Here is a 288358-nt window from a genome sequence, read left to right as displayed (position 1 = left end):
GGAGATATCGATCCCTCGATTCACAACAGTTTCTTTGCCAGCAAACTCCCTGGACACTTGTGAGACTGGTCCTAGTACCGCGTTCCTGGCAGACGCGGAAAATATCGCCACTCGACCACTTTGGTGCAAAGAAGTCCTAGGACACAGCGGGGTAAGTTTCAGGAGCCTTTTATTCACTGCAGTGTAACAGCATAATGCATTTCGGCGACTGCCTTCTTCAGATGCTGCAAACCGCCGAGTGACACCTTCTCCCACTTTTGAAACTCCTTAGGCCCTCCAATAGGTTGGAAGTCAGCTGATCCAGCTGTAGTTTTAGGCAGAGGCGGCATGATGTCCAACTACCTCCCCCATGATGCACCAGAAAAGAGTTCTCCGTGTGACAGCCGGATCTTGCTCATGTGAGCGCTGTATTTGCCATGCAAAAGTGGGGCCATGTTGTGGCAGGCAAACTCGTTCTTGTGCTAAGGGCCCCCTCCAGTCCCCAACGTCTCAGCCGCAAGAGTAAGAACAAGCCGGGCCGTGAAGCGGGAGGGAATCAACCCGCCTCCCCGTGCAGTCACGGTCTGCATTGACAGCGGCCTCTGAGCAAGCCCGTTCCTGGGGCGTTCCTGGGAGATATCGATCCCTCGATTCACAACAGTTTCTTTGCCAGCAAACTCCCTGGACACTTGTGAGACTGGTCCTAGTACCGCGTTCCTGGCAGACGCGGAAAATATCGCCACTCGACCACTTTGGTGCAAAGAAGTCCTAGGACACAGCGGGGTAAGTTTCAGGAGCCTCTTATTCACTGCAGTGTAACAGCATAATGCATTTCGGCGACTGCCTTCTTCAGATGCTGCAAACCGCCGAGTGACACCTTCTCCCACTTTTGAAACTCCTTAGGCCCTCCAATAGGTTGGAAGTCAGCTGATCCAGCTGTAGTTTTAGGCAGAGGCGGCATGATGTCCAACTACCTCCCCCATGATGCACCAGAAAAGAGTTCTCCGTGTGACAGCCGGATCTTGCTCATGTGAGCGCTGTATTTGCCATGCAAAAGTGGGGCCATGTTGTGGCAGGCAAACTCGTTCTTGTGCTAAGGGCCCCCTCCAGTCCCCAACGTCTCAGCCGCAAGAGTAAGAACAAGCCGGGCCGTGAAGCGGGAGGGAATCAACCCGCCTCCCCGTGCAGTCACGGTCTGCATTGACAGCGGCCTCTGAGCAAGCCCGTTCCTGGGGCGTTCCTGGGAGATATCGATCCCTCGATTCACAACAGTTTCTTTGCCAGCAAACTCCCTGGACACTTGTGAGACTGGTCCTAGTACCGCGTTCCTGGCAGACGCGGAAAATATCGCCACTCGACCACTTTGGTGCAAAGAAGTCCTAGGACACAGCGGGGTAAGTTTATAGATAGTTATAGTTAGGACCGTGTTTCCATAGGAAATCCGCAACATTCTATTTGGAATAACTTTGGCGCCGGTCAACGAATCCTCGCAAAATTTTCAAAACTAATGGGGCGCTATGCTCCGCTCCTACCCTGAAAGTCTCGGGGGGATTCGTCAAGCGGGGGCTGAGAAAAAAGGGGGGTCCCAAAACGCGTTTTCCCCATGCATTTTCCCATAGGACCTTTAGTCCGAGCTACAGCCCGAACGGCTGAACAGAATTACTTGAAATTTGGCAGAGAGGTAGTCCTCAGGTCAAGGATGTGCCTTTTGTAGGTCTGGTGTAAATCTGTTCAGTAGGTCCTGAGAAAATAGCATTTAAATCAATATATATATCTGTAAGCGCGCTCCGTGCGCTTACCGTAAGCTTACCGTACGCGTACGGTGCCGTGCGCGAGCTCAATTCTGATTGGTGGTTACATGACTGTAAACATTCGAATCGGTCGAAATCAGGAAGTGTCGGCCGCCATTTTCTGTCTCTCGCACTGAGAAACAAAGGTGGGGAACGTGAAAAGGGGGCAACGAAGAGAGTTGCAGACCCCCTAGTGTTTGTCAGGGGGTCCAAGAAGGACCCAAAAGTACGAAAAATACATTTAATAATTTTAAAAAAAAATCGCGGAGTGCGCGTACGGTAAGCTTACCGATCGCGCACGGGAAAAAAAATTTAAAAAAAAATAAAGAAGTAACAATCACATTTAGTAAATAAATTAAAGGAGCCACAAGGGAGAAAAAAGCAAATGTTACTGTGTAAAAAAAGGTGAGACGCGCACGGCATGGGCTGCGCAACGTGGGAGCTTGGTGCGCTAAGCGCACCGAGCGCCCACAGCGCGCGCACGGTGCGCGAAGCGCACCGTGCGCGCTGGGTGTGCGCACAGTGAAAAACCAGAAAAATAAATAAAAAATAAATACATAACTTAACATTTAAAAAACCGTACAAATTCACTGAAAAAACCATAGGTTTCACACACGTTATAGTTAGGAATTATCATTTACAAAACCTTGCAAATTCACTTAAAAACCATAGGTTTCACACATGTTATAGTTAGCTGTACATTTCACTCGTAAAAAACCAATGAAATTCCACGTTATAGTTAGATCAGGTACCTATAACTTGCGCGACCGCAATCCACAATGTGTCATTTCAGATGTCATCATTGATGTCATGAGTGATGTCACTGACCATGTCATGAGTGATGTAATATGTGACGTCATCAGCAGTTTATTGTGGGCGCGCAAGTTATAGTTACCTGATCTAACTATAACGTGGAATTCCATTGGTTTTTTACGAGTGAAATGTACAGCTAACTATAACATGTGTGAAACCTATGGTTTTTTAAGTGAATTTGCAAGGTTTTGTAAATGATAATTCCTAACTATAACGTGTGTGAATCCTATGGTTTTTTCAGTGAATTTGTTATATATATATATATTCAGTTTCACAAGTGCCAAAGCTCAGGACGCACTCTCCATCAGTAAACCTCCGTAAATTCAGGCAGCAGCGCAGTCAGCAGAAACATAGGTCAATCAAAATTGCCTTACGCGTTTCAGACTTTTCATACGTCCTTGATCACAGGCATGAGTGGCAGCATGATAAATGGCAAAAGACTTCTGATGTAATTCACTCCTACCTTTTATTGCCAACAGGTGCGGCTTCAAATAATGTCAAAATTGCATTATGGGATCAGTAGTCTCTAAGTGAATACCACGGTTCGTAATAAAACTCAATGCTGTCATATCAATTATAGCAAAACAATACAGCCATTAGTGGGCTCCCCATGATCAGCATACTGCGTTGCCAAAAATATTCTGCCAAAGCTGATGGACCGAAGCAGGTTCCCAGCATCAGGAGCCCGTCAGCCCGCTTTCGTCCGCGGTGGTGCAGTCCTCACGGCTGGCCTGCCGTGCAATTTATTCAGTTTCACAAGTGTCAAAGCTCAGGACGCACTCTCCATCAGTAAACCTCTGTAAATTCAGGCAGCAGCGCAGTCAGCAGAAACATAGGTCAATCAAAATTGCCTTACGCGTTTCAGACTTTTCATACGTCCTTGATCACAGGCATGAGTGGCAGCATGATAAATAGCAAAAGACTTCTGATGTAATTCACTCGTACCTTTTATTGCCAACAGGTGCGGCTTCAAATAATGTCAAAATTGCATTATGGGATCAGTAGTCTCTAAGTGAATACCACGGTTCATAATAAAACTCAATGCTGTCATATCAATTATCAAAAAACAAAACAGAAGCCAATGCTGCACTTAACTAGACTGAAATTTATACAGTGTCCTGAGTGAAACAATGACGCTAACAACCACTTTTTCAGTTGGATTTAATCCAAAAATGTTTATCGTATTACATTCAATTGATTTACTGTTATCAAGTGGTTGCTAGCGTCATTGTTTCACTCAGGACACTGTATACATTTCAGTCTAGTTAAGTGCAGCATTGGCTTCTGTTTTGTTTTTGATGATATTAGGCTTGGCCTTGCTGCCATTGAGCCAAAACCCAGCTTTGTTCTTTGGGATGTCTAGCGGGTGCACACCCGCGAGGTTGTTTGTGAGGATAAATTGTTTCCTTTGAGTAGTAGTCTTTCATGTTACACCATTCAAGTTTTGGGTGGTAGTGTTTTCTACTTTTGTTGTGTGTAAAGACAGCTAGATTGTCGGAGTATAGTTGTATTTTTGTGTTATTTGTGAGAATTATGACAGATCGTGACACCTTTGCATACAGTGAAGAACATATATTGAAACTATTAAACGACCCACCGTTGTTTGCATCTGCCGCATTGAGTTCTACAGCTAAAATCAATAATGAATCTGACAGACTTATAAGACTTAAAAAGAAACAAATCAGGACAGATTTGCATGGCCATTTTCTAATAGAACATTTGAGAGCAGGAACCATCCCAGGAGGACTTCAGATCCGCAATGTACCAGTCATCTTTACGGAAGATCCAATCTATAAAAAAGGCTATAGTCTGATTGAAACCAAATGCAGTAGAGATCTAATGGTGCTGACTGTAGAGACGGCACAAAGACTGTCCAAACAGCAATTAGAAGAAATTGCTAGCCTAGAAAATGATATCAAATCCAACCAACTTATTACGGATGCAAAGGCACTCTTAGAAAAAATCGACAAAGAAAGCTTAGAATTCAAAGACTATTCGATTAATCAAAAAGGGACCAAATTCGAAAAGGATAAAAAGAATTTCTCATTGGAAAAAGTCTATCCTTATCTTCAGATTGACTTCTACTCAAGTCCAGAATCACGAAAATTCCTCCCTGATTATCAAGGCAGATCCAGAAATAACTTCATTACTTTTTCAGAAACATCATCATCATCCAGCAGAAGTGACATAGAGAATCCCAATTCCCCGTTCAGACTATAATAGAAGAGGCAATTTCCAACAAAATTTCCAACAACAACCGTCTTTTTTAGGAAGAGGCCAACGGAAACCTCGAGGCAGATCCAGATATACAAACCAGCCATGGGAAATGTCGACAAGGCGGCACAATTACAAGAACTGAATGCATCACCGATTTTCAATCTATCGGAAAAAATCCTAACAGATGTGGAATTAAGCGTATTGGCAAAGGGATTATCTTTTGTGCCATCAAAAGCCACTAATTTTGTCCAACTAAAGTCAGAATTCATCGAGTTTTGCCGAAAGATACGCCTAAAGACCTTTTTCTCAGATAACCCAGTAAGAGATAATATAGAAACAACAGGACTAAAGAGAAAATCAAGGTTCTGTGCTCCATCAATAAAAGTTTCTAAAGAGGTTATCATCTTTGAGAAAGTGATTTTATCAGCAATAGCTGAAGCTGAAAAACAGAAAAAGAGATTTACCAAATCAAACATTACTAAAGCACAGAAAGAGGCTTTGTTTGACTTAAAAAATGACACATCAATAATAATTAAACAAGCCGACAAAGGCGGTTCCATCGTTATTTGGTCAACAGAACGATACACAACAGAAGTCAACAGACAGCTTTCAAACCAACAATGCTACAAAAAGATATCAAAAGACCCCACAGGGGAACTACAAAGCACACTTTTCAATATGCTTCAAAAAGGATTTGACCAAGGATTTTTAGGCAAAAAGGAATACGATTTTTTAAAAAACACACATCCCCGCACTCCAATTTTCTATGTACTACCAAAAGTACATAAAGATCTAAACTGTCCGCCAGGGAGATCAATAGTTTCTGGATGTGAATCATTAACAGAACCTATTTCAAAATTCGTGGACTTTTTCTTAAAACCATTCATGCATGAGGTTAAATCGTATCTACAGGACACTACAGACTTTATAAACAAGCTAGAGATGATGGTTTTTGAAGAAAATTCGCATTTTCTAGTCACACTAGACGTAACATCACTTTATACAGAGATACCGCAGGATGAAGGGTTGGCAGTAATAGAATCATTTCTAGACAGCAGACCCAAACCGGAAAAAGTCCCCACACAATTTATTATGGAACTGGCTTCGTTCGCCTTGAAAAACAACTATTTCAGCTTTAAAGATGATTTTTTCTACCAAATAAAGGGCGTGGCAATGGGTTGTCCCTTTGCCCCGGAATTGACGGTCCTTTATATGTCAAAGTATGAAGACAGATTTGTACACAATAACAACCCATTTGCAGATTGTATCGGAAGTTGGGTCCGGTACATCGATGATGTCTTTATGGTGTGGACTGGGGAAGAAGAGAAGCTACAGGCCTTTTTCAATTGGCTCAACAACAGAACACCTGATATAAAATTCAGTATGAATTACTCTAAGCACAAAATGCCATTCTTGGAAGTTGAGGTTTATTCTACAGATAGACGCTTAGTGACTACACTGTTCAAAAAAGAAACGGACAGAAATAAGGCTTTACACTACTCAAGCAATCATCCACGTAGTTTAAGGGAAAATCTGCCCTACGGGCAATTCCTGCGAATCCGAAGAAATTGCTCATTCAAAGATGAATATTTTTTCCATGCTGATAAGCTGAAGAACAATTTATTGGACAGAGGGTATCCGAAAAAGCTTTTGAAAAAAGCTATTAAGCGAGCCTGGTGGACCCCACGAGAAGCTCTATTACAAAGACGAGACAGACCCAAAACTGACAGGATTGTATGCGTCTCTACTTTTGGTCCAACTTCTAATTGGTTTAAGAAGATCATCAACCAAAACTGGCATTTGGTAAAGAATCTGGATAAAACACTAAATGAAGTTCCATTATTTGCTTTCAAGAAGGACAAAAGCATTGCAAACCAGATAGTGCGAGCAGCACTCCCCAAAGAAAAAGGCCCTGACATGAGAAGTTTTTTTAATCTCCCACCAATTCAAGGACATGATAAATGCGGCACATGTGATTGTTGCGGTTCAACTATAGAAGGGAATTTGTTTTGCTACAATGGTATCCATTGGAAACACGAGACCTTTTCTAATTGCAAATCGAAATTTGCGGTTTATGGCATCCTGTGCCCATGTAACAAACTATATATCGGCAAAACTAACCAGGAGACTAGGATTAGAATTCAGCAACATAAATCAAGAATTTGCAAAAACGTACAAAATGCACCGCTGGTCAACCATTGGCACTTAAAGAACCATACAGAGAAAGAACTAAAATGGACTATCATCTCCAAAGTTGAACAAGATTACAGAGGAGGGGATCTGGATGCTAAATTGCTTAAAAGAGAAGCTATGCTTATCATTAAATTCAACACGTCCACTGACGGTCTAAACGAACTGTCTGAAATATACAACTTATGATTCTGTCCTTGTTTCCACCTTTGGACCTTATAAAGTTTCTTACTTCCCCCGTTTAAAAAAAAAACTTAATGCAAAACTACAACTCCCATGAGCCTTCGTGGTCAGTCACGCTTGCAACCCGAGGCGTCAAAAAGGATGCTGGGAATGCATCCCTCTCACTCAAACCAATATGGAGTTTGAACGCCAGAGTTAAGAGACTTGAAAATTCACACTCTCCAAAGGTAAGAAAACCGGCCTGACGGTCCCGCAAGAACTAAAATTAACATTGAGGATTACCCTGATTAGATTTCCGCTTCCATTTTATAGATTCGTATCGAGCTTTCGCCGAAACCGGCATTCCATTCAGGGTCACTGATCCAACGAAACTCGAAAGAGATTACAACGAACACGTAATCAGCGTACAAAGCTATTCAAATGCAGTGAGCAAAGGAAGCCTCAGTTCCTGCACGTTTACGCCTATACCTCAGTTTTACAAGTAAGAGTTGCCACACTTTGACAGAGCGATTGTAGTGCCTTCTTCCCACATTCAAATTGCGCGGTTACGTGACAAGTTGTTGGATTTTTCATTTTGTTTAGGTGACGGGCTCACGTAACACAAACTTGGCAGTCCGGTCCTTTTTACACTTAGATTGAGGTAAGAATTTAGCACTATGTGTGCGGTTGAAATACAATGCAGCTGGGTCATTTTAGTAAAACACTGTTTTTGTTTTTGTTTCAGCAAGTGTTGGTCCTGATGAGAATCCCTACACACAAGGGGATTCGAAACGCGTAGACCTTTCCTCTTTTTGGCCAATCCTTTGTAAATAACAGAGTGTAGTGTTTCACAACTATGTTTAGTGTTGTTAATTGTTGGCCTATTTGTCCATTCATTGCATATTATTGTTTTGCTGTGCATATTGTCTACTGAGGATGTTTGTTTAGTATATTTGAGTATTACATGTGTGTGCTTGTGGCTTGTATGTAGTGCTGTTCTATTATTGTTTAAAGTCAGTTTAATAATGTCGATGTAATGTCGTGATGTTGGTTGTCTTTCCTGAATTGTGATGATTATGTTTTGATAACAGTGAATCAGTTGAATGTAATACGATAAACATTTTTGGATTAAATGCAACTGAAAAAGTGGTTGCTAGCGTCATTGTTTCACTCAGGACACTGTATAAATTTCAGTCTAGTTAAGTGCAGCATTGGCTTCTGTTTTGTTTTTTGATGATATTAGGCTTGGCCTTGCTGCCATTGAGCCAAAACCCAGCTTTGTTCTTTGGGTCAAATCAATTATAGCAAAACAATACAGCCATTAGTGGGCTCCCCATGCTCAGCATACTGCGTTGCCAAAAATATTCTGCCAAAGCTGATGGACCGAAGCAGGCTCCCAGCATCAGTATATATATATATATATATATATATATATATTCACTGAAAAAACCATGGGTTTCACACACGTTATAGTTAGGAATTAGCATTTAAAAAACCTTAGAAATTCAGTGAAAAAACCATAGGTTTCACACATGTTATAGTTAGCTGGACATTTTACTCGTAAAAAACCAATGAAATTGCCCCGTTATAGTTAGTTCAGCTAACTATAACTCGCACGCGCCCGCAATGCACTGCTGATGACGTCACATATTACATCACTCATGACATGGTCAGTGACATCACTCATGACATCACTGATGACATCTCAAATGACATCACTGATGACATCATCCAGTGAATGTGTGTTTTTCTGAAAATTAAATATGTTTTATATATGTATATCTCAAGGTTGATGGAAGAATAAATGGGTATATAAGTGTCTAAATGGATGATTTGTTTTTTAAAAATTGATTGTGTAACTGACTGATTAAGTGTATCATAGTGAATACATGGCTTAGTGAGTAATGTTTAAATATGTAAATATCTGTATCAGTCTCTCACTTGTATAAGTGGCTGCATGGGTTGGTGAGTAGCTACATGGGTGTCTATATAGGTTATTAGTTGGTTTTTTGAGTGTCAGTCTGAGTATCTGCATGGTTCGGTGGGGGTATTATGTAGTGCATAGGAACATGAATGAGTCACTCACTGTTTGTATGTGTTGAAGACAGCATGTGTGCAGGACTATATGGGTGGATGAGTGTGTGTATGGCTGTGTTAGTGAGTGAATGACTGTCTCAATAGTGACTTTATGAGTAACTACATATGTTTTAAACTAGTATATGTGACTATTGGTGTATATAAGTGAGTATATGTGAGAGTGAGAGATTGAAAGAGTTCCTGTATGAATAAGTATGTGTTTCTATAAGTGATTGATTAAATGACTAAGTATGTTTAAGTTTCTGTAGAAGTAAGTGTGGTGGTGTGTGTATAACTGTGTATGCAAGTAAATGTATGTTTGATTCTTTATTAGCATGAGTGACTATGTGTGTGAGTAACTCTATGGATGAGTGGCATTGTGTAACAGGATGTATAGGTGTATGAGTACATATGATGAGTGAGTACATGTATGAGTGACTGTATAGGACTGTTGGTGAATGAGTGGATGTGTATGTGGATCTTAGAATTACTGAAGAGGTTGTTGTAACTGGTATTGGTATGTCCATTGTTTTAAAAAATTTAGTCTCTATTATTCAATGTGTGTATCAAAGGTTATATTAGGGTGAGAGGAGGTCTGCCACTCTATCACAAGGATGATGTCATCAGTGATGTCATTTGAGATGTCATCAGTGATGTCATGAGTGATGTCACTGACCATGTCATGAGTGATGTAATATGTGACGTCATCAGCAGTGCATTGCGGGCGCGTGCGAGTTATAGTTAGCTGAACTAACTATAACGGGGCAATTTCATTGGTTTTTTACGAGTAAAATGTCCAGCTAACTATAACATGTGTGAAACCTATGGTTTTTTCACTGAATTTCTAAGGTTTTTTAAATGCTAATTCCTAACTATAACGTGTGTGAAACCCATGGTTTTTTCAGTGAATTTGCAAGGTTTTTTAAATGCTAATTCCTAACTATAACGTGTGTGAAACCTATGGTTTTTTCAGTGAATTTGCAAGGTTTTTTAAATGCTAATCCCTAAATATTTCGTTTTTGAAACCTATGTTTCTTTCTGAGAATTTGTATGGTTTTTTATATGCTAAGTTATGTATTTTTAATTAAAGATATTTTTTTTTATTTAAATAAAATTACTTTATATTCATTTATATATTATCTGTATTTTTTTATAAATTATTTTTTTAAATAATTCAATTTGGATATTTTTTTTTTATTATTTTTTTAATTATTTAATGTCCTCTTTTTTTTTTTTATTTATAATTTCTTGGGGTGCGCGCTCTGAGCGCGCACCTAGTACTATTTCGTATGTTTTTTATGAATTCCGGCGTACGTTATTTACGTACGCAAATATACTTGTTGGTGCGCGCTGGGAGCGCGCACCCAGTACGTATGCGTACGTACGTACGCACGCATGCGTCCTACGCCCTCGACGCGGTTTACTTCCGCATACGCTAAAATTACGCGCAATAACGGTCGCGTATACGCGTGTTAAACGTATGCGCGCTAGGTGCGCGTATATGACGTATGCACCTGCGCGTTTACGCGTTCGTGCATACGTCATCACGGGGTGCGCGCTCGGAGCTTGCTCAGTGCGCGCACCTCGGGTTTATACATAAGAAAACAACATTTCTTATTGGTTATCATTACTTTCAGTTTCTAATTGTTTCAATACCACACCCAATCCCCTCATGGCAAGTCATGTGATCAAGAATCATCACTTTTGATTGGTTTGAAGTACTTTCTGTTCCAGATTCTTCCCAAACCACACCTACTCCCCTCATTATTAGTTCTGATTCCTTTGGAGAAGGAGCTATTCTGTTGTTGAGAGACAATGGCTGAACAGCAACCTACTTCAGACAGTGACCAGGACACTCTTGAGAGGCAGAGGAACAGGAAGCAGAAAGACAGCTTTATATGGCAGTTTTTCACTTTTCCAGAGAATGAGAAAAAGGTAAATGCACCAAAAGTTACATGTGTACTTTGTAACAAAGTCTTATCTCGTGGGAATCCTAACAAGAAATATTCTTTTAGCATTCACACTATGTTAAGACATGTTGACAAAATGCACCCAGTATCTTTTCGTCGAGCTTCTGAAGAAAACTCTCCACCTGCTCAGCCGACGACATCAGCAGCAGCTCAGCCGAGCACATCTTCGGCAGCTCAGGGGAGCACTTCAGCTGCGATGGTGCCTTCACCTGTTTCTTTACCTCTTGTTGGTCCACCTTGTTTGGCGAGGTTGTCTACACGGTGCACTGATTGCGGTTCACTTATTTCTGTGGGGGAGACCAGTCTTGATCTCCTTCAGAGAAAATTTGATGCGCATTCATGCACTAGGCCATAGATTTTTTTTCATTTTTTGCGTTTTTCTCTTCCTGTTTCCCTCCATTAACTCAAGGGCTCTTTTAAGAGCCACTTATAAACTTAACCAAAAAAATTTTTTTTCTGAAATTTTTTTGGGAAATTTTTTTGAGGTGCGCGCACCCTGCGCGCACCCAAGGTTTTTTTAATTTTTTTTTTTTTTTTTTTTTTTTTTTTTTTTGAGAGACTCCCCCTTTTTCCTACTAATGCAACTGTGAAATCACCAGAGGAAAACGCAACAAATCTCTTCCTGTAATTCCTATTTGCACACAGAGTCATGTTTTCACATTAGTCACAAAACGAAAAATCTTTGCCAATTTGAATGCACACTTACTGCTCTTTTTTGTTGGCAAGTGAAAATTACTTTTACAGACTGACACATTATGAATCCACTTTTCAGATTTTTTTAAATGCACATGTCCAGACTGCATTTTCAGACCACAAACCATGTGTATGCTGGGTGACTGCCTACACTCCAGCAAGGGCAACCAGCCTTAGTGGTGCTGAATGTATTTGCATTACAGACTGAAACCTCAAAACCCCACAGCACATTATCAGAGCCAGGACCTTTGTTCTCTACACCTCTCTCCACTCAGCAGAACCAGATAATGGCAATCTTTCCCTCTATTTTTCCACACATATAGATGTTAATTTCAAATCACACTGCTTCCCCCTTTTTTTCAAATGTAATCACACATTTCTATTGCTTGAAAACCAACCCTTTTCCAAATGTACCCTTCCCCCAACTTGACTTCTGCCTAGTACCCTTCCCCCAACTTGACTTCTGCCTGCTACCATAGCAACAGCTCATGGAACACTGCTGTGTGGAGTTAGGTCAGAAGTTCGCCACACAATGTTTCAATTCCACAGAGCAAGAGTGCTTGACTTTTCAAACCTTACAGCAAATCCATAGTACTGTTCTTTGGTAACACATTTTTCTGAACCAATACAAAACATGCTTCTATTAATTTACACATACAGCCTAGTTTTTAGTGTAGAATGGTATGAAACAGCCAATCAGTTCTTTTTTTTTTATAAAAAATATGTATGCCTCCATTTCCAAACTGTCTTTCATTTCTTTTTACCATTCTACTGAATTACACCTCCTGAGTGCATCCAGATCTCCTTTGAAGATGTTCACAGTGTGGATTGTAGGACACAGCTATGTCTTCTGGAGTGAAAAATTTGCAGAGAAAAGAGGTATGGTGAGAGACCTTGCTTTGCCAAATGTAGACATCAAGTGGATTGGTCAGAGAGGGTTAAAGTGGCACCAATTAATGCCTTTGGTGAAAACCTTTCTACATCTCCCACAGCCTAACCTTATTATTGTGCACTGTGGTGGTAATGATCTAGGCACTTTAACTGGGGTAGGTTTGGAAATGCTTATTAAGGACACCTTTGTGCAATTAATGTCGCTTTTTCCTCAATCTGCCTTTGTATATTCTAACATATGCCAAAGGCAAAAGTGGAACTGGTCCAACCAATTTTGTCCGCAGATTGACAAAGCAAGGAAGCACGTCAACAAATCTGTTTCTGCTTTCCTCCGTGACTATGGTATGGGTTCCATTTACCACAACAACTTGCGTTACGACATGCAAGACATTTATAGAGGAGATGGTGTGCACTTCAATGATGAAGGGAACAGAGTCTTCCTCTTGAACCTCAGACTCTGCGTTGGTACTTACTTGTAGGTACCGAAAAACAAACAATAAACACAAGGGCTCTTTTTAGAGCCACCTTATATCTAAACACTTAAATGCAATTTTTTTTAAATTTCTTTTATTATTTTTTTTTCCGGGTGCGCGCAGGGTGCGCGCACTCGGCGATATTTTTTTTCAAAATATTATTCTTTTTTTTTGCCCTACAAGGTCCTACTTTGACCCCCTTACAATGCCTACTGGGTCTATTTCTACCCACTCTGCCCCCTTTTCAAGTGCTCCCCCTTTGTTTATCACCCCCTCTTTATGCGATAGACAAAATGGCGGCCGCCGCTTCCTGACTTCCACCGATTCGAATGTTTACTAAGATCTAACAACCAATCAGAATTGCGCTCGCGCACGGCAAGGTGCGCGCACCCAGCGCGCACTCTGCGCGCATACAGATATATATATTGATTCAAAGGCTATTTTCTCAGAATCTACTGAACAGATTTACACCAAACCTACAAAAGGCACTTCCTTGACCTAGGGACTACCTCTCTGCCAAATTTTGAGTAATTCTGTTCAGCCGTTCGGGCTGTAGCTCGTTCTAAAGGTCCATGGAAAAATGCATGGGAAAAACGCGTTTTGGGACCCCCCTTTTATCTCAGCCCCCGCTTGACGAATCCCCCCGAGACTTTCAGGGTAGGAGCGGAGCGTAGCGCCCCACCTATTTTGAAAAATTCGCGAGGATTCGTCGACCGGCGCCAAAGTTATTCAAAATAGAATGTTGAGGTTTTCCTATGGAAACGTGGTCCTAACTATAACTACCTACTGGCGACCGCCAGTAGGTAATATATATATATATATATATATATATATATATATATATATATATATATATATTACCTACTGGCGGTCGCCAGTAGGTAGTTATAGTTAGGACCAATTTTCCATAGGAAATCCACAACATTCTATTCCCAATAAGTCTGGCGCCGGTTGACAAATCTTCGCGAACTTTTCCAAACTTTTGGCCAGCTCTGTTCCGCTCCTACCCTGAAAGTTTCGTGGTGATTTGTCAAGCAGGGGCCGAGAAAAAAGGGTGGTCCCAAAACACGTTTTCCCTATGCAATTTCCCGTATGATCTGTTGTCGCAGCTACAGCCCGAACCGCTGAACGGAATGACACCAAATTTGGCAAAGACATAGTCCTTAGTTCAGACTCGTGCCTTTTGCATAAATGGTGTGAATCCATTCAGTAGTTCCTGAGAAAATTAGAGTCAAAAGTACATAAATATCTATGGCCGGGGAGGATCCGCGGACCCTACCCGCACCGTAAGCGCACCCTCCCCGAACCAAGCGCGCACCCTCCCGATCGCGCGCTGAATGCTAATTGGTTGTCAAGTGTCTGTCTACATTCGAAACCAGGAACTGTTGCCGGCTATTTTCTGCCTCAGTAGAAGCGAGGCTGAAGAAGCAAGGGGAATAAGTGTGTAAAACATATAAAGGGGGCAGAATGGAAATACTCTGACCCTCTAGAGGTGCTTAGGGGGTCCCAGAAGGACCCCCTGGGGCCCCCTCTTTTTTTTTTTTTTTTTAACTGCGAAATGCACGCACGGTGCGCGCATCCTATCGCGTTCGGTGCACAGATTCTCTCGCATTGGGTGCGCGGATCCACAGAAATCTTTTGGGAAAAAAGACAAGAAATCATTGGTTAAATGACTACTTTCTACACTGAAAGGTAGGGTGTATATTTCTGTTGGTTAAAGGTATGATTCTTATTGGTTAACAAAAAACAGATTGTAAGGAACATTATATATGATAAGCTGATATGTTGAAAAGTCAAGCACACTTCCTGTCTTGTTTAGCAACATTGTGTGCTGAACTTGTGACCTGTGTGCTCAGTGCAGTGTTTTATGACCTGTTTCTATGGTAAGAGGCAGAAGGCAGATTGGGGGAATGGTTGAAATGTATTTCAGTTGGAAAGGGTTGAAATGTTTAACCAATAGAAATGTGTGTTTGCTTTTGAGTGTATGTGTGAAGGATTGTGATTTGATGTTTACATGTATATGTGTGGAAAATGAAAGGGAAACTTTTCCATTCTTTTTTTTGCTGAGAGGTGCACAGTGCAGAGATTCTGTAAAAGAAAATCTGGTGTGTGACTGATATTCTTAATCTACAAAACAACTTGAAAGGTGAGTTATTTAATTGTGAGGGGATGTATGTAGAGTATTTTGATTTTAATCAGACTAATGTATTTCTCCTGCTAAAGTGTAGGGAGTACTTTTTTTCTCTACAATCTTATTGACAGTGTGTGTGCATGTAGAAACCATTCTGTGATAAGCATTTGTGTTTTTCATGTGTTTGCAGACAGATAACTGTGCTGTTTTTATATTTTGGTAGAATTAGAAACCAGTCATTGTTTATGAATTTGTGAAATGAGTTATGCTATGTTTCTATACTAAAATGTAGTACCTCTTCTAGATGAAGAAATGTGTTTTGGTATAGTGCAATGGATAGTATTGTTTGTCTAGAATCACACAGTGAGTATGTATGCATTTGGGAACCACTGTGAGAGAAGCATTTGGTAACATTGTGTATTTGCTGACAGATAACTGTTTTAAAACCTGTCATGTTGTCAATTTTTAGTAGCATTAGAAGCCAGTCTTTGCTTAGGCATTGATAAAATAAGTCATGCTTTGACACTAATGAACTGTACTTTATTATGTAGATTGTGTGTAGTCTCCTTACCCCTTGCACAGTAGTGAATGAGTTTTGGTAAGCTGCTAGGGATAGTGTTGCTTGTCTAGAATCACACTGTGAGTCTGTGTGCATTTGGGAACCACTGTGAGAGAAGTATGTGGTAATATCGTGTATTTGCTGACGGACAACTGTTTTAAAACCTGTCTTGTTGTCAAGTTTTAGTAGCATTAGAAGGCAGCTTTTGCTTATACTTTGATTAAATGAGTCAGGCTTTGACACAAAAGTGCAGTCCTGAAATATGTAGATTGTGTGCAGTTCTCTTACCACTTGCACTGTAGTGAATGAGTTTTGGTAAACTCCTAGGGATAGTGGTGCTTGTCTAGAATCACACTGTGAGTTAGTGTGTATTTGGGAACCACTGTGAGAGAAGCATTTGGTAACATCATGTTATTTGCTAACAGATAACTCTTTTAAAACCTGTCATGTTGTCAAGTTTTAGTAGCATTAGAAGCCAGTCTTTGGTTATGCATTGATAAAATTATTCATGCTTTGACACTAAAGTGCAGTACTGAAATATGTAGTTTGTGTGCAGTCCCCTTACCCCTTCCACAGTAGTGAATGAGTTTTGGTAAGCTGCTAGGGATAGTGTTGCTTGTCTAGAATCACACTGTGAGTCTGTGTGCATTTGGGAACCACTGTGAGAGAGTAGTATGTGGTAATATCGTGTATTTGCTGACAGATAACTGTTTTAAAACCTGTCATGTTGTCAAGTTTTAGTAGAATTAGAAGCCAGTTTTTGCTTATGCTTTTATTAAATGAGTCAGGCTTTGACACAAAAGTGCAGTCCTGAAGTATATAGATTGTGTGCAGTTCCTTTATCAGTTCCACAGTAGTGAATGATTTTTGGTAAACTCCTAGGTATAGTGGTTGTTGTCTAGAATCACACTGTGAGTCTGTGTGCATTTGGGAACCACTGTGAGAGAAGCATTTGGTAAAATCGTGTATTTTTTAGCAGATAACTCTTTTAAAACCTGTCATGTTGTCAAGTTGTAGTAGCATTAGAAGCCAGTCTTTGCTTATGCGTTGATTAAATGAGTCATGCTTTGACACTAATGTGCTGTACTTAAATATGTGGATTGTGTGCAGTACCATTACCTCTTCTAGACTAGTGAATGAGTTTTGGTAAACTGCTAGGGATAGTGTTGCTTGTCTAAAATCACACTGTGAGTCTGTGTACATTTGGGTAAGGATTGTGAGAGAAGCATTTGGTAACATAGTGTATTTGATGACAGATAACTGTTTTAAAATTGGTCATGTTGTCAAGTTTTAGTAGCTTTAGAAGCTATTCTTTGCTTATGCATTGATAAAATGAGTCAGGGTTTGACACTAAAGTGCAGTACCATGTACTATTCTCTTCACTGTGCCAGAACTGAAAATTTAAACGTTTTACCCAGGCACTAACTTAGCAGTAGTCTGATGATTTAGTCAGTTTCCAAGTACTCATGTTGTGAACCATACATTACCACATAGATTGCTTCAAATGTCTATGCAGTATGCATGCAGTCTTGTTAGGATCCCCTTGCGACAGGACTCTTTTGCAAATCTTGCACGTGACCAAGGTGGCATTGGTCTTATTCTGCCCCTCGGGAAAAGTAAAAAATTTCCACACCACTGAAGAAAAACGTTCTTTGGGTGGTGCCTCCTCCAAAAATTCATCCTCAGATGTATGAGGAGATGCAGGTGATGCCTGCTGCCCTGAAGCCATTTTTGGTTGAAAAAAGTTAGAGCTAAGTGTAAAAATCTTCTTCTCTCCAAAAGAGAAGGTCCTCTAAAGAAGGTCAAAGAAGAATGATTGAAATGGGTGGGGTCTTTCAATAGTTAGAAGAGGAAGTGTAATGAACGAATCAAATCTCTTTTTTTGCAGGTCACATGGGATCTGCGCACCATGCGCTTACGCAGCACGCACCCAGCGCGCATCTGCGAAATTGAATTTAAAAAAATTATAGGATTAGATGTAAAAATATATTACTTTTAAGACTAGTTTAGAGTTTGTCTTCAATTAATATTCACATGAAATACATAAATATGTTTTTTTAAATGTTAAATACTTTGCGGGATCCGCGCACCTACCGCGTCATAGACGCAGATGACGCATCGCGGAAGAACGTAACCGTCGCGTTACGTACATCGAGCGTGTCGCGTATAGACTGGGAGTCGCGTACCGGTCGCATTGGAATCGCACACTAACCACGTACCCGACGCATACCACACGCGGATGCTATCGCGTAGGGATCAAGAACGGTGCGCATAGGGTGTGTGGATCCAAAAACATTGAAAAAAATATATAAAATAAAGTTTTGAACATATAGTTAAAAAATCTTTTTGAAAAATATAAAAAAATACGTTTGAAAAACCCATTAAGTTCAAATAATATTTTTTAATTTTTAAAAGAATTAGTTGAAAAAATAAGTTTAAAAAATGGTGATAAAAAAGTATTTAAAAAAAAATGTAATTAATGAAATTGACACACTGAATTTGAAAAATATACAAATCCAATCAAAATCATTAAACATGATATCTTCAGAGATAAGTTATAGATAGGAATTAGCATTTAAAAAACCTTCGGAATTCACTGAAAAAACCATAAGTTTTAGGGGCGTTATAGTTAGGAATTGGCATTTAAAAAACCTTAGAAATTCACTGAGAAAACCATAGGTTTCAGGGGTGTTATAGTTAGCTGGAAATTTCCCTCGTACAAAACCGTAGAAATTCCCCTGTTATAGTTAGTTCAGCTAACTATAACTCGCGCCCCCGCAATGCACTGCTGATGACGTCACATATTACATCACTCATGACATGGTCAGTGACATCACTGTTGACATCTCAAATGACATCACTGATGACATCACTGATGACATCATCCATGTGATAAATTACTGCATCTTCTCACACCCTAATTTAACCGTTGATACACCAACTCAAAATTTCAGACGGACATTCTCAAAACCATAAATACTCCAATACCAATAACTACATACCCACTCATTAACTCTTAGGTCTACATACACCTCCACTCACTCACCTGTACAGTCACTCATACTTACAGTCACTCCGTACAAGACTATCATATGCATTTATACACCTACATAGACACTCACACCACCAATCATCCATAGAGGTACTCTCACACCTAGTCAGTCATGCAAATAATTAATCACACTCCCATTTACTCACCTATGCAGTTATACACACTCAAGTTCACTTACTCATACAAATAGTACCACATTCTTACGCTCTTATACAATCATTGATACAAGCACACACTCATCCATACAGCCACTCTCACAATCACACACTCTCACATATACCCACTTATATACTCTTAGGCGCATATATACTGCCTTTCACATATGTAGTTAGTCACACATGTACCACTGAGATATACATTCAATCCCTAACACACCCATACATACACTCACTCAACCATACAGTTCATCACAGATGCACTCTTAAAACCATGCACCCATAGCATCACCCACTCACACATCTATGCACAGAGTCACACACACCCTACCCACACAAACACTCAGGCACCCATACAGATACTCAGACAACCAATCAATAACCCATATAGACACTCGTATAGCTATTCACAAAACCATGCAGCCACTTATACACCAACAGACAGACACATACAGACATTCACACAGTTTAGTCACTAGTCTGCAGTAAGATACATTTAATGACTCACTGCTAGAGTCAGTTACGCACCTAGAAAATCATCCATTCACACACTTGTACAGCCACTCATTCTTCCACAGGCCTTTCACTATGAATATATAAAACATATTTAAACTTTACAGAAACACACAGTCACTGGATGACGTCATCAGTGATGTCATCAGTGATGTCATTTGAGATGCCATCAGTGATTTCATCAGTGATGTCATCACTGATGTCACTGACCATGTCATGAGTGATGTAATATGTGACGTCGTCAACAGTGCATTGCGGGGGCACGAGTTATAGTTAGCTGAACTAACTATAACAGGGGAATTTCTAGGGTTTTGTACGAGGGAAATGTCCAGCTAACTATAACACCCCTGAAACCTATGGTTTTTTCAGTGAATTTCTAAGGTTTTTTAAATGCCAATTCCTAACTATAACGCCTCTGAAACCTTTGGTTTTTTCAGTGAATTTCAAAGGTTTTTTAAATGCCAATTCCTAACTATAATGTACATGAAACCTATGGTTTTTTCAGTGAATTTCATATATATATATATATATATATATTCTTTAGGAATATGAAAGCAATGATTTAACAAATTTTTAAATATATTACATTTAAAATACTAAAAATAACAAAATTAAAATATAAAAATTAACAAATAAATATTTAAACCCAATAGAAATATCTAACCTATTTAACTATCAAAATGACCAAGAAAATGATCTTTATTTAATTCTGTAAACTAAATAAATAAAATATATTTGAAATATAAGAACAATATTTATACAATTAAAGAAAATACATAAATAATATTAACAAAAACAAATTGGCACATCCAAGATAAGATTACATTTCAGGTCTCTTGAATCTCATTTAAAACTTTAGACTGCTCAAACAGTTAGTGAAGAGCTTCTCTGTACCAGACCTCCCTGTACCTGAAAGATATCCGGTGTGGTGATGCATAGAAGAGGGAATTGTGATCCTGATCTGTGTGGAACAAGTAAACATGCTTTAGGGCCAATAAAAACAAAGAATATGGTGGAATTCCAAACATTCTTTTGTAAATGAATAATACACTCTAAATAGCACTAAGGAACTGGATATACATTTTAAAGTGTTTATCTTAAAATCTTAACCTACTGCATGAATATGAATGATAACCACACAGAAGGCAAAAATGAATGCAGTGAAACTTGTTATGATCAGCAAAAACAGCATGACATTTCTTAAATATGCTTAAATAGTGTGAAGTGTTCTTTCTGGGCCAAGTAACAAAGTGGGTTCACAGGAAAACTAATCCACAAAGGCTGGGTTGTACATTCACCACATCTGGATAGGTTTATAGATAACATTCTAGACGTTTTAAGATTTTGCCTTAACAGCATTTGAGCTGTGCATGCAAACTCTCTAGTAAAGAAAAAAATCTCAAAAGGGGTCTAGATCCCTCCCATTAATTATCTTAACTGAACATTCATATCGGATCTCCATATGAATGACAAACGTCGTTTCACATTTCACTTTTGTTTAATTTGGTTAATACATCAATTTGTCCGAAGCCTGTTGAAACATTTACCACCTTTCTCTTGCAGCCTAGTGAAGGCTAAAAGATAATAGTAATGTTATTCATGTGTCTCCTCCTCTTATCTTGAAAGTCATTAGTTTCATGAAATGTACATAAGGAAAAAGTGCACTCCAAACTGCATGGAATGTTTTTTGCCCAAAATCTAGGGTAGGAAGCAATGCTGGGTTATCCATTATGGAGAGCAAGTGGTGAGTATAGTGCTCCAGAACCCTCATCCCTGTCAGTGAGCTAAGTTTTACCAGGCTACACTTTTAGTATTCACAGTGTTTTACAGTAGGTGTTCTTTTTGGTCTCACACTAGGGGCCTCATTTCGATGGTGGTCGGACGATTGCTGTGGGAGGGAGCCCACCTGACAAGTAGTCGATGGTTCTCCACCCGGCATATTATGATACAATTGCTGCTGCAGTTTTCTCTTGCGGCTTGCGCTGCAGCCTCGAAAAGGGCCAAAGCACAAGCCGCAGTAGAGAAAAGCAAGCTTGCAAACATCCAAGCACCGAGTGTCAGGTACCATGTGGTGCCTGGCACATGGATGTTTGTGGGGGCACCACATATCCCCCGGCCACATAGCAGTGGCCCATAGGGGTGGGGCCCTGCTAGGGGCCCCCAAAGTCCCTTTCTGACAGCCTTTCTATGGCAGTGAGACCCCCATGAAAAGGCTGTGGAAAATGGACATCGTAGTCCCTACAGTGTTGCCTGCACAGGTAGCACCTTCATTGTAGGGACTACTGTCAGACCGCCGCCCCAACGGGCTCCTTGAGCCTGTCAGAGGCAGCAATCTTTGCCCCTGCCCGCTGCACTCAGACCTCCGTTATCTTTATCCGGCGATCTGACCTTTGACCTGGATGTTGGGCGGACCCCCACTGATGGCCTGTCTGTGGCGGTCCGCTCAACATGACAATGAGGGCCTAAGTGTTGTGGGAAGGGAGCTGGCTCAGCTTGTCATCTCTCTTTCATCAAGTGTTTACAATAGAATTTGAGATAGAAGAGGCTGGCATATTGTGCTTGTGCAGTTAGAAAGTGTGTCTAAATATCTGGTACCCTAAGCCCTCATAGGAACTGTGAGTATTTACCTGTTGCTCTACTCATATTAATTTTATTAACACAGCTAAAATGACTATAAAAAATTGTTGGCTCAGTGATATTGGCATGTTAATAAATAGGTAAAGGGACTTGGGTATTATAGCCATCTTGATTATTGATATGCATCCCATCATGGATAGCGGCACAGCCATCTAGGTGTCTACCTGTGTGGTCAGCTTATGAATCACCTTGCCATTGTATATGTGCACGAATACGGTACTTTTTCTGTTCAACGCTCTTAATCAATTCATGTTCATGTTCTCCTAACTTTTTCTCCTTTTCTATGTTTAATCTTTATGACTATCTTTTATAAATTTTATTTTTCTTCTCTCTTTGCTGATACTCTTGTTTTAGGTACTGACACGTCTCATGCTAATTTTCCATGCCTTTTGATGAAAATCTGGATCTCTTTCCTTGATCTGTCTTTTCATCTTACTGTCGTTCTCCTATCCCCTCTTCCTACTCTCTTACTTTTTTTTTTACTTTTTCTGTGAGAATTGTTATCATGGTTGTATTGTTCTTATGTTATGTATATGTTAATAAATGGTGTCTTTTTGTTTTCCTTTATAGATTTGCAGCGTGCCATCCTTACTCCTAACTCCCATCATGTTTAATGTGGTCTTGTGGAACTTTCGTGGTCTGGGCCATTCTGTTAAAAGACAAAAGGTATTTTCTCATTTGTCAAAATGCAATGCACATGTTACTTTTTTACAGGAAACTCACTTTAATGATGTTGAATCACTTAAATTAAAAAGGCAAAGGGTTGGTCATGTTGTTTATCCTCCAGTTATTAGCCATAAAGGTGGTGTCACAATCCTTTTTCATAAATCGCAAAATCCTCACTTTGTATCAACTCAATGTGACTCTGATGGAGGATGGGTACTGACTACTGTAATAATTCAGAACAAACTGATTTCTTTATTTATTATCAATGGTCTTCTTAAACTTCACACTGATTTTTGGAATAATGTTTAATTTAAATTGGTCACAATTGACAATCCCAGTATTATTTTTTAGTAGGAGATTTTAATCAATGGTTAGATCCCTTTACTGATAGGAAATCTAAATGTACATTTAACCCTGATAGATCTCATAAAGCATTTCAATCGGCATTGCTAATCGTCCATTCTTTGTTATCTGGAAAACTTGCAATCCTGATGTTTGTGAATTTACGTTTTTTTCTAGTTTACTTCACACTTTGTCTAGAATTGATTATATTTTAGTTACTAAGGGCCTCATTACGATGGCGGTGGGACTGCCACCCTCAGGCTGTCAGTGGTGGTCCCACCGCTATCAGACCAAGCAACACCACCCGCCGCATTAGGATGGTGGGCAGATGGTCAGCAGGTGGAGAGGCAGTCTGTCACTAATCTGACGGGGGAGCTCGTCGAACCATTTGACAGACTGTAATCCCTACAATGGTGGCGGTGCCTGCTCAGGCAATGCCGTAGGGATTACAATGTCAGTTTTTGCCGGCCGTTTCATGGAGGTTAACCTGCCATGAAAAGGCAGGTGGAAAGGGACTTAGAGGCCCATAGCAGGCTCCCTTTTCCCCCTGGACCTCCTTCCATCAGCCCTGGGGGGAACCTACAGTGCCCCCCAAACATCCCTGCACCATGCGCCAGTCACTGCATGGTGCCTGCCACATAGTGCAGGGATGTTTGAAATTTGTTTTTTTGTATTGTGGTGTGTGCTGCAGCCTGCAGCACACGCAGCAATATAAAAGATACACATTGCGATCGCCTTGTCGGGCGGTCTCGTTCTCGACAGGATGGCGGTTGGACGAAAGTCAAACCGCCATCATAATGAGGCCCTAAGATCTTACTTCCCTCCATTCAGTCCTCAGAAATTGGTTCCATGCCCCTGTTTTAGGTTCTTTTGATTTATCACTCACTAGCCCTAATACTGGCCGCTGGAAATGTAATAATTTCCTTTATTGGGCAATAAGTTTATTATTACAGAAGCTACTGCTTTTATTAATGATTTTTTTAAATTTAACTGGTTTATTAAAACCTCTACTCCTACCAATTGGGATGCTTTCCAAAACTCATTCCAGGCCGTTACTATATCTTATTCATCTTCAAGGAAAAAGGTAGCAAATTAAAACAATGGAACATACATTTTTTTAATTCTTCTGTCTTACTTAAATTGATGAAGACCAAGTCTACGCTTAATAAACTTGCTATCTTTGATGTTTGTAATATCTTGCTTAAATTTATATTGAAATATCATAGAGTTCAAAATAAAGCTGGCAAAATGTTGGCTAATTATTTAATAATTAAATCTCAATGTAAAAACATTGGCCCAATTCGTAATGAACTCACCAATAACATTGCATCCTCGGATACTGATATTTCTAATACTTTCCAAAGCTACTGCAAATCAACTATACTCAGAAGATACTCATCACTCGGAGCACTATATACATGCTTTTTGTATGGCCTTCCTAATCCTCCTTCCATCCCCGATAAATTTGAACAATTAGAAATCAACGTATTTCTTCAGGAGATTATGAACCCTATTAAATACCTAAAAAAATAAAACTCCAGGCCCTGATCGTTTTCTATTGAGTTGTTTTCCACTTTTCCTTCCATTTTTGCCACTAAATTACTTGAACTTTCTAATTCATTTACCTTAGATTTGAAAGCTTATGGAATATTTTTGGGAAGCATTGATTGTTATTATACCTGGGTCAGACAAAGATCATACCCTTAGTAAGAACTATTGCCCTATTTCATTAATTACTATGATTGCAAAATAATTGCCAAAATGTTAACATTACGCCTTGAAACTATTGTTCCCATACTTGTTCTTTGTCAATCTGCTTTTATTAGGGTAGAAGTGCTGCTCATAATGCTAGAAAGTTTTCCAATATTCTTGCATTCGGTAAGAACTTAGAATCGCCTCTTGCAGCCTTGTCTCTTGATGCAGAAAAGGCATTTGACCGCATCAATTGGAAATATATGTTTACCACCCATCATTTGTTTGGCTTTGGCCCTGAATGTATTTCTTTTATTAAATGGTTATACTCAGACCCCTGTGCTAGTGTGTTTGTTAATGGATGCTTTTCCCCTTATTTTAATTTACATAGAGGCACCAGACAAGGCTGCCCTCTTTCCTCTCTACTTTTTATTCTTTGTTTAGAACCCTTCCTTGGATGCATTCATTGTAATACACTTATTTCAGGATTTAAACACAATTACTTCAAAACCAAGCTATTGGCGTATGCCAAGGATATTTTAATATATATTTCTACTTCCCTCTCCTCTTTAAATCTTTTTTAGAAGAAATAAAGTTATATTGTAATGTTTCTGGTTATAAACTAAATTTCTTTGGAACTGAAATTCTACCATTGAACTCTTGTTATCAATATGTGTGCTAACACTAAATTTACATGGTGCCCTCCAAAATAAAATACCTAGGCGTTTTACTCAAAATTCAAAACGTACTCTCATCATGTTCTTCCCTTCATCTATCATGGCGGGCAGACCAGATACCATTAAAAAGATGATTTTACCACATGTCGCATTTATATTGTCTATGTTACCCTTTAAAATACCCACTTATTATTGTTCTCAGATTAATTCTATCTGTACCAAAGTCCTCTGGAATAATAAACACACCTATATTGCATTGTTTAAACTAAAATGCCCAAGACTGAAGGAGGTGTTTGTTTTCCTGATTTTCAGTTATATCACTCTGCTTTTTTTTAATTCGACAATTTTATGCGCTATCTGATGATTTTTAAGATCCTCCCATACCATGATGGGTTGTATTAAAATGCTTTTTAGTAAAGGATTTTTCATTTGCTGATGTAGTTTATATGTTTAATTGTACCTTTAGTTCAAAAAACCTTAATCTAAAATATTCCCAGTATCTGTTAAATACAATATTTACACTATTTTCTTCAGGTTTTGATTTTTATGAATGTTTTTAGCCTCTTCTATATGGTACAGTAAGTTTATTAGATTTCGATGTAAATCATTTTATTTTAAACATTGGAAGGAGAAGGGTATTATGTTTGTTCATCAATTTGTAAAACTTAACTCTGTTATACCTTTTCTCTAGTTACAAACTAAACATAATTTGCCAAATTCCTTTTCACAAAAATATAACCTAATCTCATCTGCTCTTCAACCTTTTTTAGCAACTAATATTTTGACTTCTGACACTACATCTCTCACACTCCTGACACCATTACATAATATTGCTCACAATTCTGTTCTTGAGGCTGCCTATTTACATATTATTTTATTGTCCCCCACTACTGTATGATCGAAAACTCCTGAATTACTGTGGGAAACTGACCTCTCTATATGACTTCCTGTTCATCTATGGGAAAAAGGTGACTTAAAATATTTAAAACCTCCAATGCTGTACTCCCGAATCTATCTCAAAATGTGTGCCAACTTCTTCTCCATCATGTTGGTCTTGTTCTACCTCTAGTGGTACTTTAACTCATTTGCTCTACTACTGTTCTCATGTGTTTAATTTCTGTAAAGCTATTTGTTGCAAATGTTCAAATATCTTTCAATGTAATATTCAATTATGAATTCAGAATGTTTTCTTTGGATCTATGACCCTTGACTATCTTTCAACCAAACCTGTGTTGTTTGATCTTTTTATTGCACTTGCCTTTAAGGTTATACTTAGCTGTTGGAAGGATACTTCTAAGTTATCTATATCAACGTGGTGGAATTTTATTTGTGATGAACATAGAATAGCCAATGTTTCTTCAGTATCTGTTCATCACAGGATTAAGTCAGATTTATACTGGTTACCCTTTACTACATATTTTTCCTTTCACTCACTTGTTATTTAGTCCTCATTCCTTTTTCTATCCCTTTATCTTCTGATAGTCTTCCTTTTCTTTCTTCTTCTTTTTTCTTTCTCTTTTTCCTTCTCTTTTTCTTTTCAATTCTCTAATTTTCCTTTCTCCCCCACTGTTTTTTATTTCAGATGTAATGTCGTTTTTATATTTTAAAACTCATGTTATTGAGTTTTTATTTGTGTCTCCTTAGTAATTGTATTATTGTGTAGTTGTACTCTTATTGTTATGCATTTATTATATTTTACTACTGTTGCTTTTCTAACTCTTCAATAAAAAATATTTTACAAAAATAAAAACCTGTCAACCTGTACTATCTTTTTTTTAGTTAGATGGGTAGAATGTTAAGCTGTGCAACAAGGATTTAAAACTGACCTGCAGCTTCATTAACCCATTGAGGTATATTACCATACTCGTGGTTTTAGGAGTTCTGATGGATTACAGACCCACACCAAATGAAAATGCACAACACCGTAAACCCTTCTAGTGCTGTGTCTGTAACACTATCATTCAATATAACATATTGGTTTTGACTAGAGCCTATTGTTTTCTGGTTTAAAGTTCTTTATGCATATATTCCTCCAGTGCACCACAAATGGGCTTTTGTGCAATGTCACACTGCAGTTTATAGTCCCTGAACTAGATGTACCATCTGCCCACATACCAATTAAAACAAAAACGAATAGCGATGAACAAACAACATGAATGCTTCTCTCGAAAAAGAAGAAACAAAACCTTGGGAAGTAAGACATGAAAGCAAAAAAGCCTTACGCTATATGTAGTTCATTTAGTTTACTTTAATGATAGACAACAGTCCGTAGAGTACATTAGCAAGCTGAATTGTCCTGGCTCTTTCAGGCTCTGACTGCCTGATGAGGCTGCATTCACAATTGTAAGCATGTGCTGCAGCACTGATTACTCCAGTAACTGTGCTTTCTGGTTTTATTCAGCAACAAGTAGCTGGGTGCTCCAGCACAACAATCACCAACTGTAAAAAAATTAGATTATTGGTTGAGGGGTGTGGAAGCTCCTTGTTAGGGTGAACCACATAGGTCGCTAAATTATCCTGTGCTTAATCCTCTGGTTGCTTCGCACGAAGCAGTCAGGCTTAACTTGGAGGCAGCGTGTCAAGTATTTATGCAGCTCACAATCAGTAATAACGTGAAAACACAACACAAGAGAAATCCCAAACCAATCTAGAACAATTGAGTGAATTTTAATACATAAAATGATACCATAATGATTAAAATCCAATCAGAAGAACTGAAAGTATTCAATTTTAAAGATTTTAAGTAAACATAGCACCTAAAAGAAAAAAGTGCCACTCGCTGTCAGTGGGTCATGCTAAAATGGGGGAAAGTCACAAATTCAGGCTGATCACGATTGAGCATGGGTCACATTCAGGGACCAGGTTAGTCCAGATGAAAAAGTTACCTTCTCAAAGTCCAGCACGAAGAGTTCGGATCGTGGTAGAGGATGCCGCCAGGAGCAGGGAGAGGGTCACGGATAGTGCTGATTGTCACTGTAGCCCAAAGAGCAGGCTCGATAGTGTGGGCTGTTGTCGCTGTAGTGAAAAGAGGCGGTCGGGCATAGCAGACGGTCGTTGCTAGAACATTGTGCTGGCAGTCACTGCGAACTGTTGCTGCTGTAGCTCAAAGTACAGATCTCACAGTGCCAGTCATTGCTGACGGTTGTTGTAGCACGAAGAGCAGGCATTCACCAAAGTTTGTGTTGGTGATCGTCTGGGGTGGCAAAGTTTCTGAGTGAAGGATCCCATTCACAGTTGTAAAGAGTCCAAACTTCGGGATTTCACCTTTTCGTCTTGGGAGAAGCTGAGAATGATGCCAGACTAGGGTCCAGGAACTGGGGGGGGGGACCACTTGGGGATCATGAACTCCATCAAGTAGAGGCCTCCAGAGCTCAGGCAGGACCAGTTGTAGGTCCAGGCAGTTTCAGTGCATGATGAGCAATTGCAGGGAGGCCTTTGGAGCTTGTTATGTCACTGTACCTCAAACAGGATGTCAGCCAACTGACCCTTGGAGTCACTCAGGTTAGCCTGAGATGAATGGAGCAGGCCCAGTCTTTCTTCTCAGAGAGCAAAGCAGTCCTCAAGCAGCAGGGGGGTTTCTGACAGCAGGACAGTTTTAGTAATTAATTAACATATCATCCATGATATCCCTTTCTATGATGTCAGTTCCATGGTTACAGAATGTTACTGTTTGAACATCAAGGACTGTTGGGGCATTCCCTGGAGACTGTGGAGAAGAACGGTCAATAAACTTGTGCTCTTCAACTTACCTGTTTCAGAGTAATCACTACAAATTTGGCGACGAGTTTGACTGTTCTTCTTCTCCATCCATGTGTGCTATGCACTTTGCTGAGGTTCCTGTTCATTCGAGCCTGGTGAAAGGGAGGATGGCAACATCTGTCTGCTCACCCTGCTGTAGCCTCGTAGAATCAGTGAGGTGTATCAGGTGGCGAGTGTGTCCATACATCCGTGAGCGGCCTTGCTACTGGAACTGTTGCCGTGTCTTTCCTCCTCTTTTGAGGTGCGTTGTTGAGTACTTTGTGTCCTAGCCCTGTAAGACCGCAGAGATATGTTCGGGGCAAGTGCAGTGTCTCTAATGATGACACAGTGGAATTCTTTGAGTTAGACGCAAGCTGATCAGCCGATTTCTTACTGTATTGCGTAGTATGCTGTTCCTGCTTGAAGTCTACTCTGGGCTCTGTTGCTAGGTGTTAACGGACACTTTGCGTTCTGCGCTCATCGTGTTGAGCGTCCTGGCATAAGTGCTTTGTTGCTAGGCACTACCTGACATCTCTCTGCTCTGTTGTCCTTCGACAGATCCATTTCCTTGCCACACATGCACGCTGAATTTCATGACGCTTGGTTTTTGGTTCATCGGAGATTGCATTACGTATCCCATCAGTAAAGACCTGCTACAGCGGTATCGGAACGCAAGTGTAGTGGATTCCCCAATCGTCGTGGTGTGCAGTGCAGGTGAACACGGAGTACACTGTGTTTTGGACAATATATGTTTTTTCTTCTTGTTTCTCTTCCCAGTTATATCGATCCAGGAGCAGCCGATTCACGCCTATGTACATGTGAAATTATCTCTTTGGTCAGCAGTTCAAGACTTCTCAAGTATAGCCACATGGCTTATGTCTGTGTGTAATCTCTGTATTTACAGTAATTTTTGTTTGCAAAAGGTCCTCAAGTGACTGTGTTTAAATCTCAACTTTTGTGATCAATGATCGTTTTGCCTAGGTATTGCTGTTTGGGATTAATTTCTAGTGTAGATTATCTTTTAAAGATTTATCTTCATTATGCAAATGCAAACTTTTCAAGCTCCTCCACCATTTCTACAGCTTCCAGGAGACCCACCAGTGAGGTGGAAAGTATGGTACAGAGCCTTCACCAAGTATTTAGGAGAAATGAGGGGGGATAAGATTCAGTGCGGAACGAAAGAGGTTAATTCTAGAGCACAATCTAGGTTTAGAGGGACAGGCTGTCTTAGAACACTTACCTCTCTTGAGGTTGTTGAGTGTGAAGAGGCACTTAATGAGTTTGATCAGGCCATGGTAATGTTAGAGAGACAGTTTTATGTTGAAGGCAGTTTAGTTGTAGCAAGACACAAGTTCTTCACAAGAGAACAAGAAACTGACAAAAGCATTGTGTTGTATGTGACGGCACTGTGTATTCTGGCATCATAATGCAAATTTGAACACTTCACCTCTCAGCTGATCAGGGATCAGGTGGTAGTGCATTGTAAAGATGAAAAAGTTCAGGAAAAGTTGCTAACCCTGAAAAATCCCTCTTTGCAAGAAACCATAACTATTGCTAAAAGCATAGAGTTATCTCAGAAAGCATCAACAGAGTTGAAACCTGACATAGCGGTTGTGGGGGCGCTAAAAGAATGCAGAAATGAGGGAGAAAAACAGCAGATTGAGCAGAGGGGCAGTAAGTACACAGTTACCAGGTCTGAGAAAAAGTTGGGTCAGCAGAGAAATCTGTGCACAAAATGTGGGTTCCCCTCACATTGCCCTAACACTCAATTTTTTTCCTGCGAGGAATGCCTCCTGTCGCAAATGTGGCAAACAGGGGCACTTTGCCATAGTGCGTAATTCCCGGGGCAATATCAGTACAGTCTACACTGAAGAAGACAAGGGTGACCTGTCGGGTGATGTGGTGAGTTCAATGTGCGATTTGATTCTCCTGGTCAAAGATGAGTCTGATGATTGTGTGGATCCAATGGTTGATTTAGATGTTGATGGAAAGTGTTGGTGGATTCTGGTGCACGCATGACCATGATCACAGCAGAGTTGTTTTGGCATAATTGGGTGAACAAACCTCTTGAAGCACCAGACAGAAATCCTGTATCCTATGAAGGCAGGAGGATGGAGTTACAGGTTTTTTTTTTAAACCAGCTTAATCTTAGGTACTGGGGTGGTATCACCAGGGTCTTTTTGGTATGACGCTCAGACCAGGTATTAAGGAACAAGTGTCAGTGGTGGGTGGCTGTAGTCAGGGAGAATGTCTGACCATGTGGGCCAACAAGTTCAGAGGTGGGTTTGCTGACAAGTTGGGGTGCATTTAAGGATTCAAGCATTTCATCAGGGTAAAGGACCAAGGCAGTTCCAGTCAAGCACAAACTGTGCAATGTGCAGTATAGTGTCAGAGATGATCTTTCTGATGAGCTTAAGAGGATGTGTTAGTCTGGGGTTATTGAGCCGGTCAAGTCTTCTATATGATTGTCTCCCGTCGGTCGTTGCCCGCAAGAAGAATGGGAGATGGAGAGTGTGCATTGACTTTCGTAGTCTAAACAAGGAAATCTGGGTTGACTCACATCCTCTTCCCCATATTGATGACATTCTCTTGAAGTTTACTGGTGCTAAGTACTTTTCTAAGATAGACCTATCTCCCGCCTACCATCAGGTGGAATTGGACACTGCTTGTAAGCATCAGACTGCTTTTGTGTCTCTGGTGGAGACCTATCAGTTTAAGAGGATGCCATGTGGGCTTGCCTCGGCAGCCTTGGTATTTCAGCGTATAATGGAAAAAGTGTTGGAGGGGGTTGAGGACACTGTGATCTTCCAAGATGACATTCTGGTTGCTGGGAAGTGCAAAGTATCACATGACAAACACCTCACGGAAGTACTAAACAGACTTCAGGAGAGAGGTATTGTGGCTAACAAACTAAAATGTGTGTTTGGGGTGGAATCAATTGAGTATTTGGGGCACCGTATATCGGGTGAAGGGTTTGAACCGAGAGAAGGATTGATTGAGGCCATTGTGAATGCCCCATGCCCCAAGTCCAAAGATCAGGTCTCCTCATTTTTGGGTGTTTGTGAATTTTACACTAAGTTCATTCCGAGTTTTGCTGCAAAATCTGTCGATTTGAGAGAGTTACTTAAGAGGAAGGTCACTTTTGTTTGGAATCAGGCTTGCCAGGATGAAGTTGTTCATATAAAGCAATAACTTGGAAGGTGCAAGATTCTCACGCCTTTTGATCCCCACAGCCAGTGTATTGTCTCTGTGGATGTGAGTTTGGATGGTTGGGGGGCATGATCACCCAGGTCAAACACGGCAAGGAACATACTTCTGGGTTTGCCTCTCGGGCATTACGACAGAGTGAGGAGCACTACTCTGTCATTGAATAAGAGTTATTGGCTTGCTACTGGGCTGTTGAAAGGTTTAAGTGCTTTCTGCGGGGGGAGACATTCAAGTTGTTGACTGACTATAAGCCTCTCATTCCCATCCATAATGGCAACATTGTTAAGGAGCATACCCCAAGGATCGCGAGATTGAGCTAAAAGTTGTTACAATTCAATTTTGAAGTGGCGGACATTCCTGGTGGGAAAAACACGAGAGCAGATTTTCTCTCAATGTCACCATTACCCTTGGGAAATGGAGAGCAGGTTGGGGGTGACGAAAGATGAAGAGTGTTTGATTGCAGCCGTGGATGTCTGCAATGTTGGTTGTTTTTCTGAACAGGAGTGGTTTGATGCCATGCAGTCTGATTCTGTGCTCAAAAATGTTAAGGAACACATTGTTCAAGGTTGACCTTAAGAGAAGCACTTAGATGGTGAGCTTCAGCCCTTTGTCAAGATTGCTGTTGAGCTCACGTTGGAGGGTGGCGAGATGGTCATGCAGGATGATAAATGTGTTCCCCCTGAGTGTTTGAGGACAGGCATTGTTGAATCTGGTCATGAGGGGCAAACCAGTACCAAAAGGAGGATTCATGGAGTTTATTGTTGGCCATCCATGGATCGTTAGGTGGATGATGTTGTCAAGGGGTGTGTGACTTATTGTACTAGCGACAAAGTCATCAAGACAGTCACTCACCCTGTTCAGGAGGTTGAACTCCCCAGTGGTCCATGGATGAAACTGGCTGTTGATTTTGTGGGACCTATCAATATTTTGCCTAATAAGTATGTTTGTTTTGGTGGTAGCCGACTACTACAGCAAGTGGTGGGAGGTCCATTTCAAGGCTGATCTCAACACCCAAGAGGTCATCAGGTTCTTTAAAAGTCTGTTTGCTAGGGAAAGTTTCCCTAAAGAAATTGTGTCAGAAAACGGGGTTCAATTCACTTCCAAGGAAATGTCTGATTTTGTATCTCAATCTGGGATTTTGCATCGCCGTGTGGCTTTATATCACCCACAAGCCAATGGTTTATTGAACGTATGAATTGTATTCTTGTTGAATGTGTGCAGTGGGCAGTTTCTAACAGGATGGAGGTTAAGGAAGCGTTGCAGAGTATGTTGTGGGCTCATCACACTACCCCCAATCAAGCAGAGGGTAGGAATTCCTTTGGGTTGGTGCATGGGAGAGTCGCTACCTTTGACATGTTTCCAGCCTGGATGAGGAAATATGGTTGGCGTCTGAAGGTTGGATCCTGTGAGGATGCTGTGAGTACATCTACCAAAACCACTGATCGGGTGTATCAAAAATGCGCCCAGGATGCTTCTGGGCTGATGTTCAAGGTCCAAGTGGGTGACTGGATGAGGATTAAACTACCTTACAGAGTGGCCAAGGGTTTGTCGAAGTTCAGTCCCCCTATTATGGTGGGCGCCACATCACGTTTTGCTGTGAGAGTCAATGAGAGGAGCTGGTGGAACCTTTCCAGGATTTACAAGATTCCTAGACATGTGGTTCTGCAATTGGGGCTCGAGAGTGGTTGTGGGTCAGCTGTGTCAGAACCTTTACAGAGGGTGCGTGCAGATCCAAAGGCTGAGCGATGGTGTTAAGGATGTGCATCAGCAGTCTCCCCAACTTTCCTACCCACGCAGGAGTGGTAGGAAAAGTGTTCCACTTAAATGTTTGGATTTATAAAACGTTTGTGTGTGCCATATTTGTATAGTCAATTTTTATATGATGTTTTTCCTCTTCTGCTTCTCCTTCTGTTTCTCTCTCTTTATCCTTGTTTCTCTCTTGTGTTATTATTCTCTTTTATTCGCTTATGGAAAGAAAGGAGATGTTGTAGTAATTAATAAACTTATCATCCATGCTATCCCTTTCTATGATGTCATTTCCATGGTTACAGAATGTTACTGTTTGAACATCAGGGACTGTTGGGGCATTCCCTGGAGGCTATGGAGAACAATGGTCAATAAACTGAGTGCTCTTACACTTACCTGTCTCAGAGTAATCACTACAGTAGTCCTTCTTTTGTAAGTTCCAAGAGCGTTCTGAAGAGTGGCTCTGAGGCCCAATTTGATAACTGCACCAAGATGTGATGTGGAGGGATTCCCAATACTACCCCACCTATGGTTCTGGAAGGTTCTTCCCCCCATCCCCTGTCAAGGCTCCAAGAGGTCTGTGGAGACGCAGGGCAGGGGTGTGTGTGTGTGTGTGTGTGTGTGTGTGGTGTGTGTGTGGTGTGTGGTGTGTGTGTGGTGTGTGGTGTGTGGTGTGTGGGTGTGTGTGTGTGTGATTCCTTTGAAGTGCAAGTGGGGCTGGGTGCAGCTCCTTCGGGTCATCTTTCCAGGTTGCCCCATTCAGTCCACACCTAAGCCACTTTGTGTCACTGTCTGGATGAAAATGCCAACTTTCTAAAAGTGGCATTTTGAGAATTAAAATCCGGCTTCATCATTAAAGAGCATTTTAAATTACAATCCAATTAAGTCTAAACAGTATTTCTTCTTCACTATCTTTTCCCAATCTAAGGTTATCACCTATTAAATGCAATAAAGTAACCCAGTGTTAGTTGATTGGAGAGATAGGCCTTACAGCAGTGACAAACGACTTTAGGAGTTTTCCACTACCAGCGCAAGTAAAACTTAAGTACACATGTCCCAATTATTTTAATAACCAAGCACCGTGCCCCTCGACCCTTTAGGGTGTGGCTTGTATGTATTAAAATGTAAGATTTGGGCAGGACAAAAGGTTTGTTTTGCCAAGTCGACATGACAGTTTAAAACTGCACTACATGTTGCAGCGGCAGGCCTAAGACATGTTTTAAAAGGCTACTTTTAGTGGGTGGCACAATGGGTGCTGCAGGCCCTCTAGTAGCATTTAATTGACAGGTCTTGGGTTTAGCATCATTTACTAGGGACCGGCAAGTACATTAATTGTGCCAACTTGATGTGAGTCAATTTTACCATGTTTGAAGGAGAGGACACAAGCATTTGAGCACAAGTTATCCGTGTTAAGGTGCACATAGTCCTAATGACAACTGAAATGAATTCAGCAAACAGGAGGGGTGAAGGGAAAATGTTTGGGGGATTACAACGCCAAGTATGTCAGGTCTAACACCAAACATAACACCATTGGTTGAGCTAACCCGGACATTAAATAAAACAATACCGTTTTTACATCTGTAGATCTTCCCTGGTAGTAAGGAGAGTTTTTTTCCTTGTCCCTTTGCTGAGCCTGCATGTGAGTGGACAGGGAGCCACAACCAAACCAGAAGTTAGACAACTTCTATCCAAAGGGGAAAAATGACAATTGGCGCTATCTTGCGATGGGTCCATATGTCTCATATTATAATAGTACTAATGTACTGTGTACAATCATGAGATGTGACTGAGGACTGAAAATTAAATTATAGAAAAAACATTATTTTACACTGGGTCCAAAAACAGACATTTACTTAAGAGAAGTATCGCTCAATGAAGGCAAATTTTCTTTAAAATAAAAAAGCGGGCCATATTAGGTGAGGGAAATATGTCATATATGTGTGGTCCCATTGTCTACAAACATCGATACTGAATTGCCTTTGCCAGTGCTATGTTGTTCAACTGACTTTCCATGCTTGCATACAGAGTGACTTGTTTTCAGGTAGTGTATACGTGTGCAGTCGGAATTCACATAAGGTTTGCATTTCTGCGATAGGGATGTTCTCGATAGCAGCTGCTTTTAGCCTCCAGAAGGACCACTATACCGTGCATGCACTTGAATCTCTATCCTCACAGGTAAGTGAAATAAACAAAGCTTTACAAATGTATCTCAGACCCATGTGTGGTATGTGAACAGCACAGGACAGGGGAAAGTTTTCGGTCGAGATGCTTAGCTGATGCATGCAGCTTCTAAACAAGCATTTGCAATGCAATAGGTCTCGCATTTGCAAGAGTTTGAGCTATTGCCATTGTAAATGGCAATACCTTTTATTTATGCGTTTTGAAACCTGCAAGCGGTGCGTAAACACACTTTGGGGCAGATTTATGAGCCCCTTGCGCCACTTTTGCGTCACTTTTCCCATGTTAAAAGTGACGCAAAAGTGGCGCAAGGGGCTCATAAATCTGCCCCTTTGTACTTATAGTCATTGCCTACAAGAAGCAAGGTTGGCGGTAACTGCGCCTCTTTTACGGTCAGCCTTGCTTCTCGTAAGCAAGGACTATAAGTACAAAGTGCTTGTTTACGCACCGCTTGCAGGATTTCAAAACACATAAATAAAAGGCATTGCCAATAGCTCAAACTCTCGCAAATGCAAGTCCTATTGCATTGCAATGACTGTTCTGAGATTCGAGAACAAAGTTTCCCTATGGGGAAAAAAGTGCAGTGTGAGTAACAGCAGAAAGAAGGCACGTGGTGACCGCTGTGAAAGCAAATGTGGTCATATAACAGCTTGTCACTCTTCATACGCCTCTTTCGCTCAAGCACCTCCCACCCCCCCCCACCGCCAGCAAACTGTGAGGCAGTTTAGAACTGTTAGCCAGCATTCTGCCCCTTGTGTGTATGCTCAGTGAAGGCTCCTCTTCCGAAAAAGCCAGTGCCTGTCCTGCAATTTAAACACGTATGTAATCTGTGTCTCCCTCTCAAGTCCCTCCATTGTGTACACTGCACGGAGAAGCTGGATTGCAACGCTATGTTGTACGTTCATATAAGGATGCATGTGTCATAATGCCTTGGGCCAACATAAACACCCATGAGCACAACAAACATTTTCATCAGAGCCTGGGAGAGCTAGATGGCTAGCGTTGTGTAATAGAAATATGGGAGCTTGTCCACTGCGTGCGGGTCATTAAAAGGTATATACTGTGTATACCTTATGTTCCCTGAGACACACCATTCCATCTGAAAACTGGTCAATTTTCAATACTGATGATGAACATAAATACAAGCAATGTGTATGCCACAACATGCAGTGATATCGTTTGTCAACAGAAAGTACGAAGGGAGGGGGCGGGAAGACAGTCAACATGGACAACGAGAGGGGGGAGAAATAAACACAAACTATGGTGGGAGGGGGCGGGAACAAAGTGAACACGGGCAACAGGAGGGGGGCGGGAACAAAGTGCCCACGAGAGGGGTGGAGAAATAAACACAAACTATGGCGGGAGGGGGCGGGAACAAAGTGCCCACAAACAACGGTAGGGCGGGCGGGCACAAAGTGCCCACAAAGAACGGGCGGAAACAAAGTGCCCACAAACAATGGGCGGGCGGGAACAAAGTGCCCACAAACAACAGGAGGGCGGATGGGAGCAAAGTGAAACACGAACATTAAAGTTACAAAACAAGCCGAGGCATCACCCCTACTACCACAAGTACTTAATTGACAAGGCACAGTAACCAGGACACAGATGGTCGATATAGCAGTTAAGATACAAAAGGGATTGTACCTTATTAAGGCAGATGGCCAGCAGATTGAGCTACAATGAGGGATGGCCAATGCCCGGTCTCTTATGGATGAAGATGGGCCCAGCCTCGGGCCAGTTTTCACCCAGGCACCTACCCCGTGCAGTGGGCTGTTACAGCTGATTAATTATGCCCGCACAGCAGTCTCAACATGCGGTCCTATCTCTTCTGGCCAACTGGATTATGGTGCCTGCAGTCCTTTCCCCAAAGTTTTAATGTGCACATCACAAGAAGCAAGTTGTTACAGCTCATTAAATATGTCCATATGACAGACTCAACATATGGCCTTTCCACCTCTTACCATATAGATTATGGTGCCTGGGGGGCGGTGTTGTGTACTAGGCCCACATGACAAGGATTAACAACAGACTCAGGGTATGTGGTTACTGAAACTGGCCACGAGCACGTGCACTCGGGCCCCTTTATTAGCCAGGTCACATCACTCGTGACGCCGGTGATGGATGGGTGTGGGGTGTATGTGTGCCCACTCCCATAGGGGGAGTGGCTACTAACTCAGTGCCTGTCCAGACACTAGAACGGGTCTCGCAGGGCACAACATTCCTCCCAAATTTTAATAAAAGCAAAAGTTCCCTAGTCCAACCTGTAGGGAGAAATAACAATGAAATATACACCACAGGGTCCATCAGTTTCTCGGGTCAGGCATCCCGAAGACAACAGACCAGGACTGGTGACTCCAACGGTAGCAGGACTATCTCGGAGGGCCTTCATCATTTAACCTGTGTGATTCAGGACACGAATGCTTGCTTGAAGATGTCCGCGGCACTCAAGTAACGTGTCTGTGGAATAATGCCCTTTGTTCCCAGATGGCTTCCTATCGCTGACCTTGAGGATGGTATGTGGTGATTAACAACTGTTCATTAACTGGGTGCGTCAAGATCATGGTTGGAGTTCATTGTGAAAGTTCACTGGATTATTTCTGTATAGCCGAAAGTCTCTATGAGGCTGTCTTGCTGTGTCCGGTGGCCTGTTGGTGGGACAATGTCTCTTCCAGCTCTCCCGCCTGGGGAAGCCCTTCTTCGGGCTTGCCACGGGACTGCTGATAGGCTGCGATTGGGGCTGCGTATGTGCCGGCTGGGGGCAGCTGCGAACGGCGAGGAGCCAGTAGCCAGTCTCTCGCACAAACCTCAAGGGTGTATGGATCTTTGTCAGGACATGCTCTCGCTGCCGCAGTTCAGGTGCAGACCAGGTTTAGCAGGTAGCCTCTGACTTTTCGTGTTGGCCTGTAGGGCTCCACTCCATGAGTCTTCGAGATTGTGTCGGTTAACGCACTTGATGAGGACTGGCATGGTGGCGTTGCCAGCCGTGGGGTGAATCTGGACGATGGCGGTCGATGACTTGCCTTGATGGATGCAGGCATCTAGTCGGGAGTCGATCACCGGAGGCGGGGAGTGGCCAGGTACCTCCATGTTCTCTGGGGAGGCATTGGCATTAGTGAACCTGTGCTTCTTGGGCTGTTGGGACTTTGATGACGGAGGAGTGATGAACACGCTGAGGAGCGTAAGGCTTGAGACTCGGTTCACGCAGGCTGTGCGGCTTACTCTCGGACTCCCGCTGTGCAGCTGCCAGTTTCTTCTCGGGCTATCATCCTCTTCCCTTGCTGTCGCTGTGTCAGGACTTGCTCCTGTTGTAGCTTGGGTTCTCTTCATCGTCCGGCCCTGCCAATCATGACTTCCCCTTCTGGCCTCAGTTGGTTGTACGATTCTTGGTACAGACCCTCCGGTCACACTTCCACGTTTCTTGCTGAGTGCGGTGTCATGTACAAGGCTCTGATGGCGTAGCTGCCATTGGGCCTGGACGACAGGTGGCGATGATTAACTCGGAGAGGACGTTTCTGGATGGACGTCATAGCCACGTGACTGCCTCTCCTGAATCTTCTCTTGCACCTCTGGCTTTTGCGGTTAGGGGCAGAGATGCCGTTTGACTCCAACTGCCGACACTCGGGGCTGGACGGTCTCACTGTTAAGCGATGGGAGCAACGCAGTTTGCGCTTGCTGCGGCTTAGGTGTGTTTCTCCCTTGGTGCTGTCGCCAGGGCCGTCGGTCCGCCTTGGTGGCTGTCTGGTGTCTTTGGAGGTGTTCTTGGCTTGTGGTGCTACGAGTCCTCGTGCTTCTCCTCTCGTTGTCTTTGACGCACCTGCGTGTATTCAGCTCTTCTAGGTGACACGATTTCCACTCTTCTTCTTTGGGTGCAGTGACATGCATCATGTTCTAAATAAGTCAACGGGCCCATTAACTTCAATGGTCTCCGGCCCATTCAGGCGAACCTTCAGTCGCTATTCTGAGATGCGTGGCAAGCAGCCACTCATCTTGGGTGCTCCTTCTTCAGGCCGCTTCTTGACGCTCCTGCTCCGGGTGTTCCCTCTCCAGGGAATGGCTTCCGCGGGCAGTAGTGAGCTGTGGTGGCGGCTGGCCACGTGTGGTGTACGACTCTCCTCTCGTCAGCCTTGGGTCACTGACGACTCCTGCGTGAGGCAGTGTGAGGGAGGACACTGTGCTTTGTTTGGCCCCTTCCGGGCTCCATTGCTGTTGTGGAGATATAGGGGATCTCCCTGCTGATTCCAGCAGTGCTTCTTTGCTTCAGAGATGTCTCTTTTCCAACTGGGCATTTGCCCATGTCGACACGCTTCTGGGTGCCTGTGTCATGCACCTCGGACTGCACATGCTTCGTCTTGTCTGGGGCGCCCTCTTCTGGCACTTGGCGTGCCTCCTCTTCCTTCTTGTTCTGGTAGACGTTCGCCGCCAGGGGCGTGTGGCGCGCTCCTTTCACTATTGATGGCGTTTGGTAGCCACTGGTGTGCGCTCTGCACCAGTTATTCTTGCTTGCTGCACGTTTACATCTGCTTTGGCTTGTGGGAGTTTCTCCTTTCTCGCGACACACCGGTCTTTCTCTGCTTCCCCTCTTGCACATTGCAGTTCAGCGTCATAGTGTCCCAGGGCTCTTGGACATTCTTTATGGTGCCCTCTTGTGGCACTTTGCGTGTCTATCTTCCTGGCTTGCGGTGATCTCGGTTCACCACTGGGGTGTTTGCAGGTTTCTCGTTTGCAGTAGCCACTGGGGGCGCGCACGCACTGCACCCATTCTTCTTTCTCCTTGCACCTTTCGGGGAGCATGCTTGGCTGCCTGTGGTCTTTGTAATTTTGCTGGACCTCGTCTGGCCACTCAATGCTTCTCTTGGCTGGGGTATCCTTGTGCGTGTTGGGTGTCTCTGGGGTTTTCCAGTCTCACTCCCTTTCAACAGTTGGCAGTGCCCTCAGATACTCTCTGCAGTGGTGCTGGGAGCAGTGCATACTCTCTTTAGCTTGTCTTGCGTGTGGCTGTAGGCGCTGGCGGTGAACATGCTTCCCCTCATTCTTCTTGTGAGCTGATGGGGGCAGTTGCAGCAGGCAGCAACATCTCTTCTGGCTGTGTCTGCAGATGGCCACTAGAGAGTGCTCTCTGCACCTATCTCGGCCTTTCACTATCTCTTGCAGTTGATGGCAGTGTTGTATGGTTTCCTTAGCAGACAATAGCAGCTGTCATGGGCTCTGCGTGGATGAGCGCAGTCCCGTGAGTGTAGGAGGTAGGGCTCTTCCTCCTGGAGGCAGCAGCGCGGCATGGCTTCTAGGGACTTTCATTCCGGGTGCAGATGCTGGGCAGTCACTAGGTGGCGCTACAGCTGCCTGTACTGTGAGGACACGACAGTCTCACTTACACGGTGTGCTGTGTTGCTGGCTCAGGTCTTTGTTAGCCGCCAGGGGTGAGAGTGCTGAGGCATGAAGGGCTCGTAGGGACTCCGGGCAAAGTTGGTCTCTCTCCGCCAGGATGTCACTCATGGTTTATGGCTGGGGATGTAGACAGAGGCTCTATTGCGTAGCACTGTTGGCCTTTTGATGTGTGGCACTCATAGGCTTAACAGGAACTGGTGCTCCGGTAGTAGTGTTCCAGGCCGAGTGCAGTGGGGCCTATTGACCACCAGGTGGCACTGCAGATGCTTCACAGGGCCGCAACAGCCTTCTCCGGTGTTGCGGGCTTCGTGAGCGTTATGGTGTACCTTGCGGGTGAGAGGGATGCGGCCCCCGCTGAAATAGTCTGTGGCTGCGGGGCCGGCAGCATGAAGCGAGGACTGCTTGTTCCGCCGCAGGTGAGGACAGGCTTGTCAAGGCAGGTTGATTCTACATAGGCTTGCAGGGCAGCTGTGGCAGTATCCATGCATACAGGGCAGGCAAGTGCACACGACACGGGGAGGCCGCTTTTGCTTAGGCCTACTGCGAGGCCGGATGCATTTCATTAGAGGAGCGCTTCCTCCTAAGGCAGATGGCCGCAGGCCGCGCTGCTGACGGGCTCCTCCGTAGGTAAGGGACGTACCTCTGGTCCCGTCTGGGGTCGTGGTGCGCTTCCAGCCTGGTGGATGGCAGGGTTGCTCCACTCCGTGAGAAGCGTCAGACAGTCCTCACTTACGACAATGACCTCCTGCTCCTCGGAACGGCAATAGGCACTTGCGATGGTAGCGTGAGCCTATACGGGGCAGGTGTCTTTCATATGGATATATATGTGTTTCTCTATATGCTCAGCTTACACCACCGACAATTGAGGCGCTGCCCGTGTGCTGTGCCGTGGGAAGCAAGGTTGCGGGGCACCACCGGCTTGGTTCTGGTGTCGGGCGGCAGGGTGATGCGTGCAGTGACTGTTACAACTTTCCGGGCTTGTGTGGGCTCATCCCTCTTGCTAGCGGGGTGCCTCAGCGCCGTTCATCAACATGCACAGGCCAGGGGCGCCACTCACCAGCCCGCCATGTATCGTCTCGGCAAAGTACAGTTCACCGCTCCACATCAGGTAGGGGTGCTGCTCGGGTCTTCTTCCCGAAAAACGATAGAGGCAGTGGCACTTTCTTTCCTCCCCAAGGACTTGCGAGGCGGTTTGCTAGCTCGCACGCAGGTTACATCCCACCCTCGTCGCCATTGTTGTTTACTAGGCCCTAGGCCCACATGACAAGGATTAACAACACAGACTCAGGGTATGTGTTTACTGGAACTGGCCACGAGCATGTGCACTCGGGCCCCTTTATTAGCCGGGTCACATCACTCGTGACGCCGGTGATGGATGGGTGTGGGGTGTATGTGTGCCCACTCCCATAGGGGGAGTGGCTACTAACTCAGTGCCTGTCGAGACACTAGAACGGGTCTCGCAGGACACAACAGGGGGGAAGAAAGACAACTCAAACTATGGCGGTAGGGGGGCGGGAGAAAAGGGAATATGGACAACGGGAGGGGGCGGGAAGAAAGACAGCACAAACTGCGGTGGGTGGGGGGCAGGAACAAAGTGAACACAGAAGTGAGGTGGGAGCAAAGTGAACCACAAACAGAAAAGTTACAAAACTAAGGGAGCAAAAGAACAAGCTGTCGCGAGTTGGTGACCCACTGAGAAACAATCGGAGAAAGCCACTTGCGCGCGTTGTGCCTCCCACAATGCCTGAAACGCCAAGAGCGAAAGAGGCAGCCGTGTGCGTGCACATCTCCTGTCTGGGCAGGTAGGGTGAACAGGAGATAGGGAGGCAACAAAACATGCCTCCCTTCCAATTAAAAGCACGGATTTTTCACACTGGATAATCGGAAGCATGGGTGGAGCTTCCACCCCGCTTCCAAAGTTACATCCATGACAATAGATCTCGCAAGCGAGCAACGCATGCGCTGCTGCCCTAGGGGAGACCTAAAAACAGGATGGCCACAGAGCAGACTCCTTTGTCTCGTGGAGGCCAGAGTAAACAGGTGAAATGCAATCAGTCACAGTGAAGTTAGCAAATGGCTGAAGTGCGCCAACCCAGTGCACCATTCTGTATGCTGTGGTGGGCAGAAGAAAATGTGAATAAAACAAGATCAGACCAAAAGATGATTTTAACAAAATCAAAATGAGAGATTAAGAACAAATACAACTTATTCATTATTGATGGAAGCTTTTGTCCCTCGCAAAATAGGTATGCAACAAGCAGCAGCAGTGCAAGCTTCCCTTCCTACTAGAGGTCAGACTAGATGCGAGGCTTGGGCGACAGCGCCTATGTCCTGTGCATCACCACTGCCCCATAATGGATTTCAATGGAGCAAGTAGCAACTAAGCCTGAATCTCCAGTGGACATTATTGCAGCAGTCTATGAACACAGTGAAATATGAACAATCCTGCAATAATACGACATCTTGCCTCTGTGTACAGGTTAGTTCAATATGAAAAACAAGAACTGTGCGTGGCTTAATCGTTTTATTTAAAACAAAATGTACAAATAAACATTCCATAAAGTCTTTGTCTTTCTATCCATAATGATATACCATTTTACCTCACCTGTCTCTTCTCTCAGGAAATAAATCTACAACTCATAAAAAGAATGGCAATCTTACTTTGTATAGCATTTTATATCACATGTCTGCCATTTGTAGCCATTGTAACTAAAATGTAAAACCTCCTGGTCCGTAACTGTGGGAAATTAGATTACTGGTTAAGAGGGGGTAAAACCCTACTCAAGCAGCAACCCCAATCCCTGTCAGGGTGAAGCCATAAGCAACCCCAAATCAACCTGTGCTTAACTCTGGTAGCTTGGCACAAAAGCAGTCAGGCTTAACTTAAAGGCAATGTGTAAGGTATTTATGTAGCACTTTAAGCAGTAATAAAGTGTAACCACAATGTAAGAAAAATTCCACATCAATTTAGAAGAACTGAGTAAAATGTAAAATGTAACAAATTATTTGAAACCCAAACGACAACAATTCAGACAGTAGAACTGGAGATATGCAGTTTCAAAGACTTAAGTGAAAATAGTGCCTAAAGGCACAAAGCTCCAACTGTGGATATTTGGGCACGCTGGACCGGGACAAAGTCAAAAGTTCAGGCTGGGGACAGAATCGAAGTTAGGCCCGCTGAACAGATTAACTTGAATCCTGGTTTGTGGAGCGTTGTATTCGAGGATGCCATTGATGAGGGGCTGCCTTGTGTAGTCCTGCATCAAGGATACATCGTGCAGTGGTAGTTCAAAGGAAGCTGTGGGGCTGCAATGTAGAGTCCTGCATCATCGATGCGTTACACAGCAGCAGTTCCGAGGAAGCTGCAGGTTGCGATCCAAAGTCCTGTATCGGGGATGCATTGCGCAGTGGCAGTTCTGATGCGGCTGCAAGGAGTTGGGCTGACAGTGCACCTTGAGGCCCACTTCTAAGGGTCCAAGACTGGAGGGGCACCACTTAGGAGGGTAAGACTAATAGCAGACAGAGTCCAGGTGGTGGGTACAAGTTGGTTGAAGCCTTTTCTGTCCCTGAGGCTCTGATCAGTAGGCCAGACAACTAGATCTTTGAGTCACTTTGGTAGTCCTGGGCTCAAGATGCAGGTCCAGTTTTTCTCACTTAGACAACAGGGCAGCAGGCCAGCAGAGAAGCAGGCCAGCAGAGCAGCATTCCTTCTTGCAGAAGAGTAGCACAACAGTCCTTCTGATTCTTCCAGAGCACCAGAGATGTACTGGAGAGTTGGGTCTGGGGGGGTCCATTTTCTATACCGGATGTCAACTTTGAACTCAGGGAATTTTCTAAAGGCGTCCATCCCTAGAGGTGCTTGGAATTTTTTGCCTCCCTACCCTTGCCCAGGCTTATCTGGGGTCACAAACAACTAGTGTCAAGCCCTTTGTGAGTGTGCTCAGGCAGAGGCTTTGTGATGTGCACGTGTGGTAAGCAGCAGATCCTCTCGTCATCAAGGCCATCCTGCCAACACCTATTCCCCCTTTGTCTCACTTTCTGGCAGCAATACACAAAGACCAACATCAAGCTATACCTAGTCATGTGACCCAGGATACAGGTACAAAATGGTTATAACAAGAAAATGCCAACTTTCTAAACTGGCATTTTCAGAATTGGGTCTTAAAAATCTGATTTTACCATTAAAGAGGGTTTTATGTTACAATTCTTTAGACACCAAACTTAAAATTCCTACCTGCTCCCAACTGAAAGTTAGCACTTATTAAATGCAATAAGGTAACCCAATGTTATCCTATGGGAGAGGTAGACCTTGCAGTAGTGAAAAATAAATGCAAGAGTTTTTCACTACTAGTCATGTAAAACTGACAAGTACATGTCCAACTTTTTATATACACTGCACCCTGCCCTCTGGCTTGCAACCCGGCATCACACAGAACCATACGGTGGTCTATTTAGGAGCATTATATTGCCCAATAAGGTTTATTTCATGCTGATGGCTCATTGGTGTGCTATCTTCAACCATACAAGCTCCCTTATCGTCTGAAGAGAGTTAATTACAGATGCTCATCACCCTTTAAAGGAGTTAGAAGGGGATTGCCGCCCCAACCATTCTTAACCCAGATATTGCTCTATTGAAACAACTATTCTCGCTATCTACAAGTGGTCCTACCCTCCCAGACTGGGCCTCCACTATCTTAGCCAACCCCAGGTAATTTCAGTCCTGATGAGACTCTATTTACTCTTCCAAGGTCGAAACACAGTCGACAAATGTACAAAGACAGACTATTTCTTTGAACTGTGATACAATGATTAATTCACTGTGTCGCAGACTCTATATAATAGAAAACTGCTGTCTTTTGTTGTAAAGCATGGGTACTCACAAACTTTCTCTCGGGGGCCAAATTTACAGTGTGGTTTGTGGCCGAGGGCCGCACCGGTGGTGGCGGGGTCAGAGGGGGAGGGGCGGGGCTAAAGCAAAACCAAATTGTGACCATGAGGTTGAACACAGATCCCTGCAGCAGACATCTTCGTCCACTGAGCCACCAGACCCGACATACACACATCTCTCTCTCTCTCCCTCTCCCCCCTCCCCTCTCCCTCCCCCTCCCCCTCCCTCCCTCCTCCTACCCCTCCCTCTCCCTGTCTCTCTCTCCCTGTCTCTCTCTCCCTGTCTCTCTCTCCCTGTCTCTCTCTCCCTGTCTCCCTCACCCTCCCTCCGTCTCCCTCCCTCCCTCCATCTCCCTCCCTCCCTCCCTCTCTCCCTCCGTCTCTCTCCCTCCGTCTCTCTCCCTCCGTCTCTCTCCCTCCGTCTCCCTCCCTCCGTCTCCCTCCCTCCGTCTCCCTCCCTCCCTCCCTCCGTCTCCCTCCCTTCCTCTGTCTCCCTCGGTCTCCCTCCCTCGGTCTCCCTCTGACTCCCTCCCTCCCTCTCCCTCCCTCTGTCTCCCTCCGTCTCCCTCCTTCCCTCTGTCGCCCTCCATCTCCCTCCCTCCGTCTCCCTCCCTACGTCTCCCTCCCTCTGTCTCCCTCCCTGTCTCCCTCCCTCTGTCACCCTCCGTCTCCCTCCCTCTCCCTCCCTCTCCCTCATTCCATCTCCCTCCCTCCGTCTCTCTCTGTCTCCCTCCCTCTATCTATCCCTGTCTCTCTCCCTCCCTCTCCCTCTCTCTCTCTCTCCCCGTCTCCCTCTCCCTCCCTCTGTCTCCCTCCCTCCCTTCCTCCCTCCATCACCCTCCGTCTCCCTCCCGGTCTCCTTCCCTCTCCCTCTGTCTCTCTCCCTCCGTCTCCCTTCCTCTCCCTCCGTCTCCCTCCATCTCCCTCCGTCTCTCTCCCTCCCTCTGTCTCCCTCCCTGTCTCCCTCCCCGTCTCCCTCCCTGTCTCCCTCCCTGTCTGTCTCCCTCCCTGTCTATCTCCCTCCCTGTCTGTCTCCCTCCCTCTGTCTCCCTCCCTCTGTCTCCCTCCCTCTGTCTCACTTTCCCTCTGTCTCCCTCTCCCTCCCTCTCTGCCTCCCTCTGTCTCCCTCTCTGCCTCCCTCTCTCTGTCTCTCTCGGCCGCCCTTCCTCTCCCTCCCTCTGTCTCCCTTCCTCTCCCTCTGTCTCCCCCAGACTGCGCCTCTCTGTCTCCCTCTCTCTGTCACCCTCTGTCAACCTCTGTCAACCTCTTTCTCCCTCCCTCTCCCTCTGTCTCCCTCTCTCTCCCTCCGTCACCCTCTGTCATCTCACCCCGTGTGTGTGTGTCAGCCCTCAGCCCGGTCTGAGACAGCTTCCCAGCGCGCACACAGCCGCACTGAAACAGCTTCCCAGCGCGCACAAACAGCCGCACCCGAGCACTTCACAGGTCTTTAAAAGACCATTTACATGTTAATAAAGCTTTGTTGCATTTCACCTCTTAGGCCCCTGCATCTCCACTTGGACAACACTGGAATCCCCCAGCCCCCACAGAGCAGTCTCAGAGTCCGGGCTGCTGCACCCGGCAGTGTTTGCTAACACTATTTTTTTTATTTTTTTTTAAAACACAGGTAGGATGTCTGCAAGGTCCGCAGGCCGCCAAGGAAGGCTTGCCGGGCCATTGGCAGCCCGTACTATGAGTAACCGCGTTGTAAAGCATCCAATATACTGTGTATGTTCACATTGCACTTTACCTTATCGTCTTCAAATTTGATTTTTGGTTGGTCTATTCAACTAGGGTATACTCACTCTTCCTGTTTCCCTTAAGAAACACTCACATCTGTTTGTCTAAACAAATAATCATTGTCTAATAAACTTGGTTAGGCTTAACCGTGGTTGTTTATAAATACTGGCTGTTCTGGAATCTTCTTTTCCCTACTCAAAAGTATTATTGATGTAATTACACATGTTGGTTAAAAGATTCATTCTGCAGAGAAAGGCATGTGAACAAAAAAACTCTTAAAAATTGAGTTCCATTTGAACACTTATTAAGGTTGATTTTATTCCCCTGTTCACATGGATATTTGTTGTACAAACCCTATTGAAAGTTAGCACGTATTAAATGTAATAAGGTAACCCAATCTTATCCTATGGGAGAGGTAGACCTTGCAGTACTGGAAAACAAATGTAAGAGTTTTTCACTACTAGGTCATGTAAAACTTACAAGTACATGTTCAACTTTTTATATACACTACACCCTGCCCTCTGGGCGTTTTAAGGCCTCATCAGGGGTGATATATGTATTAAAAGGAATATTTAGGCCTGGCAAAAGGTTTATATTGCCAGGTCGAAATGGCAGTTTAAAACTGACACACAGCTGCAATGACAAGCCTAAGACATGTTTAAAAGGCTACTTAAGCTAGGGCACAATATTTGCTGCAGGCCCACTAGTAGCTTTACATTTAGAGGTGCCACATACTATATAAAACAATATTAATTATCATACATTATATTTATCAACGACATTCGGTGCCATAGACAATGTTCCATGCACTGTATGCATTAGTGCTGCCAGGCGTAATATGCATCAAAGGTCCCAGAGAGCCTATGTGTCACTGGAAGTATATAACATGTACATCAATAGCCATAGGTAATAGATATGTATCCGTGCTCTCATGCTGTATCCACATCATGTTCTGGATAGATTTAATACTTCAGTAGCACAGTCAATAAAAGCATTGGTAGGCAAAGGCAATACAGGTATTAATGGCCCGGGCAGTATGTTCATAGGCAGGATATGCAGTTATTGTTGAAGTAACCGGACCCATTTGAGCTTTTTAGGTCTCGCCTAGCAGCGCGCAAGCGCTGCTTTGGAGACCTTTTGGAATCGCTCCAGGCTTTATAGGGAACTCGTGCATGTTTTGCACTGTTCCCAATGAGCCCTCGTGCACGTTTGGCGATTCCCTTGCGGGAGCGAGCAGCAGCGCCATATGTTAGCAATTATCGCGCTCGCTCCCTGCACCACAGGAAAGTCTTCGTCCACACAGCCGCCCGCTTATTAGTGCCCCAGTGTCTCTCCCCCTCGTGCAGGTCTTGGTTCTCAGGGAGTTAAAAAAAATACAAACATTCCAATGCTCTCTCGTACACGCATGTTTCTCAAAGTGTGTGTGCGGATCAAATTATTGTTTGTTTTGTTATTCTCTTCACATTTGCCACCCGATACCCCAGACCGCAAACACATTAAGAAAGTGTGACCAATGGTTGGAATTAGATGATTGAGAGCAACAGTAAAAGATCAAATGCGAGCACAGCAGTGCGCCGGATTTCCCCAAATGAATATTTACACATTGAGAAAAATCAGATTCTACAAAACTGCAGAAAGTACTACATTTGGTTAACGACATTAAATATCAATCTCCAGTGTTTGGAAAAAAAAAGTAATTTCAGTAAATTAAATTGGGGGTGATTTTACAATGTAGTATTCTATTACCTGGGAGTTAGCTTCCAGCTATTTGGGCGATTTCCGATTTGTTAAGCATAGCATGTCGCCTTTTTGCCGAGTCAGGCTTCAGCACTCAAACTAAGAATTATGAAACACGGAACCGAGCAGTTAAAGTTTATTAGGACCTGACATATTTCGGAAGCTTCCCAAAAGCTAACCTTTTACTCGAGTTTCTATCTGAACATTTCAGTTTTGCAAAGCTCACGAATCCCGAATCGAGCATTTCGCACCCTTTATTCATTGTGACAGGCATGTGCGATTTTTTTTAACTTAATGCAGATTTATGTAGCGTGAACACTATCGGAAGGTATAGGAGCGCTTCACATAGGTTACGTTATACAAGGACACATTCAGGAACAGGGAGATTAAGTGACTTGCCCCTAATCACAGGATGTGGGCGACTCCGAAGCTCGAACCTTGGCTTCCAGCACCAAAGTCGGCAGCTCTAGCCGTCAGACCACATCCTCGACCTCACTTTTTTCTATCTCAAGGCCAAGGGTGTTTAGGATCGAGGTGACTACTGCAAGGTCTACCTCTCCCATAGGATAACATTGGGTTACCTTATTACATTTAATAAGTGCTAACTTTCAGTTGGGAGCAGGTAGGAATTTTAAGTTTGGTGTCTAAAGAATTGTAACATAAAACCCTCTTTAATGGTAAAATCAGATTTTTAAGTCACAATTCTGAAAATGCCAGTTTAGAAAGTTGGCATTTTCTTTTTATAACCATTTTGTACCTGTATACGAACAAAACGCATGGCGGGGGTGCAGTGGGTGACATCTTTGATAGTTATTATTCAACTGTGTTTACTTGGGAAATATTCAACTGCTTGTGTTAGTGTACATCATCACGCCAGATACCCTCTCAGAGTGTTTGCACATTTTTAGATTTGCGTTTTTGTAGGTTCAACTGGTCATCCATCACAGTTACTATGCTACAGGCACGTTTTATCATCATACAAAAGAAAATTATTATGTATTTACAGTAAATATTTCACAGTATAAAAGTTAAACTATTAAAAGTGTCTAGACCACTTGCCCATGTTTTTCGCATAAACTACGTGTCTTCAGGCTAGAAATCAGTTACAAAATCTATACAATTTGCTTTCAAATCATCAATGCCACTTCGATAGAAGACACCAACTTACACTTTTTATGCCATGTGTAATTGAGTAAATCATATATAAATCAGACCGCTCTAAAACACGTTTCACACCCTCCATTCAATTGTGGAAAAACACCATCCATTTACTGATTAATTAGACAAATTGTCTTCTTTTTTTTTTTTTTTAAACCTCGCTTTAAGTACCTGGAAATTGTTGATATCTTTCACGACACCATTTTAACAGGTATATTGGGCCTTTGTTCTAGCACAACAACATTCTGAGCATGCATGACAAAATTTAATTGAAGCAGTTGGGTCTCATGAAGTAAAACAAGTTTCTTGAATAGGCCCAACCCATAAAGATAAATTAAGTGAGGTAAGAATCACTTATAATACAAGCGCAGCCTCATCATTGGTGTCTGACTGACTCCTTTGCGTCCCATTTTGAATGAGCAGGGATACTCACTACAAATGTTGATGTGTCCCCAGAGTTCTGATTTATGGATGGCGAATCACAAAGAAATGCTTCCTAAATACTGGTTCTAACCTATTGGCCTAAATGTTCTTTAATAGGCACAAAGTGTATTTGTAAAGCGTACGTCTACCCAGAAGGGAATCTTGGCGCTGATTTACAGATGTTTATTGGTACCCAACTCAATGGTACTCATTTTATCATCCTCAGAACGGTGAAAGGCAGAGTGGACATGCCAGGATTTGAACCTGTTACCAGGAGGTCAAACATAGGGACCTACAGTGGAGGCATTAGTTAACTAAGCCACCACAGTTGGCACAAAAGAAATATGCTTTCATGATTAAATGACACATTAAAACTGCCCAAAATGTGATCATGTTCATTCATTTAAATCATATCAGGTCAAAAACATGGGCAGTCACATTGAAGAGGGCAATATGCGTCACTGTCATCTGCAATGTTTGACAAATTCATCATGATCATTAAGAAACACTTGCTTTTGACAATCACAACTTGTTGAACAAACCAGGTGGTTTCATAAATCTGAAGGCATTGTGAGCAATGCAGCACGCACTGAAGGCAATCCTAAACTCCTTCGGAAACGTATGGAGAGCTGTCAAGGAAAATTTTATGAGGTTTTCCTTCTGCAGGTTCATTGGCATCCTGACAGCATAGTTTTGAAGTCTTTGAAAAATGTCTGTAAGCTTCTTAGGTAGCCTTTATAAATCTCAAAACAATAATTCAGGCACCACAAAACCAAGCACTTTATCAGCTCCATTAACGGAGAGCAGGTCACAGCAGCTGGCGTATTTTCAGTGGCACATAGAGGTGCATGTTGATAACCTTTGACAATGGCATTGATTTGAGGCTCATGTTGATTGACTTTGACCATAACATTGATTTAACAGGTAAGGTTTGTATCAGATATGAATCCCAGGGTCTTCCCTTTTTGTGCTTGGGAGGTTTATGCTAGAGACTGAGACATGGTTCAGAGGAATTCTCTCCCTTTAGGCACAAACAACTTTCTCTAATTCAATGTTGGACCTGCACTAGGAATCTGATGATACTGGCCCGATTTGCAATAAGGCAGGAATAACACTCACGACTACACAATCCAGGAAATTCCAACATGTCACACTAACAACTCTATGGATATCATGCAATTGATTTTTACTGACTAGCCATTCCAATATGGACGCCAGACATGCGCAGAAATACCCTAGAGGTTGCACACTTTGCAGCCGCCCATCTTTTCTCACCACATATAAACAAGCACCATGGATCCGAGCAGTCCCAATTCCAGGGACGCGGATACGGAAGGGTAGGTGCAGATGCACAGTCCGCACTCCAAAACCGTGAGTGCCCATGCTGCGCCTTTGGCCAGCCGACACCTTTTTAAAACCTACTGCAAGTCCCGTTCTGTCTAACTGTACTCGTTCCACAGTGAGGCACGCTCGAACGCCACATCTTTGCGCCACCTGATGTGGTAAAAAGCAAATTAGCTTTAGGTAACGGTGAATTTACTCCAGTAACATGTATTTTGGATATTTTCCCGATAGCCAAGAATACTTTGTCACCCATGGTAACTTTTTAAAAAAAAATGTTTAAATATTTTTTAATTTTTTTTTAATTGTTTTTTAAATATGCCATCAACAAAGAAAACAAAGCAACACAGTACAGCAACCCCCCTGCCCCGAGCCTTAGCAGTTCAACATGTGCCAGTGCCAAAAGTAGATAGTCCTGATTGGCACTTTAGCTGAATTCATTATTTCAGGCCCCGAAAAGCATGAAAGGCACAAACTACTATAAAATTTGCTTTTGGCCTTAGTACAAAAAAACTGCATAAAGTGCAATGCAATGGATCATTGAATTTCATAATTTTTCATAAAGTAAATCCCTAGGAAGTAAAGTGACCTGTGCAGAAGTGCAACATATAACATCAATAAGAATTTGTGCAAAAGATACAAATAGATAATACGCCAATTTAGGGTGTCCTTCTGAGCTTGATCTATATTGGTAACATATTGGTTAATGCTCGTAAACCCATTCTTTAAAACTTCCTAACAAAAGTGCATAAAGTGCTGTTTTTCAGTATTCTTGACAATCGCTCCTTGGGAGTAAAGTGTTCGGTGCAATAAAGTGCAAAGTACAATATGCATAAAGAATGATACTAAAAAAAAAACATGTAGATTACCATATAAATAGCTACCATACCAAACCAATCCTATCTCAGTGGTTTTAGTGCTGCGGGCAAGTTTGTACTCTCATATTTCTACTACCCAAACACAAAAATCAAGGAAATGTCCCTCTTTCCCTAGCTTTGTTGAGGATTTGTTTGGTGGAGCCAACTAGATAGGGGTTCCCAGATGACTAACCCTTTCTTTTTGGCCCGGATGCCCTTTTTAGAGTAGATAGCTTTTTCAAGGGTGCACATTGAGTATAACCGGGCCAACCACTGTGAGAATAAAGGAGGGTTGGGATCTATCCATGCAGAAATTATACATAGCCTGTAGATTGCAATAGCGTTATATATTAAGGCCCCGTCGCTCTTCCTATCAACCATATCTTGTATGCACAGCAGAATTGCCGTAGGGGTTAGCAGAATGTCTTGACATAAAACCAGTCCAAGAAAGTCTTGTATCTTAGTTAATAAAGGCCCAAGCTCTATACAAGTAGCAAACATATGGACTGAATCTGCACTATATTCAGCGCATAGTGGGGAACCTTTGCCAGTTCCCCACTTTGCAATTCTTCTTGGTGTAAGGTATAAGACCAAGCATTGGCATAGCCAATAGGTATCGCCTTTGGGACTTGATAAGTGTTTAGAGGACATAACTAGTCTGGTTCTCGATTTTGTATTTAAGTGTCAAGATTTTTTTGCAAATACATGAATGCAAGACAAAACGGGCTTCTTCGAAAACTAAAATAGCTGCAGGCTTGAACGGGTTAAATGTAATTCACAGTCAGGAACTGGAAGTTTCATCCTGACTTTGCCACGGGAAGTAGGTTTCTCGATTCATAGCTGTTAAATATCCCGCAGACATATATTCAACCATTTAGGTCAATTAGCTCATATCATTCTGGCTGCAAGAGGAACAACAAGGTACTTACTGATGAGCAAAGAAAGTTCTGCATTTGGTGTTGTGTTCAGCGTTGTAGATGTAGTGTGCCAGGGAGAAAATTGCATATAGTACATTCCTTGCGTGTATAGTTTTGAAAGAGGGTAGTATGCATCTCAAGCCGGATCACCTGCTGTTTGTGGGTTTTCAGTATATTTGTGTGGTGTGTGTCTGTGTGTGCATGCGTGTGTATGTATGTGAGTTCTTGCTTATTGATTTAATCATGGATAGTGATGGTACCAAATGCAGATGAATATTGGAGTTTAATAAATAGATATAAGATAGATAAAGACAGGAAAACATCAAGACCAAAGTGCGACTAGGGTAATATGTATTTATTTGGGAGTTTTGTTACGTGATACCTGTCCCCTGATTACATGAAAGTGCTGTTGTTGGGAGCAGAAAGTGTGTTTTGGTGTTCCGATGATGCACTACACAGTTTTCTTTGTCTCCCGGCTTTTGAGTTCAGGCCATTCCACAAGCTTGGCCCTGGACTCCACTCCACAAGCTGGGCCCTGGACTCCACTCCACAAGCTGGGCCCTGGACTCCACTTCACAAGCTGGGTCCTGGACTCCACGCCACAAGCTGGGCCCTGGACTCCACGCCACAAGCTGGGCCCTGGACTCCACGCCACAAGCTGGGCCCTGGACTCCACGCCACAAGCTGGGCCCTGGACTCCACGCCACAAGCTGGGCCCTGGACTCCACGCCACAAGCTGGGCCCTGGACTCCACGCCACAAGCTGGGCCCTGGACTCCACGCCACAAGCTGGGCCCTGGACTCCACGCCACAAGCTGGGCCCTGGACTCCACGCCACAAGCTGGGCCCTGGACTCCACGCCACAAGCTGGGCCCTGGACTCTATGCCACAAGCTGCGCCCTGGACTCCATGCCACAAGCTGGGCCCTGGACTGCAAAGGATCTCCCTCACTCTTTCTGCTGTTTGAAACTCTGTGTGCCATCATCGAGAGAAGATTCCTGGCTGACTCATAGTTGGGGCTAGGGAGCATGAGTATTTAAGGCCTTTCCCTATTAGGCTTTGGACCTAGATCCTGAGACCTTGATTCTTCAATCCATTGGGTCCATTAGCCAATGAAACGCTTTTCATGATGGTTTGATGTGGTCACCTTTTTGAAGGTGCAAGCACATTCTGGCTGTCAGGGTTTGCGACACATGGAGAATGACAATGAGTTTCTGAAGAAGCCCTATGAATCTGATATTGCAGTATGCTAGATGTACCAAGATCAAGATTCTTGTGTGCTTGACTTGATACTACTTGATACTAAGTTTGAAAAAGAGGGGGATTATTATAGAGGAAGTACAATAGCAAGTGAAAAACATTAACCATTGCTTGGACGAGAGGTGAGAAAAAGAGCTAAGTGTTTAAAATGATTGCCCAAATCCTTACTTTTGGTGATGAAAGGTAGTAGGTCTGGTTCCATCCCTCCTGTCTTCTGGATTTCAGTTTTGGCTCTATTCATGTCAAAGTAGAGCTCCTTCAAATAACTCATGAGGTGTGAACTGATGTTTGTTTGGGGTTCTGAGCTATTTCCCAGCTAAAAGTTGATTTGGCTATCATTAGTGTACATTTGAAAATTCGGCTGGTAATTCTGGAGCAGTTGCTTTTGGGGGCATGAACATATTTAAAAAACAGCAAGGGAGAGATGATCCTTTAGGTTCTCCATGACTCCAGTTTGTTTTTTTAAACATTGTATTAGTTTTGGTTGTACACAACAGCATACCATACATAAACCTGGCCAATACATTTTGGCATCTCAGGGATATCTCCAGAATAAGAACGCACCCATATCCCCCACCCCCACCCACATCCCACATCTCATCTGACTGGGAATGACATCAACCGAGTGGCCCACGCCACCCTCCCCGTTTGTTCTTACGATGAGATCCAGGTTTCTGTAGTCACTGTTCAATCCTCCAGATATCTTATCTCCTCCCATGTGCCCCACATTTATAGAGGTATAGAACAATCTTTAGCACAGTCAGTAGGTCTGGCATTGGCTGCTGGCCTTTTGGCTTTGCAAATATTTATTTGTTTGTGAGTGTATTTGTAAGAAGGCACGCACGATATGAAAGCAAGAATTCTCTAAAATACTTAGGGGCAGATTTATAATAACTGGCGCATCCCTGCATATCAGCACGGCTGCGCCATTTATTGTGCGCCACAGCTCCGCCACCATGGATGCGCCGCATTTACAATGCGGCGCACCATGGGGCAAAAACGGCACAGATGCGTGACGCATCTGTGCCGTAAAAGTGGCGCTTTGCTGGAGTTGCGTCGCAAGCGCGACGCAGCTCCAGCAATGCTTTGGGGGGCCCTATCTGCACAATGCTGCCTCAATCCTTACGCCTGCTTCAAGCAGGCGCAGGGTTTTGACGCAGCATGGCCTTAAAAGTGACTGAGTGAAATCTTGTAGATTTCACTCAGCCACTTTTAGGAGGCGTGCCTGCGCTGGAACGCCCCCCCCCCCCCGCTCCAGAATGCCTACATGTGGCGCTGGGCTTTACAACGTAACGCATCTGCCAGATGCGTCACGTTGTAAATACCCCGCAGCATGGCGCAGGGTTTGCGCCGCCGCTGCGTCACAAAAGTGAGGCAACGGCGGCGTAAATGAGGCGCAAGGGGCGCATAAATCTGCCCCTTAATGTATATTTTTTTATGTTGAAACGCATCTTATATCAGTATTAATTGTACAGGAGCAGAATGGAATCAGTCACAGTCAGCTAAGCCAATGGCTGAAGTGGGCTGCCCCTTTGCCCAATGCTGTGTGCTGTATGGGCAGAGCAAAATGTGAATGGCACTGCAGCAAACCAACAGATGAACAGTGCTGCCAAAAGCCCCTTAAATATGCACATTATACACACATATGTATTACAAATTAAAGGTATTGGCTAACGCCAGAGCAAAAACGTACAAGATATAGATACAAGTGTATTTCCAATTTATGCTGTTAATCGTATTTGTAAATGTTCATACTTATCCATACTTTACATATCGTCAAGGCAACGTTAAATAATATTCCCGTAATTGGCTATTTAGAATCAAATGTCCAGTCTGCACCTGGTTTGCAGGGGAAGCGATGGAGCATTTGGAACATTTTGTTTCGGTACATTGCACAGGTTGCACGGAATCTGTTCTCCGTGCGGAATAGAAATTTGGGTGGCATAGTGGGTACCGAGACCCTGTCTCAGGCAAAACGTGGGTAGTTCTATTTTTGCATAGTGCCATGGCTCTCAGACAATTAAAACTTTTATTTTTTGGAAAGAACAAAAACTGATTATTATATTACCATGGATGATGGGTGTTTGTGCCAGGCCTACGACAACAACCAACTGCAGTGTTAGAAGATTTCTGCAAATTAAAGTAACCACTGGAATGTGTCTCAGCACACACAGGTTGTGGGAAAACTCCTGCCCAAACACCAGTCCGTACTTGCAAAAGATGTATGTATATCACTGATGCATTGAACAATCGGTGTCTCATTTGATACGAAATTGCTGCATCAATGACGTGTGTAGGTCCAGCTTAACCAAGAAAGCAAAAGGAGATAGGGACCCTTCTTCACTTGGGAGATGTTATGTAGGTGCACACTGAATGCCACAATGCGCAGTGTGACATTACAGTGAAGATAGGCATGTTTAGACTGCAGACTCCTGCAGTGACCTTGGGGCACTCCCTGCCCCTCGACCAGTCTCCTCTTCCATGTCTGAGCTCCTGCATCAGCTGCCAAGTCCAGGTACACTTTGCCTTGGTGGAAAGGAGAGATTATGAGGCGAGAGCGAGTGATACGCAACATCGGGTAAATGTTTTGTAATCTTCGGCGACACAGCCTCACTCACTCAAATTATTCCCTGGCTCTTCCATCGCTGTCTATCAAGATTGATCGGAGGATGTTAGGGAAAGAAGTGGGGTCCGTGCCTGATAACTAATTGAATTCATTATGCTTTCACCAAGAAGAGGGGGCATGAGTTATAACAAGCATTTGCAATGCAATCGGTCTCGCCTTTGGGGTCTTAGAAGTATTTAGCCATGAAGTATATTGTCTGCAGCTGGGGGCTAGTAGCGGTTCCACCGGGATGCAGGGAAGCAAAACAGTGGGTCTCCAATCATGTCCAGCTGTTTGCAAAAAGCCATGTAATGTGCAAGAAAACGTTTTGCTTCGCTGCAACAAATTGTGACAGGGATTTGATGGCTTAATGCTTTATGCATGCACCCTTCCTTCCTCTTATTTATTAACGTTTGTAGATGCTATCTATCTGGTCTAACTTTGGCCTTCTCTAGGGGACCTTACAATTATGTGCAAAATACAGACATAGCTCTCACTGTAAACATAACATTGCAGCTTATAAACATCCACTGAGGCACTGATCTATGTGTTCGAGGCTCTACAACTGGTGCTATTTTTCAATCTAATATTTTGTCTTAAAAGTGAGTAGCAGAACGATACAAATTAGCCAATTAAAGGGATGGTAAAGAGGCTATGCTTAGGAGTCAGAGAACAAGAAGAGGAAGACACAGCATGAAGTAAGAAGCAAGCAAATAAAAGTGACAAAGTTAATCAACGGTAAGCAGTTGGCAGGTTGCAAAGCCAACTATCAGTTTTTGGGAAGCCCAGAAAAGGTCTTTTAAAAGCAAAGGCTAAAGTAAAATCTTACAGAAATGCAAAATGTAAAACGTTGAGCAGAAGCTGCTACAAAGGAGAGCATGTTCTTTCCCTGATTTCCCAAATTAATCAAAACTGTACAAATTTGAAGAATTTACTTTCCTCCTGTGCCTTACTTCCCTAATATGCCAAATGTGGAAGTGTTTTGGAATTTCAAAGGGGTTCAGGGGCACACCCAATTAGGAGGCAGCCTTAAGAGAACCCAAATATCTTTTGGGATAGTAAGGAGCCAGTCCCTTACTTGTGGGTGAGGCGACCTTGCATACATCACTGTTTATTAAAACAGGACTTACATTCTCATTGGTGATGCCACTTGCTTCATTTTGTTAAAAGGGCAATGCGGAGAAGGCGAAAATACATATAATTGTATTTAGTGCCCAGTCCGCGCTGGGCAATTAATACAAATACAAATTATCTGCTATCCATGGAAAACTCTTCCATGTGTGTTTTTTTTAGTTTAATTATCTTCTGACCCATGCCTTGGGGAGGTTCACGGACCCGTCCTCTTCCTCCTCCCTTTCGTCTATGGCTGGGCTGTGAGCATGAAAGTGAGGAAAGGGGGTGTTGGGCACCTGCAGGAGCACTGGCTGCAACCAGAGTTGAGAAAGCGGTGTGTGTGCTGCAGAGGCAGAGGAGAGAATAATGGAGGGTGAGGCTGCCCTAATATAAAAGAGAAAATACAAAAAACTGCAAACACTATAAAGCAGACAACTGCGTCCGGTTAAACAAACGAAAAAAGTGACAGAATACCATGCCATACTCATCGCTGTAGCAGTCTCTGCAACTTCTGCACAGCCACGAGAGAGCTGCTGTGCTGATACCCCCCCCCCCCCTTTTGTGGACCCACTGCAATGAAAGTGGTGAATGTGCTGCAGCCAGCGGGCAGGGTGCGTTTTGGACACAAAGTACAACAAGATGCAGGAAACGGAAAAGAAAATAGTGCTCCTAAACATATATAGCCCAAATGTGAAAGGCCACAAGTAATAGGCCCAGTAGCCATAGGCAGACGCCACACCCAAAGAGGAGGGCAAGAGGAGGGGCAAATATTGAAGATTAACCACAGGAAAGCAAGGATGTTTTGAGGGCACTCGAAGGAACAAATGAAAACAGGTAGGCGTGGTCTAAGCCCACAGAGGAGATACTGCATGTTGAGAGACAGCGCATGCATGCTGCTTAGGCTCGACCTAAAAAGGAGTTTCACTTGTCATTTTCAACTCCATGTCAGAGTGATAAGTTCTGCTCTCTTTGTCTGTATCATACTCCGAACCATCATGGTGGAAAACACCTCATTTTTCCAGTGAGGCATCCGCAATTCTACATTTTCTATTTATAGGGCACATAACAATTGAATGCCACAGGATAGAGCTGCTCTCCTGCACTACGCTTGTAGCTCTTGAACTGCATAGTTATCTAAGGGCTTATATACATACTCATTCTGGCATTTACTTCACTCACTTGCCCATGACTACTTATTCAACAGTGTCTTTATTTGCCCAGTTGCCTTTCAACACATTAATTCTCAGTAGATTATCATTCAAACTCTTTGGCTCAGTCACAGAAACACTCATTCAACATTTTAGACAGCAATATATTCATTCACTACACTTACTCATTCACTCAACTGTTTCCTCATTGAACCACTTACACAGTCACTCATGGTTACTTACTCAATCGCGTATTTATTGGCAGCAGCCTAGGAGGTTTAAAATCATTTTATGAATTTTAAATCCAGTCCCTTTTCTTTCCTCCATTGTCAAACTCTGAGCCAAACTCTTGCATTAAACCGTGAGGACCTTGAAGCGGAAATTGTTTACTGATTGTGCACCTTCCACCATAGCCACTGTTTTAAGATGGCGACCCAGCTCGACAAAATGGATCTCTTTTACATTGTAATGAAAGCTGTCATTTCTGTGATTGCTGTTATCGGAAACATACTCGTCATCTGGGCAGTGAAGATAAATCCGGACCTTCAGACCCCAACATTTTACTTCATTGTGTCCTTGGCGGTAGCAGACATGGCTGTGGGATTCTTAGTTGCACCTTTAGCCATCGTAGTGAGCTTGGGGGTTGAAATTCACTTCTACGGCTGCCTTTTCATGTGCTGCCTTATGATCATATTCACACACGTGTCCATCCTGTCTCTGCTGGCCATAGCGATCGACAGGTATCTGAGGATAAATATTCCGACCACGTAAGAGCAGTAAAGTCCAGACCAATACCGAATTCATGCTTAGTCGTTACATGAAAAATGCAGTTAATTGTTGTTTATCTCAACAAAGTTTCAAAGATGTCTCGGGACTAATATGGGGGGATTGATTACTATGATATGGCTACTCGACAACATGCCTCTTGAAGTTAGGATTGGTTTGTTATATTGCATATCTATGTACAAAGCTCAATACAGCATTTTTGAAAAAAAGTTTCAAGAATGACTGTAAGACCTGGCACCTTGGCGTGAGTCTCCCTTCCACTTTTTCTTTCGCTGTGCCTCATGTGTTTTGCTGGTGTTAGCTGCTCAGAGCGCTGTGCCACTGCCAATCAGTGCCACAGTGCAAGTGCTCCCTATTTAAAATGCATATGTTGGTTGGATTCCATGACTGGCTTATTTGGTTTACTGTCAGACCCCAGTAAAGTGCACCAGGAGTGCCCAGGGCTTGTAAATACAAATGCTGCTGGTGGGCTTGCAGCACTGGTTGTGCCACCCACAGAAGCGGCATAGTAAAATGTGTCTAAGGTCTGCCATTGCAGAACCTGCGTGCAGTCTGGTACTGTCATGCTGACTGGGCGAGTGCACCCACTTGCCAGTCCCTAAACCTTCCCTTAACTTCATATTAGTCACCCCTATGGTAGGCCCAAGGGCAGGGTGCATTGTAAGCATAAGGTAGGACAAGCCTGATGTGTGTGGCATGTCCTAATAGTGAATTACAGCCATTTTCGTTTTTCACTATTGCAAGGCTACCTGTTCTCCATAGGCCAGAATGGGCTGTTAGAATTGTTACATTCTATGATCCTAACAGACCCAGGGAACATGGTAGAAATTCGAGTTTAGTATGCCTGAATAATAAAATACATCTTTTAGTACAGTTTATTTTAATATTCTGTGTTTCTAAATACCACTTTTAGAAAGCTGGTGTTTGCTTGCCTAACCATTTCATCCCGCCTCTGCTAGGATGTGTATCTGCTGTCTGGTTTCTGTGAGTGACAGGGCTGGGGAATTCCAGGAGACAGACTGGGGCAGCCCGGTGGTGAATGGAGAGATTACATATAGATGGGTGGGAGGAAAACACCTGCACTCTGAATAGGGCTGTGCCTTTCCACCACAATGCTGGTTCCACCCCCTGGGGAGCGTCTGATGTCTCTGCCCTGCACACTGAAAGGAGAAGCCAGAGTCCGGTAAACAAAGTACTCCAGAACTGGGTTGAACTGGGCAAAGGCCCCCTGGCATGCAAGAACAAAAGAATTGCACTATAAGTATTGGGACCCTGCTCCCAAGAAATTAGTTCCTGCTTGACAAGAAGAACCTCTGCCTGAGGAGAAGGAACTGGGAAAGCTGTAAGGAGGAATACTGTTCCTGTGCTGGGGGACTGGCCTGCAGTGGTTGCCTTGCTGCTGAAGGAGAGGAGAAAGACTACAAAGAAACTTTGCTTCAACTTTTGCTTAAAGATCTCCAAGGGCTTGTGAGTGAGCTTGCCCCCTGACCGAAGTCCCAGGACGAGTGGACTTCATCCGCCTCGCAATCTGCTGCTAGAAACGCTGTTTTTAGCATTTGCCGAGGCCGGGAGCTTTGTACGCTTCGTACCGCCAAATCGTATCCAGCAACGCACCGTACCCGCCTGTCCTCCTCGAACAACGCGTTCTACGCCCCGTAGATCACACCGTGACTGGCTGACTTCGCCGCGTACAACGCTGCGCTTCATCGAGTTATCTTGGTTGGTGCGACCCGCACCCTGCCGCTGAAGTTGAGGCTGCCGCTCGCATCGAAGGGGAGGAAAGTACTCATCGTACGTACGGCCCGCACTGCAGCCAAAGACTGAAAGCCGCTCCCGCAGTAAGGCTCGTACGCCGCAACGAACAGCAAAAGCACCGTACAACGTCCCGTCCCCTCAAGCAACGCGACTCAGGGCCCCAACGAGCTGCTAGCTCGCACCGTGAAAGGAGGACATCGCAGCGTACAATGCATTGCTTTCACTGCAGCGTCCGTGACGAACTCTCCAAAGCTAAGGTACTGTGTACGCTTCGCACCGGAGTGTCCGCAACGCTTATAGACTCATTCTGTAGGCCAGTTCATCCCCGTACGGGCCGAACCACGAAGAACGAAGCGCACAGAACTTTTAAAGTACGCTGTAACAAAGAACTGCTTATTGCTAATAGTACTGTGGGCCTTTTTATCATTATTTGGTCTTGTGCTAAGCCTAATATAAAATACTTATTTTTGATAATCCCAGTGTGGAGTCCATTTGTGGTGTTGTCACTGAGTTACTGTATGTGGTCACAAATGCTTAACCTATAACGCTCTGAGATAAGCCTTGTCTGCTCGCGCCAAGCTACCTAGAGGGTGAGCAGGGGTTATTTTAGGAGTGTAACCCCTTACCCTGACTGGAGGAGAGGGTCCCTGCTTGTCACAAGTACCTACCTGTGCCAACCAGAGATCCCCAATTCTAACAATGACAGTCTGTCATCATTTGGGCATTGCTGCAACAAGCAGCATCTTTGCAACATAATTATGATTTTCAATACGGAAGAAACTAAAGAAATGGCAAATTTCCTCTCTCCCCTTCTAACTAACAGAGAAAGGTTCGCTCAATCAATGAAAAAGTTTTAAGGTATCCAGCTGAGAACTCATATTTGCTCTCCTTGCACAATAACAAGATATGTTTGATAATGTTGCAATTGGGAACAGTGATAATGTTGACAAAGAGGTGGGCGACCCCGCTAATTAACAGGGAGAGCTGAGCCAAGGGTCTGAGTTGGCTCTAAGAGTCTGTGCACGAGCCGAGCCCTGAAAATAGCTGCATATAAATCATACAACAAACAATCACTCAATCAATGTATTTCTAAAGCGCATGGATACTCTAAAAGAGTTTCCCAGCGCTATCCATAAAGACGGACAAAAAAACTTAGAAAAACCAGGGGGCATATTCTCAAGGACGGCGTTAAAAATATCGCCGGTTTAGCGGCAGAAAACTGCCGCTAAAGCGGCGATAATGAGCTTGATAATATGCCCTTGAGAATTCCAATAGAAGCCCATGTTCACACCAGAACATGGACTTCTATTGGAATTATCCAGGGCATATTATGAAGCCCATTATCGCCGCTTTAGCGGCAGTTTTGTGTCGCTAAAGCGGCGATAATTTTGGAGTGAGCCTGATCTAATAGAGCCTAATAATGACTCCAATATATCCTAATCTATGGGACATCAGGAGAAAATATGATAGTGTCTTTAAAATTAAAAAAGGTATTTCTTTAACATGCAAAAGCATTTCACCTTGATATATCAATTATTTTTGTACAATGAACACCCTGAATTCAATTATCGGAAGATACTAGCAAATGTGATAGTGAATAAAAAAGGGGGGGTCTATAAAATGAAATGTATGCTTAAGGTCACACAATTTGGTCTAGCGGGGAAGTCAGGACTTGTCCCAGGTTTTCTGATTTCGGATTGATGCAATTCACCCATTAAATGGCCACCTCCATCGCTTGTTTTTAACACTAAACATTTATGCTTTGGTTTTAAATCTTGGCACTTGGTCGTAGAGCATGGATGGCGGGCAGCCACTACATTAAAGCTCCGCTTGCTTTGGGCTTAAGGGTCCAAGAAGACCTTGAGCTGAGCTAGAGCTAGAGCTAAATGACTTGCCCAAATCTATGCTGACATATGTCCCATACACAAATTTGGATGATGCACACATGAAGAACTGTAGTGGATGTGTGGATAACATATTTCCTTATATACATGTGGCAGTCGATAAGAAGTCTGACCTTGCATTGATAAATGTATGAACCTGGACATTATCTTGGGAAGGTGTGAAAAATGAAAAAGGTAGGCATTGGTTGTTTTGCGACTTTTATTACTATTTTACCATTTTTGTAATCAGTACTGACGGGCTCTTTGCACTGTGTTAAAAATTATGACACCGGGGTTCGAGCACTTTGCACAAGGAAACCTGTCAAATTGGTGTTTCTCCTATCCTAAAATCTTTAAAATCTCGCAATAGGTTTGACAAGTTGGTTTACATTTTTATGGTCAACCCTACGGATAACGAAGAGTTACCTTTATGTGCACCACCTGCAGTAGCGCATCTCCCAGCCTGCCTCACAAGATCTCAGGGATAAGAAAGAGGCAGTTATCAGACTGCCCAAACCAGTTCTCACTGGGCAGCTCAAGTTCAGGCACCCCACCCACAGATAGTTGCATCAACCAAGAGTACCCCAGTTGGCTTTAAAGTACTGGGGAGGCAGGGGTGCTTTCTCTTTTGTTCTTCAGGGCTTCCTCTTGGGTCTCCCTATACCTTGACTTCAGTAGCTGGGGATGTTTGGCAAAAATCTTAGATGAGTCAGAGTGTAGTTTGGAAGCATGGACAAGGGACATCCTCAATGTAGCTCAGGTGCTGCTGTGGCCATTTGTTCATTTTCTGAGCAGGTAAGAAATTCTGCGGTACCAGAATGGAGATCACCCAGTTGGCTTTGTGGGTTAGATACCTCTATATAGGTTTTGGGTAGCTGCCACTTGAGCACCTGTATTGGCACCTTCAATAGGCCTTGAACTCTGGGGTGATATCACCCACATCACTGTGTTGGGGGAATGACATGTCTCCCTTAGGAGGCAGGGATTTATTCTTGAACTAGTTGGATGAGAGGCAATATATATGCACACAGTTTGTAGAGAAAAAAGCACATCAATAATAAAACGTCAGCCGAGAGTCGTTTCTGGTCTTTTATTTCCAGATATACTTGAAATGCAATTGATGGAACCAGCCAACGCGTTTCGCCCAAACATGGGCTCCTTCAGGGCCTTACTGGCATAAAACGCAACCAATAACTACAATCATCACCTTCCAAGAAATGCGGCGTGCAAGAGATCAAATACGAAAGAGTGGGCAAATCTTACCGTATTTCAGTATTCGCCGTGAAATGGATCAGAGCCGTGTCCTGAATGCGTCCTGTAGCCAGCGTGTCTGGTAGAATCTGCCCAGCGCTTGCATGCGCTGCTAAGTAGCGTGAGTCTATTTCGGGTAAATTGGAAACTAGACGAGAAGGGGTTGGAGCCTAAGTCCGGCATGTGGCATATGCCATGACATATGCCACAGCATGCCACCTTTTGTGGATATGTTGTTTGAGGTATAATTGTGTTATAAACCCTCCAGAAGTGCTAGTGGAATAGTTTAAAGATATATCTTCCATCTGGGTTAAATTAACAAAAACATAATAACAAATTCCAAATACATAAGCTATGGGGCTTGAACCCTTGTCAAAAATCACTCATTGCCCCTGTTACCTACCACTGTACCATCTGTTCCGCACAGATTTTCTTTGCCCAAAGCCTTTGTGTCTTGGAAAAAGGGTGATGTCCTTCTTCTGTTTCCATGCCGTTTTTCTTTTTACATGCCACAAATCTACACTTGATTTTCGTTATTTATAAACAAAGAGCCCTTCCTTCCTCTCACCCTGACACTTGGCCCATGCAATTAGTTTTCTTACACAACCATTCCTAAAGTCTCATTCCACAAATTAAGGGATTTCTTTCATAGCAAACCTTGCCACCCTTCCACGTGCCGCAGCATGTCACAAATGTCTGACATGCACTGGCTTGACTAAAAAGGACACAAATCTCCCAGACACTGCTAGGGGTGATTTACAAAAGGGCATCTTTCATTTGGGTAAAATAGAAAAAAAAATAGAAAAGAATATAAAAATCGATTTTCCCCAGCTGGGGTTTGAAAGATTGTCAAAAAGCATTCATAGCACCTGTCACCTACCACTGACCCATCTGTTCTAGATTGATTTTCTTTGCCCAGAGCTTTTGTGTCTTGGAAAAAGGGTGATGTCCTTCTTCTGTTTCCATGCCGTTTTTCTTTTTACATGCCACAAATCTACACTTGATTTTCGTTATTTATGAACAAAGAGCCCTTCCTTCCTCTCACCCTGGCACTTGGCCCATGCAATTAGTTTTCTCACACAACCATTCCCAAAGTGTCATTAAAAAAATTAAGGGATTTCTTTCATAGCAAACCTTGCCCCCCTTCCACGTGCCACAGCATGTCACAAATGTCTGACATGCACTGGCTTGACTAAAAAGGACACAAATGTCACAGACACTGCTAGGGGTGACTTACAAAAGGGCATCTTTCATTTGGGTAAAATAGAAAAAAAATAAAAAGAATATAAAAATCGATTTTCCCCAGCTGGGCTTTGAACCCTTGTCAAAAAGCATTCAAGACCCCTGTCACCTACCACTGTACCCTCTGTTCTGGATAGATTTGCTTTGCCCAAAGCCTTTGTGTCTTGGAAAAAGGGTGATGTCCTTCTTCTGTTTCCATGCCGTTTTTCTTTTTACATGCCACAAATCTACACTTGATTTTCGTTATTTATAAACAAAGAGCCCTTCCTTCCTCTCACTCTGGCACTTGGCCCATGCATTTAGTTTTCTTACACAACCATTCCCAAAGTCTCATTCCGCAAATTAAGGGATTTTTTTCATAGCAAACCTTGCCCCCTTCCACGTGCCACGGCATGTCACAAATGTCTGATATGCACTGGCTTGACTAAAAAGGCCACAAATCTCCCAGACACTGCTAGGGGTGATTTACAAAAGGACATCTTTCATTTCGGTAAAATAGAAAAATTAAGGGAAATATTATAAAAACAAATATTTCCTGGTGGGGTTTGAACCATTGTAGAAACATATACTTTTTCCTCAGTAATGACCAGTGCACCATCTATAACCATGATGAAGTATATTACACACAATTGTTTTTACACCACACTTTTTCTTCTTCCCATGTGCCACAGCATGTCACACATTTTTTACATGGATTGCCATGACTTAGGGGGCTCCTGAGAGCCATCGAACTAGATGGCCGTACTGCAGTGAGGCTCTGTTAGCCCGGGACCATAAACCGCCAGAATACTCCTTCCTAAGGTGGCGAAAACTGCCTTTAAACACGTTATGCCCAACGCGACTCACCAGGGAGCTGATGAGAGGAGTGCGGACTCGCTGACACCGTCTAAGTGATCACATGCAGGGCATCCCTGTTTTGCGGCCTACGACTGTTCAAGATGGCGGCAAAGATTTGAGCAAACCGGGTCTGCATTGCCTGGCCCTGCTGTTCGGAATTGCTGCAGAGAGACCCCGGATGCACCACTGCCAGGAACCAGGAGCTGCCCAACGCGGAGCTACACTACGGGGAGAGGGCCGCCCGCTCAGTGAGATCGGGACCGGCTGAAGTAGGCTTGCGCCAACGCTAAGGCTGAGCCGGGCTGAGCCCACGCTGCTTCCCCTGAGAGACCTTGGGCCTTGGCTGAGGTGATGGGCCGCTCTGATGTGAGTTGCGAGATTGATGATGCGGCTGGCTCCCCGATCCCCATTCGCACACTCACCTGGGGCCTGAAGGGGTCGAGAGGAGAACACTGTTGAGACGCGCTGCTAGATGGGCGCTGATAGACCTGTGCGACCTGTACAGCGCCGGGAGGCGGCGCATGGAATGGTGATGCCTTGATCCTTGGGGCGCAGAGCAGCCTTGCTGCCTTGTAATACTCTGTAAGACAGGCCGAAGTGGACATTACCTGTAAAATCCCAAGCAAGACACGCTGCTTTTTGTGGGCCCGGGCCCTCTTCAGCAACACAAGAATCAGGGCGGAGGGTGAAGAGTTGGGCCGTGGCAGAGCCAGGGCTCGTCTAAATAACCGCACAAAGGCACAAACTGGCCTGTATAACCGCCCAAAGGCACAAACTGGCGCCTATTGAACTGAGTGGGATCTGCTCACCCTGAGGGACAAGAGGAGCTAGCTGCTGCATCCTGATCTTCCTGAGAGGCATACCGTGCCCGCCCATACCACGCAGAGGGGAGAATCATGGGTCCAACGGATGGCAAACAAGCCAAACTCCAATTCCCGGCCTGGAAAAGCACTACCAATACCACTGAAGACACAGACTCATGCCGGGAAGAGGAAAGCACAGCATCAACTACCCCACAAGATACAGATATAAAAGAACTTCTCCTCATGATATGCCAAAGCCTCACTTCCATTGAGTCCAAAATGGACGCCATGAATATGAACATGGACTACATCACACAAAGGTTGGAGAAGCATGATGGCCGCATTACCTCTGAGTGCCGTGAACAACTCCAAGAGATGGATAAACTGTTAAAAATTATTGCTGCAAAGACTGAAGACTTGGAGGCGCGTTCACACAGGAACAATGTGCTTATAGTGGGGAACCCGGAGTCTACCGCAACTGGCTGCATGGAGGTCTGTGTAGAATGACTGCTGCTTGGGATCTTTGGCTCAGAGGCAATCTCCAGAGTTCGAGTGGTGGAGAGAACCCATCGCTCACTTGCAGCCAGACCGCCATGGGGCACGCCTCCGCGGCCCATACTGGTGCGGTTACTCAATTACAAGGACCACAACACGGTGCTGAGACTAGCAAGGGAAAAGCAAGAACTGGTTTACGAAGGGAACAAACACTCAATCTACCCAGACTTCAGCACGGCAGTACAAGAAGTACGCAGGAAGTTCCTACCGGTCAAGCGGAAACTCCAGCAAACCAACATACAGTACTTGATGCTCTACCCCGCCAGACTGCGAATCCCCTACCATGGGATGACACACATCTTTAACACCCTGCAACAAGTTTAAGATTTCTTAAAAACTGTTAAGAGATGGTTACCCATAACTCGGGATGGTGATCCCGGCTCCCGACGGACCCCACCTGCTCCTGAAGAAGACTAAGTCCAGGTCATTGTATGGAATTGGTCACCGGCATCACTGGTAAGACTATGCATTCCCTATTTCATTGCTAATCGGTTTAAAAATATGCGCCGGCCCTGGGGGGAATGGCCACACACAGACCCTGAGGGAGCCAGTATGGGCGGTGCTGCCGGGACTAATGAAATCGCCAAGTAATAATGACTTCCCGCACATCCTCGCACCTGCGAAGTGCGCTGACAGCCTCTCTGGTGCATTCCCCCAGTGGGAATTCCCTGAATGATGTAGTGTGTTGAAGTTATGTTACTAATTGACTCAAATGTTAGTATACTGCTTTTACCAGTCTTAGTTTTGTATAAGACACACCTCTTGCACGTACTAAATTGTCATTAATGAGTCTTTTCTCCTGGAGGTGCCAACATCCATCCTTGCACAATACGGCAGGCAGAACACATAATGGGGGGTTTGGGAGGGATACTATTTACCTACGGATTTGGGCTGCAGGTATGGGTGGGGGGGCGGTCTTACTTTTGATACACACAGCGGTGCTGCACAGATTAATACTGAGCACATACAATTACAAAAGCATAGAGAACGATCCATACAAACTCACCATGGCAGAACACATTGACCCCTCCAGTCCCAGAGAGGACAAGACAGATATAGCGGAGCCAAGAGCAGACAAGACCCACGTCTACACTTCCTGAGATGAAACATTTGAGGACTCCAAGACCCTCGCAAACGCAGGCAGATCCTAGGATACTTAGACAGACACCAAGTGCAGGTTGCTATGTTGCAATAAACACACTTGGACCCTAAAGCAGCACCCACCTTTGGAAAGAAATGGGCAGCACACAGCTGCTTCTCCTCCTACTCGACATATGCTAGAGGCACAGCAATCCTCATCAAAGATAGCATAAGATACTGCACAAGATAGATACACTACAAGATACACAGGGCAGATTCATCGTGATGTGGGGCAGATTAGAGGGACACACAGTAACCCTTGTTAGTTGCTACACCCCCAACATTGATGATGCCAGCTACTTTGTCAAGGTATGGGGTCGCATATAGGTTCCACTTTCATTATATGGGGAGCTGATTTCAACTTAGCTCTAGACTCTCTTTCCGATTGCTCACATGGCACCTCATCCTCACATCCGCAGGCAACCAAACACCTCACAGGCATCATGACAGATCACCAGCTATTTGACCCCTGGAGGTCCCTCCATCCATCATGAGGGGAGGGCACCTTCTAGTCTAGTGTGCACTCCAGCTGGTCCTCAATAGACCTATGGTTGCTGTCGAAGGGACTTAACACTTGGATCCAGGCTGTGATGCACTTGGCGCAAACCTCCCTAGACCATTCCCCCCTGCTCATGAGACTAAAGCCGCCGTACAATGAATCTCCATATCGTTCCTGGCGACTCCAGCCCACAACCTTGCTAGATAGAGCCTTCTGTGAAGAAATACATCAGTAAATTCTTCAATTCTTCCCTCACAATAAAAACAGTGTTTCAACAATTGCATGTGTATGGGAAAGCTTCAAGTCACCAATCGGGGGCTATGTATAGCCAAAGGCAGAGGGATCCTACGTTCCATCAGGGGAACACTAAATAGACTATAAAGAGACTTCAAAAAAACAGAGGAGCTCATAACTTCCGCCCCTAGCCCAAAGAGAAAGGTTCAGCTTAAACATCTACTAATTGAATATTCCAATGAGGCGGAACATGAATCTAAATTCCAATCTAAATATCCTGTGGCCATATCATTCGGTGAAGGCAGGCATCCCGGCAGGACTCTGTCCGAGGCAACCAGACCCCCTAGATTCGCTAATCAGATTTTGTAAATAATAGAGGAGGAAGGCACTACGCATATCGAATCGCAGGAGATCCTTAATAATTTGACTGCCGACTATTCAAAACTCGCACGCATAGAAAAGTACCTCGAGACATAGCGTCCTACTTAGAGGACACTAATCTTGGGTGGACCAACGACTCTCGCAGAGAGTTTCTGTCTTCCGATATTTAGCGGAGGACGAAATCCGGGCTGCAATAATGGGCCTGCATTCCGTCAAGGCCCCGGGACCCGATGGGCTCCCAGTGGACTTTTTTAAATGTTACATAGACAAGCTAGCCCCCTTCCTTAAGCAAGTCTTCAAGGAGGACAGAGAGATTGGGACTCTTCCCATGACATTGCGGCAAGCCATGATCACATCCCTGCTCAAACCAGGCAGAAAAGCCAGCAGCTTTGAGGCCTACAGACTCCTGTCACTCATCAACTGTGACATCAAGATCCTAGCTAAAGTCGTCACAAATAGGTTGACATTGCTGATGGAGGGCCTGGTCCTCCCAGACCAGGCAGGTTTCATACCTGGCAGGGCCACCTCCCATAATCTGCGCACAACATTCGCATTACTGCACGACATTGACCCGGAGATCAGCGCAGCAGATATCTGCTTAGATGCCATTAAAGCCTTTGATTCCCTGAAATGGGATTACATGTTCATTATATTGGGTAGAATGGGCCTTCCCCAGCCATTCCTGGCATGGATAAAGCTGCTGTATGGCTGGCCTAAGGCCATTATACAGATTAACGGTCTATACTCCAATCCAACTCCCTTTATGCGAGGCACACGCCAGGACTACACTCTGTCCCATTTGCTTTTTGCTCTCGCCATCGAACCCCTCGCGACCAAGGTACGGCAACATCATAGTGAGCATGCTATACCCTACCCCTCACGTCAGATACTAATATCATTATATGCCAGCGATGTCACCCTTTATTTACGGGACCCATAGATTAGCCTCAAACCGATCCTAAGAGCGTTCATCAGATTTAGTTTTCTCTTCGGGATAGGGATCAACTGGAGTAAATCGCAGATTTTTCCCGCTCACGCCCAGCACTGTTCAGTTCCCATTGAAATGGTGCGAAATGGAAATAAAATATCTAGGCGTGAAAATAACAAGAAGTAAATAAGAAACGCTTCGCGCAAACTGTGGCACTGTGCTTGAAACCATCACTAACTGGGTGTCTCGATGGATCACGATGCCATTCTCATTGGCTGGCAGATTGGCCTTGATGAAAATGGTCCTATTACCTAAATTATTGTATATATTCAATATTATACTGTTAGAATCCGGGGTCTCTGGTTGGCGCAGGTATGCACTTGCGACAAGCAGGGACCCTTTCCTCTAAGTCAGGGCAAAGGATTACTCTGGGAAAATAATCCCTGCTCACCCTCTAGGTAACGTGGCGCGAGCAGTAAGGCTAGATTCCAGAGGGCATTAGGTTAAGCATTCAAGATGTCCCACACAATAACCACCAACCCACCACACAGAGACACAAGGCTGTATTTTTGTAAAAATATACTCTTTATATAAAAGGTTTCTTTAAGCAGGCTTTCAAAAATACAGTTCTTCACTTTAGATGAGGTTCCAGTTACTTGCAATACTTTTCAAAGAGTCCACAGTTCTTAAAAGGCACTTTTCATGTTAAAATATGCTTCTTTTGGGGTCTGGACGCTTCGTAGCGCCTTCGGTACGTTTCGTACGGGGTTTTAGGTGCGTCGTGCCGTTTCTCATGCTTCTCGCGTGAGCACGCGTACGCTGGACTGAAGCCGTACGGACCGCACCCTCGTAGGTACGCGTCGTACAAGTCCGGTACGCCTCTTGCCGAACCTCACGCTTCCCGCGTGAGCAACGCCTATCTCTTTTCACTGGTACGGACCGTACCTTCGTGGGGACGCTTCGCACAGCTGGTACGAACCGTACCAACGCTCCCGCTTCAGGCGTGAGTGACGTAGCGCGATGCTGGCACCGTACAAAGCCCGTACAAAGCGAAGGAAGCTTCGTACAGGGGCGCTTCAACATACAGTACCTGGTTCTTTGGGGGCAATGTTCGTGGTGGCCTCAGCAGTCCCGTAAAGGGCGTCCTATGTCGTGTTGCAGTCCCGGCTCTTCAGCGGACGGCGATGCTTCGTGGGGCGCTCGGGGACGTCTCAGCTCACAACGAAGGGGTCAGAAGCAGGAGGGGCAGCTCGGGGGCAATCCTCAGCGGCGCAGCGCTGTCGGCTTCGGCCAGATGGCGAACAGGGTGCTTTTGGATCCTTACAGTGGTCTCGGCGGCGCAGGGTCGCAGAGGCTCGGCGCTTGGACACCAGTTGCCTCTCCTCACGTTGCGAGCTACGGCTCGAGGGGGCAGATGCTTACTTTGATCAGACCAGGCGGGCTGGTTTTCACGGTGCTCACAGCAGCCCGGGCAGCCAGAAGTCGCGGTGCTCAGTGAGATGGGGCACACAGGTTCTCTGGGGTCAGCGTTGTAGGACCACCCACAGCAGCTTCCTCTTCTTCCAGGGGAAAGGTAGCGCCCACTGTTCCAGGGGCGCAGTTCAGGGGGCAAGTTCACAAGCAAGCCCTTGGAGATTGTTTGTTAAGCACAAGTTGAATAAAAGTTTCTTCTTCAGTCTTTTCCTCTCCTTCCAGCAGTAAGGCACCCACCACAGGCCAGTCTCTCAGGCTTAGAGACAGTACTCCTCCATGCAGCTTTCGCAGGTCCTTCTCTTCAGGCAGAGTTTCTTCTTGGCGCAAACAGGATCTGATTTCTTAGGAGCAGGGCTCCTTATTTTATACAGCAATTCTTTTGTTCTTTGTCGCCAGGGGGCCTGGGCCTAGCTCAGTCCGGTTTTGGAGCACTTTGTTGTGGTGACTCTGCTCTTTCCTTTCAGCAGCAGGGCAGAGACATCAGCCGATCCACAGGGGGCGCAGCCGGCATTGTGGCGGCAGAGCACAGGTCTATTCAGAGTCAAGGTGTACTCCTCCCATCCATCCTGGTGTAATCTCTCTACCCACCACCTGGCAGCCAGCCTGTCTCCTGGAATTCCCCAGCCCTGCTCCCCACTGTAACTAGGCAGAACTCACACACACACAGCAGAGGCGGACTGAAATGGCCAGGTCAGTAAATACTAACTTTCTAAAAGTAGTATTTACAAACACAGGATATTAAAATAAACTTTCCTAAAAGAAGTATTTTATTATTCTGAGTTCAGGCATACTAAATTTGACTTTCTACCATGCTCTATGAGTCCACTGGGATTACAGCGTGTAGTAATTCCAGCAGCCCATTCTGGCCTATGGAGAGCAGGTAGCCTTCAATAGTGAAAAACGAAAATGGCTGTAATTCACCATTAAGACATGCCACACACATCAGGGCATGTCCTACCTTATGCCTACACTACACCCTGCCCTTGAGCCTACCAGAGGGTTGACTAATATGTAGTTAAGGGAAGGTTTAGGGACTGGCAAGTGGGTGCACTTGCGCAGTCAGCGCGACAGTACCAGACTGCACGCAGGTTCTGCAGTGGCAGACCTTAGACACATTTTACTAGGCCGCTTCTGTGGGTGGCACAACCAGTGCTGCAAGCCCACCAGCAGCATTTGTATTTACAAGCCCTGGCACTCCTGGTGCACTTTACTAGGGGCTGATAGTAAACCAAATAAGCCAAACATGGACATCAATCAATGTATACATTTTACCAAAGGGAGCACTTGCACTGTGGCACTGATTGGCAGTGGCACAGTGCTCTGAGCAGCCAACAACAACAAAACACATGAGGCACATCAGCAAAAAGTGGAAGGGAAACTCACGCCAAGGTGCCAGGTCTAACATATACCCTTTAACCCGGGACGCCTCTTCTTTGACACCCTCCGATCAATACTCATCAGACTAGCATGGGACGAGAAACAACCCCGAGTGGGATGGCGGACGGACCATGAAGCAACCATGCCTCAATGGGGGTTTTGAGGCCCCAGATATGGAGCTATATTTTCTGGCTGCTCAAGCCCACTACACAATATATTGGCTCCATCCGCCACCCTTTATGCCACACCTGGCCATCGAGTAGGGATATATGGCTCCTATGCCCACGACCTACTTTTTGGGAACACGCGTCCCTCGAGTAGCCTATCACACAGTAACCTGCACTAACCAAGCCTGGGATCGCCTAGCTAAAATAGTGGGCTGTATGCCACGAGATGCTCCGTAGGAGAGACCTAAATTGCTGGGGCGACATTTACCAAGGGGTGCGTTCGGGGTAAGGCAGGAGTTAATGACTGGAGAAAATGTCACTCCATTCGAGATATTTCTTTGCATAACACTGAAACACAAACTTAGGGCCAATGTCCTGGGATTCCCTCAGGAACCCCCAACTCTATAAACACTACACACCCTATTCAAAGTGGCTGGAACGGAGCACGCGATTTCCTGCATATACTGCGCCGCACTGCTCGAGAGGACACAGCCAAAACACTGGGTCAGGGAGGCATGGGATCATGAGCTGGAGCTGTACTTGATGGACGGGCGGTGGATATATTGCTGCACACAGAGGTAAGCTATTACAGCAAGCAGTTGCGTACGAATCATACACTTCAAATACTTGCATCAAACTTTCTATACACCCACGTGGCTCTACAAATACAAATTGAGAACTGACGACCTATGTGAGAGATGTCGTCATGCGGGGGCCGGCTTCTTACACCTTGCATGGCAGTGTTGCGAAGTTCATGGGTATTCGCATGAGGTGATTGCTGCTCTGTCCCAAACGATAGACACCCCTCTTGCCGTGTCCCCCCTACTAGCACTTCTGGGCTACAAAGCTGAAGTACAAACATCATACAGAAATTTGTAGCAATGAATCTGTTGCTGGCCAAACAGAGGGTGTCGTGCAGATGGGGCAGAGGGCGGATCCCCAAATTTAAGGAATGGCAAGCATGCCTTATTTATTGTAAGGATCAGTTAATGAACTATGCGGAACTCCTGCTAGCCTTCTCTCGCCCAAGAGACATCTGGGAGCCCCTGGTGGATTATCTGAGGGAACACTCGATCTGAACCTGTGTGCTTTGGGTTTGGGTACATGAACTGGACATTCAGCTGGGGGCCCTGCGGGTGGGGAGGAACGCGCGATAAGTGTATTTCATTTGTCTGTCTATGTCTCCTTAGGAACGTTGTGCCCATATCATAGTGAAGGTCTGTGCTTAATTAACAAACGCCTCTTAAAATGCTATTGCGATCCGCTGTAGATACTACATTGCAGAATTACCTCTAGCAGTAGGTATGCTTATTGTCCGTGCTGTGCATTTATACACTGCATTGATGTATGTTATGTTTCTATGTAAGTTGAAGAACCCAATAAACACAGGTAAAAAAAATGGATTGGCATAAGTTAATAGGCCACAAATTTCTCTGACATTGCTCGGGAGTGTTTACAAAGACATTCACTTTCACATCAGGAAAGTAATTAAGAATTTAAAAAATAGATGAGAGGCTAGGACCCTGGTCAAAAAGTGGAAAACTGAGGGACCTTTTGATCAAATAGAGAGAGAGTAACAAGGGGAAATGACAAAAGAAGGACAAAACAAAACTCAGATCTTCCTCGGAGGGTCAAAACGTTTCATTATAAATTGGATTTTACATAAATGTAGCAGTTTTATAATGATTACATTCTGGCAAAATGTACTTGAACAGACTGTAGTATCTTGTGAGTTAATAGTGACGGAACCCTTTTGGGTCCTGATTGTCTCCCTAGAAACGTGAATGTACTCGTGCCCCTGGCTCCTGGGTGATCTATAGTTCCCTTTCTGAGGTAAAGGGAGGAAAAACAATGCACGGGAGACTTAGGTTTCGGGGACTTTTGCAGCCTTTTATTTTTAATCCAAAAAGAGAGAGGGGGGGGGGAAGGTTTTGGCTCTTGGTATTGATACTTGGTATTGTTATTCCGTAGTCCCAGGGTGAGCTCGGCGTTTTTCGGATTGGAGAAACAACATAAAAAAAAAAAGCCCTGCGGCCAGACAACAAGTGGGGTTCTTTCCTTAAATGTCTCTTGTGAAAGTTTCTCGGTCAGTAGATCTCTCTCTCTGTACTCTGGGTCCTTTGCTGTGGAGTCGCTCCGGGTTTGGTCAGCTTCTGGGTTCTGGGTGTCCGTCTCCTCAATCAGGGAAGCAAAGAAAGAATAAACAAGAGTATCAGGGCTCTCTCCCTCGGACAGAAGGGTCAACAGGGATTTGTGCTTCCGCCACCGGGTCCTAGCTGTGAGGTGTCTAAGTGAGTGAAGGCAGTATTGTGTCTTAGTGTGTTGTGCCCCGTATTCCCTCCCACCAACCCAGAAACCAAAAAGAACCCGGCACTTGCCTGGACCCATGACCCTCCTGGGCCGTGGGGAGGGGAGCCTCAGCCTCCGCTTCCCTTACTGGAGTACCGGACTCAAGGGCGCTGCTCCTAGAGCGGTAGTCTTTTCCGTGCTCCTCTTCCGATTCCGGCAGTCTCTCGACAACACCATAGCCATAACACTAAGGGGCCCATTACGATACGGCTCGGATGGCGAGCCACATCATAATGGGCCACTTGGATTCCTTTCCAACCGCCTCATTTTGATGGAGGTGGTCGGAATGGAATCAGACCGGTCATTCCGGCTCGCTTCCGACTGGCTTGGAGAGCCCGTCTGCCAGTCGGAATGCGGCATGCAATCTCAAGGTTGGCTCTTTTCCCCCTTGAGATTATGATCATGGTTTCTGACGTGGTTTCCATGCCGGTCTGTCGGAGATGGAAACCATGTTGTAAAGCGTGTTCGGGGGCCCCAGCAGGGCCCATTTTGGTGCACGGCCTCGCGTTTAAGGCTGCGAGGATCTCTTGAGGTGCCTACCAGGGGTGCAGGGATGAACTACACCTTCCATTTTACTACGGGAGCATGCATTACAGCTGGTTTACGGACAAAATGCATGCTCCCATAGTAAAATATAGGAAGGAGACAGAACAGTGTTTGGTCGCATCCTAATGGGGCGGTCGGGCCGACGACTGGGTGTCGGTCCAATAACTGAGTCAGTGTCAGGCGGAAGTGATAACGCCCAACATTCTCATGAGCCCCTATATCTTTTTGGAGTTTGGTGGGTGGCCGTCAAAAACAATGTCCGCTGTTCACAATGCTTTTTGTACTTTCATAGGACCCATTGTGACAGCTGTTCCTCTAAAGGTACAGAGAAGAGATCATTGCTGGGCTGGAGGTTAACTCTAAATCTGCTGTGCTGTAGTTCATCATAGTGGTGTATGTAATTTCTTCCACCACCCTGACTGACAGGACCTCTGCAACAAACTTGGCTCCTACTTCCATCTCAAGATCAAGGCCCTTTACGACAACTTCAACGAACAGATACCAGACTTCGAAACCTCACCTACCTCCAGCAAAGCCAGCCAGCCTACCATTTCCACATGGACCCCAGTCACTACAGAGGACATCGCCACGACCATGAAGAACATTCACTCAGTATCCCCCATGGACCCCTGCCCACCGCACATCTTCCACAGACATGCCACCACCATAGCTCCTGAACTGTGACACACCATCAACTCCACCTTTGAAACCAGCATGGTCACCGACGACTGGAATCGTGCAGAAGTCAAGCCCCTTCTCAAGAAACCCTCCACTGACCCAACGGACCTCAAAAACTGGAGACCTATTTCTCTCATCCCCTACGCAGCTAAAATAACTGAGAAGGTCGTCAACATCCGGCTCACGAAGTTCATGAAAGCTAACTCCATCCTCGGCTCCTCCCAATCCGGATTCAACAGCAACCACAGCACAGAGACCGCCCTTCTGTCACCAGACGTCACCTTCCTCACAGAAAGTTTGTTGCAGAGGTACTGGGAGGGCGTGACGTCTGAGGCTTCGCTAGGGGGTTTGGTGAATTCCTGTATGATGTTGAAGAGCTCATTGGAGTTGCTGGTGTTGATGAGGATCTTGTCCTGAATGAAGTTCCTTTTCGTGGATCTGATGCGTTGGTAGTATTCTGTCATGGTGTTCTTTAAGCTGGTCCATGCTTCCAGGATTTTGGTGTTTCTCCAGACTTTCACGAGACGTCTGCAGGTGCGTCTGGGTTTTCAAAGGTCGTTGGTGAACCAGGTGGCCTTTGTGGGCACTCTTTGTTGGAGTTACTTAGGGGAACGAGCCTGCCTGCGCAGTCGGTGATCCATTTTTGGAGTTTGTGGGTTGATGTCGGTCATAGGGGGAGGGAAAACGTGGTTGAGGGTGGAGTTGAGGTGTTCTCCGGTAACCTTGCTCCAATTCCTGCATGGGGGCGTGGTGTAGGTTTGTGTGCAGTGGGTTTAGAGAAGGAGAAGTGTACGCAGTGGTGGTCCATCCAGAGGAGTTGCGTAGTGTGGCTGAAGGGGATGTTGTTCACTTCTGCGAAGATGGGGGTTGAGGGTGGGTCCTGCCTTGTGGGTGGGGGTGGTGACAAGCTGCTTTAGTTCGATGTTGGCAAGGTTGTGCAGGAGGGCGGTGGAGTTTGGGGTCACTGAGGTTGTCGAGGTGGAAATTCAGGTCTCTGAGCAGTATGTAGTCCATGGAGATGAGGGTGTGGGGCACGATGAGGTCAGTGATGGTTGCACCGAATGCAGTTCGTGGTCCAGGAGGTCTGTAGGTGAGGGTGCTGCATAGGGTCGTTCTAGGGTTGGTCTGGATCTGGAAATGGATATGTTCTGTGGGGGTCCAGGAGTTGATTGTGATGGATGTGGTGAGCCGGAGGGAGTTCTTGTGTGCAATGGCGAGTCCTCCTCCCAGCTAGGTTGAGAAGGTCCTTCCTCTGGATCTTGTATCCGTCGGGTATGGCGGTAGTGGTGTCGGAGGGGTTAAAATTATTATTCCCACTCCAGTAATTGCAACAGTAGGCAAAGTGCTGGATAGCGGGTAGGTAAAAATTACTATTCCCACTCCAGCGAGTGCAACAGTAGGGAAAATGTTGGATAGCCGGGAGGTATAAATTTATATTCCCACTCCAACTAGTGTGACAGTAGGGAAAGTGTAGGATAGCGGGTGGGTAAAAATTACTATTCCCACTCCAGCAAGTGCAACAGTAGGGAAAGTGTTGGATAGCGGGTGGGTAAAAATTACTATTCCCACTGCAGCGAGTGCAACAGTGGGGAAAATGTTGGATAGCGGGGAGGTATAAATTTATATTCCTACTCCAACTAGTGTGTCAGTAGGGAAAGTGTAGGATAGCGGGTGGGTAAAAATTACTATTCCCACTCCAGCGAGTGCAACAGTAGGGAAAGTGTTGGATAGCGGGTGGGTAAAAATTACTATTCCAACTCCAACGAGTGTAACAGTAGGGAAAGTTTTGTATAGTGTAACTGTGAAAAATAATATTTCCACTCCAGAGAGTGCAACAGTAGGGAAAGTGTTGGATAGTGTAGGGGTAAAAATTACTATTCCCGCTCCAAAGAATGCAACAGTGGAGAAAGTGTTGGATAGCATAAAGGTTAAAAATAACATACTTAATTTTTTATTTTTTTTATAATTAAATAATGAATTATTAATGAATGAACAATACATTAATTAAAAATACCAATCAATAAAAATTAATTATTACTTTAATAACATTAGATTACTTCCCACCCTATTCTTCAATAAACACACAACCCACTCCACATAAAATGTCACATAATTAATATAATTATCAATAAATCAATTAATATAAATTAATTACCAATTAATAATTAATTAACAATAAATGAATTATCAATCCCCCAAAATAAAAATTTATAATCACTTAATTACAATTAAATTACTTTCCACACTATTCCCATTTAAACCCAGAACGCGCTCCAATAATAATTAATACAATTAATATAATTATCAATTAATAAAAATGAATTACCAATTAATAATTAACAATAAATTAATTCTCAATACCAATACATAACATTAAGGTGCCGATTCCGATCCTGTAAAACCCGGGTACAAATGGTCATACGGAGCATTTTCTCCGTCCGACTCGTACCCGGGAAAAACACCTTACAAACTTGCAAGTACAATTCGCACAGAAATACCATTTCCGTACGAGTCGTACAAAAGACCGACCGGCAAAAAAATACATACAAATCTGATTCTGGACGGCGCATACGCGACGTCCGGACGGAGTCAGGCGGCGTTTTACGGACCAGCAAGTACGATTCGTGCCTACGTCACTCCGCACGTAGCATTTTTTACGGGAGCCAAAAACTGCCGGGAAATTGAGGACGACGCGAAGAAGGAGCACCGGTACGCGACGGACAGCGATGGACCCCAACCTACGCGTCATCCCGGCCCTCATAGCCTACGACCTCGTGTTCAGAAACCGACGCAGATGCCGCAGAAGGTCAGAACCACCCCCAGGTGCAAAGGGGGGGGGGGTGTGCAAGGGGCATGAAACATAACCCACACCCCACAAAAAAATAATATATCCTGCACATTAATTACCTCCATGGTCTGGTCACTTCTGGGGGCGTGTTCACCAATCCCACGTTCCGCCACAACAGAAGTCGACGTGGACGCGTACCCGTCACCACCACAATGGTGGTACGGGACGTACCCACGCCCCCAGAGCATGGGTACGGTCCGTACACGCGTACCCCTACATCACCACTACAATGGTGGTACGGACCGTACCCACGCCCCCCAGAGCGTGGGTACGGGCCGTACCACGCGTACCCCTACGTCACCGCCACAATGGTGGTACGGCCCGTACCCACGCTCTGGGGGGCGTGGGTACGGGTCGTACCACGCGTACCCCTACGTCACCGCCACAATGGTGGTAAGGCCCATACCCACGCCCCCAGAGCGTGGGTACGGGCTGTACACGCGTACCCCTACATCACCGCTACAATGGTGGTACGGACCGTAGCCACGCCCCCAGAGCGTGGGTACGGGCCGTACCACGCGTACCCCTACGTCACCGCCACAATGGTGGTACGGCCCGTACCCATGCTCCCCAGAGCGTGGGTATAGGCCGTACCACGCGTACCCCTACGTCACCGCCACAATGGTGGTATGGCCTGTACCCACACCCCCAGAGCGTGGGTACGGTCCGTACACGCGTACCCCTACATCACCACCACAATGGTGGTACGGCCTGTACCCACACCCCCAGAGCGTGGGTACGGTCTGTACACGCGTACCCCTACATCACCACCACGATGGTGGTAAGGCCGGTACCCACACCCCCCAGAGCGTGGGTACGGGCCGTACCACGCGTACCCCTACGTCACCGCCACAATGGTGGTACGGCTCGTACCCACGCTCCCCAGAGCGTGGGTACGGCCCGTACCACGCGTACCCCTACATCACCGCCACAATGGTGGTACGGCCCGTACCCACGCTCTGGGGGGCGTGGGTACGGGCCGTACCATGCGTACCCCTACGTCACCACCACTATGGTGGTACGGCCCGTACCCACGCCCCCAGAGCATGGGTACGGGCCGTACCACGCGTACCCCTACAGCCCCATTACATGATGGATACAAGGCATACACACGCCACGGATGTAGGTGTACGGCTTGGTGCAGCACATCAGCTGTAAATTGGGGGTGGTGTATGTCCAGGACAGCAGTGTACCACAGCAAGGGCACAAGTGGGTGGGTGGGTGGGTGCAGAGGAATACTAGCAGTGGACAGGGACATGTGAGGGGTGGGTGCCCATCACTCCCAGCAGTGGACAGAGACATGGGGGTGGGTGCAGAGGACTCCCAGCAGTGGACAGAGACATGGGGGTGGGTGCAGAAGACTCCCAGCAGTGGACAGAGACATGGGGGTGGGTGCAGAGGACTCCCAGCAGTGCCCAGACATATGAGGGGTGGGTGCAGAGGACACCCAGCAGTGCCCAGACATATGAGGGGTGGGTGCATATCACTACCAGCAGTGGACAGACATATGGGGGTTGGTGCAGAGGACTCCCAGCAGTCCCCAGACATATGAGGGGTGGGTGCAGAGGACTCCCAGCAGTGGACAGATACATGGGGGTGGGTGCAGAGGACTCCCAGCAGTGGACTGACATATGAGGGGTGGGTGCAGAGGACTCCCAGCAGTGCCCAGACACATGAGAGGTGGGTGCATATCACTACCAGCAGTGGACAGACATATGAGGGGTGGGTGCAGAGGACTCCCAGCAGTGGACAGAGACATGGGGGTGGGTGCAGAGGACTCCCAGCAGTGGACAGAGACATGGGGGTGGGTGCAGAGGAATACCAGGAGTGGACAGGGACATGTGAGTGGTGGGTGCCCATCACTCCCAGCAGTGGACAGAGACATGGGGGTGGGTGCAGAGGACTTCCAGCAGTGGACAGAGACATGGGGGTGAGTGCAGAGGACTCCCAGCAGTGGACAGAGACATGGGGGTGGGTGCAGAGGACTCCCAGCAGTGGACTGACATATGAGGGGTGGGTGCAGAGGACTCCCAGCAGTGCCCAGACACATGAGAGGTGGGTGCATATCACTACCAGCAGTGGACAGACATATGAGGGGTGGGTGCAGAGGACTCCCAGCAGTGGACAGAGACATGGGGGTGGGTGCAGAGGACTCCCAGCAGTGGACAGAGACATGGGGGTGGGTGCAGAGGAATACCAGGAGTGGACAGGGACATGTGAGTGGTGGGTGCCCATCACTCCCAGCAGTGGACAGAGACATGGGGGTGGGTGCAGAGGACTTCCAGCAGTGGACAGAGACATGGGGGTGAGTGCAGAGGACTCCCAGCAGTGGACAGAGACATGGGGGTGGGTGCAGAGGAATACCAGCAGTGGACAGGGACATGTGAGGGGTGGGTGCCCATCACTCCCAGCATTGGACAGATACATGGGGGTGGGTGCAGAGGACTCCCAGCAGTGGACAGAGACATGGGGGTGGGTGCAGAGGACTCCCAGCAGTGGACAGAGACATGGGGTTGGGTGCAGAGGAATACCACCAGTGGACAGGGACATGTGAGGGGTGGGTGCCCATCACTCCCAGCAGTGGACAGAGGCATGGGGGTGGTTGCAGAGGACTCCCAGCAGTGGACAGAGACATGGGGGTGGGTGCAGAGGACTCCCAGCAGTGGACAGAGACATGGGTGTGGGTGAAGAGGAATACCAGCAGTGGACAGGGACATGTGAGGGGTGGGTGCCCATCACTCCCAGCAGTGGACAGAGACATGGGGGTGGGTGCAGAGGACTCCCAGCAGTGGACAGAGACATGGGGGTGGGTGCAGAGGACTCCCAGCAGTGGACAGAGACATGGGTGTGTGTGCAGAGGAATACCAGCAGTGGACAGGGACATGTGAGGGGTGGGTGCCCATCACTCCCAGCAGTGGACAGAGACATAGGGGTGGGTGCAGAGGACTCCCAGCAGTGGACAAAGACATGGGGGTGGGTGCAGAGGACTCCCAGCAGTGGACAGAGACATGGGGGTGGGTGCAGAGGACTCCCAGCAGTGGACAGAGACATGGGGGTGGGTGCAGAGGAATACCAGCAGTGGACAGGGACATGTGAGGGGTGGGTGCCCATCACTCCCAGCAGTGGACAGAGACATGGGGGGTGTACATCATTATCAGATGATCACAACTCCATGGGTGTATGTAGGTATCCCTAACTTTGGACAATGATAATAGTGCCATAACAACACATCACTGACAGCAGTGTCCCACTCCCAGGAGGATGGATGTCTTTCCCCCACTGCATGACACACCACATATGGGTGTGAGGACAAATAACACATGCATACCCACCCCTGGCAGATGCAGCACAATACACACACTGAGATCATGCCACAACACTGTATAGTCATGTCACTGCCTAATAAACTAAGAGAGCCAAAGAGAACACACACCGCCACGCACATCCCAGGACTGATAGGAATGTTCAGGTGCTGGGCCAGCCACCAAGATGTTGTCTGTCATGGAAGAAATAGGGTGGAGTTTCCACAGATACAATGCCCACAATTGTGAGTCAGGTGTTGAAATACCCAGCAGAACAAGTACCATATGTGTGCTAGGCTGGGATTACACACATGCATTGTGCGGAAAAGGGACAATTTCTCCATGAAGGCATGGCAAAATACTCTATACACAAGTACAGTGAGTACCAAGGATGGCAAAGACGATGCAGCCGAAGACATTGCTGAGCAGGCATGGCCAGAGTTAAAGGGATCCATCACCAACAAAGGAAATGTAGGCACAGGGCAACACAACAATTGTGCAACTCTCTGCAGGGGAGATGTCAGGTGCCACAGAGGAAGGAACACTCCTTGGGACAATGTCCCCAAACACAAAGAGCATACACGACAAAGAATCTTTGCAGAGACCTTGTGATGGCACGCAGATACCAGGTTCCACCCCATGAGCAGCAGACTACAACATTTCCCTGAAACATAACACATGCCCACAACCGCAACTCCTGTAGCATCAGCATCAACATCAATACCTGAAATACAAGACTTTTCAAACGAAAAAGAAAATGCTTTATTAAGCATGAAAATAATAATGTGTAAACGAGACTATTTACAAAGGCCAATGGCCAGTCCATATCATCAGTCCTTGAGGGGGGACACATGGCCATGCGTCTCCCCTAGCTTGCCTGCACATCACAAGACTGTTTCATCGACTGGGGGGGGCATCATGTGGGGAAGGACCAGGCACCGCAGGGACAGGAGGGGGAAGGGTAGGTGTGGTGGGTGCAGGGACGGACGACTCCACCACAGGGGGTGGGGCAGCGCCAAAGGTGGAGGTGAGCTCGGCGCTGCACACTTCTGCCAGTTCTTCAAGCGTCTCCCCTGCACCCGGAGAAACAACAGGCTCCAAGGAGGGGGGGGGTCGGAGAGATGGGTTGCAGCGCTACTGGGGGAGGTGGTGGACAGGCTGGGGGACTTAACTCCCCTACCCGTGGAGTGCCTTGAACGTTTCCGGCCAGGTGAACTAGTGGGGCTGAGGCCCAGCCCAGCAAAGTAGGCCTCCTTCTCCGAATCTGGGGCAGGGGAGCCAAGGGGAGTGACATCGGAGGGACTGGGGAGTGAGTCATGTGGACGAGGACTGTGGCTGCGTGCCTGCCTGTGTGCCCCAGACCCAGTAGGTGTGCCTGCTTCCCCCTGAGTGTGCGTGTCAGGAGGTGTGCGCTTGCCCTTACGTGGTGGTGTGCTGCTTCTGTCTGGTGGGGTGCGTGTGTGTGGATGTCTTGGCGTGCTTGGGACAGGCATGGGTGTGGGACTTGTGGATGGGGCAGGGGTAGGGGGGGAGGCAGCGCTGCAGGTGACTCACTACTGCCGTCAGTGATGAGTCCAGGGACCTCAGCAACATCTGTTGGTCAGACATCGCTGATGACATGCCCTCCATGTACGACACCATCTGGGTCAGCAGTCTGGTGTGGCCATGGAGGACAGTCAGGATCGATGTCTGCCCAACTTGCAACTGCCGCTGAATGTCCACAGACTCGGCAGTGAGGGCAGCAGGGAGGACAGGGGCAGGGGGTGCGGTGCCTGGCACGAAGGATACACGGTGTAGCCTAGCATGGACAGAAGGGACCCAAGCAAGTGGGAGGGCAGTGATGGGAATGGAGGGGTCGGCGAGAGATGTACTGCTGCTTTCAGCTGTGGGAGCAGCCTCCGCCCCCTCTGGGAGCTCAGCCTCGGACCCGTCTGCCTCGTAGTCAGTGTTGGTACTGGGCAGGTCCTCCGCCTCACTCCCCTCGCCCTCCGTGCCACTAGATTCCACCGACTCCTCAGCAGTGGTGGCACCACTGCTCGATCCCTCCTCCACGTCCGTGCTGGTGTCTTCCTCGGTGTCCACCGATGATGCTGTGGGCATGGTGAAGAGACAGGAAAAAATCAGTTACCTGTATACATCTGACACATGAGTCCAAACAAAATAGGCAACAGTGCATATCAGGAAAGGCATCATGAGTAACATCTAGGATACTCCCCACATATGTATGCCCTGCACTCCCCAGTTGGTTGACCCACCATGCCACTTGGAAACAATGAAAATTAGGACACAACAGCAAATAACTTGAAATCACAAGATCATGAGAAGCTAGTGTCCGGCATCAGTTGAGCACAGCAAGACTATGAAGGCATGCCACCTCTTGTTCACTGTGAACCAAACAGTATTGTCGCACCCAAGGCCAAATACCACATGCCAATGCAGAAGGTGTCCCCACACTCAGAGACCTGTGAGTACTTTTGACACCCCAAAGAAATACATTGTGACTCCTGGAGAATCACAACCCTTTACACAATGGACATGTCTAGCATGTGTGAATGTGGCACTCTGTGAACACAACACACATGTGTCTGTATAGCAGAAGTCACACAAGGAGGTGCACACCAAACTAAATGTACACAGTCATTGTCTGAGCTGCCAGACTCATTCAAATCAGCCACTGTTAGGCAGAAATGGCGTATCAGTAAGTACATATACATGGCACCACGGTGGTCTGGATGACTTGACACTCGTACATTGGTATCAGCAACAACCAAGGACTAACCCAAATGCTACCACACTGTGGGAACATGCATATGTATGAACTCCAAACAAGTTTTGTTCAAACTGTGCCTTACTTTAAAATGTGCCAGCGTGTCCCTGGAAAGTGTAAAGGTGGTGTCTTGTGCACCTCCTTGGGAGACATCTGTCATGCAGGCACATCATTGTCCTTCACAACAAAACAACAAGGTCAAGCATATGAAACATTGAGACATGTTGACAGGTGTAGTGAGTGCCAATGGACATTTTCTCTGAGTAACAAGTTGAATAATGTCATTTGTCACATGGCTATCCGTCACCTCATCACACAGTTGGCTATACATATGACCTACTGACTGTCATCTGGAGTGGCACACATGTCCACACCCAGGACAATGCATACGCTAATGGGCCTGCAATTGTTTAGCAAAAAAGCCTAGCTGTACTGTGGGTTCCCCCTCATGGCAAGCCAGAATGTACCCACAGATCTCAGCACACAAAGTCATAACTGTGTAGCATCTGAACCCCACACAGGTGCCAAAAATGTACAAGCAGGATACATGATTGTCAAAAACTGACACAGGCAATGAAGCAGGAACATTAAGCACTGGCCAACATCACGGGGGCACTGCACGATGACTTTCTGTACTGCGAATCATCACACACAAGTCAGAACTGGCAATTAAACATATGGGTTGAACATGTACGTCCCTCCCGCACACACCCACCCATACCTGAGTCAATGTGACTGATACCGATCAAGAAGTGACACCTCTTATTCAGGGTTACAATAACTGTGCTTGAAAACTAGCTTCATTAACACAATATCACCTTGTAGGGCTACCAAAACATATTGGTCACAAACAAACATCAACAGATTGTTGTAAATAGCCACACAGGCACTGCCCAGTGTGAGTATGCACAAGCAAACTGGTGTATCCCTGTCCAGTGGGCAAATGTATCACACATGTGAAGAATACTACCTAGGCCAGGGAACAATGCCACAGAGGCAGAGCCATGCTGAACCCACAGTGAATGTGCACAGTGTTGGATGACACACATGGGTAGGAGGGAAGGCTGTGTCAGGGGACTGTAGTGGGCACACTGCTCCATGGTCCTGGAATGAGCTGACTGTTACAGGAGCAACCGTCCTGGCACTATGCATATATCCCACTCATGCACATCATGTCTGAGGCCACAACATTGGTAATGCATGCTGCAAGTCTGTTCATTTGAACCCTCACACTCCTATGTTGAGACTCAGCATCAGTGCCAACAATTATGCACCCCCAAATGACTGAACAGGACAGGGCACAGGCAGACCACCCCCACACATTATGCTGAAAGCAGTGTGCATCTTGATAAACTGGCAGCCTAGATGACCATGTGCAATAGTGATAACACACAGACCAGGTAACACATGTCAAGGAGGGGAAGGGAGGAAGAACAGCACAGGTTGACTTGGGGGAACAGGATATGCACTGCACATATAGAGCCTGGCAGTGTATCCAGGCGACTGAGCAGCTACAAAAGCTGGCGACACACAACAAACACACATGTACCTACCCCCTTCCTGCTGCTGTAACTCCTGTATCCGCCTATCCAGGTCAGGGAAGACCACCGCCAGGACACGCTTCATCTGGTGGGTCAGGCGCCGGCGCCCGCCATGCTTGCGAGGAGCCTCCTCCTTCGGCATGACCCGGGCGATCCTCCGGGTCTAGCACCGGATGTCATGCCATCTCTTCCTCACTTGTGGCAGGCGCCGACTGCGACCCTCCACCGATTGCACGGCCTTGACGGCATCCTTCCAGATCTTCCCCTTGTGGTAGGTGGATACCTGTGTGGATGACAAAGTGGGACAACATCACTACACCTGCACCATGTCACAGAGACACACATTTGAACATCTTAGATTTGTTGAACAGGGCATAGTATGCCGGCAAGTAATAGCACCTTAGTCATAGGGACTTTTTCCACTGTGGACGCACCAATGCACTACATGGCATAGTAAGTACACAGGTGGCATGAGGGGTGCGAAACAATCCCTGATCATGGCACACACTGTGCATCCCAAGCAACACAAGGCTGATGGACAGCACCGCAAAGCAGTCACATGCCCCAGGCCACTGACGAAACCTCAGCAGAGTACACAGACACACACAGGCACACATCAATCACCTGCCATTGGCAACAGCGGATGCAAACTTCACTCTGCACATGTGCCACTTGCCTGGGGGGGTCACAGGTGTGGGGCTAACTCAGCAAGTCAGACACACAGCACGGCTTACTTCACACATCAGATGGATTGAGCAGTTGCCTCCTCCATGCAGCTGTGGTGCAACACTCCACATAGACACTCACCCACATGACAAGAAACATTCACACACATCAATGTCCAGGGGGCGTACACATCATTTGGACACTCTCACCACTCTCACCACAGCTCCACTCAACTCTCACACACATCTGTGGGTGCAGTCATCTGTCCCACCGGGGTGACCACTGAATCACCGCAGGACAATAGAACAAGAATGCCCAAGAGGATTAGGCTGGCTGAATGTGCCATGCACTATGCAGTGAATGTCACAGTAAGCACAATGCAAGTGAGGAGTGCACACATGAACTACATCAAGCCCTGCATGAGAGACATAAGCCATCCACCCCCCCCCGGGACCCACTCCAACCAACATTGCATGTCTGTCACACCTGGACACAATGCCAGAAGTGACAGACACAATAAAGGTGCACAGGCAAAGGTAGTGGAGTCAGCACTCATCTGCTCCCCTGGTCGACCACACAGCATGGGGTACCGTGGGAGGATCACATCCAGCAGGGCCTCGTTCTCCTCCTGGGTGAAAGGCTGGGCCCTCTCCACAGTCTTTGACATGGTGCCATAGGGAGACAATACAGCAGCAGTGGTATCGACTGACATGTTGTGCAGGCAAGTGCCCTCTCATGGGTTCTGCCTGCCTTATATCTGCCTTGCTGGCCTATTTGATTTACAGGAGTACAGAGTGATTGGTCAGACTCATTTGCATCCTACGTTTCCTCCAATCCCTTTAAACATACACCAGTGACAGACTTCGCATCTTTCGATTTTGCAGCATCATGTCAAGTCAACAACCACTTTGCAACAATGTATAATGTGGCCAACTGCTTTTTCCAGACCACATGATGTTAAATTTTGAACTTGAAACTCGGTATCCATGACAACCAGCATGCATTTAGGCCCTAATACTTGTCCCTCATGTGTCCCCATTGTAATTCTTAAATCCCCACACAGGTACGGTGCGTTTCACACGTACCCCTAGGGCACCATCACTACAGTGATACGGGCTGTACTCACGCATGTACGGGCCGTACACGCGTGAGTACGTGCCTATCACTATAGTTGGGGGTACCGTAGGGCCTAGTGATACGGCACGTACTCACGCGTGTACGGGCCGTACACGCGTGAGTACATGCCTATCACTATAGTTGGGGGTACCGTAGGGCCTAGTGATACGGCACGTACTCACGCGTGTACGGGCCGTACACGCGTGAGTAAGTGCCTATCACTATAGTTGGAGGTACCGTAGGGCCTAGTGATACGGCACGTACTCACGCGTGTACGGGCCGTACACGCGTGAGTACGTGCCTATCACTATAGTTGGGGGTACCGTAGGGCCTAGTGATACGGCACGTACTCATGCGTGTACGGGCCGTACATGCGTGAGTACATGCCTATCACTATAGTTGGGGGTACCGTAGGGCCTAGTGATACGGCACGTACTCACGCGTGTACGGGCCGTACATGCGTGAGTAAGTGCCTATCACTATAGTTGGAGGTACCGTAGGGCCTAGTGATACGGCACGTACTCACGCGTGTACAGGCCGTACACGCGTGAGTACGTGCCTATCACTATAGTTGGAGGTACCGTAGGGCCTAGTGATACGGGCCGTACTCACGTGTGTACGGGCCGTACACGCGTCAGTACGTGCCTATCACTATAGTTGTGTTACCGTAGGGCCTAGTGATACGGCACGTACTCACGCGTGTACGGGCCATACACGCGTGAGTACGTGCTTATCACTATAGTTGTGTTACCGTAGGGCCTAGTGATATGGGCCGTACACACGCATGTACGGGCCGTACACGCGTGAGTACGTGCCTATCACTATAGTTGTGTTACCGTAGGGCCTAGTGATATGGCACGTACTCACGCGTGTACGGGCTGTACACGCATGAGTACGTGTCTATCACTATAGTTGTGTTACCGTAGGGCCTAGTGATACGACACGTACTCACGCGTGTACGGGCCGTACACACGTGAGTACGTGCCTATCACTATAGTTGGGGGTACCGTAGGGCCTAGTGATACGGCACTTACTCACGCGTGTACGGGCCGTACACGCGTGAGTACGTGCCTATCACTATAGTTGGGGGTACCATAGGGCCTAGTGATACAGCACGTACTCACGTGTGTACGGGCCGTACACGCGTGAGTACGTGCCTATCACTATAGTTGGGGGTACCGTAGGGCCTAGTGATATGGCATGTACTCACGCGTGTACGGCCCGTACACGCGTGAGTACGTGCCGTATCACTCGGACCTACAGTAACAGAACTATAGTGATAGGCACGTACTCACACGTGTACGGCAGGTACTCACGCGTGAGTACGGGCCCTACACACGCCCTCAGAGCGTGTGTACTGCCTTTCACAGCTTACACTGGTGATAGGAGGCGCACACGAAAGGAATGGAGGTGTCAGACTCGCACAAGGCTGTACATCAAGTCATTGTCAGTGCAGTCCTTCATGTGCAGGGCCTAGGTGTGTCAGGCAGTGATGTGGCACATGTCTCCTCATGTTGTGGCACAATAGATGTGTGATGAGCTGTTTACACATGTCATGTGTGATGGGGCACTACGTGGCACACTTCCCCTTCACACTTTGCACATGTGTGCATGTACAACATACGTGTCAAGCACTGCATCACTGGTATGGCACAGTCAGCAACACCCGCAACTGTCCCCTGATGCCAGGTACACGGATAATTACACCTGACATGTGACTCCCAGCGTGCCACGATGTGACTATGTCATGTGTGTGTCATGTGTTCCCATGAGCTTTCCGTTGTTGTTCCGTCAACTCCATCTGCTGTTGCAGCATCCAACATGTGTCTGTGTGCATATGTGCATGACACACATATACGCACACCATGCCACATGTGGACTCACACGTTACATGTGTCATGATGGTTCGAAGATGACTTCCTGACATGAGGCAATATCTGCGTTCTCTCAATGTCTGTGTCATCAGTTTTTGACATGTACCCCTTCATGGAAATGTGTGTTATCTGTCCTTTTCCAGATGACATGTGACCTGTGCGTCTAGACTCCCGCCAGCTGTCTGTATGAGATGACATCCTTGTCTGGCTTGTCACTTACACTGGCCCACAGCTATTTTAATGGCATGTCACGTCAACATTGCCATGCAACTATTGTGGCTGGCTCTTCGTAGGAGTATCACCTGGCTGGCCTACGTGTCCTGGATGTATTGCACAGCACAGACTCTGTATTAAGCAGATGTGTATTAGCTGTTGAACATGTGCTCACCTCAGTGACATTGGTGTGGTAATGTACTCACTCTTCGTTATTCCTTCCAAATCTCTGCAGGGCACCGCCTCTCCCCAGACGAATGCCAGACCTGGTTGCCATGCGTGAACATGACTGCATACGCAGATACCGCTTCTCGCAAGAGTTGATAGAGGACTTGACCCGCCGGCTTGCACCACACCTCCAACCACAACACAGTATCCTACAGCTCTGACCCCCAAGATGAAGGTGATGGCAGCCCTAAATTTGTTTGCCACCGGCACGTTTCAATTGACCATAGCTGATGTCGGTGGCATGTCCCAGACAATGTTCAGCCGTGTCCTGCATGATGTTATAGAAGCCATGTTGGTGCACGTGGATGAATTCATCCATTTTCCCACTCGTGAGCAGTTGACAGGTGTCAAGGGTGAGTTCTATGCCCTGGGAGGGATGCCTCATGTAATTGGGGCCATTGATGGGACACATGTGGCTTTGGTACCACCACAGGCACAGGAGGTAGCCTATAGAAACAGAAAACATTACCACTCCATTAATGCCCTTGTGGTGTGTCTTGCTAACATGCTGATTTCCCATGTCTGTTCCCGTTTTCCAGGGTCCGCACACGATGCATACATCATGAGGCGTAGCAGGGTGCCAGAAATGATGCTGCAGCTGCACGCGGAACGAGCATGTCTTGTTGGTGGGTATACTCTGTTAGTCCTGTGTTTAGCGCTATCTTTGTATCTTACGGCATCTCATGACCCACTTCTTCACATGATTTTTCCATGTAGGGGACTCTGGCTATCCCAACATGCCATGGCTGATGACGCCTCTCCGCAACCCCAGAACAGCCGCAGAACACCGGTACAACGACACCCATGGGCAGACGAGGCGCGTGATTGAGAGGACATTTGGACTCCTGAAGAGCAGATTCCGGTGCCTCCACAAGACCGGCGGCGCCTTCCCATATGCCCCGGTGAAGGTCTGCAAAATCTTCATTGTGTGCTGCATGCTGCACAACATGGCAGTGGAGAAGGCCGTGCCACTCATCCTTGATCCGGATGAGCAGGATCATCCACCCGTGGAGGATGAAGGGCTCGGGCACGGGGCAAGTGAGGATGAGGATGAGGATGAGGACATCCGGAGTCAGCTTATCCGCAACTTCTTCTCATGATGGTGAGTCCCTGTGTCTGAGTGTGCACGCTTTGAGCCTTGTGTGGCATGTGTTGCAATGTGTGTGTCGAGCTGACTGTGTGCTAAGTGACTTGAAGGTGTGTTCTGATGTGTCATTCAAGTGATGATGTCATTCCACACATTTTAGGTGAGACACTAAATTTATTAAGGGCATGGTGACAACATCTTTCCTGTAGAGTACATGTACATGTCTGCGGATTACTAGCTCTTCGCTGACTTGTTGTGTGTCTGTCCTCTCCAGGTTCTTGCGGCTGTCGTCTGCTCATGTCATCATTGCCCTCCTGCTATTCCTCATGAGTATTGCAACGTGTGCTGGATCAGAGTTACATGCACAGACACGGTGAAAAGTCATTTGGGGTAAGGAGTGCAGCAAGGCATTTTGTGGGTGGTACATGTTTGTGATATGTGGGGACTGCTCCTGTGCATGTTGTGTTACCATGCATACATGTCGACTCACCATGGGCCACATGACGTGTTGCATGGCTCCCAGGAATTGATAGTCACCCTTCCTGACAGTCATCTGTAATGGTTTGTGGATTCTGATGAAGGCATCAATGTGTGTATAACGTCCCTCAGGAACATACGGATGCTAATGGTGGACATAGTGTGGGACATCCCCATATGAGGCTCAATGGGGAATTGTAGACTCTCCGTGTGCAGCAGGGGGTGTTAGGCTCAACCCCTTCACTTGTGTGCCAGCTCAGTAGGATTTACCACATCTGTGTGTTGAAGGGGGTGTCCAGTGTAGGTCACACATGGTCAGCCAAATGACCTGTGAGTCTGTTCAAATTGATGCATTTCCCTTAGTGTGAGGCTGAGTAATAAAGGTGTTCGTCACACTCCAAGGTGCCTCATCTCTGTCAATGCAGGTCTCTTGCCACTTTGCATGCGGCATATCTGGCATAGTTGTGGAAGATTATGCATAGTAGTCCATGTGTAGTTTAGCAACATGCATGCAGTTGCTCATGGATTAGGCTCCCTATTGGGCATGAAGTACATGGTCGTGTATGTTTTTTGGCATGTTGGTCCACACAATGGGCCATCAACAGCTGCTGAGGGTGTGTCTCCTGTGCGCAGGTCGGCCTTTAGTTTCCTGATCCGGTGTCATGCTTCTTTGGTGATTGTGCATGCATTGTCTCTGGGTGTGCCATGTGACACTGGACACTCCTTACTTTACACACGCGCCTGTTGCAGTTGTCCTTCTGACATCCTAGTCTTTGTGTGCAAATTCTGTCATTTTGAAAGGAGATGCCGCCTGCTGCTGTGGACCCTGCAGCAAGGGCCCACAGAGTATCCAGATTTGGCAACACACATGCCTCCAAGATGCTCCTCACTTCCTCCCTCCACCCATTCATTTGACTGTCCTCAGCTTGTCTATGCCACTGTTGCCGCCACGCGGTGCCAAAGGCTGGACCATCAGAACATGCAATGTGCACATTGCACCACCATCCTGTCCTTGCATAACCCACATCACACTACAGTCTGATGTATCAACCACACTCCGAGCTATGTCCATCCGCACATCTAACGCCTGCTGTCAGACATACCCTGGGCACACACACGACACCTTTGCATGCTGAGTGTGCAACTCCAACTGCCTACACTGCGCTGCCCCGCCTTCCAGGCCCTGTCACACCAACCAGGTCACGTCCCTAATACTCCCCACCGGCTCTGTAGCCCAGCAAGGGCATGGGAGTGGGAGTCAAGGCTTCAGCATGTAGTATGGTGTCATCGTCTGGGACATGGCACAGGTATCATCTCTCAGCATGTCAATCTACAGAGTGTCCAGGACCCCCCTCTCCACCATCACATGCGCACAGCACCTCATCATCAGCTCGTATGCCATTGACAGCCAGGTGCTCCTTACCCTCCACAAAGACACAGACATTGGCAGTTCCATCATTCAAGTATGCATGAGATCCATTGATGAATGGCTGAACACGAGCCACCTGAGGCTGGACTTGTACAGGACTGAGGTGATCATCTGAGGATTGTCCCCTTCCAGCTGGGTCAAGTGCCTGTGTCCCACCCGCAAGAGCCCTGCACAAGCACCCAGTGGCCACACACACAAGATGGTGTGCATCATGTTTGGCTCGCTCACATATGCCATGCTAGTCCACAGCATCTGTACCTCATGCTGCAACGCCCTCTGCATTATGCACATGAGCCACAGATAGATCCACTCCAAGAAAAGACAGACCATCCCCCAGGTCCATGACAACATCCGTGTCAAATACTGCCCTGCCCTCTACGGAGCAAGTACATCCAAACTCCCAGGAAACTGGTCCAGCCACCTCACCGTCCACCATAGATAGCTCCAATGGATCACTGTCTGCTGCAGGATGACCTCCACACTCCCCACCCACACTCAGGAGGCAGTCCACAACCCCGACCCCAAACCAACCTTGTACGTCTGTCATCCTAGATCCCGTTGGGCCATCTCCGTGCATCCAACCTTGCCCTGGCCACCGTTCTTCACATCCACCGTACTGGAGAAGTGTGGCTCAATGATTAGAGCGGCAGACCCTGATGCAGAGGTCTAGCCCGGGACCAGGGATCAATTCCCCACCTCGGTGGGTCTTGGGCTAAAAAATTCCATGGACCTGATAATTCTCGCCTCGGTGCCTATTCCAATCATGGTGTCCCACTCTGCAACTCTGGGCAATAGCTTGCTTAATCTCCACAACGACCCCCACAATGCTAATGATGCCTGGCCTCCACCTTGGGGGTACCCAGGAGTGGACGCCTCACAGGGAAAGCCAGGATGAGTTCCACAGCGGTATTCGTACAAGCGCCTTGAGACCCTTGCGGGTGAGTAGTGCGCTATACAAGTATCAAATTTACATTTACATTTACATTTACATTTACCGTACTCCAGCATACAGGACATTGTTCTCCCACCTGGCCACACATACCTGGGACTCCCTCCCCGGGAACCTCCACATGAGCCATGACCTCTATGCCTTGATGATAATCTCCCAAATAGGTCTCTCCGCACAGTTTAGCAGGCACCCCCTCAGCAGCCAGAGGCCATGACAGGTGAGTGTTGTGCTCCATGCCTACATTGAATGATATCTTGTGACCCATGTGTGTCCTGTACCAGACTCTGATCCCAGGGTATGGATGGCTGGAGTTAGTTCAACACTCAGGCATAGTTTGACATTTCCACACACATATGTCGTTGAATAATGCAAAATGACAGGAACGTCTCATGACCAAAGTAATATATTTATTTGCGGTGGGGTACGTGTTTTGGTAGATGATATTAGGTGCTCTACCGGGGGAATAGAATCCAAAGTTCACAGGGGGAGATGGTATCCTTGGCATTGGAAGTCATCAGAGTCCAGGGCACAGTGTTGGTCATCATTGGTCAGACTATGACCAGCAAGTCCATGTGGCAGAGAATGTCATTGGATGAGGTGCTGCTGTTGCGCCAGAGGGCCAGGTGACAGGCCAGGTGACCTGGGAGATGTGGATGGTCCGCTGACTCTCACGGTCTTTTCCGTGGACGACCCACCTTCCTCCGGGGACCCTCAGATGCAGGCCTTGACGATGCTGGGGACGCTCCGTCAGACGAATCCTCCTCCTCCACCTCCCTCCCTGTGTCTGGTGCTGGTCTACGACTGGTGGCACAGGGAGGGTTGCCCATGCTTTGGGCGATCTGACGGAGTGATTGGCTCATGTCCCTGTGCACCGCCAGGAGCTCAGCCAGTCTTGCCTCCATCCGTCCTTGGTGTTGTTGATGACTGGCATGATGCTCGACCTGCAGGTTCTTTATCTCATCGAGGGTCCCCTGCATCTCGGAGAGTCTTGACACGACCTGGTTGATGCCTCTGGTGTCACGCCGGTATGAGTCCAGGATGTTGCATATGTGTGACATACCGGTGTCCTGAGCTGGCTGGTCAGGTTCGCGCCTCCGCCTGCCTCCACTCCCACCACCCCTGCCCACTTGAGCCTGGCCTGCCCTTGTGGGCACATCAGGTCTACGGGACCCCTGAGGGATGGCATTTGCAGGGTTGCCTGCCTCCTCCTGGGTGCCCGGAGAACCTTGTCCCTCCTGGTCAGACTGGCTCTGTTGTTCAGTGTGAGCAGGGCTCCTGGGTGTGTCCTGGGATGTGGCAGGAATGAGGGGGTGGTTGGCACAGATGTACCTGACGCAGGTGCTGCAGGGGCTTGGGCACCAGAGGGTCCAGGTTGGTCGGGGTCATCCACGGAGTGGTGAGAGTTGTCGCTGCCGGTGGGATCATCGTCACGCGGAGCCTGGGACTGTGATTCTTCCCCCCCCCAGTGTTGGGGGGAGATCGACGACGTTGCCCTGTGTGTGAGAGAGAGACAATGTTAATGGTGTTTCATGCGACATCTATGTTTCATACATATTCAATTTGACACAGTTCCTCCAGGTAGTTGGATGTGCCTAGCATTCCTCTCAATGTCCACTTGGGGATGGGTATGTTGTGGGGGACAGATTGGGATGTTCTCCTGAGTGTTTGACCTGTAGATTGTTGGCTCTGATGCTTATTTGGCTATGGATTGGTCTTGTTGTGTCACATGTCCATTGTGAGAGTGTGTAAATCCGTTGCCTGCCCCGGGGGTGTGTGCTTGTGTTAGGGGGGGGGGTTGTGACCAGGCCTGCTGTTGTGTGTAGTGTGAGTTGTCATTGGGTCTCTCAGGTGATGTGTCTGTCCCCTCATGGTGCATGCTGGCATGACAGTGAGTGAGAGTTCCTGTGCTAGATACCTGTGCTTGTGGAGTTGGTGTTTGAGTGTACAGTGGTCCCAGGAGGGCCTTGTGCTGCATACAGCAGGGCCAAGTGTCAGCTAACTTGTCAGTACTTTGCCAGTCCCTGTGCATTGTGCATGGGTATGTTTTTAACACAAGGGAAGGTGCACTCAAAAAGACAAAGTCCAATGTGGTATTTTTCTTGGTCTTCTTATTTATTAAAGCGAATGTCAGCCAACGCGTTTCGTTCCTAAAACACAGGAACTTCTTCAGGGCTGAAATCAATACATAAAAACATATATAAACAGCCACATATATATACACAATACGTTTACATCACAACACATAAAAATGACTTAGAATTCCACAATAACCACAAAACAATAATGTATACAAAACCAACCTAAGATACAACATATATATACATACATATAAAAAAGAGTTAAAAATTCTGTGAGTGTAAGCTATTCCTGATTTCTGTAATTCTATCTCAAAATTTAAAAGGCAGGGATTGTTTGTACCAAACCTATATGGTAAGAGAAAGTAATAAGCGTTGGAATGAAAAGACAAAAAATAAAAAGGAAAGACAAAAGCAAAACCATAAATAATGAAGAAAACTCACACAAGTAGCGGCCACTAGTAACAGAAACAGGAAACAAACTGCATTATCATAGATGTCCAAAAAAATGTATCAATCTGATAAAAGAACTATAACTCAATCCAGGCTAGAGAAACAGAGAAAGGGAAAAGAACAAAAATAAGGAGTTGGGCTCACCACAAAGTAAATAACACGAAAGAAACCTTATTCCATGTTCATAGAATCCGGCAATAACCAAAGCATAATGACGTATCACACATTTGGTGAATAGTAGCACGTCTGAAATGCAAATGCAAATATAAGCAGCCCCATAATATAGTGGGCACATCAAACAGCAAGTACATATAGAGAATGGAAGTGTATGTACATGACCTACGTATATACATAAAGATCTGAGGTCATCAGAAAGGACACTCACCAGCAAATTTGAAAGTCAATGCAAGCTCTCATATTAAGATAAAATCATGTATTGTAGACAGTATTCGCTCAAAGTAGAAAGGAATCCAATGTTGGATCAGTAATTCTGGACATGGAAAAACAAAAGAAGGGGAGGTGGAGTTGTTTAATTCCACCACGAAATTTACAATATGAAACATATAACATTCAAGAAAATTTAAAAAGAATTTTTAGCGTATATTAATCGCTTCAAAATTGAATATGTATATTAGCACATATATGCACCCAGACACCATAGTTAACAAGAAGCTGAAAACATAAACTGAAACACCAGATTCATAAATTGAGAAAGTGGCCATAAGTACGTATTTATAGAAATATATATCCATCTTAGTGGCCTTCTAGCGAGCTGTTTTGCACAAAATAAGCAAATACCAGTAAGATATGTCGACAAAGTTTGGAGTATTAGGTATTATGAAGCCATGTCCATTTAACACACCCACGTGTGGTCCTCGTAAAGAGGACGCTTTGACCAAATCTCAAAGAAAAGCCACATGGGGGGTCCATATGTAACAGAGCACTTGTAAAACCATATATACAAACTCCGGTGTAAGTAGAAGCCATTACGCAACGCCACATTGGGGGTCCATATGTGACGGAAGCACTCGTAAAACCATATATACAAACTCCGATGTAAGGAGAAGCCATTACGTAAAGGGAATACATGAGAACATTCCCCATAACTCAAAGATTCAGACGTAATGACATTGACCCGATATTTACGTTAATGTGTTGCTGAATTATCCTAAGAGGCACACATACAACACATATTGCGCCCAAGAAAAGTAGAAAACGCTGTCCGCCCATTGATACGAGTCATGGCGGAACAGCGTGAGTCTATGCAAATAAACACACCCAATGCAAGGACCAATAAATCATTCACAAGTCAAGCGAGCATATGCTTAAACGGTTTAAATCTCTACAGGTAAATATACCAAATACAAGGACCAATCAGTCATTTGAAAGTACAATGAGCGTATAATAGAAAAGCCCACCCTACGTAAACACAGTGCGGACCCGTGGGTGTAAGCAAGTCAAATGCCAAAAACGGGAACCAGCTAATTAAGAAAAAATCACAGTCCGAAGCGCCCACCCTACATAACAACAGAGCGGACCCATCTAAGCGCACTCACCATGGTCAAGAAATAAATGATACATATGTGCAAAACCTTTCTTGTAATGTTGTACAATCTGTTGAAAAAAACTTGGAAATTGTTAATTTGTCCAATAAAACTTTTGACAAGGATGAAGTGGCGGTTTTACGAAGGGGCTTGAATTTTTGTCCAACCCAGAGTGGGGATATTGCTAATGTACATATAGACCTATTCAAATTTGTTAGGATCCTCAAATTAAAAGATAATTTCTCTCAACTTTTTCCGCGTAATCCTGAACTTTCTGTTACTACAAGACCCATACGGTCGCGGATATAAGGGACATCCATTGCCTTATGACTCTTGATGATAATGAGGAATGTGACATGCTCTCTTTAATCAATGACTTGGATATACCACAGAACTACACATTAGACAGTGGTTTGAAATCTAAATCCAAGTTTACACCAGTCATGAACTATCACCGCAACATAGATGTCTTCTATGAGAAAGTCAGTGAGGATCTGTATAGGATGGAGACTAGCAAAAAATTTACACCCTGGAATAATCACAACATTACCGCACAAGAGAGAAAAGCCCTCAATCGCCTAAAACAGGATAAAAGTATTGTTATTAGGGAGGCCGATAAGGGCGGTAATGTTGTGATTATGAACCATGACGACTATATGAATGAGATCTACCGCCAGGTTAATAATGATTCCTGTTACAAGAAAATTGTGGGTAACCCGATTGAAAAGCTGAGCACCATGATTAATATCAAATTGAATGAATGGAAGGATGTTATGCTATTGACAGAAGATGAATTCCGATACCTCAGAGTGGATTTCCCTAACTTTCCCTGCATATACATCCTTCCAAAAATACACAAACCTAATGCCTTTCCACCTGGCCGTCCCATTATCTCGGGGGTAGGGTCACCCACTGAGAGGTTATCTGAATTTGTGGACCTAAGATTGCAAAAATATGTTGTAAACCTCCCATCATACATCAGGGATAGTAAGGACATATTGATAAAATTTAAGGATTTTGAATGGTCGGAAGAATTACTTTTTGTAACTTTCGATGTAGAAAGTCTATATACTTGCATTCGCAAGGATCTTGGGCTTTTGGCAATTCAGTCCTTCTTGGATAAAGAGAATGCTGATCAGTTCTCTTACAACGAGATGATCATGGAAATGATTGATATCATTCTATGTAATAACTTTTTCCTCTTCGACCAATGCTGGTTCCAGCAAATTCTTGGGACTGCGATGGGCTCCAGGTTTGCTCCCTCATACGCATGCCTTTTTATGGGGTGGTTCGAGAGGGAGCATGCCTGGGGCAGAGGTGCCTCCCCCTGGACTGACCATATTGTTTTCTGGGGGAGGTACATCGACGATGTTATCTGTCTCTGGTCGGGCTCGGTGGATGAGTTGAATGATTACTTCACATATCTGAATAATAATCAATACAATGTAAAATTTACAATGCAATTCGGAAAAGAAAGTATCAACTTCTTGGACATTAAATTTTTTGTGAAGGATGGGAAAATACATAGTACCCTTCACAGAAAAGATACAGCCTGCAACGGGATCCTTCATGCTGATAGTGCCCATGCTCGGTCCGTTATTAATAACATCCCCTACGGGGAAATGATAAGAATACGTAGGAATTGCAGCAAGGATGACACTTATCTTAACAACATTTCGGAATCTAGAACTAGATTCTTGCAGAGGGGATATACCAGAGAAGTAGTAGACAAAGCCATCAAGAAAGTAAAATGTCGCACTAGAGAAGACACTTTGCAACCATCTCACAAAAGGGAGACGCCTAACGCAGATCCAGTTAGGTTTATTACACAGTATAATACAAACAGTTCTAAGGTCTTCAATATTCTAAAGAAAAACTGGAGTATACTTGGAGAAGTTCCATCCCTAAAGAGTTGCCTTACTAACGTTCCATCTATTACATATAGAAGAGGCAGATCACTGCGGAATTTCCTATGTCCCAGCTATGTTACTACCCCCAAGGAAACGTGGTTGCCTATCAAACCCAAAGGGTTCTTCACCTGTGGGTCATGTAATATGTGTTCACATGGGAAAAACAAAACTTTCAACTTTTGCTACAATACTGGTGTCAAGTATGATATAATGCATTTTATCAATTGCAATACCACTCATGTTATCTACATAATAGGCTGTAATTGTGACATCATCTACGTAGGGAGTACAATCCGCCCCTTAAAAATCCGAATACAGGAGCACCGTAGGGCTATTGTAAATAAAGATCGAAGATATCCCTTGAGTGAACATTACAGACTTGCACATGCAGACAATGACACATTCTGGTTTCATGGAATAGACCATGTCCCTATTAACGACAGAGGGGGCAATAGGGAACTAGTGGTCAGACAAAAGGAAGCAAAGTGGATATGTAGACTCAGGGCGACTGACGCAGGTCATAATACCGATAAGGAATTGCATTACTTTTTAGGCTAGTGTTGTTCCATTAACTAATTATGAAGCAACTCTGTTGCTTTATATTTAAATAATACTCTCTGTACGTAACTAATAAGGCCCTTTTTTGCGGCGTATAATGTTGTAATTATTTCTGTTGCATACTGTACATGATTTCATGCCCATACAATGCAGATTAATGTGTGGCGTATATATTGTTACATGAATTATGATTGGTTTTTGTTCTCTTTTATGCCCGATCTCTCTGTCTTTGGTTCAGTTTTCTATTTTTATTTTGCCATTTTTTTGCATCAAAAATGTCTTCTTTATATTTTTTATTGTCATATATGGTCCTTCTTAACTGTTTCCTTGGTTCTCCTCTGATTCTATCTATATTCCCTTTGTTTTATGGGAATACCACTTCAAGATGGCCGCTTGGTCTGCTTTGACACATATTTCCTGATGAGTTTTTGTACGAATATTGCGCTACTTTAATTACTATGCACTTCCTCTATATGTAGTATTAGAGTTTTTGAATATTAGGTTGTTAATTTCCTTGCAGGACATTTATGTGCCACCATTATAAGGGGGTATGTTAGATTGCCATAGATTTCTGATCAAATAAGTACATTCCAAGATGGCGGCGCCATTTGCCTTGTTCGCTGACCCCTTTTTTCATTTCTACCCTGCTGGAGCACGCACGACTACTTTTGTCTGGGCTTTTTAAACCGACCCCTAGATGTGGGTCTGTTTGTCGTATTACTGTCCTGCCGGTTATCATGCCGTCGGTACTGTTCTGAACACCATGGTGAGTGCGCTTAGATGGGTCCGCTCTGTTGTTATGTAGGGTGGGCGCTTCGGACTGTGATTTTTTCTTAATTAGCTGGTTCCCGTTTTTGGCATTTGACTTGCTTACACCCACGGGTCCGCACTGTGTTTACGTAGGGTGGGCTTTTCTATTATACGCTCATTGTACTTTCAAATGACTGATTGGTCCTTGTATTTGGTATATTTACCTGTAGAGATTTAAACCGTTTAAGCATATGCTCGCTTGACTTGTGAATGATTTATTGGTCCTTGCATTGGGTGTGTTTATTTGCATAGACTCACGCTGTTCCGCCATGACTCGTATCAATGGGCGGACAGCGTTTTCTACTTTTCTTGGGCGCAATATGTGTTGTATGTGTGCCTCTTAGGATAATTCAGCAACACATTAACGTAAATATCGGGTCAATGTCATTACGTCTGAATCTTTGAGTTATGGGGAATGTTCTCATGTATTCCCTTTACGTAATGGCTTCTCCTTACATCGGAGTTTGTATATATGGTTTTACGAGTGCTTCCGTCACATATGGACCCCCAATGTGGCGTTGCGTAATGGCTTCTACTTACACCGGAGTTTGTATATATGGTTTTACAAGTGCTCTGTTACATATGGACCCCCCATGTGGCTTTTCTTTGAGATTTGGTCAAAGCGTCCTCTTTACGAGGACCACACGTGGGTGTGTTAAATGGACATGGCTTCATAATACCTAATACTCCAAACTTTGTCGACATATCTTACTGGTATTTGCTTATTTTGTGCAAAACAGCTCGCTAGAAGGCCACTAAGATGGATATATATTTCTATAAATACGTACTTATGGCCACTTTCTCAATTTATGAATCTGGTGTTTCAGTTTATGTTTTCAGCTTCTTGTTAACTATGGTGTCTGGGTGCATATATGTGCTAATATACATATTCAATTTTGAAGCGATTAATATACGCTAAAAATTCTTTTTAAATTTTCTTGAATGTTATATGTTTCATATTGTAAATTTCGTGGTGGAATTAAACAACTCCACCTCCCCTTCTTTTGTTTTTCCATGTCCAGAATTACTGATCCAACATTGGATTCCTTTCTACTTTGAGCGAATACTGTCTACAATACATGATTTTATCTTAATATGAGAGCTTGCATTGACTTTCAAATTTGCTGGTGAGTGTCCTTTCTGATGACCTCAGATCTTTATGTATATACGTAGGTCATGTACATACACTTCCATTCTCTATATGTACTTGCTGTTTGATGTGCCCACTATATTATGGGGCTGCTTATATTTGCATTTGCATTTCAGACGTGCTACTATTCACCAAATGTGTGATACGTCATTATGCTTTGGTTATTGCCGGATTCTATGAACATGGAATAAGGTTTCTTTCGTGTTATTTACTTTGTGGTGAGCCCAACTCCTTATTTTTGTTCTTTTCCCTTTCTCTGTTTCTCTAGCCTGGATTGAGTTATAGTTCTTTTATCAGATTGATACATTTTTTTGGACATCTATGATAATGCAGTTTGTTTCCTGTTTCTGTTACTAGTGGCCGCTACTTGTGTGAGTTTTCTTCATTATTTATGGTTTTGCTTTTGTCTTTCCTTTTTATTTTTTGTCTTTTCATTCCAACGCTTATTACTTTCTCTTACCATATAGGTTTGGTACAAACAATCCCTGCCTTTTAAATTTTGAGATAGAATTACAGAAATCAGGAATAGCTTACACTCACAGAATTTTTAACTCTTTTTTATATGTATGTATATATATGTTGTATCTTAGGTTGGTTTTGTATACATTATTGTTTTGTGGTTATTGTGGAATTCTAAGTCATTTTTATGTGTTGTGATGTAAACGTATTGTGTATATATATGTGGCTGTTTATATATGTTTTTATGTATTGATTTCAGCCCTGAAGAAGTTCCTGTGTTTTAGGAACGAAACGCGTTGGCTGACATTCGCTTTAATAAATAAGAAGACCAAGAAAAATACCACGTTGGACTTTGTCTTTTTGAGTGCACCTTCCCTTGTGTTAAAAACGTTTTGTCCTGTCCCGCATCTAACAACGACGGATGTTGGAAGCTGTTGCACCACGTACACAGACATAGTGTACTTCAATAAGTAGGAAAATAGTTGGAATTTAAGTGCTTGACCTTGGTCCGTCATTGGGTTTGCTTTGTTCATGTATTGTGCATGGGTATGTACCTATGCCATATGGGCTGAGGGCATTGGTGTCTGCGTCTCATTTTCACAATGTGTTGTGTGAGGCCCACCCTCCCAGCCTCCCGGACATCCAGTCTTGTGTTTGTGGTTGTTGTAGCCTTGGACATAGCCTTGCCTTGATTTGTGAAGGGTGCATGGAGACGTTAGTGGCGTGAGCGTGGTTTTTGAGTGTGGTTGTGTGCGGTGAGTGCTTGGGGGAAGTTGCGTGCATTTGGTGTATATGTGGTGTGGACCCCATTGCCCCCATGTTACGTAAGTTGTTTGTGTACTCACCAGGCTCTGCGACTCCTTCGACTCCGTGTACTCCCACCGGCGGTAGAAGGGCCATCACCTTCTCCTCCCAGGGATGGTAGTGTACGGGTCTGCGGGGCGGCCCACCTCCAGTGATGTTACTCTGGGCATGTTCTTCATTCATTTTCCTCTTGACCGCCCTGCGCAGATCGTACCACCTGGCTTGGCATTCATGCCTGGCCCTTCGGATGGGCGCAACAGCATTCACCTTATCGACAATCCTCTGCCACATGGCAGATTTTTCAGCTATGCTGGTCTGTCTGACCAATGTTCCAAACAGCTGTGGCTCGACTCTGATGACTTCGTTGACAAGGAGGTCCAGCTCCGCCGTTGTGAACTTTGGATTCTTGTCTGTGGGCATGGTGTGGGGTGTGGGTGTGGGTGTGGATGGTTGTGGGTGTGTGGGTGTGAATGTGACGGTGTGTGTGTGAATGTGAAGAGGGGGATGTTTGTGGAGGAGGTTGTGTGAAGGTGTGTGAGTGAAGGTGTAGTGAAGGTATGAGTAATGTGGAGTTGTTTCTCTGTGGGGTCTGGCAGCAGTGGGTCTGTTGCAAAGGCTCATGGTTTGTGTGTTTGGGCCCTTTTTATTGGTCAATTTTTGGGTGTGGCTGTGTTTGAATTTTGGTGGGTATGTTATAAGAGGTGGTTGTGATTTGGGGCCTCCGTTTGCCTGTTTGGATGTGCCAGGTCAGTCATTGAGATGTATTTTGTCATGTAGATGTGTTTTGTGGTGTTGTGCGAGTCGAATTGACTCTCCTTGTGCTGTTTTACAGTGTCCTGGTTCTGTAAGAGTCTTTTTCGCGTAGGTACGATCCGTACATACGCGATGCTGGGTGAGGGTGCTGGGGTACGGTGTTGGAGTGTGGCGCGTACATGCGGTGGGGGTACGGTGCGTACACGTGCGGCCCTGGGGTACGGCGCGTACATGCGGAGGTATGGCGCGTACATGGGGGGGTAAGGCGCGTACATGCGGTGGGGATACGGTGCGTACACGTGCGGCCCTGGGGTACGGCGCGAACATGTGGAGGTACGGTGCATACATGAGGGGGGTAAGGCGCGTACATGCGGTGGGGGTACGGTGCGTACACGTGAGGGCCTGGGGTACGGCGCGTACATGCAGAGGTACGGTGCGTACATGGGGGGTAAGGCGCGTAAATGGGGGGAGGGCGCGTACATGCGGTGGGGGTATGGTGCGTACACGTGCGGCCCTGGGGTACGGCGCGTACATGCGGAGGTACGGCGCGAACATGCGGGGGTGAGGCGCGTACATGGGGGGAAGGCGCGTACATGGGGGGTACGGCGCGTACAGGTGCGGGGCTGGGGTACAGTGCGGACAGGGGGGGTAAGGCGCGTACATTGGGGGGGTACTGTGCGTACATGGGGGGTACGGCGCGTACAGTTGCGGGGCTGGGGTACAGTGCGGACAGGGTGGTGTACGGTGCTGACATATTTGGGGGTGGGGGGGCTGTACGGCTTGTACATGGGCATAAGTTTACCCGTGTACATGTGTGCTACTGCGTTGGCTCCGTACGGGCCATCTTCCGTGCGATTGTGTATTCGGACGGACGGTCCGGTTCGTACTTGCGCGCTCGGACTTGTGTTTTACGATTTGCACGTAAAAATGTCCGGCTCACTCTCGTACACTTTTCCCGACGATATTAGGACGTAAAAACTTTCCGACGCACTCTCGTAGACTTTTCCCGACGCTATACGTAGTTATTTTTCACGTACGAATCGTACTTGGCCGTTTGTACGGTACTTGTACGACTCGTACGTAGAAAAATACGGATACGGGTCATACGCAAATTTTTTTTAATGGATCGGAATCGGCACCTTAATAATTACTTAATTACAATTAAACTACTTCTCACCCTATTCCCCTATAAACCCACAACACACTTCTAAAATATTAACAAATTAATTGTTAATAATTAATAACTAATTAATATGTTTGCACACTAAACATAATTACCAATAAAGTATCAATTTATAACTAATTAATAATTAATTAACACAATTAACAATATAAATTAAATACAGAATTATTAATGAATTAATTTTTTCATTAATAAATTAAATTACTTTCCACCCGATTCCCCTATAAACCCACAACCCGCTACGGAATAAAATTACACAAAAATTAATTAAGTTCTAACTAATTAATTCAAAAACATTCTTAATTAATATATTATAATTAAATTACTTCCCACCCTATTCCCCTATTAACACACAACCCACTACAGAACTAAAATACGCAAAAATAATTTAACATAAAGTTCATTGTTTTAAAAAAATTCCAGCATACATTACAAACATTATGTAAACTTTTAACACATATACTAACACTTAAAACACCCCCCAAAAAATCAATATTTTTAAAAACTCTATTATGACTGTCGATACTACTAACTTTGATATTATTTAAAACGATATTTCTTATCTACATTTCGATATTTTGCACCACTATATTTTTGTAAGTCGATATTTTGGCAACTCAATATTTAAAATTCGATATTTTGGCAACTTGATATTTGTAATTCGATATTTAGACTGTTCACCCTTTTGAATGTGATATCAGGACTTTTGGTGTTTTATTCTGATAAATATTGGTTATTTTTCTAAACTGGTGTGGTGTCCTTTCGTAGTGTTTTCACTGTTACTGTGTTTGTATGTACAGATGCTTTACAAATGCTTTACAATTGCTTTGACTGCTCCAGCCACACTACCAAGGGGGTGGGCAGGGGTTATCTGAGCTGTATAATCACCCTACCCTGACTAGAGTGAGGGTCTCTACTTGGACAGGGTGGAAACCACTGTCTGACACTGTGTTTCTTAACACCCCAGTCCCCTGTGGATTTCGGCTCAATACCTCTTTTGCACTGTTAGTATTTCAACTTTAACCAAAGAAAACAACAAGCTGTGAAACTTATTTATATTCCATGTATTGCAAAAGAGTTGATGTTCAGAAACTGTATTTCTAAACAAGGAAGGATTTGTGTGAATCTTTATGCGCTGCTTAAGTATTACAAGCTCCAACATGAATGTACCATGTAAACAATCATATAAATATGTTGACAAGAATCGTAACTCATGGTATAAATAATTGGCCAGGCTAGATTTAATAAGTCAAATAGGAGGAAGAATCCAAGTGCTACAAAATACCAATTTGTCCAATCATTCCTATAGTGTGTGTTATTTGTGCAATTTATCATGAATGTGAATGATGAACAAATCCATGCCCATGAACTACAAAGTGTGTGTCATAAGATACTAAACGTGCTTAACTGCTGTTGTGTGTCATAACACTATAAGATACCATAAAGTTATATGTATGGGCAGTATACTACAGAACACTTGGTTTTTGAGAGCTGCTTGTGCTCAATCGTTCATTGCCCCATGATAGTTGTTTAATACCCAAAGTTAGATTATCCTTCTACCAATCAGTGCTTAAATAGAGCCAGTGGTTGCCGGTGTGAGGCAGGAGCACTTATTTTTGGGGACCAGCACTTATTTTTTTTCGCATCTGTTGCTTCAAGATGGCAAAAGAGGGAAAAAAGGGGAAGGATAGAGAAAGAGAAAAATGAGAACATCACAAAGGGAGGAAGCAGGATAGGCAAGAGTGAAATAAATGGGCAGGTAAATGTGCGTCAGTGGAGTTAAGGTGCATCGTGAGATTTGAGACAACCAGCTTTGGTATTTCACGCACCAACTTTTAATTGCACGGCCCACGGGCTTCTCATGAAAGTTGCAGGTACTAGCACTCAGTATTTTACGAATTATGCGCTGCTACTAGTGCTCTCCTTAGGCTTTTCTGTGCATCACCATGTATCATCATCATCATGCAGCTGAAGTAAACGCCAATTGTGTTTGGTAGTAATACTTAATTACGCTAACTGAGCACCCATGTCTTATCATCTGTGTATGTTTATGTATGTATACTTGCTAAGCAATCAGAAAACCAAAGCTTTTCTTCATCCTATAGTGATTTTGCCGACTGTAAGTCATGTCTGTTTCATCTACCAACATACACTTCATGCTTCTTTATATCACTCTTGCAGGTTCCATTTCATATCTGCTTTCTCTCTTTCTCACTATTTTCTGACTTTCTCTTCCTTCCTTGGGTTTTCACCTTTCTCTCTGGGCCAAAACCCAATTAAAAATATTTTCCCTTTCACCAAAAAGAGAGTCGCTTTATGCCCCACCTTGTCCCACAGACTTACAATAAGCACCGATGAGCAAATTTTAGTGTTCGTTTGACAAAGTGTCTTTGATAAGATCACATTTAGGACACTGACATATTACACTGTAACTACGTGGTGATTTGGAAGGTTTTGGACAGTGATATTAAGGCGCCACAGACCTTGATCCAGGCCCATGCTTCTGCTTACCCTGTCTTAATGGCACAATGTGGAGTGGCAATGTCAGAATCCAGAAACCACTGCCTCTTTCTTTCTTCTCTCCTCTCTTGCTTCTTCCTGCTATCTCTTTTCCTTCTTCGTCTTGACACCGTGAGGGTGACATATTTGCACCCCGGGTTTAGGAACAGTGTCTTCATTGATTTTGGATTATCTGTGGGTGCACGGACACTGGACCATAATTAGCTCCTGGTCCCCCTTTCTTTTGTTTTGATCGAGAATCCTGTTTCTGTCAGCAATTCTCCAGGATGAGTGACACAACCTGCATATGAAAGGTGCACTTTTCACTGCTTAAGCAGGTAGAAGTGGTAGTTGATGAGGTAGACTATTCCACTTTATGGCAATATATTCGAAAACAACCTCACAAAGTAACTGGAGCTAAACAGGGGTGTCACATGGCATAGAGGAAGGCCTATCAATGAATTACCCTAATACTTGAAATAGAAAAGGGACTGCAGTTTTTTAATTTAAAGATTTATAAAGCGTGCAGCTACCCAACAGGGTTTCCCGGCGCCGACAGCGGAACAAGCAAGATAGAAGCTCAGTTGGCATTAGGCCTGGCTAAAAAGAAAAGCCTGGAGCTTTTTACGGAAGGCAAAGAGGGATTGACAATTCCAGAGTTCTAGCGGGAGAGTTGTACAATTTTGGTCATAGGAAAGAAAACGAACGGCCACCCATATGGGCCAGCCGTACTCTAGGGACTGAGAAAAGGAAAAGATTAGCAGATGTTAGATTGCAAGAAGGTCAATAGGGCTTGACAAGATATGGTATGTATGCGGGGGCCAGGCCGTGCTGAGCTCTAAACATGTAGCAGAGAGCCTTAAATTCGATACGCTTGCCAACTCTGAGCCAGTGGAGTTGATAGAGCAAGGGGAGACAGAGGCGTGGCGAGGCAACCTATAAAGTAGGCGGGCAGCTGCATTCTGAATGAGCTGGAGACGGCGTACAGAGGTCTTGTCCCCACCAAGATACAATACATTACCATAATCGAGCCTGGAGATCACCAAAGACTGCAGGACAGTCCACTGAGCAGCAGGTGGAATTAGCCAGAGAATTTTCTTTAACCTCTTGATGACCACAAAGCAGGCCGAGGTGACTCCCGAGACCTGAGCAATGAGAGAGAGCTTGCTATTGATGGAAAATTCCAGGTTCTTAACCTTAGGAACCGGGGTGGGTAAAGGTCCCAAAGATACAGGCCAGTGGTTGTCTCCCCAAAGCTCAGGATTGTTCCCCCAGATGAGCACTTCCATTGTAGAACCATTCAGCCTGAAATCTTTGCTGGACATCCACAAGGAGATGTTACACAGAACATGTTTAAGTGAAGAAGGATCTTGATGTTGAGCAGATGATAAAGAAAAAATAATCTGCGTATCGCCAACGTATAAAAAGATGGTCAACCTAGATTTTTCCACAATGTCTGCCAAAGGGCGAACGTAAAGATTAAAAAGTGGAGGACTCAGGATCGAACCCTGCGAAACTCCAGATGTCAAGGCAACAGAGTTCGATTTCACGGTGTGAGAAAAGACTTGAAAGGAGCGATCCTCCAAAAAACAAATCAGCCACTGCAGGGCTACACCTACAATACCAGAGCTTACGAGGCACTACACCAGAATGGAATGGGATACCGTATCAAAAGCAGCGCTCAAATCCAAAAGGATGAGCGCTGCTTAGCCCCCACAATCAAGCTGCTGCCTAAGGTCCTCCATGACCCCCAACAGAGCTGATTCGGTACTGTGACCAGGTCGAAAGCCAGACTGAGACGGATGAAATGACTTATGTTTCGCCAAATGTGCAGAAAGGTGAGAGTTAATGTGTTTTTTCAATATTTGGAAAAGGTGGAGAGAAGAGATATAGGCCTGTAGTTAGACCAGCAGAGGGGATCTAAACCTGTCTTTTTCAACAGTGGAAGCACCAGAGTGTGCTTCCTACTGCGAGGCAACTGGCCCAGATTTAGGGAGGAATTGAGAAGCTGAGCAATCACCTCAAGTGAAGGTTCATCCAGGCATCTGAGCTTGGAAGGAGTGAGAGGATCCAGACTTGATGTTTCCAATTAGATTTATCAAAGGAATTCAATCAATTGGGAGCCAAGCCTTAACTTGACAAGATTCATCAGATGCAAAATCAGGGGGAACAGTCACAACATTGTCAGAAAGTTGAGTAGTGGGAAAGATGAAAGATGAAGTTGTCATGAGAAGAGGAATCCAACTCAAGCTCACGATGAATAGTCACAACTTTATTATGAAAAAACTGTGCGAGTTCATTGCAATGGTGTAATGGAAGAGAGGGGGATGGCAAGAACATATTGGATGCAGAAAGTTCGGACACAACTTTAAATCGGGTTTTCTGACAATTATGGGCGGATGTAATGTTATCCGTATAGATGGAGGCACGAGCAGATCTGCAAAGAGCATGATATTTTTTTTTGTGCCTCCAGATAAGTGGCTTTGGCCTCTGGCGCATAATGCTTTCTCCACAGTCTCTCCTAAACTTTACATTGTTTTATTCCAGCTCTAAGGGAGTCAGTAAACCACGTAGCAGGGGAAGCCCTCTAGATTGGGATTTAGTAGAAAGGGGAAGAATGGAATCGATAGCCTCAGACAACCAATGATCAACAAGTAGCTTGTCCTAGTCCAGTTGAGAGGAAATGGAAGGAACAGTCTGCCAAAGCAGCTCATTTGGGGCCATATGTAGGTAGCCTAATACCGGTCGGTAACGGCCGATTTTCGGTAAATATACCGTTACCGACCGGTATTTAGGCTTTTGCTATGTAGGGGGAACATTTCAGGATTCGGTAATTTACCGAATCGGTAAAATTACCGAATCGGTAATTTTACCGATTCGGTAAATACCGAATCCTGAAATGAGATGTAGGTGACACTCAAATGAGTGATGTGTAGGGAAAATAATTCGGTATTTAGCACCAAATATATGTCGGTGCTAAATACCGAATTCATTGCAACAAGCAATATTTTGCTGGACTAACAGTGCCATGTGGCAGACATACATGCCCTTAGGGCATGTATGTGCGCCACATGTGCACACATGCAGGAATCAGGGGTGCAACAGGGTGTCAATGTGACACCCTGCCACCCTTGAATGTGCTCCCCCCATTACCGAATCGGTATTTACCGATTCGATAATGAGGCATACCTTCCCATTGATTCAATCAATGGGAAGGTATGCCTCATTACCGAATCGGTAAATACCGATTCAGTAATTACCGAATTTCTCCGATTCGGTAATATTTACCGAATGATTACCTACATACGAGTTACCACTTCTTAAATACCGAATCGGTAAAGTTCGGTATTTAAGAAGTGGTAACTTGTATGCTACCTACATATGGCCCTTAGTGCCTTCAAATCAAGTAGAGACCAGTTCCGAGTTTTCTTTGGCAAGGCGGGAGGGCGAGGCGAATAAGCCAAGGAGAAATCAATAAAGAAAGGAATGGCAAGGTGATCAGACCAGCCTAGCTGAATGGGAGGAGCAGTGGACACAGTAGGAAAATTCGAAAAAATAGGGTCCAAAAGATGACCTCCTACATGGGAAGGTGAGGAATTGATGAGTGAAAGATTCAGGGTCAACAGATTGTCCAAAAGAGTTCGAGCAGATTTATTACTAGGATCATCAAAATGAAAATTCAAGTCCCCAAGCACAGAAAATGTGCCACATGAAGAACAAGAGGGGCAAGTGATTAGGTCAACAGGGAACCCCACTTTTTAGATGGACCAGGGGGACGGTAAATGAGGGCACCAGAAAAGGTAAGAAATGTGGAGAATGGGATAGAGAAAAGTAGGGCTTCACAGTTGGGAATCGTGAGTGCCTCAATTTTGCAGTTATAGATTCTTTTTTAAATAATTGCAATTCCTCCACCAGTTTTCAGAGGTCTATTTATACCTAATAGAGCAACATTCTGTGGTAGTGCCACAATCACATCTGGTATGGACCTGTTGTGGAGCCAGGTCTGTGTTAAAAAACCACATCTGGATCCATGTCAACTAGGAAGTGAAATGGGTGCAACTGGTGTTTGGGAAAGGAGCGACAATTGAGACTAAAACAGCGGAAAACCCTAGATGAATGTGAGCCTGAATTGTTAACTCTGGAAAGGTGGGAAGTCTCTCCTTCGAAAGAAGGGTAGGGGCCAGGCCGGGAATAAGTGGGGAAGATATTATCAAATAAACAATGAGAGCAGAACTGATGCTGGCATCAGGGGCAAGAACCTGACAAACATCATTAGGGTGAGTTTAAAACTCCTAAGATCTTGAGAGAAGAAAGTGAGTTGAGGCTGCAAGCAAAAATGAGCAGGGATTCTGGCCCCTGGTCCAGGCCGGACACGGACGGGTGCATACGGGCTGGCCTTAGGCACGCCTTCGGTGCACCAGCGGCGCACCCGCCATGGCATGGGTTTAAATAGGAAAAACCCGGAAATGCTGTGAAACGCGAGCCTGGCTGGTTCGGGAATGCCCTCCACCCAATCGGCACACAGCCGCGTCGAAACGGGGTGGAACCAGGAAGAAAGAAAAAATTCCCCAGCGTGTGGAGGTGAGAGCCCATCAAGTAAAAATACAAAAGTAAACGGTAATTAGCCACCAGTTAAAAAGTTAAAAAGACAACGTCATAAAATCAAACAATGGGATAGAGTCCAGCAACAGCACAACTGACCTCACTCATGTTATTGGATGCAAGATCCTTTAGGCAAAATACAGGAACTAAGAAGCTGCTTGGTTGTTATCCAGGGTTCTAGACTGACCAGTAGAATGTTTCAAATGCACTTTTCTTACATAATTGAAAATATTTAGCAATCCTATTATAGAGAACACACAGACAAAAATGAATAGCTATTTTGTGGCTGATAACTAATTGGGATGATTATGGACTGGATGGCAGTGGCGCTCACTAATTGCAGTAGGTATCATGTAGCTCAAATTCTTACTGTAGGTGCCCAGAGAGGAGGTAATCATCCAACACCTAGCCAAACAGATCAAAAGATCCGTACAAAATTTAAATCAAGCCCCGGCACACATTTATGTTCATTATAATATGTCAATAACAAAGTTTCTAAGCAAATACATAAATACAAATGAGTAATTTAATAATTTGTTCTTGTTATGGCTCCAGCCGACACGTGTTTCGTCGTTCGGGACAAGACACCCGCGACTTCCTCATGGCTGGAAAACATACATAAAAAGCAGAGTATAAGCCCCAATATTTTGGCATCAATGATACAGTTTATGAAATTTTAAGTGGTCCCAACTGTGCTCCTCAATTCACCTCATATAATCATCAAGACCGTGTAACAGAATCCAATATAGGACAGTGTAATCAATATATCCTGAATCAAGAACATTTCCAATCATCATATTCATTTGTCAGTCAATAAGTAGTGTCTCACATATCAAGCCAAACAATAATGAAGTCCCCCTGAAACAAAAAAAGGGGGGGGATTTGGGGTTGGATCCAAGATAAGTGGAGGGATGGGTGGGAGGAATTAAGCGATTCAAAACCACCATGCAAATGACATCCCATATGCATGCTGTAAAGGTAAATCCATTTGCAGACTAGAGGGTGTTCATGAAAGAGAAGGAGGGCTATTTATTTATAAAGCATGAAAAACAAGTGTGGATGACATTTTTTTATAGCCAACGCATCAATAATTCTGTTAAGGGCACGGAGGTGAGGAATATGCTTCTCATTTCTTTACTACTAATTTCAGCAGCCAATCTCAATAAAGTTAAACACAAACTACATTATCCATGTTTCCCTGTACCTTCCATGTCACATGCTCCAATCATATATGAGCTACCCATGTAACTGTGGAAGTCACCATTTTGTGTCCTCTTTCTTTGTTAGATTAGTCCATAAGAACAGAATATTCCAAACGGAAACAGGGTAAAAGTCACCAAAGATCCATACAGCCCAACGTGGACTCAAAACTTCAAGTTGATCCAACAGGGATGTATAGCCTCAACCACAGCCCGTGACTGAACTCTGCACTGGGATTACAATTGCAGCAAGTCAACACGCCATATATAACTCCTCTCAAAGGAAAGAATTCCAAAGAGAGTGCACCTCACAGCTGTTCTGGGAGTTTCCTGAAATAGAGAGAGATCCCCAAAGTAAAATCTGGCATCATAAATATAAAGCATAGACTATTGCCAAAAATCATCAGGTGGGAGAAATAAGACAGAAACAACTCAATTTTGTATCAACATTAGCTATAACAATACACTTTTAACAATTGAATTATAGTTCAAAATCAATTGCATCTAAAGGGTGAGCCACGCCTCCGTGTACTTAATAGAATTGGAAATTCTTGATGCATCATCTAGACACAATTTCATTCTATGTCAGGACCGGAGGCTCCGATTATGCTAGTTTAAAGTCATGTTACCACCACAGATGCCACATCTACAATAGGTTTATAATAGTATTTCTTACATGTAGACACAGAGATCCAGTCTGCCGCTCTTATGATGTCTTCTACATGAGAGCCGAGTGCATATGATTTGGATGCCATGGCTACTCTGGCAGAATGCGCCACAAAGACAGAAATGTTGACGCCGGCTTCTGCCAGTAGTCATTTCATCCACCTGGCTGAGGTAGCTTCAAACACTGGTTTTTTAGGGTTTTTGTAAGGCAATAAGTAGTTGTCCTCCAGCCTCCTATCTCATATCACAAGTAGCGATTTCATAATCCTTTAAGTATTGCACCACACTTAATTTACTACTGTTTGAGAAACTTGGATAGGTTACCAACATGGAAATAGATTTGGTGCGGCGTGTGATAGTACAGGGAATGCCATCTGGAGAGAATACTATATCTGATAGATCCAATACTCGTAAGTCCAATACCCTTTTATAGGAAATCAGACATAATAACATTGTGAGCTTGGCCCGAAAGCTGTTTGCATGACAAGTGTTTGTTTGCAGGCCATTGCCCAAGAATTTGAGAACAACATTCACGCCCCAAATGGGTGTATACTTGGGTCTCAGGGGGTTGACCATACGGATAACTTTCATCCATTTGCAGACTAGAGGGTGTTCATCTAATAGTTTACCCTGTACTGGGAGGTGTCCTGTGGAGATTGCTGATCTAAAGTTATGAACTGTTTGGTATGCTAAACCTGTTGCACCAAGCACACTATCTCCTCCGAGCTAAAGAATATCTTTTATGGGTGTTATCTGGCCAGGCCTGCCTGAAGAAGGATGCAGCTTGTTGTGAAATGCCTTGGGTATGCCATTTTTGCCTGAAACCATCCAAGCCACCAGCTTGAGTTGACTTGGTAGATTCAATGGGTGAGGAATACCTTCCGGGTCTAGGAGGAGATCCGACTGAACTGGGAGCAGAACTGGAGGCGCACTCGTTAGAGTTAGAGCTACTGAGAACCAAGGTTGCGCTCTCCAGTAAGGTGTTACCAAAATGAATTCTGCTCCTTGTCAACTGATCAGTGACAGGACACAGGGAATCATCAGGAATGGGGGAAAGGCATAGCCTCTGAACTGATCCTAGTCCTGGATAAATGCATCTGTTGCCTGGGCTTCTGGATCTGGGTGCAAGCTCAAAAAATGTGTCAGATGCCGATTGGGTCATGATGCGAACAGATCTATTTCACACGGGCCCCACAATCTGTTCAGAGCTTGGAAAACTGAGTGATTCAGTTTCCAGTCGCTGAAATCTTGTCAGTGTCTGGAGTTCCAGTAGGCTATGGTGTTCCTCTTGCGTGGCAGATGCTCCACTATGAGGGAGATGCAATGATCGAGTCAGAAGGGACAGAAGTCCTTGGCAATCTCGTCTTGTTGACGTAGCGGACTGCTGAGATGTTGTCCATTCTCAGTAAGATATAATAGTCTGTCTTTATTGGGGAGAGACTTCTGATAGCGAAAGAGCCTGCCAGGAGTTCCAGGTAATTTATGAGAAGCCTGAGCACCGCCTCAGACCACCACTTCCCTGTCGACATCGTCCTGCAGCTCACTTCCCAACCCAACCGGCTGGCATCCAATTCGATCCCTATTTCTGGCGAGGTGCCGAAAATGGCTCGACCATTCTAGGATTTCATGTGGTCCAACCACCATGTTATTTCTGTTCTGGCTTTGCCCATCAGTGGTACTTGTTCTGTGTAAGATAGACCCTTCCATAAGTGTTGGATTTTTAATATCTGAAGGGGTTCTGTAATGGAGGGGGCCTAGAAATATGGCTTGTATCGATGAGGCCAGGAGTCTCATGATTCTGGCAATCTACCTCAATGATACAGTCTATTTGCACAACGCAGACCTCAATTCCCTCTTGCTATTGAAAAATCTTTTGGGTTGGAAGGAGCAATTGTGTTCGGGCTGATTGTATCTGGAAACCCAGAAATGCCATTTGCTGGACTGGCGATAGAAATGACTTCTGGGAGTTGATCAGGAATCCCAGCCTCTGAAGAAGTTGTATAGTCCATGATAGATGAGTCCTGAGTGTCTGAAGGTCCTGGGCCATCAACAGGAGGTTGTCTAGTCAATCAGACATACTCCTCAAGCCCTCAGTGCGTCTACGACTGGTCTCATCAATTTAGTGAAACACCACAGGCCTATGAGAGACCGAATGGAAGGGATTTGAATTCCATACACTGTCCTCGTCATATGAACTGTAGAAACCATCTGTGAGGTGGGAATATGGGGAAAGAGAGGTAGGCATCCTCCAGGATGAGACGGACCATCCTGTCGCATTAATGTAGAATATCTCTTAGCAAGAGAATTTCTTCCATTTTGAAATGTCTGTACATTATCCAGACATTGAAATCTTTGAGGTTTAGGACTAGTAGTGACCTCTGCCCTTATTTTCGAACAAAAAGATGGGTCTCATGAACCCTTTGGGGTGTGGAGTTGTCAGGCATATTGCCCCTTTGTCTAGGAGAGTTTGAATATAAAAACTTGTTGTGTTTGGAAAAAATACATTTGTCTTGGGGGGCCAAACTGAGTTGGAAATTCGTAAAATTCCAGTTTGAAGCCCTGATTGGTCTCCAGTACACATGGGTCCATGGATATGCATTTACAATTGTGGTGAATAGCGACACTCTTCCTACCAATATCACTTCCGAGAAGTGAATAACTCATACCAGTATATCTTGTGTCCTGAAATGCATTCTATTGTCTGTGTCTGGATCTGTGGCAGAATCTGGGGTGGCCACCTCTGGGTTGAGTGGGATAGAATGTGGGATCTGGTTGGTCTCCATACCAACCACCTTTGCCGTAGGCATAGTAGCTTTGTTGAGAGCTTTGGTGGGTTCCACAGCCTGGCGCACCCTCCATGGCATCCGGCCCTGACAAAAAGGCCTCTCCAGAATACTCTTTTTAGCGACATTTGGACCTTGTATATAGTCGAGTAGGTGGCACAAAATCTAGACAGTTCCTTAACAGAGGAGCCCCTGAATAATAGGCTGTCGGCCATTGGGCTGGCTTACGAATTGGATAGATCATTCAGTTTAGGATCTATTCTCATCAGGATAGATCTCTGGCACTCCGTAGACATGGTGCAGTTGGTGTTTCCTAACATGCAGACTGCTCACTGAGCCCATCCAATCAGATCGTCAGTACTTACTGGGAAGTTGGACTCTTTGGCTTAGTATGCTAAGTCTAAGATCTTAGTCAAGATTCCTGTCAGGTCAAGTAGTTTATCTTGGCACATCCGACATGAGCGATCCTGGCCCTTTTTCAGATCCCTTGCGTATTTTTTCATAAAAGGGACCATGATAGGATCTACCTCTGGTGTGTCTGCAACCTTACCCGCCAGGTCTGGGCGGGGGCACTCCACGTGGAGGCATGCACGTACCTCTTTATCAAAGCTCTGCCATAGATGGGTATGAAGGTATTCCGCAACCCCTGGAGGGGGAACCCACCCTACCGGAGGCAGCCCACCCTCATGCGACAAACTGGCTGCTTTCTTCACTGAGAAATCAAGGCTTAAAAACATTGAACTCACCTCCAAGAAGGAGCTTCTGCCATCCTCCGGGTCTGTTCCACCCCTTGACCTTTTAGAAAACCGCAAACCTATCAGTCTGATCATCAAGAACAATGCATCATGGGGCACCTTTACCCCTTTCAGTGAAAAAGACATCAACAAGATTCTTCAGAATATCAACCCTTCTAACCATTTTAGCGGCTCCCGGCCCTCTTCAAAGAAATCAAGAAAGTTCTCATCCCTACCTGGACAAGGATTGCAAATGCTTCACTGTCACAAAGCATGAGCCCAGATTTTCTAAAAGCAGCTCAGGTATCAACGATACAACAAAAAAAACTAACGCAGATAAAGCTGACCTCAATAACTTCCGCCCTATCTCCAACATCCCCACCCTAGCCAAACTCCCAAGAAAAATGCGTACAATCCCAACTTTGTGCTCACATTGAGAATTTCAAACTCCTGAACCAGCATCAATCTGGCTTTTGGAAGGGGCACAGCACTGAATCGGCTCTCACTCACGTTATGGATGACATTTTAAAAATGCTTGACCAAAATGAATCCTGCCTCCTAATCCTCCTAGACCTTTAGTCCGCATTCGACACGGTCAATCACGACAACTTCCTATCCATTCTGAAGAACAGGATGGGCTTCTCTGGTAGGGCATTACAATGGTTCTCGTCCTTCCTCCACCATAGATCAGAAAGAGTTAAGGCAAACCACTCTCTCTCCCAGACCTCCCCAGTTCTCATGGGTGTACCCCAAGGGTCCTCCCTATCTCTTATACTCTTCAACCTTTTCCTGGAACCATTAGCAAACTCACTAAATTTCATGAACATTTTCTTATATATGTATGCGGACGATTCACAACTCTATTTGAAAATCTCCCCCCCCCCGGATAACATAATCTCACTCGACTCTACCCTATCGTCTACTCAAAATTGGTTAACTGAGAACCATCTCCTACTCAACATCTCAAAAACTGAATTCCTTCGCATCTCTCCTCCGAATCACATCCCCAAACTAGACCTTTGGATGAATCACCTCACGGCTTTCAACTGCACCCCCCTCATTATAGACTCAGCCAAATCTCTCAGAGTCACCCTGGGCAAGCACCTGAACATGAATAATCAACATGCGTAGAGGAACAAATCACTTGATGAGGACACTTAGAGATATCAAACCATTCCTTCCACAAACGGATTTCAAGCAGGTGGTTCAAACGCTCGTCTTACCGAAATCAGACTATGGCAGTGCTATGCTCTGTGGCCTTCCCAAATACACCATGGCTCCACCAAGGGCATCACTGAATGTTGCGGCCAGACTAGTTACTGGTATCAAATGAAAGGTGCACATATCCCCAGTCCTAAAATCTCTGAAGTGGTAGCCCTACGAAGCTTGAATCCAGTTCAAGATTGCCGCTCTGGCGCACCAAGCACTACACTTCAAAACTCCCAGGTACCTAGCGCAAAAACTTGAATTATCCTGCGGGGGAGAACCTCAAGATGCACTAACACTTTCCTCATGAAACCTCAAATCTTTAGGGAAAAGAGAACTTGCCTGCGAGCCTTCTCCGGTGCCGCCCCAAAGATATGGAACTCTCTGCCACCGGAAACATGCAGAATCTCCCTAACGGTTGCTTTCAAATGGGAAGTCAAAAGATTCTTAATGAACACATTCCTACCTTAATTGGGTTAGGGTCACCTGCACTAGGTAATTGATCCTACAACCATTGGACCATCTTTGGATGATGCTCTTCTTAATCTCATAGTGTGCCCCCCGTTTAGTCCGCTATGTACCTGCTTACTGTATTATGCTACTTTGACCTATTCTCCTTGTAATTATTTGATTTATTTTGCTTTTATTCCTACTTAAGGCCAATATTGTATGTATTACCCTCCTTCCATCCTTCTTGTAAAGCGCTCAGATATCCTTCAGGATACTGTTCGCGCTATATAAAACTTCATAAATAAATAAAATTAAATAAATTGACTCCCTGGGGTGAATTACTTCGGCTCGAATTGGAGCACCCGAGGGGTATGGACTGGAGACCATTTCCTCTTACTGGGTCTTGTCTTCTCACCCTCATCACTGTCCTCAGTGTGGGAAGAGCAGTCTGAGTCTAGGGCCTCTGCATACTGTGAGCTGTGAGACTGAGAGGACTCTCCCTGTGGGTTGGCGCTATAATAGTGTTCAGTCTGTCTCTTGCCCCTTAGCTTTTCAAAAGCCTCTCCGTGTACCTTTGGCTGTGATTTACTCTTGACTTTGTTGTTTTTTGATGGGCCCACCTCATTGTTGGCCGGAGGAAGTTGGGGTTGTCAGCCTTGTTGGCATGCAAACTCACACAGCTGCCCCGTGAAGGGACCTAGTGCCCATACCAGGGGCTTAATCACAGATCGCTGTACACTGCAGTCCAGTGCATCCACAAAATCCAGCTCTAGCTGTTCATCACCTTCTTTATGGTAGTTGATTGCCGCCACCATATAGGGCTCCCATTGTGCAATTCTCTCTGCATGCACACACAATTTACTGGGAGTTGGGAGAGTAAGGGGGGAGTGGAAAAACCCTGCCAGGCCAAGGATTGTGCCTTACTTTAAATGTGGAGGGAGCTGCCTGCACCAAAAAACCCACTCTATTCAGAGCCTATGCAAATGTATATAGCCCTGCACACACTTGTGAGAAAGGGCTCAGGGGGAGCATTCACCCCTGCCACCACATACAGAGCCGGGTCACGTTATATGTAGAAAAAGCCAGCAAACGCTCTGATCAATATCCCTGAGCATCGCATTCGATTTCTGCACATGCGTGTTGTGTGGTCCTTGTTCACAAGTAAAAGATGCTGCGCACATCAGCGAGACGTGCGCTGTCCTCTCCCCGCTTCACTGAGGCAGCAAGCAGCATCGGAGTCCGACCGCCGTAAGTGTTCAAAAAATGAAGGCAGAGTCCCAGCGCTGTAGCGCACGCAGTGGGTGATTGGTAACCTTACCACTCCTGCCCTCATAGAACCGCAACACGTAGAAAGCATGACATTCACAGCAAATAGATGTATGAAATACCTATAATTACGGCATAACAAGCATATAGAAAAGAAATATTCTACGCAATAGAGATATGAGATATCTATAATTATGGCAGTACAAGCATAAATAATTAAACTGCACTTATCTGGCTGTGAAGCAGCAAAGAAAGAGGACACACAATGGTGACGTGTACAGTTATATGGGTAGCTCATATATAATTGGAGCATGTGACATGGGAGGTACAGGGAAACATGGGTTATGTAGTTTGTGTTTTACTTTATTATGAATGGCTGCTGAAATTAGTAGTAAAGAAATGAGAAGCATAATCAGAGCCTCCGGTCATGACATAGAATTTGTGGCATGTAAAAACAAAATGACTTAGAAATAGAAGAGGGATGGCAACACTCCTTCCATGACAAAATGGCTTTGGGCCAAAACATTCTTTTAGGACAATAGATGGTACAGTGGTACCTTTTAGTGAGTATGAGAGCTTTTCAACAAATGTTCAAACCCCAGCTGGGAAAATTCGATTTTTATATTGTTTTCCATTTTTTTCTATTTTACCCAAATGAAAAATGTCACTATGTAATTCACCCCTATCAGTGTCTGTGAGATCTGTGGCCTTTTTAGTTAAACCAGTGCATGTCAGACATTTGAGACATGCTGTGGCACGTGGAAGGGGGGCAAGGTTTGCTATGAAAGAAATCCCTTAATTTGTGGAATGAGACTTTGGGAATGGTTGTGTAAGAAAAATAAATGCATGGGCCAAGTGCCAGAATGAGAGAAGGGAAGGGGTCTTTGTTTATAAATAACGAAAATCAAGTGTAGATTTGTGGAATGTAAAAGCAACACAACCTGAAAATGGATTAATGACAGCCACCCTTTTTCCATGACACAAAAGCTTTGGGCACAGTAACTGCACGTAGAATAGTTGGTACAGTGGTAGCTAACAAGGGCTATGAGTGCTTTTTGACAAGGGTTCAAACCCCACCTGGGGAAATTCAATTTTGTTTTTACAACCAGATTTTATTGAGTTTTTAAGACATCATTGACATACATAAACATTATTCATATCATATCCAGTATACTTTACGCAAGATTATTACTCTCTGGTGTATTTAATTTAACACCCCTATTACCATAACAGTCCCCCCTTGAGTTGTGCTGAAGTGGTCATAATGTAATCCCTAGGTATTGTTGGGTTATCGTGAGTTAGTCTTTTAGTTTCAGTGTGATGTGGTGCCTATTGTCCCTGTTCCGGATGCTCACCTCTCTCTCGTTCCCGTTCAGGTGTCGCCAGCTGACAGGAGCCCTTCCCACTATTATCCTGTCTATCTGCCGTCAGTTCACTCACTAGGTTTTCCCACGCCCTAGCCCTATCAATTTTACCTATCACTCGACTGGCCTCCAAGAGCAGTAGTCTACCTTCTGCTTCCGCCCACTTTTCGTGTTCTTTTTCCCAGGAAGCAATCCTCACCCCCCCCCCCCCCCCAGTGCCTTCCAATTCCTAGCTATCTCTCTTTTGGCCAGAACATAGGACAGGTCTTGAAACTTTCCAGACGCCTTGTTTTTGGCCGTATGTGGGAACCATCCCAGCAGGAAGTGCGCTGGAGCTTGTGAGAGCTCTTTGACAATGAGATCACCCACCACTTGCCTTATCTCCTCCCAAAAGGATTGTAGTGTGTGGCAGCTCCAAAACATATTAATTATATGTGCCTCCCTCTCTCCACATCTTGGGCATGCAGCTGTCTCCGTCCCAAAATATCTCCTAATGCGGGATGGGGTGAGGTACACTCTATGCAGCATGTAAAAATTGATTAATTTAAATCTTGCGGGGTGCGCTCTAGGATCTTGTCACACACCACCTCTAGGATCTGCTTCCCCGGTCTTCTTCCCAGTGTAATCGCAAGCGCTCTAGCGGCCTTTGCATGTCTTGCCTCATTGCCTTGTAGAGGCAGTAGACTGTCTTGAGCCTCCCCGCTGATAGCGCAAAATATCTACATCCGGCTACTGCTCGCGGCTCCATGCCTCCCACTCCCCGGTGTTTTCTAATTCTTCTGGTAAGGGCCTCATGCTTCAGAAAGTGGCCTCCCGGTAAGACATATGCTGCTTGTAATACTTAAAATGGGAGCAGTGTAGAATCTTGGTATATGTCCCCCATCACTTTCAGGCCTGCCCCTTTCCAGTCCCCCAACCCCGTCCAGTGCTCTCCCTGTGGCAGACAGCTTAGTCCTGTGATGAGTAGGCCCGGGGAGTAGGGAATCTTGGCGCCTACCTGACTCAGGTATCTAGCCCAGCAGCGCACCACCACCCCGGTTTCCATTGTGTCTTCTTATGCGTTCTGTCGCACCCGAAGCAGGATCATCGCTAGGGCTGTGGCATCCGGTACAGCCGGGTACCGTTCCCTCTCCAGAGTACGTTCCGCCAACAGCCATTGGATCAGCCAGCACAACTGGGCACCTATATAATATCAGGCAGGGACAGCTAGGCCGCCCTCCGCTGTGGAGCACTGTAAGGAGGTCAACGGTACTCTTCTGCGTCCCGCTCCCCAGATAAATGACGTGATCAGTGAATCAAGGTCTTTGAAAGTTGCTCTTGGGATCCACACCGGGAGATCCCCGAAGTAATACAATAGTCACAGGAGTGCTACCATCTTTAAGATTGCTACCCATCCAGGTACAGATAACGGCAGCTTTCCCCAGAATTTCAGCGCAGATTTCACTGATCTTATCGCTCTACCCACATTACCCTCTAGTAACTCTGCTGAGCCGTGATATATTTTGACTCCAAGGTACCTCAGGCAGCTGGGTTCCCATTTCAAATTCTCTAGTTCAGTGAGAAGTGGCGGAAGGGCATTGGGCATCATAGGATATAAGCTGGATTTCCGCCAGTTAACTTTGAGGCCAGATATGGTACCGAACCTGGCTAGCATGCCCCGCGCCCCTCTCAATTCACCTGCTGTGTCACTGAGAAACAGCAAGAGGTTGTCTGCGTACAGGGCTATGGAATGTTGTACCGCTCCTGTCCCCAGGCCGTTATAGTCCTGCCCACTCCTTGCACAGCACTCCAGGGGCATCCCTGCCTCATACCCCTCTCCACCCCGTCTGGGCGAGAAGGTCCTCCCTGTGCGCACCTGGGCTGTGGGGGATGTGTACAGTTGTCGCACCCATGCCAGAAAGCCTCCTCCCAGTCCCATATTGGTCAGTACTTCGCAGAGTTGGGGCCACTCAAGGCAATCAAAGGCCTTCTCTATGTCTACCGCGAGCACCGCCGCTTCCTGCCTGTCGTACTCGTTGGAGCCCATGACAGCTAGGAGTCGTCTGATATTTATGGCCGTATTCCACCCCGGGATAAACCCTGCTTGGTCTGCGTGGACTAATTCGGGCATGTGGGGGATAAAGAGCATCGCCAAGACCTTGCTTAAGATTTTGTAATCCATGTTTAGCATGGATAAAGGTCTATAGGCTGTATAGTTGTGTGGCTCTTTCCCCGGCTTAGGCACGGGAAAAATGAGGGCCTCCCTAGTGCTCTCCGGCAGTATGCCTGCTTCCCGAGCATCCTGGTACCCTGTGACCAGTCGGGGGGCCAGCTCCTCCACATAGGTTGCATAGAATTCCGCCTGTAGGCCATCTGTGCCCAGGGTCTTATTCCTTGCCATGCCCTTGATGGTGGCTCGTACCTCCTGCTGTGTAATGTCTGCTCCTAGCTCTTCTGCCTCCTCAGGGTTCAGCCTCGTCATCTGCAGGCCTGCGAGGTATTCGCTTGCTTACGCATGTTCACCTTCTTGCGACCTTCTGTATAGCTTTATATAGTAGTGGGTGAAGACCTCATTAATCTCCGCCTGCGTATAGTGCCTGATCCCTTCCTCATCCTCTATTTCCACCAGCGGCAGGCTCCTGTTCACCGGGTTTGGCAACCACGCCAGGAGTGATCCCGATTTGTCCTGCTCTGTGTGGGTGCTCTCTAGATAGTTCTTATAGTAGAAGCATCTAAGTCTCTCTGTCTTGCCACCTTCTCCTTGGCCTCTAAAACTGCTTGCTGAAGCTCAGGGTGTTCTGGTCTTCTACATTCCAGTCCCCTAAGGGTTGTCTCTGCGCCCTCTACTTCTCCCAGGATGACGCGTCTAACCCCGGTGCTACTCCTTATACATTGGCCCCCCAGGACCACCTTAAAAGCGCCCCACTCTGCATTCGGCAAAGAGGTCATCCCCGTATTTGCCTCAAAGTAGTGCGCTATCTCCCCCCTAATCTCTTCTCAGAAGACCTGGTCTTCCAGGGTGTCCGGGCGGAGCCTCCATGTGGGGATCGTTGATACAGGCTGCCTCCATCTCAGGGACAGGACCATTGGGCTGTGGTCTGATATCGGGCATGCAAGTTATTCCGCAGCAACAACATGGCGTTGGATTTCTGCTGCACATAAGCAAGTGTCTAGTCGCGCATGTGCCTCATGCACCGCAGAGAAATAGGAGTAGTCTCTATCTTGGGGGTGAAAGGTCCTCCAGGCATCTATCCGTCCCCAACTCTGTCTCCAGGTGGTGAACGCATGCGAGATGCGCACTGCTTGGGAATTTCACAGTGGAGGGTGAGATCTATCCAGGAGCATGTTGTCCACACTATTAAAGTCGCCCCCTACTAGGGTATTGCCCGTCAGATATTGCATCAGGCTGTGATTCAGTCTCGCGAAGAAGGTTGGTTGTTCCGCATTGGGGCGTATATGCTAATTATACTTATTTCTCGGTCCATTAATCGCCCTTCTATGGCTACGAAGTAGCCCTCTGGGTCTATCAGCGAGTCCGTCGATTGGAATGGGACCCTTGCTTGGATCCCTATCCGAGTAGGTATTATAAAAGAGCTGGCCCCACCACCGCCTCTGTAAGGCTTGTCCCTCTTTCTGTGTTAAGTGTGTCTCTTGTAATAGGGCTATCTGGGCTCCCCGCCTTCTAATGTATAGGAGGACCTTATGGCGTTTCATCATTGTGTGCATACCTCTAACATTCCAAGTCACGCATTTGTACTTTTGTGCATCAGCCATTGGATGGTGTTACGATTCTTGGCCAGCCACCTTCCCTATGCACCATCATCTGCCTCCTCTCTCCACTCGATCCCATATAGCACTTTGTGTGCTGCAACTCAAGGTGTCCACCCCATATTAACTTTAAACATTTCCCCCAAATCCCACTCCCCAGGATAAGCAGGAAAACACCCCCCATCCAAACTAAGGTTATAAGTCCGCAAGTGACTGCTTGCAGTTCTATCAGTCAATTGCAAAGGGTGAAGGCTGCTCGTCCGCCGCTCTCCCAGTCTCTGCAGCCCCCCTTCAGTTCAATGGTCCCAAAGGAACCCCCAGAGTGCTCCCCCTCCATCAACCCCAGTACCTCATTGTTGGGTCATATGCGTCCAGTGTTATTCCAGACCTGCTCGTAGTGGGTCTCAGCCCTCTTCATCTAGGTGATATCGTCCGCCGTCTGCGGAATTATGTCTGAGAGGGCCACACTCTGTGCCTCTGAGTCACTGGACCCTTGCTCTGAGCCAGAATCTGCTGCAGTCTCGCTGCTCCTAGGGGGTGCTGGGCTTCTCCCTGTACCACTGATCAATGCCACCACGTGGATCGCGTTTCGGCAAGCTGTGCCTCTTCTTGCGTGGGGGCTAGAGTCTCTCTCAAGGCTCGCCGGTCTCGGATGCTGTTCTCTCTTCTTCTCCTATCCGGATCCCATAGCGGTGCCATCCCTTCGTGTTCTCCAGCCAGTCTGATGTCTCCTGCGAGGTTTTGAAGAACTCCGTGCCATTCTCCGTGGTTACTCCTAATGTGGCCCGGCATTGCGTTACATATTTGTAGTTCAGTTGCTGCAACCTCTGTTTCATGTCCCGGTAGGAGCCTCTCTGTCTTTGTACCTCCCGGTAAAAATCTGGGAAGAGTCACACCATTGAATTACCCACCGCTATGTCCCCTTTGAGGCGTGCCTGGGCAAGGATGTGGTCCCTGTCCCTGTAATGGAGGAGCTGCGCTATCACCACCCGCGGCAGCGCTCCTGGTACAGGTGGTTTCGCAGGGACTCGATGCGCCCTCTCCAGGGCGAAGAAGCTCGATAGGCCGTCTGGCGCTACTCCCTCTCGCAGCCATTTTTCCTGGTAGTCTATCATGTTGAGGTCTTCTATTTTTTCCGGTAGACCTATGTTTCTAAGGTAGCTTCCTCGCGATGTATTTTCTGAGTCTTCGGCTTGGAATTTCAATGTGCAAGCGCCGCTAATCGTTGCTTCATTATGACTATGTCCGACAGAGTCTCGGATAACTGGCCCTCGTTTGTCTTAACGCGGTCTGCCAATGTTTTGTGATCTTCTCTGAGCAGGCCCAAATCTAGACCCAGCAAGTCGATTTTAGTTTCCAGGCGCTTGCTAGAGGAGGTGATGGCCTGTAGAATGTCCTGCAGCATAGGATCTCCAGAGCGCTCCGCCTGTGGTTGGGTCTTCCCCCTCTCCTCCATCGATTTTTCGGTTGGGACCTCTTATCTGTACTTTTTTGGGGGAATCTTCCCCATCGTGTCCTCTTGATCTGTGGCGCTTCTGGTGCAGCGTGTGCTCATAGAACGCTCCAGGTAGTCCTCATTGCACGTGGGTTCTCTTCTTCTGGTGAGCGCTCTACGTTCTGTTATGTAGTCCAACTCGCAGTTAGTCTAGTCGCATCTGTTTCTGCCTAATGTTCCCGCCACTCTTCACCAGGCCTTTCCAGTGCACTTTATAGTCTCAGTGCGGGCCTGAGTCCACTCTCCTCAATGTCTGCCAAGGGTCTCCGGATTACGCCATGTTCTGGCCTTATGCACCATTATGCACTGTTCAGGTTATTGCTTGCACCACCTCAAGCTCTCAGGCCGCACTCTAGTTAGCTTGCCCGCTTCACTTGCTTCACCCTTCTTCTCCACCTGCGGGGCTCTGCATTCTACCGGCGTAATCCCTGAGGTCGCGTGCCCTGGGGGCTCTCGCCCCTGTTTTGCATATTTAGTCCCTGGCATAGGCGAGCCCTAGGTCCGCTCACCGACCTCATAAACGCCGCTAGGCCCACTCCGCTATAGTAGGCCTCCTTGTTGGTGTGGCTGATCGTCTGCCCTTCTCCCCAGGTCTCAATGCCTAAGATGCTGCTCGCCGCTTACTTGGGAGGCCTGCCGTTTCTCTGGACTCTCATTGCCAGTTGCCTCTGCTGGGGCCCTGGGTGCGCTTCTAGGATTCCTGCAGGGGCTCACTCCCATAAAATCTTCGGGCCCCCCAGTCTCCAGGATGCTCAGGCCCCTCTGCAGCGCGGTCCTGATCCCTTGTCTCTGCCGCTCTCACCTGGCTTCTCTGGGCCTACCTCTCCTTGGTCAGTGCTGTCGGCTGGGTTTCCCTCTCTGCTCCGCAACATCGTCATGGGCGCAGCCATCTAGGCTCACCTTCCGGCTATGGTCAATTTTTGTTATTCCCCTGTTTTTGGTCTTTGGGACGGGTTTCTCCGTCTCCAAGACGTACCTCACCCTCTGTATGATTATGAGGGCGCGCTGCAGAATCTGTCCCGTTCAGGGGGTCAGGATGGCATTCGATGGCGGCTGGCTGACAGGAGCTTGCGCGCTGAGCTGTTCACTACATTGGCGCCAAGCCACACCCCTCTAAGGAAATTCAATTTTTATATTCTTTTCCATTTTTTCTATTTTACTCAAATGAAAGATGCCCTTTTGTAAATCACCCCTAGCAGTGTCTGGGAGATTTGTTGTCTTTATAGTCAAGCGAGTGCATGTCAGACAATTATGGCATGCTGTGGCATGTGGAAGGGGGCAAGGTTTGCTATGAAAGAAATCCCTTAATTTGTGGAATGAGAATTTGAGAATGGTTGTAAAAGAAATGCATGGGCCAAGTGCCAGAGTGAGAGAAAGGAAGGGCTCTTTGTTTATATATAACAAAATTCAAGTGTAGATTTGTGACATGTAAAAAAAAAAACTGCATGGAAACAGAAGAAGGACATACCAATTTTTCCTTGTCACAAAGGCTTTGGGCAATGAAAAGTCATGCAGAGCATATAGTATAGTGGTAGGTAACAGGGGCTATGAATGCTTTTTGACAAGGGTTCAAAGCCCAGCTGGGGAATATCGATTTTTATATTCTTTTCTATTTTTTTTCTATTTTACCCAAATGAAAGATGCCCTTTTGTAAATCACCCCTAGCAGTGTCTGTGAGATTTGTGTCCTTTTTAGTCAAGCCAGTGCATGTCAGACATTTGTGACATGCTGTGGCACGTGGAAGGGGGCAGGGTTTGCTATGAAAGAAATCCCTTAATTTGTGGAATGAGACTTTAGGAATGGTTGTGTAAGAAAACTAATTCCAAATCCAGGCAAACACTCATAGCAATAATGTCGAATCTGGGGTTGGTAGATGAATGGAGGCAGAGATCAGGTAATATACTAGGGGTCTCTTTCCACAACTCTAAGTATAAACACAAGTCAAGAATTGACTATGCTTTTTTTAGTCATAAGCTCAAAGATGATCTGAAGGAGATAACATATATCCCCTCTCATCTGTCTGACCACTCGGCCATCTCTTTTACTCTATTACATCACCAGCAGACCAGGCATACCTCTTGGTCTTTTGACCGGACGATCCTGCTTGAGGAGGAAGAAACCTGCTTCCTTGTCTCTGAGGTAAGCTCATTTCTGAAAATTAATCTAAACTCGGCCTCGATAGTCATCGTATGGGAAGCACTAAAAGCCTTCCTAAGAGGCTGCATAACAAATAGAGCCTCATATAGATGCAAGGCTTACAGAACTGCAATAACCAACATAGAGCAGGAACTTAGGCAGGCAGAGCAGAATGGTGGCTCAGTTTCGGTAGAGGAGCAGGAGAAGCGGGTAGCTTTGAAGACAGACCTTGAATGCTTACTTCAGGAAAGGGTGGCCAAGAGATGGGAGGCAAGTAAGTTGTCACATTTTGAATATGGAGAGGCGGCAGGTAAAATTTTGGCTTGGAAAATAAAAGCAGATCAGGCCAAAAAATATATTAAGGAAATAAAACTGGAAGGGGGAGCTAAGGCCAGATCCTCCACCTCAGAAATAGGGATCGCCTTTCTGGAGATCTTCCAAAACATCTATAAGGAGGACATTGTGGACGATCCAATGGCTAGGGAGGCATGGCTGGACAAGGCTCATCTCCCCACCCTTTCGTTAGAACAACGCGACCATTTGGAGACTAAAATATCAGAGGTTGAAGTTATTAACGCTATTAAACAACTGAAGCGAGGGAAGGCGGCAGGCCCGGATGGCCTACCAGGGGAGGTGTATGGTGCACTAGGTCCAGCTATAGTTCCATCTCTGACTGCCCTCTTTAATGCCATATTTTTTGAAGGCATGGCCCCGCCAGAATCGTGGAATGAGGCAACAATTGTGCTGATCCCCAAACCCGGTAAGGACCCAGCTGACTGTGGGTCCTACAGACCAATCTCACTCCTCAATAACGACCACAAAATCTTTGCGGCCATCCTTTCAGGAAGGTTGGGGAGTGAGATTGATTCGATAATTCACCAGGATCAGAAAGGTTTTATAAGGGGGCGACAGTTGGCAGATCTCACCCACGATCTGGTTGGAGCTATAGACATCGCTGCTACGTTCTCTCTTCCTCTGGCCATTTTTACCCTGGATGCTACCAAAGCATTCGATAGGGTTAATTGGCCCTATCTGGCCGCTGTATTGAAAAGGTTTAATTCGGGGATAATTTCTGTCGAGCTATCTCGCTCCTTTATAAGGATCCAAGGGCTAGACTCCTGGTTAATGGAGCTCTCACTGAGCATTTTAAGATTATGAGGGGTACCAGGCAGGGCTGCCCGCTTTCTCCCCTCCTGTTCAATATGTATATTGAACCGTTCGCTCAAATCTTGAGAGAGGAGTACAACATCCCCTCTTTTGAGTTTGGAGGATGGGTCAAGCGGACAGGACTCTATGCGGATGATATTCTCATTTATACAACTGACCCTGTGCAGGCCTTCCCCATTATCATCAAAAGGGCTAAAGAATTTGGGCAGATTTCGGGGTATGAAATCAACGAAGGAAAGACAGAGGTAATGACTTGGAATATCCATAACCCGCAGTTGGTAGTCTCTCCATCTATACGCTACCTGGGAATCAGGATTACCCAGGAGATTGGTAACATAGCTCATATTAATCTGGACCAGGTCTTTCGAGAATGTTGGGCGCTATTAAAAGCTTGGGCCTCTCTCCCATTGACAATATTTGGGAAAGTTAGCTTAGTAAAAATGTCCATCCTCCCTAAGTATACATTTATTTTCAATACTATCCCTCTAGCTTTTGAGTCTAAGCAAATTCAAAAGTGTCAGCAAGACATAAATTCATTTGTGTGGAACTATAAATCAACCAGACTGGCCTGGAAAAAGTTGAGAAGGAGGAGGGAGAAAGGGGGGTTCACACTTCCAGACATACAATATTATGCCTGGGCGTTTCAGCTGTCATATTCCAGGATGTTGCTGAAATCTCCATCAAGTGCACCAATCGGCAAAATGTTCAAGGCTATGTTGATTGGGGAGGATCTGCCCCCTGATGGCTTTCTATTTAAATTCGGGGACCGGAATTTCTTCAAGAAGGTGAGGTTAAAGACCCTACAATCACTGGCAGAAGCTTGGAAGATGATTAGAGAAAGAGTAGGGTTGCCCTATTTTTCAAGTTTCGCTCCAATCTGGGACTCCCCGGGGCTCCCTCCCTGCTTGAGGGATAGTGTCGCAACTCCCTTAAAGGAGGCAGGGATAGTAAGATGGGGACATCTGCTAGTGGGAGGGGCACTGGTAGGTTGGGAGGAGTTATATGAGAAAGTTGGCCCAACACTATCGAGATTTAAATATATGCAGCTCGTTAGCTGGACCCGGGAATTGATGAGGAATAGGATACATTTGGGGAGGAGTAGCATCCTGGAAGAACAGTTGGTAGAGAGACAAGAGGGGGGGAAAGAGGTAGCCTTTTGGTACTGGGCAATTCAGGAGGAGGTGGATGGGGACTTCACTCTACCCGATGAGCAGTGGGGAGGGGTCATGGGTATGCAGTGTGAGGACCTATGGATAAGATCTTTCACTCTCCTGTACAAAGTGGTTAAGCCGGCTTGGCTGAGGCGGAACCACCTGTTTACTGTTCATCGAGCCTATCTATCCCCTCAAAGGCTATCTAAATTTCAGATTGGAAAATGCTGCAATAAGTGCAATCTCCCTGCAGCCTCCGATGTCCACATGTTTATGGATTGTCCACTTATCAACACCTTTTGGCAGGAAGTAAAGAATACTTTGGACTCTATTCTTAAGATATCCATACCTGTTACATTGCCGTTAATAATATTTGGGGTGGCCGACAACATCACGGGGCAGGCAAAGTGTTTCTTGTTTTATGCAATTCTGCTGGCCAGACGGCAGATTTGCAAATTTTGGGTTGGCCAGAAGGCACCATCACACGCAGGTTGGCTAACGTCCCTATATGACACATCTAAGGTGGACCTGGCTAGATCATGTGGCCAACGTAACCTCACCTTTTGGAACTTCCTTTTTTTTTTTTTCCCCGGGTCCGATGATTATGCCATCATACTCCAAGGTTCCTTGGTGGTTCCTACTGAAAGGCTTTTAAGTCTAGATGGAGTAGTGAGGGGATTGGTGTGCCCTCTTATTTTTCTCCTCCCCCCATAATATCCCGCAGAACGTCTTTCGCCGGTGTTCGGGTCTGGGAGATAACTATATTAAGTTCCAGACAACATCCAAGGTGATCGGCGTTTCTCTTTGGGATTGTGGGGCAGGCAAATGAGGAAAAAAACAAAAACAAAAAAAAGTTCAAACCCCAGCTGGAGAAAATCTATTTTTATATTTTTTGCTATTTTTTTTTGTATTTTACCCAAATGAAAGATGCCCTTTTGTAAATCACCCCTAGCAGTGTCTGGTAGATTTGTGTCCTTTTTAGTCAAGCCAGTGCATGTCAGACATTTGTGACATGCTGTGGCACGTGGAAGGGGGGAAAGGTTTGCTATGAAAAAAATCCCTTAATTTGTGGGATGAGACTTTAGGAATGGTTGTGTAAGAAAACTAATTGCATGGGCCAAGTGCCAGGGTGAGAGGAAGGAAGGGCTCTTTGTTTATAAATAACGAAAATCAAGTGTAGATTTGTGGCATGTAAAAAGAAAAACGGCATGGAAACAGAAGAAGGACATCACCCTTTTTCCAAGACACAAAGGCTTTGGGCAAAGTAAATCTGCCCAGAACAGATGGTACAGTGGTAGGTGGTAGGTGACAGGGGCTATGAATGCTTTTTGACAAGGGTTCAAACCCCAGCTGGGGAAAATTGATTTTTATATTCTTTTCTATTTTTTTTCAATTTCATCCAAATGAAAGATGCCAATTTGTAAATCACCCCTAGCAGTGATCGGCCTTTCTCTTTGGGATTGTGGGGCAGGCAAATGAGGAAAAAAAAAAAAAAAAAAAGGGTTCAAACCCCAGCTGGGGAAAATCAATTTTTATATTCTTTGCTAATTTTTTTTTGTATTTTACCCAAATGAAATATGCCCTTTTGTAATCACCCCTAGCAGTGTCTGGGAGATTTGTGGCCTTTTTAGTCAAGCCAGTGCATCTCAGACATGTGTGACATTCTGTGGCACGTGGAAGGGGGGGCAAGGTTTGCTATGAAAAAAATCCCTTAATTTGTGGAATGAGACTTTGGGAATGGTTGTGTAAGAAAACTAAATGCATGGGCCAAGGGCAGGAGTGAGAGGAAGGAAGGGCTCTTTGTTTATAAATAACGAAAATCAAGTGTAGATTTGTGGCATGTAAAAGGAAAAACTGCATGGAAACAGAAGAAGGACATCCCCCTTTTTCCATGACTCAAAGAATTTGGGCAAAGAAAATCATTGCAGAATGGATGGTCTAGAGGTAGCTAACAGGGGCAAAGAATACTTTTTTGACAAGGGGTCAAATCCCACCTGGGGAAATTCTTTTTTTTTTTGTTTTTCTTTTTAATTTTTTTTTATTTATTTTAGAAGAGTGAAAGATAGTCCTTTGGAAATCATCAACTGATAATCATGAAAGACCATGTCAAAAATCTGTGGCATATGTCACATAAGCTGTGGCATATGCCACATGACAGAGTGACACGTGTCACATGCCAGGAATGGGCTCCAACCCTTACTGAACTAGACTGCACAAGGCAAAGGAGTAAATACTCACTTCCGGGGTGTTACTACGCGCGGCAAAAGTAAACTCGAGTTATTCCCGGATGAAAGAAGGTTCAAAGGAGGTTCAAGTAACCTTAACGTCAGTGAGAACGAATCAAGTTAAGGTACCTGAAAACACAAGCAGGGGTAACCATGGCAACGCGTAGCATCTGTTACTCAAAAACCGAAAGTAACGAAAGGAGCCAGCACCCGGTGAAGTGAAAAATGTATAATGCTATGTTTAAGGTGAAAACAGACAGCTAAAGTGATCCTTTGATTACTTGAGGTTTCCTAAAAGGAAAAGGACAATAGTACAAGGGCACACATGAATAAGAACAGAGGGAGTGCTCAGCAAGTTTGGAGATCACGTTACTAATAAGAGAAGTTCTCTTGTAACTAGTCCAAGAGACAGGGAGAGGACAGAAAAGAACAGCATGTTGGGGTATACTATGCATCTGATGTGACTGTAAGTGAAATTCAGGAAGCAGTACCCAAATGGAGATATGTGTGGCAATAAGGTTACAGTGCCACCAATGACAGTATTTTAAGCAGACAGGTGTGTAGGTGGTGCCAAGCATCCTAGGTACAGTTAGTAGGAACACCAGTAAGGGCATTGAGTCACACAAACAGTGAGACAAACATTCAAAATTGTAAAACATTGTGGCGAAAAGAGGTCAACCATGAAGTTTAGGCAACACATAACCACATGTAATTTAGTTGGTCTAAAGGAAGAGGTGGGGTTGGCAAAAATGTACGACATGTCTGTTAGATTAGGAAGTGAATCAAACATCGGAACTATATTCATGTACAAGTGTCCCACGAACCGTGCGGCACAAATCCAGACTCTAATTTGTTCAGACAAAAGGGAACATTCATGTATTGATGGCATCACAGAGTACTATGTGATGATGTTAGTATGACAGGCAGGTAGGGTCTACAGGCAGGTTTGACATAGTGCTTAGAGAAAGTAATGATTCTCCCTGTCTGTGTTGAGGCCTAGGATTGAAGAGTGTAACGTACAAATCCATCTGGCTTCAAGTTGTCTCAGTGTACGTGCCCTGTCCCCGTTTTGCTGGTTGTTCAAGACAGTGTCTATGCCATGAAAGCGGAAACAAGCCCTTTCCACACCCGTTTTATATTCATTTGATGCAATGCCATATGATGTGTTCCCATTAATTACAGCTCTGCGGTGTTCCTGAATGCAAACTTTGAGTTGTCTGGTTGTGCTACTGTTAGAATTGGGGGCCTCTAGTTGGCACAGGTATGCACTTGTGACAAATAGGGACCCTTGCCTCTAGTCAGGGTAAGGGGGTACACTCCTAAAATAACCCCTGCTCACCCCCTTGGTAGCTTGGCACGAGCAGACAGGGTTATCTCAGAGGCAGTGTGTAAAGCATGTGTGAACACATACAGTAATCCAGTGACAACACTACAGATGGACACCATAAAGGTTTTATATCAAAAATAAGTATTCTTTATATAGATTTAACACCAGACCTTAAACAACAAAACTCCACAATACTGTTACTTAAAAATAGTAGTTTTAGCTTAGTTCTCTTTAGTTATTAAAATGCGACACTCTTAGTTCAATGTACCTTTAGACGCGACACGCAGGGCAACGAAAGTGTTGCAACAATGGTGATGCGATGAAAGTTTGGTGCAAAGAAATAAAGACGTGAAGATCTTCCTGATGCGGCACGCTATTCCGATGTTGCGAGAAGACTTGACTCGATGCGCCAGCTGCAGCGGCGACACCCTTGTCCAGTGATGCGATGACAGCGGCTTTGGCGGCGACACTGTTCTCCAACGATGCGAGATGCTACCGCTCGATGCGACAGTTGCAGCGGCGACACCCTTGTTCAGTGATGCGACGACAGCAACTCCGACGGCGGCACGCGTCTCCGTGGATGCGATGCACTTTTCTTGATGCGGTGCAATGTGACAACAACAGCGATGACCTCCTTGTTCAGAGATGCGACAACAGCGGCTGCGACACGCTTCTTCTTCGTTGCGAGACTCTTCTTGTGATGCGGTGCAATGCGACAGCTCCAGCGGCGACACCCTTGTTCAGAGATGCGACGGCAGCGGCTGCGACGGCGACACACTTCTTTGGTGTTCCGGGACGCTTCTCGTGATGCAGTGCAATGCGACAGCTACAGCGGCGACAGCCTTCTTCAGTGATGCGACGGCAGTGGCTGCGACGGCAACACGTTTCTTCTCCGTGAGTCGCGCTTCCAGCTCCTTGCGACACGCAGTCCTTCAGAAGGCCCAAAACAGCATCAGGCACTTCCAAAGAACTGTGGGGAGCTGGGGGTTGAAGTCTGTTGTCCCTGAGACTTCAGCAGGAGGCAAGCTCTTTTCCAAGCCCTTGGAGGTCCTTACACAAATTGAATGAAAATGCACACAAAGTCCTCTCTCCTTTCTTTGTCAGTCAGGCACCCACTGCAGGCCAATCCCCCAAGCAGCACTTCAGCTTAGGGATAGTCTCTCCTCAGTTTCTTCCGGTTCCACTCCTCAGCAAAGGTTTCTTCTTGTTTCCCAAAGTGATCTAAAGTTCTTGGGTTGGGGTCCCAATATTTATACTAAGTTTTCCTTTGTTCTCTGTAGGCAGAGAGGCCTTTGCCTAGTCCAAAGTTCTGGTCAGTCCTGGAGCACTTTGTTTACATGACTCCTTCTTTCCTTTCAGAGTGCAGGGCAGAGACATCAGACACACCACAGGAGGTGGAGCCAGCATTGTGGAGGGAAGGCACAGCCCTATTCAGGTCCCAGGTGCAACTCCTCCCTCCCATCTAGATGCAGATCTCTCTATTCACCACTGGACTGCCTCAGCCTGTCTCCTGGAATTCCCCAGCCCTGTCACTCAAACTCCACACAAGGAATACACAGCCTGGCAGAGGCAGGTTTGAATGGTTAGACAAGAAAATGCCTACTTTATAAAAGTGGCATTTTCAAACACAGAAAGTTAAAACCAACTTCAGGCATACTAAATTCGAATTTCTACCATGTTCCCTGAGTCAGTTTAGGATTATAAGATGTAATAATCAAACTGCCCATTCTGGCCTATGGAGAACAGGTAGCCTTGCAATAGTGAAAAACGAAAATGGCTGTAATTTACTATTAGAGCATGCCACACACACCAGGGGATGTTCTACCTTGTACTTACAATGCACCCCACCCTTGGGCCTACCATAGGGGTGTCTGATATGAAGAAAAGGGAAGGTTTAGGGACTGGCAAGTGGGTGCATTTGCCCAGTCAGCATGACAGTACCAGACTGCATGCAGGCTCTGCAATGGCAAGCCTTAGACAGACTTTTACAGGCTGCTTCTGTGGGTGGCACAACCAGTGCTGCAAGCCCACCAGCAGTATTTGGATTACCAGCCCTGGGCACTCCTGGTGCACTGTACTAGGTTCTGACAGGTAGCCCAAACCAACCGATCATGGAATCACTGATTCATACATCAATTTACAATAGGGAGCACTTGCACTGTAACACTGGACAGCAGTGGCACAGTGCCCAAAGCATCTAACACCAGCAAAAACACATGAGGCAACCGCAAAAAATGGAAGGGAGACCCACAACAAGGTGCCAGGTCTAACATGTGTCCCCTCCAGCTGAAATGTGGGGAGAACTACCCTACCTCCTGGGAGTTCTCATCACTAAGGCGGAAAAATCTGGACAGACCATCAGCGTTGGCGTGTTCTGTACCAGGACGGTGTTCCACCGTGAAATCCATCCCCTATAGGGAAATGGACCACCTCAACAGTTTTGGATTCTCACCCCTCATCTGCATCAACCATCTGAGGGGCCTGTGGTCTGTCTGAACCCGGAAGTGAGTCCCAAACAGGTAGGGTCTCAGCTTCTTCAGTGCCCAGACCACAACAAATGCCTCACACTCAATAGCACTCCACCTCTGTTCCCTTGGAAGTAACCTTCTACTGATGAAGGCTACGGGTTGATCTAGGCCCTCCTCATTCATCTGTGCCAGAACAGCCCCCACACCATGCTCTGAAGCGTCTGTTTGTACTATGGACTCTCTGGAGAAGTTGGGTGCCAAGAGCACAGGCGCTGTGCACATAGCAGTTTTTAGAGCCTCAAAAGCTTTCTGACAGGTGTCAGTCCAAATCACTCTCTTAGGGTGCTTCCTGGAAGTCAGCGCGGTCAAGGGTGCAACAATGTTGCCATACCCCTTGACAAACCTCCTGTAGTAACCCGTGAGTCCTAAAAAGGCCCTCACCTCTGTCTGGGTTTTGGGCGGCTCCCAAGCCAGGATGGTTTCAATCTTGGGTTGCAGGGACGCTACCTGGCCGCTCCCCACCTGGTGTCCCAAGTACACCAAGGAACCCTGCCCGATCTGGCAATTACTTGCCTTGATCGTGAGGCCTGCCCTCCGCAGCGCCACCAACACTTCCCAGAGGTGGCGCAGATGTTCTTCCCAACTGGCGCTGAACACTGCGATGTCATCCAGGTAGGCGGCACTGAACTCATCCAGTCCAGCCAACACCTGGTTGACCAACCTCTGAAAGGTGGCAGGGGCATTCTTCATCCCAAAGGGCATCACCCGGAACTGGTAGTGCCCATCTGGTGTGGAGAATGCTGACCTCTCCTTTGCCCCATCAGTCAAGGCGATCTGCCAGTACCCAGACGTTAGGTCAAACGTGCTGAGGTACCGTGCAGCCCCTAGCCGATCTATGAGCTCATCAGCTCCGGGGATGGGGTGCGCGTCAGTCCTGGTGACTGAATTGAGCCCTCGGTAGTCCACACAGAACCAGAGTTCTGGGGTGGCACCCGGTGCGGCAGCCTTTGGGACCAAGACCACTGGGCTGGCCCAAGGACTGTTAGAGGACTCAATCACCCCTAACGCAAACATCTTGGAGACCCTGTCAGTCACCCTGTAGGTTTTGTGCCTCACAGGTGTACTATCCCTAGTGTCCACATCATGGATGCACCAATCAGTGACACCGGGAACCAGGGAGAACAGATCAGAATGCTGTCCCAGCAACTGGCGGCAGTCATTCTGTTGTTCAGGGGTCAGGGTGGAAGAGAGGTTGACACCATCCACTGACCCATCTTGCTCTGTCATCGACAGGAGGTCTGGAAGAGGCTCGGTCTCCTCCTCCATTCCACAATCTGTCGCTAAGAGCATACCCACTTGAGACCTCTCCAAGTGAGGCTTCAGGCGGTTGACATGCAGGATACTCAAGGGGTTCCTGGGAGACCGCAATTCCACCAAGTAGGTAACCGGACTTTTGCGCTCCACAACCTCAAATGGTCCGATCCACTTATCCTGGAGCGCGCAGGGCTCCACTGGGGCCATGACCCACACTGACTGACCAGGCTGAAGCTCTACCAGAGTGGCATTCTGGTCGTACCACCGCTTCATCTCCTCCTGGCTGGCTTCCAGATTTGCCTCGAGTTGCCTGAAACGCCTAGTTTGGTTCCTAAAGGCCAGCATGTAGCTATATACATCCTGAGGAGGTTTCCTGGGAGATTGCTCCCAGCCTTCTTTAACCAAACTCAGAGGTCCTCTCACTGGGTGTCCATAGAGAAGCTCAAAGGGGCTGAACCCTAGAGATTTCTGTGGCACCTCACAGTAAGCAAAGAGTAGGCATGGTAAGAGGACGTCCCACTTACGTCTCATAAGTTCCTCAAGGCCCATAATCATGCCTTAGGGTTCGGTTGAACCTTTCAACCAACCCATTTCCTTGGGGGTGGTAAGGAGTGGTAAACTTGTAGGTTACCCCACACTCCTGCCACAGGGACTTCATATACTTGGAAATTAAGTTAGTACCTCGGTCAGACACTACCAAGCGAGGGAATCCCACTATGGGGAATATTCCCATCAGTGCTCGTTCCACCACGGGGGCCGTCACTGTCCTCAGAGGTATGGCTTCCGGGTACCGGGTGGCATGGTCCACCAAGACCAGGATGAACCTGTTGCCCATGGCTGTCTTGGGGTCCAGTGGTCCCACAATGTCAATACCCACCCGTTCAAAGGGGGTGCTGACTACAGGGAATGGCTGGAGAGTAGCCTTGCGCTTCTTCCCACTCTTTCCACTTGCCTGGCAAGTCTGACATGTCCTGCAGTGAGTGTCTGAACTCCTGCACATTTGGGGCCAATAAAAGTGGGTGACAAGCCTCTCAACGGTCTTGTCCTGCCCCAAATGTCCTGCCAATGGCACATCGTGAGCCAACCCCAGTAGGAAGCCTCTGAAGCGCTGGGATACCACCAGCACACGGGCCGACCCAGGCTCAGCAACCCTAGGCTCAGAATACAGGAGACCATTCTCCCAGTAGACCCAATGTGACCCAGACTGATCACCTGCTGCCTGATCTGCAGCCTGCTGCCGCAGACCCACGAGAGAAGGGCTTTTGTTCTGCTCCTCACAAAACTCCTCCTTGGAGTGTCCTCCTTCTTGCTACCAATGGGTCAGCTCAGGCAGGTCCCCCAATTCAGCTACCTGTTCCCCTGTAGGCTCCAGGGCATCCCCCTCAGGGTCTGCTCCCTCCTGGACCATGGGAACCTCGGGGGCCGATTTCCCGCGCCCCCTGCCTCCTCTCTCTAAGGCAGGTACCTGGGCCCCCCTCTCAGGCTCCAGGTCCTCTTGAGAACCCCTACTGGCTGCCATGGATCATGTGGTGACACATGCCCAGTCAGGCAGACCCAACATTTACAAATGAGCACTCCGCTCCACCTTCGCCTAAGGTGAGCTCTCCAGATCGTTCCCTAACAAGCAGTCAACAGGCATGGCGGGCCTCACAGCTACCTGAAGAATACCAGAGTCCCCCCCCACTCAAGGGGAACCTGAGCCACCTGGCAGTGGCTCTCTGTGTTGTCAACGGTAACAACTGGATCGAATGCATTGGGGACAACCTGCTCTTGAGAAACCAGGTGACACTTGACAGCTGTCACACTGGCTCCTGTATCTCTAAAAGCCCCCACCCTATGGTCATTGATGGTCACCCACTGCCTGTATTTCTTAGTGTTATCAGGCAGTGGGGTCCTAGGGACCACCTCACAGTCTCCTAAAGAGACAAGGGACATCTCTGCTGGCCCCCACCCTCCTTGGGCACCCATCTCCTCACCCAGGGCTACACTAGCCATCTGCCGGGGGGCTGCACCAGGGGGTGCTGTCTTCACAAACAGACGGCACCTGAGATCATTCGCTCTATGAGCCAGGTCTCCACATTTGTAGCAGTTCAGGGGTCCCCCTTGAACACGTGGACCTGTCGGGCCCCTGGTGGTTTCTGTTGGGGAGGCTGGGAACCTTTCCCTTGGTTCCCTTGGGGATTACTTTAGGGCCTTCTCTGGAACTTCCTCTGTTTACCCTTGTCCCTCCACACTTCCGCTGGGGACCCTGCCCACTCTTGACTGAATCTCCCACGTGACCCTTGTGGACCCTGGTACTGACCCAGCGGTCCGCCTCCTCAGCAATCTTCCTAGGATTAGTCAGCCTACTATCAATCAGGTGCTGGCGTAGCTCTGGAAAACAATTACTTGACAAGTGCTCCCATGCAATCAAATCAAAGAGCCCCTGAAAATCATCAACTTTGCTACCCTTCACCCTACCATCCAATGCTCTGCAGAAAGAAGTGGCATATTCACCCCAGGTACTGTTCTCTATCTTCTGGCAACCCCTGAACCTCTGTCTGTACAATTCAGGAGTTAACCCATACATGGACATTAATGCATCTTTCATGTGGGGATATGAATTATAGACATCAGAAGGCAAGTCTAGCAGTGTGTCCTGCCCCTCACTAAGGAACCGCCTCACAACCCCGCTCCCCAATCCTTCTCAGGGACCCTGTGGGAAGACATGGCTACCTCATAGGCCTTGAACCATTGCCCAATATCATCATTCTTAAAAAAATTATTTCACCAGATCTTTGGGAATATACACTCTTGATTCAACAGGCAATGACGGTGTGCTGCCACCAGAGGGAGCAATCTCTAAGCTCTTGGACTTCAATTCCAACTCCCTCAAAACCTTTTTATGTTCAAACTGCATTTTCTTCTCTTCTATTGCTAACTTCCTCGTTTGCATTTCAAATTCCAACTGCCCGTTTAACTTGAGCTTGGTCAGCTCCATCTCATGCCTCCTGCATCTTTCTCTGTCCTGCAGCTCCTCTGGAGACAGACTCTTGGCAGAAACACTGCTACCTGTGGGGGAAGGTGCTCGCCTTCCTCCTGGACCCAATGGCCCACCCAGCTGCCTATCTGCATTCTCATCTCCTTCCTCATTCTCAGGGGCATTCCTAGCTTCTACCCAGGCCCTCTGCGCCTTGTAGATCTCTTCCTTCCTGGAGAGCCCAATAATGGAAACATTAAATTTCTTGCAGAAGTACTTCAGCTGCCTTATTTTGTAGCTTTCCAGTTTCTCCTCTTCCCATTCCAAATCAATAGAGGCGATGGACGCTGTGTCCTCCATGATGGTTAAACTTGGCAAAAATAGAAAATCCCCAAAAGAAATCTACCAAAAGTATGTGGTTGCATTTTGGTCTCCACTCACTAGTAGTGTTCACCAATCACTGTACATGAGTCTCAAATGCTAGTCCAGAATCCTCACCACTGACCACCAATGGTGGATTTGGGGGTCTCTAGTTGGCACAGGTATGCACTTGTGACAAATAGGGACCCTTGCCTCTAGTCAGGGTAAGGGGGTACACTCCTAAAATAACCCCTGCTCACCCCCTTGGTAGTTTGGCACGAGCAGACAGGCTTATCTCAGAGGCAGTATGTAAAGCATTTGTGAACACATACAGTAATCCAGTGACAACACTACAGATGGACACCACACAGGTTTTATATAAAAAATAAGTATTCTTTATATAGATTTAACACAAGACCTTAAACAACAAAAATCCACAAAACTGTTACTTAAAAATTTTAGTTTTAGCTTAGTTCTCTTTAGTTCTTAAAATGCGACACTTTTAGTTCAATGTACCTTTAGATGCGACACGCAGGGCAACGAAAGTGTTGCAACGATGGTGATGCGATGAAAGTTTGGTGCAAAGAAATAAAGACGTGAAGATATTCCTGATGCAGCACGCTTCTCCGATGTTGCGAGAAGACTCTACTCGATGCGTCAGCTGAAGCGGTGACACCATTGTCCAGTGATGCGACGACAGCGGCTTTGACGGAGACACTCTTCTCCAACGATGTGAGACACTTCCGCTCGATGCGACAGTTGCAGCGGCGACACCCTTGTTCAGTGATGCGACGACAGCAGTTCCGGTGGCGGCACACGTCTCCGTGGATGCGAGGCGCTTTTCTTGATGCGCTGCAATGCGACAGCTACAGCTGCGACATCCTTGTTCAGAGATGCACCGGCAGCGACGGCAACCCGCTTCTTCTTCGTTGCGAGACTCTGCTCGTAATGCGGTGCAATACGACAGCTCCAGCGGTGACACCCTTGTTCAGAGATGCGACGGCAGCGGCTGCGACAGCAACACGCTTCTTCGATGTTGCGGGACACTTCTCGTGATGCGGTGCAATGCGACAGCTACAGCGGCAATACCCTTGTTCAGTGATGCGACGGCAGCGGCTGCGACGGCGACACGCTTCTTCTCCGTAAGTCGAGCTTCCAGTTCCTTGCGACACGCAGTCCCTCAGAAGGCCCAAAACAGCAGCAGGCACTTCCAAAGAACTCTGGGGAGCTGAGGGTTGAAGTCTGTTGATCACTGAGACTTCAGCAGGAGGCAAGGTCTTTTCCAAGCCTTGGAGATCCTTACACAAGTTGAATGAAAATGCACACAAAGTCCTTTCTCCTTTCTTTGGCAGTCAGGCAACCACTGCAGGCCAATCCCCCAAGCAGCACTTCAGCTTAGGGATAGTCTCTCCTCAGTTTCTTCCGGTGTCACTCCTCAGCAAAGGTTTCTTCTTGTTTCCCAAAGTGATCTAAAGTTCTTGGGTTGGGGTCCCATTATTTATACTAAGTTTTCCTTTGTTCTCTGAAGGCAGAGAGGCCTTAGCCTAGTCCAAACCAGTTGTGGTCAGTCCTGGAGCACTTTGTTTACATGACTCCTTCTTTCCTTTCAGAGTGCAGGGCAGAGACATCAGACACACCACAGGAGGTGGAGCCAGCATTGTGGAGGGAAGGCACAGCCCTATTCAGGTCCCAGGTGCAACTCCTCCCTCCCATTTAGATGCAGATCTCTCTATTCAGTCAGTCAGTCAGAGAATGCTTTATTCGAATTTCATTCATAAAAGCAGAATACAATTACAGTAATCAATTACATACAATAGATTAAAATAAGATTAAATTTCAATCAAGAGATCAATACAAAACATACTTCAGCAGATTTCTGACTTAATAATAACCCTAAGTAAAACATCTGTTCTATTAACAATGGATGTTGTTTGTTTAAAAAACAAGAAAAGAAGAAAAATAAGAATAAATGTAAAAACATAATACAAGAAATAGAATGCAGAAAAATAACATAGGAGAGAATAGTCAAAAGACTAGCAGTCTCTCCCTAATCAAGAGAATAGTCAAACGACTAGCAGTCTCTGTCTAATCGACCACGCCCATCCTAAATATTTTGCAGTGGCTACAGAAATCCAAGTCAATGTACTGGTGCATATGAAGCGCAGAGCAACGGTACTGCTAGTTGTTCCTAGATTTTTACACATCGGAGACAGCCAGTTACGCCTTGGTGCCGCATAGAGTTTGCAAGCAAATAAAAATTGTCCGATAGTTTCTTTGTTAGTACCACAAACAGGACAGCCATCACAGGATCCCACTTCCCACTTGGATGTCAGAGATTTGAGGGGAAGTGCACCTGCTCTCAGTTGAAAAAGGAGCTTCCTATCTCTGGGCCTTGTTATAATGTCCCAATATGGTTCTAAACAGGGATACATCTTGGCCTCTAGGAACTCTCCGGTCATGGAGCCAGCACTGGAGCTGCTCCAATGCCGGCGGGCGACCATCTCCCAATAAATGATCTTTAGAGTACTTTTAGATGGGAAAATAGAACTCACCGGATCATCCCAGAGTGAGCTCAAACCGAGCTCAGACAGGGACATCCTAAGCGATTTTAACCATCCAATTTTGTGATGAACATCGGTTCTTATAATGTCTAAAAAACCTTCAGCATAGTGAGAAAGCGCAGGAGTCGTCCATAGCCTGCGCCAATACAAAATCGGACGAAGTTGAGCCAAATCTAAGATGGCTCTTCTGCCCAAATCATATTTAAGGGGCAACAATGGAGTACTTTTGGGGACGCCTGTTATAGCTCTGAGAAATTTGTTCTCTGAGGATTGAAGACCAGCCATCTTCTCAAAACCCCACAGCTCGGCGCCATAAAGTGCGGATCCTAGAGCTTTTGCTTCGTAAACCTGTAAAACTGGTTTTACAGGTTTAGTCAAGGATTTTCTATGCTCTGTGCAGATAGCACCAGCCAGTTGCCTGTGTTTAATTGTAGCGATGTCGATATGATGCCGCCAGCTCTTCTCACTAGATATATGCATGCCCAAATAAGTAAAGGTATTCACTACCTCTAGCGGTCGATCATTTAGAATGATTTTTGATTTAAAGCTGCGATGGGGGTTAAAAATCATAAGCTTTGTTTTGGCAGTGTTTATCTCTAGGCCATACTCGCCACAAAATTTATCAAAGATAGACAAAGCACACTGCAATCCGCTAGGAGTTTTAGATAGGATGAGCGTGTCATCTGCAAACATTAAAATGGGGATTTTAATCCCAGCTAAAAAGGGAGCATCCACTTGTGCAGAAGTCATGCGTGCAACAACATCATTAATATATAGTGTAAAAAGGACTGGAGCCATCGAGCAACCCTGCCGGACTCCCCTCTCAACAGGGAAGTCCGAGGTCACCGAACCTAATCCCCCCACTGGATTTTGGCATAATTAGATTCGTGAAGCCTCATTATCATGGATAATAAATCACTAGGAAGACCCTGCTTCTGGAGGACCGTCCATAACTTAGATCGGGGGACAAGGTCAAAGGCGGCCCGTAGATCGACAAAGGCCGCATACAAGCTTCCTTTACCCAGCACAACCGTCCTCCATTGTAGCAAGGTAAAACGAAAAACCTGGTCCACCGTACTTGTGGATCGTCGAAAGCCAGCCTGGAATGTCGAGAGGGCATTGGTCTCTTCCGCCCAGTCCAGGAGCCTATTGACGATCACACGTCCCACAAACTTTTGAATGGTATCTGTGAGGCTTATTGGCCTATAATTACCCGGCAGGGATCGATCACCCTTCTTAAACACAGGGATGATTACTGCACCCTGCCAGGATTTTGGAACTGCTGCACCCAGAGCAATAGCATTGATAAGATGATGGATATACTGACACCAACGCTCTTTGTCGTTTACAAATAGATCAGCTGGCACTCCATCAAGACCGGGGGCACGTCCACAAGCAACCGTGTTAAGGGCCATCATAATTTCACCAAGACCAAAGAGGTTTACTTTTGGGAGATCTACTCTAATTTCCTGGGCCAGGTTAGCATTATTTGGTGCAGCATACTGATTTTTAAAAAATGTTATCCATTCTGCTTCTGGAACGTTGTTATGAGGGGACTCAGGAAAACCTGATTTACCCCATCTAACAATGTGCCAGAATAGTCGGGAATCCCTTCTATCACTAGCTGCCTTTAGCTCGGTCCAATGATGTTCGTCCCAAGCTTTTTTAGCCTTAAGTATACTATTTTTATAATTCTTTCTGGCAACTTGGATTAAAGCTGTTTGCCTCCCCTTAATAGCTTTACCCAGAGCAAATCCTGTTTCCCTACACTCTTCATTATACCACTTAGCAGGCTTTGGGGCTCTGTCGCCTTTATTTTTCACAGGTTTAAGGAAGTATTCCTTGATTGTACAGAAAAGGGAATTATGTAATCCTTCTACCTTGTCAGAGCCAGTGCTAAGTGTATTGAAGTGCTCTAAGGCTGATATTGCTGTGTCAACATGGCTATTGATATTAGCAATAGCCTGATGGTTAATTGCTACCTTTTCCCATCTTAATCTCCGCATATCATTGGTGGGAACAATCCGGGGAGGGGCGGACTCAGAAGAGCCTGTGGGCAAGTTGATATGAGACCACCATTTATGAGTTGAGCACAAGGGGTTGTGATCACTCTCGATCCTCCCTACAACCTTCATATCACATATCAAAGGCCATAATTTTAGACTACATAAAACGTAATCAATTCTACTGTTATATCGGCCATTGTCAAATGTACTTGTCCCATTCCTGTCTCCACTAGTCCTACCATTTAGGGCTCTTAATCCCTTTTCATAGCATAGGGCATTTAGGCCGATGACGTCGGCAGACCAACGCACAACAGGAGGGAGCTCTAATTTAGGAACACCCCATTGTCGATCCTCCTCATCGCCAAATAAATCGTCATCACTTATTAAGGGTTCAAATGTTCTATTAAAATCACCCGCAATGACAATATTGTTATTCGTGGATTGTATATCGAGAAGACTGACCAAGGCTTCTAATACCTCAGACCTTCCTCCCCTCTTACTCCGGACGTAAACATTATAGATATCCAAACTTCCCGATTTATCTAAATTCAATCTGATTAGTTGGATATCCTGATTTTTGGTGTCAACAACCTTGATGGCCAACTTTAGAGATTGGCGAACCCATATTGTTAGGCCCCCCCATGGGTCTACCCCTTGGTCCTTTTAACGCAGGGACAAAATAATTCAAATATCCCTGCGCGAAACAGGGTTCACATGACCAAGTCTCCTGGAATATGCATAGGTCAAATTTATTAACAAAACACATCCACTCCACAAATTCCAGTTTGGAAGTCAACCCTGCAATATTCCATGAGAATAAATTCCCCGTTGGTTCCTGAATGTTAGCCGGGTCATTAACTGATGTTAGAGGATCAGGGGCAATAAGTTGGTTGGGACAATGCTCTACGCCTACTACCAGTGGTACATTCCTTGACTCATTGGAAAGAATAAATGAGTCAGTCAGTGGCTCATCAGAAGACACTGTCATGGCCTTATAGTTATTGAGTCAATCTACGTCCTCAAGGTTTGCTAAAACCTCATATCGATTTCTCAACTGGATCGGAGGAGTAGGTTGGATACGAGGTGAAACCCCCAAATTAGAGGTAAAGACTGGCCTGGTTCTTGGGAAAAAATAGGTTAATTCCCACGTGGTCATGAAAGACCTCCTGTGATTTGTGTGCCAGTTTAAAATATGGCTAACAGCTCTAGAGTCCCTAAAATTAATTAAGATGACATCCCCATTTATATTTTTAGGTATATTACCCAACCAAGGTAGACGCCTTACGTGTAAAATTTCCCCGTTAATATACGAAGGAAGAGGGCGATTTTGTCCTAGCCAATGAATGACCTTGTTTTTTAATTGTTGGTATCCTTCTGTAGCATCAGCTTTTAAAGTGGGAACCCCCGCGAGCACAACTACAAGTGGGACAGCTTCTGGTGGTAGATTGATAGAAAGAGGCCCTCGAATCTTAGCCGTGGGATCCAAATTATGATTTATTCTATCGGGCAGTGGACCCCCTTGATTTGGAGTGTTTTCTACCGGGCAATCCCTGTCCTTATTTAGATAATTTGACTTGGGATTGATGGTTCTACCTGCATAGTTATTCCTTTCATTATTTGTACTCGTATCAGCCTGAGAAACTATCTCATATGGTGGTAGAGTGGAAGAAGGTATAACAGAAGCTGAAACAGTAGGAAACGCTAATGTTGACTTTGCAGAACTCATAGTTAGGTCCCTTTTACTACCCATTAGAGATTCTACTTTCTCCAACCTTCTTTCGATGGTCTTTAAACTCTCGACAATTGGTAGCATAAGAGATTTAAATAGTTTGTCTATTTTATCCAATAGGTCCACAGCAATTGTATCTTGTATAGGACGGGATGTGGTGCTGCCGGGAAGAGATATATTGTCAATGCAGGGAGTAAGATCTTTATCAGGATGAGCCAAAGTAGAGTTACAACTGGATTTGTTTTTGCTTTTACATGACTCAGAATCTATCTTCCTCCTTTTCCTAGGCAATGGACCTGACAATGTAGGTTGCCTAGATAAGATGTCATTGTGAGATAGCGGCTCGGTGACTTGTGTTAAGAGCCCATTCGATACAGCCGGGACATTGATTACATCAATGGGTGAAGGAAAAGCAGTTAAGGACAAATCATTAAATGAATCACCCATGATTGGATTACTGGAAGGAATTGAAGAGTCATTATTACCCAAGAGTTGAAAAGACTCTAGGGGAGGAGAGGCACTCTTGTCTGGAAAGATTACTTCAAGAGGAGAGGCTATAATCAATGACATATTTTTAATGTGCTCAATAGAGCTGCGGCGCCTAGCCCTTAGTTCTGCAAGACTAGCCTCCCGATCTAAACCTGAGTTAACTTTCAATAGATAACCGTCAAGGGTACCTCTTTTAGAGGAATTATTCATGATAGTAAAATTAATAAAACAACCACTATCAACGGCGTTCAGAAATGCTAGGATGCGTCATTAAAACTATTACGATACACTACTAATACAAATAACCACTATTACAAACACCCGTGCACGAACAGAACAAATACAAGTCAAGGGGGTAAGCCCGGCCCGGCCTCCCTCGGCTCCTGAGGGCTACAGAGGGCCCGCCCTTTGCCCGGGCTTAGCCCGGCACGGCCCGCGCGCGTCCCGCGACGCAGAGGAAGCCTCGGCCTTTTGTGCGCCTCCGGGCGCGAAGGGTAGCGGAAGTTGGCCGCAAGGCAGCCTGGGAGCTGTAGTCTCCCCCTGTCGCAGGCGCGATGGAAGCAGGCGCCGACAGAGGAGACCCACAGCGTCAGCACCCCAGGAGCGGCGACACACCAGGACACTTGCCAGCAGGACCGCAGGTAAGGACACGAAACACCAACAGTCACCCCCGCTCCACCGAGGGAGCCTCGGCCTTTTGTGCGCCTCCGGGCGCGAAGGGTAGCGGAAGTTGGCCGCAAGGCAGCCTGTGAGCTGTAGTCTCCCCCTGTCGCAGGCGCGATGGAAGCAGGCACCGACAGAGGAGACCCACAGCGTCAGCACCCCAGGAGCGGCGACACACCAGGACACTTGCCAGCAGGACCGCAGGTAAGGACACGAAACACCAACAGTCACCCCCCTATCTCTCTATTCACCACTGGGCCGCCTCAGCCTGTCTCCTGGAATTCCCCAGCCCTGTCACTCAAACTCCAGACAAGGAATACACAGCCTAGCAGAGGCAGGTTTGAATGGTTAGACAAGAACATGCCTACTTTCTAAAAGTACATAAGAAAAAAATTACCTATACCTCTAGTGACTTCAACACTTATTCATATGAAGTAAGATAAACGAAAATTAATACTTTTACCTAAGCAGTAATTTCTGCCTTTTGTTTATTTTTTAATTTTTTAATTAATTTCTTTGATCACAAAAAGAACACATAATGAACTACACGAAATACCACATTAGTACTTACACAATGAAAATGAACAACGTGAAAAATGTGTTTTGACATACAATTACAAATAAACTCATAATAATCAAACATTGAAACAACCAAATGAAATGTCACAAAGAACAATCATTATATACACAATCCGAAATACAAAGTTGTCATACAAATTGATGAATTAGACAACTAGCACCCTTATATTTGGAATAAATCAAATCCTCTGAAATATCAGGGACACAAGGGGGTATATTTGCAATATTTAACCAAGGAGTTGAGTTCCTTTGTCTGCCGACGCGTTTCGAGTGCCGGTTAAATCAATTGCCGCACTCTCATCAGGGCTGGATTAGTCTTTCACACGAACAGTCTGATTGTGACAAAAAGGGGGGGGGGGGGTTGGGGAAAAAACAGAGTTTAAGTTTTTATTAAAAATGGCGCTTCCCAAAGCCCTAATTCTTTCTCTATCTGCACAAGTTGGTGGTCACATACCTGCATTATGCCAATTAAATGTAACCATCAGCAATATGTAACAAGCAGTGGTTGCCAATCTGCAATAAAATACATTATGAATAATTTAGCTCATGGGGTCTAATTCTTTTGTCTGATAGCTATGTCTGGGGACAAGGAGGGAAAAAAAGGGTTACCTGGTTTTCAATATTGCGTGACCAAGACGATTTATAAACAGTAGACAGCAATTGCAGATCTTTACTTCTGCAAGAGAAATAATACATGCAGTTTCGCGGTGTCTGTTTAAATGAGTTTAAAACGTGACAACTGAGCACAAATTATTTACTCACTCAGGGAGAGGGGCCCAAAGGCGTGGCCCCACAGAGGAAGTGTTGTAACAAATGACGGTCCTTCACTCTCTTTAAAAATAGTTCGTGGCTGCAGGGGCAAAAAAATGTAAGGGTTTGTAAAAATCGATTTTGGCTGAAAGCACTTGGATTCAAGTGCAAACTATGTTTTGCTCACCTAATGAAGCTTCAGGCTCGCGGTTTCAAGTGGGGATTTGTCTCCATTATTGCTAACAGCTCGCCGAGCTGATTGACACATCATGTGATGGTGCATCAGTGTCACATGATGCGTTTCTGACCAATCACAGGAGGGGATGATCTAATTGCATTTGCAATGACTTCTGGGAGATGTAGTTTATTGAAGTCATGTGTCTCAATTCATTTGCCCCAAGTAAAACTTTTCAATATCACAGGTCGGTTGTGTTTTCCAACATCTCGATATTGATCCCATTTTTACTTTATTAGAGAGATACCTACCCTCTAATCCTTTGGGCCAAACCCCTCCTTTTTTGATAATACTTTCTAAAAGTGGCATTTACAAACACCGAATGTTAAAACCAACTTCACTAAAAGATGCATTTTATCATTCTGAGTTCAGGCATACTAAATTTGAATTTCTACCATGTTCCCTGAGTCAGTTTAGGATTATAAGATGTAAAAATCAAACTGCCCATTCTCGCCTATGGAGAACAAGTAGCCTTGCAATAGTGAAAAACAAAAATGGCTGTAATTCACTATTAGAACATGCCACACACACCAGGGCATGTTCTACCTTGTACTTACAATGCACCCTGCCCTTGGGCCTACCATAGGGGTGTCTGATAAGAGGAAAAGGGAAGGTTTAGGGACTGGCAAGTGGGTGCACTTGCCCAGTCAGCATGACAGTACCAGACTGCATGCAGGCTCTGCAATGGCAAGCCTTAGACACACTTTTACAGGCTGCTTCTGTGGGTGGCACAACCAGTGCTGCAAGCCCATCAGCAGTATTTGAATTACCAGCCCTGGGCACTCCTGGTGCACTGTACTAGGGTCTGACAGGTAATCCAAACAAACCAATCATGGAATCACTGATTCATACATCAATTTACAATAGGGAGCACTTGCACTGTGGCACTGGACAGCAGTGGCACAGTGCCCAAAGCATCAAACACCAGCAAAAACAAATGAGGCAACAGCAAAACATGTAAGGGAGACCCACGCCAAGGTGCCAGGTCTAACAGCTACCAACATAGATCTTCCCACAACCACAAATAATAACATAAATAACAAAGCTGGTCAAACAATTATAAATTGTAGAATCTTGTGTTGAGCGTTGGTGTTGTAACTGAACGTCGTCATCCTATTACAACCTAGTTGGCAGATGTTGCAGACGCTGCATGTGTAAAAACCCTTGGGTTTTGTTAGCCAGCCACGTAGTTGTGGTGCATTCGGTAAGGTGTAGCTAGGGCAAAGGGCATCTGTCATAATCTTGCTTCTTTTGAAGGTCATGGAGGGTCTTTCAGTAATCATGTTGTTGACCCCAGGTACCCCTTTAAGCAGTGCCCAGTGTTTGTCCAGTGATTTGAATACCTCATGATTTAGTGTAGAGTAGGTGGTGATAAAGGAGAGTCTCCGGGCTTCCTGATCTCGTTTCCTATTCGTGTTTTTTAAAGTGTCTTCTCTTTTTATGGTCTTGACCCTGTTGCCAGCAACATTAAATGTGTGTGAATCATAGCCTCTTCTTTTGAGTCTGTCTGTAGTCAGACTAGAATGTAAGGCAAAGTTGGCCTCCTCGCTGCAGTTTCTGCGAATTCGTAGCAGCTCCCCAAAAGGGATGGCCTTTTTTGTGGATGGGGGATGGGGGATGCAAGCTGGTGTAGTGTAGAGTACTATTGACAGCTGTTTCCTTCCTGTGAAGTGTACTGTGAATAGTGTTGCCCTGGACATATATTTCCAAGTCATGGAAGTGTATCTTGGTTTGAGACATTCCGAGGGTAAAGGAGACATTGAGAGTGTTATCATTGAAAAAATGGAAGTACTCTTTCAGTTCTGGACCAGTGCCTGTCCAGATGATGATAATGTCATCAATGTAGCGGCCCCAGAATTGGATATGTTTGGTCCATTCTGAGGCCGCTCTGGACCATGCATGGGTGCGCTCCATCCACCCCATGAAGAGGTTGGCATACGACGGCGCAAATTTAGATCCCATGGCGGTCCCCTGCTCTTGTTTATACCACGTGGTGTTGAATATAAAGAAGTTATTGTCCAGGATGAGGTCTATCATCTCTAATAACATCTGGTTGTGGTCATATAGACTGGCATGTCTGGTGGAGAGATAGAAATCCACAGCTCGCTCCCCAAGGTCTCTTTTAATGCAGGTATACAAGGATTCTACATCCAGTGTGACAAACCACATGGTTTTGTTCCATTCTAAGTCTACAAATTTGTTAAGTAGGTCCGTACTATCCCTGATGTATGAGGGTAAGTTAGTCACTAACCGCTGCAGAAAGGTATCCACAAACTTAGCAAGGGCCACGGTCATGGAGCCAATTCCCAAAATGATTGGTCGTCCTGGTGGAAAGGCATCTCCTTATGTGTCTTAGGAAGAAGATATATGCACGGATATCTAGGGTTATTGATGGAATTAAACTTGTTTTCTGTGTCAGATAAGAGAGCCACCTCCTTCTAATGTGTCAGTTGGGTGTTGATTCTAAGGGTGGCAATTGTGCAAGGATTGTGAGTGAGTTTGGTGTAAAGTGCAGTGTTGTTCAACGGTCTTTCTACCTCACTCTCATAATCAGTCCTATTCATAACAACATTGCCCCCTTTGTCCGCCTCTCGTATTATGATGTCACCATTAGTGCGTACATTTTGGATCGGTGCCCTCTCAAGTGATGTGAGGTTGTCCACATTGTACCTCTTAGCTCTGGTTTTATGCTTATCCTCTAAGCGGTATAGTTCTTCTGTTACTAGGTTGTGGAAAACATCAAGACTATTGAGGTGTGCACCCTGGGGCATGGATTTGCTTCGGTTGTGGAGACCACTATCACAGGTGAAATCTTGTACAATATTCATGCTCTCCAGAACGTGTTCACATGAAGATTCATTATCAGCGTCCAAAGAGAGAAGCGTGGCCACATTCTGAACATGTGACACAGTAACATCAATTTGTGGTGTAGTGACAACAGTTCTGGTAGGTTCATAGTTGTTAAGAGCAAAGTGACATTCAAGCTCAGCATGTCTAATAAATTTGTAAAGATCAACGTGGAGATCAGTGAACAAACCCTGGTAAACACCAGACAATATCCAAGGCCTTCATTCAATACATTGATTTCATGCACATTCAAAGGATAATCTGACAGATTCAAAACTAAATTGTCATCAACAGTATTTACAGACGTAATAGTCGCAGTGTCATCATTATATACAGTTAGCGTTTGTTCATTTGACTTTTCTGATATCTTGTCAGAACTCGATCTTTTTCTACGTTTTTTTTCTCCTCCCGCCTCTCCTGGTTTGTCTCTTTGTTTTTTGTTCCCAATTCTAAAACGGAGGACCTTCTCTAAAAAAGTTGAGGAACATGCTCCCTGTACACTTGTTTCTGTGATCCCTTCTGTTGGTTTCCTCGATAGACGAGGCATCGGAACTGACACTAATACTTGAGATGCTCCCTGTATTAGGTGGAGTTAGTGTGTTGCTTTTGGGAACCTGTATGTTGTCAAATTTAGCTGCAAACATAAAGATACGGCCATTGTCATATTCACGGTCGTCTCGCATGAATTTGTGCAACTTCCTGTTCTTAACAATTGTCTCGTGGTTGGTAATCTGGTCTTTCAGGATTGCGTAATCTTTGGTGGTAGCCTCTGTCAAGTTAAGCTGTCTGATTTCATCTTCTAGAGTTTTAATTTCAGCTTGTAGTTTAGAGCATTTTCTGTCAGCATGGGCTATCAGAATCCTCATCAAAATAAATGATGAGTTGTGTAGATTATCCTCCGATTCAGACGGGATATCCGGGTCACGGTCATCAAAATTGGGGACTGTGAGTATCCTCAAACCTCTAGGGACCTTTTTATTTTCAAGGTATTTTTTGACGGTAACCACGTCCCACCACTTAGATAGCTCTTTTTTTTTAACCTCTCAGATTTCTGAAACTTCAGCTTGAGCTCTTCGTTCTTTTTCCCCCCACTGGAGACTACTTGTTTCATCTCACTGTTGGGTTTGAAGAGATCTTTAGCAAGTTCCTCTCTGTCATTGTCAAAATTAATTTTGTATGTATTTGTTTAGGCGTGTGCCTGGCGTGCTAATCGACCCTTGATTAGTGGAAGGACAAAAAGGAAAGCAGCTGGGTCTTAGAAGACTGCACCACCTGGACTAGTCACTACGTCAAAAAACGATATTGCCCACCTCAAATGATCTACAGCTTGTAGACCATAGAAACGAATAAATAAACTAGTTGGATGAGAGGCAATATATACGCACACACAGTTTGTACAGAAAAAAACACATCAGTAATAAAACGTCAGCAGAGAGTCGTTTCTGGCCTTTTATTTCCAGATATACTTGATATGCAATTGATGGAACCAGCCAACGCGTTTCGCCCAAACATGTGCTTCTTCAGGGCTGTAATGGCATACAATGAGGGTATAATTTAGAATGTTGGTATAAGACCACGCAAAACATATTAATGAGTGAAAAATAGCAAAAGTTAGAGAAAAGAGGAAAAGAGACGAGAGGAAACAACGCAACCAAGGAGTGATGGAGTTATTGAAGAATGGTGAAACCGTGGAGGGGATTGAATAGCGTGCCGTCGGAAAGAAAAAGTGAAAGCACCAGTGACATCCAAAAGATGTGTTTAGATGTTGCCGCGCGTAGTAACACCCCGGAAGTGAGTATTTACTCCTTTGCCTTGTGCAGTCTAGTTTCCAATTTACCGGAAATAGACTCACGCTTCTTAGCAGCGCATGCAAGCGCTGGGCAGATTCTACCAGACACGCTGGCTACAGGACGCGTTCTGGACACGGCTCTGATACATTTCACCGTGAATACTGAAATACGGTAAGATTTACCCACTCTTTCGTATTTGATCTCTTGCGCGCCGCATTTCTTGTAAGGTGACGATTGTAGTTATAGATTTGTTCACACGCGTGCGTGCGTTTTACTATGGGCGCCTTATGCGCAACGTACAATTTTACCTCAATGGTGGTCATTTCCGCTATAGACCAGACTCTCGACTCCATTTAAAACGGTGTGCTCCACTTCTAGTCACATGCAAAATGTATTTTTAATGTCTTTGCGCTTCATGCGCACCATACATGACTATCCCTAACTGTGTGCATTACCACTTCGCTTCTCACTACCGTTCTCATTTTTAAACACATATTCGGCTTTGTTTAGGTTTCTGATCACTTTACTTTAAGTATTTCATAAGTGGATACTTGACCGTTCTCCCATATTTAAACATTTTTATAATAATACTCATTTATTGGTTTCACCTTGCGGTGTGTTGAACTACTAGCACTGAAAAACTTCCTCGTGCTTATCGCACTAATCCTTTATCCGCAGGTACCTCGCTTAAACTGTTCTCCACCACAAGAACTCTTCATAATGTCTTAGGTATTATGCTTGCACACCCTTGCACTATCTGTACTTCCATTATATCATGAAAGTTTTGGCATGCGTAACGGGACATTTATCTCTATTTCTGAATTTGCCTTTTTTCAGAACGGTTTTATTCCCCGTTCTTGATCCAGCTACTGAGGATCTAACTCATATCATTATCTTATTGGTAAGCCAGCTACCCTTTGATTTTAATAGTCTCTCTCTGAGCACAGGCACTTTTTTCTTTTGACCTAGCTCCACTTGTGAATCACTGCATTTATTATCCAAAAGGATTCTGTGGGCTTCCACTACTCTGCAACATCTAAACACATCTTTTGGATCTCACTGGTGCTTTCACTTTTTCTTTCCAATGGCAGGCTATTCTATCCCCTCCACGGTTTCACTATTCTTCCATAACTCCATCACTCCTTGGTTGCATTTTTTCCTCTCGTTTCTCTTCCTCTTTTCTCTAACTTTTGCTATTTTTCACTCATTAATATGTTTTACGTGGTCTTATACCAACATTCTAAATATACCCTCATTGTATGCCATTACAGCCCTGAAGACGCCCATTTTTGGGCGAAACGCGTTGACTGGTTCCATCATTTGCATATCAAGTACATCTGGAAATAAAATACCAGAAACGACTCTATGCTGACGTTTTATTATTGATATGCTGTTTTTCTGTACAAACTGTGTGTGTGTATATTGCCTCTCATCCAACTAGTTCATATATTCATTTCTATGGTCTACAAGCGGTAGATCATTTGAGGTGGGCAATATCATTTTTTGACATAGTGACTAGTCCAGGTGGTGCAGTCTTCTTAGACCCAGCTGCATTCCTTTTTGTCCTTCCAGAGATTTATTCTTTGCAAACTTATAAAAAGTGAGAAAGAGACTACAAGGAGCAAAACATTTCTGGTCGGGGATCATAACTCAGTCAGTATGGCCGAATGGCTCTTGTTACAGGGCTATGACCAAATGGGTCTAAAAGCTATCTGCGGACTCATTCACGAGCACCACCAGGCATAACTTTGTCCAGCTCTGGAGCGTGGAAATGTTTAACAGAGACACGGTGCACCTTCCCGACAAAAGCCAGATCGCTTCATTCAAACAGTCATTGTTGCTATCTCAGTGGAAGTACATGCTGGGCAGAGCAGAGTGAAAGTTCGCAAATAACCTCTTCACCCTGTGATGGTCATTTTTTGAGATGATAACAGTGCTACCAGAGACATAATTCTACTTTCCTGGTTAGTTCCATTCATGGGGTAATGATTTTCGTGGTAGGGGCTCTCTGGACGAGGGACTGACCTGCCAGTGGTCCCGGACCACTTAGCCCTACCCTTCGGTAGCCTGGATATGATTCTTAATGGGGCTTTTCTGGGTGGCTGGGCATGCCACTGGTGCACTTGCAGGGACGGGGTGTTATGCGATTCCCTGATGAATCGTGCTTTTCTGTAGCAATCGCATTTAATTTATGTAATTTCTCACCTATTTCAACTCTCAAGCCTGTATAAATGTTGATGGTTTCATTTGCCATTGACCACTTGGGTGGGGAGGTACATTGTTGACATCATCTGCTTGCAACTGCAGAGGATGTAAATAAGAAATTTTCTATCTGGAATGCAATCATTTTCAGGTGAATGTAAAGCGGAGAATTTGGATCTCTACCTGTTTCACCACCACTCAATCATTTTATTTTTATTGCAGTATTAAAAAAATTATCACAAGCAGTGGAATCTTGTGTAATGTCTTCATTTCGATTGTGTATGTAACTGAATTATCATTCTTTGATATTGTATTTTGTTTAAATGGCTATGACTCATTTTGACCACACAACTGGAGTCTAGCTCTCGCTTGTTGTTGCTCCTATCGTGGGGAGGAGGCGTGCCGGTTGCAGTATGATCCAGGTGTATCACCGGTTTGCACATTGTGAGCGTACTAAACAGGGAAAAATAAAACCTAGAGTGGTAGATAATTTGTGTAATAGTACATAATCCTTTAAAGGTCATTACCACATTCCTATCTCTTAGAGATAAGTCTAGCGGAAGTTTATTTTTGCATACAGAGAAAATATAAGGAAAAGTTATTGTCTGTTTATTTAAGTTTACATCCAATATAATTATTTTGACAGCACCCCAGCCATGCAAAATCCATAAGTTACAAATAGTATTTGCATATAAGAGACTGATATGTCAACAAGATTTTGACTCAAAGGGCATTAAATATGTCAATGGGAGTGTTGGTAGTCTTTGTATGTAGGGTAGTCTTTATATGTAGATGGGTCCTTGGTCCTTAAATTGTGAAAATCTGAATAAAAACGACTCCTATACGAGTGAGTCCTATTTTGCCGGTGATCTTTTCACTATTATGTCACTAACAATGTCCTATTCCTTAGACAAACTCAAGATAACAAGCCTTACGTTGATTGTTCACATTATTTAATAAGCTTTCTGAAGGTTTTCTAATTTGTTTCCCAGGTGCAGGACGGTGGCAACTACCAGGAAAATTTGGACATGCATCAGTGTGTGTTGGGTTGTGTCTTCACCCATGGGCTTTCTGCCCATGTTTGGCTGGAACCAAAGGGCTCGGCTACCAGCCAGTGAGGCTACCATCACTCACCAGGCGTGTCAATTTACATCAGTAGTGAGCATGGATTTCATGGTATATTTTAGCTCTTTTGGTTGGATCTTGTCACCTTTAATCATTATGATAATATTATATGCCAATCTTTTACCACATTTGAAAACTATTGAGCCAAAATACCACAAAAAATAAAGACACACAAAAATATTACAGAAAGGAGAACAAAACAGCCAAATCGCTGGCCCTTGTGCTACTTTTGTTCGCTCTGTGCTGGCTCCCACTCTGTATCCTGGACTGCCTGCACCTTTTCAACCCCATTATTCACATCCCGAAAGCCGTCCTCTATGTCGCTATATTATTGTCTCATGCAAATTCAGGCATGAACCCCATTGTGTACGCATATAAGATCATGAAGTTGATCTCGGAGGGAAGGCTGCATCAGAGCAGGAGTCCCAGAGCACTATGCACCCTGCAGAGGAGGACTCAGAGAGACAAGGGTGTTATAAAGCAGTGGAATTTGTTGGCCCAGTTGTTGATTGACTGTGTGCCCATTAGGCACTTTTCCATAACGTTTGGTTCAACGGAGAAACTCCAGAACAGGTTTATGCTTCACACTGTTGACCACTATTATGCTTGGACTGCTACATCACAACTAAATACCAAATATTTGTTGCGCGAAACCATTAGGTCTAGTTTTATATACAATCACATGCAAACGCAGGCATGCAAAAAAACTGTTATGTTGTGTTAGCACAAAAAAGCCAGATTGGCTATAACATTCATTAAAGACACAGATTCCAGTTATAAATTGTTGAGTTCAGGCTTCCAACACTACTCCTTGTTTCTGTTTTATTCTGGGTCCAGGTGACTGATTATTTCATCTGTAAGATTTAGATAAAACGATAAATTAACTTTTTATCTTCCTCCTTATTTACAACTCTTTTTTGATGACTGCGCTCATTAACAGTAATCTTATAACTAGAAGATTCTATGCCACCATGGAAACAAGGTCTGATGATGGCTTATTCGAGGGCCATGTATTCAAAGCCCTGGAGAGGAGCCTGTGCACTATGTGTAGTAGTAAAAAAAATATTTAAAAACACACAGCAGTGCTTTGAACTTGGTTGGCCTTAAATTTGTTAGGAATTTTTCAAAGATCCAATCAATTGCGAAGTGCAAGGGGTTATGTACTTGCACATAATCCTTGCGAGAATCGCTGTATGTGATTCCCAGCAGAAGAGCTGCTCCAAAAGAGAGAAAAGGTGTCAGCACGGAGCATGTAGATACTCTAATTGAAAAGGCGCATGTCAGCATGTGGGTTGTCTTTTTGATGACCTTATCCCAAGAAGCCTACCCGAAGCAGATTGTGCCTTTTGTTGTTTTTATCCCAAAACGTGGGGTAGCCATCTTGGGGTCAGGCTATTCCTGTCTATAAAGTCAACCCAATGCCCATTTTAAGATTAGATTCAAACTCAATTCCAGCAAAAGCATTAATAATATGCTTGCAGCAGTGAAAACAATAACAACAAGAATTGCTCTCCTTACAAAATGCATGTACATGATAGAGAATTTATTGTGACAAAAAGTGTTATGATTATTTGTACTTCAAATGAAAATAGTCCCTCTGCATTGTAATGAAAAAAACACTCCACAGGTGGCAAAATGATACACAAGAGGGCCAACAATATACGGTGAGAGAGTCAAACTCAAATTACTTTATTGCTTCACCTAAAGCCATAACAAGTTAAATAATACATTTTTAAAACGCTCACCATTGCCAATGTTCCCGAATACAAAAGTATCATCACACTTTTACTCTACATGATTTAATAAAAATACTTATAAAAACCATACCCAATAAAAACCCAGTTCATAACATTACTTACAAGTATTCTATGATAAATGTTTATTCTCAGAATAACAACAGTAAAAAGCTATCTTCCTATAAACATGAAATACAAAAATGATTGGTCTTAAATGATGTATTCCTTGGCCTGTGCACAGCTTTTCTTGTATCACACCCAGAAGTCCATACATAGGAGTTTGCTGTGTTACAGATCTAGGGATCAGCAGATTCATAGCAGAGTGCAAGTGAACCAACACTATTTATCACCTGGATGGCTCTAAAGAGAGGAACAGGCCCTTTTGTGGTCTGTGATGGACTTTTTAGAAATTACCACAAAGATCCTAATTTTTTACCTGCCCCGCCCCAAAGCTACAGTCACAGAGGGGGGTCAGTGTTGTATAAGGCCTTGTCCCACTTGGGTCTATTATCATTAGCTGCCAATGTACAAAGGCAAAATTTGCAGTATAAAGTGTGCCGTCCCTCTGGCTTGATCAAATTGATGTATAACTTGCAACCAGTGTTCAATTTGTGCCTATGTTTGCCGGTACTGGGCGCCCGCACTTTCATATAAAAAATACACAGTGCCTTTAGTCCATTCTTACAACTCAAAGTGATTTGAAGTAGTGCAAAATGTTACGCATGGTTACAGTGCCGAACACGTGAGTATCTTTTCTTTAAATCAGTTAAACCCTTGACTTACAAAGGTGTTCTCCAAATCTGCACCTTGTTCTTCTTCAGGTTGGCTGGATCTTTTCTGTTTTAGAAAGTAGGAGCATAAGTCAATATCAAATTTTAACACCACTTATGTTCAGTCAATAAGGAGAGTTTGGATGAATTTTTTAATCTTTATTTATCATTTTATGTTTAGTAATTTGGTTTGTAATCTATTGAATCAGATTAAAAAATTAGATAAATCAATTTAGAGAAATATAAAGAAAAATAATATTTAGCAACAATCAGAAAATATTACAGCAAGTTCCATAAAGGAAAGTTACCTATTATACTCTAATAGATCCGAACGTACCAGATGTTGCAAAGTCACCCACCTGAACTCCGGTTGTTCCTTCTTCGATGCTGCCTGTCCCCGAATCTCCCTGAAGCCAGCCGGTAGCGCAAGGAGTTATAATTCTTGCGATTCCGTCTGACCCTTGGGGGAAGGGGGGAATGGGAAGAGAGAGAAAAGATAACACTGGTGTCTCGGTGATTGTATCGTTCGGACAATGGCCAGGGTGAACTTCTGTATTTTTCTGTTTTCTAGGTTTCAGGAGCACCTGTCTTTAAAGACATAGAAACACAATTGTAACTAGCTATGTAATTGTCGTTAGACTTCTGTAAAACACTTACTTCTGTTTTCTAAACATACCACAGAAAAGAACCTGGACATTGAAATCACCATCTAGATAATATCATTGAATTGTGGACATTCAGCGTTTATCTCACTGTAACAAATAAACAATAACTTCAGTGTAATAAAGTGCACTGCCGCCTTAACTAAATGTATCTCTCATTAGTCATCTCTATCAACACATTATACCGGATAGTTTTTTGGATCTTAACTTAAACGGGATTCTGAAATGATTTGAAAAAATAAAATAAAAGAAAGTAAAAAAAAGTCTTTCCAAATATATGTATATTTGGTAACAGTGAAGATCTGGCTTCTTTTTAAAGTACTAAAGTTCTTTGATAAACTCCAGAGTTTGTTTCTTTAGTCTACTCCAAAGTTCTTTTACAGCTGTAATTCGTAAGCTTCTAGATCTCGAAGCCTACCGCTGAATTTGCGTAGTCTTAAAACATTCCTGAATTTACCAATATGCCAATAACTCCTTATACTTTAGTTTGTGAAGGGTTAATCGGGTTTCTCTCCCGATGAGTCCTTGTGTTGAAATAGTGCTTGAAACAAAGTGCTCTTACCTCGTAAGTTGTTTTGTTTAGAGCGTTACCTTCATTTCCTCGAGGGTTGCTAAGCAACTGATGTTGTTGAACTTTTCTCTTTCTTTTTGTGTGTGCAGGAAGTTCAGTGACGACCTCCAGGAAGCGGAAGACGACACCACCGGAAACCCGAAGGTGAGAATCTCCGGGATGTCAAGAGTCGGAGCAGGGTCCTGGATTCAAGGCAGGAGTCCGGAGCCAACAGGAGACGGAGTCAGGTAAGTGGAGCTCACAAGCAGCGAAGCGCTGAATCAAAGCGGGTGGGGTTTAAATAGGACTGAGAGCGCATGGTTCTGGAAACAGTTGAAACGTGTTCTGAGGATGATTTGCATAACTCGTGTACCGGCACGGCGGTTACAAAACGTGTTTGAAGCAATTAACAACGTGTCTTAGTACTGTCTTGTGGAATAATAGTTTTGGTGATTCAAATACAATAAAAACAAACATTGGCAAATGTAATACAACATGTTGATTTCTGGGAACTATAAAAAGAACATCATGCCTTCTTGACTTTCATAATCACTTGAACAATATTATAGAAGATACATCTTTGACTAATGTGACAGATTATAAAGGTTACACATGAAAACCAGTGTCAAAAATATTTCAGAATACCAGATACATTTTGGAAGTTCTATAATCAGAGCGTGTTCTAGGTTTTCATAACACCAGAACCCATAAAGCGCCCTTTTCAGAAAAAATAGAGAATTTTAAGGAGCATTTAGAAAAGAATTTACATTTTAATTGAACTCTTCATAAAGAGCAGGTCTGGAAACTCTTCCGAGTCTCCTCTCTCAATTAGAAGTTAGTCACAGAAATAGCTATATTCTCAAAAGAATTTAGAAAACACCTTCAGCACTAGCTTCGAGTGTAAAAGGCAAAAGTCAGCAAAAGGATAGTCACAGAGCAATTAGTCTGGACTAGTTTTAACAGCATAAAGCTCTCAGTGAATGCTCTAAGGAAAGGGTAGTAGAAGAGCTCTTAAGTCTGCTAACTAGGAACACATATATTGAACACAAAAACATATGCATCCATCTTCTTCTGTGTTAGGTCATCCTAGTCCAATGGTGAAAGGATCATTCGATGGTGTGCTACATCCTCCTTCATTCCCAGGGTAACATGAACCCTGGGCGGAGATCGCTTAGTTGCGCTTTACGAAACTGAGCAAAGTAGGACAAAAACTCCTCTGTGCTGGTCGGAGCTCCGCAAGCGGTGGAGTGCGGCAGAAAAATGCTGTTCGCGGTGACTGCACAGTGCCGGATGCTTGTCCGCACTGTGCAATCATTGCGAACGGCACCATGCACAGCGCAAGCTTTCCTTTCCTGACGCTCAGGTAGATTTTTACTCAAGCGGCAGCTTTCTCAACGTGAACGGGCAGTTTCTCAAGTAGATCGGTCGCGAGCATATGCGACCACTCGCAATGAGAAACCTGCCCCCCCCGCGTAGAGAAATCTCGCCGGGAGGTTTATTTTCCATGCTCGCGATCGCCCACTTGATGTTGACGATCGCCAATGAGGAAAAATCTTGCTGGGAGGTGGATTTTCCTTGCTTGCGCTCGCCAACTTGACGCTGGTGAATGCGAGCGAGGAAAAAAACTCCACTTTGCGAAGCAGAGTTTTTAGGAACTCTGCAAGCTCCGCGTAACGCAGAGTGCGGAAAACTCCACAAACTCCATGAGCGAAGTGGAGTTTACAACCCAGGGTTAGGTAACATATGAAGATGGCAACACATTATCTGAAAGCAGCGCACTAAGTTGCAAATGTTCATGTACATTCGTTTCACATTGAGTTCCCATGAGAACCCTGGGGTAGATTTATGTTGCCTGCCGCATCTCTGCAAATCAGCAGGGATGCGCCAGGAAAGATGCGGCACGCAAGTTTACCCTTGCGCCACCCATGATGCGCCGCATTTACAATGCGGCGCATCATGGCGCAGGAATAAACAGATGCCTGTCGCATCTGGGGCGTAAAGTTGGCGCAGTGTTGAAGTAGTGTTGCGTGCGACAAGCAACTCCAGCACTCTTCCAACTTGCCCTATCTGTAATGTGGTGCGTCAAGCCTTACGCCTGCTTCAAGCAGGCGCAGTGTTTTGACGCATCTGCGTTGGAAAAGTGACTCAGTGAAATCTTGTATATTTCCCTGAGTCACTTTTCAGGGGCGTTCCTGCGACGGAACGCCCCCCCCCCCTGCTTAGAAACACCCACATAAAACCTGACGCAGGTTTCATGTGACGCAGGGTTTTACACCGTGACGCATCTCCATAGATGCGTCACGATGTAAATAGGGCGCAACGTGGCGCAGGGTTTACGCCGCCGCTGCGTCACAAAAGTGACGCAACGGCTGTGTAAAAGTGGCGCAAGTCCAACATAAATCTGCCCCCCTGTATCTTACTCTATTAGCTATTTAGAACTAGCTGTAAATTCTATGGAATTATATCATGACCTTCTCATTTTCCTGCATACTATATTGTTTTAGTATACTGTTGGTATTCATTATTGTGAATAAGTGACACCTAAAATCTAACCTAATGCGATGAGAACATGTAGCTTAAGAGGGAAAGAAAACATTTATTGAAATCAGAACATTCTACGAGGATTACATGTCTAATGAAGTTAATTATTTATTTAATTCTTCACCTTGAAACATCTTGCTAAAACGTGTATCTATTTAAGAGAAGTTAACATAAAGGCAATTCAGAAAAATAGAGAATAAATGAGGACTAGCTGAACTTGACAATGTAAATATAATAGAAATGGATACTTACTACATAAATAAATCATGCTAATCATGCTACACATTAATTTGCACGTTTAATGAAAGCCACATTTTCCATTTTATTACATTTCTTTGGGCATTTCTTGTGTTAACATTTTCACAGGCTAATCACATATTTTAAGCTCATTTTACTTGCTTCATCAGTAGTAAGCGCTGGAACAGGCACTTTGTAAACTTAGAAGATGCAGTGGATGGTGTGATTCCTGATAGCTTTTTTAAGAAATAAGGAGAGTCCTGGTGCTTGCTTTTATTTACAAACAAATCACTACTTGCAACTAATGCACTCTGGGTGGTATCAGTAACTTGGTAGTTGCAAACCAGGCCTGCGGTATTTACTAATCAATTAAGTTAAATTGCCCAAAAATCTACCTTGATTAAAGTTGCCATGTCACGGCTGAGTATGGCAGGGTTAGCCACAATTGCCCTATGTCAAGGGTCATAAGCATAACTTTCCCATTAAATATATTGTTTTTTGTCCGGTTTATTGTGTGCTACAACTTCCAACAATCACTATATATGTAGACCAGCCAAATATACTGGTTCCTACTTAACCTCACCCTGTATGATACTGGTGCCAGAGCAATAATATCTGAAATGGGTCTTAAACCCAATTCCAACAAGCACTGGCAACGCCAATAGGTTTTGCTAATGCAAGACCTTTTGTGTCAATGTTTTTTTTAAAGATGTAGCACAGCAGTGCGGGCTCCTGTACAATATGGTTCAAAGTAAATAAAGACAAAGTGCTATGGCACAGCCAGTGTTGACGGCGTCATAGCACTGTTTTTATTTACTTTAGGCCATGTTGCACAGCAGCTCACGTTGCTGAGCAGCATCTTTAAAAAAACATTAAAAACGCAAAAGAGCTCTGTGCAAGCTATTTAGATTTGTTAATGTTTTTAAAGATGATACAAAGTAAATTAAAACTAATCATGGACTCTTAAGGAGTGCTGGAATAAAAATTGTAAAAAGTACCTCTACAGGCATCAGTTAATTGAAAGGACACTGGGCGCAGAAACAGGAAACTGTACTTGGTCCAAGCTCCATGGACAAGTGGAGTACCAGAACAACCGAAGAGAAAGTGTAAGCAGCAGGAGGACCTGACCAATGAGAAGCAAGGAAATGAGAGTGAGGTTGAGAGCCAACCAATGGTAAGTAACAGTAGGTATGGGCGGGCTATAAACCAGTTTTTAGGTGCTTTTAGCACATGCACTGTCAAGGCAAAACCTAAAAACCAGTTTGGCAGTGAGGTACCTGGTCATAACGGGAGTAAAGATCATTATGAAACATACATAGCAATTGCAATAGCTTTTTGTCTAAATACTGGTAAGATTATGATTATTGACTGTTTTACTAGCTTATGTTTACTCCTTAGTACTATGTTTGCAGTATGACTTAGCTTGTTTACAACTTCCTTAATATGTGAGGACCAATCACATTTGCAATTGAAATTCCCATGTAAAGAATTTTTTTTCTACACTTTTCCAAAGATTTCAAGTTAATAACAAACAGTTTTCTATGTTGATTACCTTTTTTCATTTTCATAACCTTTGTTTTGCTGAATTTTATCATCTGATTTTTATCATAGAAGTTTTGCAAAAAGCCTCTAATTAATTTATGCATGGAATTTCCTGTTAGCGATAGGACAAAGCTAAACCTCTGTGAAGAGCTGTAATGACAGCGGAACACATGTCAGGGGTTGCTTTTATTCATTTCAGGTTTGCTTGGATGGTATTTTACCAATCCAAAGCTATAATACTGTGCCTGGAGTGATAAATGGCCTTTGTCATTTTACAGCTCGGCGTGAATAGTAATGTGCTAATCCTATGCTTAAAAACTTTGATAGAAAAGCAGACATTTGAGGTGAGCAAATTTAGAGTGTCGCTGGTGTTGAGGGTGCTCTGTACATGAGCTGCCATCCACCTAAACTTGGGAACTACCCAGAGTTCTCTCCTTCTTATTTTGCATAATTTATGCATCACTCTATGTCTACAAGGGCATTGTTTCGACTTATACTGGGTGCTCCCTTGTGTCTGGACAAAGCTAAACCTCTCTGAAGAGCTGTAATGACAGCGAAACACGTGTCAGGAGTTGCTTTTATTCATTTCAGGTTGGCTTGGATGGTATTTTACCAATCCAAAGCTATAATACTGTGCCTGGAGTGATAAATGGCTTTTGTCATTTTACAGCTCGGCGTGAATAGCACTATGCAAATCCTATCCTTAAAGACTTTGCTGTACAAATGGCAAAAGACTTTGTCCATTTCTATCTCGGCGTGGATAGCATTGTGCTAATCCTATGCTTAAAAACTTTGATAGAAAAGCAGACATTTGAGGTGAGCAAATTTAGAGTGTCGCTGGTGTTGAGGGTGCTCTGTACATGAGCTGCCATCCACTTAAACTTGGGAACTACCCAGAGTTCTCTCCTTCTTTTTTGCATAATTTATGCGTCACTCTATGTCTGCAAGGGTATATATGTATATATATTCACTGAAAAAACCATAGGTTTCAGGCACGTTATAGTTAGGAATTAGCATTTAAAAAACCTTAGAAATTCACTGAAAAAACCATAGGTTTCAGGGGCGTTATAGATAGCTGGACTTTTCACTCGTACAAAACCATTGATATTCCCCCGTTATAGTTAGTTCAGCTAACTATAACTCGCGCGCCCGCAATGCACTGCTGATGACGTCACATATTACATCACTCATGACATGGTCAGTGACATCACTGATAACATCTCAAATGACATCACTGATGACATCACTGATGACATCCTCCAGTGAATGTGTATTTTTCTGAAAATTACATATGTTTTATATATGTATATCTCAAGGTCGATGGAAGAATAAATGGGAATATAAGTGTCTAAATGGAGGATTTGTTTTTGAAAAATTGATTGTATAACTGACTGATTAAGTGTTTCTTAGTGAATACATTTCTTAGTGAGTAATGTTTAAATATGTAAATATCTGTATCAGTCTCTCACTTTGTGTATAAGTGGCTGCATGGGTTGGTGAGTAGCTACGAGTGTCTATATAGGTTATTAGTTGGTTTTTTGAGAATCAGTATGAGTGTCTGAGTGTCTGTATGGTTCGGTGGGGGGTATTACGTAGTGCATAGGTGCATGAATAAGTGACTCACTGTTTGTATGTGTTGAAGACAGCATGTGTGCAGGACTGTATGGGTGGATGAGTGTGTGCATGGGTGTGTTAGTGAGTGAATGACTGTCTTAATAGTGTCTTTATGAGTAACTACATATGTTTTAAACTAGTATATGTGACTATTGGTGTATATAAGTGAGTATATGTGAGAGTGAGAGATTGGAAGAGTTCCTGTATGAATAAGTATGTGTTTCTACAAGTGATTGTTTAAAAGACTAAGTATGTGTAAGTTTCTGTAAAAGTAAGTGTGGTGGTGTGTGTATAACTGTATATGCAAGTAAATGGATGTTTGATTCTTTATTAGCATGAGTGACTATGTGTGTGAGTAACTCTATGGATGAGTGGTGATGTATAGGTGTATGAGTACATATGATGAGTGAGTACATGTATGAGTGACTGTATAGGACTGTTGGTGAATGAGTGGATGTGTATGTGGATCTTAGAATTACTGAATAGGTCGTTGTAACTGGTATTGGTATGTCCATTTTAGTTTCTATTTTTGAATGTGTGTATCAAAGGTTATATTAGGGGGAGAGGAGGTCTGCCACTCTATCACAAGGATGATGTCATCAGCGATGTCATCAGTGATGTCATTTGAGATGTCCTCCGTGATGTCATGAGTGATGTCACTGACCATGTTATGAGTGATGTAATATGTGACGTCATCAGCAGTGCATTGCGGGCGCGCGAGTTATAGTTAGCTGAACTAATTATAACGGGGGAATATCAATGGTTTTGTAAGGTTTTTTAAATGCTAATTCCTAACTATAACGTGCCTGAAACCTATGGTTTTTTTCAGTGAATTTCAAAGGTTTTTTAAATGCTAAATTCTAACTATGCCTACAGAGATAGGACATGTGAAAAAAGAAGAAAAAACGCACAGAAAGAAAAAAAAGAAATGCAGAAAGAAGCAACAGAAGTCCTCAAATACGAAGAAAAGTGCAGGAAGAAGGATAACGTGCAGAAAGAACAAACAGAAGAACAGAAAGAAGCCTTGTTGCAAAATCATCATGTACCCTCAACTTTTTCAGACGGATACTGGTGGTAACTGAGTCTGACTAACCAGTCCTAGAGCCAGTGCTATGTTAAAAGACACTCAGAATACAGTGAAAACACCTACATACACTAGGGAACACTATGCGTTGGGGCCCCTCTGTGATTAGCATGACCTCCTCTGTAAGCCCCTAGCATATAATAGGGCAGGGGATTAAAACTACCTCTTAAAACGCGCCACAGGGCGTGTTTGCACACGTCACGTCCCCTCCCTTCCCCCCTGTGTAAACGCGCCCTGTGGCCGTTTTAAGTTGGGAGATTAAGTCCCCTTGAATCCTGAGGGTCCCTAGGGTCCAACTAGACCACTAGGTACCTCCAGTAAGCGCCACAGAGCTGCGTTGCAGAGAGATGTAAAAAGGGGCACAGCCTAGACCACCTCTCTGCAACGCAGCGCAGTGGCGCTTACTGGAAGCACCTGGTGGGCTAGTTGGCCCCCATGGTCCCTCAGGATTGAAGGGGAATTATTTCCCCAACTTAAAACGCGCCACAGGGCGTGTTTGCACACGTTAACTCAGGCCCCGTCCCCTCCCTTTACCACTGTGTAAACACGCCCTGTGGCCGTTTTTAGTTGGGAGATTAAGTTCATTTGAATCCTAGGGTCCAACTAGGCCACTAGGTACGTCCAGAAAGCGCCATTGCAGAGAGGTGTAAAAAGGGGCACGGCCTGCACCACCTCTCTGCAACGCAGAGCAGTGGTGTTTATTGGAAGCACCTGGTGGGCTAGTTGGCCCCCAGGGTCCCTCAGGATTGAAAGGGTATTATTTCCCCAACTTAAAATGCGCCACAGGGCGTGTTTACACACGTCACCTCAGGCCCCGTCCCCTCCCTTCACCACTGTGTAAACGCGCCCTGTGGCTGTTCTTAGTTGAGAAATTAAGTCCCCTTGAATCCTAGGGGTCCCTAGGGTCAAACTAGCCCACTAGGTACCTCCAGTAAGCGCCACAGAGCTGCGTTGCATAGAGGTGTAAAAAGGGGCATGGCCTCAGAACACCTGTCTGCAACGCAGCTCCCTGGCGCATACTGGAGATACCTGTTGGGCCAGTTGGCTCTCAGGGACCCTCAGTATTGAAGGGGAATTAATTCCCCAACTTACAACTGGCCAGGGGGCGCGTTTGCAGAGTGCTGCAAGGAGGGGGCGCGGCCTCTAGGGCGATGCCAGTATTATTATTTTTTAAGAAGCAGGGCTGTGTGGCCCCCCTTCTTTTACTAATTTATTGGCCCTGGGGACCCCATCCCCCAGGGCCTGCACCCTAATTATTTTTGTTAAAAAAATTAATTTGGCCCTCCCAAGGCCTTAATTAGCCCCGGGGACCCCAACCCCCGGGTCATGGCCTTTTTTTAAAAATTCTTTAGGAGGGGGGCTGCGTTGCCCCCCTCTTCAGGCCACTTATGGCCCCGGGACCCCATCCCCCGGGGCCGGCCTTTGTTTTTTATTATTTAAAGAAAGAATATATTTATAGAAACACTTAGGACATGCTGGACAAACCGTATGTACCAATCACCATGACGATTTGCGTGATATTCATTAAAAGGCGACTATGCATACAATGAATCCACGTGGAATGTATTTACACCGCTAGTGAGGCTCTGACGTGTCTGACGCCCTATCGTGCCTAATCCCGGCGCCCCCTGCCGGTGGGTACTCTCCAAGTAGACACCCTTGTTGTTTATTTATACAAACATGGGTAGCTATTGATGGGCACATTTAATACACACGTACACCAAGCCATTCAAAGGGGATTCGACAAAAATTCGAACAAACTATGCAAGAAACCCCCCTCACGGTTAATAAAACACACATCCACCACCGGATGTGTAATACTTTTTATTTTACTCTCTGGAAAGGAGACGAACCTCACTTGAGAGTCACAGCGTGCTCCTGGCTGAGCCCAATGCTGTGTTACACCCACCAGTGCCCGCCGAGTGCCACACACCTCTGTGTTGTATTCCACCAGCTAGTGCGTATGCTATGACACTCTCTAGCCCATGTGCACTGTAACACCACCCCGTGAATATGTCATGCCACACTTGCCTTCGCACAGGTTATATTGCCCCATCTAACGTGCCTTCCTCGATGCCTATGTTATAACGCACAGCGCTATGCCATACATATTACAATCTGGGATCCATATCTTTGTCACAGTGCATATGCAACGTTACACTCCCCAGCACATATTTTATATTACAACTTTAGAGACTAGTTAGGTTACACAACACTGCCCTGTGCATATTACACTCCAAGGCGCATATCGCATAGCACGCGCTAGTGCCTGTGCTATCTCGCGCTCTCCTATGAATCTGTCATTGTGCACAATGTATTGCATATTATATTTCACGCCCCGGTTCATCTTATATCACACTTTTTGGTGCATTGTTTATACCATATACTATATCTAGTTTTCATTTTCAATCGTGCTCTCAGGACTATGTTCTATATAACACTGCATCCACCTACCCTTTCCTTTTCACGGGCATTACATTTTGCGATGGGGGTTGGAGGGTCAGAGGGTGTTTCTGCCAAGTGAGCCCGGAGTCACAGTCACAAACGTCCTCTTCTTCCTGAATAAAAGTGAGATTATGCTGCATACTTGTTAATATTTTAAGTAGTTCGCACAGACACACATTTTAAAAACAATAAAGTTCCTAATACCCACCTTCTCTGAACAGTTAGCTTGCTGCCCCATCCACCTCCTCCCTATCCTCTGTTGTCTGAATCCATGGACAAGCCTCCTCCCTCCTGCCATGCATGGTCTGATGTGCTGCCACTGCCCTCCATTTAGCATGATGTACCAGTCCACTCCTCCTGCCCTCCATTGCCCAATTCTATGGCCCATTATTGACCTCCTGCTTAGCCTCTGTGCTTAGCTTGCTGCCCCTATTCTCCTTACCCCTGCCCTCCGATGTCTTTGTGCATGCCCCTGCTCCATCCTTTTTGCCCACCATGTTCCATGGACCTGCCACTCCTATCTACTCTGAGTGTTCTGTTGAGCTGCCCCTCCCCTCCCACCTGCCTAGCATTGTCAGATGACTATAACCTGTCCCTGCCACCTCCACCCTGCCTGTCCACATGCCATGAACCTATCCCCTTCCTCCTTTCCTCCATGGTCCATTTTACTGCCACACCCTTTTGCCCTCCCTGGTCTGTTGTGCTGCAACTGCTCCTCCTGCCTGCCCCGCGCGGTCTGTTGTGAGGCCCCTTTCCTTGAACTCTCTTGTCTGTGCCCAGGTCCTGACCCTCCCTTCTATCCTCCATGGTCCTTTGTGCATTCCCCTGCACCCTCCTTCTTGCCCATCATAGCCATTGTGCTGCCACTAACCCTCCCGCTTGCCATGCATGGTCTTCTGTGCTGCCATGGCCCCTCCCACCTTCCCTGTGTGGTCAGCTAGCTGCCCCTGACCCCGCCACCTTCCCTCCATGGTCTGTGAGTATGCCATCATAGTCTCACTGTTGCTCTCCATGGTGTCTTGTTTCTAGTGCCCATCCTGCCTGACCTCCATTGTCATCTTACTGCTCCTGCCCTGCCCCCTTGCCCCCAGCCCTCTGTTTCCATTTGCAGACCCCTATTCCCTCCCTCCTGGCTTGTCTGATCCATTGTAATGCCCCTGATCTGTCCCTCCTGCCCTTTATGGTCTGTTATGCTGCAGCTTTCTCTCCTGTCTGTCCATTATGGTTAGCTAGCTACCATTGCCTCTTTCCCCTCTGTTCTCTGTTGTCCATGTGCATGGTCCTGTCCCCTCCCTATTGCTTTCTTTGGATTGTTGTGCTGCACTCCCGTCCTGCATGCCCTCTGTGGTGTATTGTGCTGCTGCAAACCCTGATGCCTGCCCTGTAGGGTCCGTTTGGTGCACCTCTCCATGTCCCTCCTGTTCTCTGTTATCCGAGTCCATGTCCCTACCCCAATTCCTCCTGCCTACCATGATCCAATGTATCATACTTGCGAACATTTTGAACTTGGTAAGAGGGAGATTTTGAAAACAAACTGGGGTATTGATTTTCCCCTTTGAGTTACATTGAAAAAGAGGAGATTGTAGACAGGAGACAGATCAAATAAAGCCCATTTGAGCTTAAAAACATTGGACGTTTCCTGGCTGAAACGGGTCTGTTGGCATGTATGGTTGTACTACCACTGCCTCTTCCTTCTGCCCACAATGGTCTATTATATTGCTACAGCCTCTCTTGCCAGTCCTGTATTGTTGGTTTGTTGCCCCTGCCCCCCTTTCCACTGCCCTCCATAGTCTGTTGTGCTGCCACTGCCCTTCCTGCCTGCCCAGTGTGGTCAAATTGTTGCCTCTGCACTCTCCTACCTGCCTTCAATTTTCAGAGTCCATGCCCCTGGCCTCTGCCTCTCAATAGTATCCCAATGAACAACTAGATTGCTAACATTCTATATTTATTACAAAAGTGTGGAACGCCTGACGTCATCTTGATGTAATCAAAACTGTAATACCTAGAGCATTTCTTTTAGAAATTACATATATGAGAGGGTCTTATTTGTATCAAAATTATGGTTAGTGCTCTAAAAAACTAAAATGAGGACATATTTTCTGAGTTTTCAAATAGCGACAAAGAACTTTTAAATTATTTGTAATCTTTATGTTTTTTTATCCAGTTGAACACTTGATTAAATGTTGCACCTAGGGGAGAGGATGTGGTGTTACTTTCAGAGCTGCAGACTTTGCAACTGGGGAACCAGGTTGGAGTTTCTGCTTCAGCTCCACATTTTAGTGATTCTGGTCAAATCACTTAATCTCCCCATGTCTACAACCAAAATGAATTTGATCTTGTGTGATGTAACCAATGCTCATGTAAAGCACTCCAATACCTGACAAGTCTGCACTATATAAAACTGCAAATACACAAAAGATAAGTGTATTGCACACTTCTGTCAGTGGGCTACATGTGGGCTACATCTGGGGGATATTTGTGCTGAATTTGGGCACTTTTGTCTCTGGTGGCCATCTTGGGAGATTTATTTGTTATGAAGGTTCCTCCTTTCCTCATTCACTGCAGTCTCCTCAGTAGGAAATGCTTTCAGTTTTTTACTTTGATTCCATCAAGAAGGTATTCAGATATGTCACACATTTGCCATACATTCTGAATTTTAGCACTCTAGTTGCTCATTAGATCACTGTAGTAAAGCTACTGCTCACCACAGAAGTCTGCTGCTGGTATTAAAAGTGCATGTTTCAGTCTGCATATCAGAATTTTTAAATGAAATAGAAGAGGATTTGAGAAGTCACTCAAAATGTGCCCTAATATTTCTTTCTTCAGCACTAATCATGATTTCTATGGCAAAATCAACCCCCTCATTGTGTTCCTTTTTAAATTAAATGTTTTAAGTGTTACCGGACCGCGCCCAGCGCCTGCCATGCTGCCAGTCAGCAGCTGCACATAAGTAGGATAGTTTGGACCAGCGCTGAACTACTGGCGCTGAATACAGCTAAACCATGTCTAACGTCCAGCACGATTTAACTAATCTTGATCTACCACCCTCCTGCTCGCTGTGTAATAAACCACTTTGTGATGTTTCACCTCAAATAAATACATACTCAAAAGGATCAAACCGTCTGACAGCTAACACCTCTACAACTCTTTTTAGAGCTGGTTTACTGAACTGTAGATCCCTCCCTAAGCATGCTGACGATATATATCTGCTAATAGCGGATTCGGAGTGGGACGCATTATTTCTTACAGAAACATGGCTCAACGAGGATAATATGGCATCCATTCCTCTGGCTGTCCCGCCGGGTTTCAAATTAAGCTTCTCAAACAGAGAGAAGGACAGAAGGGGTGGCGGAGTGGCTATTATCTTCAAGGAAAAATACACTCTGACGTCCTCTACACCTACTATTCTCCCTGGTATAGAGGGGCTACACTTCTGCCTTCAAATTAATCCCCAACTGTCTCTAGCCGGCCTGATCATTTACAGACCCCCGGACTGCTCCCCGACCCACACCGGTGAACTTATGGACTTTATAGTCCAAAGCTCTCTAGCCCATCCACATTACATTGTAGTTGGTGATTTCAATGTTCATGCAGACAGGCCTGATTGCCCTCAGGCCACCCAACTCATCACCACGCTGCAAGCCACAAATCTAACTCAAATTACTTCTGGACCAACTCATCAGGCAGGCCATATGCTAGACCTAATTTTTTCCAACATATTGGATACTTCAGCTAAATTCCCGTTACCATTGTTATGGACGGATCACTTCCTAATCCCATTTTTAATCTCATTCCCATCCCACTCTCAGACAACAGGGAAACGTTCCTATGTGTGGAAATAATGGGATAACCTATCAGCAGAGACCCTTTGCCCCGCTCTCGCAGCTACCCCCCCACTACTGACTTTAGACGTGGATTCTGATGCAGTGCTGCTAAATCACTGGATAGGCAACACAGTGGAATCTATTGCTCCTGCTAAAGTCGCCACGTCACGCAGAGAATCCACCTCCGCTCCTTGGTTCTCTACAGAACTGATGGCTGAAAAAAGCAAATGCAAAAGGCCAGAGTACCTCTGGCACGTAAACTACTCTGAATCAGCAAAAATCTGCTACAAAAAAGCCCTACACGGGCTACATCAATCCATAAAAAAAGCCAAAAAATTATTCATTGTGTCCTCCATTCACGAAGCGGAGCAATCTAGCAAAGAAGTTTTTAAGATTGTTCAATCCTTTTTTAAACCTAGGGCTATCGAGACGGAAATTATCCCGTCCGCAAGACTCTGTGAAGACATCTCTGATTTCTTTGACAAAAAAATCATGAAGGTTTATGACTCCTTCACGAGCCCCGAGCCTACAGTTATGGCGGACCTTGTTAAAACTGAGCTGCCCCACCTTCTCCTAACTCAATTTCACCCTATTACTTTCGCTGAGGCACTGAGAGAACTACAAAAATGCAAATCTGGGGCCCCTGATGACCCATGTCCACCTAAACTCTGGAAAATGATGTCAGACGCAATTGCAGCACCACTCCTACATATCTGGAACACGTCCATCGAGACCGGCACGTTTCCTGATTGTTGGAAACATACTACATTTCTCCCTTTGAAAAAAAAGCCAAATGGTGCTCCCGATGACCTGAGTAATCTCCGTCCCATCTCCCTACTAGCAGCCCCAGGAAAAATGCTCGAAAAGCTGATTCAACGTCAACTGAACAGCTTTATCGAAAAAAAAGGAACTCTACATGAAACACAGTCAGGTTTCAGGTCCAGCTTCAGCACCGAGACGGCCCTTATCGAGGTTGCCGAGTCGATCAGGTGGTCCTTAGATTCAGGAGCATCAGCTATGCTGGTGCTCCTGGATCTATCTGCCGCATTTGATACAGTGGATCACAGCAGATTGCTGCGAAGGATGAAGGACATGGGTCTGGAAGACAAGGCATTGAGCTGGCTTCACTCTTATCTCACAGACCGCTCTCAGAAAGTGGCACTGGGCACCTTCTCCTCTAAGCCAAAACGCCTTTGGTGTGGTGTCCCCCAGGGGTCGGCACTCAGCCCGTTACTTTTTAATGTTTACTTAGCCCCACTCTTTACCTTGATTGCCAAATGGGGGGTCAAGGCGATTTCGTATGCAGATGATACGCAATTAGTCTTCCCCTATGCGGAGGTGTCGGAGGCAGCTTTTGGCAAAATTAAGGGCTGCCTTCGAGATGTAGCAAGCTGGATGAATACTAACAAATTAAAACTGAATGCAAGCAAAACGGAGGTACTATTCTTTGGGAAAAGTACACATCCTCCCCCCGACCTATGGTGGCCTCCCGAAATGGGCCCAGCACCATCCCCTGGATCCAGTGCAAAGAATCTGGGAGTAAGATGGGACGAGAATCTCTCTTTCTCCTCTCACATACAACAGGTCACTACAGGTTGTCTCTATAAACTCAGAAACCTCCGAAAATGTCTTTCCTATCTACCAGTTGAGTGTCGCAAAATGGTCGTCCATTCGACAGTCACATCCAGACTGGACTACTCGAACGGCCTCTACCTTGGTCTGCCGAAATATCTGGTGCAACGCCTGCAGATCATGCAGAATGCGGCTGGGAGACTGATAAAGCACATTCCTTTCAGACATCATGTCTCTCCGCATCTGCACGAACTGCATTGGCTCCCAGTGGCAGGCAGAATAAAATTCAAAGCTCTTACCCTAGCGTTTAGAGCACTAAAAGGAACCTGCCCTAACTATCTAAAACTCAGACTTCCCCGCTACCATCAAGAGAGATACCTGCGATCTAACTCCTTGCTTCAGTTAGCTGTTCCGCGAGTTAGGAAAGCTAGACTTGGGGGCAGGTCTTTTTCTGCTGGCACGGCGAAACTCTGGAACACCCTTCCCTTTGCCATCCAATCTGCTACGACAGAAGCTAGTTTCAATAAGCTTCTAAAGACCTGGCTCTTTACGCAGAAAACCTAAGCAATTCACTATGCATCTTGCCCTGCTGAAGTACTCTTTTAGCGCCGGGGCACCTCCCCGAAAGGTAGCTGTTCGCGCTTTACAAAAATCAGTATTATTATTATTATTACCACTTTATTCCTATCAAGATGGCTTCAGGTGTGCCATACTTTTGTCATAAGTAAGACTGTTAGCGCTCTAGTTGTTCGTTAGAACACTCTGGGACTTTCTGTCATTGGGCTATACTTGGGCTACATCTGGGTGATATTTGGGCTACATTTGGGCTCTTTTGTCTCTGGAGGCCATCTTGGGAGATTTATTTGTTATGAAGTTTCCTAATTTCCTCATTTACTGCAGTCTCCTCAGTAGGAAATACTTTCAGTTTTTTACTTTGGTTCCATCAAGAAGGCATTCAGATGTGTCACACATTTGCCATAAATTCTGAATGTTAGTACTCTAGTTGCTCATTAGATCACTGTAGTAAAGCTACTGCTCACCAGGGAAGTCTGCTGCTGGTATTCAAAGTGCATGTTTCAGTCTGCATGTCAGAATTGTTTTATAAAATAGAAGAGGATTTGAGAAGTCACTCAAAATGTGCCCTAATTTTTCTTTCTGCAGCACTAATCATACTTTCTATGGCAAAATGAACCCCCTCATTTTGTTCCTTTTTAAATTAAATGTTTTAAGAGTTACCACTTTATTTCAATCAAGATGGCTTCAGGTGTGCAATACGTTTGTCATAAGTGGGACTGTTAGCGCTCTCGTTTTTCTTTAGAACACTCTGGGAAGCTGCAGTAGAACACAAAGGAATCAACTGACAGTCTCTGCCCTTGTTGGATGTACATGTTTTACTGAGAATGTCAGACTTCATTCTCACATGACTGAGAAAGATAATGTGAATTTACAGAAAATATGCTCTCAGTTTAGCTTATAGATCACCTTCCAAACCTCTGTGGGAAAAGCATGAGAAAATAGTTTTCTCTCAAACATGATTCATGATATCACAGCAGAAGGCTTTTTCACATGGTAAAATCACCTTAGAACACACCACAATTCCTAAAATGAGTATGGTACCATCAACAAATGATTTATAATGTAACTAAAGTCTTAAAACCTTCTATTAACTGCAATGCTTTTTAATGAGGTGCTATCATGTATATTGGTCCCAAGATGGCTGCCAACACTTCTTGGATGAAGTACTGACAGCCAATCAGATTTCACGATGAGATGTATGGTTAGGCTCCGCCCAGATATATCTATCTTTTTAACTCTAATTTTCTCAGGAACTACTGAACGGATTTACACCATTTAAGCAAAAGGCATGAGTCTGAGCTGAGGACTACCTCTTTGCCAAATTTGGTGTAATTCCGTTCAGCAGTTCGGGCTGTAGCTGCGTCAACAGGTCCTATGGAAAAATGCATGGGGAAAACTCGTTTTGGGACCCCCCTTTTTTCTCGGCCCCCGCTAGATGAATCATGGTAAAATTTCCAGGATAGGAGCAGACCGGAGCTGGCTAAAAGTTTGGAAAATTTCACGAAGATTTGTCAATCGGCGCCCACGTTATTCCAAATAGAATGTTGCGGATTTCCTATGGAAAATAGGTCCTAACTATAACCACCTACTGGCGACTGCCAGTAGGTAATATATATATATATATATATATCTATATTCACAGAAAAAACCATAGGTTTCAGGCACGTTATAGTTAGGAATCGGCATTTAAAAAACCTCCGAAATTCACTGAAAAAACCATAGGTTTCAGGGGTGTTATAGTTAGCTGGACTTTTCACTTGTACAAAACCATTGAAATTCCCCCGTTATAGTTAGTTCATATTACATCACTTATGACATGGTCAGTGACATCACTGATGACATCATCCAGTGAATGTGTGTTTTTCTGAAAATTAAATATGTTTTATATATGTATATATTGTGAGATGGACTAAGCCACGCCCTATTTATAACACTAAGTTAGCATAACCGAGATCATGGTTAACAAGCAAGCTTGTCGTTTCTTCTGCGCTGCACACGACACTGTTGTTATGTGTTATTCATTTTGTAAAATGCTGACTCGTCTTTGCCCTACAAAATAACAAACGGTTGTTATACATTCTTAACCGTGAAATGTGCCCTTGGTCTGTACATCATGCAAAGAACGCGTCGGGGTCACTAGAAGGTACAGAGTGTTGTGTTTAGATTGATCGTACCACTTGTTAGACATATCATGCATACAGCTGCCAATGTTTGAAGGACGAGCGTCTTTAATATTGCAGAACAGTTTGGTTTTACATTCATTCGAACAAGAAGAGCTGATATATGCTGTGAGAGCTGATCCATTGATGTGATTCGACTAAGCTGATCTATACGGTATGGGGTCCCCCCTGTTAGCCTAAGAGACCTTCTAATAGTCTAATAATAATAATGTATTAGATTATAGTGAAAGGAGTGTGGCCATATACCACTGTCATTAATAGTATGATTGCTCCTTTCATTATATATGGTATTGTAATAATGTTCATGATTCTGATCTGTATTGTTAGTCTGCTGGTGTTAGCCAAAGTACTGCATCCTAGGACGCGAGGTTTATAAAATAAACTCTTTAAACTTTACCGTGTCTGTATTATTCAGTTGTGGACTAATAAATAAGTACGAACAGGTATTTCAGATTCCCACCACTCCTGAGAAATATCTAAGTCGCTTGTTCTGGTTTGTCTATACATTGGGACCACCTAGCTAGAACTAGGTTAACGAATGAGATACTAAGCTAGTCGGATAAGGGGTTCTGGGTTCTGAGGAGGATTTTCTGGTACACCACAATTCTCTGAGGTCCTGGTCTCCTGCGTCTAGATCTGTGCAAAAGCAGAATCCCTGCAACATGGCTGAGACGCTTTAGTAGTGCTGATTTTAGTCCACAACAACCCTCGCTCTCGTTTCCGGAAAACTTGGGTGACGGTTTAACCTACCTAGGTTTAGACTAAAGGTTCTATCAAGCTTGAAAATTAAAAAGGTTATAAATTTTGAGCCCAAGTGCTACTGAGTTTAATTGTTGTTCTTCTTTTCGGAGTCCTTATGGCGGTTAATATTCCCGCTCATAGTCGGGTTCCTTTGCGCACTCATCTGAGGGCGTATGGGGTACCTGATGACGGGATGTCCGTAGTTTTTGTGGTCAGTGCTGATACCACCTACCCGTATGAGTTGTTTTACTCATGGGTGACCTTTGCGGAGGTGGATGCAGACGATAATTTGTTCCACGAATATACAGCCTCGGCTGTGCCTGCGGCTTATGCCCCATATCGGACTCTGGAAATTCCTATTACTGCCTGGCAGCATACAATTTGGTTTAATGGCGCCCTCCCCCATGAGGTCGTACCGGCGAGAATGGGCCCGTTATCAATTGCGGGAGCTACATGGCCGGTACTGGCCGGATATACTCCACACCCACGCTACCTGACGGTGGGAGTGGGTGATTTAAGAATACTATACACTGCCCTGATTACGGTCCATAGGGCTTTAGTGCAGTATGTGTCACGCACAGTTCAGGTGGGAACACCTGCGGTTGCGGTTGCTGGACACGGGGCGGATTCACATCACGCGGTGGTGATAAGCCCTGTTATGGTTAACGCGGTTGTCGGCAAGCGTCCCCTCAGTAAGGATGAATTTCCTTACTGGCTTGCAGAAAAATTTGATCAATTGGAAGCCGTGTTTCCAAACACTACTCCTGTGGATAAACACAGGATACTCACCATTACTTTGCCCAAAGACCTGGTCCCTGAGTTTGTTGATTGTGACAATTGGGGCAAGATCTTTGCGGCGACCTATTCGAAGTGCTACGGCACTCCGTCTATGGCTGTACTACCCTCCGTCATCAAGAAAGTTCAAGAAAGTCATGGTGCGGAGGCAGCTATTGATTTGGGAATGAGGCTTGTCGACAGTTTCGATGTGGTTTGTTCCATGGTAATGGGCAACCTCAAAGGAGATGCCATGCAGTTCCAAGTTGGCAATATGCTGGAGCGTCTGGCGGATGAAGACAAGCCTCGGCAATTCGCAAAAATTATTGCGAAAGCCTACAGGATGGTTGGACGTAGTGCCTTAGGTGTAAAGTCCACCATCAAAATTCCTGATGTAGTACAACAAACTAAGGTGAGTTCGTCTACAAAAGACGAAAAGCCCAACTTTCCTAAACAAAGAGAAGCAGCAACAGAAACAGGTTTCTCGTCCTGCCTCACCAGTTCAGTTGTATAGTGAACGCACTTATGATTTGCGCGATCGTACTCGTATTAAGTCACCTGGTAGGTTTCAGGTTTTTGAACAACGCTCTCCTCGTTCTTCACAGGAATCATCGACTTCGCACTCTGGTGGTGGAGAGCGCGGAAGAGGACGGGGCACTCAGGGTCGTGACCAGCCCCGCCAGACTGACGGTAAAGGCAAGCAGGAAGACGCTGCCAGACCACGTCCACCGTTTCAGAAAAAGAAAGTTGCTGCTATCTCAGCGAGATATGCCTCAGATGGTCAGGACACAGCTTCGGAACCTGACATGGGTACTAACGCTGCTAGACAGCGCGGCGGAAGTTACAGTAGTGCGGGAAGCATTGCGTCCATTTCTGGAGGCGACAGCAACTGACATTTATGTGACAGTCGAAACTGCTGATACTCGCGTAGCCCCCCCAGAAAGGTTATTTGAAATAGTCCTTAATATTGAGGGTGACATACAATGCAAAATTAAAGCGGTTTTTGGGGATAATCTTACCACCACATATGATATTCTTTTGGTGGAGAAAGATTGGCATCCGGCTTTCATTTTAGACGCCCCTAGGGGAGAGGAAGTTATACTTCCTTCCTTTGGGCACGTAGTGCCCACGGAGGAGTCTACTAGGTTGGCCGGGGAGTGGGCGCAGGTGCTTGCGCCTGCGTTATATCGTAATCCGGTTGGCTGGGACAAATGTTCTCCCAATCATGAGATTCCATTGCGATCTGATCCCCAGCCACAACCCCAATATCCCATGCGTCGCGAGGCTAGACCTCACGTCGCGTCAATCCTTGAGCAATTGGAATATCAAGGAGTAATTGAGACATGTGTGTCACCCATGAATAATCCTTTATTCACTGTAACGAAGCCTGATGGATCGTACCGCCTAGTTTTGGATTACCGGCATTTAAACTCACATTGCCGGACGTGTGCGGTACAGAATACTCCTAGTTCGGCTCTCGTAGATAGTCTTGTGAGAAAACGTTTCAAAACTACGCTCGACTTATCCAATGGCTTTTATTGCCATAATCTGGCCCCTTTTAGTTATGAGTGGACAGCATTCACCTCGGGTGGCAAACAAAAATTGTTCAAGAGACTCCCGATGGGCTACAAAAACAGTCCTGGAGTTTTTGCCGCTCGCGTGGTCTCTCTCTTAGAGATGGTAGACCCGGAAGCATACTCGTATGTCGATGACATCTATCAGACGACGAGTTGCTTCCACACCTTGCTCGTGTGGATAACATAGTGACTATGTTTGCGGACTTCGGTTACAAGTTTAACTTTAAGAAGTCGCACATTGCTGAATTTACAGTGTTGTTCTTGGGGTACGAACTCAATAATGAAGGTCGAGGCTTGGCACCGCAGTTCCTTGAGAAATGCGCAAACCTTCGTATCCCTACATCACTGAAAAAATTACAATCCTTGCTGGGTTTTCTGAATTTCGGTCGATCCTACATTCCTGATTATGCCCAGCGTATCAAGACACTTTATGCCTTGATACAACCAACTTATTCCAGATCGTGCTGGCTGCCAGAGCACTCGTTGGCATTATATACTTTGCAAACTGATCTTCTTACAGCTAAATACCTAAAATCTCGTGACAACCACACCAACCTGGTCATTAGAATCGTTCCAGGCGCGGAAGGTTTCACGTACTTAACGTTCAATGAGGGTGACACAGTCCCCATTGCTTACAAATCTCATCTGTACACATCAGCTGAGCTGCGATTTTCCACTGTTGAAAAAGTTTTGACAGCAGTTCAGATGGCGATCCTGAAAGAACGAGCGCTATCGCAAGGAAAGTGCATGCTGGTGGTAACACCGTTTCCTGCTCTCGAAGCAGTCACTAAAGCTAGTGTACCAAATTCTAAGGCTTTGCATCCGAGGTGGATACAATGGGTGACCTCCTTAGCTTCGCCTGACGTCGAATACATCTTTGACGCAGCGTTGCAGACTCAAGAGAGTTTGGAGTATGAATTCGTTCATCCAGCTCCACAGTCATTGCGCCCTATCGAGGAATACCATTGTGTCATATACACTGACGGGTCGGCGCAACCCGCAACTGGATCAAGGCACGCTTATTCAGCGGCTTGCGCAATTGTAGTCGGTACTTTCGTGAATGGAGAGTTCAAATCTGATGCAGTGCATACTCAGTCATTGGGTGATTGTACTGCGCAACTGGCGGAGCTACGTGCTCTGGTGCTTGCACTTGAGTTTGCTGATCACAGAGTCACTACTCTTATAGTGAGTGACTCTTACTACTGTGTTCAATCTTACAACGACAATATACTTTTTTGGATTATGAATGGTTTTCGTGACTCCAAAGGTTGCTCAGTAAATCATAAGACAATTTGGGCTCGAGTGTCAGAACTCAAAGGGAGTTTGCCACTTGTGGATGTAATTCACACTCTTGGTCACCAACGAGTTGGTGTCCATGCTGTCGGTAACAGTTTGGCTGACGAGGCAGCTAAAACAGCAGTGGCAACATATTTAGTAGCAGCAGTTACAAGATCAAAATCAAAGATAGATGCAGACATCTTAGCAGCTATTGCGGCAACAGAGACAGGGAAAAACTTCCCTAGAGGTTTCCCTTCTCGATATCATTATCACTTAAGTCCTGATAACGTCCCGTTAGTGAAGATTAACGACGTTGGTGATAGATTGATTCCCAACGCGGACTGCAGACCAAATCTGATAACAGCTGCTCACGAAGGTGTTGCGTCTGCGCACGCTGGAGTGTCAGCGACTGTTTCTCTTTTGCAGCAACGTTACTGGTGGTATGGTTTGTATAAACAAGCGCGGGCCTATGTACTGGATTGTGACATTTGCCAACAGATCAAACCTTCTTCTGTTGCGTGTCCACCACCAACGCAGCTGCATATATCTAATCAACCACTAGCGTGTGTTTATTTGGATCACTGCGGTCCTTTTACCTCTGATACTGCGTACAAGTACATCTTGGTTGCAGTGGATTCGTGCACGTGTTTTCTGTGGGTGTGGCCACAAAGGAGTGCTGATGCCAGGACTGTCATCAAAGCATTGCGTGTCTTTATAGGGAGTTTTGCGTGTGGTACCCTTCACTCTGATCAGGGCCCGGCGTTCGCCTCTAAGGCTTACAAAGAGGCTATGAGAAGTTTGGGGGTCCAAGTCAAATTTTCGTTTCCATACCGGCCTGAGGGCAATAGTGTTGTGAAACGGATGAACCGTGACCTAAAGCAATCATTGACAGCCAAGGTGTTAGGTACAGGCCGGAACTGGCTTGCCCACTTGTATGACGTCCAACGTGCACTTAATAATCTCCCTAGACGGTCTCTGGGTGGGAGGACCCCTTACATGATGCTCTTTGGAGTGAGAATGTTTGTTCCGGACCTTGATGGTCTAGACATGGCGGTGGCTGCCGCCCCTTTTGACCTCGATGACCACTGTGCTGTATTGCAGAATCTACAAGAAGCAAGAGACACTCTGGCAAAAGAACACGTGCCCTCTGCATCAGAAGAAGCGCTCCTGATTCCGGTGGTTGGCTGGCTGCCTCGAGTTGGTGATCTGGTCCGTGAGAAGGTGGAGAACAAGAAGGAGTTTGGCCCCTCTTATCGTGCACCAGTCCCAGTGCTTGGAGTATTGGGTACACGTACAGTTGTTTTGCCACCACTTCCTGGTCGCGAAGAAAAAAGGTACATTTCAATTGAAAATGTCAAGCTACACAGGGTGGCCGATTCTCCATAGTATGACACCTTCGGTTTCCTGCCCTTGAATGCTGAGAAACTCGGTTGTGGTGCCACCCTCTGTCATCGTGCCTGAAGTTTCCATTGAAATGATCACAGTTAATGATCCGCCACCTACTGATGGTGGTTTGCCCGCTGATCCTGAGTATGCTTATCCTACAGAAGTTGCTTTGCCCCTTTTAAATACAACAACAATTGCCCAGTCCCAGTCTTCTTTTGAAACTGAATCATTGACTTCCACTGTCCCTTCCAAAATCTCTATATTTTTTGCCTGGTTCAAGAGACATTTTTTGGTTGCACCTTGGACTTACATCTGGTTGGTGCTGATTTGTATTTTTTTTTTCATGACAATTGGCTTTGTGGTAGTGTTTTTTAGACTTATCAATGGACACTACCTGAATGAACGTTTTACAATTCAATTAATTGATGGAACTTTGGCCCCCCATTCCTCATCACACATCATGAAAAGAGACCAGACGTTTGTGAACATCACCGCCTGGCCTGTACGTGATGGGATTGCTTGGGATGCGGTAAACTTTCAAATTCATGGTCCCACCGAAGTTATTAATGTGCCAACTGTTTTTCGTGTTTCTATGGGTGATGTAGTTAAACAAAACATCCGCTCAGATGATTGGGATGTACAAGCAATAGAAGCACTGTTTTCTGATTTAAAATATTATGCTGCATTTGATGCTGAAGATCTGTATTTAAATACTGCAAACTATGAGGAGCAGTATTGTATTCAACATTATGGCACACATTTCCTACACAGGGCAAATACTTTCAGAAATTTTGTTAATTACACCCAATGGGAACATTGTCCTGTCCCTATGCCTGGCAGCTCGGCCACTTTATTGAAAAAATTCACATATTTTTCGGATTTTAGTGTGTCAAACCCTGAGTCTTTTTACTTTAAGGTGGCGGGAGAACCCTCTTCTAAAGTCAGACTGACACACAAAAAATTATTATATTCCAAATCCTTTATGGAGGAATTGGCTATTGGAGGTTATGACGTATGGAAAGCTACTATCGATCTTAAATCGGTTTGGGGAACTAAACCGTGGCAGGTACAAGGAACAGAAGCTTTACATCGTGCCTGTCTTATCCCTAACCATATTTTATTTTTAAATTCATCTATTTTTCAGACAACCTGTTTTGGATTGGCTATATCTAAAAAATTAATTTCCCCCTCGATCCCTGATCTGGGCGCTTATCCTGGTTGGGAAAATCACTCAGATCTGTCCCTTACTGGGTTGCAGTCGCTTGTTTCCAATGGCACCTTCAATATTTCAACATTGAATCCTGAGGGTTGGCTAGTATGGCAAACAAGCTCAGATTCCTGTCAACGTCGGTTTCTGGATTTGACCCCGGGGTATACACAACTTAGGGTTGACCCTCGTTTCACATCTTCTCACACGGTGACTACCTACTCTGTAGGTAAGTTATGTCAGTCATGGCTGCAACATTCCACCTTAACTTCAGTTAAACTTCATTTGTCACGTTTAAATGAAAAAATAGATGTAAATGATTTCATTAAGGGTCCTGTTAATGGTAGATCTAAACGATGGGCTTATGCTATTTACAATGAAGTTTGGAAGTTGTCGCAAATTGAGGCTGCTTCTAGACTACGTGCTATTGACCAGGCCAATATGGAAAAAGTATCGGCTGTGATAGATAATAGTATTAATACGTTGTCTTCGAGAATTTATACATTAGATAATATCGTTTCTTCTGTTGTAGACATTGTGCAAGATGATGTATCTGTTTTGTATCATGGTCAAAATCAATTGCGTTCAATTATGCAGTTTGCATGGACATTGCAAACGTTAAAGGCAGGGAAAGTCCCTTGGGATTACATGAATATTTCATCGTTGTCCCTTCCATTTAATTTGACTGACAAGCAGCAGTTCATGTCCATGAAAGATGCTACTTATGCATTGCTGCACATTGAAAAATTAGAACCTTTACCTTTTTCTATAGCTGAGTTAAATTCAGCCGTGTGGTTAGTACACGGATTAGTAACTTTACCGTTCAGTTTGTTTAGGTTTAGTTCGTGTATGAAACATTATGCTATCGGCAGATACGAACAACTTGGTGATGCGTTTCTGCATGAAGTTTGGTCACTTCCGTTCACTTACAGATGCGTGAGAGATGGCAAGGAAGTTTACTTAAAAGGTGAAGAATGCAGTTCCGCTCCTGATCACTCTGTTGTTTGCAGACATATACAATTACATGGCGCTTGCAATATACACGCTCCTAATTTAGCTTGTGTCTTAAAGGGGATTCCAATGCCAGTTATAACGTCTTCTTTTAAGCTGCTTGCCAACGGTAGTTATTTGCTTTTAAATAGTGAAGCTTGCTGTGGGATGCTAGTGGGTATTCCTTACATAGTGACTGTTACGCAAAAAGTAGTTTGCTGTAATAACGTCCTTTTCCCACCCCCGCAAGGCCGACTCGATATATCCATCTGGCCAGCGATTCCAATCTTGAACGCAGAGTTCAATAGGATGAGCAGAATAAGGGCTCTTTTGTCTAAAAAGGAGGTTGCGTTAACTTCATCCCGTGAAACATTTCTTCTTAATGTTGCAAACACACGAACTGAGGTACAAGCTCTTTTAAATACAGACCTCCCCCTCCATTTTGGAACTTTGATTCAAACTATCTTTAATGCTTCGTCTACGACTGGCCTTGTTCATTTTTTTAAAATTGTGGGCTCAGGCCTCGTGACATCTTTCCAGACTGTTTTGGTGTGATCCCCGCATTTTTACATTCTATTTTTTCGAGTGTCTTCGGAGGGTTGCCCTTGCTCCTCGCTTTGGTGGCTGGGATCCTTTTGTTGATTTGCGCTCTTCGCTATGGCTGCACACCGGGAGTTGCAAGACAGAATGCTGCGCTTGCTCCATCTTCGTAGCCGGATGCTTGATTTCTATGGCACCTTACCACTGGCGGTATTAAGCGTCAAGTATGGATTGTCTTTCCGGTTTCCCTTTTTTACGTGTGTGCAACCTGTTTTTCATTGCCTAGATTGTCCCTTCCAATGGGCTCTGGACTTGTGCCTGTCAAACTTGGCGTCGCCTGACCCGGATTTTGATGAACTAATGTGTCCCTTAGTGGCTCATGAATTCGACTGTTCTGGTGTCGCGTTTATGGCTTTGGGTACAGCACACGGAGTCCGTGGAAATTGGGATATCGGAGAGGCAGCTATTGATTTCCTTGAAAGGAGTTATATTGAGGAGACTGACAGTTGTCCTATCATGGTGCTGGATGCTCCGATGATTGACGAACATGTATGCTCCTTTCACTTGCTCAACTGGATGGCTGATACTTTTGCGGGATGCTCCAATGATTTCCTCTTGGAAGCAGTCGCAACTTACGGTGCATACACCTTCATGGATTGACTGATTGACATTGTCAATACAGCTTGCATCCAGAATTGCTAAATTTCTACAAAAATTTGGCTTACCTTTGACACAATATTTTTTCATTTTTCAAACGAACATTTTTTTATTATCGGACTTTACATTTATCTTGTATGTCCTTGAGTCCGTTCTAAGTCACTTGAACTCTGCGTTCTTGATAAATGTATCCCTATTGGTTAGTGCTCCGATCATGGGGGGGTGTGAGATGGACTAAGCCACGCCCTATTTACAACACTGTTAGCATAACCGAGATCATGGTTAACAAGCAAGCTTGTCGTTTCTGCTGCGCTGCACACGACATTGTTGTTATGTGTTATTCATTTTGTAAAATGCTGACTCGTCTTTGCCCTACTGAATAACAAGCGGTTGTTATACATTCTTAACCGTGAAATGTGCCCTTGGTCTGTACATCATGCAAAGAACGCGTCTGGGTCACTAGAAGGTACAGAGTGTTGTGTTTAGATTGATCGTACCACTTGTTAGACATATCATGCATACAGCTGCCAATGTTTGAAGGACGAGCGTCTTTAATATTGCAGAACAGTTTGGTTTTACATTCATTCGAACAAGAAGAGCTGATACATGCTGTGAGAGCTGATCCTTTGATGTGATTCGACTAAGCTGATCTATATGGTATGGGGTCCCCCCTGTTAGCCTAAGAGACCTTCTAATAGTCTAATAATAATAATGTATTAGATTATAGTGAAAGGAGTGTGGCCATATACCACTGTCATTAATAGTATGATTGCTCCTTTCATTATATATGGTATTGTAATAATGTTCATGATTCTGATCTGTATTGTTAGTCTGCTGGTGTTAGCCAAAGTACTGCATCTTAGGACGCGAGGTTTATAAAATAAACTCTTTAAACTTTACCGTGTCTGTATTATTCAGTTGTGAACTAATAAATAAGTACGAACAGGTATTTCAGATTCCCACCACTCCTAAGAAATATCTAAGTCGCTTGTTCTGGTTTGTCTATACATTGGGACCACCTAGCTAGATCTAGGTTAACGAATGAAATACTAAGCTAGTCGGATAAGGGGTTCTGGGTTCTGAGGAGGATTTTCTGGTACACCACAATTCTCTGAGGTCCTGGTCTCCTGCACATAGTTCTGTGCAAAAGCAGAATCCCTGCAACAATATCAAGGTCGATGGAAGAATAAATGGGTATATAAGTGTCTAAATGGATAATTTGTTTTTGAAAAATTGATTGTGTAACTGACTGATTAAGTGTATCATAGTGAATACATGGCTTAGTGAGTAATGTTTAAATATGTAAATATCTGTATCAGTCTCTCACTTTGTGTATAAGTGGCTGCATGGGTTGGTGAGTAGCTACATGGGTGTCTATATAGGTTATTAGTTGGTTTTTTGAGTAGCAGTCTGAGTGTCTGCATGGTTCGGTGGGGGTATTACGTAGTGCATAGGTGCATGAATGAGTGACTCACTGTTTGTATGTGTTGAAGACAGCATGTGTGCAGGACTGTATGGGTGGATGAGTGTGTGTATGGGTGTGTTAGTGAGTGAATGACTGTCTCAATAGTGTCTTTATGAGTAACTACATATGTTTTAAACTAGTATGTGTGACTATTGGTGTATATAAGTGAGTATATGTGAGAGTGAGAGATTGAAAGAGTTCCTGTATGAATAAGTATGTGTTTCTATAAGTGATTGTTTAAAAAACTAAGTATGTGTAAGTTTCCGTAGAAGTAAGTGTGGTGGTGTGTGTATAACTGTATATGCAAGTAAATGTATGTTTGATTCTTTATTAGCATGAGTGACTATGTGTGTGAGTAACTCTATGGATGAGTGGCATTGTGTAACAGGATGTATAGGTGTATGAGTACATATGATGAGTGAGTACATGTATGAGTGACTGTATAGGACTGTTGGTGAATGAGTGGATGTGTATGTGGATCTTAGAATTACTGAAGAGGTTGTTGTAACTGGTATTGGTATGTCCATTGTTTTGAAAATTTTAGTCTCTATTTTTGAATGTGTGTATCAAAGGTTATATTAGGGTGAGAGGAGGTCTGCCACTCTATCACAAGGATGATGTCATCAGTGATGTCATTTGAGATGTCATCAGTGATGTCATGAGTGATGTCACTGACCATGTCATGAGTGATGTAATATGTGACGTCATCAGCAGTGCATTGTGGGCGCGCAAGTTATAGTTAGCTGAACTAACTATAACGGGGGAATTTCAATGGTTTTGTACAAGTGAAAAGTCCAGCTAACTATAACACCCCTGAAACCTATGGGTTTTTCAGTGAATTTCGGAGGTTTTTTAAATGCTAATTCCTAACTATAATGTGCCTGAAACCTATGGTTTTTTCTGTGAATTTCAAAGGTTTTTTAAATGCTAATTTCTAACTATGCCTACAGAGATAGGACATGTGAAGAAAGAAGAAAAAATGCACAGAAAGAAAAAAAAGAAGTGCAGAAAGAAGCAACAGAAGTCCTCAAAGACGAAGAATAGTGCAGGAAGAAGGATAACGTGCAGAAAGAACAAAAAGAAGAGCAGAAAGAAGCCTTGTTGCAAAATCATCCTGTACCCTCAACTTTTTCAGACGGATACTGGTGGTAACTGAGTCTGACTAACCAGTCCTAGAGCCAGTGCTATGTTAAAAGACACTTAGAATACAGTGAAAACACCTACATACACTAGGGAACATTATGCGTTGGGGTCCCCCTGTGATTAGCATGACCTCCTCTGTAAGCCCCTAGTATATAATAGGGCAGGGGGATTAAAACCACCTCTTAAAACAGGCCACAGGGCGTTTTTGCACACGTTAACTCAGGCCCCGTCCCCTCCCTTCACCACTGTGTAAACACGCCCTGTGTCTGGTTTTAGTTGGGAGATTAAGTTCATTTGAATCCTGAGGGTCCCTAGGGTCGAACTAGCCCACTAGGTACCTCCAGTAAGTGCCACAGAGCTGCGTTGCAGAGAGGTGTAAAAAGTGGCACGGCCTGGGCCACCTCTCTGCAATGCAGCTCAGTGGCGCTTACTGGAAGCACTTGGTGGGCTAGTTAGCCCCCAGGGGCCCTCAGTATTGAAGGGAAATTATATCCCCAATTTAAAACGTGCCATAGTGCGTGTTTGCACACGTCACCTCAGGCCCCGTCCCCTCCCTTCACCACTGTGTAAACGCGCCCTGTGGCTGTTCTCAGTTGAGAGTTTAAGTCCCCTTGAATCCTAAGGGTCCCTAGGGTCAAACTAGACCACTAGGTACCTCCAGTAAGCGCCACAGAGCTGCGTTGCAGAGAGGTGTAAAAAGGGGCTTGGCCTCAGAACACCTGTCTGCAGCGCAGCTCCCTGGCGCATACTGGAGATGCCTGTTGGGCTAGTTGGCCCTCAGGGACCCTCAGTATTAAAGCGGAATTAATTCCCCAACTTACAATTCGCCAGGGGGCGCGTTTGCAGAGTGCTGCAAGGAGGGGGCGTGGCCTCTGGCACGATGCCAGTCTTTTATTTATTTTAATTTTTTAAGAAGGGGGCCTGTCTCCTAATTATATTTTTTTGATCCCAATCCCCAGGGCCGGCCACTGTTTTTTATTATTTTTAAAAAATATATATTTATAGACACACCTAGGACATGCTGGACAAACCGTACGTACCTATCACCATGACGATTTGTGTGATATTCATTAAAAGGCGACTATGCATACAATGAATCCACGTAGAATGTATTTACACCACTAGTGAAGCTCTGACATGTCTGATGCCCTACCGTGCCTAATCCCGGTCGACACCCTTGTCGTTTATTTATACAAACATGGGTAGCTATTGACGGGCACATTTAATACACATGCACACCAAGCCATTCAAAGGGGATTCGACAAACATTCGACCAAAACTATGCAAGACACCCCCCTTACGGTTAATAAAACACACATCCACTGCTGGATGTGTAATACTTTTTATTTTACTCTCTGGAAAGGGGACGAACATCACTTGCGAGTCACAGCGCACTCCTGGCAGAGCCCAATTCTGTGTTACACCCACCATTGCCTGCTGAGTGCCACACACCTCTGTGTTGTATTCCACTAGCTAGTGCATATGCTATGACACTCTCTAGCCCATGTGCACTGTAACACCACCCCATGAATATGTCATGCCACACTTGTCTTCGCACGGGTTATATTGCCCCATCTAACGTGCCGTCCTCGATGCCTATGTTATAACGCACAGTGCTATGCCATACATATTACAATCTGGGATCCATATCTTTGTCACAGTGCATATGCAACGTTACACTCCCCAGCACATATTTTATATTACAACTTTAGAGAATAGTTAGGTTACACAACACTGCCCTGTGCATATTACACTCCAAGGCGCATATCGCATAGCACGCGCTAGTGCCTGTGCTATCTCGCGCTCTCCAATGAATCTGTAATTGCGCACAATGTATGACATATAATATTTCACGCCCGGTTCATCTTATATCACACTTTTTGGTGCATAGTTTATACCATACACTATATCTAGTTTTCATTTTCAATCGTGCTCTCAGGACTATGTTCTATATAACACTGTGTTCACCTACCCTTTTCACGGGCATTACATTTTGCGATAGGGGGTGGAGGGTCAGGGGGTCTTTCTTCCAAGTGAGCCCGGAGTCACAGTCACAAACGTCCTCTTCTTCCTGAATAAAAGTGAGATTATGCTGCATACTTGTTCATATTTTAAGTAGTTCGCACAGACACACGTTTTAAAAACAATAAAGTTCCTAATACCCGCCTTCTCTGAACAGTTAGCTTGCTGCCCCATCCCCCTCCTCCCTATCCTCTGTTGTGTGAATCCATGGACTAGCCTCCTCCCCCCTGCCATGCATGGTCTGATGTGCTGCCACTGCCCTCAATTTAGTATGATGTACCAGTCCACTCCTCCTGCCCTCCATTGCCCAATTCTATGCCCCATCATTGACCTCCTGCTTAAACTCTGTGCTTAGCTTGCTGCCCCTATTCTCCTTCCCCCTGCCCTCCGATGTCTTTGTGCATGCCCCTGCTCCATCCTTTTTGCCCACCATGTTCCATGGACCTGCCACTCCTATCTACTATGAGTGTTCTGTTGAGCTGCCACTCCCCTCCCACCTGCCTAGCATTGTCAGATGACTGTAACCTGTCCCTGCCACCTCCACCCTGCCTGTCCACATGCCATGCCCCTATCCTCTTCCTCCTGTCCTACATGGTCCATTGTACTGCCACACCCTTCTGCCCTCCCTGGTCTGTTGTGCTGCAACTGCTCCTCCTGCCTGCCCCGTGCGGTCTGTTGTGAGGCCCCTTCCCCTGAACTTTCTTGTCTGTGCACAGGTCCTGACCCTCCCTTCTATCCTCCATTGTCCTTTGTGCATGCCCCTGCACCCTCCTTCTTGCCCATCATAGCCATTGTGCTGCCACTAACCCTCCCACTTGCCATGCATGGTCTTCTGTGCTGCCATGGCCCCTCCCACCTTCCCTGTGTGGTCAGTTAGCTGCCCCTGACCCCCTCCCACCTTCCCTCCATGGTCTGTGTGTATGCCATCACAGTCTCAGTGTTGCTCTTCATGGTGTGTCTTGCTTCTAGTGCCCATCCTGCCTGACCTCCATGGCTATCTTGCTGCTCCTGCCCTGCCCCCTTGCCCCCAGCCCTCTGTTTACATGTGCAGACACCTACTCCCTCCCTCCTGGCTTGTCTGTTCCATTGTAATGCCCCTGATCCGTCCCTCCTGCCCTTTATGGTCTGTTATGCTGCAGCTTTCTCTCCTGTCTGTCCATTATGGTCAGCTAGCTACCATTGCCTCTTGCCCCTCTGTTCTCTGTTGTCCATGTGCATGGTCCTGTCCCCTCCCTCTTGCTTTCTATGGATTGTTGTGCTGCATTCCCGTCCCGCATGCCCTGTGTGGTGTATTGTGCTGCTGCAATCCCTGATGCCTGCCCTGCAGGGTCAGTTTGGTGCACCTCTCCATGTCCCTCCTGTCCTCTGTTATCCAAGTCCATGTCCCTACCCCATTTCCTTCCATGATCCAATGTACCATACCTGCGAACATTTTGAACTTGGTAAGAGGGAGATTTTGAAAAAAAACTGAGGTATTGATTTTCCCCTTTGAGTTACATTGAAAAAGAGGAGATTGTAGACAGGAGACAGATCAAATAAAGCCCATTTGAGCTTAAAAACATTGGACGTTTTCTGGCTGAATCGGGTCTGTTGGCATGTATGGTTGTACTACCATTGCCTCTTCCTTCTGCCCACAATGGTCTATTACATTGCCACAGCCTCTCTTGCAAGTCCTGTATTGTTGGTTTGTTGCCCCTGCCCCCATTTCCACTGCCCTCCATAGTCTGTTGTGCTGCCTTCCTGCCTGCTCAGTGTGGTTAAATTGTTGCCTTTGCACCCTCCTACCTGCCTTCAATTTTCAGAGTCCGTGCTCCTGGCCTCTGCCTCTCAACAGTATCCTAATGAACAACTAGATTGCTAACATTCTATATTTATTACAAAAGTGTGGAACGCCTGACGTCATCTTGATGTAATCAAAACTGTAATACCTAGAGCATTTCCTTTAGAAATTACATATATGAGAGGGTCTTATTGGCATCAAAAGTATGGTTAGTGCTCTAAAAGACTAAAATAAGGACATATTTTCTGAGTTTTCAAATAGCGACAAAGCACTTTTAAATTATTTGTTATCTTTATATTTTTTTATCCAGTTGACCACTTGATTAAATGTTGCACTTAGGGGAGAGGATGTGGTGTTACTTCCAGAACTGCAGACTTTGCAACTGGGGAACCAGGTTGGAGTTTCTGCTTCAGCTCGACATTCTGTGATTCTGGTCAAATCACTTAGTCTCCCCATGTCTACAACCAAAATTAATTTGTTCTTGTGTGATGTAACCAATGCTCATGTAAAGCACTCCAATACCTGACAAGTCTGCACTATGTAACACTGCAAAAACACAAAATAATAAGTGTTTTGCACACTTCTCTCATTGGGCTATATTTGGGCTACATCTGGGTGATTTTGGGCTACATTTGGGCTCTTTTGTCTCCGGTGGCCATCTTGGGAGATTTATTTGTTATGAAGTTTCCTAATTTCCTCATGTACTGCAGTCTCCTCAGTAGGAAATGCTTTCAGTTTTGTTCTTTGATTCCATCATGAAGGTATTCAGATATGTCACACATTTGCCATAAATTCTGAATGTTAGCACTCTAGTTGCACATTAGATCACTGTAGTAAAACTACTGTTCACCATGGAAGTCTGCTCCTGGTATTAAAAGTGCATGTTTCAGTCTGCATGTCAGAATTTTTTAATGAAATAGAAGAGGATTTGAGAAGTCACTCAAAATGTGCCCTCATTTTCTTTCTTCAGCATTAATCATAATTTCTATGGCAAAATGAACCCCCTCATTGTGTTCCTTTTTAAATTAAATGTTTTAAGTGTTACCAGTTTATGCCAATCAAGATGGCTTCAGGTGTGCCATACTTTTGTCATAATGAAGAGAGTAAGCGCTCTAGTTGTTTTTAAGAACACTCTGGGACATTCTGTCATTGGGCTATACTTGGGCTACATCTGAGTGATATTTGGGCTACATTTGGGCTCTTTTGTCTCTGGTGGTCATCTTGGGAGACTTATTTGTTATGAAGTTTCCTAATTTCCTCATTTACTGCAGTCTCCTCAGTAGGAAATACTTTCAGTTTTTTACTTTGATTCCATCAAGAAGGCATTCAGATGTGTCACACATTTGCCATAAATTCAGAATGTTAGCACTCTTTTTGCTCATTAGATCACTGTAGTGAAGCTACTGCTCACCAGGGAAAACTGCTGCTGGTATTGAAAGTGCATGTTTCAGTCTGCATGTCAGAATTTTTTTATGAAATAGAAGAGGATTTGAGAAGTCACTCAAAATGTGCCCTAATTTTTCTTTCTGCAGCACTAATCATACTTTTTAGGGAAAAATGAACCCGCTCATTTTGTTCCTTTTTAAATTAAATGTTTTAAGAGTTACCACTTTAATCCAAGCAAGATGGCTTCAGGTGTGCCATATGTTTATCATAAGTAGGACTGTTAGCGCTCTAGTTGTTCTTTGAAACAGTCTTGGAAGCTGCAGTAGAACACAAAGGAATCAACTGACAGTCTCTGCCCTTGTTGGATGTACATGTTTTACTGAGAATGTCAGACTTCATTCTCACATGACTGAGAAAGATAATGTGAATTTACAGAAAATAAGCTCTCAGTTTAGCTTATAGATCACCTTCCAAACCTCTGTGGGAAAAGCATGAGAAAATATGTTTCTCTCAATCATGATATCCCAGCAGAAGGCTTTTTCACATGGTGAAATCACCTTAGAACATACCACAATTCCTAAAATGAGTATGGTACCATCAACAAATGATTTATAATGTAACTAAAGTCTTAAAAACTTTTATTAACTGCAATGCTTTTTAATGAGGTGCTATCATGTATATTGGTCCCAAGATGGCTGCCAACACTTCTTGGATGAAGTGCTGACAGCCAATCAGATCTCAAGATGAGATGTGTGGTTAGGCTCCGCCCACATATATATAGGAGTTTACTTTTGATTTTCTCAGGAACTACTGAACAGATTCACACCAGACCTGCAAAAGGCACTTCCCTGACCTGAGGACTACCTCTCTGCCAAATTTCAAATAATTCTGTTCAGCCGTGCGGGCTGTACCTTGGACTAAAGGTCCCTATGGAAAATTGCATGGGGAAAACGCGTTTTGGGACCCCCCTTTTTTCTCAGCTCCCGCTTGACGAATCCCCCCGAGACTTTCAGGGTAGGAGCGGAGCGGAGCGCCCCACCTATTTTGAAAATTTTGCGAGGATTCGTCAACCGGCGCAAAAGTTATTCCAAATAGAATGTTGCGGATTTCCTATGGAGACACGGTCCTAACTATAACTATCTACTGGCGACCGCCAGTAGATAATATATATATATATATATATATATATATATATATATATATATATTTATTACCTACTGGCGGTCGCCAGTAGGTAGTTATAGTTAGGACCACGTTTCCATAGGAAATCCGCAACATTCTATTTTGAATAACTTTGGTGCCGGTACGAACTGCGTTAAGTGGGCGCGCACGCCATGAATGGCGTAAAGTAACTTAGCATTTAAAAAACCGTACAAATTCACTGAAAAAACCATAGGTTTCACACACGTTATAGTTAGGAATTAGCATTTAAAAAACCTTGCAAATTCACTGAAAAAACCATAGGTTTCACACATGTTATAGTTATCGGAAATTTTACTGATAAAAAACCAATGAAATTCCCCCGTTATAGTTAGTGCAGGCAACTATAACTCACGCGACCGCAATCTTCTGCTGATGACATATGTGTTTTTATGAAAAAAAAATATTTGTAATATATGTATAGCTAAAAATGTATGGAAGAAGACATGGGCAAATAAGTGTCTAAATACAGTATTAGCATCAGCAGAGGATTGCGGTCGCGTGAGCCAATCCTATCCGCCATATTGCTAAACTCGTAAAGGATGGGCATTTCGTATCCAATGGATTCGTGGCACCGCGTAACATCATATACGTATGAGTTCGCGCCGTATGAGTTAGCCCAGCTGCTACATAGGTAAACGACGGGTACGCAGTACCAAGCCATGCGTTACGTCATGTACGTATGGAGTCGCGCCCGCTGCGCGTTGCGTATGTGATGAGTGCACGCTGCCAGGCCCTGTGTTACGTCATAGACATATGGTGTCGCGCCGGTTATGCCATTCCCTCTTTTTTTTATGTCTCAAAACTATATCTAAATAACTTTAAACTGTATATGAGAGCAAGCGATAATCTAAAATATTTTAAACATGTATATATTTCTAACTGTAATAAACTGAGATTATGATAAATATATTTTCTCAAAATCTTGTCGGGTGCGGCCTCCTTGCACCCTCGATGCGCGATTGCCATGTGACCTTAAAAAAAGCATTGGATTAGTTCATACCATTTCCCATTGTAACAGTTGTAGGACCCCACCCATTTTAGTCATTCTCTCTACAGCATTTGATGAGACACACCCCTTCCGCTTAGAGAGCTTATTTTGCTGTGTACACATATCTTCTACTACACACAACATGCAATGATCATCTTGATCAATATTCATGGTCTGTACATTAGCCATCCAGGTGTGATGGCCATGCATCTCAAACGTTACATCAAAAATCAAATGTGTGTTACACGATGCCCCTGGTGTGTGTGTGTGTGTGCGCATTATTGTGCTGCCTTTCGGCCTGGGTATTGCTGGCCCGAAGGGGTATCATCAGCCACAGGCAGAGTGCACATCCTAGATCACATGTGACAAACAGTAAACAGTAATGTGTACATTCGTATTGCTGTATTATCTGTTGTCAGGCTTTACCAGTATAGTAGTGTGTCATATGTGAAACTTTCAGATTCACGTTTGGCATGCATTGCTTGACTATAATGAACGTTATCACTATTTATGACGTAGCCTCACTGCTGATCCTCCCTCCATCCAAGCACATTCACATGTGTGCGCTTCGCGATAGCAACACTTTCAATAATACCGCACACCATTGACATGAGTGTCTGTGCATATCCACAACCTTGACAACGACATGTGATGTTGGCCATTCAGTGTTTTCGAACAGCATCTCATTAGCGATAGTTGCCGCCCTCCCGGTACATGCTACATTAATGTAAATTGCGCATTCTGCGACGTCAAAACTGTAACAGAAACACACATAAGTACACTTCCTAGCCAGGCAGGAACTGAACAACGCCCAGGTCCCCAGAACTATTATTCACACCCCTACGCTCACCTGGCGTACGCAAGCCCAGCACACTTTGTGTACGTATAAATAGGAAAACGATGACGCCACATGTCCCAGTTCTTCTACACTGCCTCAGGTGATATGGCCGCATCCACCTCGCATATCACAATACGTAATAAAAAAAGGGATCCCTAAGGCTTACACCATCGTTGCAATCAACACTGTACCTGAATTGTGAACCCTGCTGCCCGTCGTGTTTGGACACACAACAATGACAGCAGGTGAGCAGTGGGGCCTGGGTGCACACGGGCTGCAATTGAGCGCAATGCTGCGGGAGGGGTGGGGTGCATCAGCCTGGGTGCGCAGGTACAAACAAGCGATATTCCCCTGCTTAATAATGTGTTCTCTGACCTCATTCAGTCACGTCTGTCTCATTTTAAGGACCTGCTGGATCATACTGTAGGCCTGAGCCACCGGGCAGCGCTGCCCTAGAGACACGTGTTGAGCACAGTGCTGCGTTAGGGGTGGGGTGCATCAGCCTGTGTTCAAAGGTGCGAACAACCAATGTTATCCTGTGTACCAATGTGATCTCTGACCTCATTCAGTCACATCTCTGTCTCATTTTAAGGACCTGCTGGACCGTACTGTAGGCCTGAGATAGCGGGCAGCGCTGCCCTACAGACACGTGGCGTTGGCTTTTGGGGACCTGGATTGAGCTGATTACTAAGTGTACATGCACACAGGCTTGCGCCACTGCATTACACACCCACATTACGCTTCTACCATGTGCTCTGTTCCTTTGTATGTTAACGTTGGCATAACATATTATTATTTAACCTTGTGTATTCTCGTGCACTCCAACTCCTCTTTGAACCACAATTACCACTAACAGTTCAAAGATCGTACTTCAAGAAGGAAGGATGCACTCAACTGGTGTTCTCTATTAACATTGAGAGAAACCTTCATTTACCTCAAGACGTTTCCAACATTATATTTTTTCTCCCTTTTCAGACACTGGGTTAGTGGAGCCAAAATGGGCAGAGCGGGTGCTCACCCCGTGATGATGCCCTGGGCATTCTGACACCTTCCACCGTGGTATCAAGACACTGTCCCCAACCGGAGACCTGCTGGGCCACCCTGATAGTGGCACCCCGTAGTTGGAGCTCGCACCGGCACGTCCTTGGACACACCGGTTGTGGCAGGTGAGCAGTCAAGCCTCGGTGTGCAGGATCTGCAATTGCGCACTGTGCGGAGAAAAGGGCTGGGGTGCAGCAGCCTGGGTGCACAGGTGCAGACAAGCAATGTTGCCATAGATAATAATGTAATCTCTGGCCTCATTCATATATCTGTTTCATTTTAAGGACTTGCTGGACCGCACTCTTTCTTGTGGACCCCAGCGTCCCAGACACACTGGTGCTGGGAAGTGAACAGTGAGGGCTGGGTGCAGTAGGCCGGCGCTCTGTCTCCTCCTCCCTCTGTTCTTTTCACTCTCCCTCCCCCTTTCCCTTCCACCCACTCACTCTCTGTCCCATTCTCACTAAACTAATAAACTTACATTTCCATTTATTTGTGTTGTGTTAATAAAAGTTATTTTTTTTTTACCAATTAATAACTGAGTGTATGGGTCTTCTTTTTCTGACAACACTTGTCTGTAGTTTATTGTGAAAATCGGCGGTTGATAGTAGGTTGTAAGGGAAATTTTGTTTAATTTTCCGGTGCACCTACCACATATAAACCAACAGACTATTACATAAATGAAGCCTGGGTAATTGTACAACGGCAAGAGTTATATGAGTGTACCACTTTATAACACCATGAGTACTGCCCGTGTGATTTCAGAACCAATAACGTACTGCCTAGGGCCACCTAGGCTTCAAGGACTGGCGAGGCACACCCTGTATATTTAAATAAAGCCCCTGAGGTTGTTGATCCCCGGTCTTGAGTTGGCCTCGAAGCCCCCGAACAATTCGTAAACAATACCCGGAGAGGCCCTAGTCTGCGAAACGTCTCTGTGCCCCCCTGTGCCTAATTTACATGTGAGATTAGGATCCCCAGTGCTGCAGAGACCCCGCAATATAATAATAGGATTGGCCCCGGAACATTACCCACCAGTGGGCTCATTTAAATGAACGGCTGAGACCCGCTTCATTTTTTTTCTCTCCATTTTTACCATCCGTTCCGCTTTATTGAAATGATACGAGGTTTTCCTCCTCTCGCTAAAATGAGGAAAACAAGAATTTACTATCACAGGGTGCAAGCAATGCTCCCGCCCTGTAATAGCAAACATAAATGTCCCGTGCTTGCACACCCCGGGACATTGTATGACCTGTGCCAGGGAGGTGGCGCTCCATGGGACCATGATGCTTTGTTTAATGCATAACTATAGAATTAGTGTAAACGCATACTAACACTACTTGCACACATGTGGTACAGCAACCAGAGTGTAGTGAAGAGGCAGGGGAAGCCCAAAGTCAAAAAATATAAATCCTACCAGAGGTAGGATCACATAGTTCGATCAGCCGACGACCCTGGGATGAGTAGAACCAGATTCACCAAGAACACGGGTCTTCAGCACACGACCCTGGGATGAGTAGAAACAGATTCACCAAGAAAACGGGTCTTCACCACAACTCAAGCAAGCGCAAAATCTTGGTGAGTGCTGCCTTCTTTTCACCTTCTCCCGCTCGTCACCAAATTTATGTAGTGAACAGGAAGACAGCAGTGGATCCGATAAGTAGATTTATTGCAGGAAAAGAAGACAGCTTAAACAGCCACCAACCGGACCAGACACCAAGGCATCCGTCTTCTCCAGCACCGTGTGCAAACTCCCCAAGATTCCCCTTATGACAGCCCTACATTCTAACATTACATACTTACATTATAGTATCATAAAATACTAACATTGTACTATGACTTACATTGAAATAGTACACAGAGCACATCACTTTACAGCAATGAGCTCAAGGTTTAATCCCCGAGTCTTCAGACCAGTAGGGGTGAGTAGTTTGCTTCCCTCTCCCTGTATAGTTTAAACGCATACTAACACTACTTACAGTTATACTACAGTGGCCAGTATGCTACAGCGCCCACAGCCCATCACTTTACAACAATAAGCTCGGTTTGATCCCCGAGTCTACACACCGGTAGGCGTAGTACTTCGCTTCCCACTTCCGGTATTGTATAAACACACGGTAGAGCTCAGTAGTTTGCTTCCCACTCCCTGTATGGTATAAATGCCTACTAACACTACTTCCACAGGTATCCTACAAACACCAGAGCACATCACTTTACAGCAATGACCTCCCGGTTTAGGCTCTAGGTTTCATACCCGACTGTAGCAGCATCTCATTTCACCACCATGTCACTCTGAGCAACACTGCACTTTCAGACCGGTAGGTGTGACTACTTCGCTTCGCACTCCCCCACAGAGGTTACAGTGCTCCTATCCTCCTGTTTCCTACTCTTTTTGCCCTTTTTACCCCTTACTCGCTTCAATGGAATCACAAAATGGCAGACAACACTTCCTAGTTGCAACCGCTCACAGCGCTCACAATCAATAAGCAGCAAGCTCGTGCTCATAACGCCTCAGCCAATCAGATTGCAGAATTCCCAAATATCGATATCTGTAATTTTTTATATTTGTCCAAAACTACTGAATGGATTTACACCAAATAAACAGAAGAGTGCTTTCTAGACCAAGACCCTTCTCCCTGCCAAATTTGGGGCAATTCCGTTCACCCGTTCGACCTGTAGCCTTGTCTAAAGTTTCCTATGGAAATTAACATGTGAAAACCTGTTTTGGGACCACCCTTTTTTCTCTGCCCCCCTTGACGAATCACCCCGAAACTTCCCACATAGGAGCTGATATGAACAAAGAATTAGTTTGGAAAATGTCATGAAGATTCATCAAACGACGCCAAAGTTATAAGCAAAACAAAAAATGCTTTTCCTATAGAAACTTGGTCCTAACTATACCTACTGGCGCCTGCCAGTAGGTAATAAATATATATATATATATATATATATATATATATATATATATCTTACCTACTGGCAGGCGCCAGTAGGTAGTTACCACCAGTAGGTAATATATATATATATATATATATATATATCACTGAAAAAACATAGGTTTCAGACATGTTATAGTTAGAAATTAGCATTTAAAAAACCTTAGAAATTCACTCAATAAACCATAGGTTTCAGGGCTGTTATAGTTAGCTGGGCATTTCACTCTTACAAAACTATTGGAATTCCTCCGTTATAGTTAGTTCCGCAGAACTAACTATAACGGAGGAATTTCAATGGTTTTGTACGAGTGAAATGTCCAGCTAACTATAACAGCCCTGAAACCTATGGTTTTTTCAGTGAATTTCTCAGGTTTTTTAAATGCTAATTCCTAACTATAACATGTCTGAAACCTATGGTTTTTTCAGTGAATTTTGAAGGTTTTTTAAATGATAATTTTTAAATGTAATAATAGCAATATGTATTTTTTAAATTACATTATATATTTTTAATATAAATGGGAAAAAAATTGTTTTTAAATATTGAAACTGAAATATTGTTTTTTGTTGTTGAATGTATCAGTGCAGGACTATACGTGTGTTGGTTAGTTAGGAGACTGCATGCATAGTGGATAGGGGTTTGAAGCAGTCCATGTGCTAAGGCCTGGCTCGCTGCATGAGTATTTTGATACTGACTGAACGATTAGAGTGCTCCAAGGAAAGTCCCTGGGTGATTTTATAAGTATTTGGCTTTTGGCGCAGTGAATGGATTAGTACATGGTGCAGAATGGGTCACTTGAGGAGTGACAGGGTGTTTCCTGGAAGTGTATGGATACTGGCTGGGGAATTGAAGGTCTGAAAGACAAGTGTATAGGTGGTTAGAGGACTGCATGCATAGTGGATAGGCATTTGAAGCAGTTCATGTGCTAAGGCCTGGCTCAGTGCCTGAGTACTTGGGTACTGACTGAATGAATAGAGTACTGCAAGGAGAGTGCCTGGGTGAATTTATAAGTGTTTGGGTTTTGGCACAGTGAATGGATTAGTACAATGTGCTGAATTGGTCACTAGAGGAGTGCACGAGGAGTGACAGGGTGTTTGCTGGAATGTATAGATACTGACTGGGGAATTGAAGGTGTGAAAGACAAGTGTGTAGGTGTTTAGAGGACTGCATACATAGTGGATAGGGATTTGAAGCAGTCTATTTGCTAAGGCCTGGCTTGCTGCATGAATATGTGGGTACTGACTGAATGAATAGAGTACTGTAAGGAGAGTGCCTGGGTGAATTTATAAGTGTTTGGGTTTTGGCGCAGTGAATGGATTAGTACAGGTGCTGAATGGGTCACTAGAGTAGTGCAAGGGGAGTGTTAGGGTGTTTCCTGGAAGTGTATGGATACTGACTGGGGAAATGAAGGTGTGAAAGGCAAGTGTTTAGGTGGTTAAAGGACTGCATGCATAGTGGATAGGCGTTTCAAGCAGTCCGTGTGTTAAGGCCTGGCTCAGTGCACGAGTACTTGGGTAGTGACTGAATGATTAGAGTACTGCAAGGAGAGTGCCTTGGTAAATTTATAAGTGGTTGGGTTTTGGCGCAGTGAATGAATTAGTAGATGGAGCTGAATGGTTCCCTAGAGAAGTGCAAGGGGAGTGACAGGGTGTTTGCTGGAAGTGTATGAATACTAACTGGGGAATTGAAGGTGTGACAGATAAGTGTGTAGGTGGTTAGAGGACTGCATGCATTGTGGATAGACATTTGAAGCAGTCCATGTGCTAAGGCCTGGCTCACTGCATGATTACTTGGGTACTGACTGAATGTTTAGAGTACTGCAAGGAGAGTGCCTGGGTGAATTTATAAGTGGTTGGTTTTTGGTGCAGTAAATGGATTAGTACATGGTGCTGAATGGGTCACTAGAGGAGTGCAAGGAGAGTGACAGGATGATTGCTGGAAGTGTATGGATACTAACTGGGGAATTGAAGGTGTGAAAGACAAGTGAGTAGGTGGTTAGAGGACTGCATGCATAGTGGAGAGGGTTTGGAAGCAGTCCATGTGCTAAGGCCTGGCTCCCTGCATGAATACTTGGGTACTGACTGAATGATTAGAGGACTGCAAGGAGTGTGCCTGGGTGAATTTATAAGTGTTTGTGTTTTGGTGCAGTGAATGGATTAGTACATGATGTTGAATGGGTCACTAGAGGAGTGCAAGGGGACTGACAGGGTGTTTGCTGGAGTGTATGAATTCTCACTGGGGAATTGAAGGTGTGAAAGACACGTGTGTAGGTGGCTAGAAGACTGCATGCATAGTGGATAGGAGTTTGAAGTAGTCCATGTGCTAAGGCCTGGCTCACTGCATGAGTTCTTGGGTACTGACTTAATGATTAGAGTACTCTAAGGAGAGTGCCTGGGTGAATTTATAAGTGGTTGAGTTTTGGCGCAGAAAATGGGTTAGTACATGGTGCTGAAAGGATCAGTAGAGGAGTGCAAGGGGAGTGACAGGTTGTTTGCTGGAAGTGTATAGATACTGACTGCATAATTGAAGGTGTGAAAGACAAGTTTGTAGGTTTTTAGAGGACTGCATGTATAGTGGATAGGCGTTTGAAGCTGTCCATGTGCTCAGGCCTGGCTCGCTGCATGAGTGCGTTGATACTGACTGAATGATTAGATTACTGCAATGAGAGTGCCTGGGTGAATTTATAAGTGTTTGGGTTTTGGCGCAGTGAATGGTTTAGTACATGGTGCTGAATGGGTCACTAGAGGAGTGCAAGGGGAGTGACAGGGTGTTTGCTGGAGTGTATGGATACTGACTGGGGAATTGAAGGTGTGAAAGGCAAGTGTGTAGGTGGTTAAAGGACTGCATGCATAATGGATAGGCGTTTCAAGCAGTCCATGTGCTAAGGCCTGGCTCAGTGTATGAGTACTTGGGTAGTGACTGAATGATTAGAATACTGCAAGGAGAGTGCCTTGGTGAATTTATAAGTGGTTGGGTTTTGGCGCAGTGAATGAATTAGTGCATGGAGCTGAATGGGTCACTAGAGCAGTGCAAGGGGAGTGACAGGGTGCTTGCTGGAAGTGTATAGATACTGACTGGGGAATTGAAGGTGTGAAAGACAAATGTGTAGGTGGTTAGAGGACTGCATGCATAGTGGATAGGCGTTTCAAGCAGTCCATGTGCTAAGGCCTGGCTCAGTGCATGAGTACTTTGGTAGTGACTGAATGATTAGAGTACTGCAAGGAGAGTGCTTTGGAGAATTTATAAGTGGTTGGGTTTTGGCGCAGTGAATGAATTAGTGCATGGAGCTGAATGGGTCACTAGAGCAGTGCAAGGGGACTGACAGGGTGTTTGCTGGAAGTGTATGAATTCTGAATGGGGAATTGAAGGTGTGAAAGACAAGTGTGTAGGTGGCTAGAGGACTGCATGCATAGTGGGTAGGCGTTTGAAGTAGTCCATGTGCTGAGGCCTGGCTCACTGCATGAGTACTTGGGTACTGACTAAATGAGTAGAGTACTGTAAGGAGAGTGCCTGGGTGAATTTATAAGTGTTTGAGTTTTGGCGCAGAAAATGGATTAGTACATGGGGCTGAATGGATCAGTAGAGGAGTGCAAGGGGAGTGACAGGTTGTTTGCTGGAAGTGTACAGATACTGACTGCATAATTGAAGGCGTGAAAGACAAGTTTGTAGGTGGTTAGAGGACTTCATGTATAGTGGATATGCGTTTGAAGCAGTCCATGTGCTCAGGCCTGGCTCGCTGCATGAGTGCTTTGATACTGACTGAATGATTAGATTACTGCAATGAGAGTGCCTGGGTGAATTTATAAGTGTTTGGGTTTTGGCGCAGTGAATGGGTTAGTACATGGTGCTCAATGGGTCACTAGAGGAGTGTAAGGGGAGTGACAGGGTGTTTGCTGGAGTGTATGGATACTGACGGGGGAATTGAAGGTGTGAAAGGCAAGTGTGTAGGTGGTTAAAGGACTACATGCATAGTGGATAGGCGTTTCAAGCAGTCCATGTGCTAAGGCCTGGCTCAGTGCATGAGTACTTTGGTAGTGACTGAATGATTAGAGTACTGCAAGGAGAGTGCTTTGCAGAATTTATAAGTGGCTGGGTTTTGGCGCAGTGAATGAATTAGTACATGGAGCTGAATGGGTCACTAGAGCAGTGCAAGGGGAGTGACACGGTGTTTGCTGGAAGTGTATGTATACTAACTGGGGAATTGAATGTGTGACAGATAAGTGTGTAGGTGGTTAGAGGACTGCATGCATTGTGGATAGACATTTGAAGCAGTCCATGTGCTAAGGCCTGGCTCACTGCAGGAGTACTTGGGTACTGACTGAATGATTGGAGTACTGCAAGCAGAGTGCCTGGTTGAATTTATAAGTGGTTGGTTTTTGGCGCAGTGAATGGATTAGTACATGGTGCTGAATGGGTCACTAGAGGAGTGCATGGGGAGTGACACGGTATTTGCTGGAGTGTATGTATACTGACTGCGGAATTGAAGGTGTGAAAGACAAGTTTGCAGGTGGTTAGAGGACTGCATGTATAGTGGATAGGCGTTTGAATCAGTCCATGTGCTCAGGCCTGGCTCGCTGCATGAGTGCTTTGATACTGACTGAATGATTAGAATACTGCAAGGAGAGTGCCTGTGTGAATTTATAAGTGTTTGGGTTTTGGCGCAGTGAATGGGTTAGTACATGGTGCTGAATGGGTCACTAGAGGAGTGCAAGGGGAGTGACAGGGTGTTTGCTGGAGTGTATGGATACTGACTGGGGAATTGAAGGTGTGAAAGACAAATGTTTGGGTGGTTTGAGGAATGCATGCATAGTGGATAAGCGTTTGAAGAAGTCCATGTGCTAAGGCCTGGCTCAGTGCATGAGTACTTGTGTACTGACTGAATGATTAGAGTACTGCAAGGAGAGTGCCTGGGTGAATTTATAAGTGTTTGGGATTTGTCGCAGTGAATGGATTAGTGCATGATGATGAATGGGTCACTAGAGGAGTGCAATGGGAGAAACAGGGTGTTTGCTGGAAGTGTATGGATACTGACTGGGGAATTGAAGGTGTGAAAGACAAGTGTGTAGGTGGTTGGAGGACTTCATGTATAGTGGATAGGCGTTTGAAGCAGTCCATGTGCTCAGGCCTGGCTCACTGCATGAGTGCTTTGATACTGACTGAATGATTAGAGTACTGCAAGGAGAGTGCCTGGGTGAATTTATAAGTGTTTGGGTTTTGGCGCAGTGAATGGATTAGTACAGGTGCTGAATGGGTCACTAGAGGAGTGCAAGGGGAGTGACAGGGTGTTTGCTGGAGTGTATGGATACTGACTGGGGAATTGAAGGTGTGAAAGACAAGTTTGTAGGTGGTTAAAGGACTGCATGTGTAGTGGATAGGCGTTTGAAGCAGTGCATGTGCTCAGGCCTGGCTCGCTGCATGAGTACTTGTGTACTGACTGAATGATTAGAGTACTGTAAGGAGAGTGCCTGGGTGAATTTATAAGTGTTTGGGTTTTGGCGCAGTGAATGGATTAGTACAGGTGCTGAATGGGTCACTAGAGTAGTGCAAGGGGAGTGACAGGGTGTTTGCTGGAGTGTATGGATTCTGACTGGGGAATTGAAGGTGTGAAAGGCAAGTGTGTAGGTGGTTAAAGGACTGCATGCATAGTGGATAGGCGTTTCAAGCAGTCCATGTGCTAAGGCCTGGCTCAGTGCATGAGTACTTGGGTAGTGACTGAATGATTAGAGTACTGCAAGGAGAGTGCTTTGGTGAATTTAAGTGGTTGGGTTTTGGCGCAGTGAATGAATTAGTACATGGAGCTGAATGGGTCACTAGAGCAGTGCAAGGGGAGTGACACGGTGTTTGCTGGAAGTGTATGTATACTAACTGGGGAATTGAATGTGTGACAGATAAGTGTGTAGGTGGTTAGAGGACTGCATGCATTGTGGATAGACATTTGAAGCAGTCTATTTGCTAAGGCCTGGCTCACTGTATGAGTACTTGGGTACTGACTGAATGATTAGAGGACTGCAAGGAGTGTGCCTGGGTGAATTTATAAGTGTTTGTGTTTTGGTGCAGTGAATGGATTAGTGCATGATGCTGAATGGGTCACCAGAGGAGTGCAAGGGGAGTGACAGGGTGTTTGCTGGAAGTGTATGAATTCTGACTGGGGAATTGAAGGTGTGAAAGACAAGTTTGTAGGTGGCTAGAGGACTGCATACATAGTGGATAGGCGTTTGAAGCAGTCCATGTGCTCAGGCCTGGGTCGCTGCATGAGTGCTTTGATACTGACTGAATGATTAGAATACTGCAAGGAAAGTGCCTGGGTGAATTTATAAGTGGTTGGTTTTTGGCGCAGTGAATGGATTAGTACATGGTGCTGAATGGGTCACTAGGGGAGTGGCACGGTATTTGCTGGAGTGTATGTATACTGACTGGGGAATTGAAGGTGTGAAAGACAAGTGTGTAGGTGGCAAGAGGACTGCATGCATAGTGGATAGGCATTTGAAGTAGTCCATGTGCTAAGGCCTGGCTCACTGCATGAGTACTTGGGTACTGACTAAATGATTAGAGTACTGCAAGCAGAGTTCCTGGGTGAATTTATAAGTGGTTGGTTTTTGGCGCAGTGAATGCATTAGTACATGGTGCTGAATGGGTCATTAGAGGAGTGCAAGGGGAGTGACACGGTATTTGCTGGAGTGTATGTATACTGACTGCGGAATTGAAGGTGTGAAAGACAAGTTTGCAGGTGGTTAGAGGACTGCATGTATAGTAGATAGGCGTTTGAAGCAGTCCATATGCTCAGGCCTGGCTCGCTGCATGAGTGCTTTGATACTGACTGAATGTTTAGAATACTGCAAGGAGAGTGCCTGTGTGAATTTATAAGTGTTTGGGTTTTGGCGCAGTGAATGGGTTAGTAAATGGTGCTGAATGGGTCACTAAAGGAGTGCAAGGGGAGTGACAGGGTGTTTGCTGGAGTGTATGGATACTGACTGGGGAATTGAAGGTGTGAAAGATAAATGTGTAGGTGGTTTGAGGACTGCATGCATAGTGGATAAGCGTTTGATGAAGTCCATGTGCTAAGGCCTGGCTCAGTGCATGAGTACTTGAGTACTGACTGAATGGTTAGAGTACTGCAAGGAGAGTGCCTGGGTGAATTTATAAGTGTTTGGGTTTTGTCGCAGTGAATGGATTAGTACAGGTGCTGAATGGGTCACTAGAGGAGTGCAATGGGATAGGCAGGGTGTTTGCTTGATGTGTATGGATACTGACTGAGGAATTGAAGGTGTGAAAGGCAAGTGTGTAGGTGTTTAGAGGACTGCACGCATAGTGGATAGGCATTTCAAGTAGTCCATGTGCTGAGGCCTGGCTCAGTGCATGAGTATTTGGGTAGTGACTGAATGATTAGAATACTGCAAGGAGAGTGCCTGGGTGAATTTATAAGTGTTTGGGATTTATCGCAGTGAATGGATTAGTACATGGAGCTGAATGGTTCACTACAGCTGTGCAAGGGGAGGGACAGGGTGTTTGCTGGAAGTTTATGGATAATGACTGGGGAATTGAAGGTGTGAAAGACAAGTGTGTAGGTGGCTAGAGGACTGCATGCATAGTGGATAGGCGTTTGGAGCAGTCCATGTGCTCAGGCCTGGCTTGCTGCATGAGTGCTTTGATACTGACTGAATGATTAGAATACTGCAAGGAAAGTGCCTGGTCGAATTTATAAGTGGTTGGTTTTTGGCGCAGTGAATGGATTAGTACATGGTGCTGAATGGGTCACTAGAGGAGTGCAAGGGGAGAGACACGGTATTTGCTGGAGTGTATGTATACTGACTGGGGAATTGAAGGTGTGAAAGACAAGTTTGTAGGTGGTTAGAGGACTGCATGCATAGTGGATAAGCGTTTGAAGAAGTCTATGTGCTAAGGCCTGGCTCACTGCATGAATACTTGGGTACTGACTGAATGATTAGAGTACTGCAAGGAGTGTGCCTGGGTGAATTTATAAGTGTTTGGGTTTTGGCGCAGTGAACGGATTAGTAGAGGTGCTGAATGGGTCACTAGAGTAGTGCAAGGGGAGTGACAGGGTGTTTGCTGGAGTGTATGGATACTGACTGGGGAATTGAAGGGGTGAAAGGCAAATGTGCAGGTGGTTAGAGGACTGCATGTATAGTGGATAAGCGTTTGAAGAAGTCTATGTGCTAAGGCCTGGCTCACTGCATGAATACTTGGGTACTGACTGAATGATTAGAGTACTGCAAGGAGTGTGCCTGGGTGAATTTATAAGTGTTTGGGTTTTGGCGCAGTGAACGGATTAGTAGAGGTGCTGAATGGGTCACTAGAGTAGTGCAAGGGGAGTGACAGGGTGTTTGCTGGAGTGTATGGATACTGACTGGGTAATTGAAGGGCTGAAAGACAAATGTGTAGGTGGTTAGAGAACTGCATGCATAGTGGATATGCATTTGAAGCAGTCCATGTGCTAAGGCCTGGCTCACTACATGAGTACTTGGGTACTGACTGAATGATTAGACTACTGCAAGGAGAGTACCTGGGTGAATTTATAAGTGTTTGGGTTTGGTGAAATTAATGGATTAGTACACGGTGCTGAATGGGTCACTGGAGGAGAGCAAGGGGAGTGACAGTGTGTTTACTGGAGTGTATGGATACTGACTGTGGAATTGAAGGTGTGAACGACAAGTGTGTAGGTGGTTAGAGGACTGCATGCATAGTGGATAGGCATTTGAAGCAGCCCATGTGCTAAGGCCTGCCTCAGTGCATGAGCACTTGGGTACTGACTGAATGATTAGAGTACTGCAAGGAGAGTGCCTGGGTGAATTTATAAGTGCTTGGGTTTTGGCGCAGTGAATGGATTAATACATGGTACTCAATGGGTCACTAAAGGAGTGCAAGGGGAGTGACAGGGTATTTGCTGGAGTGTTTGGATACTGACTAGGGAATTGAAGGTGGGAAAGACAAGTGTGTAGGTGGTTAGAGGACTGCATGCATAGTGGATAGGGGTTTGAAGCAGTCCATGTGCAAAGGTCTGGCTCAGTGCATGAGTACTTGGATACTGACTGAATGATTAGAGTACTGCAAGGAGAGTGCCTGGGTGAATTTATAAGTGTTTGGGTTTTGGCACAGTGAATGGATTAGTACAATGTGCTGAATTGGTCACTAGAGGAGTGCACGAGGAGTGACAGGGTGTTTGCTGGAATGTATAGATACTGACTGGGGAATTGAAGGTGTGAAAGACAAGTGTGTAGGTGTTTAGAGGACTGCATACATAGTGGATAGGGATTTGAAGCAGTCTATTTGCTAAGGCCTGGCTCGCTGCATGAATATGTGGATACTGACTGAATGATTAGAGTACTGCAAGGAAAGTGCCTGGGTGAATTTATAAGTGTTTGGGTTTTGGCGCAGTGAATGGATTAGTACAGGTGCTGAATGGGTCACTAGAGTAGTGCAAGGGGAGTGACAGGGTGTTTGCTGGAGTGTATGGATACTGACTGGGTAATTGAAGGGGTGAAAGACAAATGTGTAGGTGGTTAGAGGACTGCATGCATAGTGGATATGCATTTGAAGCAGTCCATGTGCTAAGGCCTGGCTCACTGCATGAGTACTTGGGTACTGACTGAATGATTAGACTACTGCAAGGAGAGTAACTGGGTGAATTTATAACTGTTTGGGTTTTGGCGGAATGAATGGATTAGTACACGGTGCTGAATGGGCCACTGGAGGAGAGCAAGGGGAGTGACAGTGTGTTTACTGGAGTGTATGGTTACTGACTGTGGAATTGAAGGTGTGAACAACAAGTGTGTAGGTGGTTAGAGGACTGCATGCATAGTGGATAGGCGTTTCAAGCAGTCCATGTGTTAAGGCCTGGCTCAGTGCATGAGTACTTGGGTAGTGACTGAATGATTAGAGTACTGCAAGGAGAGTGCCTTGGTAAATTTATAAGTGGTTGGGTTTTGGCGCAGTGAATGGATTAGTACATGGTGCTGAATGGGTCACTAGAGGAGTGCAAGGGGAGTGACAGGGTGTTTGCTGGAGTGTATGGATACTGACTGGGGAATTGAATGTGTGAAAGGCAAGTGTGTAGGTGGTTAGAGGACTGCATGCATAGTGGATAGAGTTTTGAAGCAGTCCATGTGCTAAGGCCTGGCTCACTGCATGAATACTTGGGTACTGACTGAATGATTAGAAGGCTGCAAGGAGTGTGCCTGGGTGAATTTATAAGTGTTTGTGTTTTGGTGCAGTGAATGGATTAGTACATGATGCTGAATGGGTCACTAGAGAAGTGCAATGGGACTGACAGGGTGTTTGCTGGAAGGGTATGAATTCTGACTGGCGAATTGAAGGTGTGAAAGACAAGTGTGTAGGTGGCTAGAGGACGGCATGCATAGTGGATAGGCGTTTGAAGAAGTCCATGTGCTCAGGCCTGGCTCGCTGCATGAGTGCTTTGATACTGACTGGATGATTAGAATACTGCAAGGAGAGTGCCTGTGTGAATTTATAAGTGTTTGGGTTTTGGCGCAGTGAATGGGTTAGTACATGGTGCTCAATGGGTCACTAGAGGAGTGTAAGGGGAGTGACAGGGTGTTTGCTGGAGTGTATGGATACTGACGGGGGAATTGAAGGTGTGAAAGGCAAGTGTGTAGGTGGTTAAAGGACTACATGCATAGTGGATAGGCGTTTCAAGCAGTCCATGTGCTAAGGCCTGGCTCAGTGCATGAGTACTTTGGTAGTGACTGAATGATTAGAGTACTGCAAGGAGAGTGCTTTGGAGAATTTATAAGTGGCTGGGTTTTGGCGCAGTGAATGAATTAGTACATGGTGCTCAATGGGTCACTAGAGGAGTGCAAGGGGAGTGACAGGGTGTTTGCTGGAGTGTATGGATAATGACTGGGGAATTGAAGGTGTGAAAGACAAATGTTTGGGTGGTTTGAGGAATGCATGCATAGTGGATAAGCGTTTGAAGAAGTCCATGTGCTAAGGCCTGGCTCAGTGCATGAGTACTTGTGTACTGACTGAATGATTAGAGTACTGCAAGGAGAGTGCCTGGGTGAATTTATAAGTGTTTGGGATTTGTCGCAGTGAATGGATTAGTACAAGTGATGAATGGGTCACTAGAGGAGTGCAATGGGAGAAACAGGGTGTTTGCTGGAAGTGTATGGATACTGACTGGGGAATTGAAGGTGTGAAAGACAAGTGTGTAGGTGGCTAGAGGACTGCATGTATAGTGGATAGGCGTTTGAAGGAGTCCATGTGCTCAGGCCTGGCTCGCTGCATGAGTACTTGTGTACTGACTGAATGATTAGAGTACTGCAAGGAGAGTGCCTGGGTGAATTTATAAGTGTTTTGGTTTTGGCGCAGTGAATGGATTAGTACAGGTGCTGAATTGGTCACTAGAGTAGTTCAAGGGGAGTGACAAGGTGTTTGCTGGAGTGTATGGATACTGACTGGGGAACTGAAGGTGTGAAAGACAAATGTGTAGGTGGTTAGAGGACTGCATGTATAGCGGATAAGCGTTTGAAGAAGTCCATGTGCTAAGGCCTGGCTCGCTGCATGAGTGCTTTGATACTGACTGAATGATTAGATTACTGCAAGGAGAGTGCCTGGGTCAATTTATAAGTGGTTGGTTTTTGGCGCAGTGAATTGATTAGTACATGGTGCTGAATGGATCAGTAGAGGAGTGCAAGGGGAGTGACAGGGTGTTTGCTGGAGTGTATGGATTCTGACTGGGGAATTGAAGGTGTGAAAGGCAAGTGTGTAGGTGGTTAAAGGACTGCATGCATAGTGGATAGGCGTTTCAAGCAGTCCATGTGCTAAGGCCTGGCTCAGTGCATGAGTACTTGGGTAGTGACTGAATGATTAGAGTACTGCAAGGAGAGTGCTTTGGTGAATTTATAAGTGGTTGGGTTTTGGCGCAGTGAATGAATTAGTACATGGAGCTGAATGGGTCACTAGAGCAGTGCAAGGGGAGTGACACGGTGTTTGCTGGAAGTGTATGTATACTAACTGGGGAATTGAATGTGTGACAGATAAGTGTGTAGGTGGTTAGAGGACTGCATGCATTGTGGATAGACATTTGAAGCAGTCCATGTGCTAAGGCCTGGCTCACTGCAGGAGTACTTGGGTACTGACTGAATGATTGGAGTACTGCAAGCAGAGTGCCTGGTTGAATTTATAAGTGGTTGGTTTTTGGCGCAGTGAATGGATTAGTACAGGTGCTGAATGGGTCACTAGAGGAGTGCAAGGGGAGTGACAGGGTGTTTGCTGGAGTGTATGCATACTGACTGGGGAATTGAAGGTGTGAAAGACAAGTTTGTAGGTGGTTAAAGGACTGCATGCATAGTGGATAAGCGTTTGAAGAAGTCCATGTGCTAAGGCCTGGCTCAGTGCATGAGTACTTGTGTACTGCCTGAATGATTAGAGTACTGCAAGGAGAGTGCCTGGGTGAATTTATAAGTGTTTGGGTTTTGGCGCAGTGAATGGATTAGTACAGGTGCTGAATGGGTCACTAGAGGAGTGCAAGGGGAGTGACAGGGTGTTTGCTGGAGTGTATGGATACTGACTGGGGAATTGAAGGTGTGAAAGACAAGTTTGTAGGTGGTTAAAGGACTGCATGCATAGTGGATAAGCGTTTGAAGCAGTCCATGTGCTCAGGCCTGGCTCGCTGCGTGAGTGCTTTGATACTGACTGAATGATTAGAATACTGCAAGGAGAGTGCCTGTGTGAATTTATAAGTGTTTGGGTTTTGGCGCAGTGAATGGGTTAGTACATGGTGCTGAATGGGTCACTAGAGGAGTGCAAGGGGAGTGACAGGGTGTTTGCTGGAGTGTATGGATACTGACTGGGGAATTGAAGGTGTGAAAGACAAATGTTTGGGTGGTTTGAGGAATGCATGCATAGTGGATAAGCGTTTGAAGAAGTCCATGTGCTAAGGCCTGGCTCAGTGCATGAGTACTTGTGTACTGACTGAATGATTAGAGTACTGCAAGGAGAGTGCCTGGGTGAATTTATAAGTGTTTGGGATTTGTCGCAGTGAATGGATTAGTACAGGTGCTGAATTGGTCACTAGAGTAGTTCAAGGGGAGTGACAAGGTGTTTGCTGGAGTGTATGGATACTGACTGGGGAACTGAAGGTGTGAAAGACAAATGTGTAGGTGGTTAGAGGACTGCATGTATAGTGGATAAGCGTTTGAAGAAGTCCATGTGCTAAGGCCTGGCTCGCTGCATGAGTGCTTTGATACTGACTGAATGATTAGATTACTGCAAGGAGAGTGCCTGGGTCAATTTATAAGTGGTTGGTTTTTGGCGCAGTGAATGGATTAGTACATGGTGCTGAATGGGTCACTAGAGGAGTGCAAGGGGAGTGACAGGGTGTTTGCTGGAGTGTATGGATACTGACTGGGGAATTGAAGGTGTGAAAGGCAAGTGTGTAGGTGGTTAAAGGACTGCATGCATAGTGGATAGGCGTTTCAAGCAGTTCATGTGCTAAGGCCTGGCTCAGTGCATGAGTACTTGGGTAGTGACTGAATGATTAGAATACTGCAAGGAGAGTGCCTTGGTGAATTTATAAGTGGTTGGGTTTTGGCGCAGTGAATGAATTAGCACATGAAGCTGAATGGGTCACTAGAGCAGTGCAAGGGGAGTGACAGGGTGCTTGCTGGAAGTGTATACATACTGACTGGGGAATTGAAGGTGTGAAAGACAAGTGTGTAGGTGGTTAGAGGACTGCATGCATAGTGGATAGGGTTTTGAAGCAGTCCATGTGCTAAGGCCTGGCTCACTGCATGAATACTTGGGTACTGACTGAATGATTAGAGGACTGCAAGGAGTGTGCCTGGGTGAATTTATAAGTGGTTGGTTTTTGGCGCAGTGAATGGATTAGTACATGGTGCTGAATGGGTCACTAGAGGAGTGCAATGGGACTGACAGGGTGTTTGCTGGAAGTGTATGAATTCTGACTGGGGAATTGAAGGTGTGAAAGACAAGTGTGTAGGTGGCAAGAGGACTGCATGCATAGTGGATAGGCATTTGAAGTAGTCCATGTGCTAAGGCCTGGCTCACTGCATGAGTACTTGGGTACTGACTAAATGATTAGAGTACTGTAAGTAGAGTGCCTGGGTGAATTTATAAGTGTTTGTTTTTGGTGCAGAAAATGGATTAGTACATGGTGCTGAATGGATCAGTAGAGGAGTGCAAGGGGAGTGACAGGTTGTTTGCTGGAAGTGTATAGATACTGACTGCATAATTGAAGGTGTGAAAGACAAGTTTGTAGGTGGTTGGAGGACTTCATGTATAGTGGATAGGCGTTTGAAGCAGTCCATGTGCTCAGGCCTGGCTCACTGCATGAGTGCTTTGATACTGACTGAATGATTAGAGTACTGCAAGGAGAGTGCCTGGGTGAATTTATAAGTGGTTGGGTTTTGGCGCAGTGAATGAATTAGTAGATGGAGTTGAATGGGTCTGTAGAGAAGTGCAAGGGGAGTGACAGGGTGTTTGTTGGAAGTGTATGAATACTAACTGGGGAATTGAAGGTGTGAAAGACAAGTGTGTAGGTGGTTAGAGGACTGCATGCATAGTGGATAGGGTTTTTAAGCAGTCCATGTGCTAAGGCCTGGCCCACTGCATGAATACTTGGGTACTGACTGAATGATTAGAGGACTGCAAGGAGTGTGCCTGGGTGAATTTATAAGTGTTTGTGTTTTGGTGCAGTGAATGGATTAGTGCATGATGCTGAATGGGTCACCAGAGGAGTGCAAGGGGAGTGACAGGGTGTTTGCTGGAAGTGTATGAATTCTGACTGGGGAATTGAAGGTGTGAAAGACCAGTTTGTAGGTGGCTAGAGGACTGCATACATAGTGGATAGGCGTTTGAAGCAGTCCATGTGCTCAGGCCTGGGTCGCTGCATGAGTGCTTTGATACTGACTGAATGATTAGAATACTGCAAGGAAAGTGCCTGGGTGAATTTATAAGTGGTTGGTTTTTGGCGCAGTGAATGGATTAGTACATGGTGCTGAATGGGTCACTAGGGGAGTGCAAGGGGAGAGGCACGGTATTTGCTGGAGTGTATGTATACTGACTGGGGAATTGAAGGTGTGAAAGACAAGTGTGTAGGTGGCAAGAGGACTGCATGCATAGTGGATAGGCATTTGAAGTAGTCCATGTGCTAAGGCCTGGCTCACTGCATGAGTACTTGGGTACTGACTAAATGATTAGAGTACTGTAAGTAGAGTGCCTGGGTGAATTTATAAGTGTTTGTTTTTGGCGCAGAAAATGGATTAGTACATGGTGCTGAATGGATCAGTAGAGGAGTGCAAGGGGAGTGACAGGTTGTTTGCTGGAAGTGTATAGATACTGACTGCATAATTGAAGGTGTGAAAGACAAGTTTGTAGGTGGTTAGAGGACTGCATGTATAGTGGATAGGCGTTTGAAACAGTAAATGTGCTCAGGCCTGGCTCGCTGCCTGAGTGCTTTGATACTGACTGAATGATTAGATTACTGCAATGAGAGTGCCTGGGTGAATTTATAAGTGTTTGGGTTTTGGCGCAGTGAATGGGTTAGTACATGGTGCTGAATGGGTCACTAGAGGAGTGCAAGGGGAGTGACAGGGTGTTTGCTGGAGTGTATGGATACTGACTGGGGAATTGAAGGTGTGAAAGGCAAGTGTGTAGGTGGTTAAAGGACTGCATGCATAGTGGATAGGCGTTTCAACCAGTCCATGTGCTAAGGCCTGGCTCAGTGCATGAGTACTTGGGTAGTGACTGAATGATTAGAGTACTGCAAGGAGAGTGCCTTGGTGAATTTATAAGTGGTTGGGTTTTGGCGCAGTGAATGAATTAGTACATGGAGCTGAATGGGTCACTAGAGTTGTGCAAGGGGAGTGACACGGTGTTTGCTGGAAGTGTATGTATACTAACTGGGGAATTGAATGTGTGACAGATAAGTGTGTAGGTGTCAGAGGACTGCATGCATTGTGGATAGACATTTGAAGCAGTCCATGTGCTAAGGCCTGGCTCACTGCATGAGTACTTGGGTACTGACTGAATGATTAGAGTACTGCAAGCAGAGTTCCTGGGTGAATTTATAAGTGGTTGGTTTTTGGCGCAGTGAATGCATTAGTACATGGTGCTGAATGGGTCATTAGAGGAGTGCAAGGGGAGTGACACGGTATTTGCTGGAGTGTATGTATACTGACTGCGGAATTGAAGGTGTGAAAGACAAGTTTGCAGGTGGTTAGAGGACTGCATGTATAGTAGATAGGCGTTTGAAGCAGTCCATATGCTCAGGCCTGGCTCGCTGCATGAGTGCTTTGATACTGACTGAATGTTTAGAATACTGCAAGGAGAGTGCCTGTGTGAATTTATAAGTGTTTGGGTTTTGGCGCAGTGAATGGGTTAGTAAATGGTGCTGAATGGGTCACTAAAGGAGTGCAAGGGGAGTGACAGGGTGTTTGCTGGAGTGTATGGATACTGACTGGGGAATTGAAGGTGTGAAAGATAAATGTGTAGGTGGTTTGAGGACTGCATGCATAGTGGATAAGCGTTTGATGAAGTCCATGTGCTAAGGCCTGGCTCAGTGCATGAGTACTTGAGTACTGACTGAATGGTTAGAGTACTGCAAGGAGAGTGCCTGGGTGAATTTATAAGTGTTTGGGTTTTGTCGCAGTGAATGGATTAGTACAGGTGCTGAATGGGTCACTAGAGGAGTGCAATGGGATAGGCAGGGTGTTTGCTGGATGTGTATGGATACTGACTGAGGAATTGAAGGTGTGAAAGGCAAGTGTGTAGGTGTTTAGAGGACTGCACGCATAGTGGATAGGCATTTCAAGTAGTCCATGTGCTGAGGCCTGGCTCCGTGCATGAGTATTTGGGTAGTGACTGAATGATTAGAATACTGCAAGGAGAGTGCCTGGGTGAATTTATAAGTGTTTGGGATTTATCGCAGTGAATAGATTAGTACATGGAGCTGAATGGTTCACTACAGCTGTGCAAGGGGAGGGACAGGGTGTTTGCTGGAAGTTTATGGATAATGACTGGGGAATTGAAGGTGTGAAAGACAAGTGTGTAGGTGGCTAGAGGACTGCATGCATAGTGGATAGGCGTTTGGAGCAGTCCATGTGCTCAGGCCTGGCTTGCTGCATGAGTGCTTTGATACTGACTGAATGATTAGAATACTGCAAGGAAAGTGCCTGGGTGAATTTATAAGTGGTTGGTTTTTGGCGCAGTGAATGGATTAGTACATGGTGCTGAATGGGTCACTAGAGGAGTGCAAGGGGAGTGACAGGGTGTTTGCTGGAGTGTATGGATACTGACTGGGGAATTGAAGGGGTGAAAGGCAAATGTGCAGGTGGTTAGAGGACTGCATGTATAGTGGATAAGCGTTTGAAGAAGTCTATGTGCTAAGGCCTGGCTCACTGCATGAATACTTGGGTACTGACTGAATGATTAGAGTACTGCAAGGAGTGTGCCTGGGTGAATTTATAAGTGTTTGGGTTTTGGCGCAGTGAACGGATTAGTAGAGGTGCTGAATGGGTCACTGGAGGAGAGCAAGGGGAGTGACAGTGTGTTTACTGGAGTGTATGGATACTGACTGTGGAATTGAAGGTGTGAACGACAAGTGTGTAGGTGGTTAGAGGACTGCATGCATAGTGGATAGGCATTTGAAGCAGTCCATGTGCTAAGGCCTGCCTCAGTGCATGAGCACTTGGGTACTGACTGAATGATTAGAGTACTGCAAGGAGAGTGCCTGGGTGAATTTATAAGTGTTTGGGTTTTGGCACAGTGAATGGATTCGTACAATGTGCTGAATTGGTCACTAGAGGAGTGCACGAGGAGTGACAGGGTGTTTGCTGGAATGTATAGATACTGACTGGGGAATTGAAGGTGTGAAAGACAAGTGTGTAGGTGTTTAGAGGACTGCATACATAGTGGATAGGGATTTGAAGCAGTCTATTTGCTAAGGCCTGGCTCGCTGCATGAATATGTGGATACTGACTGAATGATTAGAGTACTGCAAGGAAAGTGCCTGGGTGAATTTATAAGTGTTTGGGTTTTGGCGCAGTGAATGGATTAGTACAGGTGCTGAATGGGTCACTAGAGTAGTGCAAGGGGAGTGACAGGGTGTTTGCTGGAGTGTATGGATACTGACTGGGTAATTGAAGGGGTGAAAGACAAATGTGTAGGTGGTTAGAGGACTGCATGCATAGTGGATATGCATTTGAAGCAGTCCATGTGCTAAGGCCTGGCTCACTGCATGAGTACTTGGGTACTGACTGAATGATTAGACTACTGCAAGGAGAGTAACTGGGTGAATTTATAACTGTTTGGGTTTTGGCGGAATGAATGGATTAGTACACGGTGCTGAATGGGCCACTGGAGGAGAGCAAGGGGAGTGACAGTGTGTTTACTGGAGTGTATGGATACTGACTGGGGAATTGAAGGTGTGAAAGGCAAGTGTGTAGGTGGTTAAAGGACTGCATGCATAGTGGATAGGCGTTTCAAGCAGTCCATGTGCTAAGGCCTGGCTCAGTGCATGAGTACTTGGGTAGTGACTGAATGATTATAATACTGCAAGGAGAGTGCCTTGGTAAATTTATAAGTGGTTCGGTTTTGGCGCAGTGAATGAATTAGCACATGGAGCTGAATGGGTCACTAGAGCAGTGCAAGGGGAGTGACAGGGTGTTTGCTGGAGTGTATGGATACTGACTGGGGAATTGAAGGTGTGAAAGACAAATTTTTGGGTGGTTTGAGGACTGCATGCATAGTGGATAAGCGTTTGAAGCAGTCCATGTGCTCAGGCCTGGCTCATTGCATGAGTACTTGTGTACTGACTGAATGATTAGAGTACTGCAAGGATTGTGCCTGGGTGAATTTATAAGTGTTTGGGTTTTGTCGCAGTGAATGGATTAGTACAGGTGCTGAATGGGTCACTAGAGGAGTGCAATGGGAGTGACAGGGTGTTTGCTGGAAGTGTATGGATACTGACTGGGGAATTGAAGGTGTGAAAGGCAAGTGTGCAGGTGGTTAGAGGACTGCATGTATAGTGGATAGGCGTTTGAAGCAGTCCATGTGCTCAGGCCTGGCTCGCTGCATGAGTGCTTTGATACTGACTGAATGACTAGAATACTGCAAGGAGAGTGCCTGTGTGAATTTATAAGTGTTTGGGTTTTGGCGCAGTGAATGGGTTAGTACATGGTGCTGAATGGGTCACTAGAGGAGTGCAAGGGGAGTGACACGGTGTTTGCTGGAAGTGTATGTATACTAACTGGGGAATTGAATGTGTGACAGATAAGTGTGTAGGTGGTTAGAGGACTGCATGCATTGTGGATAGACATTTGAAGCAGTCCATGTGCAAAGGCCTGGCTCACTGCATGAGTACTTGGGTACTGACTGAATGATTAGAGTACTGCAAGCAGAGTGCCTGGTTGAATTTATAAGTGGTTGGTTTTTGGCGCAGTGAATGGATTAGTACATGGTGCTGAATGGGTCACTAGAGGAGTGCAAGGGGAGTGACAGGGTGTTTGCTGGAGTGTATGGATACTGACTGGGGAATTGAAGGTGTGAAAGACAAATATTTGGGTGGTTTGAGGACTGCATGCATAGTGGATAAGCGTTTGAAGAAGTCCATGTGCTAAGGCCTGGCTCAGTGCATGAGTACTTGTGTACTGACTGAATGATTAGAGTACTGCAAGGAGAGTGCCTGTGTGAATTTATAAGTGTTTGGGTTTTGTTGCAGTTAATGGATTAGTACAGGTGCTGAATGGGTCACTAGAGGAGTGCAATGGGAGAGGCAGGGTGTTTGCTGGAAGTGCATGGATACTGACTGGGGAATTGAAGGTGTGAAAGGCAAGTGTGCAGGTGTTTAGAGGACTGCATGCATAGTGGATAGGCATTTCAAGTAGTCCATGTGCTGAGGCCTGGCTCAGTGCATGAGTACTTGGGTAGTGACTGAATGATTAGAGTACTGCAAGGAGAGTGCCTGGGTGAATATATAAGTGTTTGGGATTTATCGCAGTGAATGGATTAGTACATGATGCTGAATGGGTCACTAGAGGAGTGCAAGGGGAGTGACAGGGTGTTTGCTGGAAGTGTATGAATTCTGACTGGTGAATTGAAGGTGTGAAAGACAAGTGTGTAGGTAACTAGAGGACTGCATGCATAGTGGATAGGCATTTGAAGCAGTCCATGTGCTCAGGCCTGGGTCGCTGCATGAGTGCTTTGATACTGACTGAATGATTAGAATACTGCAAGGAAAGTGCCTGGGTGAATTTATAAGTGTTTGGGTTTTGGCGCAGTGAATGGATTAGTACAGGTGCTGAATGGGTCACTAGAGGAGTGCAAGGGGAGTGACAGGGTGTTTGCTGGAGTGTATGGATACTGACTGGGGAATTGAAGGTGTGAAAGACAAGTTTGTAGGTGGTTAAAGGACTGCATGCATAGTGGATAAGCGTTTGAAGAAGTCCATGTGCTAAGGCCTGGCTCAGTGCATGAGTACTTGTGTACTGCCTGAATGATTAGAGTACTGCAAGGAGAGTGCCTGGGTGAATTTATAAGTGTTTGGGTTTTGGTGCAGTGAATGGATTAGTACAGGTGCTGAATGGGTCACTAGAGGAGTGCAAGGGGAGTGACAGGGTGTCTGCTGGAGTGTATGGATACTGACTGGGGAATTGAAGGTGTGAAAGACAAGTTTGTAGGTGGTTAAAGGACTGCATGTATAGTGGATAGGCGTTTGAAGCAGTGCATGTGCTCAGGCCTGGCTCGCTGCATGAGTACTTGTGTACTGACTGAATGATTAGAGTACTGCAAGGAGAGTGCCTGGGTGAATTTATAAGTGTTTGGGTTTTGGCGCAGTGAATGGATTAGTACAGGTGCTGAACGGGTCACTAGAGTAGTGCAAGGGGAGTGACAGGGTGTTTGCTGGAGTGTATGGATGCTGACTGGGTAATTGAAGGGGTGAAAGACAAATGTGTAGGTCTTTAGAGGTCTGCATGCATAGTGGATATGCATTTGAAGCAGTCCATGTGCGAAGGCCTGGCTCACTGTATGAGTACTTGGGTACTGACTGAATGATTAGACTACTGCAAGGAGAGTACCTGGGTGAATTTATAAGTGTTTGGGTTTTGGCGGAATGAATGGATTAGTACACGGTGCTGAATGGGTCACTGGAGGAGAGCAAGGGGAGTGACGGTGTGTTTACTGGAGTGTATGGATACTGACTGGGGAATTGAAGGTGTGAAAGACAAGTGTGTAGGTGTTTAGAGGACTGCATACATAGTGGATAGGGATTTGAAGCAGTCTATTTGCTAAGGCCTGGCTCGCTGCATGAATATGTGGATACTGACTGAATGATTAGAGTACTGCAAGGAAAGTGCCTGGGTGAATTTATAAGTGTTTGGGTTTTGGCGCAGTGAATGGATTAGTACAGGTGCTGAATGGGTCACTAGAGTAGTGCAAGGGGAGTGACAGGGTGTTTGCTGGAGTGTATGGATACTGACTGGGTAATTGAAGGGGTGAAAGACAAATGTGTAGGTGGTTAGAGGACTGCATGCATAGTGGATATGCATTTGAAGCAGTCCATGTGCTAAGGCCTGGCTCACTGCATGAGTACTTGGGTACTGACTGAATGATTAGACTACTGCAAGGAGAGTAACTGGGTGAATTTATAACTGTTTGGGTTTTGGCGGAATGAATGGATTAGTACACGGTGCTGAATGGGCCACTGGAGGAGAGCAAGGGGAGTGACAGTGTGTTTACTGGAGTGTATGGATACTGACTGGGGAATTGAAGGTGTGAAAGGCAAGTGTGTAGGTGGTTAAAGGACTGCATGCATAGTGGATAGGCGTTTCAAGCAGTCCATGTGCTAAGGCCTGGCTCAGTGCATGAGTACTTGGGTAGTGACTGAATGATTAGAATACTGCAAGGAGAGTGCCTTGGTAAATTTATAAGTGGTTCGGTTTTGGCGCAGTGAATGAATTAGCACATGGAGCTGAATGGGTCACTAGAGCAGTGCAAGGGGAGTGACAGGGTGTTTGCTGGAGTGTATGGATACTGACTGGGGAATTGAAGGTGTGAAAGACAAATGTTTGGGTGGTTTGAGGACTGCATGCATAGTGGATAAGCGTTTGAAGCAGTCCATGTGCTCAGGCCTGGCTCATTGCATGAGTACTTGTGTACTGACTGAATGATTAGAGTACTGCAAGGATTGTGCCTGGGTGAATTTATAAGTGTTTGGGTTTTGTCGCAGTGAATGGATTAGTACAGGTGCTGAATGGGTCACTAGAGGAGTGCAATGGGAGTGACAGGGTGTTTGCTGGAAGTGTATGGATACTGACTGGGGAATTGAAGGTGTGAAAGGCAAGTGTGCAGGTGGTTAGAGGACTGCATGTATAGTGGATAGGCGTTTGAAGCAGTCCATGTGCTCAGGCCTGGCTCGCTGCATGAGTGCTTTGATACTGACTGAATGACTAGAATACTGCAAGGAGAGTGCCTGTGTGAATTTATAAGTGTTTGGGTTTTGGCGCAGTGAATGGGTTAGTACATGGTGCTGAATGGGTCACTAGAGGAGTGCAAGGGGAGTGACACGGTGTTTGCTGGAAGTGTATGTATACTAACTGGGGAATTGAATGTGTGACAGATAAGTGTGTAGGTGGTTAGAGGACTGCATGCATTGTGGATAGACATTTGAAGCAGTCCATGTGCAAAGGCCTGGCTCACTGCATGAGTACTTGGGTACTGACTGAATGATTAGAGTACTGCAAGCAGAGTGCCTGGTTGAATTTATAAGTGGTTGGTTTTTGGCGCAGTGAATGGATTAGTACATGGTGCTGAATGGGTCACTAGAGGAGTGCAAGGGGAGTGACAGGGTGTTTGCTGGAGTGTATGGATACTGACTGGGGAATTGAAGGTGTGAAAGACAAATATTTGGGTGGTTTGAGGACTGCATGCATAGTGGATAAGCGTTTGAAGAAGTCCATGTGCTAAGGCCTGGCTCAGTGCATGAGTACTTGTGTACTGACTGAATGATTAGAGTACTGCAAGGAGAGTGCCTGTGTGAATTTATAAGTGTTTGGGTTTTGTTGCAGTTAATGGATTAGTACAGGTGCTGAATGGGTCACTAGAGGAGTGCAATGGGAGAGGCAGGGTGTTTGCTGGAAGTGCATGGATACTGACTGGGGAATTGAAGGTGTGAAAGGCAAGTGTGCAGGTGTTTAGAGGACTGCATGCATAGTGGATAGGCATTTCAAGTAGTCCATGTGCTGAGGCCTGGCTCAGTGCATGAGTACTTGGGTAGTGACTGAATGATTAGAGTACTGCAAGGAGAGTGCCTGGGTGAATATATAAGTGTTTGGGATTTATCGCAGTGAATGGATTAGTACATGATGCTGAATGGGTCACTAGAGGAGTGCAAGGGGAGTGACAGGGTGTTTGCTGGAAGTGTATGAATTCTGACTGGTGAATTGAAGGTGTGAAAGACAAGTGTGTAGGTAACTAGAGGACTGCATGCATAGTGGATAGGCATTTGAAGCAGTCCATGTGCTCAGGCCTGGGTCGCTGCATGAGTGCTTTGATACTGACTGAATGATTAGAATACTGCAAGGAAAGTGCCTGGGTGAATTTATAAGTGTTTGGGTTTTGGCGCAGTGAATGGATTAGTACAGGTGCTGAATGGGTCACTAGAGGAGTGCAAGGGGAGTGACAGGGTGTTTGCTGGAGTGTATGGATACTGACTGGGGAATTGAAGGTGTGAAAGACAAGTTTGTAGGTGGTTAAAGGACTGCATGCATAGTGGATAAGCGTTTGAAGAAGTCCATGTGCTAAGGCCTGGCTCAGTGCATGAGTACTTGTGTACTGCCTGAATGATTAGAGTACTGCAAGGAGAGTGCCTGGGTGAATTTATAAGTGTTTGGGTTTTGGTGCAGTGAATGGATTAGTACAGGTGCTGAATGGGTCACTAGAGGAGTGCAAGGGGAGTGACAGGGTGTCTGCTGGAGTGTATGGATACTGACTGGGGAATTGAAGGTGTGAAAGACAAGTTTGTAGGTGGTTAAAGGACTGCATGTATAGTGGATAGGCGTTTGAAGCAGTGCATGTGCTCAGGCCTGGCTCGCTGCATGAGTACTTGTGTACTGACTGAATGATTAGAGTACTGCAAGGAGAGTGCCTGGGTGAATTTATAAGTGTTTGGGTTTTGGCGCAGTGAATGGATTAGTACAGGTGCTGAACGGGTCACTAGAGTAGTGCAAGGGGAGTGACAGGGTGTTTGCTGGAGTGTATGGATGCTGACTGGGTAATTGAAGGGGTGAAAGACAAATGTGTAGGTCTTTAGAGGTCTGCATGCATAGTGGATATGCATTTGAAGCAGTCCATGTGCGAAGGCCTGGCTCACTGTATGAGTACTTGGGTACTGACTGAATGATTAGACTACTGCAAGGAGAGTACCTGGGTGAATTTATAAGTGTTTGGGTTTTGGCGGAATGAATGGATTAGTACACGGTGCTGAATGGGTCACTGGAGGAGAGCAAGGGGAGTGACGGTGTGTTTACTGGAGTGTATGGATACTGACTGGGGAATTGAAGGTGTGAAGGACAAGTGTGTAGGTGGTTAGAGGACTGCATGTATAGTGGATAGGCATTTGAAGCAGTCCATGTGCTAAGGCCTGGCTCAGTGCATGAGGACTTGGGTACTGACTGAATGATTAGAGTACTGCAAGGAGAGTGCCTGGGTGAATTTATAAGTGCTTGGGTTTTGGCGCTGTGAATGGATTAATACATGGTACTGAATGGGTCACTAGAGGAGTGCAAGGGGAGTGACAGGGTGTTTGCTGGAATGTATAGATACTGACTGGGGAATTGCAGGTGTGAAAGACAAGTGTGTAGGTGTTTAGAGGCTGCATACATAGTGGATAGGGATTTGAAGCAGTCTATTTGCTAAGGCATGGCTCGCTGCATGAATACGTGGATACTGAATGAATGATTAGAGTGCTGCAAGGAAAGTGCCTGGGTGAATTTATAAGTGTTTGGGTTTTGGTACAGTGAATGGATTAGTACATGTTGCTGAATGGGTCACTAGAGGAGAGCAAGAGGAGTGTTAGGGTGTTTCCTGGAAGTGTATGGATACTGACTGGGGAAATTCAGGTGTGAAAGGCAAGTGTTTAGGTGGTTAAAGGACTCCATGCATAGTGGATAGGCGTTTCAAGCAGTCCATGTGTTAAGGCCTGGCTCAGTGCATGAGTACTTAGGTAGTGACTGAATGATTAGAGTACTGCAAGGAGAGTGCCTTGGTAAATTTATAAATGGTTGGGTTTTGGCGCAGTGAATGAATTAGTAGATGGAGTTGAATGGGTCACTAGAGAAGTGCAAGGGGAGTGACAGGGTGTTTGTTGGAAGTGTATGAATACTAACTGGGGAATTGCAGGTGTGACAGATAAGTGTGTAGGTGGTTAGAGGACTGCATGCATAGTGGATAGGCGTTTGAAGCAGTCCATGAGTTTAGGCCTTTCTCGCAGCATTTGATACTGACTGATTGATTAGATTACTGCAAGGAGAGTGCCTGGGTGAATTTATAAGTGGTTGGGTTTTGGCGTAGTGAATGGATTAGTACATGGTGCTGAATGGGTCACTACAGGAGTGCAATTGGAGTGACAGGGTGTTTGCTGGAAGTGTAGGGATACTCACTGGAGAATTGATGGTGTGAAAGACAAGTGTAGGTGGTTAGAAGACTGCATGCATAGCGGAGAGGGGTTTGAAGCAGTCCATGTGCTAAGGCCTGGTTCCCTGGATGGGTACTTGGCTACTGACTGAATGATTAGAGTACTGCAAGGATACTGCCTGGGTGAATTTATAAGTGTTTAGGTTTTGGCGCAGTGAATGTATTAGTACATGGTGGTGAATGGGTCATAAGAAGAGTGCAAGGGGAGTAAGAGGGTGTTTGCAGGAAGTGTATGGATACTGACTGGGGAAATAAAGGTGTGACAGATAAGTGTGAAGATGGTCAGAGGACTGCATGCATAGTGGATAGGCGTTTGAAGCAGTCCATGTGCTAAGACCTGGGTCACTGGATGAGTACTTGGGTACTGACTTAATGATTAGAGTAGTACAAGGAGAGTGCCTTTGTGAATTTCTAACTGTTTGCGATTTATCGCAGTGAATGGTTTAGTACATGGTGCTGAAGGGGTCACTATACGAGTGCAAGGGGAGTGACAGGGTGTTTGCTGGAAGTGTATGGATACTGACTGGGGAATTGAAGGTGTGAAAGACAAGTGTGTAGGTGGTTAGAGGACTGCATGCATGGTGTATAGGGGTTTGAAGCAGTCCATGTGCTAAGGCCTGGGTCAGTGCATGAGTACTTGGGTACTGACTAAATGATTGGAGTACTGCAAGGAGATTGCCTGGGTGAATTTATAAGTGGTTGGGTTTTTGCGCAGTGAATGGATTAGTACAGGTGCTGAATGGGTCACTAGAGGAGTGCAAGGGGAGGGACAGGGTGTTTGCTGGAAGTGTATGGATACTGACTGGGCATTTGAAGGTGTGAAAAGCAAGTGTGTAGGTGGTTAGAGGACTGCATGCATAGTGGATAGACATTTGAAGCAGTCCATGTGCTAAGGCCTGGCTCACTGCATGAGTACTTGGGAACTGACTGAATGATTAGAGTACTGCAAGGAGAGTGCCTGGGTGAATTTATAAGTGGTTGATTTTTGGCGCAGTGAATGGATTAGTACATGGTGCTGAATGGGTCAATAGAGGAGTGCAAGGGGAGTGACACGGTATTTGCTGGAGTGTATGTATACTGACTGCGGAATTGAAGGTGTGAAAGACAAGTTTGTAGGTGGTTAGAGGACTGCATGTATAGTCGATAGGCGTTTGAAGCAGTCCATGTGCTCAGGCCTGGCTCGCTGCATGAGTGGTTTGATACTGACTGAATGATGAGAATACTGCAAGGAGAGTGCCTGGGTGAATTTATAAGTGTTTGGGTTTTGGCGCAGTGAATGGATTAGTACAGGTGCTGAATGGGTCACTAGAGGAATGCAATGGGAGAGACAGGGTGTTTGCTGGAAGTGTATGGATACTGACTGGGGAATTGAAGGTGTGAAAGACAAGTGTGTAGGTGGTTAAAGGACTGCATGCATAGTGGATAGGCGTTTGAAGCAGTCCATATGCTAAGGCCTGGCTCACTGCATGAGTGCTTGGGTACTGACTGAATGATTAGATTACTGCAAGGAGAGTGCCTGGGTAAATTTATAAGTGTTTGGGTTTTGGCGGAGGGAATGGATCAGTACACGGTGCTGAATGGGTTACTGGAGGAGTTCAAGGGGAGTGACTGGGTGTTTGCTGGAGTGTATGGATACTGACTGGGGAATTGAAGGTGTGAAAGACAAGTGTGTACGTGGTTAGAGGACTGCATGCATAGTGGATAGGCGTTTGAAGCAGTCCATGTGCTAAGGCCTGGCTCAGTGCATGAGTACTTGGGTACTTGAGGAAATATGAATTTTTATGATCAATTGTGTCCCCTATCTAGACCCCAACGGCTCCATGTACATGCTACAAGTACATGTATGTTCCCTCCACTTCAAGCTATGAAGACGCAAATACAATTGTGTCCAACGTTAAATATGTCCTCTTTCAGATCTGCCATGAATGGGTCAGATATTCCGTTCCTAAGTATGCCTGGCCACCGTCTTTATATGGTATACTTTTCACGTTTTCCAGCTCTGGCAAGGTAGGCCCTGAATTCTGCCATCGAGCTTTTTCTGCTTCTGCCTCTGAATGCTCCAGCCTGGACCTGTATCTGTATCCATGAACTTTGTCTTACTTCCTGCGCGGCTAACGGTGCTTAGCCCGGCCTGTTGCCTGCCAAAACTGTATTCAGCCTTCAAGTTATCTGCTCCGCTCTTCAAGAAATGCATTCCTGTCTAGTAGCTTAGGTAAACATCCCTCCAGCTGCAGAGCAAAGGGCCCGGCCTTACTGTCTCCGTGCGAGTAATTCATGACTTTCGTTACCATGGTAGGCCTATGCCCCCTCGCATCTCATGTAGACACTTAGACGCTTGTACACGCACTAGCAGTCAGTATAGAATAGACTCTGTCCGGAAGACCTTTCCTTCTAGATAATATAGTTCCTTAAACACAAGATATTAGATACGATTTGGGATTAGGTTGACCTGACATCCCAGACTTCTGTCTCCACATGTAGGGCTAAATGTCAAGTTCCCTTCACCCTCTAGTTACACGTCAATCACACGTCATGCGGCTGCGTGCGCATCTCTGCCATGTCTTTTTTGCTGACTTTGCAGGATTCTCTTATGGATCCACCCACTTGTGTCGTCATCATAATGACGTTTCTAGTATACGCCTTTATGCACGCCTATTGTAACGCCTTTTTTCATTACGTATGTGTATTCTTATCTCTCTTCTCAGTTGTTACGCCTCCTGCATCTGTCTTTACTGTAATGCATTTTCTTACAAATATGATAACCTGTCAATAATGTATTGCTGATCCCTTCCTGAACCTTCGTGGTGACGGAACTCGATTGCCTGGTTCGAACCATCATTCCTTTGTAAGGAATAAATTCCCTATTATACCCTCGAATACCACGGATTCTGCCTCTTATTTTTACTGAGTTATTCGTATTATATTTTACCGCATAAATTAAGTCTAGGTAATTAAAATTTACCACATAATTGGCGCCCGAATAGGGACACCTCTCACACCCCACGCGCCGGAGGTGCGTTGCAGACCCGGTCTCCTGCCACAGCCGGACGGACAATTACGCGTACCCGCAGGATTTCCTGTATCTCCCTCAGGCCAACGGGGGTGACTGAGGCTGCGATCAACACCCAGACGAGGCGGTGAGGAGTGCGGAGAATCCCGACCAGAGCCTAGCTGAGAGAGCAAGATCCGAGGTATATAGAGGCCCACCAGATTCCGAAGTTCCGAAGTATCTAAGTCACGAGTCGAGTCCAGTCCAGTTTGGTCTAGTCCAGTCCAGACTTCCGAGGCCTTCTGTTCCGTGCTTCCCGGTGAGTACCGTTGCTGGGGACGCATCTAGACGTGCACATTAGTTTGTGCCGGTCAAGACGGGTTTGGGTACACAGACCTGGTCTGCACTGTTTTAGCAGTGTATCTGTACTGTTTAGCAGTACATACAGTATATTTAGTATTATGCAGTTAACTAGTTTTATTCTAATTATCATTGTTCGTTTCTAAAAAAGTTTGTGATATGTTTTAAATGTCGTGGTATGAGTGATTGTTCGATCTTCATTATTGTGTTTATTGTAATTATTGTGTTCAAGTCCGAGTAAGAATCAAGTGGCAAGGTTTAAGATGCCGTTATTTTCAAAATTAAGACAGATAAAAACTAGAAAAGGGATACTCGAGGAAGCTGTTCCCATTCCACCTAGGGACACTCCAGGGTACTTTATGTACCATAAACATGGCCTAGATGCCGTATTATATCTTGATCTATGGGTGGACTACACCAAGGATTTAGCAGAGAGTCAGAGATGGCCCGTTGCTGGAACATGGGATGCAGATTGCATCATGAGAGTAGAAGTATTATGGAAAAAGAAAGCCAGACAGTCACAGAAAGATGCCATTGAATTATGGCGTAAAGAATCGCATAGGCGCACAGAGAAAGCGCTTAGAAAAGAAGAGAAAAGTAGGGAAGATTCAGAAAGAGCCCGAGAAAACATATTAATTGACGAAGGTATCCGAGTAAAAACAGAACAAGTAGACAGACAACGAAACACTCTTATGAACGGTATGTATCCTCTTCTGGCCGAGGGTTTGCCTAAAGCCACCTTGGAAGTACCAAAAGATCTGCCACCTCCATTACTTCCGATTAAAGTACATCCCAAGACCGCAAAGGACATTTTCCTTTCTTCCTATTTAGATGATGCAGCCCCCGAATATGCTAATGGTGCGCAGCAACGCACACCACCTGTTAACGATGCTCAACCCCAAGAACAGCTGCACCCACCTCCGCAGCAACAAACTCCTCCTCACGTTCAGACCGTTCCACCTGTTTCTACAGTCCGCCCTGCACCCACACTCTCCACCCTACACCCAACAAATCCTTTTGGACTTGGCACCTCAGGAGGTGCGACAGGAGGTTTTTCCACGCCACCGCCAGCAACTAGATTGACTTATAGGGATTTAGCACACCAACGTACACCCCAAAGAGCTAATGACAATATATTAAATGAGCCTCTTACAGATTGTAGATATGATCCAGTGCCAGGTAAACACGACAGAATGTTGCTATCTTCAGTACGTTTACGACGAGTCGCAAACTATTTAATGACATTACCAGGAATGGTTGAACATCTAGACAAAATATATCGCTTTGTCCAAACAGGGCAAGGTCCTGAAAGTATTGGCGAGGCCATGGAATACCAGAAAGTAGACATGCAAAAATTATTGTTACGCTTTTTCATCAACTGCTTAATCAGAAACAGAGATAGGCCTGAGGTAGATCCGGAGGAAATGCAAGTACTTACCAGATGGGGTCAGAATATAGCAGACGGAAAACATGATAAACAAAAGAATATAGAAGTCATGCACCGAAAGATCAGAAAAGAAGTAGAACGAATACATGAAAGAAGATTAGAAGCAGATAAAACTGAATCAGAGGAAGAGGAGGAGGAACAGTCAGAAATGAACACAGGACAATTAGAATTACCAGCTAGACAAACGATAGCTTATGTGGGAAAAGGAAGATCTTTTAACAATCCGATACGTCCGATACGTCCAGAATGTAACAGAATTTTTCAAACAGCTATCTCAAATCCAAGGACCCCTGAACACTTATTCCAGGCTACTGATAAATTACTTCGAGAACGAAGGGGGTACCATGTGCTCGATTCTATGGATGAACAAGAATTAGCCAGGTCAGCAGTACAATGGGCTGACAGTTCTGAAAAATACAGTGATGATGCGCTAGCACACACGTTTCTGAATCTCACACCAGATGAGCAGCGTTTAGCTAGTATATACATGATACAACATCTCCTTATATTATATAAAGGCCAACACTCCGATCCTGGTCCCCTACCTGATATACTGATAGAACTACTCCTGAATAAATGGAGAGGTCTAGGTACCGATCTAATTAAAGTAATTCTAGAATACCGACATAGATATAGTGCCTTTTTGTGTCCAGAACATGATCCAGCTCCTTCCATGGAGAGAAAAACGTATTACATAGACAGACAGAATCCCTTACGCGAAGTACACCCAGTTAGAAATGATGATAATACGTTTAGACGCGTATTCGTGTACACGCCCATAACTAAAATAGAACTATTGGAAATGAAAAAATTAGTGCCCAGCCATGACAAAGATCCAGCAGGTTTTCACCGTGAACTAAAGGACATGTTACTCATGGGTGATTATACCTATCCTGATATTATGAAAATATTGAAAGTATTATTGCCTGCCGGTATTTACGAGAAACTCAAAGAAAAAGAGTGGGAAGTGGGAGACCAAAAGATTGATTGGACAGTATTAGAAAACGAAGAAAATACCCGAACTGCAGGCGTAGGGCTTGGGGACAAAACAAAAGCATTGCCAGGATTATTAGTACAAGTATTGCCACGTTTATTAACTACGAAAAAGGAAGACTGGGGAGCAATCTCAGCTTGCAAACAGAAACCCGATGAAGACACTAGTGATTTTTATTCCCGATTTGAAAAATGTTTTGGTATTAATAGCGGCCTGAAAGCAAGTAGCGATTCATATCCACATCTTTTTGTAACAAAACTAGTCGAGAATTCCCTGCCACAGGTCAAAAACAGAGTATTGAAAGTTGAGAGCACTTGGCAAGCTAACACTCCCTCACAAATGTTACAAATGTTACAGTATCACCAGAATAGAATTAGAGAAGAACAAGAACACGAACAAAGACGTATGAAAGACATGAAAATGCTCGTCGCTTAGTCAGTTCCAGCTGACGGTCATAAAAAGGGTGCGACACAGTCCAGTAATTCAGCGGTTCCCGTTAAAGGGGCATGCAACTATTGTAAACAGCCAGGTCATTATATAAACGATTGTGCAGTTCTGAAACATAATATCTCTACGGGTAAAACCAAGGAGAGACCACGTCCGCCTAGACAGGATCAGATCCAACAACAAGCACCTCAACATGTACAGCCTATGCCGGTTCCACAACAGACCGTAGTGGTACCACAGCCACAGCCTATTGCTGCAACACAAAACACGACACAACAAATGTACCAGTATGCACAAAATGACTATCCAGAGTATCAGCGATACACATGAAATAGCCTAGAGAGGGAAGTTGGCTTACCCCTTATTGAGGTTCCTGTAGATCAAGAGGGTCCTTATGTACAGAGTCAAGTATTAGGGAAAGACAGAAAGTTTCTACTTGATACAGGGGCAAGCAGAACAACTATAAGTCACGACGAAGTCCCAGGGGCACCCCTCTCAGGCTCACAAAATATTTCCCTTGGTTTTTCAGGAAAGCCTACCATTAACGAAGTATCGCAACCGCTTGCATTTACAGTTGGTCCATTAACACGGACTACAGATCTATTGCTTACAAAATCATGCCCAGAAAACTTGTTAGGTATAAAAACATTGAAAGCTCTAGGAGCTATAATATGTTGTTCTCCGGACGGAGTACGACTATTTTTGCGTGACTTTAAAGGTCACTACGTGTCAAGAGACATGGATCACCGGTTACAGAATCTACCTGCACATTTATGGGCAAAAAGCCCCACTGATGTAGGTTGTATGCACATTACACCATATCGAGTCACACTCAAAGCAGGAGTGGTATTACCACGAATGCGACAATACAAGTTACCTCCAGATGCTGTAGTGGCTTTACTGCAAATCATTGACGAGCTCATTGCACAAGGAGTGGTTGTGGAAACCGACTCTAATGTATGTAATTCTCCGATCATTCCGATTCTTAAACGAACTGATCCAAAAGCAACACCAGTATATCGATTAGTTATTGATCTGCGCGAATTAAATAAATGCATTGTACCACAATATCCCGTGGTCCCAGATATCTCTTCATTACTGACAGCTATTGATTCAGAAGCAACGTTCTTTACTGTGATTGACCTCAAGAACGCCTTCTTTAGCGTCCCAATCGATCCGGAAAGCCAATATTTGTTCGGATTTAGTTTAAATGGACGAAGTTTTAAATTCGCACGCGCACCTCAAGGATTTACAGAAAGTCCTAGCATCTACAGCCAAGCACTGAAAAGACAACTTGACAGTATCAACATGCCAATTAACACTGCACTGCTTCAGTATGTCGATGATCTGCTGATCACCGCCCGAAGCGAACCCGAATGTGAAAAAGCATCACTGACGGTTTTACATTTTCTAGCCGACAAGGGGCACAAGGTGTCCCCTTCGAAGCTGCAATTTTGTGCCCAGCAAGTTGTGTACCTAGGACACTTGCTGTCCAAATGGGGTAGACAGCTCACACCTGACCGCATCCAGTTAATTGTAAACATGTTACCACCCAAGACCCAAAAGGAGGTACGGGCCTTCATAGGCCTCACTTCGTATTGTAGGCAGTGGATTCCCCAATACGCATTTCTAGCAAAACCACTCATTCAGTTGACAACCCAGGAGGCAGCGACATCGACTGTCCTCCCTTGGACTCCATAACATACACAAGCTTTTGAAGACTTAAAGAAAGCTTTATGCCAAGCACCTGTTTTAGCGACACCATGTTACAGTAAGCCTTTTACACTCTTTGTTACAGAACGTGAAGGTACTGCTTTATCAGTACTCACTCAGGAACAAGCAGGATCACACAAGCCATGTGCTTACTTTTCTAGCACATTAGATCCCGTAGCTCAAGCTCTTCCTGCGTGCCTGAAATCAGTTGCAGCGACAGCTCTAGCGATCAGACAAAGCGATTCCATAGTATTAGGACATCAATTGACAGTACAAGTACCACACGCAGTAGAGGTTCTCTTGAACCGGACACAAACACAACACTTGACTATAGCACGACTAACAGGTTACGAACTAACATTGTTTCAACCACATATAGAAATCAGACGTTGTAGTACATTAAATCCTGCCACACTCTTGCCATTAAGTGGAACAGACCCACTGGCACATGATTGCATTGAAGTCATTACTGTTACGACAAAACCCAGACAAGACTTGACAGATGTCCCATTACCAGATCCAGACCTGACATTTTATGTAGATGGTTCATGTATGAGAACAAGTACAGGAGAGTTAGTGGCCGCTTATGGAGTCACGACAGACACCGAAGTCATTGAAACAAATTGTATTAACACATTATCAGCTCAAGCAGCAGAACTCATTGCTCTGACACAAGCTTGTATTCAAGCCAAGAATAGAAAGGTTAACATATACACAGATTCACGTTATGCATTCGGAGTTGTACACGACTTCGGAGTCCTTTGGCGAGAGAGAGGTTATTTGACTTCTCACGGTGCCAACATTCAACACGGTCCCCTCATTCAAGCTCTATTAGATGCAATACATCTACCTACTTCAATATCTATCATGAAGTGCAAAGCCCATACAAAAGTCACCGATATTATTTCCCAGGGTAACGACCTAGCAGACCGAACAGCTAAGCAAACAGCACAGAATAGGACTCAGGCAACTGACTTGACAAAGACAATAGTTCCGACATCGACACACTGCATGACAGTTAGGGATCCCGCCCTTGATGTAATTGACATACAGACACATGCTACAGCAGAGGAAATCAAGAAATGGACTGAACTAGGAGGGATCCAAACAGATCAGGGATGGATGACGAAGGGAAAATCTATATGGTTTCTCCCCGACTCAATGGTTCAAATTATCATTAACACAATACATAGTCCAGCACATCTAGGAGAAAAAGCTATGTTAGACAGTATTCAACACATTTGGTTCAACAAACACTTACGAGCTGCAGCCAAACAGAAAGTCCGAACTTGTATGATTTGTTGTCAGTTCAATCCAGGTAAAGGCGTACCTGTAGAGCAGGGTGGATTTCAACCTCCCGATCATCCTTTTGAAGTCCTCCAGATGGATTATATCCAGATGGAACGATGTCGAGGATTCAAATATGTCCTCGTAGTTGTATGCGCTCTTTCCCGTTGGACAGAGGCATATCCCGTCTCAGATTACACTGCCCCGACTACTGCCAAGCAGTTAGTTCGTGAATTCTTCCCACGGTATGGTTTGCCCCGTATCGTGTACTCAGATAATGGCCAGCCGTTTTCATCCGAGCTAATGAAACACATTTCACTCTTGTTAGGCTATCAATGGAAATTTCACTGTGTCCGACATCCCGAGGCAGCAGGTCTCGTGGAACGTCATAATCAGACCCTGAAAATACGACTTTCTAAAATCTGTAGAGAGAAAGGTGTCGACTGGATAGTAGCCTTACCAGTTGCACTATTTTACATGAGAATGGTAGCACATTCTCGCACAGGGCTATCCCCGTACGAGGTGGTCTTCGGTAGGCCACCAAATATGTGGGGGACGCCTATACCTCGTAAAATCACTGATGTTGATTGTAATATGCTGACAGATTACCTTGCTTCCTTGATGTCTGCACTACAATCTTGCCGTTCACAGGTAGCTGCAGCCTTTCCCAACATAACCGAGGTAAAGCCCCATGAAGTGGTTCCTGGAGACCTGGTTTTCGTACGAAACTTCGACAGGAGGAGCCCGTTGGAGCCTCGCTGGCAACAACCAAAGCTGGTTCTTCTAACGACGAGGACAGCAGTGAAGGTCGAGGGTCGCAAGGGTTGGTTACACTCGAGTCATATCAAGAAATTTCATGGACTACCATCCAATCTGAACTCTCAGCCCTGCCCCCTTCCAGAGACTGATTCAAAACTCCCCCTGGTTGAAAAGACCGAATCTCAAAACTATAAACTGAAACTAAGGTCTAGCAAGTCAGACAATTCGATTGTTTAAGTCCTCTCCAAGGTGAATCGGTTGAATAAGTCTCTGACATGTATCCTCTAGACCGAATTAGGGAGAGAAATAGACAGAAACAGCTCGAGAAACATGCATATTGTAAATCACTTCATAGTCACTGTATAGTGACATTGTTGATTATGTTTTTTCTAAGTATTATTATTATTGCTGCAAGTATACTGTTGCACACGTACTATCCTATTTTCAAGCGTGCTCATTCTGCTTACAATGCTACTGCCGAACATTCTTTTAGTGAACTACCTCCACATGAGTTGTCCTATAGATTTGCGCTGCGTAACAACACATTCATTAGTATGTTACACCATTTTCATCAGACCAACAACGCTACAAATTGTTGGATATGTGGCCGACTCCCTCCCTATCAGAAATACAAAGGAGTTCTGCCTCTCTTTCCGTACCCATTTACACACAATGGTTCCTGTGGAGCATGGTTTAGTTTGATTAACTCTTTAGATTCAAACACTGTAGTTTACCAGAGCAACTGGGTATGGGGAAACCTGAACTTAGTTCTGCTTAAAGCCTGTTATCCTAACAAGGAGGGACTTCCCAAAAGAACAGGAACTGATCTAGAAAATGAAGTATATGGATTAGGTAATTTTACACTTAACTTCATGATTCTGAATGTTGAATCTGAAGCTACACTAGCCTTGCCTGCTATGTCAGTATTACCAGTCAAAGGTGAATTCTGTGTAAGAAAAAATGGTTCAGTACACCTGGGTCATAGTAAATGTACTACTGTGATCGAATTCAGTGATAAAGGCAAGTCTACATTTAGAGCTTCCCGTCATTCCTACTTCATATGTGGTCATACCGCATATATACGCCTACCCCTAGATTGGGATGGTACCTGTTACATTGCATTCCTTCTGCCACCTGTTTTCCTAGCCCCTCCCGATTATCATAGAAATACCAATCTAGTACACCATAGACCCCAGAGAGATATCCCGATTGTTGACTACACTGAAACAGCATGGGAACAATATACAGACTTCAATAAAGGTCTCTTTCCTTACATAGGTGTGGTCTCAAATAGTAAACTGATACGTAGATTAACCAGAACCCTTGAAGCAGTAGTGAATGAAACTACTTCCGCCCTAGGCAACTTAACAGAGGAGCAGTCTGCGATGCGGATTGTTGTTCTCCAAAATCGTCTTGTCCTTGACGTCATTCTAGCCGATAGGGGCGGAGCCTGTAGGGTCATCGGATCAAGTTGCTGTGTTTTCATCCCAGAAAACGCGCCATCCGTATATAAAGCCATAACTCGTCTTCACAAGATTGCAAACCAGATACATCAGAATCCAGGCACCTGGACATGGTCCGGTTGGTTCTGGAGCGTGTTGTCAGCCTGGGGATGGAAAGTCCTATCCTTCCTAGGTATTGGCCTTCTAATAGTATTCAGTTGTTGCCTGTGTCTACAATGTGGACCAGCGATTTGCGGCCTGTGTGCCACATCATGTATTCCACGTTCAAGTTTTCATTCAAAATCCCGGAAGAAGAAAGAAGAGCAAATGATGTTATATGAACAGATTGATGGATTCCTGAAGATCGATATTTCATGAAGGGTCCGTAGGGGACAAGGAGGGAATGAGGAAATATGAATTTTTATGATCAATTGTGTCCCCTATCTAGACCCCAACGGCTCCATGTACATGCTACAAGTACATGTATGTTCCCTCCACTTCAAGCTATGAAGACGCAAATACAATTGTGTCCAACGTTAAATATGTCCTCTTTCAGATCTGCCATGAATGGGTCAGATATTCCGTTCCTAAGTATGCCTGGCCACCGTCTTTATATGGTATACTTTTCACGTTTTCCAGCTCTGGCAAGGTAGGCCCTGAATTCTGCGATCGAGCTTTTTCTGCTTCTGCCTCTGAATGCTCCAGCCTGGACCTGTATCTGTATCCATGAACTTTGTCTTACTTCCTGCGCGGCTAACGGTGCTTAGCCCGGCCTGTTGCCTGCCAAAACTGTATTCAGCCTTCAAGTTATCTGCTCCGCTCTTCAAGAAATGCATTCCTGTCTAGTAGCTTAGGTAAACATCCCTCCAGCTGCAGAGCAAAGGGCCCGGCCTTACTATCTCCGTGCGAGTAATTCATGACTTTCGTTACCATGGTAGGCCTATGCCCCCTCGCATCTCATGTAGACACTTAGACGCTTGTACACGCACTAGCAGTCAGTATAGAATAGACTCTGTCCGGAAGACCTTTCCTTCTAGATAATATAGTTCCTTAAACACAAGATATTAGATACGATTTGGGATTAGGTTGACCTGACATCCCAGACTTCTGTCTCCACATGTTGGGCTAAATGTCAAGTTCCCTTCACCCTCTAGTTACACGTCAATCACACGTCATGCGGCTGCGTGCGCATCTCTGCCATGTCTTTTTTGCTGACTTTGCAGGATTCTCTTATGGATCCACCCACTTGTGTCGTCATCATAATGACGTTTCTAGTATACGCCTTTATGCACGCCTATTGTAACGCCTTTTTTCATTACGTATGTGTATTCTTATCTCTCTTCTCAGTTGTTACGCCTCCTGCATCTGTCTTTACTGTAATGCATTTTCTTATAAATATGATAACCTGTCAATGTATTGCTGATCCCTTCCTGAACCTTCGTGGTGACGGAACTCGATTGCCTGGTTCGAACCATCATTCCTTTGTAAGGAATAAATTCCCTATTATACCCTCGAATACCACGGATTCTGCCTCTTATTTTTACTGAGTTATTCGTATTATATTTTACCGCATAAATTAAGTCTAGGTAATTAAAATTTACCACATACTGACTGCATGATTAGAGTACTGCAAGGAGAGTGTCTGGGTGAATTTATAAGTGCTTGAGATTTGGTGCAGTGAATGGATGTGAGAAGTTGGCCTGGCATATGCTGTCCTCTAGTGATAGGGTACACCTTTTACCAGTCCAATTCGACTCCTATGGTGATAGGTTAAAGACAACCTTTAAAGAGAGGTATCCTAGTGGTATCTGTGGAGAGCAGCCTTCAGGCTAAGTCTTGAAGGAGTGTTAAGCTTATTGTTTTACCATAGATAACCTCTTGAATAACCAAATGAAAGAGTAGTCCACACAGGTATATATATAAAATATATGTATTTATTCTAGGAATAACCCCACTAGTCTCTTTATGAGGCTAGAGGTGAAGATACAATTCAAACAAGCATTGATAGTTACAATAAATAGCACTGGAATCATAGGGCCCCAGGGGGGGACCAAACCATATATCAAAAAAGTGGTATAAGAACCACGACAATTCTACAGACAATGCCTAGGGCCCTTGTGAAACCACCCAAGGTAGTGAGGAAGGGGACCCATGGGAGACGCGTGCAGTGGCTAAAGCTACTGTCGGGATCTCTATTAAAGCCTATGGAAGAATGTTGCGGTTGAATTTTACAAGATTAAAAACACTTCTAGCAGGAGTTCAAGTTCAATAATTTAGAGTTAAGCTTTTGAAGGGCCCACACCCACGAAAGTACCGAGGTACCACTGTTACCTGCCCCAGGGAAGCCGGGTGCATAGGTCGTTTTCGATGTCGGGTCACGGGCTGATTTTCAATGGCAAAACGTGAAGAACTGCTGCTAGCAAGAAGCGTCGTCGATGTCGTGAAGCATGAAAATGTAGATCTTGAAGAGAAGGTCCTGAAAGCAGAGGGGACAAAGTCACGGCACAGTGACCAGGGGGCTCAAGAGAAGGAGCCCTTCAATATCGGGTGCTTCCAGGTAGAAGAGGTGTAGCTTGGATCGTCAGCCACGGGGTCCAGGAGGCGTCAAGGAAGGCCAGCTTCTGGAGGGCAACTGGCCCACAAAGGATGAGGGTCGCTGCGGTGTTAGTGTCTGGATTGGATCCACTAAGTCTTGGCAGCCGCAACCCACGCAGAAAACACAAAACTGCTACTGGTGTAGACCCACGAGGTCTGAGCAAGGTCTCTAGTGAGGAGACTAAAGAGCATGCCTGGAGCAACCAGGGGAACTCTTAGAATTGAAGATTGACCTCCGCTAGGGCCCACCAGTCGAGAGACAGGGGACCGCGGGAGGCAGCAATTTGGCATGCGTAAAGATGCGCCCACGGGTCGCCGGAACAGGCTAGGGCATCGATCTATGGCACAGATAATGCTGAGAGGTTGGCTCAATAATGGGCCAAAGCACAACTTCCCCACTTGATGGGGTCGGGTGCTGTGCAAGAGGTGGCCGTGTCCTGTCTCGGCACCCACGGGGTCCACGGTGTTGAGCTTTGCTGTGCACACTCACTGGCCTCTGGTATTCTTGGAAACCCACCTCAAGGTAGGAAAGAGTCATCGATGTCCATAGGAGCAGCGAACTTCCAACTGGGTCACTTGCAGTGTTTCAGGTGCCTGCCAAGCAGGGGGGTAACTCCTTTAACCCAAGTGAGATTTCTTCAGTCAGCTGTGCGGCAGCAAGTCGAAGTTCAAGTCTGTGAAGTTCAAGAATAATATGAGGCTCTGGGGACCCTGTATTCACCTATATCCGAAGATTAGGGGAGTGTCCAGATCAGAGCCCACCAATGAGAGGTCAGGCGGGAAAGGGTGGCTACACCCTCTCCCCTTTGTGTGGTTTCTCGCCTGGGCAGGGGACAGGATGCCCCTGAACCAGTTTGAGGTGGTGTATGCAGAAGTAGGCACTGGAGAAGCCTACGTGCAAGTCTGAAAGAGATCCTATGGTGCACCCACCCAGTTCCAATCCACATAGTCTGTCTGGGGAGGTGGGAGCACCTCCCTGCAACAAGATCCCTATTGTCCAGCTGCCGTGGCTGGAGTTCTGCCCAGCAACAGGCAGCCAGAGTCATGTGGGTGGTGGGTAGCATCCATTTTGTACTACGTGTGCACTTTTAAATTGGTGTCTAAATTCTGCCGCTTTTCCCATATCGCCCCTCTAGCAGGGGGGAATCATGCCCTTAGTCCCCTGGCTGAATTGGGGGTATGATTCCTACATGTTTGACACCAAACACAATATGGTTCTGTGTAGCCATTCTCAAGTTATCATGCTATCGTGATTTACTTATAATGCGGTTAAGAGTATATGGTATGGCTACACTTCAAACAACCCAGCAATGGTTTTACGAAGGTTGCAGAGGGGCCCTACTCAGGTAGGGGTCCCCCCTCACACATATCTCAGCACCCTGCCTTGTAGGATTAGCAAGGCCTGCTTTAGGGGTGACTTATGAAGATATATGTGTTGTATTAAGTGGGATACAGGATACCTATATCCCTGCAAGGAGTGCAAGCACCACCTTACCCAGACTACAGTAGTGGTCTGGTGGTGTCATTTGGTATGACTGTCCCAGGGGTGGCACAATAAGTGCTGCAGCCCCTGGTAGGCCTCTGAGGGACCCATGCCCTGGGTACCTAGTGTACCATCTACAAGGGGCTGACAGGGTGTCCTCAGTATCCAATTGGAAGGTACCTAGGGTACTTACATCAGTTTAGAGAAGAAGCAGATAGGCTGGGGTCCTGGATAGCAGGGCCACAGCCTGGCTAGTGTCATAAAACAGTCAAAACATCAGCAAAAAGTTGGGGGCAACTATGCAGTCGATGCCACTCTCCTACATAACCCCCCCCCCAAAACGCAGGGACATTAAACTAACCTTGACCAGTTGAGTCTTCATGTTCTAAGTGGAAATATCTGGAGAGGCCATCTGCATTGGCATGGTTGCTCCCAGGTCTGTGTTCTACTGTATAGTCCATCCCCTGTAGGGAAATGGACAACCTGAGTAGTTTGGGGTTTTCACCCTTCATCTGTTTTAGCCATAGGAGGGGCTTATGGTCGGTTTGAACAATGAAGTGAGTGCCAAACAAGTATGGCCTCAGCTTCTTCAAGGCCCAGACCACAGCAAAGGCCTCCCTCTCTATAGCTGACCAACGTTTCTCTCTGGGGGTCAACCTTCTGCTAATAAAAGCTACTGGTTGATTCTGGCCCTCTTCATTCAGTTGTGATAATACAGCACCTACCCCCACCTCAGAAGCATCAGTTTGAACTATTAATTCTTTGGAGTAGTTGGGGCTTTGGAACACTGGAGCAGAGCACATTGCCTGTTTTAGGTCATCAAAAGCTTTCTGACAGCTGACAGTCCACTGAACTCTTTTGGGCATCCTCTTAGAGGTTAAGTCATTTAAGGGGGTCACAATGGATCCATATCCCTTGACAAACCTTCTGTAATAACTAGTCAGGCCTAAGAAAGCTCAGACCTGAGTCTGGGTGGTTGGAGCAACCCAGTCCATTATGGTCTGGATTTTGCTCTGTAGTGGTTGAACCTGGCCTCCACCTACAAGGTGGCCCAGGTACACAACCTGACTCTGCCCGATCTGGCACTTAGTAGCCTTGATAGTGAGTCCTGCTTTTTGCAGGGCTTCCAAAACTTTCCTCAGGTGGATCAGGTGATCTTGCCAGGTGGAGCTAAAGACAGCAATTTCATCAAGATATGCTGCACTAAAGTAATCCAGACCTGAGAGGACTTGGTTCACCTACCTTTGCAAAGTGGCAGGTGCATTCTTCAAACCAAAGGGCATCACAATAAATTGATAATGCACACCAGGGGTAGAAAATGCAGTTTTGGCTTTTGCAGATTCAGCTAACCTTATCTGCCAGTAGCTAGCTGTCAGATCAAATGTGCTCAGATATTTGGCTGAGGCCAATTTATCTATGAGCTCCATCTGCTATGGGAATGGGATGTGCATCAGTACTAGTGACTGCATTGAGTCCTCTGTAGTCTACACAGAACCTCATCTCTCCCTTACCGTCTTGGGTGTGATGTTTTGGCACAAGGACTACTGGGCTAGCCCAAGGGCTATCTGAGGGCTCAATGACTGCCAATTCCAACATCTTTTGGGCTTCTGTCCTTATGCAGTCCCTGACATGGTCAGGTTGCCTGTAGATCTTATTCTTCACAGGCAGACTGTCCCCTGTGGCCACTTCATGAGTGCACCAGGTGGTCTGACTTGGAGTCAGTGAAAACATATGCCTGAATGACTGTAGAACGTGTCTGCAGTCAGGCTGTTGCTGGGCAGTGAGGCTGCCTGCCAAGGCTACACCATCCACTGACCCATCATCAGGGTTGTGAGAGAGCAGTTCTGGGAGAGGGTCACTCTCCTCCTCCTGTCCCTCATCTGTTGCCATGAGCAAGCCCATGTCAGCCCTGTCCACATATGGTTTCAGTCTGTTTACATGAAGTACCCTGTGGGGACTTCTGGAAGTGCCAAGGTCCACCAAGTAGGTGACCTCTCCCTTCTTTTCCAAAATGGTATGGGGTCCACTCCATTTGTCTTGGAGGGCTGCTGGGGCCACTGGCTCCAACACCCATACCTTCTGTCCTGGCTGGTACACCACCAGTACAGTCTTTTGGTCATGCCAGGCTTTTTGCAATTCCTGACTTGCCTCAAGGTTTTTTGTCGCCTTCTTCATGTACTCAGCCATCCGGGAGCGGAGACTAAGTACAGAGTCCACAATATCCTGTTTAGGAGTTTGAGAGGTAACTCCCATCCCTCCTTCACTAGACAGAGTGGCCCTCTAACAGGGTGACCAAACAAAAGTTAAAAAGGGCTGTAACCAACCCCCTTCTGTGGCACCTCCCTGTATGTAAAGAGAAGGCAGGGCAGAAGAACATCCCATTTTCGCCTAAGCTTTTCTGGGAGCCCTTTGATCATACCCTTGAGGGTCTTGTTGAATCTCTCAACAAGCCCATTGCATTGAGGATGATAAGGGGTGGTGAACCTGTAGTTGACACCACACTCCTTCCACATTGCTTTGTGGTAACTACTCATAAAGTTGGACCTCGGTCAGATAAGACCTCCTTAGGGAAACCCACCCTGGAAAAGATTCCCAGGAGGGCCCTTGCCACCACAGGTGCTGTGATGGTCCTAAGGGGAATAGCTTCTTGGTATCTGGTGGCATGATCCACTACCACCAGAATAAACCTGTGCCCAGATGCTGTTGGTGGGTCAAGGGGACCAACTATGTCAATCCCTACCCGTTCAAAGGGAACCCCAACCACAGGTAGTGGTATCATGGGGGCCTTTGTGGATTTACCTGCCTTGCCACTTGCCTGGCAGGTAATGCAAGAGCTACAGAAACTCTTACAGTCCTCACTCATTTGAGGCCAATGAAAGTGAGGGACAATTCTGTCCCAAGTCTTATTTTGGCCTAGGTGTCCTGCCAAGGGAATATCATGGGCCAGTGTGAGTAGGAAACCCCTGAACTTCTGAGGTATGACCAACCTCCTGGCTGCACCAGGCTTGGGGTCTCGACCCTCAGAGTACAGGAGTCCATCATCCCAATATATTTTATGGGTTCCACTAGCATTCCCGGCAGCCTCAGCAGCAGCTTGCTGTCTGAGAGGTTCAAGAGTGGGGCAGCTCTGCTGCTCCAGGCTCAAGTCTGTCCTAGAAGGTCCCCCTGTCCCCAAGAACTCAACCTGATCAGGTTCAAGCTCCTCTGGGACAGTTCCTTCTTCAGGTGTCAGATCCTCTTCTGCTAAAAGAGTCTCTTCAGACTGATCCTGGGGGGAAGGCACTGCCTTACCCCTGCTACTCCTCCTCTTGGAAGGTCCTTGGTCCATTTTTCCAGGATCCAAGGCCTGTTCAGTTTGTATCAGCTTGGCTTTAGACCTTGTCAGGGCAAACACTTCTGCTGGGATACCCAGCATCGCTGCATGGGTAGTTAGCTCCACCTCAGCCCATGCTGAGGTCTCCAAATCATTCCCTAGCAAACATTCTACTGGTAGGTCTGCACTCACCACAACCTTCTTTAGGCCAGTTACCCCTCCCCAAGAGAAGTTAACAACTGACAGAGCATGGTTAGTACTGACATTGCTTGCATTGGTCACCTGGTAAGTTTCTCCAAGTATGATCTGGCTAGGGTCCACAAGGTCCTTACTCACCATGGTGACACTAGCCCCTGTGTCCCTGTAAGCTAGAGACTCCCTTCCATTTATTCTAGGCTGTTGCTTGTATTTGCCCAGACCACTGGGACTCACAAATAGGGACAGGTCCCCATCACAAACTAATACAGCCTGAGTAGGCATTCTGACTAGGCCAGATTCCTCTCCAGATCCCAGGGTCAACCCTACTATCCCCTTGTTCTGTGTACCACCACCTATAGCTGGACTAGGGGGAACAGATGCCTTAGGGGCAGGTGTAGTGGTAATTGTGGAGTCTTTGGCCTTGTTGCAGTCTGAAGTCCAATGGGTTTTCTGTTTACAGATTTTACACCATGGTTTCCTTGGCTGCTTAGCTTTGTTGGATTGGGAATTAGCAGATGCTGATTTTTGGGGGCTGTTGAAGACTGCTGGTCTTTTCCCTTTTCCCCACCCTTCTCAGAGTTTTTGGCATCTTCCTTTTTAGTTGCACCCCCCAAGGGCTGGACCTTTTGCTTGATCCTGGTTCTGACCCATTTGTCTGCCTTCTTTCCCAATTCTTGGGGAGAGGTCAGATCTGAGTCCACCAGGTGCTGATGCAAGAGCTGATTCTGACAATTGTTAAGGATCTGCTCCCTCATAATGAGATTGTACAATCCTTGGTAATCATTTACTTTGCTGCCAGTTAACCAACCTTCCAGAGCCTTAGTAGCACAATCTACAAAGTCTACCCAATCTTGATTCTGTGCTTTTTGGGTATCTCTGAACGCGCACACGTAAATACACCACCTGATCGGCACCTCGGTACCTCCCACAAACACAGGGGGGCCCGAGGCACCGACGGACAGGTGAGTTTCTCCGAACTTTACCGCTTTTCTTTGTTTCTTTGTGTCTAATTTGTATTAGATAGCCTGCTTTAACATCAGCGCTGTTCACCTCCAGGGCAGCACAATACTCGACACTCGTTTTCTGTCCTGAGCATACGAGGTCTTAAGTTTTTCACCCAGTACGTGAGCAGCCACAACATTTGCCGCATGACGCTAAATATACTTAACTTGATAGCGTTATTTTCCCCCTGTAATGACTGTCAAAACCACTACAAGCACCATTGCCCACATTAGACCGGGCTTTTGCATACACTTTTGTTTGTCACCCATGTTACAAATTTATCGACAGATACTGCTGCATCTGCTGGGGCTCCAGCTCAGTATCTAGCGAACACGACATTGAGGTGGCCATTCACTCTTTACCATTTACTTTCTATACAACCGTGTTGTAATCTCAATGGCGAGGTTAAACAGTTTATTTACCCACACCCCTTGTTTTACTTGTTTCACTGTTTGGTAGACAGTATGTTGAGAAATGAACAAAATTAGGTTTTTAATATATGTTAGAAGGAATAATGAGTATCTTCCGCACTAACACTGATCCACTCTCTTATAATTATAGAGCGGGGTCTCCCATCCCTGAGTTAGTGACCGGGTGAGGTGAGGTCTGTATCTAGAAAGGTACAGGTGAGTGCACGTGATTAATAGTTCACTATTAAAGTGCGCCAATGATTATTGGCTTGGTTATATAAGTACCGCACCACATGATGCGTTGCTGAGACTTGTAAGTAACTTACCTACTCCCCCAAATGTATATAATCCTGATTTCTCTATGTATCCATCTGTTCCAGGAGTGAAGATCACCCTGACCTTTTTGAGATCTCATCATCTAAGGTTGTACATTTGACAATTTTTTGAATTTTAAATCACAAGATCACTGATGCAGTAGCACACTTTGTCATATAGGTCCTGAAGAAAGCCGGACACTGTTCCATCTAGGCTGAAACTAGTTGACCCACTGTGAAGCAACTTATTTGTTTGATGTTGCTTTAGCACGTTTTTAAGAGGATTGGTACAGAGATAGTGATTAAAGGCTGTTTCTCTCTCTTCCAACTGCTTTTTATTCTCACTATCCTGCACTGCACTAATACCATTTCCACCAAGCAAGAGAAAACATACTATCTTTCAAGACTACACTTACCAGTTACCTCTGGTTTTTCTCCTTCTGGGACTACACTTTGTTGGATCAGTTGCAATCTTTCTGCCACATGATTCTCCTCAAGGCTTTGAGGAATAGTGGCTAAGATTGAAGGATGACCAGATGATGACACTGGCCTCTCTTGGCAGTTGATGGAAATCCTGACAACTCTCTGTGTTTCCTGCCTAATGTTCCACTGTAGGTTCAATCTGTAGTTGTATAGTTCTTCTTCTCTTGACATACTTGGGGTGGTGTTGTCTCTTACAAGCCTTTCTCCTTTAGACCATCAGTTCCTATTTGTTTGTTGATTATAAGTATTGGGGATTGGAACTAGATTAGGTCGATAAACTTTCCCTCAGACCCTTTTGTCTCCTTCCCGGAGCGGTGTATGATATCTCTGAACTTTAACCTGTATTGATCAGTTAAATTAAAAATAGAGGGTAATAGCAATCTCTAAGCAGGCATAAGCCGCACTTCTAGTGGAAAGAAACCCATCACAATTACCATAGATATTGAAGCGCCTAAGTAATATTCAAAGTTGGGGTGCTGTACACACTGATAGCACTGATTACCCAACAGTGCTGGTCAACAGATCATAAACCTGCATCTACACATGAAAATTGTTCATCAATAGCACTTCCCTGACAAAGTCACAAATGGCAATACCTGCCTCAAGTTTAACAGCAAAAGTATTTGTATTCATAAAAGAATGTCCATTAATGCTGTGTATTCATCTTCTTTTTATTCTTGTATACGAAATTTCCCAGCAGCAAATAAGTGAAAAACAGGCCAACACGTGTTTCGTCTGTACCACAGTAAGTATGCGGACTTTATCAAGGCTGGAAAAGATAAGAGTATATACATATAATGAGACTTCACAAACAAGTTATCACCAATAAGAATATTATGTACAAATTGGTGTGAAATGAATGCTATAAGTAAGCATCCTACACTAGGTGTGGCTTACTGAACCCTTTTTTGAGTTGTAGTCAAGGTGTGCTAATCCCTCTACATACAACTCCTAAGTTCAGTAGAACTTATTGTATTCTAAGCTTAAATTTATATGTACCTCTAGTACCAAGTGGCTTTCACTTTAGAAATTCAATTTGTTATCTGGTAAAACAATGGCAAGCTTGAATCCAACCGCTGCACACCAATGTGAGAAGTTGGCCTGGCATATGCTGTCCTCTAGTTATAGGGGACACCTTGTACCAGTCCAATTCGACTCTTATGATGATAGGTTGAAGACAACCTTTAAAGAAAGCTATCCTAGTGGTAGCTGTGGAGAGCAGCATTCAGGCTAAGTCTTGAAGGAGTGTTAAGCTTATTGTTTTATCATAGATAACCTCTTGAATAACCAAGAAAGAGTAGTCCACACAGGTATATATATAAAATATATGTATTTATTCTAGGAATAACCCCACTAGTCTCTTTATGAGGCTAGAGGTGAAGATACAATTCAAACAAGCATTGATAGTTACAATAAATAGCACTGGAATCATAGGGCCCCAGGGGGGGACCCAACCATATATCAAAAAAGTGATATAAGAACCACGACAATTCTACAGACAATGCCTAGGGCATTTAGGTTCGCTGGCCCCTTGTGAAACCACCCAAGGTAGTGAGGAAGGGGACCCACGGGAGACGTGTGCAGTGGCTAAAGCTACTGTCGGGATCTCTATTAAAGCCTATGGAGAATGTCGCGGTTGAATTTTACAAGATTAAAAACACTTCTAGAAGGAGTTCAAGTTCAATACTTTAGAGTTAACCTTTTGAAGGGCCCACACCCATGAGAGTACCGAGGTACCACTGTTACCTGCCCCAGGGAAGCCGGGTGCATAGGTAATTTTCGATGTCGGGTAGCGGGCTGATTTTCAATGGCAAAATGTGAAGACCTGCTCCTAGCAAGAAGCGTCGTCGATGTCGTGAAGAATGAAAATGTATATCTTGAAGAGAAGGACCTGAAAGCAGAGGGGACAGAGTCTGGGTCACGGCACAGTGACCAGGGGGCTCAAGAGAAGGAGCCCTTCAATATCGGGTGCTTCCAGGTAGAAGAGGTGTAGCTTGGATCATCAGCCACGGGGTCCAGGAGGCGTCAAGGAAGACCAGCCTCTGGAGGGCGACTGTCCCACAAAGGATGAGGGTCGCTGCCATGTTAGTGTCTGGATTGGATCCACTAAGCCTTGGCAACCGCAACCCATGCAGAAAACACAAAACTGCTACTGGTGCAGACCCACGAGGTCTGAGCGAGGTCTCCAGCAAGGAGACTGAAGAGCAGTCCTGACACAACCAGGGGAACTCTTGGAATCGAAGATTGATCTCCGCTAGGGCCCACCAGTTGAGAGACAAGGGACCACGGGAGGCAGCAATTTGGCGTGCATAAAGATGCACCCACGGGTTGCCGGAGCAGGCTAGGGTGTCGATCTTTGGCACAGATGATGCTGAGAGGCTGACTCAATAATGGGCCAAAGCACTTATCGGGGTCAGGTGCTGTGCAAGAGGTGGTCGGTGTCCTGGGGTATTGGGGATCTCGGCACCCACGGGGTCCACGGTGCTGAGCTTTGCTGTGCACACTCACTGGCCTCTGGGATGTTTGGAAACCCACCTCAAGGTAGGAAAGAGTTGTTGATGTCCGTAGGAGCAGCGAGGTTCCAACTGGGTCACTTGCAGTGTTTCAGGTGCCTGCCAAGCAGGGGGGTAACTCCTTTACCCCAAGGGAGATTTCGTCAGTCAGCTGTGCGGCAGCAAGTTGAAGTTCATGTCTGTGAAGTTCAAGAATAATCTGAGGCTCTGGGGACCCAGTATTCACCTTTATCCGAAGATTAGGGGAGTGTCCAGATCAGAGCCCACCAATGAGAGGTCAGGCGGGAAAGGGTGGCTACACCCTCTCCCCTTTGTGTGGTTTCCCACCTGGGCAGGGGACAGGATGCCCCTGAACCGGTTTGAGGCGGTGTATGCAGAAGTAGGCACTGGAGAAGCCTACGTGCTAGTCTGAAAGACATCTTATGGTGCACCCACCCAGTTCCAATCCACATAGTCTGTCTGGGGAGGTGGGAGCACCTCCCTGCAACAAGATCCCTATTGTCCAGCTGCCGTGGCTGGAGTTATGCCCAGCAACAGGCAGCCAGAGTCGTGTGGGTGGCGGGTAGCATCCATTTTGTACTACGTGTGCACTTATAAATTGGTGTATAAATTCTGCCGCTTTTCCCATATCGCCCCTCTAGCGGGGGGGGAATCATGCCCTCAGTCCACTGGCTTGATTGGGGGTATGATTCCTACATGTTTGACACCAAACACAACATGGTTCTGTGTAGCCATTCTCAAGTTATCACGCTATCGCGATTTACATATAATGCGGTTAAGAGTATTTGGTATGGCTACACTACAAACAACCCAGCAATGGTTTTACGAAGGTTGCAGAGGGGCCCTACTCAGGTAGGGGTCCCCCCTCACACATATCTCAGCACCCTGCCTTGTAGGATTAGCAAGGCCTGCTTTAGGGGTGACCTATGAAGATATATGTGTTGTATTAAGTGGGATACAGGATACCTATATCCCTGTAAGGAGTGCAAGCACCACCTTACCCAGACTACAGTAGTGGTCTGGTGGTGTCATTTGGTATGGCTGTCCCATGGGTGGCACAATAAGTGCTGCAGCCCCTGGTAGGCCTCTGAGGGACCCATGCCCTGGGTACCTAGGGTACCATCTACAAGGGGCTGACAGGGTGTCCTCAGTATCCATTTGGAAGGTACATAGGGTACTCACATCGGTTTAGAGAAGAAACAGATAGGCTGTGGTCCTGGATAGCACGGGCCACAGCCTGGCTAGTGTCATAAAACAGTCAAAACATCAGCAAAAAGTTGGGGGCAACTATGCAGTCGATGCCACTCTCCTACAATGGATTATTACATGGTACTGAATGGGTCACTAGAGGAGTGCATGGGGAGTGAAGGGGTGTTTGCTGGAGTGTATGGATACTGACTAGGGATTTGAAGGTGTGAAAGACAAGTTTTTAGGTGGTTAGAGGACTGCATGCATAGTGGATAGGGGTTTGAAGCAGTCCATGTGGTAATTTCTGGCTCAGTGCATGAGTACTTGGATAGTGACTGAATGATTAGAGAACTGCAAGGAGAGTGCCTGGGTGAATTTATAAGTGGTTGAGTTTTGGCGCAGTGAATGCATTAGTACATGGTGCTGAATGGGTCACTACAGGAGTGCAAGGGGAGTGACAGGGTGTTTGCTGGAAGTGTATGGATACTGACTGGAGAATTAAAGGTGTGAAAGACAAGTGTGTAGGTGGTTAGAAGACTGCATGCATAGTGGATAGGGTTTTGAAGCAGTCCATGTGCTAAGGCCTGGGTCACTGGATGAATACTTGTGTACTGACTGAATGATCAGAGTCGTGCAAGGAGAGCGCCTGGGTGAATTTATTAGTGTTTGGGTTTTGGCGCAGTGAATGGATTCGTACATGGTGCTGAATGGGTCACTAGAAGAGTGCAAGGGGAGAGACAGGGTGTTTGCTGGAGTGTATACATACTGACTGGGGAATTGAAGGTGTGAAAGACAAGTGTGTAGGTGGTTAGAGGACTGCATGCCTAGTGGATAGGGTTTTGAAGCAGTCCATGTGCTAAGGCCTGGCTCGCTGCATGAGTACTTGGATACTGATTGAATGATTAGAGTACTGCAAGGAGAGTGCCTGGGTGAATTTATAAGTGGTTGGCTTTTTGGCACAGCGACTGGATTAGTACATGGAGCTGAATGGGTCACTACATGAGTGCAAGAGGGGTCACATGGTGTTTGCTGGAAGTGTATGGATAATGACTAGAGAATTGAAGGTGCGAAAGATAAGTGTGTAGGTGGTTAGAGGACTGCATTCATAGTGGATAGGGGTTTGAAGCAATTCATGTGCTAATGCCTGGCTCAGTGCATAAGTACTTGGGTACTGACAGAATGATTAGAGTACTGCAAGGAGAGTGCCTAGGTGAATTTATAAGTGGTTGGCTTTTGCTCAGTGAATGGATTAGTACATGATGCTGAATGGGTCACTAGAGGAGTGCAAGGGGAGTGACAGGGTGTTTGCTGGAAGTGTATGAATACTGACTGGGGAATTGAAAGTGAGAAAGACAAGTGTGTTGGTGGTTAGAGGACTTCATGCATAGTCGATAGACATTTGAATCAGTCCATGTGCTAAGGCCTGGCTCACTGAATGAGTACTTGGGTACTGACTAAATGATTAAAGTACTGTAAGGAGAGTGCCTAGGTGAGTTTATAAGTGGTTGGCTTTTGCTCAGTGAATGGATTAATACATGGTGCTGAATGGATCAGTAGAGGAGTGCAAGGGGAGTGACAGGTTATTTGCTGGAAGTGAATAGATACTGACTGCGGAATTGAAGGTGTGAAAGACAAGTGTGTAGGTGGTTATAGGACTGCATGCATAGTGGATAGTCATTTGAAGCAGTCCATGTGCTAAGGCCTGGCTCGCTGTATGCGTATTTTGATACTGACTGAATTATTAGAGTACTGCAAGGAGCGTGCCTGGGTGATTTTATAATTGGTTGGGTTTTGACGCAGTGAATGGATTAGTACATAGTGCTGAATGGGTCACTGGAGGAGTGCAAAGGGAGTACCAGGGTGTTTGCGGAGTGTATAGATATTGACTGGGAAATTGAAGGTGTGAAAGACAAGTGTGTAGGAGGTTGGAGGACTGTATGCATAGTGGATAGGGGTTTGAAGCAGTCCATGTGCTAAGGCCTGGCTCACTGCTTGAGTACTTGGATACTGACTGAATGATTAGAATACTGCAAGGAGAGTGCCTGGGTGAATTTATAAGTGGTTGGGTTTTGGCACAGTGACTGCATTAGCACATGGTGCTGAATGGGTCACTACAGGAGCGCAAGGGCAGTGACAGGGTGTTTGCTGGAAGTGTATGGATACTGACTGGAGAATTAAAGGTGTGAAAGACAAGTGTGTAGGTGGTTAGAAGACTGCATGCATAGTGGATAGGGGTTTGAAGCAGTCCATGTGCTAAGGGTTGGCTCAGTGTATGAGTACTTCAGTAGTGACTTGATGATTAGGGTACAGCAAGGAGAGTGCCTGGGTGAATTTATAAGTGTTTCGGTTTTGGCGCAGTGAATAGATTAGTACATCATGCTGAATGGGTCACTGGAGGAGTGCAAGGGGAGTGACAGGGTGTTTGTTGGAGGTGTATGAATACTGACTGGGGAATTGACTTTGTGAAAGATAAGTGTGTAGGTGGTTAGAGGACTGCATGCATAGTAAATAGGCGTTTGAAGCAGTCCATGTGCTAAGGCCTGGCTCGCTGCATGAGTACTTGGATACTGACTGAATGATTAGAGTACTGCAAGGAGAGTGACAGGTTGTTTGCTGGAAGTGAATAGATACTGACTGCGGAATTGAAGGTGTGAAAGACAAGTGTGTAGGTGGTTAGAGGACTGCATGCATAGTGGATAGGCATTTGAAGCAGTCCATGTGCTTAGGCCTTGCTCAGTGCATGAGTTCTTGGGTAGTGACTGAATGATTAGAGTACTGCAAGGAGAGTGCCTGGGTGAATTTATAAGTGTTTTGGTTTTTGTGCAGTGAATGGATTAGTACATGATGCTGAATGGGTCACTAGAGGAGTGCAAGGGGAGTGACAGGGTGTTTGCTGGAAGTGTATGAATACTGACTGGGGAATTGAAGGTGAGAAAGACGAGTGTGTAGGTGGTTAGAGGACTTCATGCATAGTGGATAGGCGTTTGAAGCAGTCAATGTGCTAAGGCCTGGCTCACTGAATGAGTACTTGGGTACTGTGAGAATTTGGCCTGGCATATGCTGGTCACTAGTTATAGTGGCCACCTTGCACCAGTCCAATTCGACTCTTAAGGTGATAGATTAAAGACAACCTTTATAGAAAGCTATCCTAGTGGTAGCTGTGGAGTGCACCCTTCAGGCTAAGTCTTGAAGGAGTGTTAAGCTCTTTATGAGGCTAGACGTGAAGATACAATTCAAACAAGCATTGATAGTTACAATAAATAGCACTGGAATCACAAGGCCCCAGGGGGGGACTAAACCATATATCAAAAAAGTGGTATAAGAACCACGACAATTCTACAGACAATGCCTAGGGCATTTAGGGTCGCTGGCCCCTTGTGAAACCACCCAAGGTAGTGAGGAAGGGGACCCATGGGAGACGCGTGCAGTGACTGAAGTTACTGTTGGGATCTCTATTATAGCCTATGGAGAATGTCGCGGTTTGATTTTACAAGTTTAAAAACACTTCTAGCAGGAGTTCAACTTCAACACTTTAGAGTTAAGCTTTTGAAGGGCCCACACCCACGAGAGTACCGAGGTACCACTGTTACCTGCCCCAGGGAAGCCGGGTGCATAGTTCGTTTTCGATGTAGGGTCGCGGGCTGATTTTCAATGGCAAAACATGAAGAACTGCTGCTAGACACTAGCGTTGTCGTTGTTGTGAAGAATGAAAATGTAGATCTTGTAGAGAGGAATCTGAAAGCAGAGGGGACAGAGTCTGGGTCATGGCACTGTGACCAGGAGGCTCAAGAGAAGGAGCCATTCAATGTCGGGTGCTTCCAGGTCGAAGAGGTGTAGCTTGGATCGTCAGCCACGGGGTCCAGGAGGCTTCAAGGAAGGCCAGCTTCTGGAGGGCAACTGTCCCACAAAGGTTGAGGGTTGCAGCGATGTTAGAGTCCGGATTGGATCCACTAAGCCTTGGCAACTGCAAACCACGCAAGAAACACAAAGCAGCTACTGGTGCAGACCCACGAGGTTTGTGCGAGGTCTCCTGCAAGGAGACTGAAGAGCGGGCCTGGAGCAACCAGGGGACTCTTGGAATCGAAGATTGCCCTCCGCTAGGGCCCACAAGTCAAGAGACAAGAGACTGCAGAAGGCAGCAATTTGGCGTACGTATAGGTGCGCCCACGGGTTGCCGAAGCAGGCTAGGGCATCGATCTTTGGCACAGATGCTGCAGAGAAGTTGGCTCAATAATGGGCTAAAGCACAACTTCCCAACTCGTCGGGGTCGGGTGCTATGCAAGAGGTGGCCGGTGTCCTGGGGTATTGGGGATCTCGGCACCCACGGGGTCCACGGTACAGAGCTTTGCTGTGCACACTCACTGGCCTCGGGGATGCTTGGAAACCCACTTCAAGGTAGGAAAGAGTCGTCGATGTCCGAAGGAGCAGCAAGGTTCCAACCGGGTCACTTGCAGTGTTTCAGGTGCCTGCCAAGCAGGGGGTAACTCCTTTACCCCAAGGGAGATTTCTTCAGGTAGCTGTGCGGCAGCAAGTCGAAGGTCAAGACTGTGAAGTTCCAAGAATAATCTGAGGCTCTGGGACCCAGTATTCACCTTTATCCAAAGATTAGGGGAGTGGCCAGATCAGGGTCCACCAATGAGAGGTCAGGCGGGAAAGGGTGGCTACACCCTCTCCCCTTTGTGTGTTTCCCGCCTGGGCAGGGGACAGGATGCCCCTAAACCGGTTCCAGGCGGTGTATGCAGAATGTAGCCACTGGAGCAGCCTACGTGCAACTCTGAAAGGTATCCTATGGTGCACCCACCCAGTTCCAATCCACATAGTCTGTCTGGGGAGGTGGGAATACCTCCCTGCAACAGGATCCCTATTGTCCAGCTGCCGTGGCTGGAGTTCTGCACAGCAACAGGCAGCCAGAGTCGTGTGGGTGGCGGGTAGCATCCATTTTGTACTTCGCGTGCACTTTTAAATTGGTGTCTAAATTCTGCCGCTTTTCCCATATCGCCCCTCTAGCAGGGGGGAATCATGCCCTCAGTCCCATGGCTGGATTGGGGGTATGATTCCTATATGTTTGACACCAAACACGATATGGTTCTGTGTAGCGATTCTCAAGTTATCACGCTATCGTGATATACTTATAATGCGGTTAAGAGTATATGGTATGGCTACACTACAAACAACCCAGTAATGATTTTACGAAGGTTGCAGAGGGGCCCTACTCAGGTAGGGGTCCCCCCTCACACATATCTCAGCACCCTGCCTTGTAGGATTAGCAAGGCCTGCTCTAGGGGTGACCTATGAGGATATATGTGTTGTATTAAGTGAGATACAGGATACCTATATCCCTGTAAGGAGTGCAAGCACCACCTTACCCAGACTACAGTAGTGGTCTGGTGGTGTCGTTTGGTATGGCTTTCCCAGGGGTGGCACAATAAGTGCTGCAGCCCCTGGTAGGCCTCTGAGGGACCCATGCCCTGGGTACCTAGGGTACCATCTACAAGGGGCTGGTAGGGTGTCCTCAGTATCCAGTTCGAAGGTACCTAGGGTACTCACACCAGTTTTAGGGAGGAAGCAGATAGGCTGGGGTCCTGGATAGCAGGATCCCAGCCAGACTAGTCAAAAACCATTCAAATACCAGGCAAAAAGTTGGGGTCAACCATATAGTCAGATTCCACCTTCCTACATAACCCCCCCCCCCCCCCCCAAACGAAAGGAGATAAGGCTAACCTTGTCCAGATAAGCCTTTATTTCCTGAGTGGCCATATAAGGAAGAACCTGCACTAGCATGGTTGCTCCCTGTCTCATGGTCCACTTGGGAAATCCTACCCCAAGGGGTTTTAGAGTTTCTCCAAAGTCTAGGGAAATTACCTGTATTGGGTTTTGGTACAGAAGCAGGCTGTTGGGGTGTCTGATTCTGGAAGTGAGGCCCTATTTGGGGTGGCCTCAACCTCCTCAGGTCACTGGTCACCATGGAAGCCTTTCTGTCTATGACTGTGTCATATCTGGCCCTAAGGGTCAACCTCTTGCTGCCTACAGCTGGGGGTTGGGTCCCTCTGGTTGGAATAGTGGAGGGCACTGGAAGGTTTGGGGCAACTATGCTCCAGGTTTCCCTGTGCCCAACAAAGTCCATCTGGGGGGTACCTGTACCTAGGGGTAAGGGGATCCCTCGGTTTGTGGAGGAATGGTCACCTGGCTAGAACTACTCTGCTGGGTGTCTCTGCTGATGAGGGGGTTCCTCTGGACAGGGGCCCATTAAGGGTCCACTGACCTCCCTGACCTCTGCAGCCCTGGGCTGACTGAGGCAGGGTAGAGAGGGGCAGGATACCTGCTCCAGACTGGGTACCACCTTGGAAGGATCCCCTGCCATCAGAGCTGAAGCCAGGACAGGCCTGACCACTTCTGGGGCAGTTACTTCCCAAGGGGCAGGATCAGTTCCCTTAGGACGCTGACCCTTACCTTTAGTCTGGTGGGGGGAGGAATGTTCCTCACCCCCTATGCTCTCTGTCTGGGTGGAGTGATCCATAGTTTCAGGCTTCACTCCCTTTAATTCTTCCTGGGGTGGAGGTGAAGCCCTCAGGGTCCCATCCACTCTCTCAGGGATGCCTAACATTCTTAAATGGGTATTGTGGTCTACCTCAGCCCAGGCAGAGATTTCCAGGTCATTCCCCAGTAGACAATCTACAGGTAAGGTTGGGGACACTGCCACTCTCTTTGGGCCAGTGACCCCTCCCCAGCTGAGATTTATCACTGCCATGGGATGATCTGTACTACTTCCATCAATATTGGTCACCTGGTAGCTAAACTCAGGTAAAAGCTTTTCTAGGGGCACTAGTCTCTTTGTCACCATGGTGACACTAGCCCCTGTGTCCCTGTAGGCCACAGTCTTCTGACCATTGATCATGGGCTCTTGTCTGTACCTGCCCAAGATATTGGGACTCATGGTAAAGTTGGCAAACCCCATGCCACCATCACAGACTAGAGTTGCTTGTGTAAGGGACCTGGTTAGGCCAGAGTCCACCTGAGTTCCCCAAGAAAGCCCAACTAAGATTTGGGTGCACTCCCACCACCTGGGGGATTACTACGAGTAGTAACAGGAGGTGTTGGAGCTGCAATGGGAGGAACATTTTCTTTATTGCCATTCTTTGGACAACTGGAGTCAGTTTTCCAGTGTCCAGGTTGCTTACACACATGGCAATATGGTTTCTTATTGGAAGAGGAAGGATTTTGGGACCCACCCCCAGAACTGGATTTTTGGGGCCCTTCAGAGGACTTTTCTGTTTTATCATCCCCACCTTTCTCTTTGGGCTTTGTGGAATCTTTCTTCTGGTCACCGCCTTGGTTCTTGGGCCTAATCCTGGTTCTGACCCATTTGTCTGCCTTCTTACCCAATTCTTGGGGAGAGGTCAGATCAGAGTCCACCAGGTACTGGTGTAAGAGTTGGTTTTGACAATTATTAAGAATCTGCTCCATCATGATGAGATTGTACAATCCTTGATAATCATTTACTTTACTGCCATTTAACCAACCTTCCAGAGCCTTGGTAGCACAATCCACAAAGTCTACCCAATCTTGATTCTGTGCTTTTTGGGTATCTCTGAACTTTAATCTGTATTGATCAGTGGTTAGGCCAAACCCATCTATTAAAGCATCTCTCAAGATATAATAATCATCTGCATCCTCTTCTCTGACAGAGAGGAGCTTGTCTCTTCCTTTGTCTGCAAAGGAGAGCCATAAGATTGCTGCCCACTGATCTACTGGGACCCTTTGTACTTTACAGGCCCTTTCAAGTGCAGTGATCCATTTATGGATATCATCCCCTGACTGATAGGGGGGCACAATCTTATGCAGGCTCCTATTGTCAGGAGCTTTCTCTCTAACTCTAGGGGTATTATTACTGCCACCAGGGATCTCTAGACCCCATTTTCTTGAAGCTTTCTGAAGCTCCAGGGACTCCCTGTCTAATGCTAACTGTTCTCTCCTGAGCTGAAGTTTAGCCTGCTCAAACTGGATCAGTCTGCATTTCCTCTCCTTGGAGGATTCTCTTCTCTGAGAAGAGGCAGAGGTCCTTTTGGATCTCTCAGAATGGTTAGACCCCTCTGAGGGGGATCTGTTTCTTCTGTTTGGATCCACCATTCTCCCATTAGGGATGGAGAGAGTGCCTCTTGGGCCATCATCTCCATGTTGTGAGTGGTCTGAATCATCCAGGTCAAGTTCAACTTCCTCTTCCTGGTCCTCATCAGAGTCCACCACTGAGGTGTCCTCTTCAGCAGGATGCCCACCCAACCTTTCTACTCCTTCAGACACTAGAGTCTGCTTGCAGTCTGCTATGAGCAGGATTTCCCTGAGACGTTGAGTGTTGTCACCCTTGTTTGTCTTCAGTTGCCTAGCAGTGCACATCTCCCTAAGCTCTGCAAAAGAGAGGTGGTCATACTTGTCGACTGGGACCCTTGAGGGTCCTTCCAGGGCCTTAGGGCTCCTGAACCTGAAGACATGTCTAGTGTAGTGGTACTGGTGTATCTACCTACACTAGGTGTGACCTACTGAACCCTTTCTTGAGTTGTAGTCAAGGTGTGCTAAGCCCTCTACACACAACTCCTAAGTTCAGTAGAACTTCTTGTATTCTAAGCTTAAATGTATATGTACCTTAGTACCAAGTGGCTTTCACTTTAGAAATTCAATTTTGTTATCTGGTAAAACAATGGCAAGCTTGAATCCAACCGCTGCACACCAATGTGAGAAGTTGGCCTGGCATATGCTGGTCACTAGTTATAGTGGCCACCTTGCACCAGTCCAGTTTGACTCTTAAGGTGATAGGTTAAAGACAACCTTTAAAGAAAGCTATCCTAGTGGTAGCTGTGGAGAGCAGCCTTCAGGCTAAGTCTTGAACGAGTGTTAAGCTTATTGTTTTACCATAGATAACCTCTTGAATAACCAAATGAAAGAGTAGTCCACACAGGTATATATATAAAATATATGTATTTATTCTAGGAATAACCCCACTAGTCTCTTTATGAGGCTAGAGGTGAAGATACAATTCAAACAAGCATTGATAGTTACAATAAATAGCACTGGAATCACAAGGCCCCAGGAGGGGACCAAACCATATATCAAAAAAGTGGTATAAGAACCACGACAATTCTACAGACAATGCCTAGGGCATTTAGGGTCACTGGCCTCTTGTGAAACCACCCAAGGTAGTGAGGAAGGGGACCCACGGGAGACGCGTGCAGTGACTGAAGTTACTGTCGGGATCTCTATTATAGCCTATGGAGAATGTCGCGGTTTGATTTTACAAGTTTAAAAACACTTCTAGCAGGAGTTCAAGTTCAACACTTTAGAGTTAAGCTTTTGAAGGGACCACACCTACGAGAGTACCGAGGTACCACTGTTACCTGCCCCAGGGGAGCCGGGCGCATAGGTTGTTTTCGATGTCGGGTCGCGGGCTGATTTTCAACGGAAAAACGTGAAGAACTGCTGCTTGCCACAAGCGTCGTCGTTGTCGTGAAGAATGAAAATGTAGATCTTGTAGAGAGGAACCTGAAAGCAGAGGGGACAGAGTCTGGGTCACGGCACAGTGACCAGGGGGCTCAAGAGAAGGAGCCCTTCAATGTCGGGTGCTTCCAGGTTGAAGAGGTGTAGCTTGGATCATCAGCCACGGGGTCCAGGAGGCTTCAAGGAAGGCCAGCTTCTGGAGGGGGGCTGTCCCACAAAGGATGAGGGTCGCTGCAGTGTTAGTGTCCGGATTGGATCCACTAAGCCTTGGCAACCGCAACCCACGCAGGAAACACAAAGCAGCTACTGGTGCAGACACACGAGGTCTGTGAGAGGTCTCCAGCAAGGAGACTGAAGAGCTGGCCTGGATCAACCAGGGGAACTCTTGGAATCGAAGATTGTCTTCTGCTAGGGCCCACAAGTCGAGAGACAAGGGACTTTAGAAGGCAGCAATTTGGCGTGCGTAAAGGTGTGCCCACGGGTCGCCGGAGCAGGCTAGGGCGTCGATCTTTGGCACAGATGCTGCAGATAGATTGGCTCAATAATGGGCTAAAGCACAACTTCTCCACTCGTCGGGGTCGGGTGCTATGCAAGAGGTGGCCGGTGTCCTGTGGTATTGGGGATCTCGGCACCCACGGGTCCATGGTGCAGAGCTTTGCTGTGCTCTCTCACTGGCCTCTGGGATGCTTGGGAACCCACCTCAAGGTAGGAAAGAGTCGTCGATGTCAGAAGGAGCAGAGAGGTTCCAACCGGGTCACTTGCAGTGTTTCAGGTGCCTGCCAAGCAGGGGGGTAACTCCTTTACCCCAAGGGAGATTTCTTCAGGTAGCTGTGCGGCAGCAAGTCGAAGGTCAAGACTGTGAAGTTCAAGAATAATCTGAGGCTCTGGGGACCCAGTATTCACCTTTATCCAAAGATTAGGGGAGTGTCCAGATCAGGGTCCACCAATGAGAGGTCAGGCGGGAAAGGGTGGCTACACCCTCTCCCCTTTGTGTGTTTCCCGCCTGGACAGGGGACAGGATGCCCCTAAACCGGTTCCAGGCGGTGTATGCAGAATGTAGGCACTGGAGAAGCCTACGTGCAACTCTGAAAGGTATACTATGGTGCACCCAACCAGTTCCAATCCACATAGTCTGTCTGGGGAGGTGGGAATACCTCCCTGCAACAGGATCCCTATTTTCCAGCTGCCGTGGTTGGAGTTCTGCCCAGCAACAGGCAGCCAGAGTCGTGTGGGTGGCGGGTAGCACCCATTTTGTACTTCGCGTGCACTTTTAAATTGGTGTCTAAATTCTGCCGCTTTTCCCATATCGCCCCGCTAGCAGGGGGGAATAATGCCCTCAGTCCCATGGCTGGATTGGGGGTATGATTCCTACATGTTTGACACCAAACACGATATGGTTCTGTGTAGCCATTCTCAAGTTATCACGCTATCACGATATACTTATAATGCGGTTAAGAGTATATGGTATGGCTACACTACAAACAACCCAGTAATGATTTTACGAAGGTTGCAGAGGGGCCCTACTCAGGTAGGGGTCCCCCCTCACACATATCTCAGCACCCTGCCTTGTAGGTTTAGCAAGGCCTGCTCTAGGGGTGACCTATGAGGATATATGGGTTGTATTAAGTGGGATACAGGATACCTATATCCCTGTGAGGAGTGCAAGCACCACCTTACAATAAGTGCTGCAGCCCCTGGTAGGCCTCTGAGGGACCCATGCCCTGGGTACCTAGGGTACCATCTACAAGGGGCTGGTAGGGTGTCCTCAGTATCCAATTGGAAGGTTCCTAGGGTACTCACATCAGCTTTAGGGAGGAAGCCGATTGGCTGGGGTCCTGGATAGCAGGATCCCATCCAGACTAGTCAAAAACCATTCAAATACCAGGCAAAAAGTTGGGGGCAACCATATAGTCAGATTCCACCTTCCTACAGGTACTGACTGAATGATTAGAGTACGGCAAGGAGAGTGTCTGGGTGAATTTATAAGTGTTTGAGTTTTGGTGCAGAAAATGGATTAGTACATGGCGCTTAATGGATCAGTAGAGTAGTGCAAGGGGAGTGACAGGTTGTTTGCTAGAAGTGAATAGATACTGACTGTGGAATTGAAGGTGTGAAAGACAAGTGTGTAGGTGGTTAGGACGTCATGCATTGTGGATAGGCGTTTGAAGCAGTCCATGTGCTAGGGTCTGGCTCGCTGCATGAGTATTTTGATACTGACTGAATGATTAGAGTACTGCAAGGAGAGTGTGTGGGTGAATTTATAAGGCATTCGGTTTTGGGGCAGTGAATGGATTAGTACATGGTGCTGAATGGGTCACTAGAGCAGTGCAAGAGGAGTGACAGGGTGTTTCCTGGAAGTGTATGGATACTGACTGGGGAAATGAAGGTGTGAAAGACAAGTGGGTAGGTGGTTACAGGACTGCATGCATAGTTGATAGGCGTTTGAAGCAGTCCATGTGCTAAGGCCTGGCTCAGTGCATGAGTACTTGGGTACTGACTGAATGACTAGAGTACTGCAAGGACAGTGCCTTGGTGAATTTATAAGTGGTTGGGTTTTGGCGCAGTAAATGGATTAGTACATGGTGTTGAATGGGTCACTGGAGGAGTGCAAGGGGAGTGAGAAAGTGTTTGCTGGAGTGTATGGATACTGACTGGGGAATTGAAGGTGTGAAAGACAAGTGTGTAAGTGGTTAGAGAACGGCATGCATAGTGGATATGCATTTGAAGTAGTCCATGTGCTTAGGCCTGGCTCAGTGCATGAGTACTTGGGTAGTGACTGAATGTACTGCAAGGAGAGTGCCTTGGTGAATTTATAAGTGGTTTGGTTTTGGTGCTGTGAATGGACTAGTACATTGTGCTGAATGGGTCACTACAGGAGTGCAAGGGGAGTGACAGGGTGTTTTCTGGAAGTGTATGGATACTGACTGGAGAGTTGAAGTTGTGAAAGACAAGTGTGTAGGTGGTTAGAAAACTGCATGCATAGTAGATAGGGGTTTGAAGCAGTCCATGTGCTAAGGCCTGGGTAACTGGATGAGTACTTGGGTACTGACTGAATGATTAGAGTACTGCAAGGAGAGTATCTGGGTGAATTTATAAGTGTTTTGGTTTTTGTGCAGTGAATGGATTAGTACATGACGTTGAATGGGTCACTAGAGGAGTGCAAGGGGAGTGACAGGGTGTTTGCTGAAAGTGTATGAATACTGACTGGGGAATTGAAGGTGAGAAAGACAAGTGTGTAGGTGGTTAGAGGACTTCATGCATAGTCGATAGACGTTTGAAGCTGTCCATGTGCTAAGGCCTGGCTCACTGAATGAGTACTTGGGTACTGACTAAATGATTAGAGTACTGCAAGAAGAGTGCCTGGGTGAATTTATAAGTGTTTGAGTTTTGGCGCAGAAAATGGATTAGTACATTGGGCTGAATGGATCAGTAGAGGAGTGCAAGGGGAGTGACACGGTGTTTGCTGGAGTGTATGGATACTGACTGGGGAATTGAAGGTGTGAAAGACAAGTGTGTAGGTGGTTAGAGAACGGCATGCATAGTGTATAGGGGTTTGAAGCAGTCCATGTGCTTAGGCCTGGTTCGCTGAATGAGTACTTGGATACTGACTGAATGATTAGAGTACTGCAAGGAGAGTGCATAGGTGAATTTAAAATTGTTTGGGTTTTGGGGCAGTGAATGGGATAGTACATGGTGCTGAATGGGTCACTAGAGGAGTGCAAGAGGAGTGACAGGGTGTTTCCTGGAAGTGTATGGATACTGACTGGGGAATTGAAGGTGTCAAAGACAAGCATGTAGGTGTTTACAGGACTACATGCATAGTGGATAGGCATTTGAAGCAGTTCATGTGCTAAGGCCTGGCTCAGTGTATGAATACTTCGGTTGTGACTGAATGATTAGAGTACTGCAAGGCGAGTGCCTGGATGAATTTATAAGTGTTTGGTTTTTGGCACAGTGAATGGATTAGTACAGGTGCTGAATGGGTCACTAGAGAAGTGCAAGGGTAGTGACAGGGTGTTTGCTGGAAGTGTATGGATACTGACTGGGCAATTGAAGTTGAGAAAGACAAGTGTGTAGGTGGGTAGAAGACTGCATGCATAGTAGATAGGGGTTTGAAGCAGTCCATGTGCTAAGGCTTGGCTCAGTGCATGAGTACTTCGGTAGTGACTGAATGATTAGAGTACGGCAAGGAGAGTGCCTGGGTGAATTTATAAGTGTTTCGGTTTTGGCGCAGTGAATGGATTAGTACATGATGCTGAATGGGTCATGTGAGAAGTTGGCCTGGCATATGCTGTCCTCTAGTTATAGGGGACACCTTGTACCAGTCCAATTCGACACTGATGGTGATAGGTTAAAGACAACCTTTAAAGAAAGCTATCCTAGTGGTAGCTGTGGAGAGCAGCCTTCAGGCTAAGTCTTGAAGGAGTGTTAAGCTTATTGTTTTACCATCGATAACCTCTTGAATAACCAAATGAAAGAGTAGTCCACACAGGTATATATATAAAATATATGTATTTATTCTAGGAATAACCCCACTAGTCTCTTTATGAGGATAGAGGTGCGGATACAATTCAAACAAGCATTGATAGTTACAATAATTAGCACTGGAATCACAGGGCCCCAGGGGGGGACCAAAGCATATATCAAAAAAGTGGTAGAAGAACCACGACAATTCTACAGACAATGCCTAGGGCATTTAGGGTCGCTCGCCCCTTGTGAAACCACCCAAGGTAGTGAGGAAGGGGACCCACGGTAGATGCGTGCAGTGGCTAAATCTACTGTCGGGATCTCTATTAAAGCCCATGGAAAATGTCGCGGTTGAATTTTACAAGATTAAAAACACTTCTAGCAGGAGTTCAAGGTCAATAATTTAGAGTTAAGCTTTTGAAGGGCCCACACCCACGAGAGTACCGAGGTACCACTGTTACCTGCCCCAGGGAAGCTGTGTGCATAGGTAGTTTTCGATGTCGGGTCGCAGGCTGATTTTCAATGGCAAAACGTGAAGAACTGCTGCTAGCAGGAAGCGACGTCGATGTCGTGAAGAATGAAAATGTAGATCTTGAAGAGAAGGACCTGAAAGCAGAGGGGACAGAGTCTGGGTCACGGCACAGTGACCAGGGGGTTCTAGAGAAGGAGCCCTTCAATGTCGGGTGCTTCCAGGTAGAAGAGGTGTAGCTTGGATCGTCAGCCACGGGGTCCAGGAGGCGTCAAGGAAGGCCAGCTTCTGGAGGGCAACTGTTCCATAAACTATAAGGGTCGCTGTGGTGTTAGTGTCCGGATTGGATCCACTAAGCCTTGGCAACTGCAACCCATGCAAGAAACACAAAACTGCTACTGGTGCAGACCCACAAGGTCTGAGCGAAGTCTCCAGCAAGGAGACTGAATAGCAGTCATGAAGCAACCAGGGGAACTCTTGGAATTGAAGATTGACCTCTGCTAGGGCCCACCAGTCGAGAGTCAAGGGACTGCGGGATGCAGCAATTTGGCGTGTGTAAAGATTCGTCCACGGGTCGTTGGAGCAGGCTAGGGTATCGATCTTTAGCACAGATGATGCTGAGAGGTTGGCTCTATAATGGGCCAAAGCACAACTTCCCCACTTGTCGGGGTCAGGTGCTGTGCAAGAGGTGGCCTGTGTCTTGGGTATAGGGGATCTCGGCACCCACGGGGTCCACGGTGCTGAGCTTTGCTGTGCACACTTACTGGCCTCTGGGATGCTTGGAAACCTACCTCAAGGTAGGAAAGAGTCGTCGATGTCTGTAGGAGCAGCGAGGTTCCAACTGGGTCACTTGCAGTGTTTCAGGTGCCTGCCAAGCAGGGGGGTAACTCCTTTACCCCAAGGGAGATGTCTTCATTCAGCTGTGCGGCAGGAAGTCAAAGTTCAAGTCTGTGAAGTTCAAGAATAATCTGAGGCTCTGGCGACCCTGTATTCACCTTTATCCAAAGATTAGGGGAGTGTCTAGATCAGAGCCCACCAATGAGAGTTCACTCGGGAAAGGGTGGCTACACCCTCTCCCCTTTGTGTGGTTTCCCACCTGGGCAGAGGACAGGATTCCCCTGAACCGGTTTGAGTCGGTGTATGCAGAAGTAGGCACTGGAGAAGCCTACGTGCAAGTCTGAAAGAGATCCTATGGTGCACCCACTCAGTTCCAATCCACATAGTCTGTAGGGGAGGTGGGAGCACCTCCCTGCAACAATATCCCTATTTTCCAGCTGCCGTGGCTGAAGTTCTGCCCAGCAACAGGCAGCCAGAGTCGTGTGGGTGGCGGGTAGCATCCATTTTGTACTACATGTGTACTTTTAAATTGGTGTCTAAATTCTTCCGTTTTTCCCATATCGCCGCTCTAGCAGGTGGGAATCATGCCCTCAGTCCCATGGCTGGATTGGGGGTATGATTCCTACATGTTTGACACCAAACACGATATGGTTCTGTGTAGCCATTCTCAAGTTATCACGCTATCGCGATTTACTTATAATGCGGTTAAGAGTATTTGGTATGGCTACACTACAAACAACCCAGCAATGGTTTTATGAAGGTTGCAGAGGGGCCCTACTCAGGTAGGGGTCCCCCCTCACACATATCTCAGCACCCTGCCTTGTAGGATTAGCAAGGCCTGCTTTAGGGGTGACTTATGAAGATATATGTGTTGTATTAAGTGGGATACAGGATACCTATATCCCTGTAAGGAGTGTAAGCACCACCTTACCCAGACTACAGTAGTGGTCTAGTGGTGTCATTTGCTATGGCTGTCCCAGGGGTGGCACAATAAGTGCTGCAGCCCCTTGTAGGCCTCTGAGGGACCCATGCCCTGGGTACCTAGGGTACCATCTACAAGAGGCTGACAGGGTGTCCTCAGTATCCAATTGGAAGGTACCTAGGGTACTCACATCAGTTTAGAGAAGAAGCAGATAGGCTGGAGTCCTGGATAGCAGGGCCACAGCCTGGCTAGTGTCATAAAACAGTCAAAACATCAGCAAAAAGTTGGGGGCAACTATGCAGCCAATGCCACTCTCCTACAGGTCACTAGAGGAGTGAAAGGGGAGTGAAAGGGTGTTTGTTGGAAGTGTATGAATACTGACTGGGGAATTGAAGTTGTGAAAGATAAGTGTGTAGGTGGTTAGAGGACTGCATGCATAGTGGATAGACGTTTGAAGCAGTCCATTTGCTAAGGCCTGGCTCACTGCATGAGTACTTGGGTACTGACTGAATCATTAGAGTACTGCAAGGAGAGTGCCTAGGTGAATTTATAAGTGGTTGGCTTTTGCTCAGTGAATGGATTAGTACATGGTGCTGAATAGGTCACTGGAGGAGTGCAAGGGGAGTGACACGGTGTTTGCTGGAGTGTATGTATACCGACTGGGGAATTTAAGGTGTGAAAGACAAGTGTATAGGTGGTTAGAGGACTGCATTCATAGTGGATAGGGGTTTGAAGCAGTCCATGTGCTAATGCCTGGCTCAGTGCATGAGTACTTGGATACTGACAGAATGATTAGAGTACTGCAAGGAGAGTGCCTGGCTAAATTTATAAGTGTTTGGGTTTTGGTGCAGTGAATGGATTAGTACATGATGCTGAATGGGTCACTGGAGGAGTGCAAGGGGAGTGACACGGTGTTTGCTGGAGTGTATGGATACTGACTGGGGAATTGAAGGTATGAAAGACAAGTGTGTAGGTGGTTAGAGAACTGCATGCATAGTGGATAGGCATTTAAAGCAGTACATGTGCTTAGGCCTGCCTCAGTGCATGAGTACTTGGGTACTGACTGAATGATTAGAGTACTGCAAGGAGAGTGCCTGGATGAATTTATAAGTGTTTGGGTTTTGGCGCAGTGAATGGATTAGTACAGGTGCTGAATGGGTCACTAGAGGAGTGCAAGGGGAGTGACAGGGTGTTTGCTGGAAGTGTATGGAAACTGACAGGGGAATTGAAGGTGTGAAAGGCAAGTGTGTAGGTGGTTAAAGGACTGCATGCATAGTGGATAGGCATTTCAAGCAGTCCATGTGCTAAGGCCTGGCTCACTGCATGAGTACTTTGGTAGTGACTGAATGATTAGAGTACTGCAAGGAGAGTGCCTCGGTGAATTTATAAGTGGTTTGGTTTTGGTGCTGTGAATGGACTAGTACATTGTGCTGAATGGGTCACTACAGGAGTGCAAGGGGAGTGACAGGGTGTTTTCTGGAAGTGTATGGATACTGACTGGAGAATTGAAGTTGTGAAAGACAAGTGTGTAGGTGGTTAGAGGACTTCATGCATAGTCGATAGACGTTTGAAGCTGTCCATGTGCTAAGGCCTGGCTCACTGAATGAGTACTTGGGTACTGACTAAATGATTAGAGTACTGCAAGAAGAGTGCCTGGGTGAATTTATAAGTGTTTGAGTTTTGGCGCAGAAAATGGATTAGTACATTGGGCTGAATGGATCAGTAGAGGAGTGCAAGGGGAGTGACACGGTGTTTGCTGGAGTGTATGGATACTGACTGGGGAATTGAAGGTGTGAAAGACAAGTGTGTAGGTGGTTAGAGAACTGCATGCATAGTGGATAGGCATTTGAAGCAGTCCATGTGCTTAGGCCTGGCTCAGTGCATGAGAACTTGGGTAGTGACTGAATGATTAGAGTACTGCAAGGATAGTGCCTGGGTGAATTTATAAGTGTTTCAGTTTTGGGTCAGTGAATGGATTGGTACATGGTGCTGAATGGGTCACTTGAGCAGTGCAAGGGGAGTGACAGGTTGTTTGCTAGAAGTGAATAGATACTGACTGTGGAATTGGAGGTGTGAAAGACAAGTGTGTAGGTAGTTAGAGGACTTCATGCATAGTGGATAGGCGTTTGAAGCAGTCCATCTGCTTAGGCCTGGCTCGCTCCATGAGTATTTTGATACTGACTGAATGATTAGAGTACTGCAAGAAGAGTGCCTGTGTAAATTTATAAGTGTTTGTGTTTTGGTGCAGTGAATGGATTTGTACACTGAGCTGAATGGGTCACTGGAGGAGTGCAAGGGGAGTGACAGGGTGTTTGCTGGAAGTTTATATATACTAACTGGGGAATTGATGGTGTGAAAGACAAGTGTGTAGGTGGTTAGAGGACTGCATGCATAGTGTATAGGGGTTTGAAGCAGTCTATGTGCTAAGGCCTGGGTCAATGCATGAGTACTTGGGTACTGACTGAAAGACTAGAATACTGCAAGGACAGTGCCTTGGTGAATTTATAAGTGGTTGGGTTTTGGCGCAGTGAATGGATTAGTACATGGTGCTGAAGGGGTCACTGGAGGAGTGCAAGGGGAGTGACACGGTGTTTGCTGGAGTGTATGGATACTGACTGGGGAATTGAAGGTGTGAAAGACAAGTGTGTAGGTGGTTAGAGAACTGCATGCATAGTGGATAGGAATTTGAAGCAGTCCATGTGCTTAGGCCTGGCTGTGCATGAGTACTTGGGTAGTGACTGAATGATTAGAGTACTGCAAGGAGAGTGCCTGGGTGAATTTATAAGTGGGTTTTTGCACAGTGAAAGGATTAGTACATGGTGCTGAATGGGTCAGTGGAGGAGTGCAAGCGGAGTGACAGGGTGTTTGCTGGAGTGTATGGATACTGACTGGGGAATAGAAAGTGTGAAAGACCAGTGTGTAGGTGGTTAGAAAACTGCGTGAATAGTGGATAAGCATTTGAAGCAGTCCATGTGCTTAGGCCTGGCTCAGTGCATGAGTACTTGGGTAGTGACTGAATGATTAGTGTACTGCAAGAAGAGTGCCTGGGTGAATTTATAAGTGTTTTGGTTTTGGCCCAGTGAATGGATTAGTACATGATGCTGAATGGGTCACTAGAGGAGTGCAAGGGGAATGACAGGGTGTTTGCTGGAAGTGTATGAATACTGACTGGGCAATTCAAGTTGTGAAAGATAAGTGTGTAGGTGGTTAGAGGACTGCATGCATAGTGGATAGGCATTTGAAGCAGTCTATGTGCTAAGGCCTGGCTCACTGCATGAGTACTTGGGTACTGACTGAATGATTATAGTACTGCAAGGAGAGTGACTAGGTGAATTTATAAGTGGTTGACTTTTGCGCATTGAATCGATTAGTAGTTGGTGCTGAATAGGTCACTGGAGGAGTGCAAGGCGAGTGACACGGTGTTTGCTGGAGTGTATGTATACCGACTGGGGAATTTAAGGTGTGAAAGACAAGTGTATAGGTGGTTAGAGGACTGCATTTATAGTGGATAGGGGTTTGAAGCAGTCCATGTGCTAATGCCTGGCTCAGTGCATGAGTACTTGGATACTGACAGAATGATTAGAGTACTGCAAGGAGAGTGCCTGGCTAAATTTATAAGTGTTTGGGTTTTGGTGCAGTGAATGGATTAGTACATGATGCTGAATAGGTCACTGGAGGAGTGCAAGGGGAGTGACACGGTGTTTGCTGGAGTGTATGGATACTGACTGGGGAATTGAAGGTATGAAAGACAAGTGTGTAGGTGGTTAGAGAACTGCATGCATAGTGGATAGGCATTTGAAGCAGTACATGTGCTTAGGCCTGCCTCAGTGCATGAGTACTTGGGTAGTGACTGAATGATTAGAGTACTGCAAGGAGAGTGCCTGGGTGAATTTATAAGTGTTTGGGTTTTAGCGCAGTGAATGGATTAGTACAGGTGCTGAATGGGTCACTAGAGGAGTGCAAGGGGAGTGACAGGGTGTTTTCTGGAAGTATATGGATACTGACTGGAGAATTGAAGTTGTGAAAGACAAGTGTGTAGGTGGTTAGAAAACTGCATGCATAGTAGATAGGGGTTTGAAGCAGTCCATGTGCTAAGGCCTGAGTTACTGGATGAGTACTTGAGTACTGACTGAATGATTAGAGTACTACAAGGAGAGTGCCTGGGTGAATTTATAAGTGTTTTGGTTTTTGTGCAGTGAATGGATTAGTACATGACGTTAAATGGGACACTAGAGGAGTGCAAGGGGAGTGACAGGTTGTTTGCTAGAAGTGAATAGATACTGACTGTGGAATTGGAGGTGTGAAAGACAAGTGTGTAGGTAGTTAGAGGACTTCATGCATAGTGGATAGGCGTTTGAACCAGTCCATCTGCTTAGGCCTGGCTCGCTCCATGAGTATTTTGATACTGACTGAATGATTAGAGTACTGCAAGAAGAGTGCCTGGGTGAATTTATAAGTGTTTGAGTATTGGCACAGAAAATGGATTAGTACATGGTGCTGAATGGATCAGTAGAGGAGTGCAAGGGGAGTGACAGGTTGTTTTCTAGAATAGAATAGATACTGACTGTGGAATTGAAGGTGTGAAAGACAAGTGTGTAGGTGGTTAGAGGACTTCATGCATAGTGGATAGGCGTTTGAAGCAGTCCATGTGCTAAGGCCTGGCTCACTGCATGAGTATTTTGATACTGACTGAATGATTAGAGTACTGCAAGAAGAGTGCCTGGGTGAATTTATAAGTGTTTGGGTTTTGGCGCAGTGAATGGATTAGTACACTGTGCTGAATGGGTCACTGGAGGAGTGCAAGGGGAGTGACAGGGTGTTTGCTGGAAGTGTATGGATACTGACTTGGGAATTGAAGGTGTGAAAGACAAGTGTGTAGGTGGATAGAGGACTGCATGCATAGTGTATAGGGGTTTGAAGCAGTCCATCTGCTAAGGACTGGGTCAGTGTATGAGTACTTGGGTGCTGACTGAATGACTAGAGTACTGCAAGGACAGTGCCTTGGTGAATTTATAAGTGGTTGGGTTTTGGCGCAGTGAATGGATTAGTACATGGGGCTGAAGGGGTCACTGGAGGAGTGCAAGGGGAGTGACACGGTGTTTGCTGGAGTGTATGGATACTGACTGGGGAATTGAAGGTGTGAAAGACAAGTGTGTAGGTGGTTAGAGAACTGCATGCATAGTTGATAGGCGTTTGAAACAGTCCATGTGCTAAGGCCTGGCTCAGTGCATGAGTACTTGGGTACTGACTGAATGATTAGATTACTGCAAGGAGAGTGCCTGGGTGAATTTATAAGTGGGTTTTGGCACAGTGAAAGGATTAGTACATGGTGCTGAATGGGTCAGTGGAGGAGTGCAAGGGGAGTGACAGGGTGTTTGCTGGAGTGTATGGATACTGACTGGGGAATAGAAGGTGTAAAAGACAGGTGTGTATGTGATTAGAGAACTGCATGCATAGTGGATAGGCATTTGAAGCAGTCCATGTGCTAAGGCCTGGCTCACTGAATGAGTACTTGGGTACTGACTAAATGATTAGAGTACTGTAAGGAGAGTGCCTGGGTGAATTTATAAGTGTTTGAGTTTTGGCGCAGAAAATGGATTAGTACATGGTGCTGAATGGATCAGTATAGGAGTGCAAGGGGAGTGACAGGTTGTTTGCTGGAAGTGAATAGATACTGCCTGCGGAATTGAAGGTGTGAAAGACAAATGTGTAGGTAGTTAGAGGACTGCATGCATAGTGGATAGGCATTTGAAGCAGTCCATGTGCTAAGGCCTGGCTCGCTGCATGAGTATTTTGATACTGACTGAATGATTAGAGTACTGCAAGGAGAGTGCCTGGGTGAATTTATAGGTGTTTGGGTTTTGGCGCAGTGAATGGATTAGTACACTGTGCTGAATGGGTCACCACAGGAGTGCAAGGGGAGTGACAGGGTGTTTTCTGGAAGTGTATGGATACTGACTGGAGAATTGAAGTTGTGAAAGACAAGTGTGTAGGTGGTTAGAAGACTGCATGCATAGTAGATAGGGGTTTGAAGCAGTCCATGTGCTAAGTCCTGGGTCACTGGATGAGTACTTGGGTACTGACTGAATGATTAGAGTACTGCAAGGAGAGTGCTTGGGTGAATTTATAAGTGTTTGGGTTTTGGCGCAGTGAAAAGATTAGTACATGGTGCTGAATGGGTCAGTGGAGGAGTGCAAGGGGAGTGACAGGGTGTTTGCTGGAGTGTATGGATACTGACTGGGGAATAGAAGGTGTGAAAGACAAGTGTATAGGTGGTTACAGGACTGCATGCATAGTTGATAGGCGTTTGAAACAGTCCATGTGCTTATGCCTGGCTCAGTGGATGAGTACGTGGGTAGTGAATGAATGATTAGTGTACTGCAAGTAGAGTGCCTGGGTGAATTTATAAGTGTTTTGGTTTCGGAGCAGTGAATGGATTAGTACATTATGCTGAATGGGTCACTAGAGGAGTGCAAGGGGAGTGTCAGGGTGTTTGCTGGAAGTGTATGAATACTGACTGGGTAATTCAAGTTGAGAAAGACAAGTGTGTAGATGGTTAGAAGACTGCATGCATAGTCGATAGATGTTTGAAGCTGTCCATGTGCTAAGGCCTGGCTCACTGCATGAGTACTTGTGTACTGACTGCATCATTAGAGTACTGCAAGGAGAGTGCCTAGGTGAATTTATAAGTGGTTGGCTTTTGCTCAGTGAATGGATTAGTACAAGGTGCTGAATGGGTCACTGGAGGAGTGTAAGGGGAGTGACACGGTGTTTGCTAGAGTGTATGTATACCGACTGGGGAATTGAAGGTGTGAAAGACAAGTGTATAGGTGGTTAGAGGACTGCATTCATAGTGGATAGGGGTTTGAAGCAGTCTATGTGCTAATGCCTGGCTCAGTGCATGAGTACTTGGATACTGACAGAATGATTAGAGAACTGCAAGGAGAGTGGCTGGGTGAATTTATAAGTGTTTGGGTTTTGGTGCAGTGAATGGATTAGTACATGATGCTGAATGGGTCACTAGAGGAGTGCAAGGGGAGTGACAGGGTGTTTGCTGGAAGTGTATGAATACTGACTGGGGAATTGAAGGTGAGAAAGACGAGTGTGTAGGTGGTTAGAGGACTGCATTCATAATGGATAGGGGTTTGAAGCAGTCCATGTGCTAAGGCCTGGCTCAGTGCATGAGTACTTGGGTGCTGACTGAATGATTAGAGTACTGCAAGAAGAGTGCCTGGATGAATTTATAAGTGTTTGAATATTGGCGCAGAAAATGGATTAGTGCATGGTGCTGAATGGATCAGTAGAGGAGTGCAAGGGGAGTGACAGGTTGTTTGCTAGAAGTAAATAGATACTGACTGTGGAATTGAATGTGTGAAAGACAAGTGTGTAGGTGGTTAGAGGACTTTATGCATAGTGGATAGGCGTTTGAAGCAGTCCATGTGCTAAGGCCTGGATCAGTGAATGAGTACTTGGGTACTGACTGAATGATTAGTGTAGGAGAGTGGCATCAACTGCATAGTTGCCCCCAACCTTTTGCTGATGTTTTGACAGTTTTATGACTCTAGCCAGGCAGTGGCCCTGCTATCCAGGACCCAAGCCTATCTGTTTCCTGTCTTAAACAATGTGAGTACCCTAGGTACAAACCAATTGGATGCTGAGGGTGCCCTGACAGTCCCTTGTAGATGGTACCCTAGGTACCCAGGGCATGGGTCCCTCAGTAGGCCTACCAGGGCTGCAGCACTTATTGTGCCACCCTGGGACAGCCATACAAACTGACACCACCAGACCACTACTGTAGTCTGGGTAAGGTGGTGCTAGCACCCCTTACAGGGATATAGGTACCCTATATCCCACCCCATTACAACACATATACTCTCATAGGTCACCCCTATAGCAGGCCTTGCTAATCCTACAAGGCAGGGTGTTGAGGTATGTGTGATTGGGGACTCCTACCTGAGTAGGGCCTCTCTGCAATTATTGCTGGGTTGTTTGTAGTGTAGCCATACCATATACTCTTAACCGCATTATAAGTCTATCGCGATAGCGTGATAACTTGAGAATGGCTACACAGAACCATATCGTGTTTGGTGTCAAACATGTAGGAATCCTACCCCCAGTCCAGCCATGGGCATGAGGGCACGATTCCCCCCTGCTAGAGGGGCGATATGGGAAAAGCAGCAGAATTCTGACACCAATTTAAAAGTGCACACGTAGTACAAAATTGCTACTACCCGCCACCCACACGACTCTGGCTGGCTGTTGCTGGGGAAAATCCCAGCCTCGCCAGCTGGACAATAGGGCTCCTGTGGCAGGGAGGTGCTACTATCTCCCCAGACAGGATATGTGGATTGGAACAGTGTGGGTGCACCATATGTTGCCTTTCAGAGTTGCACGTAGGCAGCTACAGCGCCTACATTCTGCATACACCGCCTGGAACCAGTTCAGGGGCATCCTGCCCATCGCCCAGGCGGGAAACACACAAAGGGGAGAGGGTTTAGCCACCCTTTCCCGCCTAACCTCTTATTGGTGGACACTACTCTAGACACTCCCGTAATCTTGGGGATAAAGGTGAATAACGTGGCCCCAGAGCCTCAGATTAATCTTGGACTTCACAGACTTGACCTTCGATGAGCTGCTGCCCAGCTGACTGAAGAAATCTCCCTTGGGGTAAAGGAGTTACCCCCCTGCTTGGCAGGCACCTGAAACACTGCAAGTGACCCAGTTGGAACTTCGCTGCTCCTATGGACTTCATCGACTTCCAGCAACCTTGTGGTGGGTTTCCTAAGCATCCCAGAGGCCAGTGAGCATGCACAGCAAGTCTGAGCACCGTGGACCGCATGGGTGCCGCGATTCCCAATACCCAGGACACCGGCCACCTCTTGCATAGCACACGACCCTGACCAGTGGGGAAGTTGTGCTTTGGCCCATTATTGAGCCAACCACCAAGCAGCATTTGTGCCAAAGATCAGCACCCTAGCCCCCTCTGGTGGCCCGTGGGCTCCCTTTTACGCACTCCATTTTGCTGCCTTCCACAGTCACTTGCCTCTCAATTGTGGGTCCGAGCGGAGGACAATCTCAACATTTAAGAGTTCCCCTGGTTGCTCTAGGCCTGCTCTACAGTCTCTCCAAAGGAGACCTCTCACAGACCTCGTGGGTCTGCACCAGTAGCTGATTTGTTTATCTTGCGTGGGTTGCGGTTGCCAAGGCTTAGTGGATCCAATCTGGACACTAACACCGCAGCAACCCTCATCCAACAGGGGACAGTTGCCCTCCTGAAGCTGGCTTTCCTTGAATCCTACCGGAGCTCGTGGCTGCAGATCCAAGCTACACCTCTTTCCACTTGAAGCACCCGACATTGAAGGGCTCTATCCTTTGAGCTCCCTGGTCACTGTACCGTGACCCAGACTCTGTCCCCTCTGCTTTCAGGTTCTTCTCTGCAAGATCTACAACTTCAATCTTCACGGCATCATCGACGCTTTTGGCTAGCAGCAGTTTTGTACATTTTCCCTTTGAAAATCAGCCCGCGACCCAACATCGAAAACGACCTATGCACCCGGCTTCCCTGGGGCAGGTAACAGTGGTACCTAGGTTCTCTCGTGGTAGTGGGCTCCTCAAAAGCTTAACTCTAAAGTTTTAACTTTGAACTCCTGCTAGAAGTGACTTTAATCTGTTTAAATCAAACCGCAATATTCTCCATAGGCTTTAATAGAGATCCCGATAGCAGGTATTTCCACTGCACGCGCCTCCCGTGGGTCCCCTACCTCATAACCTGGGGGTGGATTCTTAAGGGGCCAGCGATCCTAAATACCCTAGACATTGTCTGTAGAATTGTCGTGGTTCTTATACCACTTTTTTAATATATGGTTTGGTCGCCCCCTGGGGCCCTATGATTCCAGTGCTATTTATTGTCTCTATCAATGCTTGTTTGAATTGTAACTTTGCCTCAGCCGCATAAAGAGACTTGTGGGATTCTGTTTAGAATAAATACATATATTTTATATATATACCTGTGTGGGCTACTCTTTCATTTGGTCATTCAAGAGGTTATCTATGGTAAACAATAAGCTTAACACTCCTTCAAGACTTAGCCTGAAGGCTGCTCTCCACAGCTACCACTAGGATAGCTTTCTTTAAAGGTTGTCTTAAACCTATCATCAATAAGAGTCGAATTGGACTGGTGCAAGGTGTCCCCTATAACTAGGAGACAGCATATGCCACGCCAACTTCTCACAATTAGAGTACTGCAAGGAGAGTGCCTGGGTGAATTTATAAGTGTTTGGTTTTTAGCACAGTGAATGGATTAGTACAGGTGCTGAATGGGTCACTAGAGGAGTGCAAGGATAGTGACAGGGTGTTTTCTGGAAGTATATGGATACTGACTGGAGAATTGAAGTTGTGAAAGACAAGTGTGTAGGTGGTTAGAAGACTGCATGCATAGTAGATAGGGGTTTTAAGTAGTCCATGTACTAAGGCTTGGCACAGTGCATGAGTACTTCGGTAGTGACTGAATGATTAGAGTACGGCAAGGAGAGTGCCTGCGTGTATTTATAAGTGTTTCGGTTTTGGCGCAGTGAATGGATTAGTAGATGATGCTGAATGGGTCACTAGAGGAGTGCAAGGGGAGTGACAGGGTGTTTGTTGGAAGTGTATAAATACTGACTGGGGAATTGAAGTTGTGAAAGATAAGTGTGTAGGTGGTTAGAGGACTGCATGCATAGTGAATAGACGTTTGAAGCAGTCCATGTGCTAAGGCCTGGCACACTGCATGAGTACTTGGGTACTGACTGAATCATTAGAGTATTGCAAGGAGAGTGCCTGGGTGAATTTATAAGTGTTTGAGTTTTGGTGCAGTGAATGGATTAGTACATGATGCGGAATGGATCAGTAGAGGAGTGCAAGGGGAGTGACATGTTGTTTGCTGGAAGTGAATAGATACTGACTGTGGAATTGAAGGTGTGAAAGACAAGTGTGTAGGTAGTTAGAGGACTGCATGCATAGTGGATAGGCATTTGAAGCAGTAAATGTGCTAAGGCCTGGCTCGCTGCATGAGTATTTTGATACTGACTGAATGATTAGAGTACTGCAAGGAGAGTGCCTGGGTGAATTTATAAGTGTTTGGGTTTCGGCTCAGTGAATGGATTAGTACACTGTGCTGAATGGGTCACTAGAGGAGTGCAAGGGGAGTTACAGGGTGTTTGCTGGAAGTGTATGAATACTGACTGGTTAATTGAAGGTGAGGAAGACAAGTGTGTAGGTGGTTAGAGGACTTCATGCATAGTGGATAGGCGTTTGAAGCAGTCCATGTGCTAAGGCGTGGCTCACTGAATCAGTACTTGGGTACTGACTAAATGATTAGAGTACTGTAAGTAGAGTGCCTGGATGAATTTATAAGTGTTTGGGTTTTGGCGCAGTGAATGGATTCGTACACTGTGCTGAATGTGTCACTGGAGGAGTGCAAGGGGAGTGACAGGGTTTTTGCTAGAAGTATATATATACTGACTGGGGAATTGAAGGTGTGAAAGACAAGTTTGTAGGTGGTTAGAGGACTGCATGCATAGTGTATAGGGGTTTGAAGCAGTCCATGTGCTAAGGCCTGGGTCAGTGCATGAGTTCTTGGGTACTGACTGAATGACTAGAGTACTGCAAGGACAGTGCCTTGGTGAATGTATAAGTGGTTGGGTTTTGGCACAGTGAAAGGATCAGTGCATGGTGCTGAATGGGTCACTGGAGGAGTGCAAGGGGAGTGACACGGTGTTTGCTGGAGTGTATGGATACTGACTGGGGAATTGAAGGTGTGAAAGACAAGTTTGTAGGTGGTTAGAGGACTGCATGCATAGTGTATAGGGGTTTGAAGCAGTCCATGTGCTTAGGCCTGGCTCAGTGCATGAGTACTTAGGTAGTGACTGAATGACTAGAGTACTGCAAGGAGAGTGCTTGGGTGAATTTATAAGTGTTTCGGTTTTGGGGCAGTGAATGGATTAGT

At 45.5% G+C, this 288358-nt stretch overlaps 1 pseudogene; it reads left to right on the top strand.

The window, feature by feature from the left end:
* Positions 1–61540: 61540 nt before the first annotated feature.
* LOC146870205 (adenosine receptor A3-like) lies at positions 61541–171036 on the top strand (annotated as a pseudogene).
* Positions 171037–288358: the final 117322 nt, after the last annotated feature.

This window comes from Triturus cristatus, chromosome 1_1 (genome assembly GCF_964204655.1).
Source record: "Triturus cristatus chromosome 1_1, aTriCri1.1, whole genome shotgun sequence".
NCBI lineage: Eukaryota > Metazoa > Chordata > Amphibia > Caudata > Salamandridae > Triturus > Triturus cristatus.
This window is presented reverse-complemented; position numbering and strand designations above follow the sequence as displayed.